Source organism: Erpetoichthys calabaricus, chromosome 2 (genome assembly GCF_900747795.2).
Source record: "Erpetoichthys calabaricus chromosome 2, fErpCal1.3, whole genome shotgun sequence".
Classification (NCBI taxonomy): domain Eukaryota; kingdom Metazoa; phylum Chordata; class Cladistia; order Polypteriformes; family Polypteridae; genus Erpetoichthys; species Erpetoichthys calabaricus.
Window position 1 is genome coordinate 213,425,320 of NC_041395.2, and position 263,048 is coordinate 213,688,367.

Below are 263,048 nucleotides of genomic sequence, written 5' to 3' on the forward strand. Positions count from 1 at the left end.
AGGCTTTTTTTTTTTATTTCCATAAAATGGTATCTGGTGTTGTCGATGTAGTTGACCGCTTACTGCTTGCCCTCTGTGTTTGTGTCACATGAGAAGAAAAGAAAAGGATAACAACAGTTGGCTGGGTCGGATTCTTTATTCTGACACAAAGCAAAAAAAAAAAAAAAACAGGCATCACCGAGGGAATTAAATTTCTCTTACCCGACAACTTCAGCGTTCACACTGCGTCTCCAGTTACACAAATATAACTTTTACAACTACTGGATTTACATGCACGTTCAATAAATCAACTTTATACAAAAATCTATTTGCAACAATAATAGACATACTGTACCTTACATAAAGTCAAAAAGAAAAAAAGAAACTGGGGCATCACACATACATTCAACTTCACTCTTACTCCTATCGAAATAAAAATTGAAATAAGATATTAGATACTAAATTAAAACAAAACTAGAACGACAAAACACAGAAAACTGAGATCAAGCCATTCCAATGAGCCACGGACGCCGAGAAGCAAAAGACCACGTGCGATGACCTTCCAAATCATAGCTTTAAATGTAAAACAACTACACATACATGAAGCAAAATGCTACAGATATCAATATCGTCTTTAAAAGAAATACTGCAGTTAAATCAAAACTATAAAGAGTCACACAAAGAGCTTAGAAAGCACACCTAACCTGTTTACCGCTCACACCGGGTCTAGCGCCCTCATCGAAAAAGCAGACGTGCGCGGTGTTGGGGTGCAACACTAATTAACACCCTAAGACAAACAGAGAACGCACATTATAAATCAACCTTATGCATGCACAGTCCTGCTTTTGGTGACACTCACCAATTATCTGCGAAAAAAGAGAATAAAAAAAATCAAGAACACTTGGTTACATATAGAGACATTTGTATCAACATTTTCCTTTCCAACTTTGTCACAGATAAGAAGTTACAAAGCATATGCCTATACAGGACTGATGGTTTTCATTCTAACTGTCCTCCTGACTAGAAGTTAATTCCAGTTCCTGTCAAACTCCTTTATTCACTTTGATCCTCTGCTTGTGGGCTACACTGTAAACCTCAATATGCCAGAATTAACCACATTTATCCATAATCAAACCTGTGTAAGCCAATTAATGGTCATACATTGCTCTCACAGTAGACTAGTTTAAAATTATCAATTAACCTAACCTGCCTGTCCTTACGAAGCAGGAGAAAAGCTAAAGAACCAGGAGGGGAAACTTCATGTGCACACTCCACGCAGACTGTGGTCAGGCTGTGATTCAGACCCAGTCTCCTGGACAATGGAGGGCCTATATTTTTGGGGCCCTGAAGCTTGAACTGTTATGGGGAAACCCTTCAAAACCAGCAAAGAGGTATGGGTAATCACTGTTATGTTTTTCAGTGGGATTGTTCAACAACAAATCACCACAATTTTGTTTTAATTTAACCATTATATGTAGTTTTGTTGACACCCAAAAGTTTTAAGCAACATGGACTAAAGTCACTTCAGGGGCCACTCCAGGATTAGGGGCTCTGAAGCTTTAGCTTCATCAGTTTCATAGTAGATCTGCCTCTGCTCCTGGAATTTGTGAGGCACCAGCAATTACTACCACTGCAACATGCCTGTTTTGTTTATGTAAAATATTTAGCAAAAACATGAAGCAATTTAATTTCTTTTATCACTGAGTTCTAATGCTGCATGGTGGCACAGTGGCAGTGCTCCTGCCTTGGAACATGGAGATCAGGTTCACATTCCAGGTACTCCCTGTGTGGAATTTATATGTTCTCCCCATGGCTGTATGGATTTCCTCCAGTTGCTCTGGTTTCCTTCCACAGTCCAAAGAAATGCAAGTTACATTTTTAAATGTGTGTGTTCACCCTGTAAAGTACTGGGGCCCTGTCCAGGGATTGTTCCTGCCTTGTGCCTGATGCTTGCTAGGATGGGCTCCAGCTGCCCCTCCATCCTGCTCAGGATAAACGGAATAGAAAAATGGATGGATCACTGATAACTGTGTCGTGTCTTTGGTATCTATCTAGCAGTTTTTCTTGAAATAGTTAATATTTTCATCATCTGCTACTTGTGCAAATAGCAATCCATCTTTTATTTCCTGCCTTTCTTTTTTTAAAAATTGTATTGATTTTATTGTAATCATTCCATACAAATAGATCCATTTTTACAAAAAATAGGATTAAAAACAAATCAACCCCCACCCTTGAGAAAGAGAGAATGGCCAGTGGAGTAAATCTTAAAGCTAGTAAAAATGAATAAATTGATGAGTTTAATAGGCAGATAAAAATAAATGGAGAAGAAAAAGAAATGGGAAGAGAATCTGCTTCCTCAGTGTTTTAAGAGCTTATCTTCTTTAATAAAACCCCTGTGTGCGTCCATGTGTCCGTGTGTGTGTGTCTTCTGGTGAAGTGCGCACGCGCAGGGCACTCTTCAACGCATATTACGGACAAGGCGGAAGTACAGGGAAGGGCGGAATGAGTGGCAGAGTCACCGGCCTCTAGCAGATGCTTCAAAGGCTGCCTGACATGTCACACAAGACAAACAGGGCGGGACCTATAAAATATTGCGCAGCCGATCCAATCGGATTTCGGTAAATGAGGTAAGACCAAAACATAATGCACGAAAAATCCAATCGGACACTGAGATGCGGAGACCAGCTTCCCCAAAGAGGTGGGATTAGTGTTTGTTGTTGTGCAAGTGTTCACTCTGAGGATGTCAGATTTGCGATTAAGAAGCTTGGCCCGGTAAAGTGTAAAGTGTCAGTCGTTGAAGGGGTTTTCCTAAACATATGAATTTTCATGATATTACAATAGGATGACTTTTAAAAGTAGATTTATTTTTGCGCACATAAAATCCGTTGCTGAGCAAATAGATCTATTGAAGAAGAGGAAAATGAGCGTCAGAAAAATTCCAAAACACACAGAGCTAAGAGAGCAAGTCTTACTGCGGATGAACGAAAATCACTGCGTCAGCAACACGCTAAAATAAAGAGAGGCATGATAAGAGATCTTCAAACAGACACAACACATCAATCAACAGCCACAGAGGAGAGGATAAATGTAATATTAATTATAGTTACTGTATTGTCATATACGTTTCTATTTAATTTTTATTATTGTTTTACTTTAGGCTTCTTGCAAAAATATTAAGCTCCCTTGCCATTTAATATAGACTGTTCCTACTAATGTTTATGCACTACTGTTCTAGCGCCCGTTATTGTAACGGGCTTAATGTCTAGTTCTAAAATATTATTCATTAGATCCTGCCAGGTTTTGAAAAAGTTCTGCACAGATCCTCTAAGTGAGAATTAGATTTTTTTCCAATTTCAAATAATATATAACATCAGTTACCCACTGACTTAACAGAGGAGAGTTAGGATTCTTCCAGTTTAGCAAAATAAGTCTGCGTGCCAATAGTGTAGTAAAGGCAATCACAGGTTGTCTGTCCTTGTTTCCTGCCTTTCGAAGAGAAATAACATCTCATCTGTCATGTGTAGGACATAGAGTGATAGAGATTATGAAACAAAAACATGTTTTGTCTTTACTGGATTACTAATGAAAAATAGTTTTGTATTGACATAGCACTAAACATAATTAAAGTGTATAATTTGGGTCTTGAGAGCGTCATACTTGTTCATTTTACTGGTTAGAGTTAGTTTCATTACACAAGTAAAGGTAGCACGGTAGTTAGCACTTCTGCTTCAAAGCTCCAGAGGTTTGCATACAATTGCTAGCTGTGCCACTGCCTATGTAGGTTCTCACCCACAACCCAAAGACATGTAAGTACATTAAGCTCTGCAGTGTTTTTGGGTCACATTTTATCCTAAATCAGTAAAAACACCCTAAAATGAATCTGTTCAGGATTACACTGTGTGGCTTTTCTTACATTCCCCACTATGTTTGAACAGTAAAAAAGATAAGTAAACATTCCATAATTTGTGCAGCTTCTAAAAATGTTTACCTTGCCATGTCTTTTGGGTCAGTTTTGACCCACCGTCAACTTTAATGGATTTTCTACTGCATTTAGGGTAAGACATTTGCTCACAATCCATACAAACATCCTAAATATCACCTGTTATGAAAATTAGGATCATCAGTACTACAGAATACGATGGCCAATCAATATAAACTAAATTTGGAGTGAAAATATTGTTGTCCAGGGCACCTAAAAGGGGATGTCAGAATGGTCAAACAAGATTCATAAGGCACAGCATTGGGTCAACATATGAAGACATTGTGTGGGCTAAGTGGTGAGTCTACTTTTGCACAGTCAGAGTGTGTCCTGTGGAGAATCTGAATTCTGTCTTAGGTTGGTAACTACATAGAAAAGCCAGTCTGTGCACATTTATATATTAAATAAATTAAGTTTAGAAAACAAATGGGTAGATAAAAAATTACAAAATACTAGTTATCAATGCTCATCATCCTACTGAATACTTTCCTCAGCAGGTTAAAGTGTTGATGTTAGATATGCCATAAACAGTGCAAAACAGAAAAGTCAGATATTGGTGATGTGCTTCAGTGTTTCCTTTTGGAATTCCATTAAACAGGCAACTTTTCATATTAAGCAAGAGTTTCACATGTACAGTAAGAGCCTTTTATTGATATCTTGATTGTAAAAAAAACCTGCACAAATTCCAGCAAGGTAAACATTTTGTATACAGTACTAGAAGAGGACTCAACCTGGTGTTGCTTAGCTGTTGATAAATGCTGGGATAAGGCAGCAGAATGGTCAACTGACCTTTGGTTTTGTAAATAAGATTCTCATCTACAGGCTTAGTCCTCAGTTGTAGCACTAATGTTCTTTAGATTTTTTTTTCCAACCCAGTCCTTGCTAATTTAATTTGAAGGAGTGTTAGTGCTTTCTTCCTGCCACATCAGGTCATCCTTACAGTATAGTGCAGACTTTACTTTTCTGTGAATATCACCAAAATGATTTGAGCATATTGATATTTTTCAGTTCCTCACTTTTTTCTTCCATTTCTTTCCATATATTTTATTACATTTAATATACAATTCACAATGAACACACAATTGCTTAAAGAGGATCAAGTCAGATGGTGACTTGCTGGCTCCTTTGCTTCTCATTGTTAACTGGCAGCTGGTTAAGAAAACAAGAGAATGTGGCTGTTGAAAACTAAAAGAAGTAATTAAGAAACTGATATCTTAAGTGGGTTAACTGAAATGAAAACAAAAATGCTGATTGATTATTAATTACTTCAACAGCAATAATTGCCTTCTAATTAAGTATTTGGTCTGGAACAAAAATCAATAGTTACTTTGGCCCTCCAGGACCAGACCTGAGGACCTCTGCAGTAGATGTTGGCTAAGCTGCTGGCTATCATGAAAAATGATTACAACCCTCAAGATTAATTTTATCACAGTGCTTGAGGAAGCTGTAAATGAGGTCTCTTTTTAAAGCTGATATTATAGACTTTTTCATCAGTATTTTTAGTTAATAAATAATCATTTTTACAATTTAATACAAGTATATACATATATAAAGTTATAACAAATAATTATTAAACATAAAAATAAGGATTGAATGTAACTAAAATGTTGCTTAAAGTTTAGGCACGTGAGGTTTTTGCATCATCTTAAGGGAGCCACCAAATTTATTATCAAGGTTAAAATAAAATAAATGAGTAATGAACACCCCTTTAGAAAGTGGGATCAACTAACTTGGAAGCCCAAACACCTCTCATATGAGACAGTGATAAGATCAATGGGAAAATCCGTAGAACACCCCTACTAACGAGGTGGCATTCAGAATAATGGAAGAATCAACATGTATCTGAAATTACTGGTGGCTGTAGTTGATTAGCTAAGATGATAAAGTTTTGCATATTAAGAGTTAGATCACATGATGTATTAGATAAGGTAATGGTAATATTAAAGAGAATTAATTGTTTAATTAATTTCTCACTCCATGGACTGAGATATTTGTGCACATCTCCGTGCAAATAAAGAAATGTTCTGCATTCTCATTTGGACTCTTTGCCTTCTTTGAAGACAGAGGAAAAGTTTTTTCCACAATAATATCAGTCAGTCAGTCATTTTCTAACCTGCTTAGTCCTGAACAGGGTTCTGGGGGGTGGTGCTGGAGCTTAACCTAGCCAGCATAGGGCAGAAGGTTGGAACAAGCCCTGGACAAGGTGCCAGTCCATTGCAGGGCAATCACACACACACACACACACACACACACACACACACACACACACACACACTAGGGCCAATTTAGTATCACCAATCCACCTTATCTGCGTATCTTTGGACTGTGGGAGGAAACTGGAGCACCCGGAGGAAACCCAGGCAGACACGGGGAGATCATGCAAACTTTATGCAGAGAGGACCCAGGACACGAACCCTGGTCTCCTTACTGAGATTCAGCAGTGCTACCACTGTGCCACCCACTGATATCAGAATTTACAAAATATTTATTCCTAGATGATGTTTTTCTTTCATTTGAATATGACAACATGAAGTAAATTATGGGTGTATGTATTTTTTGGTTCACTGTTTTACCTTGAGTGTTTTGTGTGCAGGTTGGTGTAACTCTGAAGTTTTCCCTTGGGATTAATATACATGTACATTCACTCTATCTATTTACTGAAATCTCAAAAGTCAAAAATGGAGTCTCTTCTAACATTGTAGCCTCCACTACTTAAGATGCAAACAACCACTAAGACCTCTGTCACCATTCATTCACATAAAAACAGTGGTTTCATACATTTTTATGTTAAGTTTAGCAAAACAATTATCACAGAAAAAAGTCATTTGATGGGTGCATTAAAAGGCTGCTGATCAGATGACCAGAGAAAAAACATTATATACTCTTAAAGTTGAATAATCTCATTGATTCCATTTATACAGTGACTTAGTCAACTAATTGAAGACAATGCTGGCTATGTGTGATCATGCACCCTGTGAAGCCAGTGTCCCACTATTATCATGGTAGAGTCCTGGTTACATACTGTATAATTATATGAATTTACTTATATTTATCATTTTAAGATTGTTATTTATGTAATCATTGTTTATTGTTTTATACTGTATATGTTGGGAAGATTAACTCTACTTATTTATTTATAACTAGCAAAATACCCGCGCTTCGCAGCGGAGAAGTACTGTGTTAAAGAGGTTATGTAAACATATATATACATAAACATACTGTATATACATAAATATATACATATACACATCCACATATATATACATATATCAACATATATATACACATACATATATATATATATATATACACATACATATATATATATATATATATATATATACACACACACACATGCAGACACATATACATATATATACATATACATATTTGTATGTCTACATATATACATATATATACATATACATATTTGTATATCTACATACATACACATATATCTATATATATATATATATATATATATATATATATATATATATATATATATATATATATATATATATATATATATATATATATATACACACACATATATATATACACATACATATATATATATATATATATATATATATATATATATATATATATATATATATATATATATATATATATATATATATATATAGCTGATTACCCAGTGGATTCGCTGACTGAGTGCAAGAGAAAAAAATAAAATGTATGTATAAAATAAGTTTAATTGCCAAATTTATTTTTCCACAAATAAAGAGCACTTACAATAACATAGAAATCAATATAAACAACATTAACATCATTATCATTTGAGAATATGAAGTAATATATAAGAAGCACATTGCATATAAATATAAATTATTAAACATTAAAATGTTCTTCTATAAAACACTACCGTGGCTATTCGTTTGTCTGTCCAGGATTTTAAATCAGCTGTAGCTCGCAAACCGTTTCACCTATTGACTTGAAATTTGGTACACAGATACTACGTCACGTCTACTATTCGCTTTCCCACACATATGAACACATATATATATATATATATATACACACATACATATACACACACATACACATATATACGTATACATACATAGTGCGTTGCAACACGGGCTGCGATTGTTACATGGGAGGGAGACGACAAATCACAGCTTCCCGCTTTCTAATCGGGCTTGTGATTGCTGCTTTGACGGATGCCCAGATCCCACAGTATTTCCCCTTAGGAGAGGCGTTAGGCAAGTGTAATTGAATAGCGGTGCTGCAAGTTATTACTCTTTTTATCTTTATTTTATTTTATTGTAGAATCAACTCACAGCTGCGCGCACCAGTGCGTGCGTGGCGGATGCGTACGGCTGACGTTTTCATTGTCTACCACCTTCGCTAATCATTCTTGAGGCCGATTGAAGACTTAAGTGCCAGCTTAACTGAAAAATTAAAGAAAACATACTAAGTTTTAAAAAAAATGAGTTTTAACGGGAAAAGATGCCGACGAAAGAAGAGAAGCAGCGGGACGCTAGGGTCAAGAGCTGCTCATTAAGCAGCAAGCGCATCAACCTCTGAGCAAACGAATGGTAAACGTACAGAGAAAGAGGATAAATACTATGAATGGTCATGTCAAGTGTATTCACTCCACGTTATCGTGCAGTACGCTGTTACTGGTATTTTGATAAAAGAATCTGAATAACATATAAGAAGCGTATAAATTATTAAACAGTAAAACATTAACATTTAAGAAGTAAAGATACATTGAGTACTACTGTAGTGCTTTCGGGTATAGTACATTTTTTGTTTGCCCATTACATGCATAAATGTATACATTTTTTGGTGTACCTACCCAAGAACACGCGACATGACCCGGCAGTTAAAAATGTATCGCTCCAGCAATTTTAACTGTGTTACAAAGTCATCTAATATGGTATTGCAAACGGCAGCGGGAGCGTTTCTATAAACTCAATTTAAACTTACTGTTTACACCGTGCTTTGAAGATGCATAGTATGCGACACGTGTTTCGCCGTAATTGTGGGCTCATCAGGAGTACACAGTCACTGCACTCCCTTACGGGAATCGATCCTCGGACGTAGAGGCGAAGCCCCTAACGTTGTGCCACGGCGTGAGGTTCGTTCATTTGACAGCATGTAGATCGGGGTAATTACATTGCAGGCATTCGTAGTCTGATTCACAATCTGATTGTATTGGTGGTTACCTACCAGGTAACGCTTGTGGTTGGTGAGCAAGTCGGCTAACTTCTGCCACGGTGCCCTCTTTCAGTTGCGAGAAGCAGATCATACAATGGTTGAAATAGTTTAATATATATAGCAAAATCACCGCGCTTCGCAGGGGCGAATATGGTATTGCAAACGGCAGTGTTTCTATAAACTTAAAGTTACGGTTTATACCGTGCCTTGTTTCATATTCTTTTCCTACCTTATCAATTGTGTAATGTGTTTTTTGAAGAGGTTTGATTCATGGAAGTGATCACTCCTGCTGCGTTCAGTCACTTCACGTGAGCCACTGTCTTGTGTGATGTTGCGATGTCCACGGGTTTATTTAATGTTAGCTAAGACCCGGCAGTTAAAAGTTTCTCGCTACAGCAATTTTAACTCTGTTATAAAGTGATGCAAACTCTCGTTTATACCTCGTGTCTTCTCATTAAACTTGTATCTCGCGAATATGGTATTGCAAACGGCAGCGGGAGCGTTTCTATAAAGTTAAGGTTATGGTTTACACCGTGCTTTTTTATACCTCGTGTCTTATGAAGATGCTTGTATGCGTCACTCACTCGCTTCTTATTGTTTCGCTGCCTTGTCAATTGTGTAATGAATGTTTTCTTCTGCGCTCTTTGGGGCTCCTCCTTCTTTTCTACGTACTGAGTTCACAGTCAGTTCACGTGATTACGTGGGAGGCGTGATGACGCGACACGCAACTCAGTCTCCTACGGCCATCTTGCTGCCTACCATTACAGTATATGGACAAAAAAGAGGTTCCAGTTATGACCATTACGCGTATAATTTTGAAATGAAAACTGCCTAACTTTTGTAAGTAAGCTGTAAGGAATGAGCCTGCCAAATTTCAGCCTTCCACCTACACGGGAAGTTGGAGAATTAGTGATGAGTGAGTCAGTCAGTCAGTGAGTGAGTGAGTCAGTCAGTCAGTCAGTCAGTGAGGGCTTTGCCTTTTATTATTATAGATTTAGATAATGACGGAGATTTTTAAAAACAATAATCTGGAAATTTACTACAGTGATCCATCGCCTAATAGTTTTTAATAGCAATCACTTGTTGTGTGCTTATGAGATAACAGACATATGACCAAAGATTTATTTTATAGTCACTGACTTCATTAAGCTGACTGACATCTCTAAACTGACCTAAAATGAAGCCTGTATTTGTGTGCATTGCATTGGCTTCTTGTTCCATGCAGTTAGCATAACTCCATTGCACTTGTTGTTATTGGCATAGATTCTACATCTTCTTCATCTCACAATTTGGAGAGTGTTAAAAATCCACAGATGGAGGAGGTAAAATTATTAAATTGCAAGTTTATGTGGAATTTGAACCTATTACTTCTATATCTTGACAAAAATAGACAACAGAAAAATCATCTGGATATTTAGGTTTCTCGATTTTGTGACAGACTTAAAACATTACTTTAGTTTTTTAAAATAGTTTCAATCCAAACCTCCTTCTTTGGTTTTGGCATGTTAATATTGCACCAATCCAATAAAATGTGGTATGTCCAGGAATTGAAGATGGGGCTTTCTGGTGCTTTAATTTGAATTGAGAGCAGACTATTTCCACATACCTTCTTGACTTCAGTGGGTATTCTACCAGTACCATTTTGATTATAATCCTTCAATGGAGTCTCTGTGTGTTTGGTGTGTTCTTTTCTGAAAACATGACATTCAGCTTAGAACACCTCAGACGTTTGATGGGAGTACTTTGTTTCTTCCACAGACTGCCCAATAATGTTACAATGTGTGTTACTGAAACATAGGATGGCCAGACTGCAACAATAACTGTAACCCTGGCTACAGAAATTGCCAGCAGCCTCACCTGTCTGTCTGTAGTTCCACAATATTATCTTCCCAAGAGTTTTGAGAATCCCAAGTATGCAACAAATTGGACAACACAACTGCAGTCCAAAAATCCCAAGAGCACAGGCTAATGTTTTAGCCAGGATTTTCAACCACTGTTTTTGATATGAGTTCAGCGTCTTGCTTTTTTAGATATCAGTCACAAGCTCCTTCACAGTGAAACTGTGCTGAACTTAATGCACCAGTTAAGACAATGGCGTGGAGAAAAGAAATTTGAAGAGGTGTTCACCAAGTAACTGGTTGGCTTTTATTTAATTATTTTTATTTTATGTTTAGCTTATTTTGTGGCTTCTGGCTATGTTGATATTGAGTTTCTTCCATTATTATTTTATTATGTTTATTAGGCATGTCAAAAGTGGGCTTACATTTTCTTTTGTTTATATAGTGCACACAGCAAACTCTTCTAAGTATAGCTTGAAGAGAAACTGATACTTTACAGAAACAATTTCCAATTATTTTGGTAGCACTTACAAACCTATCGTTTGTAATTAGTTTTATGACACAATTAAGAATCTAATGCTAAACTTTGCTATGTATAAATATGATAAAACAGTTGTAATGTTTAAAAATGTGTTCCTCTGATAGCAATGTGTAGGATAAGTACCTGTACTTACTATGTTAATAAGTAATCTGTGTGCCTTATTCAGGCAGTTTTGCCATTTTTGAAGTCTGACTGTCTGACTTATTAAACAATGTCTCATTGATCAGACTGTTTTAGAAACCCTTATTGTTTTGTTAATTTTTTTTCTGAGAGTCAGCACCACTATAAAATACACATATGGATACAATGTTATTCAGCAATGAAATTAGTTAATGGCTACTTGTCTTTGTTTTGTGATGTAACTGTAATCTGTAATCAAAATGCCAAAGGGTGTTAACCATTAGCATAATGAATAATGGGCATAGATGGACATAACCTAATGAGGAATGGGCTTGACTGAAGGTGGTGTGGGAAAAACATTCCTCCATCATCAAAGAAACAATCAGGGAGCTCAGGTGAGAATACAGAATATTTTTTTATTTGCACAGAGTTACGCACAAATTTCTCAATCCGTGGATTGAGCAATTAATTAAGCAAGTCATCTGCTTTTTTACATTTTCTAATTACCAATACCTCATCTAATACATCTCATCATCTGACTCTTAAAGTGCAGAACTTTATTATCTCCCCCAATCAATTAATGTCACCAGTAATTGTTGACTTATGTTGATTCTCCCATTATTCTGAACACCGCTTCATTAAGAGGGGTGTTTTGTGGAGTGTCCTATTGATCTTAGCATCGTTTCATGGAAGAGGTGTGTGGAATTTACCATTACGTGTACGGGCTTTACCAGCACCCTGCTTTTTGGAGGGGCATTCAATTCTTATTTACCCCATTCTAACCTTGGATAATTATGTTAGATGAATCACAGGCCTCTTGTGCTTTCTGCTTTAAGTTGCATTTAGGTAACACTTGAGTTACACTTGATCCTTTTCCTTTTGTTTAATAATTTATTCTATTATAGCTTATATATATATATATATATATATATATATATATATATATATATATATATATATATATATATATATATACATGCAAGGTGTGTGCCCTCTGGTCACCTATGATGGCCCAACCCTCCTTTGATGGCTTGATTTGCTCACTATCAGTGAACAGTGGAATTTTTTGTTACACACTACCATTGCACCACCTGTGTGACTTGTTGACTACTAACATACAAGTTTTAGTGGAGCAGATGTATATAATGTATTTTTTTATGTATTCACATTGTAATTAGTTGTATTGACATGAGAGTATCATTGTTGTATTCTCCTAATGAAGATGAAAAAAATTATATATGGATGTATATTATGTGACGTACGGTTTTGAAGAAAAATGAGCGTTGCATGAAAATATTGCATGATTTAACTAATCTTTTTATACAGTATAGATAGATAGATAGATAGATAGATAGATAGATAGATAGATAGATAGATAGATAGATAGATACTGTATACTTATAATAAATTGTAAAAGGTTATTATATATTATCTAAAAATTCCATAAAGATTAGAAGACAAAGGTGGCAAAGTGCCATTAAGTATTGTCCATTAGCATAAGCACTATCTGTGTTAAGCTATGTAAAAAAATGTCTTCGAGCCCAGGAATAGCGGCTCACCCCACGGACTACACATGGCTGTGATTATCTTTTAATAAAAGTCTAAAACTGGATCCAGGAGGCTTTTAGGCTCTGTGTGATTTCCTGGCTTTGGATATTATTGGTTTGGGACCTTATTCTACAGCAAGAGCTGTAGGGTAGCAGTGCTAAGTCTGCACTACTGTGCCATTTATTTTATATGACTTTAATGAAGTCTAATAATAAAAAATAAATATTTATGAGAACTAGCAGCTTCAGAACAGATATTTACAGTCAACACAAAGTGCTGTAAAAAAGTATCTGACTCCTGACTTTTGTATAGTGTTGCATATTTCCACAGTGAATATTGCCAGAGTTCCATCAACATACAGTATTAGTTGAACATGACTTTTAATAAATAAACTGTTCAATTTTTGTGATAATCACATTTATTTGCCTAGTTTCCTGTTTGACTCTACAGTTATTAATTAACAAAAAAGAAATGCCAGTTTTGTTCTCTCCATATTGCCAGCCTCTCAAGCCTTCCATGTCTTTGGTTTCTGCAAAGTCTGCTGTTCATTTAAAGGTATACCAACTGTCTTGTTTGTTCCTCTAATCATTTAGTGAAAATGCTTATTTTTGTTTTTAGTTCAGCCCTCTTTCTTGTCCTTTATAAACTATACAAGAATAATAATACAAGCAACAAGATAAATGTTGTAATACCTTCACACATAAAAGAATGTGCTAGGATTTCACATTAAACTGCTATTGTCTAGGGAAAAAGAATAGCAAATAGGGAGGAGTTTAAGGATGATTTCCATTCTAAGTCTAGCCATCCAGGTGCAGTTGCTGTTACCTTCTGGTTTTCTCCATAGTCTCAATGCATATGAAAATTTGAAATTCAGCAGATCATTCCATGCTCATTGTTTATGTGCTCCAAATTAATTACAGTACAACAGAATGTAACTTTTTAAAATGAATGTTTTAATATATAAGGATAATTTGGAAGAGAAATTGATGCTTTGGAAGGATATTCACTTTGACAATATTAATTCTGCTTATTAACATCTTGTTTGATGATTCTGACTGCTGCCCAAATTAAATTTGAACAGACCTTTAAATTTCCTTGTGACTCTGAGACAATAAAAATAGACCTGTTTAGCTGGACTGGAAAGCATGTAAAATGTGTTTTTATTCAAATAAATTTTAACATCAAAGATCCTGTAAAATCATCAAGTAATTTTACCACGACTGACATGAGTTCAGATCCATGATGAGGAATCCCATATGAGCAGCATGCAGTGACTTTATATTCAGTTCCTTCCCTTATAATTCCCTTTTTTTCTCTGACTCTTGATGATATCAATTCCAAAAAGCAATAGCGAGAGTGGACATATCTGCCACAGTTCCACGTTCTGTTGTGAACTTGTTAGAATTTATATTGTTTCCAAGAACAGAGGCTTCTGGGCTAGAATATGGTAATTTAATGCTCGTAAGTAATGTTAAGATTACATTTTTTACTGAACATGTTACCTTACTTTTCATCTGTGACCTTGCAGTTTAAGATCACACAAAACGTTAATATCTTTTATACAAGCACAAATTAAGACACCAAGGGTTTTGGCTTTGCTTTTTATAATGACAGAACAGCAAGTGCATGCTGCTTTCCTCGGGCCCAATCGCATTTGAATTTGACTTTAAACAATTATTTAATCTCAATATTCTGAATGTCAAGATGGCTTTGAACCTACCTATTGTAGCCTGTCTTGTTTCATAGAGATAGTGATTTAAAATATAATCCAATTTTCCAACAGCAGCAACAAATAGTCATGGACTATTTGCAGGGGTCATTGTGCTCAACAATATGCAGTATATGGCACCATCTGTAAGGTGTGCTAACACTACAGTGTTTCCTTAAAACATTCCTATACACTCCCAGGACACACACAAGGCAAAAAAAAAAAAAAGTAAAATCATTTCAGATTTTACTCAGGTGGCAGAACTATGGAATCCTATGACTGTCCAAATGGTATACAGTACATTCACTTATCGATTTTCTAAACCATGTACTATTTAAAGCTCATTACTACTAATGAGTTTGCCAGTATGTTCTATTTAATGTCTATGTTTATAAGTTTTGCTTTCATAGTTTACAATAATATTCTGATTTTTCTTAACTTGTCTAAATATGCTAAAAAAACTGCTGAACTGGGTGCCTTGCAATGGACTGCAAACAATCCTACAGTACACTTGATAATTGTATTTCTGCAGTGTACAGAACATCCCGTGAGCACCTCCAAACTGCAAAGCTCTCTAATAAGTGAAGCTGCAGGTGAATGTATGCTGTATGTCAATAGTTATGACATTTTTATTTTTTAAAGCAGCAGAGATTATTCTCCTTATATTTTCAATTCAGCACATTTCTTTGGTTTTCAGGCTAACATATGGATTATCCATCCATCCATCCATTTTCCAACCCGCTGAATCCGAACACAGAGTCACGGGGGTCTGCTGGAGCCAATCCCAGCCAACACAGGGCACAAGGCAGGAAGCAATCCCGGGCAGGGTGCCAACCCACCGCAGGACACACACAAACACACCCACACACCAAGCACACACTAGGGCCAATTTAGAATCGCCAATCCACCTAACCTGCATGTCTTTGGACTGTGGGAGGAAACCGGAGCGCCCGGAGGAAACCCACGCAGACACGGGGAGAACATGCAAACTCCACGCAGGGAGGACCCAGGAAGCGAACCCAGGTCCCCAGGTCTCCCAACTGCGAGGCAGCAGCGCTACCCACTGCGCCACCGTGCCGCCCATACATATGGATTAGTTAAAGCAAAATAAAAAGTAAATCACTGTATGAATGTGAAGCACAGGCAGGTGAAGTGACTTGCTTATGGTTACAAAGTGTCAGAAGTGGGATTTGAACTCATAACCTCAGGGTTTAAAGTCCTTAACTGCTACAACACACTGTCATGTCCCACTTGACCAGTTCAATGCACAAAGAATCAATACTGATGGCAATTATGGATAGTCACTAAATAGAGGAGGAGTAATGGCAAAAGTAGCAAGAATGACAATATCTCTGGGAAGACATTAATTGTGTCCTTAATGCAAGTACATTGTAATACATTCAGCTAAACCTCATATCACAAAGCAAGGATAAGAAATACCTATGAGGTGTCCTTACATCAGACTCATATAATAACAGCATTTATCAGATACCTGAGGAGAAGAATAATTAGATATACCACTGTATGTAACTATAAGTAGACAGTTGGTTCAAGAAAGCAAAATTTGATACATAGAAGATGAACAAAAGCATCTGATACAGCAGGCACACATTATAATTGATAAAATAATGCATTTTTGTAAAGAGCTACATTTACAAATTGAGCCTTTAATTTGTTTTAAAGCTTGTGTGAAAGACCATTCATGTCGATTCAGGACTTAGTTTGATCCAATGTGTACATAGCATTTATCTTGGACTAACATGAATATTTTTTAAAACATAAACTATAACAATAACATCCATTTCAGTTAACACCACTCTGTTGAGGCTACAAAAAATGTGCTTCCCATTCTGCTTGTCATAAATACAGATTTTGTTATATTTAAGCTATGGTTCCTCCCTGGCAAGGGTTCATATGCTGTTTTTATGTTCATTGTGTTAACATTTTATGTTAGTAATATTGATTATTTAGCTTCTTCATGCCAATGTATACTCTGTTATGTTTTTTGTGTTTTGTAGGTGGTGTCCCAAGAGGTGGTGCCATAGAGTGTCTCTAGTATTTTTTGCTCTTTTTTGGCAGTTATGATTTATTGGATTGTTGACCCTGTGGCTCTGTTTTTTTCACTTCCCCTTTGCAAATTCATATTGGGACTGTGTTTGCTTTCGATTGACTATTTTTGAAGGCATTGCCCTCTGTGTGTTTGTGCTTTTGGGCTTTTACTAAAATAAGTCTGTTTATTTATAAAGATTCATTGTTGCCCTCTTTTCTAACTTGTCTGGGTTTGATGGTATTCTTTCCTCTAGTGGGCATTTTTGGGATTTTTTTTTGAGACTTTTGTATATGGCAACTCTTAAGTTCATAGCAGATTTTATGGGCTGATTTAATATGCATTTTATATTTCTTTTTTTTAAATTTTATTAATTTTATTGTCATCATTCCATACAAATAGTCAATTTTTACAAAAAATAAGATTTAAAACAAATCAGTCCCCAAGTTTTTAAGTAAAACTTAAAGCTAGTAAAAATAAATAAATTGATGAGTTTAATAGGCATATAAAGATAAATGGAGAAGAAAAAGAAATGGGAAGAGAATCTACTTCCTCAGTGCTTTAAGATCCATCCATCCATCCTCTTCCGCTTATCCGAGGTCGGGTCGTGGGGGCAGCAGCTTGAGCAGAGATGCCCAGACTTCTCTCTCCCTGGCCACTTCTTCTAACTCTTCCGGGAGAATCCCGAGGCGTTCCCAAGCCAGCCGGGAGACATAGTCCCTCCAGCGTGTCCTGGGTCTTCCCCGGGGCCTCCTCCCGGCTGGACGTGCCCGGAACACCTCACCAGGGAGGCGTCCAGGAGGCATCCTGATCAGATGCCCGAGCCACCTCATCTGATTCCTCTTGATGCGGAGGAGCAGCTGCTCTACTCTGAGCCCCTCCCGGATGACTGAGCTTCTCACCCTATCTTTAAGGGAGAGCCCAAACACCCTGCGGAGGAAACTCATTTCAGCCGCTTGTATTCGCAATCTCGTTCTTTCGGTCACTACACATAGCTCATGACCATAGGTGAGGGTAGGAACATAGATCGACTGGTAAATTGAGAGCTTTGCCTTACGGCTCAGCTCCTTTTTCACCACGACAGACCAATGCAGAGCCCGCATCACTGCAGACGCTGCACCGATCCGCCTGTCGATCTCACGCTCCATTCTTCCCTCACTCGTGAACAAGACCCCAAGATACTTGAACTCCTCCACTTTAGGCAGGATCTCGCTCCCAACCCTAAGAGGGCACTCCACCCTTTTCCGGCTGAGGACCATGGTCGGATTTGGAGGTGCTGATTCCCATCCCAGCCACTTCACACTCAGCTGCAAACCGATCCAGAGAGAGCTGAAGATCATGGCCTGATGAAGCAAACAGGACAACATCATCTGCAAAAAGCAGTGACCCAATCCTGAGTCCACCAAACCAGACCCCCTCAACACCCTGGCTGCGCCTAGAAATTCTGTCTATAAAAGTTATGAACAGAATCGGTGACAAAGGGCGGCCCTGGCAGAGTCCAACTCTCACTGGAAACGGGTTTGACTTACTACCGGCAATGCGGACCAAGCTCTGACACCGGTTGTCCATACTCCTGGAGCTCCCCCCACAGGATTCCCCAAGGGACACGGTCAAACGCCTTTTCCAAGTCCACAAAACACATATAGACTGGTTGGGCGAACTCCCATGCACCCTCCAGGACTCTGCTATGGGTGTAGAGCTGGTCCACTGTTCCGCGACCAGGACAAAAACCACATTGTTCCTCCTGAATCCGAGGTTCAACTATCCGACGGACCCTCCTCTCCAGAACCCCCAAATAGACTTTTCCAGGGAGGCTGAGGAGTGTGATCCCTCTGTAGTTGGAACACACCCTCCGGTCCCCCTTCTTAAAGAGGGGGACCACCACCCCGGTCTGCCAATCCAGAGGCACTGTCCCTGATGTCCATGCGATGTTGCAGAGACGTGTCAACCAAGACAGCCCTACAACATCCAGAGCCTTGAGGAACTCCGGGCGTATCTCATCCACCCCCGGGGCCCTGCCACCAAGGAGTTTTTTGACCACCTCGGTGACCTCAGTCCCAGAGATGGGGGAGCCCACCTCCGAGTCCCCAGGCTCTGCTTCCTTATTGGAAGGCCTGTTAGTGGGATTGAGGAGGTCTTCGAAGTACTCCCCCCACCGACCCACAACGCCGAGGTCAGCAGCGCACCATCCCCACCATATACAGTGTTGACACTGCACTGCTTCCTCTCCTGAGATGCTGGACAGTGGACCAAAATCTCCTCAAAGCCGTCCGAAAGTCGTTCTCCATGGCCTCCCCAAACTCCTCCCATGCCCGAGTTTTTGCCTCAGCAACCACCGAAGCTGCATTCCGCTTGGCCTGCCGGTACCTATTAGCTGCCTCCAGAGTCCCACAGGACAAAAGGGACCGGTAGGACTCCTTCTTCAGCTTGACAGCATCCCTCACAGCTGGTGTCCACCAACGGGTTCGGGGATTGCCGCCACAGCAGGCACCGACCACCTTATGGCCACAGCTCTGGTCAGCCGCCTCAACAATAGAGGCACGGAACATGGCCCATTCGGACTCAATGTCCCCCACCTCCCTCAGGACATGGTCGAAGTACTGCCGGAGGTGGGAGTTGAAGCTACTTCTGACAGGGGGCTCTGCCAGACGTTCCCAGCAGACCCTCACAACACGTTTGGGCCTACCAGGCCTGACCGGCATCCTCCCCCACCATCGAAGCCAACTCATCACCAGGTGGTGATCAGTTGACAGCTCCGGCCCTCTCTCCACCCGAGTGTCCAAGACATGTGGCTGCAAGCCCGACGACACGACCACAAAGTCGATCATCGAACTGAGGCCTAGGGTGTCCTGGTGCCAAGGCAACATATGAACACCCCTATGCTTGAATATGGTGTTTGTTATGGACAATCCGTGACGAGCACAGAAGTCCAGTAACAAAACACCACTCGGGTTCAGATCGGGGGGGGGGCCATTCCTCCCAATCACGCCCTTCCAGGTCTCACTGTCATTGCCCACGTGAGCATTGAAGTCCCCAAGCAGTACGAGGGAATCCCCAGAAGGTATGCCATCTAGCACCCCCTCCAGGGACTCCAAAAAGGATGGGTACTCCGAACTGCTGTTTGGTGCATACGTACAAACAACAGTTAGGACCCGTCCCCCCACCCGAAGGCGGAGGGAGGCTACCCTCTCGTTCACCGGGGTAAACCCCAATGTACAGGCTCCAAGTCGGGGGGCAATAAGTATACCCACACCCGCTCGGCGCCTCTCACTGGGGGCAACTCCAGAGTGGTACAGAGTCCAGCTCCTCTCAAGGAGATTGGTTCCAGAGTCCAAGCTGTGCGTCGAGGTGAGCCAGACTATATCTATATGCATTATATTTTTATGGTCAATGATTTTATCTTCGTCCGTGTTGGTGATTGCTGGGATAGCATTGTGAACTTCTTGCTTGTGGACTTGTTGAGCTAAGAGCTTATTAGCTTTCTCTCCGTGTTCATAATAATGATGTCTTGATTTAAATGAGTTGTTCAGTTTCTTTGTTTGTTAAGAGGTTGAGCTCTGAATGCAGAACCTGCCTTTTCCTATGAAGAGCCTCACTTGGACACCTGGCATGTTTTTGATCTATTCTAGTAATTTCGCTGTTAGCTCTGATACCTTCTTGGTTTCTAATTTATTTCTATGGGAAAGATATGAAATAATCTGTTCTCTTAAGAAGGCCTTTAGAGTTTCCCAGAGTATTCCTGCAGAGACCTCTGAGGATGTATTTGTCTCTAGGAAGAAACTGATTTGTTTTGATATAAATTCTGTACAGTTCTCGTCTGCTAATAGAAGTGGGTTAAGACGCCATCTGCGAGATGAGTATGTGGGGCACAATGATTTTAGCTCCAAGATCAGAGGGGCATGGTCGGAAATAACAATAGCGTCGTACTTACTATATTTCTTTTATTATAATCAAACAAAGAAGGCATTCTTGGAGGTGCTAAACAAATATGGTGCCTTTGGGACATGTTTTTATGTAAATTACATTAAAGCATACATAGTCAGATCACCAATGATAAAAGATTATTTTTGATTTCATGATTTGTGGTTAGTTCAGGAATGATGGTTTCATAAATAAAACTCTGATACTATCTTTGATATTATCTTCAATACAAATATAGCTGTGATATTATCTTCAGTATGATCTATTCTGATCACTTAAAATATAACTCACATCCATCTTCCTGTTCAGAGGAATCTAAAGTTCATGACTCATCCATTAATTTTCAGAATCTTGTTAACTACTGGGTCATAGGTTATCTGAGCCTTTACCTATATTTTTCAAGGTGGTGGCCATCTTCATGGAGTTTCCTCAAATTACTTTGGACTTTTCAATGGATACTCTGGTTTTCCTTTCACATCCCAAAAATGTTTGTGATAGATTAATTGGGCCTTCTAAATTGGACAAGTGTGAGTGTCCAAGATTGTTTATTGAATTTTCATTCAGAATTGCAAAATCTGACAATGCTCACCCTTTCATGCTATCACCTTGATCTTACAAAAAGGTACTGGTCCACCATGACAACAGGAGAGTGAATTATGTGTGAATGCTGTTTACAGGTATAGTTCAACATTTAATACAATAAACCACTCATCACCAAACTCAGCAACCTGCATCTGAAAAATTCATTTTGCTGCTTAGTTTTTAACTTCTTGCCAGGCAGACCCCAGGTTATTTGAGTGGATGGCTACAATTCTTCATTCCTCACTCTCAATGCAGACTCTCCACAGGGCTGTGTTCTGAGTCCTCTGCTGTACTTCCTCTGTACATATGACTGCATAGATACACGTAACTGTAATATCATTGTCAAGTTTGCTGATGATACAGCTGTGGTAGGCCTGATATTTAACTTCAACAACCAGGCTTACCTGAAAGAAGTGTAGAGTCTGTCACTCTGGTGTCAGAATGGCAATCTATTCTGATGGTCAGCAAGACTTGGCTAATTAATTGTCAGTTTTGCCTTCAGCAATGCTGGTAATTAAATAAACAGTTTGGTAAGGCTCCTATTTCGTTTACCTTAACTTTCTCTGTTGTAGGAGGTGGTCTCTGTCGTTAGACTTACTGTATGTCAAAGTAATAGAAGCAGACTCATTTTAATAAATAAAATAATACAACTTATTGATAAACACAAGGCTTATAGAATAATGATGACTATTTATTTACAGACGGAACAATCAAACATATAACACAGAAGAGGCTGGCTGTTTATTTGCTATTTAGAGTTCTAGTTTATCTTGGCACAGATAAACAGTTTTACGATACCAAGTCTTTAAGGATAATGTTGTGTGGAATTGTTGTTGTTGCTCTGGGTTCAAGTGGAGGATTCTTCTTGTGCTGGAGTACACAGTATTCTGTGCTTTTCACAGATTCTTTTTTAAGATTTCTGATATGTTCTCTTCAAATTCAGTGGGAAAAGCATTACTTTTCCTTGCAAAAGAGTTTAGGTGCTGAGAGATTGTGAGCTTTCAGCTCCCAAAGGAGGGAATGGTTCATCAGCTTTTAGGTTTCAGAGAAGAGCCCTTTCAGAGAGTACAACAGGTTGTTTTTGGAGAATGAGAGCAGAGTTCTTCGTGTGAGGTGTGAAGCTAGTTTTTGAGGGAATATGTAACCTCTCATGATTGGACTGAAGTCAGATTACAGATACAAAGCTACTGCCTGCTCATAGGTGTGTTATTTTGTCGATCACAGTTGTCATTTGTTGGATTATAGCTTTTTGGACTTGGGCATTGATATGGCACCTTGTGGTCTGAAATGGGCCACTGCCAAGATGTCAGTTAAACTCTAATTTACACCTTTGTCCAGGGCAGAGACTGATATGAATAACAGTTCAGCCACTTAGTTTTTGAATAACTGAATCTTTTAGTTGCAGTTTATAACATGCCTTATACATTTGTAATTACATCTTGCCTGAAGAAGGGGCCTAAGCTGCCTAAAAAGGAAATATTTTTAGTTATCCAATAAAAGGTGTCATTTTGCTTGACTTCTCATTGCATGTTTAATGACTAACACAGTACAACACCCTACTAGTACAGTGCTGAATCTGCAAATATAACATATTTTGTCTTTCCGTTACATCATTTCAAATGCTTATCCATGCCCATTTGAAAAAACTTTTGTATAATAGTTTGTTAGACCCACAGTAGGGTTATATAGGCAGAATTTATGATAAAGCAAGTTCTCTGGCATTGTTGTTTACAAGTAATGTTTATTGAGAAGATAAGTGTTTTTGTATAACTGCACTGGAGGTGTCTGTGTTAATCACCTGTCCCTGGTTTGCACAACGGAGTGTCCTTAAAGGGTTTCTTCGGTCCAGACCCTTTACAACATATCTGTTGTGCAACACTCCTGGCAAGTAGGCACTTCAAAATTCTTCTATTGGTGGAGCTAACATCTACTCCTCCTACCACAGATAACAACAACAACATTTATTTATATAGCACATTTTCATACAAATAATGTAGCTCAAAGTGCTCTACATGATGAAGAAAATAAAAATAAAAGACAAAGTAAGAATTAAAATAAGACAACAATAATTAACATAGAGTAAGAGAAAGGTCCGATGGCCAGGGGGGACAGAAAAAAAAAAAAAAAAAAAACTCCAGACGGCTGGAGAGAAAAAAATAAAGTCTGTAGGGGTTCCAGACCATGAGACAGCCCAGCCCCCTCTGGGCATTCTACCTAACATAAATGAAACTGTCCTCTTTGTATTTAGGGTTCCCACTGGAAGGACTTGATGATGATGATGGTCATGCAGACTTCTGGTTTTTAATCCATCAATGTAGGAACATCATGATGCTTTGATTAGGTGGTGGTGGCGCAGGTCGCCACCACAAAAAAACGGGAAAAGAAACAGAAGAGAGAGTAGGAGTTAGTACGGATTTTAGAGCCACCATGAATAGTTATTATAATGAATTGAATATACAGAGTATCAGGATTAAATTAAAATGAAGTTATGAGAAGGCCATGTTAAATTAATGTGTTTTCAGCAGTTTTTTATAGTGCTCCACTGTATTAGCCTGGCAAATTCCTATTGGCAGGCTATTCCAGATTTTAGGTGCATAACAGCAGAAGGCCGCCTTACCACTTCTTTTAAGTTTTGCTCTTGGAATTCTAAGCAGACACTCATTTGAGGATCTAAGGTTACAATTTGGAATATAGCGTGTCACACATTCCGACATATAAGATGGAGCGAGATTATTTAAGGCTTTATAAACCATCAGCAGAATTTTAAAGTCAATTCTGAATGACACAGGTAACCAGTGTAGTGACATCAAAACTGGAGAAATGTGCTCGGATTTTCTTTTCCTAGTTAGGATTCTAGCAGCTGCATTCTGCACTAGTTGCAAACGATTTATGTCTTTTTTGGGTAGTCCTGAGAGGAGTGTGTTACAGTAATCTAGTCGACTGAAAACAAAAGCGTGAACTAATTTCTCAGCATCTTTCAATGATATAAGAGGTCTAACTTTTGCTATGTTTCTTAAGTGAAAAAATGCTGTCCTAGTGATCAGATTAATATGCGATTTAAAATTCAGGTTACAGTCAACAGTTACCCCTAAGTTTTTTACCTCCGTCTTGACTTTGAATCCTCATGCATCAAGTTTATTTCTAATAACCTCATTGTATCCATTATTGCCAATCACTAAAATTTCAGTTTTCTCTTTATTTAGCTTGAGAAAATTACTATTCATTCATTCAGAAATACAATAAGACATTGTGTTAGTGAATCAAGGGAATCGGGGTCATCAGGTGCTATTGATAAATACAGCTGTGTGTCATCAGCATAGCTGTGGTAGCTCACGTTGTGCCCCGAGATAATCTGACCTAACAAAAGCGTAAGTATATGTTCTATAGACAGAAAGGAAAATCCAACTTGCTTATTTATGTTATTTCTACAAATTTATACAAATTGGGGGTGACAGCTCAGATGTCACTTCAGTCCTCCAGTTTTTTTAACATTTCCTCAGTGTCGGCCAGTGTCTAATGGTAAGGCAATGTCTTCTGGTGGGCTAGTAGCAGCAGCATCTGACTGATATGCAAGGGTTAACACCAGTGTTACCACCCCTATGTTTTTCCACCTAGATCTATGTTTTTCTGTTCCCATCTATGTTTTTGTCTCCTGAGTCTATGTTTTTTCATCACAATCATGTATTTCTTTTAGCACAATTCTTGAAACACATGTACATAAATGTATTGTTTTGTACATATTAATAAAAACATCAACTATGAGCATCACTAAAATGTAATTACTAGTATGTGCATAACCAAATTAACTTGGTGAATGTAATTGGGTGACATGTGCCTTGACGTCACATCCTACATAGTGGACATACCTTAATGTCAGTCAGTCATTTGCTGATACCAAAAGAGGACATTAACTATCAACTGTTACACTTGGAAACCACCCAAATCTATCACTGAGGACATTAAAGAAGGATGGTGCCATAAACAATGTTGTGAGAAACTGTAAAAGTACAAACAGGAAAATTTAAAGTTAAACTTTTGATCTTAGTGAGGACGAGTCCTGTTTAATGTTCTGCTCCAAAGCTTGAATTTGACATTTCCTACTTATCAGTAATATGACATACTTTTTTGACCCTTAGATTTATTTGGCAGACATATGCTGCTGTTGTACGTAATTAGAAACCTCCTTGTATACCTTATTAAACATGTCTATATTTTTCTGCGTTTATCTGGTTATATGGTGGATGCTTTTCCTAAAAGTTAAAGTGGTAACACTGGTTAACACCACCTTTTTAAACCCCACCATTTCTTTTAAATGCTCCAAAGTGGTCAGGATATAGCCCTCCGTACCTCTTAAGTAAAACTTTTAACACAGTGTACAAAACAGGCCTACAGTTACAACAGCATCTTGATTATTCTTTGGGTACAGATGCAAAACAGTATGGGTCCTGCTTAAGCGTTATTTCACTGTGATAGTAAAGAGTATGGATTCTGAAGCATACACCTCACCGAACTATAAACTAAGAATAAAGGATCTAATTTACTTTTTTTTTTTTATCTCCGCGCACGTCTCTTTTAAAATATGAAAACACTGTTCAAAGTTGCAGGCATGCTAGAGCAACAATAAGAATGTAAGAATAGCTTTTACTGCACCCGATCTTCTTCTTCTTCTTTCATGAAGTTAAAACGCGTCATACGTGGTTAGCTTAGCCGCGTCATCCTTCGCTTTGTTTGTCCTCCGCAGGCCTCCGTTTCTCACCACCCACGTGTGGATTCGTAATAAGAACAGTGACAAGCATCTACAACAAGCGTGCGGAAGCTAGGGTTTGTTTTTGTAGCTGCCGCAGGAAATCGGAACCGAGGCTTCAAAGGCCACAGTGTCGAAAGTGTAAAGTCGCCCTGCAATATCCGAAGCCATGGATGCATGGGTTCGCTTCAGCGCCCAGAGTCAGGCTAAGGAGCGGATATTCAGGTGAAGGATGTGCGTGTGCAGTTCGGGATGTTGGCTGAGATAATGTGATTTTTTTTTTAATGGAACAATACAAAAGTTCATACTGGGCTGTGTGCATATACGTGCTTTTAGGTTTAAATTAAAAACTTAGAAAAAAAATATCCTCGTGCAGTGTCAAATGATAGGTCCAACGCGTGTTTGATTTGGATTAAGGAAAGTAGTTTAATTGGGCCCGTGTGAATACACAGACTTCGCGAATTGTCAGCTTAGCGTAATACATTTTTATATTTATAATATACTTGTAGACACGGAACGATCATGTGCTCCTCGCGCAGATCCCTTCAGATGAGGCGTGGTAGTTGCAGATTATTATTATTTTTATATTCCAGCAACCTATTTAACTGGACTCTTTGTCCAGAGAAACCGAGATTGTCATACGTTGGTTGTTTAAAAAACGTAAATAGCTTCAAATTACGACTTCGTGGTTAAAAAAAATGAAGCATGAGTGTGCAAACAAATACGTGTATTGACGTCTGGCAGCTAACAGCTCGTAATCCTGTGGCAATATTGACAACCCCGGTTCAACTGTAATAATTAGAACACAGAGACACTATTAAGAATACAGATTTAAACTGACGGGCTACACTATATAACTTAACTGTATGAAATGCTAATGTCTTGCAAAACTAGTGTAAGGTGGCGTAAAGTAGCAGGTTGCAAGAGAGAAGGCATCCACATTAGCTACAGAAAACATCTCATATATTTTTGTTGCAGCTCAGACAGAATTGGCATCATATCTAAACAGTCGGAGGTAAATCCAGCCAATCATTTTCAGGGGCGTAGAGAACTAGTTCCTAATTTGATAGCAGTGGGCACCAGACAGGAACCAACCCAGAAGAGAATGCTAGCCAGACGCAGCTCCACACCCGAACATGCACTCATTCTGTGGATGGTTTAAAATTATGAATTAGCCTAACATGAACATGAAAGGAAAACATACACAGACCTGAAGAGAACGTGTAAACTTAATTTAAAAAGAAATCATTAGATTATCTGAACTTTATTAATCCCCTGAGGAAATTTAGATGCAAATGGCCACAGAAGTATACAAAACAAACATACAGATTACTAGGACAAATAATGCAAGCAATCAATGGATAGATAAATATATATTGTGCAGAAATTGCAAGGTGAACTTAAAGAGTAAAAGCATTTAGTATCTAGTATGCTTGGAGAAACCATTGAATTGATGGCAGCGGGTAGAAAATATACCCAGAGTTGTCTCTTAGCATACTGAGCAGGGATGAAAAATCAAAAAGAGCACCTCCTAGAGAGAATGGGAGGGGATTTTTCATGATGGCAATTACCTTTGCCACATCCTGTTTTTCACAATAGTTTCCAGTGTGTCCAGGGTTATCCCTGTAATGGAGCAGGCTTTCTTGATAAGTTTGTTCAGCTGTTGTGTGTCTTTAAGTTACTATTTTATAGCACTTTTCCAACCTACACAAAACATAGACATACATAGACTGTGGGGAACCACCTTAACCATCACCAATGTGTAGTACATCCACCTGGATTATGCAACATCCTTGAGCACACTGCTCACCACACATTAGCAATTAGGTGGAGAATGGATGGAAGAAATTGTTAACTAATTAGAAACTGGGGATGATCAGGGGCCCAGAATGACCAAGGCGTGTGGGGCTTTGATGAAATTGAGAAGTGGCCTACTCTTTTCATAAAATGTCCGGGGATCTTGGTTTTGTGTCTCATCTGAAGAATGATGCCAGTTTTTGCTGCCTGGCCGCACCGGGATCCTGGCACAGACTACAGAGTAAGCGCCCCCTTAATGGCCTCTACAAAACCACTTCCAGCAGAAACCCAAGATTTTACTAGTTGGTCTCCCATCCAAATACTGACCAGGCCCAAATATGCTTAGGTTCAAGTGGATTATCTGTATAGCCATACCATCTACTCTTCAGAGCAGAGCAGAGCAGTGTCTGGGCCAGGGATTCAAACTTGGTGCCCTGCAGCTGTGAGATAGTGTCCATTGTGCTAGCATCCGAGTAGCTGTCAACACATGTAACAAAGGCAAAAAAAAGGCGATAATCCTAGATGCAATGCCAGTCTGTTGCTGGACTTGCTCAACTGGCCCAAAATAGACCTATAAACCTAACATGAACAACTTTTGTTTGTGGGAGGTAACTGGAGTGCCCAAGGAAAATCCATGCATACTTTGGGAGATGATCCAATATATGGATAGACAGTGACTAGGTCAGGAATTCAACCTTGATCTTTGGATAAAGCACCGTGCTATCATCTAAGCATTCTGTGAATTACTACAATACACACATGCTGGCTCTTTGGCAATGTAAGAGTGTGTCCCCTTCTTTCTTATGCAGGATGCTAGCTGTTCAAATTGTAGCACAGATTTGACATGTCTTCTTTTTACAGTCCAACAACTTTATTTGGAACAACAGTAACAACATAACTCAGTTAGTAGATGTTAAGACATGGTCAAAATCTATATTGCTCCCATTATCTCCAGAAAGCTAGCCCCTCCTCTGCCATATCCAGAAACACACAATAGCTCTTTTGCACGCACACAAGAACTCTCATTGAAACATCAGAATATTAACAATGCTGCATTTCCCAATATTTAAAACTGCACTTGATTAAATGAAAATGTTCATTTACATCACTACTCTTATAGGCATCTTTTCACAACTGAAATGGCCATTGTTGCTGTCCCAGTAATTATACATATTTGCAAATGTAAAGCAAAGTAGCACTACTTTTTCATATACAGAGAGCACTGAAATTCTTACTCATGTCCAACCAATTTGCAACACGTTGCCACTCTCTGGCACCATGGTAAATAGTAATAAATGAAGATACGTAAAACTGGAAAATGCCCACCACTATTATAACAGATATCTCTCTTTATGTAGATGTAGACATGAGGCGAAATTTCATTAATATCAAATTTCATGATACAAACTACAATCATTACGAAAAGCTAGAAGTGAGGTATAACATTGCAATCTGATTGCACTTTGGTAAAAACTATTATTTGCTCTCTGCATAATGGTGTAAAAGGTGAAAACTGTGCACAACATAGACATCTCTATATGTGAAATTGGACAGATTCAGACTGCATGATAAATGTTTTGCATGCACACTTAATATACATTCTCGGATAAATACAGCAGAACAGGACATTGTTTCATAGCTGCACCACTACACCCACTGGCATGTTTTCAGATCAAACTATTGGAACTATCAAAGCACAAATTCTCCATCATATTGGACTAGCTGTCATGATATAATAATATACTCAATTACTGCAACTTTCACAAGGAGCAAATGTGGGAAAGAGAGCTTGAGACATCGACACACCTTCACTGATACTGATTCAGAAATAGAGGTAGGTTATTAGCAAGGGGGAATTATACAAAAGTGAATCTCGCTACAGTAGTCCTTTAGCACTGATGCAGAGACAAAACAGCCAAATTACCAATGCTTTTTTTTCTGGACAAGTCTGTCTGTCCCAAGTGAATGAGTGTTTTCATCTGCAGGGGATATTGTCACAGTGGAGTGGTCTCAGTTTCATGCAGTGTTTATGTTCTCGTAAAAGGAAAATAACTTCTTCATAGATCCAATCAGGACCTAAAGCTAATGGGTCAATAGCACATTCAAGAAAGAAGTAAAAGGGCAGCCATTGTTGGAAAAACTTTGTTATCTCACTATTATAAAAACAGTGCCAAGAGATTTAACCATGCCCGGGGCCGGAAATAAAAGACAAAGAGTAAATGACAAAGTAGAATGTCATAAAGAATTCAAAAACTTTGGTGCGGTACACTTACAGAGCAGGTTAGAGATAATGGAAGTACGAAAATTCAAATCTCTTAAAAAAAGGAGAGTATAGATCGCATTAGCGCAAACAAATGGAAATTATTACTCGGTGAAATAACGGAACAGCGAAAAGAGATCGAATATATTGTTTGGATTTAAACTTTAAGTTGGAGACTTGTAGATTGTCTAATTTGTGTTGCCAGCGAGAATTATAAGATTCCAAAAAAGATTCTTTCAAGACACGCCATACTTACAACCTTTGGAAGCAAGTCCTGCGAGAAGGTGACGTTTGCCATTAGATTCTTTCAAGTCACACCCTACTTACAACCATTTTCAAACAAGACCATGGTCATCGAACCTCAGTCTCGTGAATGCTTTTGTCAGATATACTTCCTGCACTCTTGGCTCTTAGTCGTGTAAATGCTTTTGGCAGACACACTTCCTGCGCTCTCAGCTCTTATAAATTTTATCAGGACAATAATTTTATATGTTCTAGATGACCCGTCAATGACTAATCGAAGAAGAAAGAGCATGGACAAACATTCAAAAAAGTCATTTAATATATTAGAGAGAAAGGAACGATATTCACTCACAGGCAGTTATACGTTGCGTTGTCACAATGTAAGTACAAAAAAACGGAATCAAAATTCAATGCGATATTGAAGAAAAGTTAATTCCAAATATTGTTTTTACTAAAGTTTTAAAGTAAAAGTGAAAATAATGCATATGTAACAATTTCCATGAAAATAACATTCTCTTTAAATTGTATATCCGGTTAACCAATCCTGGGGGTGGGCGAGCTAAGCAAGCAGTGGGCAGAGCCCCCTAGTTTCTTAAAAAATCAAAAAAGGTGTTTAAATTTGGATGGTTTTGCATTGCAGTAACATTGTTATAGTTTTATAGAGTCATTATAGTTAACATGTACAGAATACAGTGGTATTCTTATTTGAATGTGCTAATCAACATGCAGCATGTATTGTTACTGCCGTGGAAATATTTTATGTTATTAATATTGTACTAGTAGGCAGAAGATGGATGGGGCTGAATACATGACTGACAGTGACCTGTTCTGCAGGTATACTGAACTCTGCATTCCACAAGTTCCAGGATTATTCACAGTATACCTTGCAAGAGACTCTCGAAGCATAGGATAAATGAAAGGCCTTGCAGTAGAAAAGTGGGGAAAAAAATACATTACATCATCTGGCCAAATGTAAAGCTACAAGTTTTTTTTTTAAAACTAGTGTGGATGCGGCATATTTTCTGCTACTATTGCAATGTAATTCCCAGGATTGTAGTAAAGGTTTTTATGTTGCAGCTAAAACATAAGCTCTGCATCTCTTTCATATTTGTATGTTGTATTTACATTCTCAGGATATACTACACCATCTGTATATTTTACCCATCTTGTATGCCAGCCCTCTTAAGGGGTCCCAGAACTCTTAAATGCAGATGTAAAATTATAAGATGGCTTTGAGAAAACCTTAAGGGCGAAGTAAACCAGACCCATGTAAGCTATAATATAATTAAACCCATATAGAAGGATTTGGGAAAACAAAAGACTAATTTCAGTTTTAATGAGAGATTGGCCTGTAAATACAAATTTGATTAAATGCCCTTGCGCTTTGTGGATTTTGGATGGTAGGGGTAGAATATTGTTAATTTAAAAGCATGTATCATGACTAATGTGGTGGCCAGTTGGTTTGTCTAATTTCAAAAGCAAGTCAACATGAATGCCTAAAACTGCAAAGTTAAGTATTCTGTTATTAATTTTGTAATGCTACAGACCAGTATTCCTTAGGAGATTCTTTCTTTGCCCAATCATCTTGTACCAAGATTGGTACCATTTATATGCCACATTTGGAAGATGGTTTACAGAATTCTTTTAAGGCAAGACATCTCTGAAAGATGACCTAAATTCCACATTGACATCGGCCTAGCAAATTGTATTGGAAATTCAAAGATGTGTGGCACATAAAATAGCATGCAGTATATAAATTAGTCATGGGTCAGTTTAATTAGGTATTTTTGAACAATTAAAGACAGTGCACGTTGGGTGCCTAGAATGTTGATTCCTGAAATAAAGCATCACCGCATCCAGTGTTCAAATACTTTGGACTGGGAGAAGTTTAAGGAAGTCTTCATTTCTGGGTCGCAAACCCGGATAAATCACTTTGACTCTGTAGCATAGACAACAGTCAAAACAATGAAAACATGGTGATTCTCTAAACTAAAGTAATTAAAGTTCCAATTCACTGCCAGAAAGCTCATGTACACATTTTTTTGTGATGTCGATTGTATAGTCCTTGTTAATAACATGCCTCAAAAAGCCCACATAACCAGTCATGTTTACTGTGATTTGGCTTAGGATTTACAGCAGATAGATAGAGTAAAGCAGCAAGGAATGTTACTGGCTGTCTGCCTTATTTTTCTTGACAGTGATGTTTTTCCCACCACATAGGTTGCACAGCCTTCTTTGTGCAACTGTAATATCAAAAAGATACATGACCCTGTTTAACTGCCTCTGTGGGATGAACAGTGCTAGAAATGATGATATCAAGTTTAGCTACAATGGAGTGGCTAAACAACAAACCAGACATTTTATTTTAGTGGGATATACAGTATATGAGCTTCTATCCAGATGTGTCAGGGAGAGGTGAAGGGCAGAGCATATGGCATCCTCAGTTGACCTGTTTGAGCGGTATGCAAACTGAAGAGGGTCAAGGGAGGCAGGGAGATTAGTCTTTATGTGTGACATGACTAACGTTTCAAAGCACTTCATTATGATTGGCGTGAGTGTAACTGGTCGGTAGTCATTCAGGCATGTCACTGATGACTTCTTCGACACTGGTATGATGGTGGTCGACTTGAAGCATTCAGGGATCTGTGGCTGGAGGTGTGAAGTGGAGAGTCTTGACATAGAGCGATGTGTGCATTTAAAGGTGTATGTCAGTGCTGAGCATAAATAAATGTTGTTGCATTTTGTTAAAAAAGCCTAATATCATGAATTAATGAGTATATGACTTCAGTAACAAAAGAAAGATAACTATATCTGCATTTGTTACCGTCGTGGAAATCTTAAAACTAGTTACATTTTGTGTGTGCTTAACCTATTAATATCTAAAAGCACTTTTCAGTTAAATATACTACCGTATTTACCTGTGTACCACGCGCACATTTTTTCCCAAAAATTAGCATTAGAAAATCAGGTGCGCGTCATACACGAGGAAATTTTTTTTCTGTAATGTTTACTTTTTCTGCTTGGGCTCTCTCGCTTGCTGTCTCTCTCGTTCACTCACGTGCGCGCTCTCTCTCTCGCTCGTTCGCTTGCGCTTTCTCTCTCTCTTGCTCGTTCGCTTGTGCTTTCTCTCTCTCTTGCTCGTTCGCTTGCGCTTTCTCTCTCTCTCTTGCTCGTTCATGCGCGCTGTCTCTCTTGCTCGTTCGCTCGCGCTCTCTGTCTCTCTTGCTCGTTTGCTCGCTCTTTCGTCATGCATCAAAGACAGAAGAGCATTTCGCGGAAAACGTGCCCGAAACTCTTCCTATACAATCATGACGCACATCGTACACGGGGAAATTTTTTTTTGTGATTTTCTTTGTAAAAATTAGGGTGCGCGTCTTACACGAGGACGCGTGGTACACAAGTAAATACAGTATATTATTTTTGGGAGACGATAACACAATTGAATATATACAGTGTATACTATAATGTTTTCATCATATAATGATGATACAGTATAAAGCTTGCCTTTTTAGGTTTGACGATTTACTATAATGTTTTTGTAATATGTGCTTAAGAAATGATCAACAAATGCAGCTAGAAAACCTAATAATAAAATAAATAAATAAAGCTGCAGAACCCTTGCATCGTTTCACAGAAATAATTATAGTACATTTAACATGAGTATTTTTAGATACTAAATTGGGATATTGAAAATATCATAAAAACATAGCAGCCAGCTGATTACTCTAATGAAGAGCGGGGCTGCATGCCTAAATGATGGTGACCTGTCACACAGGTACACTGACTGCAGCATATGACAGGTTTTGTGAAGGTTCACATTAAATTCCACAAGACCGGGAATACTCAAGAACGCAGAGACTTTCACAAGAGAGAAGAAACAGAAGCCCCATGCAGAAGATGAGGATGCTTTTTTGACAGATCACAGGGAGTGAGCGTGGCATTAGGGAAAAGCGATCAGTGATCCTAGCCGTGCTACACCATAGGGAACAGGGTAAGACTTAGCAGAATGTAGTGCCAATTATTTATTTATTTTTATGAGGTGTCTCCTGTGACTGGTAACAGAAAAAAGGGCGTGACTAGTGACGTTAAGCTTCCAGCAGTATGGAAAGATTTTTGTGTTTGTAAAATAAATGTACCATTGTTGAGTTTACCTGCTATTTGGTGTGTGTCTCAGTCTTTTTATCTCAGCGTTTGCTGTAGTATATTTTCCATGAGAGTACCTTTAGATATTAGTTGGGAAGTCTAACATCACTAGTTATACCTTTCTGCTGTTACCTGCCTCAGGAGGCCCATTGTATTATGCAGTAATTTTAGTAAGAAAAAAGTGAAATACACAATAAACACAAAACATAATGCTGCAACATAAACAGAGAAACTTCATGCAACGTAAGAAAAAAATACTTTTATAGTGGGTAGTTTTCAGTCTGCATTGTTCACAAGTAAATAAATAACAATTTCAATCAGATGAAAGACATCTGAAAATACATTTCTCATATACAGTGGTGCAGTGACTCCAAAGAAAAGTGCAAGCATAGACACTGGGAAGAAGGAAAAAAAAAGAAATAGACAAGATTTAGTAATGGCAAATCAAAAATTCTCTGTTACAGGGTTTTCAGTAGCCAGTGCCTGTCATGGGCTCTGAATTGAAAATAACAGCATACTGTATGTAGCATTATTAAATTGGGTTTACTTGTATAAACTTGGTGAGTGGAGGATACTCTTGATGAATTATTTTCCAGCTAGTGATAGCATTTTTATGAAGAGGAGTGTTGACCATTTAGAGCTCTTTTTTTAAGTCAATGATTATCTATTGGGATCTTGACAAATTTTATTTATTTAATTCTATGCAGAATAAGTGGACATTACTACTGTTAAACCACACTCTGCACTTCAGGAATCTGTAGTCTTATTTTTCTTATTGGCTATATCAGTGTAAGCCTATATGGTGCCACAAGCATTATGCTCAGTTATTCAATTACTATTAGATGTTTGCTTTATTAAATGTCTTAAGAGATGAAATTATGTGTACTGACATAATAGTTTAACACGATACTCTTCAATGATGTGCAAATCCTTAAATGGTCATAAATTGGTGTGGGTGGGTTGTATGTGTGAATCTTTTTTGTTTATTCCCTATTTTGAATTCTGTCTTAATTTTTAAAATTCTGATCCTTTGCCAGTAGCTACGTTTTCTGCTGCCTTACATCCTTTAGTTGCATACATTGAGTTCTTGTAGTGGTGACATTGCTCAGAAAAGATGGGGGCTGACACAGAGAGAGAGAGAGCTCAACTGACGTCACCATTAGTTTTCAGAAATGGTCCCTGTGCAACTGACTAAAACAGTTTTCTTATTACTTTATACTGCAAGGAGAGTGGGTTCGCAACTGGAGTTTTGGTGTGACTTTGTGTAGAAACAGTTAGAGAGAAGAAAGAGTCTGACATCACTAGAAAGCGCTCTATTCCCTGTGTTTAGAAAGTCTCTGTACAGCTGACACATTGCATTTCAGTTCCAGATTTGCACTGTGATGAACCTGCAATATCTGGCTCAGAGGCAATTTCCTTGCAGCGTGAGCTAATAGAATTCTTTTAGTCAGTTGTGCAGTGAAAGTTTCTGAACAATGCAAGAGGAGCACTTCCTGATGACTTTAGCTGAATATCTCCCTGTCAGCCCCCCTTTTTTGGAGTGTAATGGGGATTGATATTTTGCAACTTGATTGTTGTTGTCAGTTAAGGAATGAACTGGGTATTTAAAGGAAAAACACTTATTTTTCAGAAAGCTGCATATATTTTGAGTGAAAGTGTAAAAAGAGTATAAGTGGAGGCATTGTTTTCAGGGAGGCATGTTGTACTAATGAGAAAAGCTATGTTTTATGATTCTACCAATGTTTACTTAACCTTACCCTGACTCTTTAGGAAAGTCTATTTAAAGTGCAGTTTTAGGATGTGCTATGCAACTCGGTGTACAAGAATGCTTAGTTATAACACACTGTTTCTGATGAAATTTACAAACAACTTGCTTAGTGCATGGCTGGCCCTTCATCATTTTATCGGTGATATCGGAAGTATGGGTTTAATTTCCATGGGTCCCAGTATCTGAGACAGTGATACTTTACATTATAGGACACTAAAGCCTCAAATAGAAGATAGTTTTGTGAAGACAGTGTATGGCCTAATTACTTGTGTATTCTTTCTTGTTTGTCTGAAATTGGAGAGGATGCATAAACACAGAAACAAAACAGCTTGTCTGAGCCTTGTCTGAGCTATTTCATTGGGAACTGCATGCCCACTGATTCGTGAGGTGTGTCTAGAAACTACTTTAAATTAAGGCTGACACAGAAGCTTACTGTCCCTCTGCCATTTCTGTTTTGAGGAGAGGCCATCTCTCGGTCTGTCTGTTTCATTCATGTAGACATCATGCTGGGTCAAGGACCAAGCTGGACCACATAGGACAGAGACCAGTCAACATAATAAGAGAGAGAGCCACCTGGTAGCTTACTATAAGGTTGTATTATTTTACCAACACTCACTGTATACTATTTTTGGGCATTTTATCTGTAATGCATGAATAAATGTGTAACATTCTCACACATCTGATCTAGTACGAGGGCAATCCCAAAAGTAAGGTCTCCTATTTTTTTAGAAATACAAACAACTGTTTATTTTCTATAATGTTTACATCATTTTAAAGGTTAAAGACTTATTTATTTTTCTACGTAATCGCCATTTCGGTCGATGCATTTTTGTAGACGCTGTAGTAGTTTTAGAATGCCCATGTCGTACCAGCTCACCGCCATGTCCTTCAGGAAGCGATGAACCTCATCTTTCACCTCTTCGTCGGAGCAGAATCGCCTTCTGGACAAATGTTCTTTCAACTTAGGGAACAGGTGGTAGTCACTGGGTGCCAAGTTCGGACTATAGGGTGGGTTGGTGATGAAGTTCCAACCGCCGATCTTTACGCATGTTTTCCTCAACCTTCGCGACTGTCTCGTTGGAAATTGACGGTCTCCTGCGCGAACTTCGCACTTGGCGGTAGCGTTCAACGGGAGCTCCATTTTCAAGGGCTGCCAAGCCAAGATTGAGCATCCCAGCGAAACCGCACATGCTTGTTTGGGAGTGGAGGAAGCACCAATAACAACAGTGTGGCCAACAGCCGTACGAACAATTTCTCTACGTCCCCACCGCTTTGGAGACCTTACTTTTGGGATTACCCTCGTACTTTGATTGCTGGGGGTTACAGATGTAAAAGGAAGAGGGGAGGTGTTTAACTACAATAATATACAGTTATTATTGTAGTTAAACACAATAATGAAATGAAGAGTCTTAAAGGGAAAATAGGGTCACCTTAGGACTACCATGGCAAAACAAGTTTGAATAAAATGCTTTATTGCTATGTTAAGCAAACTCTGTCCTGGTGGTCTGCAAGGGTGTATATATCACTGTGACTGAATTTCTTGCTAAATTGCCCTGAATTATCTATTTCTAAGACGGGAATGGGCAGAGTCGTTACTGGAGGGCCACAGTGGCTGCAGGTTTTTGTTCCAACCCAATTGCTTAATAAGAAGCACTTATTCAGTTATCTCTCTGATTAAGGTTTTAAACACTTATTGTTTATTTTAGTCTTAAACAGCTGTATTCTCGTTTTTTAATTGCTCCTTATTAGCAATAATATACAAAAGACAAAAGAAACCAGCATTTCTCCATTTAGTTTGTTTCCATTACATCTTTTTGTATTTATTGTACACTATTTTGTTTAATTAAATACTAGGAAGGAAAGTGAAGAAAAAAAAGTGAAGGACTGAGAAATACTCATCTGTTTCAGACTTAAGATCATTTGGATGATATCCTTAGAAAGGAAAAAAAAATCTAGGATATGAAAATGACCTTACATGGCAGAGTTAAAGCACTAACAACCCATGATTATTAAATTATTGGCAAGGATTGTTTTCTAATTAAGCAACTGGGTTGGAACAAAAACCTGCAGCCACTGTGGTCCTCCAGGACTGACTTTGCTCATCCCTGTTCTAGGATATATTAGTGTATCATCACTTTCATTTAATGTTTTATTCTTTCTCTGTAGTGTGATGCTGTTGTGTTTGTAAGGTTTTACATAGATTTAATCAGTAAGTTTTGTCTTTAGTGGGAACAGATGATAACAACAGTGTTTGTGAGCTTCTAAAAGATTGTTCTATCACACCTTTATGCTGGTAAGGGCATACACAACTGGCAAGGAGTAGGAAAAGGGGCTAGTAGTGTCTGTATAGTACTGAGAGTGGTATGGACTGATAATTAGAAAGAACATTTGAAAGTAAATCTGGGTAGAATTGAGTCAGCAACAGGATTGATATGACCTGTTACTGTAGTTCAGAGTTTCAAGAAGAATAATTACAAGAGAAGTGACATGGAAAACTGAGCAGGGAATCAAAATGGTTTGCATGAAAGCAGGCAAACCCTTTGAGCGATTGTGAGTGTATCAATAATTTTTAAAGACATAAGATAACCTAGAATGTCAAGGCACAGTTCAGTTTTGCAGTTTTTTTGTGGAAGGATTTTTTTTTTTTTTAAGTTTAAACATAAAAGTCCCAAATATTTTTAGTAAGGAATAAGTGATTAATTATATTGAAGAAACTGAAAACATTCCTGTAGACCTGCAACCACTATATCATATGAGTGTCTTTGCTCATGTTCAGTCTTTTTGAATACGATGTTTAGAACAATCTAGGGATGAAAAAAATCTTAGTAACACATGGTAAGGAACTATGAGAATTATCAGCCTCCTGATATTTTCTTTGTTAATTTTAAATTGTAAAAGTAGTCCATTCCATTGCCTAGTTATTCAAAGTCACTAGAAGTCAGAACGTGTTCCAGTAAACAATGACCACTAAACACTTCCGCTGCATGGAGGACTCGTACACGGCCAAGAAAACTAATGGAACTTACTCTATATCCCTTTTAAATTACCATTCTCATGTGACCTGATTCTGAAATTTTTGGCATATCTGAAACAGATTAAATTTTAAACACTCAAAAACCACTGGATCACCAATTTTTGGAGATAAGATACCGACCACTTTTATGGTACCAAATTCTGACTAATTCTTATTCCATATTATGTTTAAACAATCAGTTTGGGTTTTTACTCAAGGATACAACTTACTTAATGTTGTTTGTGCACACAGTATGGCACAATTAAAGGACAGAGTTGTGTGGTAGAAGACGAATGCACAAACTTTCAAAGTTTTTTATCTCATTTGAAAATTCTTTAGCCATTAGGAGTCATTAAAGTAGGAAACAATGCAGTTCCACCACTCTTCACTCCTGCTGTGTATCATAATTCTTCTCTGAAGGGAGGTGGAGAAAATCATGGTTAGATAATACTACTGATGCCATAGCCCTTCTGTGCTAACTTAAAACATTTGGAAAATACACTTGTAAAGTATAGAAAACTGAAGTCATAATGTATTTCTTCACCATTGCTGATTTGGGAATCTTAGTGATATAATTTCTGATACCATTCATGGTTTTGAATTCTTAATGATACAAGCATAACTTTAGGAAACCTGTCGTGACAATGACACAAAATTCAGACTGAAAAGAGAAGGTATACCAACTCAAAAGTGAACAGGACACCAAGTATCAAGAGGCATCTGTTCAAAGTAATACACCAATAAATGAAAGTACTACACAACTCATACTGTTCTGGTGTTGGGTAATGAATGTTGCATTATGTATTAAGCTGTATTGCTGTATTTTTGTTTATTTTTTGTCTGATGATAAAAGGTATATAGCAATTGAAGCAACTAAAATAAGTTAAATAAACAATAGTGTTTGCTGATCATAATCTTGTGTTCAAAATCTTGAGTTTGGAATTTCCGTTATGATACCTTGCATGCAAAACACAGTCACAGTGTCAAATGTGGTCAATTTACTAATTAAATCATTACCGTATACTTAAAACTGTGGAGCCTTTGTACTATGGCTGGCAGATGGCCAATCCCAATACAGTTTATTTAATGTCAGCTGTGGTAATATGTAAGGCACTGTTTTCAGTCAGTCACATGTAACACATAATAAAATGATTGTCATAAAGAATTGAGTGTGAAATTTACCAACTCACTACAAAAAATGAAATCTAAGCCAAATGAAAAGTATTTAAATCATGACACCAAGTCTAGTTTTCCTTATTGTAAGAATTATTGACTTATCCAAAAATTTGTATTTATGATTATTTAGCTTACATTAAGAATGTTGTCAAGCAAATTGTGCTTACCCCTTTGGCAGATTTTTTTTGCTAAATACAAGCAAAACAACTCCCGTTTAAAGTTTTTTTGTGTGGTTTTTGCATATGCAGTTTTTGCAGTGCTTTTGAGACACAGTCTGTTGAGGTCTTGTGTAATTTCCCATTTAAGGAGCAAAATATCAGAAAAAAGTGGACCAAGTAAAATTTTAAAAGAAAGATTAGTTAGCTCTTGTACAACATTGCTAATGAGTCAGTTATTGAATGTTTTACAGAAGTTATGAAGCCTATATCAGTAATGAGGAGTATTCTCTTTATTTCTTGCCAGTTTTCACCTCACAATGATTTGACCGTTTAGCTCTTTTTTGAAGTCTTACTAGATGCATATCCTGTCATTTTAGGCCATTTGCTCAACAATCAAAGTATGAGTGTGCTGTTGGTGAAAATCACTAAGCATATCTTATCATTAATTATTCCTGGTAACATGTTTGTTTATATAGTGTCTACTCTTCAATCCTGTTGTGTATCTTAATTCTTCTCTGAATGAAGGTGGAGAAAATCATGATTACAAAATGCTACTGATGCCATAGCGCTTATATGCTAACTTACAATATTTGGAAAATAGACTTCTAAAACAGAAAACTGAAGTCAAGATGTATTTCTTCACCATTTCTGATTTGGGAATCTTAGTGATGTCATTTCTACTGACATTCATATTTTTAGTTTGTTTGTGATGCATGCATAACTTTAGGAAACCTGCTGTGACAATGACAGAAAGTTCAGTGTGAACAGAGAAGGTATACCAGCTCAGAATTGAACAGACAGGACACCAAGTACCAAGAGATATCTGTTGAAACTAATACACCAATAAACCAATGTACTACACAACTCATATACTGTTATGTTGTTGGGTAATGAATGTTGCACTAGGTATTAAGCTGTATTGTTGTATTCTTGGTTTCTTTTTTTTGTCTGATGATAAAGGGTATATGGCAATTGAAGCAACTAAACTAAGTTAAACACTAGTGTTTGCTGATGGTACTCTTGCGTGCAAAATCTTGAGTCTGGAAGAGCCATATTGCGGTCATGATACTTTGCATGCAAAACACAGTCACGTTGTCAAATGTGGTCAGTTTACTAATAAAATCATTACCGTATAGTTATAACTGTGGAGCCATTGTGCTATGGCTGGCAGATGGCCAATCCCAAAACAGTTTGTTTAATGGCAATTAGAAATGGAGATATGGGAGGCACCGTTTTCAGTCAGTCACATGTAACACTTAACAAATGATTGAATTGTCTAGCAGTCATAAAGATTTGAGTGTGAAATTTACCAACATTTGATACACAGGTCTTATGGAATCTTCCATTTAAAGAGCAAAAATATCAGAAGAAAATGGACCAAGTAAAATTTTAAAGCAAGTTGGTCCTTGTGCAGAATTGCTAACCAGTCAGTTATTTAATGTTTTACATGAAGTTATGAAGGCTATATCAATAATGGAGAGTATTCTATTTATATCTTGGTAGTTTACACATCACAGTAATTTGATGTTTTAGCTTTTTTTGAAGCCTTACTAGATGCATGTCCCTTCATTTTGGGCCATTTGCTAAACAATGTATGAGTGTTCTGTTGATAAAAATCACTAAGAAATCTTATCATTGATTATTCCTGCTAACATGTTTGTTTATGCAGTGTACACATTTGATCTGTGATTTTTTTTTAATTATTTAATAAAAAAATAAAATATTTGACAGATTATTTTGATAAGGGCTATGCACATGCTCTATTCAATTTTTCTTTCCTTTCAGTAAATCACATCTCTGTAATAGTAACTTGTCATGCTATTTGATGAAATATTCAGGCACTTAGCATTTACTTTATTTAGAAATACGTAGTTATTATTATACATGTTGTGGTTTTTCATCATCAATATTATGCTGAATCCCACTTTTTGTTTTAGGGCTGCTCAGTATACATGCACTTTGCTTGGCTATACTCTTCAGAAGAATGGTGCAAATCCAGACCTGGTTTCCAAAATTAAGCAACTGGAGGCACATATGAGTCTGGGACGCAAATGTAAGTCATAGCTTTCTTTCTATTCAGAGTGAGTGCAACAGTGATGCTTTTCCAGCTGTGCTGTTTTTATAAACTGTCAGTCTGAGCTTTGCTGAAGTTTTTTGGGCAGTTACACTTTGTACATATGTAAGCCATGCTTGAGTGGTATGGGTAGTTTATTATTGTGTGTAACAGACAAAAGAGAGTGGTTTGATTCTTTGTACCTCTGCATAACCAACACATTTTGTGGTTATGGTTAAATCACTAACAGATAATGGAGCATGGTAGTCATTAACAGTCTGAAATACACCAATTTATGAAGCAGTGTCAAGAAAGGAAATCAATTAAGAAAGGATAACAGATGACTGTAAAATTCTTTTTTTGATGTAGGACATAGATAAATGCAAACTGGCATAATTGAAATATTTTAAGCAGCAGAAATGTTAAAAGAGAAAAAGAGTTCATATGCTTTGTACTATACATACCCGTTTAGTACAGACTACCATCATTAGTAAATTTGTGGTCTCTGTAATAGCATGTAGTGCATACAGTAAATGGTAGCCTTGTGATATCCATAGTAAGCTTGCTTTTACTAACAAGTCATTTTTGTAAATAATGGATTTTATTTAAGTTTATGTCAATATAAATAACCACCACACTTAATGTTTTTTTTGTGCTGGATCTTTTTGTGGCATTACTAATAGATAAAAAGGAGCATTTAATCTCTAGCACATGCAAAACAATGCCTCATTATTATCTATATCTTTGCAATATTGTTAGTAAGTCCTGCATAGTAGAAAGATACTTGCCAATATAACGTCTTTGCTGATTAAAACTAAAAACAGTTATACATTTAACAATGCTTTTTTAATAAAGCCTGGATTCATACATCCATTCAATTCATCTATATTATGTTAAGCAGGTTGTGTGTGGTTGTACAGTACAAATCACAATAATGGTATTGGTTGCAACTGTTACAAAAATCATAAAAAATAAATGCCAAACATTTGTCATTACAAACATGTTTTCAAGTTTTATGTGAGACTTTTGAGTTTAGCCTTTTTTAATGAAATGGCAAAAAAAACCTGCAGTAAAGCTGCAATCTGATTGAATAATTAAAGCAAATTATTTACCCCTATGAAGTTCAAAGAATAAAAGACTAAAGATCACATGTTTCTAATGATTTATGCTTATTAATTTATTTTTGGACAGTGTTTCGCTTGGGGAATTCCACTGATGCTTTAGAGGCTGCAAAGCGAGCTATACATCTATCTGACAGTATCCTGCGCTTTTGCATCACTGTCAGTCATCTTAACCGGGCTTTGTACTTTGCCTGTGACAACATTCTATGGGCCGGCAAGGCTGGCGTTGTCGCGAAGTTGGACCAGGAGAAATGGAGCCAACGGTCTTTCAGGTTGGTGATGTGGCAATAGCAAAGCATTCACTTTGACCATCTATTTATTACAGAACAAACTTTTGTTAATGGTTATTTTTATTCTTCTTTCAATATAAAATTTAAATGTTACATAACATTTAACATTATTTTAATACCCACTTAGTCCAGTTTAGGAACACGCAGGAAGAAAATTTTAACCCTTAATGCATTAAGAGGTTTTTGGTATTAGTGCACCTAAATTACATACTCAATAATAAAGGGTTATTACTCTGTAATTAAATGGGCTGAAATGGCTGAAGAGTAGTGAGCACAATACTTCAAATTTTTAAGGAAAATATTAGTGTAAAACATATAAAACATATAAATATCAACTAAATAAAACATAAAATTAGTGCTTTAGGGATTTCTCCCAAAAAAACCTAGATTTTACAGTACATAGCAAGGTAGTTCAGTGCGTTATTTATTTATGTATTTATTTTGTTGTTGTCATTTTTTTCTTGCATTTCATGACTGGAATAAACTAATTACATTCAATCTTTTTTATACAAGCTTCTTTCACGGCTAGGTTAGGGGGATGGGGACAATACCTTTCCTGGCATCCCTGGTCACAATCTGCCCCAGTCATGGCACTTCCATTGCCACTGAAGGGATCAACAGAGATATATGAGATTTTTTTTTTTATCCTGTTTCTAATTACGCTGTCTTGATAATCCCACCCAAATCAACCAAAGGCCGCACTTCAGTTTTATTTCCCATTTGTAATAGTGCTTATTTGTGACTTCCAGGAGGGTGTTTAGGTACGGCGCAGTCAGTCCCTTTGTTGTAGGGGCCGGGTGTATATGTGGCGTGGTTGGGTGGTAGGGGGAGTTATACTGTGAACAACCCACTAGCTGAAATGCCCATTTACTGTCATGTGCTCACAACACAGCAACATGAGCAGTGTGATATAGTGACATTTGTTCAAAGCTGGAGTACCTCACATGAAACTTCAAGAGGCACAAGTACAGTGTAACAGTACTCCCAGGTACGCTAACAAACATTTCCTGTAGTTGAAAGTGAAAGAGCACTGCTCAGTAAACAAACATAAAGAGCATACTGTATGGAGTAGGCACCATCCAGGTATGGTAAATGAACCCATGATGCTTGAACTATAAATAGTATGCTGCGATGCTTCAAAAAGTTCTACAAAAAACAGTATTTGCACATCAAGCATGGCATCAAGTCCTTCATCAAATGTGTCATTCTCAGTAGAGTCAACACTGTGTTTGGAATCTGACTCAAACTTTGTACACAGCAATGGGTAAAGATGAGCTGTCACAGAAGCAATTTATTTCCTGTCTTTTCACACAGTTGTGAGATGTAGTAGTGACAAATCATAGACAATTATACATAATTAGAATTGACTTAAACTCGGCTGTCAAGTTTTAATAAGCCCGTCACTGTATGTGGCTTGAATTAAGTGAGATTTTTGATAAAAATAGATTCATGTGCAAATAGCATTTTAATAATGAAAGAGCAGATAACATGGAAACTTATATAAGAATTTAGTGGTTTGCTAAGCATGCTACTTTGCTATCTGGAAACTTATATATAAAGGGCTTGATTACTGGAATTGTTAGGTGTTTTTGCTCATATTAGAACATTAGAACAATCTAGACGAGATCAGGGCCATTCAGCCCAACAAAGTTTGCCAGTCCTATCCACTTAATTCTTTTTAAAAAAAAAACAAAAAAAAAACATCAAGTCTATTTTTGAAAGTTCCTAAAGTCTTACTGTCTACCAAGCTACTTCGTAGCTTATTCCAAATGTCTGGGGTTCTTAGTGTAAAGAAAAACTTCCTAATATTTGTGCCAAATTTACTCTTAACAAGTTTCTAACTGTGTCCCCTTGTTCTTAATGAACTCCTTTTAAAATAAATTTTGATCCACTGTACTAATTCCCTTCATAATTTTAAGTACTTCATGTCACCTCTTAATCTTCTTTTGCTTAAACTGAAAATGTTCAGCTCTTTTGATATTTCTTCATTATTCATTCCCTGCAGCCCTAGAATGAGCCTAGTCACTCCTCTCTGGACCTTTTCTAGCACTGCTATATCTGTTGTGTACCCTGGAGACCAAAATTGCACACCGTACTCTAGATGAGGCCTCACCAATGCTTGAGCATAACCTCCTTGGACTTGTACACTTCACGATGTGCTATATAACCTAACATTCTGTTAGCCTTCTTAATGGCTTCTGAACACGATTTGGAAGTTGATAGCATAGAGTCCACAATGACTTCTTAATCCTTCTCATAAGGCGTGCTCTTGATTTTCCCATTGTGTATTCTAACCTAACATATTATTTAATGATTATCTACATATTTAGAAATTTTAATGATATGGTATAGACACCAGTAGTTTAAATGATAATTCAGAAAACAAAATCAAAATGATTGGTTTTCAGTAGAATGTTTTATGTTTACTGGTTGTCCTGACATAAACTTGCATTTGCCTGGTAATTATTGAAAGACTCAAACTTTATTAAGGTTGAAGTATATAATATTACTAGCAAAATACCCGCTCTTTGCAGCGGAGAAGTAGTGTGTTAAAGAGGTTATGTAAACATATATATATATACATAAACATATATACATATCTACATATACATATACTGTATATCTACATATACACATATCTACACATACATATATATATACATATATACATATATATATATACATATACACATCCACATATATATACATATATATATATATATATATATATATATATATATATATATATATATATATATATATATACACATATCAACATATATATACACATACATATACACACATACATACATACATACATACATACATACATACATACACATACATATATATATATATATATATATATATATATATATATATATATATATATATATATATATATACACACATACATACATACATACACACATTTATCTATATATATATAAAGGAGAGTTGGGATCCGAGAGACTGTGTTTGTGGAGGGATGGAGAGTTAAGGCGGGTGTTGGAGTCACGTGATCATCTCCCCTTCCATTCACCTTATTTCATTCACTTCATTTCGCTCCGAGCTGAGCTCCGCAGCTGGCGCGGTCTTGCTGTTCTTGATTTGCTTTTCACATGGCCAACTATACATTGCATGCTCAAGAGTAAGCTCAGCGCACAACTTGGTCATATTACAACCGGAGGGGCGAACTGACAACATGATATACAAAGACATCCTTAACAAATAATTATTGGTATAATTTCCCTCAGTTTATTATTTAAAAATTTAAAGCAGTACTTCACCGCTGCGAAGTGCGGGTATTTTGCTAGTATATGTATATATATATATATATATATATATATATATATATATATACACATACAGAGACATATATATACATATACATATTTACATATCTACATATATATATATACACATATATATACATATTTACATATATATATAGACATACATACATATATATATATCTATATCTATATATGTATATGTATATATCTATATATATCTATATCTCTATATACAGTACATCTATCTATCTATCTATCTATCTATCTATCTATCTATCTATCTATCTATCTATCTATCTATCTATCTATCTATCTATCTATCTATCTATCTATCTATCTATCTATCTATCTATCTATCGATGCTTCGTCAGGAACATTTGAACCGATCTCTCTTTTGGGCTCCTAAAAAAACAAAAATGATATTTTATGATGGATTTTGTGCCATTTGTATTAATTCATCTCTGCTTTTCAATCTTCCCATAATTTTTTGTTGAACAGTTTGTTTGTTTTTTTTTAAACTGCATGTTTTTCTCGCTCCTGGTACAAAGTAGCCCTACCCGTTGATTCTGTCAGAAAAAAAGATAAAAGTAAAAAAGTTTCAGTTATCTCGCAGAAGACACACGTTTTATTAATGACACATCATTATCTAAGTCTGTAACAACCTCCCAAATTGCCGATCATGATCGTCCAAAAAATGCCCTGAACAGCATAAGCCATCAGGTCGACCTGTCATCCAGCTTGAAGTGGAAAAGGTGTTTGAATTTAGATTTGATTTTTACTCTTGATCCACATGACCGATCGCGCTGATTTTTTCAAAAAATGTGTTAAATACTTGTATCAGACATGTGCAAAGTATTGTGTAATTTGGTTTTATATTTTTAAAGTTATTAATATTTTTTAATTTTAACTGCCCCAGTTACTATTGGTCCACATTTAAATCTATAATAAATCGCGATTGAATTAATGGTGACACTTAATAACCTTTAGTATTTGAAAAAAGGGTGTTTTGATGTACCATCTTTCCTTTTTAAATCGTAATTATCTTCTTTTATCTGCTCAGAAAGCAAAAAAAATACTTTTGGGAGTATTTGTGTCTTCTATTCTTAATTAAGCATATTTTGGAATAACTGATCAGTTTTTAACAGCTGGGTGTCATTTATGTATAAGTACATAAATGTCTCTGAACGTCCTGATCGTTTTGATGGTCCGTGGTGAGCAGAAAACAATTCATTCAAGTAGCGGCACTTCAGCAAAAACTCGCAAGAGATAATGCATGTTGAGACGGCTTTATGAGCGCTCATTTCCCGGTGGAGCGCCCCCTAGATGGTTCTATTTTTTTTTTTTTTCTAGTGGCACTTGATCAAAAACTCGCAAGAGATAATATATGTTGGGACGTGTTTATAAAGCGCTCAGCGCCCGGTGTAGCACCCGCTAGATGGTTCAATTTTTTCCGTTACCGTTGTACTATACTGTACATGATTTTAATATTTAATCCGTTTTAGAATATTGCGTGATATGTGTAATGAGTGGATATTTTTGCCTATTGATTTTAAATGTCTCTTATTTTTACTGCTTTGTTTTACAGAAGCAATATGTTTTTACGTAATGGTCGTGCAAGAATATTTTTTTTCATTTTATTTTAATAATAAATATAAGTCACTATATGAAATATAAACTGATAGTTTTGATATGCAGAGAAATGAATTTCAGGTATGAAGAGCCTTGCTTAGACATCGAGAAATGGAGCTTTTTCACCTATAAATAATATATACATATATATGTATATATAACAACAAACGTGATTTTTTCCTTTAGCATCTTATTAAATAGAGATGGGCGTGTTAATCTTGCTATCCGGAAGTGAATGAAATGACCGCTGCTGCAAGTTTTCAAGCACACTGGATGAAGACCTGCGAAAACTTGGAAGCTTCACTGATCTTTGACATCATATATAAGGTAAGATTATTCACGTTTTGTGCTTTCTGTACATTGCTTAAGTGTTTTTTTTTTGGTACATATTTAACTTGTGCAAGTAATGTATTATATAATTAAGATACATTGTGATGTGAACTAATTAATCAATTAATTGTCCTTTCATTCTTTTACTTAACCTGCTTCCTATGGTCTCATTAATAACAGTGCACTGTTTAAAAATGCAGAAATATATGCATTTGAAGTATAAAGTAAAGCTATAACAAAATCCAATACTAATCAATTTTTCCATCCAGCCACCTTCCTAACCGACTTATATAGGACAGGGGACACCTGAAGCCTATGCCAGTCCTTCACAGGGTGAATGAACACACACAGGCACACTCTCTCTTCCTCACACACACACACACACACACACACACACACACACACATCAGGGCCAGTTTAGTGTTACCCACCCACCTAACCTGCATGTGTTTAGACTGTCGGAGTAAATCCACATGAACATGGAGAGAACATGCAAACTCTGTGCAGGGCACTTGGGACATAAACCTTGGTCTCCTTGTTATGAGGCAGGAGCAGCACCACTGAGTCACTCTGCCATCTGATGATATTCATTATAGAAAAATGAATTCTCTAATTAAATAGCTTAGTGGTTCTGTGGAATTGCAGGTAATAAAGCCTTACAGAAAAGGCATATGAAAATATTTAAATATTTCAGTTAAATATGAAAAAGCTTCTGATATAAATCTTGAGCATAGAAAGAATCAAAAGTTTTTTTTTCTTTGTATAGTTAAACAAATTTTCTAAAATATGCATTTAATTTGAAGATTCTACTTAATTGTAATTCATGCTTTTCCACCCTAACATATTTTGTGCATTTTCTTTAACCCTTCTGGATGGCATGATTGTTCAGCTCGGTGCCACAGTGGCAGTGCGGAGACCAGAATTCTCATCACAGGTCCTCCCTGCGTGGAGGCTGCATGTTCTCCCTGTGTTCCCCAGGTGCTTCTCCTCCACAATCCAAAGACATGCAGGTTAGGTGTATTTGCCAATACTAGACTGGCCCTGGTGTGTGTGTGTGTGTGTGTGTGAACTGAATAGATGCTGTTCCTGCCTCTAGTCCTTGCTTGCTGGGATAGGCTTCTGCTACCTGCAACCTTGTCCTGATTTAGAAAGTGGATGGTTAAATGGATGGATGACATGATTGCTTTGTGAGAGTTACTGTATACAGCAATGGGGTCTGTCAAATTCAGATAAACAATCAATGAAGTAACCTACAAGAATACAAAGTCTTAGTTAGACCTGAAGCCTTTCAATACAAAACAACTACTGAAAATGTAGTGAGTACAAACAACATAACAAGTATGTTAATGAGTTAACGTATTAGAATACAAACTTTAAAGATGACAGGTTCATTCCGAACTAACAACATACGACTGTAAAATCATGAAATTCAGAGGTCAGACAATGTAACGATGATCCTCTGATTAGAGAGCATGCTGGCCTTGTAGAAGAGCAGGGCCAAGATGGGCTCATTCTGTACACTTTTTAATGAAAGAGAGAAATCGATCTTTAAACCAAATCACATTTTTTTACATTGCATTAAGAAAAATGTTTAAATGTTACATTGTACAAGTTAAAATGACTGTGATTGTAAACTTGGATAAGCAGGTTCTGTAAATGAGTGGATGAACAAATAAAATCATTTAAATTTCACATATTCTTTAATTTGTCAGGAAATGGAAAGAACAGAAAATTAACAATATATCTAATTGATGTTTTCAGATACTGTATTCTTGTGGGAGACACAGCTTCAGAGTTTTGGGAACCACAATTTGCACAGGTTAGTAGAATCAACTCAGTATGGGTGTGGTGTCAATGGCAAAGAATAAAACACAAATTAGGGAATCGCCTTTGATTGCACACAAATAAAGATATAATATTTAAAGAATGTAACAATTGCCTCTAATATATTATAAAACCATATATGAATTAATTTTGTGGCATTAGGCCTGTGTTATTGTATTAACAGCAATCAATTTTTTTAACAATAATTTGAAATCATTTTTTCTTTTGGCTTCTAGAAAGTAAACTATGGAGGAGAACTTCTTGGGTCAAAACCAAACAGTAACACAGACTGGAGAGAAAAATCTGTGATCAGCTGAGGAAGGAGATCTCCTGTGAGTAAACATCTAGCTCTCCATGTCAAGAGAATCATCTTCTGTACGAGAGAGAAATCCCTCAAAGAAAGAGTGTGGAGGACAGTTAGAGACATCAGAAAAGCAGAAACAACACCATAAAGGGCAGAGCGATAATGGAGAAGTGCCACCACATCATGGCATCGGGCCCAATAGTACAAGAGATGGTGAAGAAAGCTTTAGGCAGCTGCCCTGAAGGAGGGGAGATGGCAGAGAAGTTTCAGATCACTCACAGTCTGACAAGAATAAAATATGAAGGCAGACAAACAAACGTGGAGTACTTCACAATCACAAGCTGTGGATTTAACATTTGGTCAGAGTTTGTTAGTTATTTTGAAAATGTTTATTTCACTGATTCATTATTGCATTGTGAATGAAATACTGTTTTGTTTAATAAAAAAACTACACTGACATTTGTAGTTGTAATATTCTGTTCAATAAAAATGTTTTTTCCTGAATTGTGTTTTTGTATTATTTTTTCTCTCTTATTCACTTTTTTGCATTTAAAACTATTTAGTCTTAGTCCCAGTGGCGTGCTACATACATAAAGCAGTCACACTGGTCGTGTGGTGGGGCCTTAGAGAGGAGCAGAAACAACTCAAGACACAAATCAGAATTGTGTTAGGCCACTGACACTTTACTGTTCGTTAATAAGAAAACCATCATACCTTGTTAGCAATCAATCGTTATTGCTATGATTCCTTATATTAATTTTTACTTTTTATAAAATTCACATTAAGTTACTAGGCCTTTGATTTCCTACTTTTCACATAAAACTACAATATTGTTAATCATTATTAATGTTTTTTGTAGTGACCTAATCCTCCTGACAAATTTCTCTTTCTTGAAATTGCATCTTTCCGCAAGCCTCAGAGGGGAAGCAAAATTTACCTTTAGAACAAATTGAAATTACTTAAGCAACAACATTTTTAAAAAGCAGAAATACACCAATTCTGTCAAATCAGCCCTGTCTTTGTGAGACTTCAGGATGTTTGCAGGTGTGCCCTTTGATCACAAAAATACACAAATACAACATGGAATTTACCAGCAAAACACACTGACTTTTAAAATTTGAAAGCCTCAGATCTCAGCTCATGTATGAGACATCAAGACCTGAACAACAATCCATCAGGATTAGAGCTTGGCCTAACAGTCCACCTCATCTTATCTTGGCAGTGAAGAGAAAATGAAAGAAGGAGAGGATGCAGGGGTGACCTTAATGATTCAGTATAAAATTTAAATATGTCTATATAGTTTTAAAAATTCACATCTATCTGTGTATTAAAACTGTAGTGTATCCAGCATGAAGTATTATGGTGCTATAGCCTTTCAACAAACAATGTGCTAAAACCAGGAACTTACTAAGGTTAAGATTAATGGTCAAAACAAATATAAACAGAAAAATATTTTTAAAACAATCACCTTTTTGTGTGACAAAAGTGCCAGTTGTGTTACAAAATTACCCTTTTTTGGCATGTTACTTAAAAGCCTGACTTGTGTTACAAAAAGGCCCTACAAGTTACAAATGTTCCCTGTGCTGTGGTACAAATGTGCCTTAAAGTTACAAAATGTCCCTACTAGAGTTTCAAATGTTCCCTGTAGGTTACAAATGGGCCATTTAGTAGTTACAAAAAGGCCCTAACATCTATCTATCTATCTATCTATCTATCTATCTATCTATCTATCTATATCTAAATCCCCGCGAAGTACTGCTTTTAAATTTTTATTAAGAAGAAAACCTTTTTAAATTGAGGGAAAATATACCAATAACAATTTGTTAAGGATTTGTTTTTTTGTGAAGCTGACTTCACACAGCCAGCCTCTCCGCTGTTTTATAAACGAACGCCATATAAGGTCTTCCTTTTTCGTTGCTTCGCCAACGGAAGCAGCCGTTTTATTTAATCCACGGGTTGTCCGCTGTTTTTTTGTTCGTTTATTACGATTGTTATAGTTCTCTTTGTATATCACGTTGTCAGTTCAGCACTCCGGTTGTAATATGACCAAGCTGTGCAAGCACACTCTTGAGAATGCAACGTATAGTTGTACAGGAGAAAAGCAATCTTGCTGAAATCAATGGCAACCTTTTGTAGGTCTATGAACTTAATTTAAACTTTAGGTTTACACGGTGCTTTCTTTCCGAAGTACCTGCACTCATGAATGTCTGTATGCGTCAGTCGCTCAAATCCCTGCGCTTCGCACCGGCGAAGTACTGCTTTTAAATTTTTATTAAGAAGAAAAGAAAACCTTTTTAAATTGAGGGAAAATATACCAATAACAATTTGTTAAGGATCTGTTTTTTTGTGAAGCTGCCTTCACTCGAGTGATCACTTCGAGCTGACTTGCTGGCTAACCATAAGCGTTACCTGGTAGGTAACCACCCATACAATCAGATTGTGAATCAGACTACGAATGCCGTGAATGTAATTACCCCGATCTACATGCTGTCAAATAAACGAACCACACGCCGTGGCGCAATTTTAGGGGCTTCGCCTCTAGCGCTGACGTACAAGGTTCGATTCCTGTAAAGGAGTGAAGTGAGTGGGTGGTTACCTACCAGGTAACGCTTATGGTTGGCCAGCAAGTCAGCTAACATCAGCCATGGTGCCTTCAGTTGTGAGAAGCAGATCATAGAATGGTTGAAAATAGTTTACTGTCAAATAATGCAAAGAGTACGCGACACGTGTTTCCCCCTTATTCTTGGCTCATCAGGCGTACACACTCACTGCACTCGCTTACGGTAATCGAACCTCGGACGTCAGCGCTAGAGGGGCTTCGCAGCGGTGAAGTATTGCTTTTAAATTTTAATTAAGAAGAAAAGAAAACTTTTTTAAATTAAGTCTTAAAAAGAGGTGTAAAGATATTGACAATAAGCTACGCAAACCCACCAAGACATGCAATCGTTTAAATCAAGGCGCGAGTCGAAAAACAGCATCCCATTCTATTAGTTAACGATTAACACATTTCTATATGTATTGTAAGCATACAATACAACTGATAATATGTTGCGCTTATTTATCTGGTGTACCAACATTTTTGCGCGTTTAACGGCTGAAATCTAACGTGGTTTGTGCCCTTCAGAATGAAAACAGTTTGCATTTACCTTTTTAATAAAAGGCGAGCTTTTAAGCCTGAGAAATCACCCCGTAAATGCACACATTTAATTGCACATGTGTTAATATGTATGCTTACACAGTATTAAAAGACACTCAAGAATTAACGTCATTTACCTTTGTTCCCGCGTTTGATAAAAGGCCAGCTTTTAAGCCTGAGAAATCACCCCGTAAATGCACACGTTTAATTGCACATGTGTTAATATGTATGCTTACACAGTATTAAAAGACACTCAACAATTAACGTCATTTACCTTCTTTCCCACGTTTGACTCGTGCTGTAAATCTCTTCCTTGTTTTCAGTTCACGTGATTACGTAGGAGGCGTGATGATGCGATACGTGACTCCGCCTCCTCCATTAGAGTATATGGACAAAAAACAGGTTCCAGTTATGACCATTACGCGTAGAATTTTGAAATGAAACCTGCCTAACTTTTGTAACTAAGCTGTAAGGAATGAGCCTGCCAAATATCAGCCTTCTACCTACACGGGAAGTTGGAGAATTAGTGATGAGTGAGTGAGTGAGTGAGTCAGTCAGTGAGGGCTTTGCCTTTTATTAGTATAGATTGACAAAAAAGCCATTATGCACAGCAGTAAAACTACACTTGAGTGTTCTTACTTGCACATGATTATTGATAAACCTGAAACAGGACAACGTTTCAGTCATTATCCTTTGCTAAAATAGCATATTTATGTGAAATCATGACCAAGCTGCAGGTTTCTTTACTGCACACACATCTTGTTTTTGAGGAAGTGGGACTCCTGCCAAACTCTATAAAATAGTTTATAGTAGGTTATAAACATTATCAAATATAATAACAGTTGTTAAGGTTAATAAAACCAGTTATATGACACTTTACAAGCATCTAATGCTTAATTTTCCCTTAAAATGAATTCCCCAGGTGATAACTGGTAAGAGCCCACGGGATCCCACAGTTAAGGCATTAATAATTTATTCTCTTTTATTAGTTCTCAGTACTACTAATACAGTAAGTATTAAGGTTTAATTTCGCCAGAGTCATACAGGCAATAAATTAACAAGACCTGCATATAAGAGTTAATTGCATGGGGTTCTCCATTCTGAAAAGGGAGTGTGTATGATCTTTATCGTCTAAGCATTTTTAATGAAAATCTGATTGATTCATGCATCAGGAATGATTTTACAAGTTGCTTCATTTTTCACTTAAGTATTTTTAATATATCTGAAAAGTTTACACAATCTGAATCCTAAAAATAGTCACCCAGATGCTTACAAATTGACTCTTCAAAATGATTCCTAACGTATGACATATAGTTAAACCAAATCAAAAATGTAGTATTTGATTCCTTTCTTTATGCTGAAGTGCTAAAAAGATATTATAATAAGAAAAAATGCTGTTTTTTCTAAAAAGACACTTGATTCTGGAATGTAATATTATGTAACATTAAAATAATCCTAATGAATTTCTCGGTGCCCTGTAGAGCAAATGCAGTCACATTAATTGTTCAAGTGTGTAATGAAGATAATTAAAGTGTTTGTTGTCTTCATAGCTTTCAAAATATAGTGTTAAATGTCTTTAAATTGCCCTGTTACAGTACTATATATAGATGGTATGCAGAATGGCTATACTTAACTATTACATTTAATATTGTCATTATTATTATTATTAGATGGATGCCTTTATCCCAGGGTGATTCACCAGCATCTGAGAGATTTAATTGGTTTGTTGTTTGTTTTTCCCCCTTCCATTGGAGCACAGGCAGGCGAAGTGGCATTTGAAGTGAAGTAACAAAATGTCAGTAGTGGAATTTTAACCCAATGCCTTGGGGTTTGAAGTTCATAGCTTTAACCACTGTGCCATGCTGCCTTTCCACTATGTGCATGATTTAGCTATGCCTCAAGAATACATATCTAAAGCATGATTATGAGTATTTGTGTCTGTATTTGGATGTACACTGCATATACTATGTTTTTGTTATTCTTTAGGTACTACTTATTTGCCTTGATCCTGAACTTGAGCCGTGATGCATATGAGATCAGCATTTTGATGGAACGAGAGGCTCGTGGCCAGAAGGCAAGCTACAGCAGCAGTCCTGTCAGAGAAAATGGAGAAACCATACTTTCATGTTCTAGGGGATCTGTTGGTGTTAGTGATTTATCTCTTCGCATTCGTAAACAGCTTTTCTTGCTGATACAAATTCTTAGGTGTAACCCACCATTACTTCTGGACCTACTGAAAAACATCTGTGACATTTTCATTCCTTTGGACAAGCTTGGCTTATATAGAACAAACCCAGGCTTCATTGGGGCTTGTGGACTTACCTCTTCTGTCCTGTCTATTCTCACTATTACATATCCCTGGCTCAAGCTGAAACCCTAATATGATTTATGGAAAGAAACAGATAAAAATGAAATGATGAAATTATTGAAGTAAATTAAGATTTTAGCATTTTTTGGTTTGCTTTTGTTTATGAAAATCAGCATAAAATACATGGAAATTAAAAGACTGATAAGTACTTTTGAACTTCTCCAGATGCCTTCTTTTAATTATATGAGAAGACAAATACAGGTGTCAAGAAGTCAGTTATTTGAATTGTTATTCTGCATCATTTCTTCATCAATCTGAATATTATTCTATAATAACTAGTTCATCTGAATTTGTCATTAATTTCCCTTAGTACATCCCTGCTTTAAGTTATAGTGTTGTATCAGTCTACAGCTACTGTAAATAATGCTTTTGGATACAAAGCCAGATACTATAGTTGGTGTCATAGCTGAATGTGCGATGAATTTGGTGCACCTGTTTCACTTTAAATATAGTTTGGTTTTGCAGTCAGATATTCTTTGGATATAAGGCTTTACCTTGTGCATCTGATTCTACTCATGAAAGAAAAGAAATGTTCAGTTATTGTTTGTCTGGATCTTTATGGATATGAAAGCAAACACCTGCACATTTTATTTTTCTTTAAATAAAACAGTTTTGTGCTTTTGTTATTAGCAGAAAATTCATATATTGAAATTTCAGCTCTTTGTGATGATCCATGACAATTTCTCTGCCATTAAAGATTTTCTGTGTTATTTGTACTCAATCAAGAGTGGCACCAGAAATGTCCATTTTTTCTTTTTTTTAATTAATATTCTTTAAGCTAGACTCATTTGCCTAATTTGGTGTTATTTCAGAACCCAAGTTTCATTTTTCTTCCTACACTCACTAAATGTTTTAACTTCAGAGCAAAAAAATACCGACTCTTTTAAGAACATGCAGTGGAATTGTGTGCAACTCAGGGGTGTTTGTTTACAGACTAGGTTCTGGCTCCCACGATCCTGGTAACCTCTTTTAAAAATGATCAGTCATCCTCTTAATAAAATATTTTTGGATGAAAATCTTTACATATGCTTGCTTTATTTATTCACGAATCTAGTTGAACAGGACAAAATATTGTACCAGCGAAAATCAGAAGAAATCCTCCAAGTTGAACAAGTTTATTGTGGGTAAATTCATACAATTTTTATTTCTCAAGTAATGATTGATGGCGACTAATCAAGCAGTGCCTCAGTAGTGACCTTGGGAATTGCAATCATCTGCTCATCTATCCAATGTATAATCTGCTTATCAAGATCAGGGTCACAGTATGATAAATTTGAACTAGTCATATCCACATTCACTTCTACTCAGCCAATTCACTTCATCCTTGGCATGTTGGAAGAAAGCTCCATGGAGACGGTAGCTTAGTCTGGATTTCGAACCCTGGAGCTGTGAAGCAGCAGGACTAACTCCTGTGCCACTATGCTGCCTACTACAATGTCAGTAAGTTAAATGTGAATGCACTGTAAACACGTGGGACACTTTTGGGATGAACTGAGCATTTGCAAACCCCCCCCCCCCCCCCCCCAATTACTTTCTGGAGGTGTATATTTAAACAGCAAGATGAAAAAAGAAAGTATATGCTTGGTCTTTGTTGTCTTTAGTATGTTAGTGGAATTCTTTGGGAAAAGCATACTTAGGAGGACTTTTGTTTCCTTGGTTCACATGACTCACTCTCTCTGCCTGCCTCTTGTGATTTTGCCCAAGTTTGCAGCATTATGTTAACAAAATAACATCAGATAACTTAAGACTTTAATGCAAATGTATGATTTTGTCAACAATTTTTATTTAATGTTTTATCCTAACCTGCCTTGATTTGGTGGTACATGTTATTTGTGATTCTACAAACATAAAACCACTATGTAACATGCTCCATGTTTTTTACAGGGCCCTGTGTGAACTAATTAATTGTAATATTTTTGTAAATTTTACCCTTAAAAAACTGTCTCTACCCCAGTGTCCTTGCTAAAGATTCTCCTTACATCCTTTATTCAGAATTGTAAATACTTCTATCTTGTCTCATCATAATCTTATGCTTTCTTATTGTGAATATATTAATTTACTTCAGTTTTATTTTCTCTCCAGCACTACAGTAAATATAAAACGACACACAGTATTTCACATATGGCCTCTCATTTGCTTTTTACATTGTAAATTGATGTTTCTGTAGCATGGCAGCTTTAATAAAAACTCTGTTTTTGCCCACAGGACTTTTGCCCTGGATATCTGGTTGATAGCCCATTCTCAACATATCTGTAAGACTGTTGTGCATTAATACACCAGCAGAGCAGGTGTTCCTGATAACACTTCCCACCTTCAAAGACGCATCGGATGGTACCTGCTTTAATAGTCTATGTCTTTTCATGTGATGACATCACTGATTGAGCAGTCAGGTACTAGAATTACAAGTAGGCCATATAAAATGACCACCTGCTGTACTGTAATCTTTTTATTCTTTTATGGGTAGACTTTGTTCTATTTCTGTAGAGAATGAGATCTGATTGAAGCAGCAGCAAGCTCAAGTAAAGCTTTGACTGTGGACAGACTGGCAATACTCCATTACAGGACATAGTATAATGGTACTTTTTTCTCTATAACATGCAGTGTTATATACTGTACATTACATTTTCATTTTGCATTCATTTGAATTTTTATTTACCATTTTAATATCTTAACTAAATGATTCCATATTGGGAACAAACCAAGTAGTATATAGTAACTGTTCCTTCAGTTCTGCTACTATCATGTTTACAAATCAGAAAAGATGGTCATCACTAAAATAAAAATGACTTCTGTACAGAACTGAAATGTATGAAATATGTCCACCTAATTTGAAATCATGTGTCTTATTTGTGTGGAATGAGGAACTCCCCACATTTTGTAACACAAGTTCAATATCAATGCTTGGTATGTTCCCTGTGTGTTAGGCTTTAGGAATTATAAAATATGATAGTTAAATGGTCAGAAGTATTTTTCACAGCTTCCTAAAAGCCCTAACCCTAATCCTGTATGATTCTCAAATGAGGTGGTTAGTGAATTGTTAAATATGGTGTAGTGGCTAAGGCACTGGTCTTTAACCCCTAAGTTTGCTTGTTCTTTCTTGTCCTCAACCACATTGTCTAACCTTGACCAAGTCATTTAACCTGCCTGCGGTCCAAAGTGAAAAAATTATCTGTAAACAGTTATAGTGAATCCTTATATTATAAGATGCCTTTTGGATAAAATGTTGGCTGAACACAGAATAATGTAAGCAGTGTAGCTTCATGTGGATCTTGCTCTCTTCAGCATTTCCTCATAAACGCAATGACTAAATTTAAATTTAATGAAGTAAAGCTCCACTTTAGGAAAGGTATGCCTACAACCGCCAGGGAGTTGGAGACTGAAGCAGTGAATGCTCAAAACATAATCTTTTAACAAGAAACAGAGATCATGGATTACCTACTGTATATCTTTGTGGTCCAGTAGCTTCTCCAAGCGAGAGAACAAGTGTGTCTTATCTATATACCAGTAACCCCGCGATTCTCGAAAGAATCGCAAATCCAAGAATGGCAAGCAGTTTCTGTTCCGTCCGATATTTGGAGGGATGAAATATCATGGAGGGTGGGTGCGTCCTGGGAAATTTTTTATTTAATTAAATAAACACATTTATACTAAAGTGGTTTCTTTTTGGAGCTGTGACTCATCTGGTTCTGGTGTTTCAGAGGCGCGTTGTAGGCGCCTTCATTTATTGTTTTTATCCATGCAGTCTCTTTTTTGTTTTTCTATGGCTGTGTCGTCAGCCAGAAGTCGTTTGCTGATGGCAGCGGATTTGCATGCAGAAGTGACCATGGCGGCGGATCTGGGCATGGAGGGCTACAATTACTAAACGAAGGTGGTATATGCGGTGGTGTGGGCTGTCGCGTTCAGGTGGCTGTACAACCTGGCATGCACGCTTTACCTCAGGTTTAGTTCACAGGTCGTAGCCAAACGGGCTCATTTTTGTATTTCTAATTGCTGAGCTGTTTCTTTTTGGAGCCGTGACTACGTTGCCTGTGCTGTCTCAGAAGCGCGTTGTGGGCGCCTTCGTTCATCGTTTTTATCCATACGGGCTCGTTTTTGTATTTCTAATCGTTGAACTGTTTCTTTTTGGAGCTGTGACTCCGTTGCCTGTGCTGTTTCAGAAGCGTGTTGTGGGTGCCTTCGTTCATCGTTTTTATCCATACGGGCTCGTTTTTGTATTTCCGTTAGTTGACTTACTTTTAATACTGAATTACTGTTATGTGATTCAAATATGCCACACTGACTGCTGGCACAGTGGATTAGAGCAAGTTTAGTTTACAGGTTGTGTTGTTTGGGCGCCAAGTACTGACTCTGGGAAGTACGCGCTCGGTTTTGTATTACTAATCGTTGAGCTGTTTCCATTTGGAGCTGTGACTCCTTTGCCTCTGCTGTGTCAGAAGCGCATTGTGGGCGCCTTCGTTCATCGTGTTTATCCATACGGGCTCGTTTTGTAATTCCGTTAGTTGAGCTCTTTCATTGTGGAGCCGTGACGTCTTTGCTTCTGGTGTTTCTGAAGCGCATTGTAGGAGCCTCCGTGTATTGTTTTTATCCATGCGGTCTCGTCTTTGTTGTTCTGTGGCTGTGTCGTTAGGTAGAAGTCGTTTACTGTTAGGAATCATAATCCAACTTACTTTTAATACTGAATTACCGTTATGTGATTCAGATATGCCACACTGACTGCTGGCACAGTGGATTAGAGTAAGTTTAGTTCACAGGTTGTGTTGTTTGGGCGCCACCTACTGACTCTGGGAAGCCGCTGGGTTTGACTCTGGGGCACTGAGGTGCTGTGCGCATGCGCCTCAGTGCGTCCGTCGTCTGTGCATAAATTAAACTGTCGTTTAGTAATATAGATATAATTCACTAAGTCCATGGCAAGCAAGACGCACACAAGACAGAGCCCCGCCCACCAACAATTCACTAAGCAGCCGACCATGGCATGCAACTCTAACCCTCCTCCCCGAGGCCTGCTCATGTGCCCGCCCCCAACTCCTCACCTGAGTCGCTTTCATCTGTGTAGGCGTGCGCGCGAGAAAGAGAGAGAGCGCGACACACACACACACTCACACTCACACACACACACACGAGAGAGCGACACACACACACAGGCGTGCGAGAGAGACACACACACATAGACGCAAGAGAGAGAGAGACACACACACATTGCCTGTATCTGCCAAAACCAGTTTTCAGTCACGGACAATTGTATTTTGCTCTCTCCAGAGTTCCATCTTTTCATTCACTCACAGTCGTATCCTCAAACCCACCCCATTTGGACAACTGTGTCGTTCAGGAAGTGTTCACCCATCAATAAATAATTATGCGGCGTATGGTACGCCGCAGGTTGGCTAGTTTTAAATAAAGCACTTAAAGCTCTAGTCTTTATTTTATAAAGGTGCTCAGTTGTCTCAGTCCACCGTTATTGAGTATTGCTTCTGTAAAGTTTTCTGGATCGTCATTACTCCTCACTGTTCCCAAACCCTCCAACAACATACATCTGTTTGTGCCTAACTAGGAACCATTGTTACTTCTATGCTTGACACATTTAAAGACAATGTACAATGATTTAAATAAAGTGCCATTTGTCTAAGAGTTTAGGAAGCTGAGCTTAGCAAGTTTCTGGGTGAATAGTATACAGTGTACAAAATGGAAGCTATTATGTAAGGGCAGTGATATAAAACAAAAAGAACATTAATTTATGTATATTTTCACCCTCTGGTGCACCCAATCTACTGATATTCTGTCATCCATAATTATTTCTGCTAGCATGTATATGCAGTTTGGAGTTTGTCTTTCTAGAGGTTATAAATCTGAAGTATAGTTCTTTAAGGTATCAGGTACAGAACTTGTTCATTTTCTCATGGATGGCTTTATATGGCATGTTGATCAATTTAGAATGAGAACAAAACTTCTACTACTCTCTTCGTTGTAATAAATGCAAAAGATTGATTTTTTTTTTCAGGGAAACATGGTGGTACACTGATTTGTGCTATTCCCTCATACATCAATCATTCTAGTGAATCTGTCATTGTCCATGTGGATTTTGTTTGTTCTGCCTGTCTGCTTGAAGGTTAGGTTGACATGCTGGTTGATTGAAGATTTGAAATTGATCCTGTGTAAATGGGAGTGTGCAAGAGTGGGCTCTGCTATGGACTGCCTTGTACCCATTACTGATGGCTCCTGCTCCGGCTCCCCATAAACCTGAATTTGGATTAAGCAGGTTTAAGAATGTGATGCTATGCTTTGTTTGCTAGATTCTTTTTCTCTGTCAACTAATAAATATTGGAATTTCTAGAAACATTTGTTTACTCTGCTATTAAACATACAAGTATGTATTCTATTTTGAAGGGTGGAAACTCTAGAACTGGACTATTTTTGTGTTTTTATTTTTTTTTTGTCACACCCAAATATATTCTTCCAGACTGAATACTGATTTTCTCATTTTCTTGCTGAGGTTTTGAGTATTTTCAACATCTAAATTTTTCAGCAATTACTACATCATGATTAGCATTCATACTTTAATTAATAATTATATAGGTTAACATGAAAATAATAATTAGTGTCTCTTAATCCTTTTCTCTTCAAAACGTGAAGCTTCAAACAAATACTGCTTTTGCTAAAGTCCCTCTAATGAGACTAGCATACTAATGCTGTGCACTGCTTCAAGATTATTTCATAGTTAATTTTAGCTGCAGTGCAAATGAACAAGTTACAAGAAATTTTATGAAATTCAGAACTAATATTTGGTGTGTTTCTGTAAATGAGCCTTGAAATGTACTGGTGCCTGGTCCATGTTCCCATCTTGCTCGTCATGCTAATGAGATGTGGCTGTGGCTCCCCTGACCTTGAATTGGGTAGAATGGGTTTGAGAATGTTTTGTTACAAAAATAATGTATTGTGTAGTATAGTGTGCTGTGCTCCAGTCAGACTCATTCAGATTTGCGTGAATGACTGTCTAGTGGTTACCTTGTTCTGAGTTGGTCGTTTTAGGAGCTTGGCTAGAAGGAAACCATTCCTGAGTAAAAGCCATATGATGGTACACTTGAATGGACGCCGACAGCATGAGGATAAAGATCTGGTGTGATGTGAAAAAAAATTGAACTTTTTGGGCTGAACTCCAAGCACTATGTCTCATGAGGACTGGGCACTGCTCACTGTCTGCCTAATACCTCTCTATAGTGAAGCATTGTGGTGGCAGCATCATGCTATGGAGGTGTTTCTCAGTGGCTGGGACAGAAAAACTGGACACTATTGAGAGAAGGTTGAATGCAGACAAATACAGAGAGTTCCTTGAAGAAAACCTGCTCCAGAGTGCATGCGACCTCAGACTGGTGTGGCAGTTCACATTTCAACATGACAATGACCCAAAGCATTAAGCCAAAACAATGCTAGCGTGGCTTCAGGCCAAGTCTTTTGATTATGGATGAGCGATCCATCTAAAGCCCAGTTTAACACCCTATAGACCAGAGGTCTCCAACTCCAGTTCCAGCACACTACAATGGCTGTAGGTTTACGTTGTTTTTTTAAATTAAGTGAAAATTTTTGTGTCTCATTAACTGTTTTGCTTTAATTTTAATTGACCTGCTATTTAAGACTCTGCCCCTTAACTGTTTCTTTTTTCTTTAATTAGCAGTCAAACAATAATGAGATACAAAATGAGCCAACACATGACTAGTCACCTGTGTCCATTATTACAGTATCTTGTATGATAAAGAAAGAAAGGTGAAAGTCTTAGTAATCTTGACCTGCTCATGTCTGCAAAACATTTTGATGGTATTCTTAGAAAAAATCGGGACTGGTCTCCCCTAGACTTTCTCATATACTCAAATATGGGGATGGATATTTGAGGAGTAAACCGCAAGGCAATGATTGTATTTTTATATTATGTACATTAAAGAACCATCGACAACAAATCAAATTAATAATATTGAACAATTAGTGAATTATAAAAGTAAAGTTGAATAAATTGGACTCTGCAGCAGCATGAATTAAAAAAATATCTGAGTATTGTGTTCAGGTAAAGTACCACTTCCGGTTAACAGAAATAGCCCAAATGTTGATAGAAATCTAAATTTTGTACCTAAGTGAAAGTATACTCAGGTTATCGTGTTTACATGCACAGACACACAGACATAATTCCAAAAATGCTATTTTCGGACCCAGGGAGGTCTAAAATGTTGAGATTCATTAAAATCTCAAAATAGAATTGTTGGAGGATTCCAATACTTTCCCCAAACTTCGTATAAGAGAAAGTCAGGGAGGTCTAAAACATCGAGATTGATCAAAGCCTCAACATCAAATTACAGTACGTTTCCTATACTTTGTATATTAGAAAGTAAAAAAGAAAATCAGCAATTTTGGAAATGACTTCTGTGGCAGAATGAGAGCACTAACAAAGCTTGAAATTAAATAGTGGGTTTAATTCAGTGGTCCCCAACCTTTTTGACAGCAAGGACCACTTTATTAGATGCAAATTTTTCCACGGACCGGTCGGGGTTGGGGGGGGGGGCGCAGTTTTATACACAATTTACATAACATTTCTATTATTATTAAAGTTATTAAGCAGTCCGGATACGTTTGCAATCTGAGAGTTTTCTTCTTTTTTTGCATATAACAAAGACATATGCTTTACATTTGCCAATCCAACAGATTGCACATCACAAACATTAACACTGCTATCTTTTTTTCGTGTCTGCCGTTTCTATAGGAGGGTGACAATGAGTTAAATTCCAATGGATGTTTTTCAAATGTTGACAAGCAATAAGCAAAAGGAATCACTGAAAACCACAGACAACAAAAACAGCAAAAAAAAAAAAAAAAACAGTACGAGGAAAGTTCGAAGAAAGATTTTTTTACAATGTTTCTGTTTGGGGATCGTTGTGCAAACGTGCACAACTGAGCTGCGACTACAGATCTAACTGCTCTGTGGATGATTCGTTCAAGCATTTCAAGGTCACTTCGTTGTAATGAAAGCATCTGTTGAATGTACTTCATAGTAACGTGATTTCTATAGTCTCATGTCATATGGGGAAACTGTCGGGACCATAAAAATACTTTGTTGTAATACTCTCTCACCTCGGTCTCTCTCCTCTCTCTGAACCGCTGCAAAGCCCCGCCCACCAAGCGTTCTGAAAAGTCTGAGTGAGTCGCCGTTGCCGGCAGTTCTTTTGCGGCCCGGCTGTCTGACGGCTGCGGACCGGGGGTTGGGGACCCTTGGTTTAATTAACAAGAAGAATTAGCTTCTAATTAAGAAACTGGTTGGAGTTTGAGGCCCCAACTTAATTGGTCTTCTGTAGGTCATAATTTCACATTTTCTTTGTTTGACTGCGGTGGGCTGGCACCCTGTCTGGGATTTGTTCCTGCCTTGCGCCCTGTGTTGGCTGGGATTGGCTCCAGTAGACCCCCGTGACCCTGTGTTAGGATATAGCGGGTTGGACAATGACTGACTGACTTTCTGTTTGAGTACAGTTTAAGGAAAAAAATGAAGCATTTCAGAGGACTGAGTCTTAAAAAACACATCGATTAAAATGAAGGGAGAAAAGGTTAATTAACAGCAACAACTGGTTACTAATTAAGAAAAGGGTTAGAATGAAATCCTGCGTGTCAGTAGTGTGCCAGGACTGGAGCTGGAGACCCCTGCCATAGACCATCTGTGGAGAGAACTGAAGATATCAGTTTATAGATGCTTCCCATCCATTCTAATAGAGCTTGAGAGGACCTACCAGGATGAATGGAGTAAACTGCACAAATCCAGGTGGTTAAAACTTGTGTAAATTGGTGCTTTTACACTTTCCTCATGTGAGTGTGGGTGTACACATGAAAAGAATTTGCACCGTGTCCAAAATTGTTTCTTGCTTTGAGCCTAGTGCTGCTAGGATAGGCTGAGGTTCCATCTGACTCTCACTTGGATTGTTTGGTATGTGAATGTTGTTTTTTTTATAGTATAGCAAACTATAAAGGATGATTTGAAGTATGCATTACTGTATTATCAATATAGCTTTTAATTACAACACAAGATCACATTTTTGGATTAACTTCCATTCTGTTTCATCATTTCATTGGAATAAAAAAATTAATTCTTTTATTGAAGCTGTTTAATCCAATTTTAGGGTCACAGTCAGCCAGCAAAAAACCAGAAGCCTAAGATGATAACAAATGACAACAAGGAAAACAAAGTACTGTAGCACTAAATGTATCGCAGAGATAAACAAAGATCTGTGGGCTCAAAAGAGTCAAAGCAGCTGGCTATCCAGCTCCTCCCTGGGCATTCTATCAATACATAATCCATAACAATTTAACTTTCTGCATTCCCCTCTTACTTGTAAACAACAAGAGATGACTTTGCTTTATATCAACATTTATAGTAACAGAATCTTCCTGTGTTTCACTTCTTGGGTAAATTGTGTTACAAAGTTATTTTTCTCATGGAAACTGTATCATATTTAATTGTCCATGCATTCTTTTTGGTTATTGGAATTTCCATATCTTTCATGAGTTAAGCAACACAATCACATGTTTGAGAACCACGTAATGATTATAAATGGCCAAAGCCCTTGGGAAGACAGCATCAGAAATTCACTTCTGGTAAAACCAACATCTCACCGAGACAACTGGAGCTTAAACAGCTTTACAACAACTTACAGGTAAGTTAAAGAAATGTAGAGCTCCTCTATACTGTACATTATCATATAACTTTGTGAACTCAACAGATTTGTAATGCTACCTGATTTGAAACAGACATTTTAAAATGTTGCTACATACAGGCTCTAAAACTTTCTTTTTTAAAAAATATTATTGGTCCTGAAACGACAACTACAGTATTCTAGAATTAAATTCATCCATTGGAAATAAAAGCTAAGTGACTGAATTTTCTTTCAGTGCAATATCTGCATAAAAAATGTAGTTAGAATTTTTTTTTTACTGAAAGAACTTAACCAGTGGTGTCCACAATTTGTGGCAATTGCCAACTACACTTGGTCACAAATGCTTACCTGAAAATAGTGAAATGCGTAACATGTTGGTCAAACATGAAAATAAATTTCATCAGACTCTGTACACATGATAATATCGCTACTTCTACTACTACTAAGACTACTGCTCAAATCATACATTCATATTGATAATACAATTGTTCTTGAGTTGTTCTATTAAGTTTTTAGACAACATTTATTTAAACATTTGTGGCTTGAATACAAAAGTTGCTCCATTAACACCACAGTCATTACAGCTTTGTATGGTGGTCCAGTGCTTAGCATGCATCTGGTGTTCTGGTTTTGAAACCCACACACAGTCATTTTGTATTTGGAGCTTGTACTCCGTCCCTTTGTTTATTCTGATTTATTCTCGTACTCCACAGATGTTGAGTTTAAGTTAACTGGCGATTCCAAATTGGCTCATTGGTTCAATAAGAAAATGACAATTACATGCTACGCAATTTGCTATAGGGGTTCTTCAGTGTATAATAACCATGAAATCATAAAAATGATTTTTTTTCATTCTCATAATATTTCTAATAAGTCATATTATGTAATCTTTGCCTTAAAGTAAATAATTCGATGTCTCAGCAATTTCAGTGTGTAACAGAGGTGCCACACTTATTGCTGAAGTGGCTGCAGATTTTAAGACACATTCTTAACTAGTAACCAATTTTTGCTGCTAATGTAACAAACTTCTTTTACCTTAATTTTTTACCTTTTAGAGTCAGAACACTTAATTGCTTCTTTTTAATGTTAATTCGCATATAACATGCAAAGCACCTACTGAGAAAGCCCATGTCTGTCTGTCTGTCCCTACCGCCTCACGTGTACCAGTTTTGTTGTTCTTCAAAGAACTTTGTTGAGACAGTTCAGTTTTCGTTCAGCAATTTCAAATAGATCACACTATGCAAAGTTTTAAAATCTCTATATTTCCCATTGAAAAGCATTAACAACTTTCTGAACTTGTCCATTTTAAAAGACAAACGTTCTGTGTGACTTCAACTATAAATTAGTTTACTATTTCAATTTTACCTTGAGAGCAGTTGCTTGAACTTGTATATTTTGTATATCTCATTGTTTTACTTGTTTGAAAGCCGCTCAGATGCCCAATGCAAGTGAGACAAATGCTGGGCAGAGCACACAATACAAACGGCTCACATATATGATTAATTGTTACACACTATTCAATACACATACATGTAATAACTGACTCTCGGATGAAGAAAATAAAAACTGGGAAATGCACCAAACGCACCTGAAAGTTATGCCACATGTATATTGTCTAACCTTGTAATTTTAACAAGCAGTTTTGATTGAAATACCTGAATTTAAGGGTTTTTTTTACATGAAGAATTTTTTTGGGTGACATATTTCTTAAAAGCAATGGTAATGATCTTGTTTAATGGGACAACACAGGGTGCAGTATGTAGTGCTGCTGCTGCACAGATCCAGGGTTCAAATCCTAAACCTGGTCATTGCCCATGTTTTGTTTGCAAATTTTTCCTTTGTCTCTGTGGGTTTTCCTTTAAGTACTCTGGTTTTAGTACCACATTGTTTGACAATTGTGTGAAATATTGATTCCAAATCAAACCCTGTGGGTGCTGGGTCTCCAGACTCTTGTCACCCTAAATTAAAGAAAGGGAGCATAACAATGTTATAATAAGTAGAAAAATAAATTATACAGATATACTATTTAAAAGGTTGCAGCTACAGTACATGTGTTAAGTTAAACTTTCATATAACCCTTCTATAACAGGTAGCTTTATTGGCAAGAATTTGTTAGGAGCAGAAAGGGTGTAAGGGGAATATAGCACAGGGGAATGACATAAAAGAAGCATACAGTCGTAAATGCACAGTTCCTCACAGTGCCAGTATGTTTAAACAACCACTAGGTATTCTAAACTCGTACTGAGTCCATAATTATGGGGCAGTTGAAGAACTTCATAACACATTCTTCTTCAGACATAGTGGTTAAACCCAGGGTTTTCTGCATTGGGCATATGAACCCTCAAAACATTTTATAGAGGACAGCTATAGGAGAACCACCAAGGGCACCACAGCTTACCCATAGATGCAGGGATTCCTGAAGCAACCAAAGGGAGCTCTGTTGGGATAGCTTCAGTACTTTCAGAAGGCATCCCAGACAACATAAGTAACTCCAGGGAGCATGCACATTCTCCCAGTGTCTGTGGGGTATGTTGTTTGGGTACTCTGATATTAGTCCGAAATCTCAAAGATGTGAATATTAGTTTAATTTGTGATTGGACCTGTGTAAGTGTGGATATGTCTGTGAGTGGTTCTTGTGATGAACTTGTACTCTGTCCTGGGTTGAATCCTGTTATGCATTCAATTCTACTGTGATATGCTTCAGTCCCCGTGTCCCTAATTAGATTACGCAGGTATGCAAATTATGTTTTCTTTTTGGATTTTTATTTCTAATGAACATTGCTATGGAACCTTTTATTTTCAGAGAGCCTCTGAGATTGGATTTCTAACCATTTGTGCATATGCAATTTGACTTGAATAATTGTTTCCATCATTAAGATCTTTATAATTCATTAAATATGTGCTGCAGCAGGCATTAGGGTCATCTGGTAGGATACCAATGATCCTGTGTAAGAAGAAAATTTTAAAAATAATAACAAGAAGAAGCATCCTGTGTGAAAGTGTTATTGAAGCAATACAACGCAATAAATGATGTGCACTTCCAGGGCAGACCAGGAGATGGCGGTAAACAATGCTGCTTGTGTGAATTGAATGAAAGTAGTGGAGCAGCACTGTGACTTGCAAATTTGAACAGTCTGGACCAAGCAGTGCAGCAAAGCAGTTCTTATTAAACAAGGCCCCTTTTTCAGAGCTAAAGAGTAGATTTTTACACTCTAGTTGGATGTAACCTTCTTTTCATTTTTATAAAACAACTGATATTTGGCACAAACCTTTGGCCCGTGTCATGGCCTGTCTTTCCGACATAGGCCTGTTTCACTATTTGAACTTGTGTTTCAGTTGTTCTCAGTAAGGCTGCCGAGTACAAGTAGGTCACCTCATCTTGTCCTAAACAAGTGCCATTGCTAATGGACAAAGGCGGTGGAAAAAGTATCCTCTGCTTTATTGTGAATTTAGACCTGTTGATCGAGGAATATTTAGGCAAGAAAAATAAAAAAAAAAACGAAACCACATGGCAGTTTTTAATTCATATATTAGATAATCAAATAATGTAGCCCAGTGGTAAGAAAATGTTAGAGTGAATCTAACTCTGCTCAATTAAAGGGTTTAATGGGAGCAGCCGTAAGAAGAAGAAGATTCAAGACAGCTGCGTAAAGGGATACTCCCGTCAAAAATTATTATTATTTTTTTTTATATCACCTATCCTTTGTAATTTATAATGATGGTTGAGAAAATTATTTAATTTCATGCAGAACAGATAAAGTTTCTCATATAATAAAGGTCTATGGTGACCTATGCCAGACAACAGCAAACAATATCAAAAATGTTTGAGGAAAAATCTCACGTTACTCATGTTGCATAATTCATATATCAAGTCATCCACTCGTATATTCACAATGACCCAGACATTTGTATTTTTACTATATGGATTGGTTTTAGGTTTAGGTTTTTTTTTTTCCATCAATGCTGCCAGGATGGACTACAATCGGCCAGTACCCTAAACTAAATTAAATGAGCTTGAACATGGATGGATGGATGGATGGATGGATGATTGAATACTTTGTTTCCTGTCAGGTCAAGTTTTTAGGGACATGTCATATCACAAATAAAAAGATATTCCTAAATACTACCGGAAAAAAAAATACTCATGTCAATCAGTAAATGTTTACAGAGCCTTTTCTACTGCCCTGGGGTTCTACAAACCAACAGTCATAGCTGCATTATTGAAATAGTCAGTCCTTCCAATAGTAGCTGTCCTGGACAAATTCACCATGAAGTCAGATAAACCACTTGAACATCATCTAGACATCTCGTGGATTCTGTTGGTTTAACTAAAATCATTTTTCAAAACTCTGCCATTAGAATGGCAATTAGCAAAGGATGGGATCCTTGGTCAACTAGCATCTGCTTGTATCAGGTTTTACAAAATGCACCTATTGAATGATGAGTCAGAAATGAAGGTGTTGGGCACACATGGGCCATATTAGATTTGTAGAAAAGCTAATGCTGCATGTTACAGTAGGAACCTCATGCTAATGGTCAAATAAGGTGCCTTACAGCCATGGTTTCAGAATATATTGTTTCTATATTTTGATGACATGACCTTATTGAAGAGTTGCTGAATATTACTATTCATCTCAGAAATATTCAGGGGAAGACTAGGCAAGCCATCCATGACTTAAAGTTGAAGAATAGTTGGATTGTAGTGCAAGATGGTGATCCAACGCTCAAGCAAGTGTATGTCAGAATGATAGAAAAGAGTTTTGGAATAGCCTAGTGAAAGTCTAAACCTAAACTCTGATAGAACTTTATGCTAGTTAGCAATTCATTCTCAAAAACACACACATCACTGAGCAAAGGGTGTTCAACTAGGAGGAGAGTGTCAGAATTCCAAAAATATAAGTTCTGTTTCCAGGTAATGTTGTTGAGTCTGTTGCTTTTAAATTCAATAAGACAATCCATTATTTACACAGGCCATTGGATATTGCATTACTTTAAACTGCTTTTTAGTTACTCCTTGTCCCATAGCTGAATCACTCATTCTGAAAAATATAAGCAGAAAATCAAATGGATAGAATTTTTCACTTGACTGATTGTGATATACAGTATAGTTAAACTAAGAATGAAGTTTCATTTTTATTTTTGTTTAACATATTATTATAGGGCCCTGCAGTGGGCTGGCGCCCTGCCCGGGGTTTGTTCCTGCCTTGCACCCTGTGTTGGCTGGGATTGGCTCCAGCAGACCCCCGTGACCCTGTAGTTAGGATATAGCGAGATGGATAATGGATGGATGGATATTATTATAGGTGTTCCAAATTAACTTCTCCTTAGATGGCTTATGTTTGATCAACATGTTCTCAGCAGGTGATTTTCAAACATACTAACTCTGTTTTTATCTTTGTTCTCCACTTTGTTGATCTTGGATTTATGTATTCTATATTGAGCTTTTGGGTATGAACAGTGCTGATATTTTTATTGTATTTTTCAGGAAGCAAGTTTATAGAGATGACAGATTCGAAGAACAAGTACAGTAACGTAAGTTGACCTTTGTGCTACCAGAAAAAAAATTGTAGATATGTACAGTGCATGTATTTTTTAATATCTGAACAGTTTACAAGAATCACACATGATACAAACTTTTTGGTGTGATGGATGGCCTCGGCCATTACCCGGCAGGAACACTAGCAGGATGGAAGGACAGTGGGAAAGAGAGCATCTCCAAGGCACTACCTCCCCAGGGACACTAGAGGGCAGCCCTCCTGGGTGGCTGAGACACCACAGATTCCCGCAGGGCATGCCAGGACTTGGTATCTGGCACAGCCCTATTGGGTTTAATGGGGGCTGCCTGGGGGAACTGCAGAGTCCTACAGTGGACTTCCACCACACCTGGGAGTGATTAATACTAATGAGGTAATACTAATGAGGCACCTGGCGCACTCCCAGGAACTGAATAAGAGGAAACGCCTCAGTCCATACAAGGAGCCAGAATTGGGAGGTGGAAAACAAAGCTTACTGAGAGAGGAGTGGATGCGGGAAAGAAAGAAAGAAAGAAAGAAAGAAAGAAAGAAAGAAAGAAAGAAAGAAAGAAAGAAAGAAAGAAAGAAAGAAAACGGATGTGCTGTTCTGTGGGAGCAAAGAAAAAGTGCTCCATCACAACACAATAAAGTGTGTTGTGTGCTGGAACTCGTGTCTCTGCCTGTCTGCTTCGGGTTAGAATGGATGTATGCGCCCTGGTGGTCCACAAGGTTATTTAGGTAATTTTGATTACCAGGTTTGTTTTTAATGCCTTCAAATTTCTACTAAATTCCTCTGCACAATCCTCGACGACCCAATGAATTGTTCTCAATGGTTCTTTGGTGACATCTAGTTGACTTTCGTGAAGTTACAGGCATTTAGTTTGTATTTACTGCTGGAGCAAAAAGTTTCTTGAAAAGCGTACAGTAAAGATGCAAAAATTATATAAATATTTTCTTTGTATGAATGCTTCAGTTACTGAAATTGATCACGGCTGCAAGAAAAATGTTTTGTTTAGTTTATAGAAATTTATAACTGAAAAAGTGTATATATTATATAATAGTAATGTATATAATAAGGTTCTAGATACTGAAACACTGTATGCATAAAATGAAAACACTGAATTGAAATGTTACAGTTATTAGAAATTTTGTTATTTTGTCATATGGTAAACTTTCTGTTCATTTTATTTTAATTTTTAACACATTGAACAAACATCGTTTTTTTTTTTCAAAAATAAAAAAGCTGATATTTTGTAACTGACCTTAATGAGGCATTGATGGCAGTCTTCTGATACAAATCCATTTTTCAGGTTTTTGAATTTACTGTTTATGTTTTTACATGTATTATAATAAAAGCCTTAAGAATTATAAATCTGAATTTGCTTATTCAGTTTATATTGACAAAAGTAAGATTTGCTTTATTTGAAGAAAAAAGAATATTGAATAAGGAATTAATTTGCTATATGATTCAGTTTGAAAGTTACTTGATAGTGCATAGTATAATACAATGGCTTTTATTAAAACTGAAATTTAAAAGGAAAGAAATATATACAGTATAACCACCTAGTGACAGCTTATTTTATTACATACCGCTATTTAAACAAGAATTAAGTAAATGTGCACAGTATTGCATATTTTGTATGATTTAGTCAGTTGAATAAAGAGACATGCTGAGACGTTGACTGATCAATGTTTGTGATGAGCTACATTAAAGAGACAGAGTGTTGTCCGGATAGAGGCCTAATCCAAACTGTTAAGCATATTTTCAGAACTTCTGGTAACACTAGTTAGAAAGAGTTCAGCTACCACCTCTGCAAGAGTTACTCCTACTTCTAAGGGGAGGTTGGGAAGTTTTATGTCTGGTAGTAGAAATAAAAATCTGTGACTAAAAATTGTCACTGACTGACATGGTGGAGACTGGTTGACCCATTGGTTGGACCCAAGATTGGATGTAAGTTGCTAAGTTCAAAAACAGATTTTCTTAAACAGTTTTGTAGAAGGGACTAAGTAGACTAACAAGTTGTGTCCTTGACAGAAAACCCCAAAGGTAAATTTTGTTAGGCCATTAAAAATTACTTGCAGGCAACCTAAAAGAGAGTCTGAAAAAAAACTATTAAATGATTCAGGAAAGAGAGGTGGTGTATTTCCCATTTCTTAACAACTGGTATTATCATGAACAAGTGGAAGGGACATGTCAACACATCCCGAAAATCAGTGGACATGTCCTCCTTGGGGGAGCAGTGCTGGAAACTCCTGGTGTGATTTTTAAGTCTATATCTGTGCTGAATAGAGGGATCGTTATGCTGACCAGCAAATTGGTGTGAAGATGGCAATAGTGCCGGCATGATAAGGAACAAAAGTGGAGAAAGAGATGTAAGATTTCTGATGTAATTGTAATGGTCTGGATTTTTGGGGAGGAAGTTTTCAGAGTGCTTTCAATGAGACATGCAGTTGGTTAGTATATCTGGGGACAGACCTATTTCAGAATGTAGGGATAGAGGTTGTTAGCTTGCTTTGGAATACCTCAAAGATTATAGATAGCAAGAAGGAATTCATGTATGCCCTGTTTATCCGGTTGCTGTTGAAAAAATGGTTAAATAGTGAATGAAAAAACGGTAAATGGAAATTGGTTTTTATTTCTAATGTAAATTGAACAACCTAATTTGAAAATATTTCCACTTAGTAGTAAAATTAAAAATTTCTTAAAAATAAATTACTTTGAACCAAAGCCAGACAACGTTGTTAATAAGCACACACATTGATGGGCATGGTCTTACACATACCAGGCCAATTTAAAATCACTAATAGAACTAAGATCATCCTTTTTGGACACCCTTAGGCAACAACTTTAAACCTATATAGAGCGTGCAAACTCAATTAAGAAAGCACCTCAGCCAAGAATCAAGCTGATGTCTAATCACTGTGAGGCCTTAATGGTTTTCACTCTAGGAACACATCATAATAATGGCTGTGTTTGGGAATCAAGGCTTGAGCTCTGACCTCTGTGGGGCAGCAGGGGCCCCATTGCAGTATGCAATCTATATAAATGAAATATTGGACGTTATTTTAATTCAGAATGGTAACTCATTTTCAAATGTTATCACCTGAAACAGTATTTTTCTAAATCTATGGCTTATACTCATTATTTGGCTGAACATGCTATAGCAGAATTCAGTACTATTAATTTATTTACAATTCTGTCTCTGCCTCTCTCAATATCTAAATAAAATCTTTCTGAATTGATGAATGTGCCCGTCACTACTTAAAATGCAAATACAAAGTTTACAAACTATTAATTACGCACATAAAGCCACTGATGTATTTAAGCAGACAGGAAACAAAGTGGTTTGAAACTGATTAACATAATGTAGCCCTGCAAAATTTGTAAATAACTTGAATTACAAATTATAGCCAGCTGACAAAGGAATAAAGGAAAGCAAAACCTCCAGTCAGGTGAACCCCTAGAGAAAATAACCCTCTGACAAGTCCACAGTCAGTTATAACAGAAAAAGTAATTACCAAAAAATGAGATTGTGCTCCTGCACAGAACTGCTTGGCTCATTTTCCATAATGGAGTGACAAGTTCATTGACATTGATGCAGAACAACAAACTGTTTTGGACATGTAGTTAAGATGCATGTGGATGTATATCTGGTACAGCCCACTAGGTAAAGACCCAGAGCAGACCATGGTCATCCTGGAGTAAGTTTATCTTTGGACTGGCTTATGATAAAATTCATCATAGAGGAGCTAAAAAAGGTTGCATGTTCTTACTGCAACAGTCATCAAGAAAAGCAGATTCAAACTGAAGTGAAATATGAGATGAGCAGAAGGGGCAAAAATACCTTGCCACCATTTCATGGTTGCCTCCTGTGTGGTGCTTGTATGTTCTCCCCAGGGCCATATGGGTTTCTTTGGCAGACTTGGGTTTTGTCTGTGCAGGAGAGCCCTTCTGGTTTCTTCCTTGGACAGACATTGGTTCCCCATCATCCTGAACTAAATACTGTATAAGATGTCAGGATATGAATGAGTGCATGGATGGATGGATCTGTGCCAGTGTACTGTGTATTTGACTTTCATGTGATTCAGGGGCCTCTGCTCCAACTGCAAACTGCACTGATTTGGAAAAAGCTTCAATAAAATAGAGGAAGGTTGATGAGATATATTTATTTTGTTGGGATGGATGTGTTCTTGTTTATTATTTTATTTTGCTTGCTGCTCCAGTTTGGCATTTAGTTTTAAAGGCAATCCATTATTTGTTCTTCTCAACAGAACACCTAAGCAAAAGTAATGCAGAAAAATTGTACTTGCAGTCTTTTGGTATAGTAACTGCATGTTTAGAAATGTATGTAAATCTTGTAAGTGCCCACTTTTCTGTTGATCACGGTTTACAGTTAAGGATGTCAAGACATTACTGATGTGTTTTCTCCCCAATCTGATAAACAATCCTGTGGCAAAATAAAACCAGTTGGTGATTTTGTCAGCGAGCCATCCCCACTGGTTGTCAGATGTCCTAGTGAACGATATCCTTCCCTTCAGCTTGGCTATTGTTTGTCTTAACAAAACTAAACAAGTACTACTAAGCAGTTCTTCAGCTAAAGCATTTTTTTCTTTTCTAGCCAAATGCGGTTGATCGGGTTACCAGCCTGCCCCTGTTCAGCACAACACTACGGCTTGTGGCATCAGCCTACATAGATGTGAAGAGCTTCCATCCTCTTATGAGCTCTGTGTTCAGCATAGCAGAAAAAGGAGTCAAGACAATGACACAAGTGGCCACTGAACAAGCCACACCTCTCCTGGAGCGACTGGAGCCTCAAAGTGAGTCCACTAGTCACTGGAAAGATATTGATTGTGTGTTTTAAGAGTGGACTGATGGCTAGACTGAACATGAGACTTTGGGCCTGTAGATCAGCATTTGGCCCATTAGGCTTCACTACTCACCAAGGCAGAGTATTTTTCTTACACACCCTGATTTGGCAACAAGTGTTTGCGTTTTAAATTCTTCCAACAAAGTGTGACTTTTCCCTAAGTTAGGAGACGTCAATCTGGAAGGGTACCATTCCTTAATGAAAATTTAAATCAATAACAATTGTTTTGAGACCATTAGTAAAAAACCCCAACATATGGACAGCATGCAAACTCCGCTTGGGAAACATCTTCCTGGGAGTGTTCTTGGGAATATTGTATTGTAAAACAGAATAACCACTCACTGGGTTTGTTGCCCTTCTTTCATCAATTCTGTATTCATTTAGAATTGGTAATGTGCTTATGGATGGTCACAGAATGTACAGCAATTATCTGCTCAAGTAAGATGATTCAGTGGCAGATATTTATTATGGAAAGTAACATAGTATTAGAAATGAATCCTACTGTAATTAGTTTTGGTGGCATGATGGTACAGTGGTTAGGTTTGAAGGCTGCTCAACCTTCTCTGTTGAGTCTGCATAGTTCTCCTGGTGTCTATGTATGTTTTCTCCTAGATACACCAGTTTTGCATTTTAGGTTGATTGGTGATTTAAAACTGACTGGGTATGAATGGTGGGTGGGGGTGTATGTGAGTGGGTCCTGCAATGCAATGCTGTCCAGTTAGAAGGTTTGTGCTTGCTGTGGAAGATCAGCCTTGTCACAGACAGACACGGACTCCAAATGTACAAAACACACACCGTTTATTTACAGACCACACAACACCAACATAGTGCACAAAAATACCACACTCTATTCAGTCCTTTCTCTTTCTTCAGGCCGCCTCCACTCCTCTCTTGTAAGCTCCGTTCTCTTCCACCTGACTCTGGTTCCTCAAAGGGAGTGAGGCGTCCCCTTTTATCACGCCCCAGATGTGCTCCAGGTGCTCGGTGATGGTCTTCCATCTCCAGGCGTACACAGCTCCTGGTTCGGCAGCACTTTCTGGTGTGGCGGAAGTGCTGTCCTCCAGGGCTGTAGGACTGTCCAGGCGCCCCCTTGTGGTGGTCACAGGTCCCCACAGGGTTGAGCTTCCCAGCTCCATTTCCGTGGCCCTGATGAAATCCAGGGGGGCTGCCCTGTTGCTCCCAGGGAAAGATATTTCCCCTCTCCCAGTCCATCCTTCTTCCAGGCGTCCCGGTGGGGCAGGATCCCTGGTTGTCTGCCACACTGCCTTTTACCTGATGTTGTTGGCATAGGCTCTGGCCTCAGCTGGATTGAATGATCAGATAACAGATAGATGTGATCTAAATAAAATGGTGAGGGAAGCTAACATTTATTCGTTAAGAAAGGCAAATGTTTTTATTAGATTTCTAAATGTAGAAATTAGCTGAAGTATTTGTGAAAACATGTGGGGTCTGTGCATGTATTCATTTTTTATAACTTGTTTACCAGGTCAGGGCTGTGGGAAACAAGAGCTGATTCCAGGCAAAAACCAACCCTGGACAGGGACATCATTCATCACAGGGCACACTCCCCTTATACGTTCATACTTGCTCATTAGAGAAGCCAGTTAACCTTTCATATGTGTCTCTAGAGTATGGGAGGAAAGCTAAAGTAAATGGAGACGGACCCGTGGAAAATGTGTAGACTCCTCACAGGCAACAGCCAGAAACAAGAATGTTGATCACATAAATATTTTAAGGCATTAATAACTAGAGAAGTTAAAATAAATTGAATATCACATGTGTCTGGATAATGCCATCAGGTCTCACACATTTTTGTTTTTCTCACGTTGCCTGCCTTGCTTGCTATCATTTGCTTCTACTGTGAGTTGCCCTTTCAAAAGACATGTGATGAGCCTAAAGGCAAATCGCCTCTCAGACTGAGAATATGGGGTGTTTGTGCAGACAGGATGGACATTCTCAATTTCACATGTATCTTCATGTGTCCAGGTGGCATATGCAGCCCCTCATGTTAGCCTGTTCTATCTTAGCAGCAGAAAATCTGCACATGGAGACTCATGTGAAAATCGCCCTGTTGCTCTGGAGACCAGTGCCTTGTTTTTCTGCAGCAATTACCAGTAGATGTATTCCACCTGGAGATATTTGCATAAATGGGAGGAGGAGGCAGAGGAGGGTCTAGGTTTCTTTTTAAACCTTGTGGTCACACGTTCTTTTTTTGTGCTATTCAATTATTCTGACATTTGTCAGGGATCTTTGTAAAGCAAATTGAGCTGAATAAATTCAATAGAAGGATTTTAGTATGAGCAGTTTAAAAAAAAAAAAAAAGTAATACCATAATATAACATTCTCAGAACTGCTTAATCCAGTTCAAGGTTGTGGTTTACTGGTGACCATTCCAGCATCACTGTAGATAAGGTCTTGGAGATGGTGTCACTCTATTGCAGGTCCTATAACACACATACACACATGAATAGGGAGCGCCAGTTAACCCACCCTACATGACTCTGTTGGCGAAAACCGGGGCACCTGGAGGAAACCCAGCCTGGACACAGGGAGAACATACAATCTCCAGCAGCTTAAACCTCTAACCACATTGTTTGCCAACAGATATGTCTGGTTTTTTTTTTTAAGAAAGTTAATGGTCAAAAATCGGTACACTCATGTAACAATGAGAGCATAAAAAATAGGTCAGAAGAGTGTACGCCGAATAAAAAAACTTTCATATAAGGATCAAGAAAGGTCAAAGAAGCATCCTTTGTAGGTGATTGCATGCTTGCCGCATTCATTTATATTTATTGAACTAAATGGTAAAAACTGCAATGTCACATCAATGATTACAAACTTTTTATGTTCTCCGCATACGTAATGGAAGTATGCTACTCTGTGATGGCTCTGCTCTTCCTGAATAAGTCTGAACTCCTTTCTCAATGGTGTTTACTGCTAACTTTATTTTTCTTTGTTTAGTCACGGCTGTAAATATTTATGCTTGTGATGGGCTCAGCCAGTTGGAAGAGAAGTATCCAGTCCTCAATCAGACTGCAGATGAGGTAAGGAAAGTGTTTTGCTTCCAGGTTGGCTGTCATTGGTAATATTTCATAGATGTAAAGGTATATATATATATATATATATATATATATATATATATATATATATATATATATATATATATATATATATATCATGACTACCAATTATTACACAAGGGTAGCACCAGTGAATCTGATCAGGCCGCTTAACATGCCTGTTGTCATTTGTGAAAAGGCACATGCAAGCAATTGTATTGTATTAAGCATAGATTTGCTATGTTAAGTTGCTCAAATGAAACATGTGCTTACAAGAAATACGATATTGTATTTAAGATATTCATTTGGCTATTTATAGTCTCATTATAGCTCCATTAGATTATTCTATTTTATTTTTCATCTGCAAGAAATAGTTTTACCTCTTATCAGTATTATATGTGATCTATTTGGGACCGGCCAGTGCTTACAGTATATGGGGGACCACCTAGGGACCACCTAAGTTTGTTTTACTGCTGGAAGAGGTGTTGGTGAGACCATCATGAGGTGCTTGTCCTGTGGCCTGTGTATGGATCCCAATGCCACAATCCAGTGGTGAGGTCACTATGCTGTAAAAATTGGAACCCTCCTTTGGATGAGGCATAAAAGTTGACATAAATGATCACTGGGTAGGGTGCTTCTTAATATTCTGGCTAAACTGCATTTACTTATTTGGCTGACACCTTCATCTAAAGTGTCTTACAGTGTCGGAGAGATTCAATTGGTTACATTACTCCTGTTTTTCCAGTTGAATTGAATTGCTCATGGTCACACAGTGACAGTAGCAGGATTTAAACCCACATCCTCAGGATCTGAAGTTCAAAGCCTTAACCATTACAACATACTGACTGCCTACCAAAGCCTTGCACATTCTGGCATTTAATCACCCTGTTTGTATTTGGCTAACTATCTGTCTAACTCATTCACCACCTAGTAGCTAATATGTGGCAAGTGTACTAGTACAAGAATGGCTGCCGTCGCATCATCTAGATGGCTTCTGCTCATTAGTGGTGTTTAATAATTATCTCTTCGAGTGCTGAATATTTTTTGGGCAGCAGTGCAGCTGCTGGCCGCTGGAGTTAAAGGCAGATCTGACAAGAGAGCGAAGCGAATGCACAAAGCAAAATACTCCGTAGACAACGTTTTGCATATTTTCACTGATTTATAGTACTCCGGTTTTGATGCACATGATCTGGTCATCAAAAATGAAAGTAATGTACCAGCATCAGCTGATCGGTCCCCAGGTGACCGTAGTGTTGAATGCATTCATGCAGCGGCCGGCAGCTGCGTGAAGACACTGCTATATGTTGTTATAAGTTGACACCCGCCTGAAAAGAATAGTGGTTCCCCACTGTCTATGTAAAGCACTTTGTGTAGGTTAGAAAAGCACTACATAAATGTAATTGATAAATTAATTTTCTATCTGCAGCTGGCAGGCCACTTGAAAAGTGCTTTCTATATTACCTTGGACAACCTGCAGGATCAACTCAACAGCAAGATCGACAGTGCATTGGTCCAAACCAATACAGCATTAGAAACAACAAAAACAACTGTAATATCTCGGGTCAACACTCTGTTGGGCTCAAGGTTTGGCAAGGCATTGGTCTTGGGACTTGACAGCGTACTCACATTGTCCGAGGAGCTGGTTGATTATTACCTTCCTGCCACTGAGGAAGAGCTTAGTAAGTTGTTTTGTGTTTTAATAATGCTGGTTATGACTCTTAATTTAAATCAGATTTAAGAGTTCCTTAGAGTGCTCTGAATCATGAATTGAGTTCTCTAATCATCCCCATACATCAATCACTTAATGCAGTAGTATATTTGTTTATTTTATGTACACTGTATATACTCTGTGTATAGTACTGTATATCATATTATTTTACACCTCATATCCTCTGTTTTTCATTATGGCAGTGTTCTGTGTTACTATTGGAGTGAGTTTCCCTAACAGGGATCTATCTATCTATCTATCTATCTATCTATCTATCTATCTATCTATCTATCTATCTATCTATCTATCTGTCTGTCTGTCTGTCTGTCTGTCTGTCTGTCTGTCTGTCTGTCTGTCTGTCTATCTATCTATCTATCTATCTATCTATCTATCTATCTATCTATCTGTCTGTCTGTCTGTCTGTCTGTCTGTCTGTCTGTCTGTCTGTCTGTCTGTCTGTCTGTCTAATCTCCATTTTGCTTAAAATGCAGTTCTGATTTATTCTAATAATATAGGTAAAATAATATCGTATTGAAGTAATGTTCTATGCTTACTTCAGAGATGAACTTCAGATTTTCTGTGCTACATGTTCCAAACTATTAGAATTCTTTTTTTATTGTGTTTTTTTTCTTCTTAAAATCAATGAGAATTCAAAAGATGTTAATATTTTAATGTTAGACAACCTGGCTGTTGCTCATTCTGTCCTAACTTGTCCTAAGCTATTCAGGATCTGGCTTATTCTGCTGTGCTTTTTAAAGTTTGCCTTAAACAACGTTAAATTCATTTAATTCAAAAATTTCAAGGCTTCAAGTTGAGTAGAGCAGTGCTACAGTGGTTAGGGCTGCCATCTCACAGGTCCTAAATTTGAAAACCACACCTGGTTGTTGCCTGTGTAAAGCTGTTTATTATTCCACTGTCTATGTGGGGTTTTCTCATTCCAAAGACAAGTGTGTTAGATTAATTTGTGAATTTGCCATGTGTGAGTGTGAATGATTGTGCAAGTAGGCCATATGATTTACTTGCACCCTGTCCAGGGTTATGTGGGTTTGAAAATGTTTTGTATGACATACAGTATATGCTTATAGTTATAAATTAACTTTGGGGGAAAAACAAATACATGACAGGGTTGGGGTCCTAATATGGATAAACCTTGTTTATAATTGTGATGTGTAGAATGTTCGATGGAGGAAAGTGAGATCACAGCTGGGAGTATCACTTGTGGAAATGATGTGTAGAACAGTCCTGCATTCATGTAGCCATAAGATGCAGCCAACAAATAATAGAAGACTTGTTTTGACCAACGTTACCTGTTGGCATTCAAACAAGCTTACATTTGATCTCCTGCAGAAAGCTTTAAGAGGATGGATGTTATTATGCCTCCTTGAGGTCTGCTTGGGAGTATGTCAGAGCCACTTCTTCAGCTCTTGTAAAGGATGGTTTGTTGGTTTGCCAGTTGAATCAATAGATATTGCACTTGCTTTGTCCAGATGACACGAAACCATGAGAGTATTAGACTCTTCACCTAGTGTGAACATCTTGTAAAAGACCCAAACACGAGACAAGAAAGGGCTGGGGTCCTAACATGGAAAAACTGTTTATGGCTGTGATGCATGAAGTGGTAGAAGAAGGTATGAGAGATCAATGCCAATGATGTCCATCCATCCATCCATCCTCTTAACTAGCTTATCCAAAGCATGGACCATTGTCATTTAATATACAGAAAGGCACAAGATTTTTCTGTGTCTTATAGACAAATTAGTTTTAAAGGACACAGACAGCTAATGTAAAGATGCTAATACAGATAAACTATGTAAAACAATCTCTTTTTGGTTAAGATTTTTACTGCTGGATTTTGAACAAGCTGCAGTCAATTTATATCTTTTCTTTATGAAAGAATAAAAAAATAAATTATTTTTGATTTAAAATTATATGTTGTGTTTATACCATGTGTCACAGTTGTTTTGGCTTAAGGTGTACAGTATATGTGAGCTGTGTATTTATGTCATGTTACCTGGTTTGTGCTTGCTGGTTTCCCAGCAGCATTTTTGTTTTTCTAATTCCAGAGAATCTCATGCAGGTGCCTCTGTCGCAGCAGCAGGAAACAAAGCCAAATAAAGGCTGTGTTTATAATGAAAGGAAATGAGCTTCAGTGATGGAGAGGAGGCTGGTAATTACAGAGAATCTGTAGCGTGGGATGTAAAACCCCCAGATATGGTCTGGAGTAAAGGCTTTCTGATATTAACCAATTCCAGACCATGCTCAGTCTTTGCTTTACTTTCTTTGTTGCTGTCATTATTACTTATACTTTATTACTTATATATTCACCCTGTATTATAAAATATGTACAATTGTATATGTACAATTGTATATACTACTAATTAATCATAGGCATAATTTCTTTATCTTTATTTTGGTCATTTAGCTGAAATAAAATGCCACCTTTAGACTTTTCTGCTCCAAACCTTATCCCATGACTTGTCTAGTGTTTCTACAATATTATTGGTCCTGACAGAATTTGTACTTATCACACATTTCCCCAAGAAGCCTTTTTATTTAAAGTAAGAGAGAGAAGAAAACAGTGAGGGTGTTATCTGCCTTACTAAGAAGATGTGTTGATGCCTGCACAATATTGAAGTGAGCATATACAACAGTTCACCCTGATGATATTCCAGGAACCAGTCTTCCTCTGCATTCTATTTCCAAGATTTCAGTTTTGTACTAAAGAGTAATGAACCGAACAGCACTTTGAAATGTCAGCTTTTCGCTCAGTTGCGTGTTATCAGTCCAGTTCAGTTCTTTACTGCTGTCAAGGCTATATCTTCTGTTACCACTGTTTATCATAAGAGATGTGCCACCATCTCCTTAATTAAAGAAGGCAGGGTGAAGACTTTTTTATTCTTATTAAATAACTGCAGGATAATTTTTGTTTAAGTAAAACAGATTTAAACATTTAAAATAAAGGACCTTGTTTATTCATCTGTTTGGTCATTCTGATAAAGTGTTCTCTTGGGGTTTCAGATGAGATTATATGTATAGCACTGGGTCTGAAGCAAGAGTGACTGTGCATGGCCTACCAGTCCGTTGCAGGCTAGAGTAGCTCATACTAGGCCATTAAGGAGACGTACATACATACATTATAGATGTGAGAGAAAAAAATTGGAATATGCTGAGAAAACCCAAGTGGATATAAGCAGAATAAGCACACTCCACAGAGACAGGGCTCAGATGAGAATCTGAACCCAGAAGTCTACGCAGGTTCAGAAAATGAAGGGGTAGATGAGCATTGTTCTGCTTACATGTTTTCAGTGTTATAAGGCGATGTTCCCTCTTTTTTGTATGTAATCCCATTTTTACACTTGTTTACTATGTCAGTACTCTGGGCTCTTTTTATATTGATTGCTTGTTTTAAATGGCATGTTTTAAAGAAATTAATCTGTCACCCTGTCATTCAATGTCAAAAGTATCTCAATCCTTTCAGTGCTGCAGTAGTCCTTGTATATCAAAGGTTAGCTGCGTTTTTTAACAAAAAATATTTAATTAATTTAAGGTTTTCAATTTTTTACATTTTGAAAAATAAAATATCAGTGTGTGTCTGTTAATGTGAGTAGGTTATCTGGTAGTGAAAGCTCACAGTAAAATGTGTTGAGTCATTCTGTCTTATATGTGTAGAAATAAGGACTACTAAAAATGTTATGACTAATTTCTGCTGGAACAAGTGCTTAGCACTTGTTTTCTGTTAGAAAAAAAATACTTTTTAATGTATTTTTTATAAATGTAACGCTGGCATTCAATTTACTTTTAATAATACAATAAATTAGTCCAATGTCTTACTGCATTTAAAGTGACTTTGAGAAAGAAGAAGAGATGGAAGTTATTAATAATCCATGCATCTAATCAAAAATGTTTGATGTTTCAACACTAATGCTGCTAAAATGAATTCATATGTCAAAAAATGCAACCCTTCCCTTTTGAATGTGAAACAAAATGTGAGTTACTAATGAGTAAAGGAATACTCTGCTCAAAAATTATTTTTTAATATGTTACTTAACCCATATAGTTTGTAATGACAGCCAAGGAAAAATTGTAATCTAATGTTTTCATGTAGAATGGACAGAAAAAAAGATTATGACAATAGAACCCAATGGTACCCACTGTTGAACAATGGCAAACAATGTGAGAAACGTCCTTAGGAAAAAAATCTCCTGTTACTCATGCCATTTAATCCACTTGCAGTTATTCAGTCATATGCTCAAAACATGCAAAAGGCATGCTTTCTTTGCTAAAATATTGTTAAATAGACACTTATGGGAAAAATCAGCACACATAATAAAAAGGAAACTAAAGCATTATGAAAGTCACTTTCAAGCTGAAGACAGGACACTTGACCAATGAATGAGGGGGAGAGGTGGGTGTACAGTTCAAAAAGTCAATCCTGTGTGTCTTTAGTTTCCTATTGGTGATGTGTGCTGATTATTCCAGTAGTATAAAAAATGCTCTTGGGCATTACTACAAACTATATATGGAAAGTAACATATAAAAAAGATCATTTTTGGGTGGAGTGTTCCTCTTTTCTTTCTTTCTTTTTCTTTTGGCTGCTCCCGTTAGGTGTTGCCACAGCAGATCATCTTCTTCCATATGTTTCTGTCCTTTGCATCTTGTTCTGTTATACCCATCATCTGCATGTCCTCTCTCACCACATCCATAAACCTTCTCTTAGGCCTTCCTCTTTTCCTTTTACCTGGCAGTTCTATTCTTAGCATCCTTTTCCTATTGCACACTTACATGCACTTAGCTGACATTAGAATGCTACACAATGTTTACAGATAGTATATTTAAGCAGAAGTCAATATGACTGTTTAGTTACATTTTTTACATTTGGCATGCAAACAGGTTAAGTGGCCTGCTCAGGATTTTCCACTATCCTCAAATGAAATTTGTCTAAGGTATTTAATGGCAATTATTTAAAAATTCTTATCTGTATATGAGGGAGAGAGAATGTGTGCATGTGTGTGTGATGGTTTCTGAAAATGACTATGAAATATCCAGCCACATTTCAATGTTGTTGAGGATATCTCTTCTTATAATAATAAGATGAGCACAGCTTTAATGAGACTTGTTTAAGTGTAACTAACTTTTTTTTTAATATATATATATATATTAAATATATGTGTGTATATATTTGCAGAACATCTGTCACTGATGAGTTCCAGAAACTTTGTGGTTACTGAAGAGGATGAAGATGAGGGTCCATATCTCCAGGATCGAGTCCAAAGTTTGATTGTGCGTATGCATCTCAGAATGTTTCATCAGGGAGTGCTCATCTGGAAGGAGCTAAAGCAACTGGGACTACTTCTCAGATATTATACTGGGCAGGTAACAGAATATTCATTGTTTCATTTTTGGAGACAGTATGCAGTCATTTTTATCTTTAGTGGCATAGTATCCACATAATAACAAACCTGATTAATCTGGGCCGAAGGGGGCCACAACCTATCCCAGCAGCATTGAGCATAAGGTAGCAGCCATGCATGGATGGGATGCCTATCAGTTTCAAGGGCTGTCAGTTTATGCAATGCAAAAAAAAGAGACATATTGCCTTCTCTTAATGAATTTCAATCCTAGTGCATCAATCCTAGTGTATAAGCTTCTCCTTTTTTATAAACTCTACTGTGCATCTCTTTCCTAGCTCATAGTGTGCCTGTCATTTCCTGATACATGAACCATATGTGTGCAATTGGCTAGTTTTAGTTTCAACTGTGTCATCTTCTGTAATTCTGAAAACAAGATACTGCCCTTAATCTTGATTATCTATCCATGTTGAAATCTGGAATTAAAGATAGTGAAATGCATATCTTATCATTGTTGTTTACCAGTTCCATATGAAATGCTTTCAGTCATTTGGCAGATTTTCATTGTTTTGTCTTCCTACTACTAGTTTTACAAGAATTTCATCCCATACTAGACCACAGGCAGTTATTTGTTCTCTTATTTATTTTGTCTGGATTAGACAAAATGTAAGAAAGCTTAACAAAATAAATATGTTTCTATTCAGAAAATGAAGGGGCAATCTCACTGCCGTTATGTTTAGTTTTCATATTCTGCAAACTGGATTTGCAATCTAACAAAGAACATTTTCATGATAAAAGTATACAAAATAATTTTCAGAAATATAAAAAAATAATTTTAACAAATAGCTAAAATAATTTATGGATCTGCACAATCTAAAAGGTGGATTGACTTGCCCAGCGTGCTAATATCCACAAATCAAAACATGCCCTTTTCATGCCCCTAAATGTAAAAACATGAGGGGTTTGACAAATTAGAGGAGAACATTCGGTCCATCAACCTTGTTTGTTTAGCTAATAGCAAAGTTATCCCAATATTTAATCTAAATACTTTTGAAAGCTGGAAATTTTTCTTTCCCCTTCCATTACATGACTCAGTAGCTTGTTTGGGATTTGCACAACCATTTGAGTGAAGAAGTGCCTCTTGACTGCTGTTTTAAATACTTTTCCCCTTAGTTTCCAACAATCTCTTTTAGTACATGAATAATTATTTAGACAAAAGAATTCTGGTGGATCATATTTATTGATACATTTGAAAAGTTAGTAGACCTGTTTCAGGCACCCACATAGCCTTCTGTGCTCATTACTAAAGAGAATTAATTCCCTTAATCCGTAAGGTAGAACATGGCCCTTATCCCTGGGATGCAGTGGGTTGCTCTTTCCCACACAACCTCTAGTGCTACTGTGCCTATATTTTTAATGGGGTGACCATAACTTCAGTTTCACTCATTATACAGCATGAATTAAACATGTCATGATTTATATTTCACTATTTTTACAATATAATTAACATAGCCTTTTTTCTGCACTGTGTCTAGGTTATAAAAATTGCTGTCACAGCAAACCCTTAGATCATTTTCATAGATGGATTCCTGTAGGACAATGTTGTCCATTGTACATTTATAATTAATGCTCGTTTTGCCTTGAAACACTACATTTAGGTTTCAGTCCAGTTTTTAAAATTGTAAAGATCTTTTTGAATGTCTTTCCTATCCTCATCAGTATTAATTATTTCTCCATATTTGGTTTCCTCAGTGAATTTAACATGTTTTCTTTTCTATATCAAAATGTAAGTCATTAATATAAATTAGAAGTGGTAATTGTCCAAGGACACACATGCCATTGGACTTCACTAATAATCTGACCCTATGAGAAGCATTCTCTCTTATCTGTACCCTTTGTTTTTGGCTATGTAACTACTTTGAAATGTTGTTTGTAAGTTATTTCTGATTCCAATGACTTCATGTGTCAGAAATACTCTTTACCTCAGAACTGTATCAAAGACCTTTTAAAAGTCTAAGTAACCTATATTATCTGCTTTATTTGTGTCTATCATTTTAGTTGATTTTTCAAAAAAGTCAAAAGAAATTGATTTGGCAAAATTTTCCCTTCAAAAACCCAGTGATAGCTATAACTTAGTATATTAGCTTTATGTTAGTTTTTTACATTTATTTCTAATTATAGTTTATATAATTTTGTACAGGATAGAAGTAAGGATTATTGATCTATCATTCTTGGGATCCATTTTGTTTAATGTCACACTTGCAGTTTTCCAGTCATCAGGCATTTCTCCTATCTAAAGCGATCTCTTAAGAATATTTACTCAAGATTTATAAATAACATTTCATTCCTGGTAAAATCCCATTGAGTTTCAGGGTTTTATTAGTACTCAATGCATTATGGGGCTGACACTTCTTTTAAAATACACAAACTGTCAGTTTGTTTCTTCCTTCTGCCTGAACCATTAATTTTATTTCTTCTTTTACAAATAGTTGGGTAAAATATTTATTTAGTTCTTTTGCTATTTGCTTCTCACAGTCAATGATCTGTCTTTTTGATCTCTGTGCCATAATACATTTTCATTTACAATTTTTTTCCTCTTATGGGAGTATTACTGAAAAAATGTTTCCTTATCATGCTTAGCTTCAACTATTTTATTTTCATCTTTCAAATGATTTTTCATTGTTTGTTGTAGTTCCTCGTGTACCTTTATGTCTGGATTTTTGGCTGTTGATTAATTTTCCAGCTTAGTGATCTTTTTAATCTTACATTATAAAAAAAGTCTTTATTTATTTAGGTAGTTTTTGACCAGGATCAGGATGACTCTGAAGTGAAAGAATTTTATTTATACTTGCAGTGCTTTTATTTTTTCATTATGATTATCTTGATATTTCCATTACCCCAAAAAGTCTTTTAGCTATGTTATAGGTCTTTTAACTCAGTGCTCATTTTTGTATCTTCAAAGATCAATGCTGATGAAATAGTGCATTTATTTTTGTTTGTGAAAAAAAAGAAGTAAATCTTAGAACATTTCCCTTACTAACTTAAACCCCAGTAATTTTAATATGTTCAGTGTCAGTCTTTTATGCCTGAAGATTATTTTTGATATTACCTCTTTCTTTCTTACCTTATGTGACTTTCTTGAAGGATTTATAGCTTGTGATATTTTGTTCCTCTCTGTTACTTTTATTTAGCGATGATTCAGTAATTCAGCAGTTCTTACAATGTCATAGTCTCAAGTTAGTTCTGCAGCCTTTCATTAATGTATTTTGGTTTTAATGTTCTATCATCCTCCTATCACCCACGATGGTACTGCCAAGAACAGTCACTGTTCTACCAGCTCTGATCAGACTATGTGTTTAGTTTGTGCTAAGTGTTATCTCATTTACTTTTTTTACCACCTGCTGCTTTTGGTTTTATGAATTATGATTGCCAGACACTTGAAAATATAGGATCGAGGGTCACTCACCAGTTTTCTGACTACATATTTGCTGACTCAGCTTGGCCGTGTGAGATCCTTTGAAATGAATGACAACAACAGCAGACACATCTGTAAAAAAACACCAAGGGAAGCACGCCGGAGAATGCAACAGGCTGCTACTGTCCAGTGTCCAACTAGCCAAAGTCCAGTCATTGGAGAATAAGCTGGACAACATAAAAGCAAGGAAAAAGTACCAGCAAAATATTCGGAACAGCAACATCTTTGGTCTTACAGAGACATGGCTGACTATGAAGATACTGTATCATGTGATTCGACAATCTCTTTCTGTTTTCTGTATGGACAGAATAGAGGAATCCAGCAAATTGAAAGGTGTAGGTGTTTGTCTCTCGTTCAAGACCAACTGGTGTGACAGCAGGAATACAACTGTTTTATCACGCTACTGCTTACCCAATCTGGAGCTCCTGACAATTTAATGCAGACCATTTTATCTTCCCCTGGAGTTTATTTCGTTCATTGTCATGGTTGTATGTACAGTTAGGTCCATAAATATTTGGACAGAGACAACTTATTTCTAATTTTGGTTCTGTACATTACCACAATGAATTTTAAATGAAACAACTCAGATGCAGTTGAAGTGCAGACTTTCAGCTTTAATTCAGTAGGGTTAAAAAAAAGAGTGCATAACAATGTGAGGCAACTAAAGCTTTTTATTAACACAGTCCCTTCATTTCAGGGGCTCAAAAGTAATTGGACAAATTAAATAACTGGAAATAAAATGTTCATTTCTAATACTTGGTTGAAAACCCTTTGCTGGCAATGACAGCCTGAAGTCTTGAACTCATGGACATCACCAGATGCTGGGTTTCGTCCTTTTTAATGCTCTGCCAGACCTTTACTGCAGCGACTTTCAGTTGCTGTTTGTTTGGGGGCCTTTCTGTCCGAAGTTTAGTCTTCAACAAGTGAAATGCATGCTCAATTGGGTTAAGATCAGGTGACTGACTTGGCCATTCAAGAATTTTCCACTTCTTTGCTTTAATAAACTCCTGGGTTGCTTTGGCTGTATATTTTGGGTCATTGTCCATCTGTATCATGAAACGTCGCCCAATCAATTTGACTGCATTTAGCTGGATTTGAGCAGACAGTATGTCTCTGAACACCTCAGAATTCATTCGGCTGCTTCTGTCCTGTGTCACATCATCAATAAACACTAGTGTCCCAGTGCCACTGGCAGCCGTGCACGCCCAAGCCATCACACTGCCTCCACCGTGTTTTACAGATGATGTGGTATGCTTTGGATAATGAGCTGTTCCACGCCTTCTCCATACATTTTTCTTGCCTTCATTCTGGTAGAGGTTGATCTTGGTTTCATTTGTCCAAAGAATGTTTTTCCAGAACTGTGCTGGCTTTTTTAGATGTTCTTTAGCAAAGTCCAATCTAGCCTTTCTATTCTTGTGGCTTATGAGTGGCTTGCACCTTGCAGTGTGCCCTCTGTATTTACTTTCATGCAGTCTTCTCTTTATGGTAGACTTGGATATCGATACGCTTACCCCCTGGAGAGTGTTGTTCACTCGGCTGGCTGTTGTGAAGGGGTTTCTCTTCACCATGGAAATGATTCTGCGATCATCCACCACTGCTGTCTTCCGTGGACGTCCAGGTCTTTTTGCGTTGCTGAGTTCACCAGTTCTTGCTTTCTTTCTCAGGATGTACCAAACTGTAGATTTTGCCACTCGTAATATTGTAGCAATTTCTGGGATGGGTTTTTTCTGTTTTCGCAGCTTAAGGATGGCTTCTTTCACCTGAATGGAGAGCTCCTTTGAACACATGTTGTCTGCTCACAGCAAAATCTTCCACATGCAAGCACCACACCTTAAATCAACTGCAGGCCTTTTATCTGCTTAATTGATAATGACATAATGATGGACTTGCCCACACCTGCCCATGAAATAGCCTTTGAGTCATTTGTCCAATTACTTTTGAGCCCCTGAAATGAAGGGATTGTGTTAAAAAATGCTTTAGTTGCCTCACATTTTTATGCAATCGTTTTGTTCACCCCATTGAATTAAAGCTGAAAGTCTGCACTTCAACTGCATCTGAGTTGTTTCATTTAAAATTCATTGTGGTAACGTACAGAACTAAAATTAGAAAAAAGTTGTCTCTGTCCAAATATTTATGGACCTAACTGTATATTCCATCTCAAGCAGACAACAACACTGCCCAGACCAGATGGAACTAATTGAGACGCGCAATTGCCATTAGAACGAAAACCTGGTTGCTGATCGCATTGTGGCTGGCAATTTCAACAAGGCTTGTCTCAAAAAGGTAATGCTGAGCTTTTATCAGAACATTACAGGTAACTATCAGAGGGGATCGAACACTGGATCATTGCTATACTCCATATAAAGATGGCTATGAAGTATAGACATGGACTCCATTGGGCAAATCTGACCATGGTGCTGTCTTTCTTATGCCCAGATATAAACAAAAGCTAAAGCAAGAAACTCCAGTCATGAGTTGGACAGACAAGTCAGATGCTATTCTCCAGGATGCACAGAATCTTTCTGACTGGGATATGTTCAGCCTTAACTTTGATAGCGACATCAATGTGTTTATGAAAACTGACTTGCTACATTGGAAATCTGATAAATGAAATAGTAGCAAAACTCATTATCAGGACTTACCCAAACCAAAAACCATCCATCCATCCATCCATTTTCCAACCCGATGAATCCGAACACAGGGTCACGGGGGTCTGCTGGAGCCAATCCCAGTCAACACAGGGCACAAGGCAGGAACCAATCCCGGGCAGGGTGCCAACCCACCGCAGACCAGAAACCATGGATGGGTAAAACTATTCATGATGCAGTTAAACACAGGCTTCATACTGTGTACAAGTCAGGTCTTGTGTCTTAGACAATTACAAAGCCATCTCATACAATTTAAGGAGAGCCATGAAAGCTGCTAAGCAGCTGTGTGGAGAGAAAGTAAAAGGGTAGTTTGAATTTGAACAGTCCAATCCTAGATGCGTGCAAACAATAATGGACTTTAAAGCTACTACTCCCACTACGGTGAGTGTTGAACCTCTCTAGCAGATGAGCTTAATAACTTCTATGCCAAAGTCTGATGTGAATGCCTTTAACGCCAGTCAGTGGTCAAACACATCTGTGGTGGCAGAACCTCTCAGTGAGGAAACATCACTTGTGTTGCCGGAACACAACTTAAAGTGAGCTTTTTGAAAAGTGAACACCGGGAAGGCAGCACATCCCAAGATGTGTTTTTAAGATTCATGCTGATCAGCCTGCACTAGTGTTCATGGTTATATTTAATCTCTCCTTAGCCCAGTCTGTCACACCAACAGGCTTTAAAAGATCCACCATTGTCCTCGTATGCAAGAAAGCAAGTCTAGTCAGTCTGAATGATTATCATCCCGTCTCACTATAGCAATGAAGTGCTTTGAGAGGCTAGTCAAAAATCACTTATGCTGTTCTCTGCTGAAAGAACTGAATCTATTACAATTTCTTCGGGCTTCCAGCGCTGTAGTGGCTCGCAGCAGAAGCAAATCCGAACCGATTGTGTTCATGCTATAAGTGCCTGTTGTCAATGGGTGATGCAAGGAACATTATAAATGCAGGGGACAGTATTACTTGGCCATGACTGTGCTGGAATTGCTGTGTCTATGTCTAGGAGAGTGATGGATACCACTACAGTAAATAAATGTGCTGTTCCTGTTTTCAATCTGAATAAAGCTGGTTTTGCTAAAGTACTTAGACTCGGCCTCATGTTTTGGGATGTAAGACAGGGACTCACATGTCACAACATTTATCTAAGCACCAAACCCACTAATTCCATTTACAGTGTTGTGGGAAGCAGGAGCTATTCTGCTTACATTATTTGCAAGACAGGAATTGACACAGTTTTGGATGCTACGACATTTTGGGGCATATCCACACTGTAAGACTTTAGATTACCATTCAACATATCATGGTCTTATTTGAGATATGGAAGGGAAGAAGTGTACTGTACCTGGAGTAATACAATGCAAACAATGAGTGAACATGCAATCTCCATCAAAATATAGAGTATCTTAGAACTGAGTGACTGAACCATTGTTCCCCTGTATATAGTCTGTTAAAAGATCGCTTCTTCAATTAGTCTTCTATTTAATAAGTAGCTCCACTAGTAAAACCTACCCTAGCACTTAAAATATATCTTACATTTTCAATATATGGTAGCAGAGTTCTTCAGCTTTATTGCTGTCTTCACATGCTGTGTGACTATTCAGAATTCTGAGTTAAGACCTTTCATGTTCCCACTTCAATGTGTTCATGGGGGTTTCTGATCAGACTAATCGGAGAAATGTGAGGTAACTTTTTGTTAGTTTCTTGGTCTGCAAAAAATACAACTAAAGTTAAGTGGCATTTTTGTGAAAATAAAGAGCAAAATAAATGTATTAAATATGTAACACTTTTCTTCAAATGCAATTCGATGAAAAAATGTCTGAATTATCCAACTTGTAGTTTCAAGTTCATAGTGCATTTACGTGAAACCTCTGAGTCAGAAACTCAGATTTACTCTCTGTCCGAGACATGAATGAGGCATTAGGATCCAACATCCTGGGTTCAAATCACATGCACAGAGTTTACACATTCTTGGAGCATCTGCATATATTTTTCTTCGACACCCCAAAGACATACCTTTATGTTAAATGATGATTCTAAATTGGAACTCTTTGGGTGCATGCATGAGTGGGACCTGCCCAATACTGCTAATCCCCTTGTGACTCTAAATTGAATTTAAGGGGCTTGAGAATGTTGTAAAATTTTCAGAACAATAAAACAAAATGCGCAAGATATTTTGCTTAAAACAGTTCATGGCTTGGATAAAGATAGTGCTACTTTCAACCATTCTTGAAATTAGATTAGTCTTAGGTAAGGATGCTAATTTGAGCCTAAGCAATGATTCAGCAAGACACCTAATAATAATTGTTTAACTACCAATCTGAACACTTACATCTTCAGTTATCTGTTTTTAGAATGTTGAAAGTGAACAAATAGACAAAATCAATGATCTTACTTAAGTAGGACATTATGAATTATATGCAACACTGTTTAGAAAGGTTTTAACAATCGGATGTCCTATCTTTAGACAACCTTCCTAAGTAATGTTTTTATTCTGTCTGCTGCTCAGATGAGGATATACCTAAATTATGCCCTTCTCCATAGATACATTTCATATTTATGCATTCAGCTGACACTTTAATAAAATGAAACTTACAAATCTCAAAAATGCTACTGTCTGATTAAATGACTTGCTGAAGGTCACCCAATGAGTTGAATTGGCAACATTTTGCTATACAGTTCATCCCATTAGCTCCTTACATGGCACTTACAGTTTATGTTCTATAATGGCAGTCCCTACTTCTTGTATACTGTAAATGAGCCATTTCTTTAGTCTGCCTAGAACATAAACACAACTGTGAGAAGAACAAGCTATTCAGCCCAACAAGCTCACCAATCCTATTCACCTAGATTCTCCAAATTAATATTGAGTTGACATTTGAAGGTCTCTAAAGTCCTAATCTTTTCCACACTACTCAGTAACGTATTTCATACAGGGATGTGCGGTCAGGGGAGAGGCAGGTGAGGCAGAACCTCACCTGTCATCATGAAAAAAAAAAAAAAAAAAACTAATAATGGTAACATAAAATAAATTTGTCCACTGGTCTGTACTATAAATTTGTTTCCTGTATGATTACAATAATTTTTATAATTTTTATAGTCAAAATCACTGAATTGGCACATTTCCTGTTCAAATACAGGGGAGAAACGTGTGGTGCAGCAGCGATGAGCCTCACCTCACCTTGTACTGCACTGTCCCTAACACACAAGGTTGATGCATTCAATTGACTTGTGCCTGTTGCTGTTTCTCTGTATGTTGCCTGTATAATGTTTTCAGATACATTTCACATTCCACAGTCTGGCTAATATCTTTAATGAATGTGTGTGTCACATATTTAGTCTTGCTGATCGGACATAAAATCCAAGTGAAAAGGCACAAGGTGAAGCAGACAGTACCATGCTGCACCGAAGGGGGCAGATGTGAGCCCAACAGATGCTCATTGCTGCTGTTTTTCTGTGAATACGCTTGACACCAATATCAGAAAGTCAAGTGCACTGCAGCGGTCCATTTATTTTTATTTTTTTGTTCCGACTGAGTGCAAAAATGGAAGATCAAGACTTTTAAAACTAAAGGAAAATAAGGAGGAATTTTACAAGAAAGTGAGGAAGAGTTTTGTGGAGAAGAATAGGCGCATGGACTTCATTTACAAAATTGATTAAACCATTTGAATTAAAAGCTTTTAAAAACAACTAAATATTTCAATTATGGTCAAAATTGAAATCCGTTTTTTTCATTTGTACCGAATGAGTATGAATTGTGGAATTGCAATGGCAAATTTAGAACACATGGAGGGTGCAGAGCAAATTCGCTGTCTCTTGCCATTGTAAATGTAACGTTCTTTCTTAGCCAAATATGTTCCTTACCTATGTGTGTGTAAAGAATGCTGATGAGATATGAAACATAACTAGCGTCAATGTGCATGCTGCCAATTGAATTATGAATAAGCTACTCTTTTGGGTTCATATATTTGTAAATCTGACTCTGGAGGAGTCAGTGCCTCACCAGCCATGAACATCACCTCACGTCACTGATTTCATATGTCTCTGGTTCTCACAGTGAAGAAAAACGTTCTAATATTTGTGTGAAACTTTCCCTTTAAAGTTTCCAGCTGTGTCTTTTTGTTTGTGTTGAAGAATGCGCTTTAACTTGACAGCTGGAATCTACTGTATTAATCCCCTTCATAATTTTAAACATCTCAATCATGTCATCTGTTAACTGCTGTTTCCGTAAACTGAAAAGACGCACCTTCTTCAGTCATTTCTTATAGTTGATACTTCACAGTCCACAGTCAGCCTAGTCTCTCTTCTCTAGACTTTCAGTACCACTACTATATTAATAATAAAATAATAATAATACATTTTATTTATACAGCACCTTTCCCACGCTGAAGGCACTTACAGAATATAAGAAAGAACGGCAGGGTATACAGTATATAGCATTGTAAAAACCAGATAAATAAATAAAGAAGATTACGACAGTGAATTCAGACTATGTCTTTTGTGTAACATGGAGATCAAAACTGCACATGGCTAGGTGAGGCCACACCAATGCATTAAACTACTTAAACATAACCTACCTTGACTTGTATTCCACACATTGTGCTATACAACCTAACACCCTATTAGTCTTCTTGATTACTTCTGTGTACAGTCTTGATGTAAATAATTACAAGTCCACTATGACTTCTAGAGCATCCTCATAAGGGTATTTTCAAGTTTTAGACCTTCAATTGTGCATTCAGATCTAACATTCCTAATTTCTAGTGTGGCCAAAGCCCTGATTCCTGAGGGACACCACTTTTATCATCAGCTAATTCTGAAAAGGTTTCCCTCACCAACAACCCTTAGCTTCCTGTCTTTGAAGAAATTTTTTACTCATCCACACACTGAGCCCTAAATTCACATTTATTTTAGTTGAACCACTAACCTCTCATGTGCTACCTTTTTTAAAGCCTTCTGAAAATTAAAATAAATAACTCACACACCTCTCTTATCATATCCTTTTGTTGATTCTTTATAGAGTTCCAGCATATTAGTGAGACTCAACATTACCTTTCTGACCTCACGCTATTTCCTAATACACTTGCATTTGACATGTCAGCTTGATCTTTTCCTTAATAACTGCCTCCATTAATTTGCCTGTGATGCGTGTTAAACTTACTGGCCTAATGTTTCTTGGATCTACCTAATCACACATTTTTATATATATCAGGATAATATTTGCTAGCGGGCGGCACGGTGGCGCAGTGGGTAGCGCTGCTGCCTCGCAGTTGGGAGACCTGGGGACCTGGGTTCGCTTCCCGGGTCCTCCCTGCGTGGAGTTTGCATGTTCTCCCCGTGTCTGCGTGGGTTTCCTCCGGGCGCTCCGGTTTCCTCCCACAGTCCAAAGACATGCAGGTTAGGTGGATTGGCGATTCTGAATTGGCCCTAGTGTGTGCTTGGTGTGTGGGTGTGTTTGTGTGTGTCCTGCGGTGGGTTGGCACCCCGCCCGGGATTGGTTCCTGCCTTGTGCCCTGTGTTGGCTGGGATTGGCTCCAGCAGACCCCCGTGACCCTGTGTTCGGATTCAGCGGGTTGGAAAATGGATGGATGGATATTTGCTAGCTTCCAGTAATTAGGAATTTCCCCAGTGTTAGAGATTTTCAAAAAATATGTATCAAGGGTTTATATATGTACTTACTAACTCTCTTAAGCTCTGGAGATTTGTTAGATTGTCATCCTATTTAATCCAACAGTACTTCTTCCTCTACAATTTGAACATCACTAAGTACCTCCATAGTTGTCCTTGTTGCTTTTGGGAAGTTATCGACTTCTTCAGAAGTGTAAACTTCAGAAAAATGCAAATACAGAGTATTCTATTTCACTGTATATTCTAGCTCACATTTACCATTCCTATTATACTTCACCTTCAACCTTGATTGATCTTTTACTGCTAAAATACCAAAATAATTTTTTAGATCATCTTTTGCCTTTCCTGCAATATTTCTCCCTAGTTTCTTTTTTAGTTTTCCTAATTTTCTTTTTAACTATTTCCCTTGTGGTTTTATATGCAGCTTGATTAATGGTGGAGTTATCAGTCCTTATACAGTTTTTTTCCTTTGCTACTTCTCTTTTAACACCCTATTTATCTACCATATATTTCTCTTTAATTTCTTTCTGCTTCTTCTTTGAATAAACGTGTCCTGCATTATTCGTAAAACACTTTTAAACCTGCCCAACATCTCCTCAACTATCTTTACACTTAAAATCCTATCCCAATGTATCTTTTTTACTTCTCGTATACGAAGTATAGGTAAAGTATTGTAATGTCCAAAGATTTGATGTCGAGATATTGATGAATGTCGATGTTTTAGACCTCCCTGAGTCTGAAAATACAATTTTGGAATTATGTCTGCCTGTGTGTGTGTGTGTGTGTGTGTGTGTGTGTGTGTGTGTGCGTGCGCGTGTGTGTGTGTGTTTATGTGTGTGTATGTAAACATGATAACTTGAGTATGCTTTCACTTAGGTCAACCAAATTTTGCATACAAGTATTAGGTACAAAACGTAGATTTCTATCATCTTTTGGGCTATTTCCGTTAACCGGAAGTGGTACTTTACCTTTTATTCATGCAGCTTTTATAATACTTGTTCAATATATTATTAATTTGATTAAATATAATCGTTGTCTTGTGGTTTACACCTCAAATATCCATCCCCATATCTGTGAGTATACGAGAAAGTCTAGGGGAGACTACTCCCGATTACTTAGACTGTGCTGCATCTGCTCAAAATGTTCCCTACTAAAATTAAGCTTAGCTGTTTTCATTTTTGAATATACACTCTGCCAGTATAGTATATTGTGATCTCATCAAATGTATTTTATTATGGCTGTAGTGTAGTATATAGAGGCCAGAGCCTATCCCTTCTGGCCAGTCCATCACAGGGCAAACTTATTAACTCCATGCAAATTCAAGATTGTTATTTTTATTGCATATTAGAACATTAGAAAAATCTAGACGAGAACAGGTCGTTCAGCACAATAAAACTTCCCACTCCTATCCACTTAATTCTCTGGTTCTCTGTGCAAAGAAAACTTAATAATGTTTGTGCAAAATTCACCATTAACAAGTTTCAAACTATGTCCCCATGTTCTTGATGAACTCATTTTAAAGTAATAATCATAATCCACAGTACTTTTTCCCTTCATAACTCTAAACACTTCAATCATGTCACCTCTTAATCTTCTTTTGCATAAAACTGAAATGGCTTGGCTCTTTTAATCTTTCTTCTTAATTCATCCCCTGTAGCCGTGGAATCAGCCTAGTTGCTCTTCTCTGGACTTTTTCTAGCTCTGTTATGTCCTTTTTACAGGCCTAGAGACCAAAACATCCCCTTTATTAATGGCTATTTGCAATATCAAGATACTTTTACAGCTGTCCACAGATACTTTTGACTCATGCACAGAGGCTTGTTTTAGGTCAAATTGTGAGATAAAAACTGAACCAGCAACGTTGTAGTTCAGTAATGTCCAATGTATTAGCCACCACACCACACTGCCAGATTGTGAACTAGGATAATATGCATGCCATTGACATGTGGAAGAAATACCCAGACAGCCAGGAGCTATGTGGTAGCCATCTTGCCACCATGAAAATGTACTAAATATTTCAGAATTCTTGAAAATACAGACAACAGCAAATGAAACAAAACAGCTGTGTTGCATTGTAATGTGGCACAAACTACAAAAACTGTACTTGGAATCAGACTATGATTTTTTTCATTTTGTCACAATTAGAGGCTATGATATGACTGAAAAAATAAAGCTTATGTACATATTCTTCAAACCTCATGCTGTAAATTTGGTCTGTTACTGCTTTGAACAGAGATGATTTTTGGTGATAGAGGGGCTGTCAACTGTGAGCAGCTTCAGATAACTTTGTGTCCGAGCCATATAGACACCCTGGCAGTCTGTGCAGTGTCAGGTATTGTGTCTTGGCGGAGATGTGCTTGTTTGTGAGACTCTTCTGATGTATCTGATCATAGCATGTCTCAGCAGAGCTATTGTGCTAGGCAGAGCAGCACGTACCACACTTAATCTCCTCATTTGATCAGGGCTCTGCTGCAAACAGTGTATAACGGTCCTCACTTTGACTAAACATAGAGACTGCGTAATTGTCTTATCACCATTGTACAATCTCCTGCAATGATGTACAGCCGAGGGGATCAGCCTTCCCCAGAGAACAAAAAGGAGCCAAAGAATTGCCTTGTATTGAAGTGCCAAGTATGGATCTTTTATAAACTTAACTCCTAAAGTAGGATAAAGCCAATTACATAAACCCAGAAATTTAGGATTATTATGACTGAGACTAATGTCCTCTTACAGTGCAGTTGGCTAAAATCTATTCCAGATATACAGAATAACATAATATATCTAAGCCTAACATTCTCAAAGGCTCTCACACTATTTATTGAGTGGGGAGGGCTACAGCCTACCCAAGCAACATCAACGACAAGGTAGGAAAAAGTCCCAGTCTATCTAAGGAGCTACTCATGCTGACTTTGCCTTGCATTTGCAGGGAAGCAATACCATGCAAAAAATACTCAGACATGAAAACATCTGTTCCAATCCCATCATTTGTACTAATTAGATATTTGGGTTTGCACAATTACCGTAACATGAGAAGTGTATCTTTTGTCAATTAAATTCTTTATCCCTTGACTAGAAATGTTAAGTTAATATATAGTAAGATTTTACTGATCTTTGAGATCAAAGCTTTCCAGGTTGGTGGCAACAGGTTGATATTCCAGTCTGTTCAAGCCTTTTTGCTTGTATGCATTTAGTAATGTTTCTTTTTTTAATTTAGATAGATAGATAGATAGATAGATAGATAGATAGATAGATAGATAGATAGATAGATAGATAGATAGATACTTTATTAATCCATCCATCCATCCATTTTCCAACCTGCTGAATGCGAACAGGGTCACGGGGGTCTGCTGGAGCCAATCCCAGCCAACACAGGGCACAAGGCAGGAAACAATCCCGGGCAGGGTGCCAACCCACCGCAGGACACACACAAACACACCCACACACCAAGCACACACTAGGGCCAATTTAGAATCGCCAATCCACCTAACCTGCATGTCTTTGGACTGTGGGAGGAAACCGGAGTGCCCGGAGGAAACCCACACAGACACGGGGAGAACATGCAAACTCCACGCAGGGAGGACCCGGGAATCGAACCCAGGTCCCCAGATCTCCCAACTGTGAGGCAGCAGCGCTACCCACTGCGCCACCGTGCCGCCCCTACTTTATTAATCCCAAATGGGAAATTCACATTCTCCAGCAGCAGCATACTGATACAATAAATAATATTAAGTTAAAGATTGATAATAATGCAGGTGAAAAACAGACAATAACTTTGTATAATGTTAAATGTTAACGTTTACCCCCCCCCCCCCCCCCCGGGTGGAATTGAAGAGTCGCATAGTTTGGGGGAGGAACGATCTCCTCAGTCTGTCAGTGGAGCAGGACAGTGACAGCAGTCTGTCGCTGAAGCTGCTCTTCTGTGTGGAGATGATACTATTTAGTGGATGCAGTGGATTCTCCATAATTGATAGGAGCCTGCTGAGCGCCCGTCGCTCTGCCACAGATGTCAAACTGTCCAGCTCCATGCCAATAATAGAGCCTGCCTTCCTCACCAGTTTGTCTAATATAATTTAGTAATGTTTTCTGTTTTCTTTTTTTGTTACATAAGTATATCAAAAATCTAATTGATCCATTTAAAGAATGGAACTGTAGTTGGTAGATGCAGATAAGACAGCTGGGAAAAGTTTCTTATGATAAGAAGGTCTCCTGATTCAAGAATGTCAGCTTTGTGATGGAGTAAGTGACTTCTAATGCTACCCAAGGCTGCCTAGATAGGCCTGGGGTTCTTGTGACACAATCAAGGATAGTAAGGCATAGAAAATGACGAATGCTGGCAAAGCTTTTTTCCTTCCTTAGACTTTATATACTCACTCTTTCTCCTGTTCTCTTATTAGGTGAGTGACATGTTTAAAGTAGGAAGTTTTACATTTTGTTGCTTCCATGCTTTGCATTTGCTTCATCAATTTATTCAATTCTTTTAAATTTAAAAGGAAGTGATTTCACAAAATATTATGTTAACACTGCTTCAGGTTTTAGTATTTTTGGATACAAGATGCCAGATGTTTACTTCTATTTGAACCATGCACCCAAGGTCCTGTTACATATTCCTTTATATTGTTTTGTCTAATTATTTTTAATCTTTAGTTGGCTACAATTGTGTAACTCTGACAAAACAGAATAACATTTTAACAAAAAAGTAAAACATTCATTAGGCATGTGAGCCATAGTGCCTAGGGCATTAGACTTTAAACTACAAGCTTGTTAGTACAATGCCCACCCTTTGACTTGCTGTATTACCCAGAGAAATAATTTAACTAGGCTCTGCTTTAATTGCAAATAAAAAATGTGAAAGCAAATGTAATTTAATATATCCTGCTATAGTAAATCATCTTGAGTGAAAGAATCTGCCGAATTGACAATAATAATAATATTACAGATTTTTTTATATATCTTTTCCTTTTCTTGTAAATTTTAATATAAGTGCTCATTAAGCAGTGTGAAATTCCGCTGCTAGCCGGCACACATTGCACTATTTATTTCAGAGTCTTTAGCAATTAGCAACCAATTCCAGTCTTGTCATGCTGACCCTTTGGTTGGACTTTGAAATGAATTGCATCTTTACATATAAATTACATTTTTTCTTTGAAATGAAATTTTTCACTTTTGTTAACTTAACATTACTTAAACATTCATAATCCAAGTAAAACTTTTGGGGGGCAATAGTCCATGCCAGCAGCTCTGGGTGCAAGGCAGGAAATAAACAGTCCATCACGGGAACAACATTGACACTCATGCAGGAACAACTTGGAATAGCCAAGTAACCCAACCCAACCCAAAGAGGTGCCAGGCCACCTCTGACACGTTGTTTAGGTTATCTGGTAATTCCAAACTTGCTCTGTGTAAGTGTGAGTGTGTTTGTCCTACAGTGAACTAACATCCTGTCCAGGGCTGGTTCTTACCTTGCACCCAGTGCTGCTGGGATAGACTTTGGCTCTCCGTCACACTGCATTGGTCTAAGCAGGTTTTAGAACATATGAATGTGTTTATATATTTATAATGGAATATAGTGTGTCTGGGCTTAAACTGCAAGTGGAAGTTTCTTTTATAAAAATAAACTGAATTGATTAAGCATAATATAATGATTGGGTTTGCAGAATTCTATGTCAGCTATTGTAAGTAAAGGTTTTAAACTGTCTGCTATGTGCTAAAAGTAGTGTAAAACAAGTACACAAAACAAGATAATGGCAAAATATAAAATACTATTGAAACATATGAACCCATGATTCTAAAATAAAATGCAAACAAACACCAAGTTAAAGATAAGGGGCTGTCGATACTTATGTTTTCTAAATAGATACTTCTTTCATTTACTATTAAAGTCTAGAGAAAGCACACAACTACTTTTTGGCTAGACATTCTTTTGTTTTCAGCATTAAACAAAATCTAGCTTGACATTGATCTCATCGCTGATGTAACTTTGCTAGGTACTGGTCATGAAAGTAACATTAATGTAAAGATGTAAAAGCAATGCTTTCATATGGTCAGCAGTTTTGACTGTTTGAGGATCTTCTCAATTTTTGCCATGCATTTCTGTCTCTGGGGCATTCTTGCATTCTGTATCTTGAACTTTGACTTGCATGCCTATGAACCACCGTGTTTATCTGCTGCTCAGTTGCTATATATTAAGGTTTACTTCTTGTTTATCATCTTTCTCGGTCTTCATCACTTTATCACTTTCTGTGATTTGCATGACACTCAGCAGAGGTCATTGCTCATTTCTTTCTTTACGTAATTATAGTGGTCATCACTTTGTTTTGCGATCACTTTGCTATAAATACATGACCACAGGTTACTTTGCCATCCTTTATTTACATTTAATAAAGTTCAATAATCAATAAACACAGCTATGGACTCTGAACACTATATGTACCATGTCCTGGGGGATTATCAATAGATGGGCTTGTAGGGGCCGTGATTTTATGACAATAAAATTTTCTGCCCACCAATAAAGTAGCCACTAGTGCCACTTTATTTTTTTTTATTTAGCATTACCTCTTGCTGGTGTATTTACTTCAGTATCTTGACCTTTTATTCTTTCTTGTTCTTTGTCACATAATCACCTTCTGCACTGTGCTTGACATTAAGCAGATGTCGCTGCTGTTCGTTTTCTTTCTTTCATTATGTTGTTTACCACTTTGTTGTAAACGCATGGCCACCAGGTTGCTGCTACCTAAAAGTTTTCGAATTTTCAGAACATATCAGATTGTAAGCTTTTGATTAAGACCAAGATCAAGGTTCTAGCCCCATTAGTTCATGAGTAATTGCATGACAGATGGAAAGACCGAAGCATTATAGATTCTGTATATACTGTATATAGATACAGATAGATATATAGATAAAAATGAATGATTATTTAAAGCAAAAGAGCGTGTTCCCCGTGTTTTAGATTTGATTGTGAAGTTCTTCTTGATCTTTGTTTATTATTTAAACATCCTTTAGCATGAGGCTTGAAAAAAAATAGAGCACAATTAATAAATATATTGTAGAGGTAGAACCCTCTACACCAGAATAACAGAGCAGAGACAATTTCAACAGAAATTCTAACATGCAGAGAGTCAAAGCCAAAGAATTGTAGTAGAAAGGTCCGACATACACCAGTGTAGCAACTCAACGTTCTCTAAGGCAGTCCCTATATTCATGATTGGTACCCTGGAAGAGTAAAAGTTGGAGCACTGAAATAAGAGAGACAGATACGAGACCCTTGAAAGTAGTATGCAATATTCAATCAACAGGGCTAGAGCACAGAATATCTGGCAGTTGCCACGAATGCTTAAGAAAGAGCATGAGTCCAAGAAGAGTAAGCAAGATGCCAAAGTATCTTGTGACTGACACCAAGAAGCAAAGGGCTACTAGCTGGGACCTGTTTACATTTTCAAAACTGGGTTTAAGGTGAACTTACACTGCACATCATTGTCTATTTAACAAAATAGGTAGCCGATAGCTGTTTTGGAGACACAACCCTTTAAGCCCAGTTGAAGGCTTGGGGTGTAGGAACACCAGAAGTTGCTTCAGTCAGTTCTAGCTTGTTGTTTCTGAAGCCAAAATGGAATTTCGGTAGTTGAAAGGATCATTTGGCAGGAAGAAGCTCTCTGGGTCAGATATTGTGAGTAAGAGTGAAACTGGAGTTGAGAAGCATAGAACTTTTCATAATTGGTAAGTAGAAAAGTGGATGAATCACCCAGCCTGATATAAGGATTACAGCAATTGTTTATGAAGGTCCACAGCATGTGGAAGACTCTTGGGTTGCATCTGTTTTGTTTGAAGTTTGTATTATTCATGAGTTCATCATCCATGTTTTAACTTGTTGATAAAGGTGTCATTTATTATACTGTTGGCTTTCTTGGTGTTTTTCTAGGTACAGCTCACTGATAATGTTTCTTCCTTTCAAAACAAGTTGGTTGTATTTCTAACCTTTCTTTTTAAAATAAAAAAATAGTTATTATTTGCCATGTTTATTTATTGTTTGATAATTTTAACTTTTTATTACAGAAATTAATTTATGATAAAGGTCATGTATTACATGCATAGTGTATCAGAGCAGTTGAGTTGTTCAGTTTACACCTGAAGTATCAGATAAGTAATAATTATTTATTGATAGAAAAGAAATAATGAAAGCAGACTATACAGTGCAGTTTGGATGTAGTTATGCTCATCATTTCCTTTCAGCGAATAATGAGATTTAATGGTGCTGCATTCAACACCACTATTTCATACTTGTTCAGTGTGTCTCCTGTTATCTGTGTGAAATACTTCTCTTCATGCGTGTGAAATTTACCTAACCTACTTCTATCAGTGCCCCAGTGTTCTTGTTAAAGGTTTTGCCCTACTTACTTCATTCATAATTTTACATACTAACATTTCTGTAAGTGCTTTAAAGGAATGTTATATGAATAGCTGTACAGGACTCCATTTCATTTTTTACCTCTAGTATACATAAATGCTTGCAGTTTTTAGCTTAATACTTATTTCTTTGCTTATTTTATTTTCTGTTAGTTAATAATATCAATATTTTATTGTCAGGTCTGTTTCTGCATTAATTATTTAGTTATATAGCTTAGTGCATGGTTTGATGTACTATATCTGTGCTGTTGTAAATAGTTCTCTACTAACCAGCACTTATATCTTCCCAGTATATCTGTGTCCATCCTCTTCAAGTTCAACTCATCCCCATTATAAAGGTCTCATCTACCCCATAATACAGTCCTGTGCTATGCTGCATCAGTGTTTCAGTCATATATTTATTCTGGAAAGTCGAGGGAAAACCCACATGCTACCCCATTGTGCAGGTATTCCAGAAGAGTGGGAAAAGAGCCAGAGTACCAGCACTGTGAGGAGGAATCACATACTAGTCCAGTTCTGATTGCTGTTTTAGGAAGCAGGTGAAGGACAAGTATTGTTAATGTTAATAAAGTAAATGAACTTTTATTCAGTTTTTAATTATTGATTACAAATTCTGATACACCAGTGATACAGTATAATTTCACTGCCATAAATTTGTTAGACACTGACATCATTGAATGCCATGTGTGAAATTAGTTGATGCATACTTATTCCTGAATTTGTCATTAGTTATGCTGTGTTTAAAATAAATATCTAGAAATGTATATTTATATATATATATATATATATATATATATATATATATATATATATATATATACACACTAGCAAAATACCCGTGCTTCGCAGCGGAGAAGTAGTGTGTTAAAGAGGTTATGAAAAAGTAAAGGAAACATTTTAAAAATAACGTAACATGATTGTCAATGTAATTGTGTTGTCATTGTTATGAGTGTTGCTGTCATATATATATACATATACACATATACACACACATATACACACATATACAGATATATTATATATACATATACACATATATTTTTTATATATATATACACATACATACATACATACATACATATACACACATAGATGCACTTACAATAACATAGAAATCAATATAAACAACATTAACATCATTATCATATGAGAATATGAAGTAATATATAAGAAGCACATTTCATATAAATATAAATAATTAAACAGTAAAATCTTCTTGTATAATTTGCTACCATGGCTTTTCGTTGGTCTGTCCAGGATATTTAAATCACCTGTAGCTTGCAAACTGTTTCACCTATTGACTTGAAATGTGGTACACATATAATACGTCACGTCTGCTATCCGCTTTATGGGTGATGATTGTATTACTCTTTTTATGTTTATTTTATTTTAGAATCAACTCCTATCTGCGCACAGCAGGGCAGCCGTGGGCGGATGCGTATGGTGTATTCACTCCATGTTATCGTGCATTGCGCTGTCACTGGTATTTTGATAAAAGAATTTGAACAATATATAAGAAGCGTATAAATTATTAAACAGTAAAACATTAACATTTAAGAAGTAAAGTTACATTGAGTACTACTGCAGTGCCTTCGGGTATACCTCATTTTTTCTTTGCCCATTACATGCTTAAATGTATACATTTTTTGGTGTACCTACCCGAGAACACGCGACATATAACCGACCGTGGGAGAAGCATGGATTTTAAAGAAGCGTTGAGTTCATCTGCTGGTCTCCCTCGTGGAATAACTGGTAATGTTTCACTAAAATCTACAGCGAGTAAAACGACATTACCTCCTTTTTTTTTTGTACGATCTCTGAGATGTTGCTTTTTTCGGTTCAAGGCTTCATAAGCTCTTTTATGTTCCATGGTGTACTTAATAAGTACTAATTATCCCAAACCATCATCTTTGAATGTTGCAAGACTTTCGCCTTGTATGTAGATCGGGGTAATTACATTCATTGCATTCCTAGTCTGAATCACAATCTGATTGTATGGGTGGTTACCTGGCACTGTAGGGTTGCCACCCGTCCTTTAAAATACGGAATCGTGCCGCGTTTGACAATGAAATTGCGCGTCCCGTTTTGAATCAATACTGGACGGGATTTATCCCGTATTTTTGTAATCATTTTTTTTTTAAAGCAGCGTCTCATGCAAATCATCCCACACGCATTTTATGAAGATGCCTCCTTTCCTACTTTTGATTGGGTAATACTTGATGTCATCGTTAGTTTGATTGGTGTTTTTAACTGTCCAGTGAGGAGGGCGTGTCTTTTAAGTACAGTCTGCAAGTGTTGGCACTGAGATGTGGCGTCAGCGCCATACTTGAAGCCCCTAAAAGTTGCGGTCAGCAAGTCGGCTAACATCCGCCATGTGCCGTCTTTCAGTTGCGAGAAGCAGATCATAGAATGGTTGAAACTGTTGCCCCTAACGTTGCGCCACGGCGTGTGGTTCGTTTATACCTCGTGTCTTCTCATTAAACTTTTATCTCGCGAATATGTTATTGCAATCCGCAGCGGGAGCGTTTCTATAAACTTTATTTAAACTTACGTTTTACACCGTGGTTTGTTTCCCTTATGAACATGCTTGTATGCTTAACTCGCTCCATTCTCAATTGTTTAATTCATTTTTTGCTCTTCGCTGTTTGCGGCTGTTCCTCCATTTCCCCCTACTTCGTTCTTTTATCTCGCGAATATGTTATTGCAATCCTTAACGGGAGCGTTTCAATAAACTGATTGAAAATAGTTTTGCATTTACCTTTTTAGTAAAAGGTGAGCTTTTAAGCCTGAGAAATCACCCCGTAAATGCACACGTTTAATTGGACATGTGTTAATATGTATGGTTACACAGTATTAAAAGACAGTGAACAACGTCAGTTACCTTTGTTCCCGCGTTTGATAAAAGGTGAGCTTTTAAGCCTGAGAAATCACCCCGTAAATGCACACGTTTAATTGCACATGTGTTAATATGTATGCTTACACAGTATTAAAAGACAGTCAAAAATTAACGTCATTTACCTTCGTTCCCGTGTGCGACTCGTGCTGTAAATCTCTTCCTTGTTTTTCGTTCACGTGATTACGTAGGAGGCGTGATGACGCGATACGTGACTCCGCCTCCTCCATTACAGTGTATGGACAAAAAATATGTTCCAGTTATGACCATTACGCTTTGAATTTCGAAATGAAACCTGCCTAACTTTTGTAAGTAAGCTGTAAGGAATGAGCCTGCCAAATTTCAGCCTTCTACCTACACGGGAAGTTGGAGAATTAGTGATGAGTGAGTCAGTGAGTGAGTGAGTCAGTCAGTGAGGGCTTTGCCTTTTATTAGTATAGATATATATATATATATATATATATATATATAGTACTGTGCACAAGTTTTAGGCAGGTGTGAAAAAATGCTGTAAACAAAGAATGCTTTCAAAAATGGAAGTGTTAATCATTTATTTTCATCAATCAACAAAATGCAGTGAATGAACAAAAGAGAAATCTAAATCAAATCAATATTTGGTGTGACCACCCTTTGCCTTCAAAACAGCATCAATTCTTCTAGGTACACTTGCACACAGTTTTTGAAGGAACTAGGCTGGTAGGTTGTTCCAAACATCCTGGAGAACTTACCACAGATCTTCTGTGGATGTAGGCTTCCTCACATCCTTCTGTCTCTTCATGTAATCCCAGACACAATCGATGATGTTGAGATCAGGGCTCTGTGGGGGCCATACCATCACTTCCAGGACTTCTTGTTCTTCTTTATGATGAAGATAGTTCTTAATGACTTTGGCTGTATGTTTGGGGTCGTTGTCCTGCTGCAGAATAAATTTGGGGCCAATCATACGCCTTCCTAATGGTATTGCATGATGGATAAGTATCTGCCTGTATTTCTCAGCATTGAGAACACCATTAATCCTGACCAAATCTCCAACTCCATTTGCAGAAATGCAGCTCCAAACGTTCAAAGAACCTCCACCATGCTTCACTGTTGCCTGCAGACATTCATTATTGTACCGCTCTCCAGCCCTTCGACGAACAAACTACCTTCTGCTACAGCCAAATATTTCAAATTTTGACTCATCAGTCCAGAGCACCTGCTGCCATTTTTCTGCACCCCAGTTCCTATGTTTTCATGCATACTTGAGTCGCTTGGCCTTGTTTCCACGTCGGAAGTATGGCTTTTTGGCTGCAACTCTTCCATGAAGACCACTTCTGGCCAGACTTCTCCGGACAGTAGATGGGTGTACCTGGGTCCCACTGGTTTCTGCCAGTTCTGAGCTGATGGCATTGCTGGACATCTTCCGATTTCGAAGGGTAATAAGCTTGATGTGTCTTTCATCTGCTGCACTAAGTTTTCTTGGCCGACCACTGCATCTACGATCCTCAACGTTGCCCGTTTCTTTGTGCTTCTTCAAAAGAGCTTGAACAGCACAACTTGAAATCCCAGTCTTCTTTGAAATCTTTGTCTGGGAGAGACCTTGTTGATGCAGTATAACTACCGTGTGTCTTGTTGCTGTGCTCAATCTTGCCATGACATGAAACTGTCTTCCACAACCTCACCTTGGTAGCAGAGTTTGACTGTTCCTCACCCAGTTTTAAGCCTCCTACACAGCTGTTTCTGTTTCAGTTAATGACTGTGTGTCAACCCTACGTGTGACATTGATGATCATTAGCACCTGTTTGGTATAATTGGTTGATCATACTACCCCGACTATAATCCTACAAAATCCGCTGACTTTGTGCAAGTGTACCTATAAGAATTGATGCTGGTTTGAAGGCAAAAGGTAGTAACACCAAATATTGATTTGATTTAGATTTTTCTTTTGTTCGCTCACTTTGCATTTTGTAAATTGATAACAATAAACAATCATTATTTATATTTCTGAAAGCATTCTTTGTTTACAGCATTTTTTCACACTTGCCTAAAACTTTTACACAGTACTGTATATTTTGTCTTTTGATGTATGTAGCAAGTTGCTGGAAATGTTTTACCAGTCAGTAATAACTAGTATGCTGTTCTTCTGGGGAAAGAAGTTGAGTTCAAAAAATCCTTGAACAAACTTATCAGGAAGGCCTGCCCCATCACAGGGGGAACCCTATACACAGTGGAAGCTGTTGTGGAAAACACGAATGTGGCAACTTTGGATGATGCCATCATTAAAAAAACATCCCCTCCATTCCCTCCAGGAGGATCTCTTGCAGCATTTTTAGCCACAGGCTCATTCCACCATGGTGTGCTAAGAAGCACCTCTGTGGGGATCTTTTCTGCCTGCCACTATCAGACAATGCAATGCTTCCTCCTGATGCTCCAAACTAAATGCATGAAAGTCTTTAAGTTCATTTTGCAATCTGTGGACAATATAAATTATTGATTGGTTGATTAACTGGCTGTATTATTTGTTCTATGAGTCTGTATTTTTGTGTTTTTATGTTTCTGGTGCTGTATACATCGAAATTTCCCCATGGGACTAATAACATTTAACTAATCTAATCTAACCTATAATCATTTATAATAATATAGTTTATGAAACTCAATGAACTTGAATTGAGTCAACAAGTAAGGCTCCAATATTTGTGCTTAATATTTAGTGTTATATTCACATGGAAAATATACTCGATACACGCTAAAGCCTCTGTCATACTACACGTCTTTTCCAGCAATTTTGAACTGTGTGCTTCATTTACTTTACCATGGTGAGTTAATAGAAGCCATGGCATGATTCCGTGACTTTGCATGTTGTGTAGTTTGACATCTCCAGTGACTTTGAAAGCTGTCATGGAGTCATCTAAATTCTCATTTCCTGTGATAACTAGCTTTGTAATCTGACATCCTCAAGGCATGTAATGTGCCTCTGGCTAGAGAGAGATTTATTGTATGAATTTACATTTCATAATGCAGATTTCAGAATTAAAATATAAACTGATGCAACATAATGCAGTGTTTATCCATCCATCCATTATCCAACCTGCTATATCCTAACTAAAGGGTCATGGGGGTCAGCTGGATGCAATGTTTATTCTATAGAAATTAGTAACGTGTTAAACCAAGTATTTATTTGAAATATGTCCCTACATACTCCCACCAATAAGCTGAAAGTAATAAACAATGCTTTATCATGTGCTTCTCTTTGAAGACACTAGCTTATTATGTTGTATTTTAAACTCCTTTTTGTCATATATATGTTTACAGTTTACATTATGCTCTTTGTTTCTGGTATGGGCAGAGGCTTATTTCTTTAGTCTTGTTTGCTCCAGACTGGTTTTACTTTCCTCTTGGGGCATTATGTAGGAACACTTAATTTGGCAATGTTGTAATATCTCTGTGGTTTTTTTTTTTCTGACATGTCCCTTGGTGTTTCTTTATATGGGTCAGGAAATGGCTTGTTAACTTAGAGAGCAGAGCCAGAAGAAACACATTGGTATTAACTGGTAGAGCACGTAGTCAATTTTCTCAGCTTCTCACTCGCGCAGTTTGCAGTGGGAAGCAAATCCTGCCCACCCCTTTGCTTTCCCACCATCACCTAGCTCCCTCTCTCTCTCTTGAACATACACACACACACACACACACACACACATACACACACACACACACACACACACACACACGTTTTCACCAATCTTTTATCAGCAAACTTCTTCTGTGTGCTTCAGTTAGTGATCGTGTTCTCTTTATCTTTCTGCCACTAACTCAATTCTGTCATTCCACACCCAGGACCCAATATGCCATTCTACAGTAAATATTAATAAAGTAAATTAAATATTAAAGCTTTTATTTTATTTCTTCCCTTTAACCACGTGTCATCTTCTTTTACCCATCTGAGTACCTCCTGCTCACTTCTGCACACCATACTACTCGGCTCACATGCCATTTTCTACCAACTACTTACATATAATTATTCAGTCAATGACTATTCTAATTAAGTTCCATAACCCATTATTTCTATTCTGTTATTTTTCAGGAACTTTGTCAGTAATATATTTTTATGTAATCAGTTAATGAGACTGTGCCTTGTCCCTTATGGTTCCTACCAGGTGTTTTGATGCTGCTGGCTTCTGCAAAACTGGATTGCATTTATCCTATTAATGGCTATATGGAAAAATCAATGACCAGCTTCAGGATTTTCAGAGAGCTATATAATGCAGCTCTCTCTCTAGCAGTTTGGGAGGGGGGGAGGGTTCTTCCATTTAATCTTTTTTTCCCCTCACGTCTGTTCTGCTGTACCTATTCCCCTCAAGTAGCAACCCCTAGGACAAGGGTAGAATTCCATCATGCACCCTGTTAGGATGATACAAGACAATACTGCTACAGTGTATTCTTTTATTATTGTAGTCCTGTTTTGACAGTCCCTTTGTCCTCCAAATACTGTCCTGATTAGGCATGCCACAAATATTTGAAAAAAAAATGCTTTTCACTTGAGGTGATCTAGTTTTCAACAAAACTAATTTCAACAAAAGTGCAATAATTAAGATGAATATCATAACAAATGAAAACTAATTTTCATTCTCTGTGGAACAGTAAGCATAAATAAAAACAAGAGAATGACCCCATTCGTGGAAAATTGTTAGCCATAGTTATAAAGAGTTGAGTTATAGAAGAGAATAAAATTTGCTAAATACATCACTCTTGTGGCATGTTGATGGCACCATCCTTCTAGATTGAGGCTAGGGATCTGCACTGGCAATCGGAAGGTTGCCGGTTCGAATCCCGTAAAATGCCAAAAGGGACTCTGCTCTGTTGGGCCCTTGAGCAAGGCTCTTAACCTGCAATTGCTAAGTGCTTTGAGTAGTGAGAAAGTGCTATATAAATGCAAAGAATTATTATTATAGATTATGATCACAGCCAATATGATTAAAGGCATTATTTCATATTCCCTTATGTTGAAGTATGTCTAGAGTTCACACACTGAGGTATACCATGCAGTTGACTTGCATTGACATACCAGCTCTGTCCTCTGTGCTCCTTTTAGTAATGAACAGGCTTCCCGGGACTAAATAATAAATTCAAATTGAAATAAATATGGAAAATGAGTAATGCAAACAGGTGTGTAATTACAAATAGATTGAAACAATACTTCACCTTTGTCAGTTTATTAAATTTGTTCTGTTCCTTCATTTAATTGGGATCCTATTGCAGGGAAAATGTATGGCTCTACCATCATGTATAAAATAATTTATTTTGATACCAAAGATTTTTGAATGTTGCCTTTTTATATTTGAATCTGATCATCTGAGTTTGTTGTTGTCATGTGACCACTTGAGGCAGCATTTTATTAGTCTGTCATCTTTAAAAATACTACTTTGGGCTATTTTTAGATTTCTTTTTTAAAGTGTTCTTTGTAATTATAAATAGAAATGTTAGTTTCTGTGGGACATTTTGGATTATGTTTAGATTATGGCAGGATATCATACAAACTCTTTTTTCTTTTTTTAACTCTGCTACGAATTTCCCAACTAATTATGAAAAGGTCACATTTGGTGTCTTGTGCTTCTGACCTAGGCCTGACTGCTACGTGATTCTCCAATCTCCTCAAAAAAAATCCTACAACTGGAAGCTTACTCTGAAATATATCTTTTAGCTACATTATGGATTTAATGTGAGATTGAAAGAGGTGATACTTTTCATTATTCTTCCTTTATAAGCAGTTTCACATCTCATTGAGTCTTTGCTGAGAGATCAGGCTTTAGCATTGATTAAATAAAGATTACTGTGGCCAATAGGGGGCACCACGAGCCCCAAACTCCAGACACAACTCAGCTGAACACAGATTCAAGGTTAAATAAAGAGTTTTGTATTTTACAAAATCACCTTCAGAGGGTTAAAGCTGGTCCAGCAGTATATACTATTCAAAATAGGACCCTCGTCTGATTCTACTCCTCCTCTGCGAGTGTTGTCTACTGCTTCCTGACTCTGGCTCCCTGATACAGAGAAGGTGGCTTCTTTTATGCTGGATCCAGGAGTACAGTACTAAGATGCCATACCACTGCACGTTGGAAGCACTTCCAGGCCAGGCAGAAGGCCCACAAAGAAGCAGTAGTATTCACCTGCAGCTCCCCCTGGTGGCTCCCAAGTACTCCAACAAGGCTGTGCATCAGCACTAAAGCTCCCAATATGCCCTGTGGGTATAAAAAGGGAAGCTCCACCAAAGGGATCCTGCCCACCTGTGTATAAGGGGAATAAATAGCCGCAGGACGCAGTATCCCTTTGTCCATCATTTATGGCCTCCTGGCTGGGAAAGGTACCAGCATCCAACCCAGCTAGGATGAATGTCTATTCACATCCTTGCATTACAGAATCCCGTCTATGCAAGGAATCGCCCTCCATCTCCATCGGGAATCCAGTCCCTCTGTCATGGTATTTACATTAGTCATAATAAAACAAAAAATATGGTTTATCAATGTGAATTGTGTTGTTAGATTAATTGAAAAGGAGTGCTAATTAGATAATCAACTATCATGGCATTCATTTTATGAAACCAGTCTTCCCATTGACAGGATCTTGGGATAGCAAAACCTTAAGGTGGAAATTACCCCTAGATGAGACACTGGTCCTTTGCAGAACACACTCAGACACACACTGGGCCATTTCTGAGTTGGCATATATGGCAGCATGCACATCTGTTGGTTATGTGAGGAAACTGCAATGTTTGAAGAAAACGCATATGGACATGGGGGTGAATATACACTCTCCATAGAAAGTGGCAGAGGTGGGAGTCTAACTTGGCTTTCTCAAACTGTGAGGCAGTATTTTTCACCGCGGTGCCACTAAATGTCTTTATAAGGGTGCATTTAATATCTCTTTAAAAAAAGCAAATTACACCATAGCAAAATATTACTCAGTAAGAACATAATAGTTACTGGCATTGATGAACACAAGCTTACATAACTCTCCACTTCAAGATGAAACATACTTCAGCACGTTGTGTTCTTGTTGCCATTCTTCTTTTTATGTGTTCATTCTGGAAAGATTCAGCATTTCGTTTTATAATGGGAAAATACTTGAACAGAAGATTCTGGCCGTGATGCAAGTTTATATGCTTCAGGGGGCTTTTCTTGTTTTGAGGCATGCAATTTTTCTTATTAGTAGTATCCAGATTTAGTATAGCTACTTTAAAAAGAGAAAAAGTTCACCAAAATATGTATATTATTGGTATTTGGTATTTTCTATTAAATGTATGTGATTAGATTATAGATAGATAGATAGATAGATAGATAGATTATACCTCTTGTCTGTTTTACTGTAGATACTTATTCTTTATAAGGAAGGTTGTCCCCTCCTTTAACCGTCACCTTATCGTGGTGGAGGGGTTTGCGTGTCCCAATGATCCTAGGAGCTCTGTTGTCCGGGGCTTTATGCCCCTGGTAGGGCCACCCAAGGCAAACTGGTCCTAGGTGAGGGATGAGACAAAGAGCGGTTAAACAAACCTCCTATGAAGAAAAACCATTTTGGACGGCGTTTTCCCTTGCCCGGACGCGGGTCACCGGGGGCCCCACTCTGGAGCCAGGCCTGGAGGTGGGGCTCGATGGCGAGCGCCTGGTGGCCGGGCCTGCACCCATGGGGCTCGGCCGGGCACAGCCCGAAGAGGCAACGTGGGTCCCCCTTCCCATGGGCTCACCACCTATGGGAGGGGCCAAGGAGGTCGGGTGCAGTGTGAGTTGGGTGGTGGCCGAAGGCGGGGACCTTGGCGGTCCCGATCCTCGGCTACAGAAACTGGCTCTTGGGACGTGGAATGTCACCTCTCTGAAGGGGAAGGAGCCTGAGCTAGTGCGCGAAGTTGAGAGGTTCCGGCTAGATATAGTCGGGCTCACCTCGACGCACAGCTTGGACTCTGGAACCAATCTCCTTGAGAGGGGCTGGACTCTCTACCACTCTGGAGTTGCCCCTGGTGAGAGGCGCCGAGCAGGTGTGGGTATACTTATTGCCCCCCAACTTGGAGCCTGTACATTGGGGTTTACCCCGGTGGACGAGAGGGTAGCCTCCCTTCGCCTTCGGGTGGGGGGACGGGTCCTAACTGTTGTTTGTGCGTATGCACCGAACAGCAGTTCGGAGTACCCACCCTTTTTGGAGTCCCTGGAGGGGGTGCTAGAGGGCATACCTTCTGGGGACTCCCTCGTTCTGCTGGGAGACTTCAATGCTCACGTGGGCAATGACAGTGAGACCTGGAAGGGCGTGATTGGGAGGAATGGCCCCCCTGATCTGAACCCGAGCGGTGTTTTGTTATTGGACTTCTGTGCTCGTCACGGATTGTCCATAACGAACACCATGTTCAAGCATAGGGGTGTTCATATGTGCACTTGGCACCAGGACACCCTAGGCCTCAGTTCGATGATCGACTTTGTGGTCGTGTCGTCGGACTTGCGGCCACATGTCTTGGACACTCGGGTGAAGAGAGGGGCGGAGCTGTCAACTGATCACCACCTGGTGGTGAGTTGGCTTCGATGGTGGGGGAGGATGCCGGTCAGGCGTGGTAGGCCCAAACGTGTTGTGAGGGTCTGCTGGGAACGTCTGGCAGAGCCCCCTGTCAGAAGTAGCTTCAACTCCCACCTCCGGCAGAACTTCGACCACATCCCGAGGGAGGTGGGGGACATTGAGTCCGAATGGGCCATGTTCCGTGCCTCTATTGTTGAGGCAGCTGACCGGAGCTGTGGCCGTAAGGTGGTCGGTGCCTGTCGTGGCGGCAATCCCCGAACCCGCTGGTGGACACCGGCGGTGAAGGATGCCGTCAAGCTGAAGAAGGAGTCCTACAGGACCCTTTTGTCCTGTGGGACCCCGGAGGCAGCTGATAGGTACCGGCAGGCCAAGCGGAATGCGGCTTTGGTGGTTGCTGAGGCAAAAACTCGGGCGTGGGAGGAGTTTGGGGAGGCCATGGAGAATGACTTTCGGACGGCTTCGAGGAGATTCTGGTCCACCATCCGGCGTCTCAGGAAGGGGAAGCAGTGCAGTGTCAACACTGTATATGGTGGGGATGGTGCGCTGCTGACCTCGACTCGGGACGTTGTGGGTCGGTGGGGGGAATACTTTGAAGACCTCCTCAATCCTATTAACATGCCTTCCAATGAGGAAGCAGAGCCTGGGGACTCAGAGGTGGGCTCCCTCATCTCTGGGACTGAGGTCACCGAGGTGGTCAAAAAACTCCTTGGTGGCAGGGCCCCGGGGGTGGATGAGATACGCCCGGAGTTCCTCAAGGCTCTGGATGTTGTAGGACTGTCTTGGCTGACACGCCTCTGCAACATCGCATGGACATCAGGGACAGTGCCTCTGGATTGGCAGACTGGGGTGGTGGTCCCCCTCTTTAAGAAGGGGGATCAGAGGGTGTGTTCCAATTACAGAGGGATCACACTCCTCGGCCTCCCTGGAAAAGTCTATTCAGGGGTCCTGGAGAGGAGGGTCCGTCGGATAGTCGAGCCTCGGATTAAGGAGGAACAGTGTGGTTTTTGTCCTGGTCGCGGAACAGTGGACCAGCTCTATACCCTTAGCAGGGTCCTGGAGGGTGCATGGGAGTTTGCCCAACCAGTCTACATGTGTTTTGTGGACTTAGAAAAGGCATTCGACCGTGTCCCTCGGGGAATCCTGTGGGGGGTACTCCGAGAGTATGGGGTACCGGCCCCCCTGATAAGGGCTGTTCAGTCCCTGTACGATCAGTGCCAGAGCTTGGTCCGCATTGCCGGCAGTAAGTCGAACCCGTTTCCAGTGAGAGTTGGACTCCGCCAGGGCTGCCCTTTGTCACCGATTCTGTTCATAACTTTTATGGACAGAATTTCTAGGCGCAGCCAGGGTGTTGAGGGGGTCCGGTTTGGTGGGCTCAGGATTGGGTCACTGCTTTTTGCAGATGATGTTGTCCTGTTTGCTTCATCAGGCCGTGATCTTCAGCTCTCTCTGGATCGGTTCGCAGCCGAGTGTGAAGCGGCTGGGATGAGAATCAGCACCTCCAAATCCGAGACCATGGTCCTCAACCGGAAAAGGGTGGAGTGCCCTCTCAGGGTTGGTAGCGAGATCCTGCCCCAAGTGGAGGAGTTCAAGTATCTCGGGGTCTTGTTCACGAGTGAGGGAAGAATGGAGCGTGAGATCGACAGGCGGATCGGTGCGGCATCCGCAGTAATGCGGGCGTTGCATCGGTCTGTCGTGGTGAAAAAGGAGCTGAGCCGCAAGGCGAAGCTCTCAATTTACCAGTCGATCTATGTTCCTACCCTCACCTATGGTCATGAGCTATGGGTAGTGACCGAAAGAACGAGATCGCGAATACAAGCGGCTGAAATGAGTTTCCTCCGCAGGGTGTCTGGGCTTTCCCTTAAAGATAGGGTGAGAAGCTCAGTCATCCGGGAGGGGCTCAGAGTAGAGCCGCTGCTCCTCCGCATCGAGAGGAGTCAGATGAGGTGGCTCGGGCATCTGATCAGGATGCCTCCTGGACGCCTCCCTGGTGAGGTGTTCCAGGCACGTCCAACCGGGAGGAGGCCCCGGGGAAGACCCAGGACACGCTGGAGGGACTATGTCTCTCGACTGGCCTGGGAACGCCTTGGGATTCTCCCGGAAGAGCTAGAAGAAGTGGCCGGGGAGAGGGAAGTCTGGGCATCTCTGCTCAAGCTGCTGCCCCCGCGACCTGACCTCGGATAAGCGGGAGACAATGGATGGATGGATGGAAGGAAGGTTGTGGAAATTTTGTGCAGTACACACATATTATCAGAAAGTCTGGCACTATGGCAAAGAAGATATAGGCAGTTGCCTACAGTGCATGAACATGGGACCAACCCTTTGTACTGGTTCTTAAACAGTAGCTTAGGGTCTTTGTTAGGAATATATACAGACTCACATATAAATCATTTAAACTGTGATAGAAAAATGTACAAGCAGAAGCCCCTTCACTTGACCTGAAGGATTTTTTAGGATAACTGACCTGCAGCACTTTCAGATTGTCAATCCCTGCATATTAGGGTATATGGATAATTATGATCAAAATTGTTTTGAGTTTTCTGATATTATCGATACTTTGAATCTTTGACCCAAAATTTTCTGGTCCAGCACACACATTCCTCTACTTGTGTTGTTTAAATTGTATAAGTGAATTTTTTGTATTGCTAATCTTATTGTAATACAAGTAATATGTGTTTCTGCATTTATTACATTATTATTTCTAGCTCTGTAGAAATATAGTTTTTAGTGAATTTAGAACAGTAGTATTCAAAAGAAAGAGAAAAGTCAGCACATCTGTTTTGCCTAACTAGTATTAATTCATCCATCCATCCATCCATTTTCCAACCCGCTGAATCCGAACACAGGGTCACGGGGGTCTGCTGGAGCCAATCCCAGCCAACACAGGGCACAAGGCAGAGAACCAATCCTGGGCAGGGTGCCAACCCACCGCAGGAAGTATTAATTCATCTTAATGATATTGTCGGTGTTGTAGAAGTTTATAAACCATTGGTGAGGCAATATTTTATCAGTTTGTCGGGAATTTTTTTGATGACTCATGAGACTAAAAAGAGATACTCATTTACTGTATGTTTCATTTAAGAATCAACTTTGTTACAGATGTTTTTGATAAAATTTCTTAGGAGAAATAGCTTCAGAATAAAAGGAGATTTGAGATACAATTGAGTTAAAAGGAGTCAAACTTGAGAATTTGGTTTCAAAAGCATGTTATATTTTGTGAGATCTCTTTCTAGTCTTGTTTTAGTCTTTTCCAAGACTTCATATTTTTAATAGATTTTAAACTGATGCCTTTATCCGAGGTGACTTACAATGTTTTATAGACACAATTAGTAACATTTCTTTTGTTTTTCTAATTGGAGCACAGACAGATGAAGTAACTTTCTCATGGGCACACAATGGTGTGAGTAGTGGGATCAGAATCCACATCCTCAGGATTTGAAGTCCAAAGTCTTAACCTCTATGACACATTGCTGGCCTTTTCTAGAATGAGAATGATCTAATTGGAGCATAGCAAATATACGTTAGAGCTGCTAATAGTACTGTATTATTCAGGAGCAAAAACTACAGTTTTGTAATTGTAGAAAAGTGTTTTATTACCATAAATAACTACTCATACATTTCCCCAGATATTATTGAGCACACAATGCAAATACTTTAAATTGTAAAAAGAAAAAAATGTCAGGACACCACTTGGAAATTTGAGCCCACTGTGTGAGTCTGCTAAGATCTCTGCTGAAACTCAGTAGGAGACACTTGTGAGAATATTGAAGTATTTTGTCTCAGAAGAGAAATCTGAAAAGCATGAGACAAAATTGCATGTCTCCATTTTATTTCTTTCTGATCGTATTGTTTTCTAGGAGAAACCAAAAAGATATTAAGGAGTTCTTTTTTGATTTTTCATTACTATTAGTTGGTTTGTTTGTTCTTTATGCACAGCTTAGTTTCTCAAGACACAGATTTGAAATTTAGCAAACTGGTACTCCTTTTTTTTAGACATATAACTTTTAATTAGTGGCGGGTGCAGCTCTGGGTTAGAGTGAATGGTGAGAAATACTACACTAGCCAGGTTTCCATCCAAGGAGTTTTTGCGAAAAAATATTTAGCGCTTCAAATTTTTTTACCGATATAGCTGATGGAAATGCTAATTATCGATAAAATGTTGTACATGTCGACATAATATTTTTCCGTTTAACTTTAGCGCATAAATTCCATATCGATACTTCAGATGTCGCAAAAACTACATTGGAAACACTTTTTGTCGGAAAAAAGGGCTTTAACGCAAATAAATGTGTCACATTTTCATCACGGGCAATCAAAACGAGAATGGCGGAGCGGTTCGCATGGTCTGATGAAAAGAGGTTTTTTTTTGATTAAACGTCGTTATTTTGTATTAATTCAAATTTCAGTTTTAATTAAAAACCTTAAGGGAAGCAGGTTAATTCAGTTGTTATCGCACTGTGAAGGGATGTTGAAAGGTAGGCTCACCTGTACAGATCCGATGCTGCAAACACAGCTGCATCATGGGCACTTCCAGGAGTGCCAACGCAAATGTCTCTTATCATGCACCTGTCATCAACAAGGGCCTGGAGAACAATAGATGGCCACCCTTTGCGATTAATGTAATCGCGGTAGCCTTCCGTCGGGGGAAGAATAGACACATGCGTGCCATCCAGCGCACTGTAAATCTGTGGCACAAGATGCACCAAGGAATTGCGGTATGCAATTTCATTGGCCTCAGCAGTCGGAAGTCTGATATAACGCTGCATTAATTTTTTTTTAATAGCGGTGCACACAGCATATACACATCGATGGACGGTAGTTTTACTAACCCCAAAAGTTTCTCCAACTACTCTATACTCGGCGCAGGTTGCCAGCTTGTAAAGGGCGATGGCAATCCGCTTTTGGGTTGGAACCGGTGGTCGGTGGCAACCTGTGATGGGCGCAACATCAGGACTGATGAATCCACACAACATCTCAAACGTCGGCCGTGTCATTCTAAAATGTTGCAGCCAGAGATTTTCTGTGAAGTGTCTCTCCACCACCTCCTCCCAGAAGGTCTTATTCCGTCGTCTCTCCCATACCCGTGAGTTTCGTCGCACTGGGGTACTTTCTTCGAGCTCTAGGGCTATCAGACAAGCAACTGCTTCATTCTGCTGTCGTCTTCGGATATTATGTACAATTCCAATTATTTGTGAAACTGAAATAACAGTAAGCTGACAAATTTCAAAAAACTGTCTGAATAATCTCTCCATTTCTTTGTTTCTTTGTTTAGTGGGGGGGGGGGGGGGGGGGGGGGTGTAATGTGGAAAACAAAAGGTAGATAATCTGCGACATACACAAAATTATGTATGGAAACGGCTCAAGGGCAGATTTTTTTCGCGATACAACAAAACTTATGCGACAGTTCGTTTTGGGGGGGATGACGTCATCACGCACACCATTTTATTGATAAAAAGCCAGTTGGATGGAAACAGGCTGGAGACAGCAAATTTCGCACATTTTTTTTAGGTATATTCTGTTTGTCGATAACAAAACGTCGCAAAAAACTGGATGGAAACTTAGCTACTGTGAACTATCGACAGAGAAACAATTCTATGCAGGCACTGTGACATGTAGCTATGTTTCAAAGAAGATATTCAGGTTCATATCTTGCTGATTACATTTAAGATTTTTATTTTAAATGAAGAATTTCCTTATTCAAGCCACCCAGGATGGGCCATATTGGCACTTTCCAATCCTAACAATAGTTATATACTATATGCAAGAAGTCTGAGGGAAATAAAGTCTGGTAATATGTCATTTGTAAAGTGTATCATTTCACCTTTCCACTTTCTCACCCATGCAATGCTGGGTAACTTGGTTAATCTATTAACTTGCATGTAGTGAAAGTCTGATCAGGGTGTTTGCAGTTTAGGAGAATATGAAATATTAAAGTATGCAATTGAAATATTCATTAAAAAAACTAAAATGTTTTTATTAAACTGTCTAATTACAAATACTTGTATTGTTAAAAGCATTGAAACGTATAACTGGAAAAGTAGCTAGATTTCATTTCAAGTGGCAACACATATTGCAGTTTAAAATAATTAAATCAGTTGTGGCTCGAAGCAAAAACAACAGACTGCCGGAAGAAAATTTGGTGTGCCAACTGGGTTTTCCCATTTAATGCAAAAGAAAAATAAACCAAAGAAGCTCCCATTTTAGCATTGTTACCTTTAACTTTGGCTGAAAATTTAACAACAGAAAAGTAGGTTTCTTAGCCATAGGGGTCACTTTGATTAGGTGCTCTTTTTGCTCCTTGCAAAATGACACCTCCTTCCAGGAAGCTGGGGTTCTTAAGGATGGGGTACCAGATGGGCTGGAGTCAGGTGCCCTCATAGAAGTAGAAGACAATGTTAGACAAAGTATCCCACTTTTGTTACTGCGTACTATTACATACCTCGACAGCACCCCTAAAGAGATCCTGTAACATGCAGGCACATTACACAGTGTACAGTTTTTTATGACATCCTGCATCTAGAGCTGGCATACCATCGTAATATTAGTATTGAAATGCACATTTTTGTTATTTTAAAGTATTTGGTAATGATATGAAGGTGACACCGCCATTTTGAGAGGAATTTCTTGTTTGAGTGCCACCAGTTTGTAGCACCAGTTACAGGTGTCACACTCTCATTTGTAGAAATGATCCTGTTTACTGATCACCTCTAATGTCATTGCCCTCCCCTATAAAAGATGGTGGCACACATACCCATAGGTCCTAGGTTTTTTAAAGTCATTCAAAAAACAATCTCTTTGCCTAGTGGTTTCATTAATTGAGGATTTCCCTTTGGTTTCTAGTTTGTTTGTTTTTGATAATAGCTAGTTTTACCTGCCTTGTGGTATTTTGACCTTAGCCTGTCCTTTTGACTATAATTTTTGGTCTTTCCAATTGTTTTTGGATTCATTTTTCGGCCATTTTTCCATTGTCTTTAGCCATCTTGCACTTGTGTGCCTTTGGCCAAATCATAACAATTTCATGATCTAAATTCTAGCATAATCACTCTCCCTTCTCCTTTGTATTTATAGAAATGTTGTATTTATCCTAGCTTGGGTTGGGACAAAAACCTGCAGCCACTGCAGCCCTCCATAACAAAACTAGAGTAACTAGAAAAGAAACAGAAAGTTAATTTTAAATACTCCACTGCTCTGTCTACGAAATTTCATAACCCTTCTTCTTTACTTATAACTTAAGTACTTTCCATGTTTTTCAATATGACAAATTTAAAAAAGATAAGTTTCTCATTGTCATGACAAGCATTTGAAAAACTGAAAAGAGAAAAAATATTTATATGCATGCAATTTGCCAGTGAGTTGCTAAGACATTTTAGCAGCAACAAGGACACAAAAAAGAAAACGCATGTGGTGTTAAAAACCACGACAGCAAAGATGGGTTTGACTGACTGCAGAACCAGATGCTTAAACTATGTTTTTCCAAATTAATATTATAATAAATAAGATTCTAATTCTCAAATTATTTTGAAGGTCAATGTCATTAATAAAGAAATCAAATGCTTTTCCTCATATTTTGTAACCCCCGTAAATAAGTATAACAATACCTAATATCTAGCCTTTCATATTCTTTATAGAATGCATTGTGGAATTGATCCCTCCCATGTTTCTAAACTTATGGCAATAGTTGAGGTCCTATTCATGGTAATGTGGGAATATAGGGACCTTTAGTGGGTTGTATGTTCTGTGGCTAGGGTCTTGAAGTTTAAGGGCCACAGTGACGAAAGGTTTTTGTTCCAACCCAATTGCTTAATTAGAAGCTAATTCTTACTGATACTTTGGCAGGTGCTTTTATACCATCACATCTGGTTATTCACTTTGTTGTAGATTTTTTCCTTTCTGAGGGTATCATCCAAATGATTCATGAACTGGAGCAGATTAAATATTCTTAGCCATTTCACTTATTTTCTTTCCTCCTTTCCAATTTACAGGTCAACAAGCTTATATGGTGTGTAGTCGAGTGAGGTATAACACAAGATCCAAAATAAATGTTGGGGTGCCATCCAAGTCACCCCATTTAATAATGGTGTCAGCATTAACAGAAATAGTGCTCGGTCAACGACTAAAAGTGACACAACCTTTTAAGAGTGCCTTGAATTTATAATCCTTTAACTGGAAGGGGTGGAATCAGTTGCCCTCATTTGTTGTCTTCCATGACCTGAGGGACTAGAGAGAGGTGATACCCTTCTCTCTTCCTGGGGTGGCATTACTTACCTCGGATGAGACCAGAAGGCGACCCTCTGATATGCATATGCAGCATGTGTAACATGTAGTAATTGTAGTGTGTACAGAGTACAGGGAAAGTAGACCTCCGGAGCTTTGATAAAGCAGTTTTAAAAGCAATTGATTCCATGTTTCATATGCCTTCCTATTCCTTTAGGTGTCTATCTCACAAAACTAAAGGATCATATTTCTTTTTGAATTGAGATTTTGTTTTAATGTCTCTGTTTTTGTTCTGTGAGTTTAGTTCTGCATATTGGATTTCAGGACTTGAGAGTTTAAATTTTGGAATTATTTTGAATTAGTGTTTGGGGTTTTAATTTAGGTTTAGTAATTTTGAATACTATTTACATGTAAATTTTGTTCTTTTCTAAAAATTTTATTAATAGTTTTAAATAATACTTTATTAAAACAGAATGATCATGATCAACACACATAGTTTAAATGGGACCAAGTCTAACCTGTTGGCCGTTTAGTCCTTTGCATCTCGTTGTTATTTGGCAGTTCGTTGAGAAAATGAGAAGCAATTCAAAACAGAGTATGTGGCTGTTTAAGATGAAAATAGCCAATTAAAAGATGGAAATCTTAACATATGAGTTCCCTAAAATGAAACACAAAAAGTTGCTTGAGCAATAATTGTTTCAGAAGGGACAACTGGCTTCAAATTAAGAAATGGTTGGAACCAAAACCTGCAGCCATTGTGGCCCTCCAGGACTAAATGTGAGGATCCCTGCCCTGTAGAAATGGTTGATGCTCCAGATGTTCAATGGCAGGGGTGCCACCTCAAATGTGAGGGAAATACAATTTGTGTGGAAGTGTGGCAGAACACTAAAGTACAGGAGATTTAACCGGTAGCCTGATTCACTAAGGGCAAGAGATTGGTAAAGTAGATCCAGTAACATTCTTTCAGCTAAAGAGTGAATCACATACTCGAGAACATCAGTGGAAATTAGTTTAAAACTTGAGCCAGAAAGAACTTCTTTACGCAAAGAGTTGTGGGACTCTGGGACAAACTACCAAGACGTGTAGTTGAAGCAAATGACTTGACAACCTTTAAGAGGAATCTGGATGGGATATTAAGACAGCTTAGGTATTAGATAATCAAACAGGCTTGATGGACTGTCACATTTCTTATGTTTTTATTGTGAGTATGAGGCCCTGGAAGGGCAACCAAAAGGCCATACATCCATATGACCGGCATTAGGGACTTACAGACCTACTATCCAGGAAAATATGGGTCAGATTGCCCATTCAAGGATGCGTCTGTTGAAAATAGGCAGAAGAGCATTGTCATTCAAATTTACAGGCAGTTTAAAGACACTACTAGAAGTGACTGCAGGGCTTATCTGGAAATGGAGTTTAAACCCTTATCATATCCAAAGGTAAGCTGAGTTAAGAGGTTTCAAGCAAATGTTAAACTGTCAACTGGAGGAGAAGAAGAAGTCAAAGTTGAAAGAGAGGGAGAAGGAGAAGGGAGTACTTTTGTGTACTTTGTAAGTAGGTAGCTGGGAGAGCCAGCCCTCAATATAAGTAGGGGCTCAAATTCTGTTTTAAGATGGCCCCAAGTGTTCTTCTTTTAGTCAATTACATTCTGTTTCTGTGTTCTCCCTGTGTGAATTTCCCATCGGGATTAATAAAGTATCTATCTATCTATCTATCTATCTATCTATCTATCTATCTATCTATCTATCTATCTATCTATCTATCTATCTATCTATCTATCTATCTATCTATCTATCTATCTATCTATCTATCTATCTATCTATCTATCTATCTATCTATCTATCTATCTATCTACATCTCTCTTGTGAGTATTTGTATAAGAAAGACACTTTTTTTTTTCTATTTCCGATTATGTTTTTTTGGAGATAATTTTGCGTGGAGAGCTGCCATAAGACCCCCCTCATAATAGAGTGAAGACAGTGAGATTCAAATGGAAATTATATGACAGACTGGTCAGGCTCCTTTGTCTTACAAAACTGCATGTGATAATCTTCAGATTTCTGACAACTTTACCATAGCTACTGCAGTTTTTGAATTGGAGTCCTTATTACCTTTGTTAAAAATAGTTCAGAATCACATGGCTTGCTTCTTATGAACACGAGCACTTTCTTTTTATACTGATTTTCAATTGCAGAGTTCAACAGCTGTGACTCACTATTATTGTTAGATTTGACAGCAAATCAGTATGCCCTTCTAAGTCATTTGAAGTATTTTCCAGCAGTTTTCAAAAATAAAACCAAAAGTCTTGTGTAAGAGTCTTGGGGGAGATTGGTATTCTGAATCTGTCTATAGACCCCTGGATCCTGAGAGGATGTGGTTCAGTGAAGTTCATTTGTTCCCTATGGAGATGAATCTAGTGTGGGACTAAAGAGGTTAGCTCTTTAAACCAATTACTCCTTTAAAGTGTTCCTTTGTTATTTGATTCTCTTCAGTATTTAAAAATGTGAATTGAGTTCATATTTTGAACTTTTTCAAAGTTACTTTTTGATAAAGCTCTATCATACAAACTCTAGTGTTGTCTGTGAGGGTGACTGTGCCTTATCAGATGTGTTAAAAAGAAACATAGTGAGCCTCGTAGCTTAAAGTCTCTAACCGTCAAATGCTGTCTGTGGGAAGAATAGGGGGTTATGGGATGATTTGTGTTGTTTTCATCGAATCAAATGCTGTTGACATAACTAGACGTTGCATCTTTTTTTCAGTTACTGTAAGTAAAGATAAATTAGATTTTTCATTTCCAGATAGTCGATTAAGGCTCATATGCAGACATTTGCTTTCTCATTGCATTTACAGGAAAGATTTCAATCTGTTACCACCAAGCTGAAGATAACAGTGCTCTGATCCCATTATATTTAATAATGTGAATTAATTATGGGCATCGATTTGAAAAATACTGCTTATCTAGAGATGTTCAGGACATGATTTGTTACTGGGCAGAGCACACAATCAGAGGTTCTGTTTTGGGTTCACAGTGACAGCTGAAGCACTATAAAAATAGAAGCATAAGGGGGGGGGGCTACTTATTGGCTACCAACAGCTTATTATACTGACATCTGATAGGCCTACTTCTGTAGAAGGGCGAGGCCGCTTGGAACAGAAGGTACTGTTTGTTTTGTAGTGTAATCATTTACATTATATCAAAATGTTTTTAGTGTTTACTACATATACTGCAAAAGTATTCTCCTCAGCAATCACTGATTATTCTCCTGTATTACAACTAAACACATTCTTCAGTCTGTTGCCTTATATCTCCATTGACCAATGTGTTGCTGGAACATTTTCACCAGGTATTCCACATCTCTGTTTGACATCTCTAAATTGGCAGCGGCAAGAGCATGTGCCTATACGGAGTTAAGGATGAACTGTATCAGTATACAGCTGCAAAATGGAAAACTAAATGAATAAACATTTAATGCCTTTGTAAGACATGGAATTGCATTCTATAATACCACTTTCTGTCTTCTACCTAAAACTTTGCAACACTATAATGGAAAAAAGTGGGTTGAAAAAATGGATGGATGGGTAGCTTCCCTTTACTACCTTAAGATTAGATTATATTTGATTAGATAAAGTTTATTAATCCAAAAAGGAAATTTAGATGCATACAGCAGTAAAAATATTATAAGAAAACAAATATACCCACTGACATAACAAATAATAAAATTGATTAATAATAAATGCATATTGTGCAGAAATTGCATAATGAACTTGGAGTATAAGTATTCAGTTTGGGTCATTGAGAGGATGCATTGAATTGCCTGATAGTAGCAGGCAGAAAAGACCCCCAGAGAAGCTTCTTAGCACACTGTGGTGGAATAAGCCAGTGGATAAAAGTGTTCCAAGAGAGCGACTCCTGGAGAAAATAGGGGGGATTTTTCATGATGCCATCCAATTTTGCCATCGTCCTTTTCAATGACAGCTTCCAGTGTGCCCAGAATTAGCCTTGTGATGGAATCGGCTTTCCTGATAAGTTTGTTCTGGCATTGTGCATCTTTTGAAATCAAGCTGATTTCTCAGGAGATGGCAGCAAAGAACAACATACTGGCTACTATGGACTGATAGAACATTTCCAGCAGCTTGCTACACACATCAAAAGACTGGAGTGTCCTTAAAAGGTACAATCTGCTCGGACCCTTCTTGTACAGCTCCACTGTGTTGTTAGACCAGTCAAGTTTATTGTTTATGTGAACCCCCAGGTGTTTGTAGCTCTGCCCCACTTCCACGTCCTCCCCCTGGATGTTGACAGGTCTCAGAAGCTCCTTGGCATGCCAAATGTCCATCACCAGCTCTTTTGTCTTACTGATGTTGAGTTCCAAGTGGTTCTTCCTGCACCACAAGACAAAGTCTTCCACAAGCCCCCTGTACTCTGACTTGTCTCCATTATTAATGCAGCGTATGATGGAGGAGTTATTAAACATTTTCTGTAGGTGGCAAGCACAGGAAGGAAGTCAGGACAGTTCCCTGTGGTGCTCCAGTATTATACAACCCCATTTCTGACACACAATCCTTGAGTCTCACAAACTGCTGTCTTTTGGTCATATAGTCCATTATCCAGGTAAAAGTGGAGGCATCAAAATTTGTAGCCTTGTGCTTTTTCCCCAGTCAATGCATCAGAATGGTGTTGAAAGGCACTGAAAAAAATCAAAGAATATATTCCTGACTGTGGTACCGGCTTTGTCCAAATGGTAGTAGGCTTTCTGTGTACCATGTAGTTCAGAGCATCCACCTCACCTATATGTGTCTGCAAACTGCAGAGGATCAAGATGCTCTGAAACCAGTAGTTGGAGCTGTTTCAGGACAGGACTCTCAAAGGTCTTAATGATGTATACAGTAAGAACAACTAACTGGTCTGAAAGTCCTGGAATGCCCTTTCTTTGTCACTGGGACACACACAGGATGTTTTCCACATCTGGAGAACTTTCTGCAAACTCAGGGAAAGGGAAAACAGGAGCTGAAGAACTCCAGAGAGCTGATTGGCACACGTTTTGAGCACCCTGGGGCTGATTCCATATGACCCTGCAGCTTTTTTCATGTGGAATTCTTCTAGCCCACTCCTCACTTGATCATCTGAGACAGACAGTCCAGAAAGTGGAAAGGGACTGGAGACCATGTTGTGGAAGTTAGAGGTGGTAGATTGGATTATGAAACCTCCTCAGTTTACTCGGAGAGGCTAGAAGTATTAGGGAGGGCTGGACTGACAGTAATGAGTCAAACCTGTTGATGAACTAGTTCATGTCAATAGCTCTGTTCTTGTTCCTCTGGATGTTTTACAGCCACCTTGTAGCCAGTGGTCTTATTCCTTTCCACACTTCCTTCACATCATTCTGCTGTAACTTGTGCTCAGGTTTGTCTCTGTTGTGGGCTTCCCCTCCTTAGTTCTGAATGCACCCAACAATTGAGACAATCAGGGGAAATACAGTATACTGTATAGGGTTCTTTCAGCTTATACATGACGACACTAATTGCACAATAGGGGGAAAAAGACCAGAACACCACTGCAAACATTACAGCTGTCATGTTAGCAAGTTGATTTGTTTTTAAAGGGCAGCCAGGACAAAAGATGAAAGACAGAAAAAACTGTTAGTACCAGGAGATGTAGAAAAACTGAAGCATTAAAACTAAAATGAGAATCAAAAAATCAGTCTTTGAACACAGCAAAAAAAACAAAGCTTCTGTAGTAAGGCACAAATCATGGTTTGTTATCCACAACTTGGATGAGAACACAGTGAATATGTTGAGCTTTTAACCTCATTGCCGTTGGAATTACTTGAAGGGCATGACCCCAGGGGACACATCCCCTGGCAATGGGAAAAGCTACTTAGAGAATAGAATACAATGTAGCGGTCAGAAAGAAAACAAAATTCTAATTTTATAACAATGAATGTACACAAAGAACAAACAAGGGAATGGAGGAAAATTACAAAATTCAGAATAAAAAACAAATCTACAAAACAGATATAATCATAACACTATACTCAAATTATAATAGGCACATTTAGAACAAAAAGCTTCATTTTTGCTTCATATGATAACAAAACTTAATTAATGCACCACTGGATCACTAATAGTAAATCTTTGTAACTTTTTATATAGTTAATATCCAAATAACGGTGTTTCTGCATCAAGGGCCAGTAGAGCATAGCCCCACCAGATGTTGTATAAAATAAATGATAAGTTGCCTTCAGTAATTCAACTCATTATTAAATGTTTATGACAGCTCTGTCGTCTTAAGCAATTTTTCTCCAATTTTCTATCATATGCCCAATGTATATTACTTATCTTGAAAAATATTAGTATGTAGCATGTGAAAATGTTTTTGTGCCGAGTGTTGCAAGCCTGTTTCTGGCCAAGAGGCTGGACCAATTGGCCCTGCAGTGTTCTCTATACCCATGGCAGGGCATGCACAAATCCAACCTAAACTTTCCAGTTGAGGGATGAGGAGGATAAGGCTTGAACATCGTCATCCAGATTAAAATGAGGACCATTCATTGTTGTTATTGTTGTTGTTGTTGTTTTTAATTATGCATACTGTATGTACTTCCAGTTTGATCTTTTTCCAGTTGAGGCCATGTAGTGCATGCCACGAAAAAGTTTAGAACAATTTGCTCCCTTAATGGTAATTGCTGTAATTAAAAAAAGAAAGAAAGAAAGGAGATCAATATAAGGAATGTATTTGTTTACAAGATGTTATGACTCATGATTATCACCCTCTGCTGAGGAAGATCGTGCTAAATTTAAAAAAAATTCCCAAAGAAGACTATGTCTGCTCCTTCCATTTCATTAAAAAGAAGCCAGCAGCATGACGCTCCTTTGTCAAAGAAGGGCAGAATACTAGTGCAGAAAGAACAGGTATTTTTTTCAATTGTTTTCTGGTTTTGTGCTGACCAGCAAACATCTGATGGCACAGTAGTTAGCACTGCTACCATATGTACAGTGTGCAGTTTTAGTGTGTGTACTCTGCATATCCTTTCCAATTTATTGTGACTTCACCTCTTTCTCCTCAAATCTGTTTGAGTTTAAAATTGAGTCAATGAATCAGTAATGGAGATTTAAAAGAGATCTGTCGAGATGCCATATGGGTGGAGTGGTGTCTCTGAGGTTGCCAATTCGAATCCCGTAAATGCCAGAAGTGACTCTACTCTGTTGGGCCTTAACCTACAATTGCTTTGTCCTGGGTATGACATTAATCTGCATCCAGCCCTGCAAGCAGGTCCTCCAACTTAGAATTAAAACTTGGGGGTTAGTGACAGGATTGGCAGTATATGGCTCTGCTCTAATACAGACAACACTACTAACATACCATTACAAAGTAAAGTCAAAATGTAAAAACTCACAAATATTTACATATGCATTAAAATATTATAAGCCTAGCTATGTAAGCAATTCAATCAAAACCACACAAGAGTAGCTCATTAAAGAGACTGTAGCAGGAATTAAATACTGCAGACACTTAGGACTAATAGGATGCCGGACTGAATGTCTCCTGTTTAAAACCACCTACTGTGTTGCAGCAGAGAAGCAAAAAGCCTAATTAAGAAAGTATTCCAGTTATACATTAGAATTAACCTCTAACGACATGGAAGTTTGGGGGTTAGAATGCTTTACCGAAAGAGATAAGAAAACAGAAATACATATTATTCTCCAAGGAAAAAAATGTAATTTTGCCTAATAACGTTGACTTTCTAATCTGGGGCACTACAACCCTCTTCAATTTGGATTAATGGTCTGCCTACTGTGACATGTCCAGACTTTGCTATGTAACATTACAGTCTTCTGTTTATGCAATAGTAATCACCTATACCTTGTCTAGGTGGCAGCCTGAAGGTAAAGACGTTATCTCACATTCTGAATCTAGTGAAGGGGCACAGGGTCTGAAGACTATGCTGGCAGCACTGGGCACAAGACACGGACCAACTCCAGAAGAGGTCCATAAATGCACAATTAATGTCAGTTAACCTAACATGCATGTCTTTAGGGTGTTCAACTAAAGCGCAGGCAGACACAGAGATGAAAAGCAAACTCAATCCAAAATGGAATAGGAATACCTTTCAAATAGGCACAGACATACAAAGTATTGTAATTCCTTATTGTTTTTATCACACTGGCCCTCAAAGATGAAGCAGTAGCTAAATTAATTTAATAAAATAATTACACTGTAGCACTGACAAGTTATTTACTTACTGTCATCACTATCATCACATAGTTAGAGAAATGTATCTTTTTCTCTGTTGCAATTCTAATAGATAGATAGATTTCATTTGTAACTATCTGTATACAGTATATATAATATATATCTCTCTATTATAAAAAGAAAACCTGTCCCCTGTCCTGATAGTCTATGATACGTGATCCTCTCGGAAGATAATTTAAAGACCCGCGAGACGAAAGAGACCTGCCACGGTGCATCTCACGGGAACATAGAACGAGAGTCTTGCAAGACACACTCTACTTACAAGCAATATAAAAAAAAACAAATCAGTAGTGTAAAGGCAGTCATGCAGCACACACAGCTCCAGGGCTCTCAGGGCATATAAAGTGTATAAGGTCAATACGGTAGAAATGAAACGTCGATGATTAAACGAAGAAGAAAGAAAAGCGCGGAGAAAAGAGACCCAAAAGCAATGGAGAGAAAAAAATGGGTACAAAAGAAAGTAAAACGTCATAAACATGTTAAAAAACAAGGGGGCAAAAAACACACATATCAGGTGAGAGATAATGAAAACAGTGGAATTCAAAAGACGCAAAAAAAACTGAGGTGTGAAACACATGCAGAGCAAGATACAGAATATGAAAACAGAAAAAAAATAAAGTGTCAAAACAAAGAAACTAAAGATCGCATTAGCGCAAACGGACAGAGTTATTTATTACAATGACGTGCAATCCACAATGGCCAGAAATCCAGAGATTCCTGAAAAAAATGTCACCAGCTACATTGGCACAAGATATTCCAACGTTCGTAAATAGATTGTTTTATCAGAAAGTATTAATTTTATTGAAAGAACTCGAAACGGTATTCGGGAAAATCCGAGCATACATTTACACGATCAAATTTCAAAAACGGGGTTTACCTCACATTTATTGCATTTATTGATTACTTTACAAAAAAAATTATTAACTGCTGATGATGTCGACCGTTGTGTCTGTGCTGAAGTTCCAAACAGAGAAAGCTATCCTGAATTATGGTACAAAGTCATTAAACACATGTCTCACGGGCCTCATTTAAAAGATTCAGCATGTTGGGACTCGAAAGAAAAAGTGTTTAAAAATATTTCCAAAAGCTTTCGTTCAAACAACAGATATGACTAAGGCTGGCTTTCCAGACTATCGCCGAAGAGATAATCGTCACGAAAAACACACTTATCACGGAAAGAAAGATGAAAAAATTGTGATGATCGATAATTCAATGATTGTACCATATAACCCGCATTTACTAAAAAGATTCGACTGTCATATTAATGTCGAGTATTGTGCATCAGTGATGAGTATTAAGTACATCTACAAGTACATTCATAAAGGACACGATAGAGTGCGCGTAACTTTATCGAAAGAACAAGCACAGGACGAAGTTCAAGCATATTTAGATACTCAATACGTTAGTGCAATGGAAAGCGGATGGCATTTAATGGAATTACCAATGAACGGACGAAGTCATTCTGTCTACCAGCGAGACCAAAGACACGCCCTACTTACAATTTATCAAATAGGACAATAGGTAGCAAAATAAAATAGGGCAATAGGCAGCAAAATATTCAGTCTTGTGAAGGATTTGACCACACACAGATCCAGGTCTCTCAGCACATATAAAGCATATAAGGTATGTTATAAATTAAATGTCGACATCTAAACGAAGAAGAAAGCAGCGCGGAGAAAAGAGACTCAAATGCGTTGGACAGAAAAAAGACCAAAAAAGAATAATCGAGGTGCAAATTCAGAAAATAAGGAAAGTAATTAAACTTAAAGTAATAAAACGCTAAACACATGCAGAGCAGGTTAGAGACTATGAAACCAGTGAAATTAGAAAGACTCAAAAAAAAAAAAAAAAAAAAAAAAAAAAGTTGGCGCTATACACATGTGGAGAAAGTTAAAGGATATGAAAGTAGGAAAATTAGAAAATATAAAAAAAGAAAGTAAAGATCAGAGTAGCGCAAACAAACAAACTGCCTCATTTAACTATGCACCATTCTAACTTTGGCTTTGCACAATAATTACTACACTATTGCACCTTAACACTTAATTCTACTTTATTCACATAATTGTACTTATTTATTATGTTCTACTATACTGTTACCTTTCTATCAATGACTTTTTGTTAATCTAACTGATATTCTTCTAACTTTGCAGTTTTTGATAAGCGGATGCATTTCACTGCGTGTTGTCCTGTATAACTATGCATGTGACAAATAAAGAATGTTGAGAATTTCAAAAACGGAGTTAACCACACATGCATTTATTGGTTACTTTGTTCATGTATATATATTTATCTATCTGCTTATTTAAAAAGCTACATTTACCCCAGGAGTCAAAAACGTTCTGTCTAGCCCTTGTACAAAAAACTAGACAAAAGCTGGGGTATCACCTTGGTAACCCCATGTACTTTTGGAACTGTGAGAGGAAAATACCACGACTTTACAGACAGGAGTCCAATGCAGAACTCTACTTACTTTTTTACTTTGTAAAAAAAAAAATGAACTGCTGATGATGTAGATCGTTTTGTCTGTGTTGAAATTCCAAACAGAGAAACCTATCCTGACCTCATTAAAAAGATTCAGCATATTGGGACTGGCAAGATTACAAATATTGTTTTTACAGAAGTTCTGAAATAAAAGTGAAACTAATGAAATAGCAACAATTCAAAGAAAAAAAAAATCTTAAAACTGTGTATCCGGAAAACCAAACACAGGGGTTGGCGAGCGAAGCGAGCAGGGGGTGAAGCCCCCTAGTATATCTATATATAGACAGTATATGTGTATACATATATACTGCTCAAATCTGGACCAGGGCATCACTGAACTCCTGGACAGTCTGAGGTGCAACCTGACAGCATTGGGTTGACTGAAACATAATGTCCCAGAGGTGTTCTATTGGATTTAGGACAGGTGAGTGTGGGGGGCCAGTCAATGGTATCAATTCTTTCATCCTCCAGGAACTGCCTGCATACTCTCGCACACATGAGACCGGGCATTGTCATGAACCAGAGGAACCCAGGTCCCACTGCACCAGCATAGGGTCTGACAATGGGTCCAAGGATTTCATCCCGATACCTAATGGCAGTCAAAGTGCCATTGTCTAGTCTGTAGAGGTCTGTGTGTCCCTCCATGAATATGCCTCCACAGAGCATCACTGACCCACCAACAACCCGGTTATGCTGAACGATGTTACAGGTAGCATAACGTTCTCCACGGCTTCTCCAGACCCTTTCACGTCTGTCACATGTGCTCAGGGTGAACCTGCTCTCATCTGTGTAAAGCACAGGGCACCAGTGGTGGACCTGCCAATTATGGAATTCTATGGCAAATGCCAATCGAGCTCCACAGTGCCGGACAGCAGTGAGCACAGGGCCCACTAGAGAACGTTGGGCCCTCAGACCACCCTCATGAAGTCTGTTTCTGATTGTTTGATCAGAGACATTCACACCAGTGGCCTGCTGGAGGTCATTTTGTAGGGCTCTGGCAGTGCTCATCCTGTTCCTCCTTGCCCAGAAGAGCAGATATCAGTCCTGCTGATGGGTTAAGGGCCTTCTACAGCCCTGTCCAGCTCTCCTAGAGTAACAGCCTGTCTCCTGCAATCACCTCCATGCCCTTGAGACTGTGCTGAGAGATACAGCAAACCTTCTGGCAATGTCACATATTGATGTGACATGCTGGAGAATTTGGACTACCTGTGCAACTTCTGTAGGGTCCAGGTATTCCCTCATGCTATCAGTAGTGACACTGACCGTAGCCAAATGCAAAACTAGTGGAAAAAACAGTCAGAAAAGATGAGGAGGGAAAAATGTCAGTGGCCTCCACCTGTTAAACCATTCCTGTTTTGGGTCTCGTCTCGTGCACCTGTTGTTAATTTCATTAACACCAAAGCAGCTGAAACTGATTAACAACTCCCCTCTGCTACTTAACTGACCAGATCAATATCCCACAAATTTCATTGACTTGATGCTATACTCTACTCTTTTTGAGCAGGATATATATATATATATATATATATATATATATATAGATAGATAGATAGATAGATACTTTATTAATATATATATATATATATATATATATATATATATATATATATATATATATATATATATATATATATATATATATATATATAAATATTCTATATACAATATATATTTATATGCATTTTTTTGCTGCTGATCTGTGCATGCTTGTCCTGTATGACATGACATTTAATCTGTTGCAGTATAGAGAAATAAGTCAACATATCTTTTCGACTTCTCACTGAGGCTCTGTGATTTTCTAAGCTCTTTCTCAAACCAGGTCATGTTAAACTCAACTAATGTGGCAGTCTTGCTCTGATAAATTATTTATGTTGACATCGATTACACTAAAGTGGTGCCAATTAAAGCTGGCCTTCTCTGGTCCTGCTGTGAGCCGTCACGTAGACAGCACTTTTCGAAGTTTAGTTTCTCAGTCTGTCTCTGTGTAATTCTGTGCACAAACATGTTTTAGTGATTTAATGAAGTTCAGCACAGGAAGCTGTAATTGGAGGGGAGTCATTGGTCTGGCAAGTAGAGGGCCTCAAGGGCCTCACAGTCAAAAAAGCCTTTATTAAAGTAAATCTTTTTGTGTGTGTTTGTGTATGTGGTATGTGCCTGATAGTAATCAATATTTTAGTCATCATCAACAGGAGTCAACTATTCAGTTTGTTATCCTTTTGCTCAATGCATTAAAACAAACAGTACAACTTGGTTGATTTTGCCACTGCTATAAATAGTAATTACTTTGTTCAGTCTAGCTATTATTAAATAAGGGAAAGGCTTGTGCAGGTTGAGTTAACTGAATCCATTGTTTTCTGATATTTTCTCTATCATTGGTCATTAGTATGTTGACCACTGTGCCCATAAACTATTGTCAGTTAAACAGATGCACTGGTACTAGATTAAAACTTTTAGTGGTCAGACCATAGGATCTTGGTGGGTGATGAACGGACTCATTTGTTACCTGCTTTATTTTTACCTGCATATTTCCTCCCCAATCCTAAAACACAAGCACTTGAACTGACTCATTTTTTTATCAGAAATCCCAGTAATGCTATTAGTTAAAAGATCCCATACTGCCATATCCATGCTGGTGAAGTAAAGTCGTTGCCATTGGGTTACTTCTGATAAAGATACCAATGTTATGGTTGTCTTTTCCACTTATTTAAAGAAGTTTGTAATTAAGCAGCTTGTTGCCTTGAGAAACTTCTTATGGCTTGACTTTCAAGAAGAGTTTGGAGCACTTGAATAACACATGAAAAAGTCAAAAAGTAAGACAAAAAGATTAGAAAGGAGTTTGGTACACTAAAGAATGTGGTGGGCAGCCATAACAATCAGATCTTAATATTGGAATGCCAAGTTACTGTACATCCCATCCATCCATCCATCCATTATTCAACCCGCTATATCCTTACTACAGGGTCATGGGGGTCTGCTGGAGCCAATCCCATCCAACACAGGGAGCAAGGCAGGAAACAAACCCCGGGCATGGCGCCAGCCCACCACAGTACTGTACATCCTTCTCTACGGAATTAATAAATGCAGGAGACAGCGTTCGCAGAAAACAGCATGTGTGTAACATTTCTTAAAGAAGGAACAAAGGGGGGTACTACCATTGAGTAAAAGCTCTGGACAGCTATTTTATCCCAGCATGTCTAAGGAGTTGCATTGCGTCTTTGTGGACCTGGATAAAGCATATGACAGGGTGCCTCGAGAGGAGCTGTGGTATTGTATAAGGAAGTCGGGAGTGGCATAGAAGTACGTAAGAGTTGTACAGGATATGTACGAGGGAAGTGTGACCGTGGTGAGGTCTGTAGTAGAAGTGATGGATGCATTCAAGTTGGAGGTGGGATTACATCAGGGATCGGCTCCGAGCCCTTTCTTATTTGCAATGGTGATGGACAGGTTGACAGACGAGATTAGACAGGAGTCCCCATGGACTATGATGTTTGCTGATGACATTGTGATCTGTAGCGATAGTAGGGAGCAGATTGAGGAGACCCTGGATAGGTGGAGATATGCTCTAGAGAGGAGAGGAATGAAGGTCAGTAGGAACAAGACAGAATACATGTGTGTAAATGAGAGGGAGGTCAGTGGAATGGTGAGGATGCAGGCAGTAGAGTTGGCAAAGGTGGATGAGTTTAAATACTTGGGATCAACAGTACAGAGTAATGGGTATTGTGGAAGAGAGATGAAGAAGAAAGTGCAGGCAGGGTGGAATGGGTGGAGAAGAGTGTCAGGAGTGATTTGTGACAGACGAGTATCAGCAAGAGTCAAAGGGAAGGTCTACAGGACAAAAGTGAGATCAGCTATTTTATATGGGTTGGAGACGGTGGCACTGACCAGAAAGCAGGAGACAGAGCTGGAGGTGGCAGAGTTAGAGATGCTAAGATTTGCATTGGGTGTGTTTTTTCAGACCTGAGCCCTCTTATAATAAGTATTCTTAAGTAAGCCGATCATCATTTGATATTCAGTCAGTGCCTAGTCCATCTACTGATAGCATCAGATTCATCACAGTTTTATGATTGCAGGCCAGTAATGGTCCAAGCTTGTAAAGCAATGATGCCTGTTACAAAAAGAACTTGTCAAATGAGACTTCAGCCATTGGATTTGCATCCAGCTTGTTTCAAAGTATTACTTGAATCTGGAAATGTTATCTATGATGCATAAAGTAAGCTGCTGAGGCCATTTTCAATTTTTAGACCACTAGTCATACTTGACTCAAAGAACTTTTTCAGTGAGGCTAGATGAATTTAGATCTTCCTCTGCTTCACTATCATGTGGGGTTCCGCAAGGCTCCATACTTGGTCCTCTGCTAGTTTCTTTGTATCTCCTGCCTCTTGGCTCTATTCTTAGAAAGCATAAAATTGCTTTCCATTGTTATGCAGACGATACTCAGGTTTATGTACCCCTCAAACGCAAGGATGCTTACTCCATACAAACTTTGGGTATGTGCCTAGAAGAGGTGAAAGCTTGGATGGCAGTGAACTTTTTAAATTTTAATGAAAATAAGACAGAGGTTATAGTTTTTGGTCCTGGGGGCACCAGTGGGTCTATTTCTACTTCTGCTCCTGTGGATTTGGGTCCCCTTGCACAATATGGTACACCTGTTATTACAAATTTGGGTTTTAGGATAGATGACGATTTTAGACTGGACGGTCAGATCAGTGCGGTGGTGAAATCTGTTTTTTTTCAGCTAAGACGTTTGGCGAAGATAAAAAACATTCTTTCCAAAGATCAATTTACAACAGTAATCCACGCCTTCATTACAACCCGGCTGGACTATTGTAATTCGTTGTATGTTGGTGTTAGCCAGTCCACCCTGTCTCGGCTGCAGCTGGTGCAAAATGCTGCTGCACGCCTTTTAACTGGCACGCGAAAGAATGAGCACATCACACCTGTATTATCCTCACTGCACTGGCTGCCTGTTCAGTTTAGAGTTCATTTTAAGATTCTTTTATTTGTTTTTAAGTCCTTAAATGGGCTTGCTCCGCCCTACCTCGCTGAGCTGCTGCATCTGCACTCTCCTTCCCGCTCACTCAGATCAGCTGGTCAGCTGCTTCTGGATGTGCCTAGGACTCAGCGAAAGCTCAGTGGGGATAGGGCTTTTTCCGTTGTGGCTCCAAGGCTCTGGAATTCACTGCCGATCCACATTAGACAGGCCTCCTCACTGCCCATTTTTAAGTCTGCTCTTAAGACTTACCTTTTTGGTTTGGCGTTTGATCCTGTGTGAGAAATTGATTTTACTCTGTTTTAACTCTGTTTAGTTCTTTTTACTATGTTTTAATTAGTTTTTATTGTATTTTATTTACTTATTTATTATTTTGTTTTTGTTTAAAATTTATTTTAGTCTTTGTTCAGCACTTTGGTCAGCGGCTGTTGTATGTAAAGTGCTTTATAAATAAAGTTGACTTGACTTCACTTGACTAGTACATTCTCTTAGTAATGGTTTCTTCCGTCATCTGTATATCATAAGACTTCTCAATTTCTCTCAAATTAGTAATGTAGAATCCTGTTTTGGCAGTTTTGTTTTGTGCTTGGGATAATTTTTTTAGTTCATGAGATTTTTGTACTTTAAAAGTTTAATTTTTAAGCTTTGCTTTAATATCTGAATTTTAATTTTATTTCTTTGATGAGGATTTAAACTTTTTTTACTTTCTCGTATACAAAGTATAGGGAAAGTATTGTAATTGTCCAAAAATTCGACCTCGAGATTTTGATGAATTTCACCAATTTAGACCTTCCTGAGTCAGAAAATACCATATTTGGAATTATGTCTGTGTGTCTGTCTGTGTGTGTTTATGTACGGTAAACACGATAACTTGAGTACGTTTTCAGTTAGGTCAACCAAATTTTGCATACAAGTATTAGGTTCAAAATGTAGATTTCTGTCAATTTTTGAGCGATTTCCTCTAACCGGAAGTGGTACTTTTTCATTTATGCAGGTGCAGAGTCTAATTTATTCAACTTTGCTTTAATAATAATTGTTCAATATATTATTAATTTGATTTTATTTGTTGTTGATGGTTCTTTAATGTACATAATATAAAAATATTATCATTGTCTTGCAGCTTACTCCTCAAATATCCATCCCCATATCTGTGTATACGATAAAGTCTAAGGGAGACCACTCCTGATTTTTTTGTTTAAATTTTAAATATGTCACCTGCTATAGGCGGGTAATGGGTTGCTAGACACTTCCTCTTTGATGCATATCAAGAAGTCTCACTAACAAACTACGGTGCAGGGTAGGAGTCCTTCTGTCCAAGATGCAGATTTCATCAGTGGACAAATATGGTTACTTGGTCTGAACTTTGATATTGTGGTTTTGACTCATAGCTCTTATTTTTCATCTCAGTTCTCAGTTGTTTGACTTTGGTAAAAAAAAAAAAATAGAATTTTGTTGAACGACTCTTTGAAAATCTTGTCCAGTTGCAATTACAGTTAAACACTCTGGCTTGAAAAACAACTCAGAATCCTTAGAAAAGACTCCTGTTTTCGATTTAGTTTTCAGTCTTTGGGAAAGAATTAATTTTGTTTTTGATTTTATTCCAGTAAGAAAAGTGTATCTCCTGGTTAGCTGCTTTAAATATCATTGCAGTTGCTCTTAAATACTCTTTGCAAGATTACCCAGAGTGGTTGAGTTTAGGGGAAAAGAGAGGCAGTGAGCATCCAGGCTGCAATGTTGTCATGCCGCTTTGTGTTTTCGTAACTGGTATAACAAAATCTTGGACTGAAATGTGAGTGACCCCAAAATGAAGCATGTGTTCAGAGACCTAAGGCAAATGCAAAAAGATGTTGGAGAACTGAAGGAATAATTTCGAGCAGGTAAGCACACCAGCCAGAGAACTGCTTCATTTCAATAACTTGCCCTAAAGTTATGTACAAGGGCTAAGCGAACTAAGACTTTAGCAAGGGATACATTTAGCCAAAGAGTCCTCAGTCTTTTCATTTTTCAGGTTTCCATGGAAAGTGCAGAAGGTTTTTAAATCAGTGTTGCTTAGTTTTTGACTTTCAACCACAAACTTATGCCAGAACTAAGGTGGCATATTGTATATAATTTCATTGTTAGACCACAAGTCCTTGGAATAGGTGCCATCTCATTATGATGTAAACCATCCCAGTTTCAATTCACTTGATGGATGATTTTGCCAAAGATTTCACTAAAATATTTGGCTTATCTGTCAGGTCTAAAGTAACAGTCAACAGACATTTGGTCACAAAGGAATATGTGATAACCTTCTAAAATATAGCGGCTGATATGGGTTGGGAAGAACACCCACTTATGTCGCTATTTATGAAAGGTCAGTCCTCAGAAATAAAAGACAAATGTACTAATTATGGTAGTGGAAAAGTGACAGATTTGACTTTAAAGATTGGTACCTGTATTACAGAAATGAGATTATAACAAAAGCAAGAAAGAGTTATTTTTTCAAGGGTTTCAGCAGAAAGAAAGGATATGTGGAACCAGTGGAGTTAGAGAAAATAATTGTCAAAAGATAGTGAACATAAAATATGTATTTATTAACCTTTGTGCTTTTATTGTGGAAATTCAGGGCATCAAATTGCAAAATGTCCCAAACATCCAAAAAATCAGAGAAACTGAAGCACTCACCCTATTTTAAAATTGTTCCTAGAAGCAAAATGAAAGAATTCACTTGTTCTATCAGTTGTCTTGAAGGGTTTAAGATAGTGATGTGGAAAACGATTCTTTTTAGTGATTTGATTAATTTCGTTCAGTTCACCAAAATGATTCAAATCTTTGAATCACTGATTTTTTCACTTCTAAAACAACAACAAGCTATATTCTAGTTTAAAATCTAAAATTGTATCATAACAGTGTAATAACTTTAACCACCAAACAATACAAATAATATAAAAAGCAAGCAAGAAAATAAGTAATTTGCTCATCCACTTTAATAAAACCCCTGTGTGCGTCCAGTGTCCATGTGTGTGTGTCTTCTCTGGTGAAGTGCGCATGCGCGGGGCACGGTGCGATGCTTCAAAGCAGATGCTTCAAAGGCCGCCTGACGCGTCACACAAGACAGAGAGGGCGGGACCTATAAAATATCACGTGTCCGATCCAATCGGATTTTGGTAAATGAAGTAAGACCTAAAACATAAGGCACAAAAAATCCAATCGGGTACTGAGACGCGGAGACCAGCTTCCCCAAAGAGGTGGGATTAGTGTCCGCCTGATGCGTCACACAAGACAGAGAGGGCGGGACCTATAAAATATCCCGCAGCTGATCCAATCGAGACTGTTCCTACTAATGTTTATGCACTACTGTTCTAGCTCCCGTTATTGTAACGGGCTTAATGTCTAGTAATAATAATAATAATAATATGTCCATCCCTACTGAAAGAAACACCTCAGTAAAAGTAACTGAAAAACTGTCAAAATATAAACACCATGAAATTGAGAATGAATGAATGTGGGCAATGAAAGCCACTACAATGCCAGTAGTGATATGAGCCCTTGAACTTTTAAAGAAAGGAATGGAGAAATTTACCCAACAGATCCTAGGTAACATCAAAATACAAGAATTACAGAAAATTGCACTACTTGGAACATGTCATATTCTACGAAAGGCACTATCTATTAAACAGACTTCTACCTCATTCTAACCATAGACTCAAGGTGGGAACCTGGTTATTATGTTGTATTAGGGCATGAACTCAAATGGAATAATAATAATGATCCTCTTTATTGAATTTTGGCAATAAATAAAATTTCAACAATAAATAGAAAAATATAAAGCAATCATAAATATAGAACCGTTAGTGCACGTATCACCATAAAACTGTGATAATATTGAAATATGACTAAATAAAATTGATTTCAGCTTTGGATTAATCACCCACAATTTCCTTCTTTCATATCCTGTCCTTTCTGATGCAGTCTCCCATATGTATATCATCAGTGAACTGAAGTGAGATTGGACGTGCTGCAAGTCTCTTGTTTGCAGTTCGATCCTCAGTTCAGTACAAGAAAAGATCTTTCAGTGAAGTAGTTCAGCATACTGTACGGCGAGTCTCTTTTCTGCAGTTCATGAATGAACTTGCAGTGGTTCTCCAGATCAGTAGGAGGCATACTATTTCATTCAGTCAGTCAGTGTATGTACTGAGACGGTCATAGTCACTCAGTCAAAGTGAACCGATCTACCAAGTCAGTCATTGGCTAGGTGTCGCCATGACCATTTTACTAAAACAGTTTACTGATAAGCTGTTTCCCAGAGACAACAGCCATTTAAGTGAAGTTAAAATAATAACTCCGGACTGTCGTGGAATGCAATATAAAATGTAGAACACACTGTGCATGCCTTGAAAAGATTTGTCCTTTAATGTCATTGTACCAGTATGTTCATTCAGAAACCAAGACAAGTATAAAAGAACTAGTTTGTTTGTTCATTCCACATCACTTGTTTAAACACACAAGCCCTTATAGACACAGTTGATTAGGAAATTACACCTTTCACTTTTACCTTTGAAATGTAAGGTCCAAATTTTGTCAGCTGATGGAAATCCAAGGGGCAAAGGAATCATTGCCCCTATGACTGTTCCATAAAATTATTAGCAGGTGCTCCTTTACCTAAAAACAAGAGGTATGCATTGCCCAAGCCTGAGAGCCAGACAATGGACGAATATATCGAAGAATATCTTGCACACAGATTTTTTAACCCTCCTAAAGTCCACCGGGGGCAGTGTTTTTCTTTGTTAAAAAGTAAGATGAAGGTCTGTGTCCTTGTATAGCTTATAAGAGCTGAACCAGGTCACAGGTTCCACTATGTTCAGGAAAGTAGGCCTTCAAAGCACTTTCAGTATTGTTAGAATCTCTGAGAGGGACAAGTGGAAGGCCATGTTTAACATCACTCCAGTACATTACAAATATAAAGTAATGCCATATAGACTGGCTAACATCCTAAACTTTTTCAGTGAGATTTGTTTACAATTTAGTGTATTAAGCTGTTCAGTTTTAATTTATATTGATAACATCTTAATATTTTCTAATAATATTGAGGAGCATATTTCTCACATTAGAAAAGTGTTAGAGAAGCCCTGCCTTGCTGAACTGGAAGGAACCCAATCCACCTTTCACAAATCCATGGGAAAGTATTTCCTTGTATTATCTTAAACTGGAAAAAGAATTAAACTCTCCCTCCAAGGTACAGTTCAAGAATTTTTTAGAACCTGCCAAGAACTAATTAATGTTATTGTAAAATAGCTTTGCTGGATCTTTGATTGATTGTTGATACAGTTGTAATGAGAAATTGAATGTAGAATTATGTTGCACACGTTATCTTTTTAGTTTAATGGATTTCTTTGTGCTTTCTTTACCACTTCTATACCACACTGCATTGCTTACGTGAGCTTATCTTTAATGGAGTTGTGTGTCGCTATATGTCTTTTCTTGTCTTAAATACAATGAAAAATATCATGGGATAGGATGTATTTGCATTCTTGAGGTAAACAGTACTTTTTAGGCAAGTTATTAATAACACTTAAATTAATATTTTTGAATAAAGGTTTCATTAAAGATAAGACAATAATGATATGATTTGTTTTGGCCTCAGTCTTGACATTTCAATTTCAGAAAGAGTCTTTTGGCTTTTCATATCTGCTGTACATGTTCACTTGGTCCCTTGAAGACAATAACAAATAAGAGGGCAGTATTAGTACAATTAAGTAAACTGAATATCACTAAAAAAGTTATCTAAGCACTGAGGCATTCTGGGTGTGCACCCATGGGTCCATGATGGCAAGGGACCGTTTCACCAACTATTCCCCTCTAGATGCAATGATGCAGTGTTCTTGCTCTGAAATGATCAAGGTTGATGCTCAATGAAGTGATCAAGAATCCACAGGTTGAAATGACCAAAGAGGACCACCCCAAATGAAGAGCTCAAGTCTTGCTCCAAAGTCAAGTGTGAGAAACACCACGCTGTATTTAATAATTTGGCAGTAGCACACTGCCTTGTTAAGATAATGATCAACTCTTTGTTAAGGAGCTAACTCACCCAGGGGCCTGCGGAGGTCTTAATCCAGCCTTGTTCAGGTCATGTCATGTCATTTTCTAACCTGCTTAATCCAGACCAGGCTTGTTGAAGTTGCTGGAGCCTATCCCAGGTAACATAGGGCACAAGGCAGGAACAAACCCTGGACACACACACACACATACACTAAACACATACCAGAGCCAATTTAGTATCAGCAATTCACCTAACCTGTGTTTCTTTGGACTCTGGGATGAAACTGGAGCAACCAGAGAAAACCCACAAAGACATGGGGAGAACATGCAGGGAGGACCTGGGATGCAAACTCTAGTCTTCTTTCTGCGAGGCAACAGGGCTACCACTGTGCCTTTTCCAAATATTATGTTTAATTACATGAAGATAACACTGTTTATACATTATTTTAAATATCACAATAAACTTTACATGATGAAGAAGTATTAATAATAATAATAATAATACATTTTATTTATTTGTAGGCACCTTTCTAAACACTCAAGGACACTGAACAATAGACAAAACACAGATTATAAACAATAAGTAAAATACAAAAGTTAAAATCAGACAGAGCAATTATAAATAAAGAGAAAAAGCAGTCTTAAACAAATGAGTTTTAAGTTTATATTTGAAAAGTGAAAATGATTCAGTATTTCTAAGCTCAGGTGGTAGTGAGTTCCAAAGCTGGGGAGCAGAGCAACTGAATGCTCTGCTCCCCATAGTGGAAAGACGGACGAAGTGGACAGTCAAGTGGATGGTGGAAGAGGACCTAAGGGTATGGGAGTGAATGGCAGCATGGAGGAGGTCAGACAGATATGGAGGGGCAAGGTTGTGGAGAGCCTTAAAAGTTAGTAGGATAATTTTGAATTGAATGCGGAACTTAACTGGAAGCCAATGAAGCTGCTGCAAAATGGGAGTGATATGGTGAACAGAGGGGGTTCTAGTAATGACGTAGGCAGCTGAGTTCTGGACCAGTTGAAGCTTATAAAGAGATTTGCGAGAAAGACCAAAGAAAAGGGAATTGCAATAATCGAGACGAGAAGTGACAAGGCTATGAACAAGGATAGCAGTGGTGTGGGGAGTGAGGGAGGAGCGAATACGATTAATGTTACACAAGTGGAAATATGCAGACTGGGAGATGTTATTGATGTGGCACTGAAAAGATAAAAAAAAAGATAAAGTACTGTCAAGGATGACACACAGACTCTTAACCTGTGGGGAAGGGGAGACAGAGGAATTATCAATAACAAATGAAAAATGATCAGTTTTGGATAATGTTGACTTTGTACCAATGAGGAGAACCTCAGTTCTGTCACTATTTAATTTAAGAAAATTTGAAGAAAACCAGGATTTGATTTCTGCTATGCAATCAGTAAGTGAGGAGGGTGGTAAGGAAGCAGTAGGTTTGCTAGTGAGATAGAGCTGGGTGTCATCAGCATAACAATGGAAGCTAATGTCATATTTACAAAAGATATTACCAACGGGAAGGAGGTAAATAATGAAGAGGAAGGGCCTCAGGACATAAAGAAACCATTAAAAGGTAAAACATGACACATTAATGACACAAGAGTTAGTAAAGTGATAGGGTGATCATATACATACTGAATTAATATGAAGGGATTGCTTAAATATATTTGCAGTTAACCATAAATAGGCATAATAGACAAACTGCTTTTGCCAAGCTATGTCAATTGTAATTTGTAAGTGGCAGGCTTAGCCAAGGTTTTTGTCAGGTAAGAAACATAAACAATAAAGAGGACAAATATTACTTGCCCAGTGAAACACTTCATGGTATTGATCATTCATGAATGGACCTCTATATAATAAACAGAATAAATGTTTCAAGTCATAGTAAAAATATTCAAGAAAGAAAAAGGTTTTCAGTAGGACTTATTTTTAAATTTTGCATTTAGCTGGTTGCCTGGCATTGCACTGTTCTATTAAGAAACACTTCAGGTGCGATCATATTGTGTTTATCCTTTCTGATACTTTCTTGGTAAGGTATCTTAGAATCTGTGGGAACAATGAGGTTGAACCAGTGTTGTAATGGAGACTCCTGATGCTGTCCAAACTTGATAGTGACCAGAGACAATAGTATAGGTGATGTACACGGACCATATAAAAGTTTTCATCTCCACTTTAGTGTGTGTCATAGGTGCATATCCTGTTTTAAAATGTTCATGCATCATTGTCTAGAATGATTTTAAAATTATAAAAAACATAATATTGCCACTACAAATGTAGTAGTGAATTGCATTGATAAATTGTCAACTTTTCATTTGCAGTTACTGGAAGATTTTATTTTATTTTGTGAAGAAAAATATACATGAAGATGACACTAGCTAAGAGCAGCCCACACCTGATACAATATTCCTGGTAGAGCAATCACTTCTTAAGAAAAGTTCATACAGGAGTATGATACACATAGAGTCTATTATGAATTGCTTCATCACAAGTACAACATCATACAACTAATTTTTTGTATAGTACTGTTTACTGAGTTCAGGCACAGAGCACTGTGAACAATTTTTAGTTAAAGTATAGAGTAAATTGATTTACTAAATACAGAACTGTTACACACATAAATACATATTTGTTAAAACACACAGCGAACAAAGTGGAAATTGTTTAAACATAAATTGAAACCAAAAATTTCTATTAATTAATTGATGACCAGTTGATAATGTAGGAGATTAAAATTGTAAAAGATAAATTCAAAAACAAAATCACAGTCCTGGGGCCTCATGTATAAACGATGCGTACGCACAGAAATGTTGCGTACGAACCTTTCCATGCTCAAATCGCGATGTATAAAACCTAAACTTGGCGTAAAGCCACGCACATTTCCACGGTAACTCATTCCTTGGCGTACGCAATTTCTCCGCCCGGTTTTGCAGACTGGCGGCACCCAGCGTCAAAGCAGTGCTACTGTTCCTGTGTGATCACCCTTTCATTCTTAGATCCACATCCACGGCGGCGGCTTTATAAATACACTGAAATTAACTGCCATATTGTTTATTAGTGTAATGCATCTGATTGTAATTAACCTGCTACAATATAATGGGCCAGGGAATAGCCATAGTATTCCAAATACCAGAACTGCTTTAGCGTTGTTACGCTCACTGCATCTTGTTCTTCTTTTTGCTGTTCCCGTTAAGGGTTGCCACTGCGGATCATCTTTTTCCACATTACTCTCACTGCACCACTCGGAGTATTTATATCACTGTATCTGAGTGTGAATCACAGCAGCAGATGACCGGAAAGAGAAATATCGGTATACAGTTTCAAGTACACACGATCTCAACCACGGCAAAAAGCGTCAAAGCCTTTCCTGTACGGACCACGCGTTTCAGAAACAGTTTCATCCCAAGAACTATAAGCGCACTCAATCACCTCACTGTAAACTTGCACTACAGTTATAATATTGCACAACCTGCGCTACTTTATAAAGCGCGTATGATGACAATATCATTTTTAAGATGAAATGCAGCAAAATATGTTGCTTATAGTATACAGATAAAACTTTAACTTCATTTAAATAATCTGTATTGCTAATAATTAAACATGTGAGGACACGGTGCCGCAGCGTATAGCTAGTTCAAGGATAGCTCCTGCCTTGCGCTGTATTCTTGCTGGTGCTGACGCGACACTGGAAGGATAGACGGATAGAATAATTAAACATGTACTACGAAGATATTTCAATGTTCCTTAAAAGTTTTGAAGAATCGGCGTTCTAAGCTTACAGATGGCTTAACGTCTATTACAGAGCTGATTGTGTGGCGATTGGAGAAAGAAAAGTATGGACAGGAATTGGAGGTTAGTACGTTTGAAAGAGACAGTACTTCTGTAATAAATTATTTCATCGAAGGTCACACATGGTGCAGCAAGCCTCTTGCGTGAGATATGAACAAGCACTGTGCCACCGTGTTCCCATGTTTCATAACATGCTTTCATTCCTATCATCATGAAAATGATATCACGTATACATCTCAATATTTTAATTATTCAGAGAGCTGTAATATCTCGAATGTAATGGATTCTGTGTCCTGTCGGAGAAAGAGAAAGAACGGAAGCACGTAGTGATTCACACACATAGAGCACATAGAAGATCAAACACAGAAAAAAGCATTTAACATGCTACTTGAGAAACTAGTAAAATAAACGATTTTAAGATGAAGTTTATGATGTTCTACTTTAATGGCAAAATAAACTACGTGATTAAAGTGGAAAATTCGAGATTAAAGTTGACATTTCGTGCTTTTTTCCCACTGTGTGCCTATGTTTTTTCTCTGTACCCTAATAAGCTTTCATATGACACTCAGACGGTGGGCTACAACTCGCCTTTTCACAGCGACTTTGATATGTGATTTCTTTTTTATTTCGGGCACTGTGAGACTTTGTGAATTTGATCTTTCGAGTTTTTCCGACACTCTGTCACTCGATCAACTTCCTTTTGTTGCTTATACCACTGTTTAAACCAACAAATAGTACGTTTTTCCTTTGCCTCCACTTGGTATTCGCTGAAATTCTTATATTTTCCCCTGTGCTTTTCCCATTGTCTTTTCACAGAAGGCTATTTATATTGATTTGCATATTCAAAGAGGCGTAATTCTGGGAGGAGTTGGGGCGGGACAGAAGGCGCGTGCACGTGCGTTACTTTTCACGCAAATCGGGATTTATGTAGTGGAAGAACGTGAAAGTATGCGTGCGCACAGATTCCTGCATCTGGATTTTTCTGTGCGTACGCACAATCCCGCTTTTGTGCTTACGCCATGTTATAGTGTGAGTTCTACGCACGGCGTTATACATGAGGCCCCTGGTGACTATTGCCACATCCCAAAAGGAGAGGGGAACTCCCAAAAACTCTGGCCAAGCAGCAAAACTTTACAATACAGTAATCCCTCGCTATATCGCGCTTCGCCTTTCGCGGCTTCACTCCATCGCGGATTTTATATGTAAGCATATTTAAATATATATCGCGGATTTTTCGCTGCTTCGCGGGTTTCTGCGGACAATGGGTCTTTTAATTTCTGGTACATGCTTCCTCAGTTGGTTTTGCCCAGTTGATTTCATACAAGGGACGCTATTGGCAGATGGCTGAGAAGCTACCCAGCTTACTTTCTCTCTCTCTCTTGCGCTGACGTAGGGGGGTGTGAGCAGGGGGGCTGTTCGCACACCTAGACGATACGGACGCTCGTCTAAAAATGCTGAAAGATTATCTTCACATTGCTATCTTTTGTGCATCTGCAGCTGCTTCCTGAAACGACATGCTGAACGGTGCTTCGCATACTTAAAAGCACGAAGGGCACGTATTGATTTTTTTTATCTGTCTCTCTCTCTCTCTCTCTCTGCTCCTGACGGAGGGGGTGTGAGCTGCCGCCTTCAACAGCTTTGTGCCGCGCGGTGCTTCGCATACTTAAAAGCCAAACAGCACTATTGATTTGTTTGCTCCTTTGTAGAGGAAGATATGTTTGCATTCTTTTAATTGTGAGACTGAACTGTCATCTCTGTCTTGTCATGGAGCACAGTTTAAACTTTTGAAAAAGAGACAAATGTTTGTTTGCAGTGTTTGAATAACGTTCCTGTCTCTCTACAACCTCCCGTGTTTCTGTGCAAATCTGTGACCCAAGCATGACAATATAAAAATAACCATATAAACATATGGTTTCTACTTCGCGGATTTTCTTATTTCGCGGGTGGCTCTGGAACGCAACCCCCGCGATGGAGGAGGGATTACTGTAAAGCTTTTTTTAGGTAAAGCAAAAATAATGAAAAACTTCAAAACACTCTTAATTCTAAAGAAACACAAAAATAAATAAACACTAAAATAAATTTCCAAATTAACTCCCAAGAAATAGCGTTAATTAATAGAAAAAAAGGATCTAAAAATGTTACATGAGAATTTAATGCTAAAAATAAAACACAAAACAAAAATAACAAGAAACAAGGTCAACAAGCAAAGCAAAACTTTTCTAAAAAGAGATGGTCAGAAAGACCACAAAAATTAAACACACTAGAGTGCAAAAAAGAGAGCAGAGAACACAGCTAGAGATTCAGATTCTTAGAAATAATTTTTGAGGTAAAAATGCTTTTCTTGATCACTTGTCTGCTTACGTCCTTAATTGAGTTATGACAACCCCAAAGCTGTTCTACTTATAATCCTAATTTTTCAATTCTGTTTCTGCAGCAGTTAACTTCTGCCGCTGCTTGTAATAACAGACAGATAAAGGCTAAAATAATATTGTAATATTATTTATTAAAGAGAAGGAAGATTAAGTTTCTGATTGTAAGGGGCATATACAACTCCTAGTGACAGGGGTAGGGAATTAAGAGGGGATAGGAGTGTAGGGTGAAGGTATTAGACCAGGGATATACTTATGGCTTCATGATGCATGCACTTGAGGATGCTGCGGCTACGCAAGCAGTGTACTGTCTTTACTTGCGTTCATACTTTAAGTAAATCTGGAGGATTCCACCAGGTGGCAGTGTGAGAAATCATCACGGTGTGATGAGGGAAGAAAGATGTTAAAGATAAAGATTCTTTGCATTCTAACCTGCCAGGTCAGGTCAGGTTGGAGAACATGCACTGGCACAGTGCGTTGCTGCATCCACCACACAACAAAACAGCTCAGGATCCTGGTTGTTAACCCCCCAGGCAGACACATGGTCCAGTTTCACCCTCCGGAAATGACCATCTATCTGTCGCAGCAAGGTGTTATGTAAGCTGGATCACCCTCAGGGAATCATGCCACATGACCGTAGTGCCGTAACTGACGCTCCCTCACAATGCAGGTAATGTGTCTCATTCAGGACCTCATGAACAACTGCTCATTCAACACAAAGTCAAATCAGCGGTAGCCAAAGATTCTCTGAAGAGAAGCAGTACCGAAGGAGTCCAGTCTTCATCTCAGGTCACTGGATAGCGTCCATGTCTCCCAACCATATAGCAAGACAGGAAGCAATAGGACTCTAAAGACTTGGACCTTCATCCTTTTGCAAAGATATCAGGGGCGCCACACACCCCTTTCCAGAGACCCCATGGCCCTCTGGTGACTCTTTCTATGAAGTTAGTAGTTGAATTGGGAGAACATGAGGCTCTCCCAATTCGACTACTAACTTCATAGAAAGAGTCACCAGAGACATGAATGTTGCTACCGAGGTAAGTGAATCTTTCAACAAGGTCGACACTCCCTCCTTGGACAGACACACTGTTGATAGCTGTGCCCAAGAGGTCATTAAAGGCCTGGATCTTGGTTTTTATCCAGGACACCAGCAAGCCCAAACACTCAGACTCCTCACTCAGTCTCTCAAGATCCCCTATCACAGCCTCCTTTAACTCTGCAAATATCACAGGATCGTCAGTAAAGTCAAGATAAGTGAATCTCTCTTCACCAACAGGTGCCCCAGCCACTGGACCCCATGACCCTGCCTAACACCCTGTCCATGCAGGCACTGAACAGAGTAGGAGGAAGAACACACCCCTGATGATCCCCAGAATAAAATGAGAAAAATGCAGAGGTTCTTACTCCACTCTGCACAGAGCTCACAGAACCAGTCAGTGTACAGGCCAGTCATGATATCCAGCAACTTTTTAGGGATCCTGCGGAGTCTCAGGATGTCCCACAGGGCAGCTTGATCAAGTGAGTTGAATGCTTTACAAAAACTGACAAAGGCTGCAAAGAAACTCTTGACGATATTTGTGTTTGCGCTCCATGAGAACCATCAGTGCCAGGATGCGGTCGATGGTACTGTAGACTTCTTATACATAAAACCAGACTGCTCTGGTCACTAGTAGGTGATAAAGTGATCGCAGATCCTATTGAAAAAAACCCTTGCAAGGACCTTACCAGGCACCGAGAGCAGTGTTATCCCCCTATAGTTGCTGTGTGAAGCTTTTTTATGGTGGCTGGCATGCCAATCCTGCCACCAACCTCCATGATTTCCCTATAAGTTGGAGGACCGCTTGCAGAGCCGGATGCAACTTTAGCGTCATACCCAGGACAATTCTGACCTGTGAACAAAAAAAAAGACACAGAGACACAGAAGATGGCATTTGAGACCTTTAACTGTATTGTGTCATTAGAATGGGTCAATATGTAATGCTTGTTGCATGTCAGCGTTTAAGTTTGATGATTTGCTTCACTGCCTTGAACCATTCATCAAACATCGAAACACGCAGATTTATCCTGTTTGAACTGCATTGCTGCTTGCTGTCATATGTTGATAGTAAATAACAATGCTGATGCCACATACCAAAACTTGAACACAGACGCCACCCATATTTTTGGTGGTACTGAAACTTGCACATGTGTCATGTTAATTTCTGACAACGTGCACAGAAGACACGTCAAAAGAATACTGGAAATGGGTGGCAGCCATGATGCATGCACGTAAGTGTTCTGAGCGTGAAGTATAACCTGGCCCTAAAGGTGACAAGGGAAGCAGATGGATACATAAAGCAATTGAAATAGGAAAGCTACAGGACTTTGATAAACACTTAAAATTTTTGAAGGTGTGCTCCATAACCTGAAATAGCAGAGCCAACGATAGTGCTCCTTTTGTATGGAACTGAATTCAGCAATAAGCTTGAAGAGGCCCCAACAGCCATGAAGTCCTCCTATTCTTCTTTACACAAATTGCTACAATTGCATATTGGCACTGCTAAAGTGTCCCAAGTGTGTGTGCATTTGTGTGTGATGAACTGGCACCATGTCCAGAGATTGTTTCTGGCTTGTGCTCGATGATTGTTGGCATAGGCCCCAGTTGCCCCGTGACCCTGCCCTGAATAAGTGGTTTAGGAAGATAGATGGGTTATTATTATAATTTTTATTGTGCCTATAGCTGAGAAAAAAAAGAATATATTAATCTTCTTCCTAGCATTTGTCCCGTATTGACTCAGGGTCCATTTTGGTAATGTTACTTTCCACTTGTTCTGATCCAAGCCATCTTCCTGGCATGGGATTGACTTCCCGCATATCACCCCTTCGGCTGATCAAGCCAGTGTTTCTTTGGGCACCTGTGTGGCTGCTTTCACTGTGGAATGAGGCACACGACTGTGTTTACCACTGATTGATTGCTTGTCACTTTGAATCCCGTGACTATACAGTTTGAGGTGCGCTGTTCTATTTAAAAAGAGTAATGGATGGAAGATATTGAGGACAGAAAATACTGCTAATGCTACCACTACTACTACCTTTTTCTAGTTATTATTATCTGAAATTAGCTAGCTCCTAAGGAACAAAAGAAAGAAGAAATGTCACACAAATGAAAGGCAAAAACAGATAGAAGCACAAAACTATAAAGGCTCTAAAGCAAAGAAGAAAAATAATTGTTGTAAATATTAGGGGATGTCCACAAGCAGAATGATATATAGTAGCTACTGTGTAGAAAATGAGAAACGGTATTATATTAACTAAAAATGAATGCATAATCTTTTAGGTAATACAGAAGGAGAAGAATAAGAAAATAAAGAAGGCCTGTACCCCTCTTGGCCTATTAATTACAATTATAACCTTATCTATCTGTGTGCTATTTGTCCAGTTTTCCACACTTTTAAGTAAAAGCAAAAACATTTCATCCTCTCTGCTGTACTCTGTTATTGAAACTCACTTGCCTTTGTTCTTATCTGCCATGTGCTCTTTCACTGCCTGTATGCACCTCAAGGTCACTTCTGGACCTTTCAGAGACACTTTCCAGCCAGACTTAGTCCTATAAAACTTCTTGGTCATCATCTCGGAGCTCCTTCTGTCAGTCCTAGGCATCCTGCAACTGTAAGAGCTCACTTAACATAAAGGAGCTACTAAACCCTTGAATGGTCTGAATAACAACAATAGGCAACTGTACCCTGCTGCTATCACCTATCAGCTTATGGGATGAATGATATATTTTTATGCATCATGCACTATTCTTCTGTAACTAATTTATCCCCAATACAATTACTCCAAGGATTTCTTTCCTTTAACTTTATTTTGGCATCTCTGTCAAGAGTAATTTGGCACTTGCCTCTCTTATAGGATACCTCATGACAATTTAGGCACAGTTACACTCAATAATAATAATAAAATAGAAAGGTTCAGGTAGAAAAATGTCTTCAAAATTTACTTGAATTGGTTATTGTAAAATGTGAGTTTAGTACCTCCAAAAAGAACAGAAGAACTTATGATCTTAGAACTCTCCTAGTCATATTTAATAGGAGAAGAAAGGAGGCTGTGGTGTCACATGGCAACTCAACATCCCATAGTCACATCTCTGCAGCCATCCTGCCTCTTTGGAACAATAAAAGGTTTGTGGCCATACAATAAAAAATGAAATAAATTAAAACAAAATTATAAACTGCCCTAAGTACTACAACAATCAGTTAAACATGTTTATCACCCTTTATTTTGGATTATTACTTTTCTCTATACTATTTTTTGGTCCCTCTTTTTTAGGTTCTGCCTTTTCTTTAGACAACATTTTTTATTTATTTCACTTGCAACGATTAAATATTTACCCAATTTTTCACTTCAACCTCTGCTTTGTCATGAGTATTCTTTTTCAAAATACCCACATAAATCTACCTTTTCTGTTTATCTTATACAGATAAGAGGTTGCCCTCTTGTCCTACACTCTCAAGGCTTGGTTTGATATAAGCCAAACTGGCAGGTGTGCACCAAGCAGAAGACCATCTATAGGGGCATTGTGGCCATGAAGTCAATTTTGTGTCTTCTCATCCGTCTGCTTACCAGATCTCAGGCTGCACTTCCTATCTGCCTCAGCTCACCTCCTGAGGTGACCTGTGGTAAGACAGATGGTTGTTTTAATTGTTTAATTGATTAGTTGTTTTTAGTGCAACCCCTTTAACTCATGCCAGAGTACAGCATGCATGTAAAAGAGTGTGCTGCATTAATGAGAGGATTGTCATTCGGCAGCAGCTCTACAATCAGTAGGTACCAGCTGTGGGATAAGTAGAAAGTAAAGGGGAATGTGTTAGTGCTAGGGGAGAATTTTAGGAATTATTATGTGGTTCGTATTTTGGTTTGTTTGGAGAGTGATTGTTGGTTGGAGAAAGATGGGAGAGAAGGAATTGCAGCATCGGCTATGTTGACTGCTGAGCAGAAAAGCTGGGTTGAAGGCTGCAGATTTGCATTTGATGATTGTGCTCTTATCCACTGAGCAGTGGAGTGGGCGAGTGGAGGAGAGGCCACCAGAGCAAATTGGAGGAAGGAGACTTGAGTGCAGCATCATCCAGTAGATGGGCAAGGTGCCCTGGGAGTTGTTGTGATTGCTGTGAAGCAGGTCAGATCCAGTTGATTTGGTGTACTGCATCTGGTTCTTTCCTGAAGATGTGCAAGGTGCCCTGGAAGCTTCAGGCAGACACAGCTTGGGTCCATTTATTGAATGGGGGATGTGTCAGACTGCTACGTTGAGGTCTCCCATTACCCTGACAACGACCAGATGAGGAAGTAAACAGATTTGGGATTTTAACCTATTTATTTAGAGTATTTATTGAATACTGCCTCTTTAGAATAAAGTGCACCATGCACTTTTTTGTGCCACCTTGTTGTTGTTCGGGTCCTAATTACACTAGTCTATCCTCAGTTTCATGGCTATTGATGTCCCAGAAACAGGACAATGTGTGGCTGGCAACCTGTGGCATCAAATGACCACCATGGAAAATGGCAGATTAATTTCCTAGGTGAGGCGAAATTGTAGAAGGTCCACGTACCTGCAGAATGCAATACCTTCTGCAGATCCCTCAGTTGTATTGTATTATGGTGTCCTGGATGAGTACACATTTACATAGTTATCTATCTATCTATCTATCTATCTATCTATCTATCTATCTATCTATCTATCTATCTATCTATCTATCTATCTATCTATCTATCTATCTATCTATCTATCTATCTATCTATCTATCTATCTATCTATCTATCTATCTATCTATCTATCTAATTTCTTTTTTCAGTCATACTCAGTATATGTATACAACAGGTGACTTCTTTTTTCTCTTGGCTGGCATCTAGAGGGAAATCAAACCAAATTAGATTCCATTAGAGATTCAGGCTGCAGCCTTCCACGTGATAATTGATAAATCTGTCTGAAAATGAGGTTGCATCCTGTGAACTCATTTAAGCACACGTGGAGTGCCACAGAAAGCTTGAAGATATGGCTGCAGCTGGCTAGATTGTTTTGAGAAGTTCAACTGAGGAAATAAAAAGTGCCTTTATAAATCTGAATTATGGATTTTTCATGCCATGGCGAGGGCCTTTTCAAGTCGAGTATTGACATTTAGTAGGGGATGACAACATCTGAAATGATTTATTTCTTAATTGAATTGGATTTAAATATTTAAAGTTGTGTGATTTCCTAGGATCAAACTTTACAGATTTGCTGTACTGAAAGCTGGCAAGAGTTTTTTGAGGTCCTATAACAGCATGCAGTATAAGGAGCTCAGCAGGGCTTCGTACATGCAATTTGTGCCCCAGTTGTTCACTGACACAAGGAAAACACAACATGTTTTCCTCTGTTTCATATCAGCTGTTTGTGCTACAAATGGAGCAGAGACAAATTTACAAATAAGAAGTTCACAAATAAAAATAGCATGTTTTAAAAGTTTAATCAGGGCTGGCATGAGTATTCAAAAGCTCTATCTTTAAAAACAGAGCCTTCTAATTGTTGAGTTCTGGCAGAGACACTGAGGCTACTGTTTATTAGCAGCTAAAACAGAGGAGGTAAAAAAAGCCAAGCACCAGTGCACGTGAGAGTAAAGTACATGCTGGGATAATTGGGTAAATGGGTCTGAACCCACATCAAGTACTGAGTTAAAAAAAGGAATTTAATTGAGACTTGTTCAGCTTACTCCTCACATGTCTCTGCCTGTGCCTAACTGCTATGCACTGTTTTAATGCTTTGAGTTTAAGCTCCATAAATTTCTCAGTTTTCAAATGATTAGAAATATTGTCAGGACTTTAATATACAGAACAACCGTTGTAATCTCTTTAAAAATTTTGTTCATATTTTCACACACAACAATTGTGTCTAATCATTATAAAGAAAGGCTAAATGTGCTAGCTTGCTAACTTCTGTAAGTGCTTCAGCAACAGCAGTAACGTGAGAGAAATCCCCAAGAACAAGATGACTTATTTACCATAAAAGTAATTTTCTTTCAGACTAGTGTAAAAAATGGAAGTAAAAGATCAGAGAAGCAAAATAATTCCAAAAGCAATTGGTAGGGTATTTTTCAGAGACTGAAGTGATGGCACAGAAACACAACACTTACAATATGGGTTGCTGTAAACATGGATTTTTTATATCGTCCCCAGTGGCATAGCACTGAATTCGTGAGCCCCCAGCAGTAACAGCCCCTCCTGGAAAAAAGAACCCCAATTTAATGTTCTCATAGAAAGTATTTGTACACATTTAACATTTTTTTGATGCTGTTATTGACAAAGAAAAGCTCTTGTCTGAAGAAGTGTAAGACTTATAAGGCTACATTCACACGGTATCTAAAAGTAGATCTATCCTGATTTTCTCTTTCCTGATTTTTGCCTTGTATCGTTTTTTTACTTTTCACATACAATTTGTGACTGACTGATCCAAATCTGTCTATTGTGAATGTACCCTGCCTGGACAAAATGAATAAAACAATCTTGTCAGACAGATGCAAACTAAAAGGTGATGGTTGCTGCTCTACTTCACATCATTTCAGTGCTAGACGTGTGCAAATTCATCAACTTATGATGGCACTGAAGTGAATCAAGAAACGAAAGATTAGAGCGGGTTTGGTTTGAGCACAATTATCACTGCCGATGTTGTGTACATAGAAACAAAAGTCCCAAAGGACAGAAGACAGGACTAGTGACAGCAGCGTGGACTGTTTGATCGCATAACAGTCGTTACAAGAGTTGTGTACAGTAAATACTTTCTGAAAAGTTTTGATTCCATTGTGTTTTTTGCTAATCATAGTTGTCTAAGTTACCAGATCTTTGTCAAATATGAGTGAAAAAGCAGGAACTGAGCGGTAGTGTAAATGTAACCTGTTTTGGTTTCAAAACTCAAACACAAGGTTGTACCATGCAGTTCATAACAACGGTGCAGTTGCTGTGAAAAATATGGCGGCATTCATGAAAAGGAATAACAATCGGAAGCAACAAAACCGACAATAATAATTCAACAGATTAAACAGACCAAAATAAACTCAAATTAAATAAAAACATATAGAAAAAAACATCAACACACCAAACCTAGATCTGTACTTACAGGATACTAAGAAATCCTTGACAATTTTCTGTATTTAAAATGTTTTTTTCTGTCGGTCCCTAGAAAAAGTCTGCATGGGTATACTTCAAACTCATTTGCCTCTCTGCAGAAGTCAGAAACTATTCAAACAAATGTTTAGAGTCCAAATTAAACCTGCACAGTGTTCACAGCTCCAATTTGTTTCAATGGAAAACTGCTGTGGCATCAACATATAATAATGAAACATTCTAAGACTCTAATGTTATTATTCACTTATTTCTATGCAAATAATGCATATCGTTATTTCAACCTAGTTTTTGGGCTGTAAGGTTACTTGGCACATTGCTAGAAATAAACTCATGGTTGTCTTCAAAAGGAAGAGGTGGGCAAGGAGTCAACAACCTTTTTGTCACACTTTCCACAATTCTCATTTCACATGACCTACAGTAATCTCCATTTTGGACATTGGCATCATTTTGACAGTTCCCTCTTCCTCAGATGCTTTAAACACAGATTTTACCTTTGGTAGTTTGTCAATGATCTGATATGTCAGTTGCTTGATGTGTGCAGCACTTTGTTCTTTTTTTTTATCACGATGGCTGTCTTCATTGTCTAGTAGATAATTTATGCAGATTTTCTCATGTTGCCTGTTACATCATATGACACGACACACTAGTTTTTCACTATTTTGTTTAGCCTAAAAATGCACAAAACACTACTTTTTGCAAAAATTGAATGTAAGGTCTGGTGAGGGGGCCTTTTGCATCTGTAGGTACCTCTGCCTCACTAGGGCTACAGTGGCACCTGCTACACCAGTGGTTGTCTTCACGTCTGGGTGAATTTCTTTTAAAATTCCAGTTTTCACTCATACTTCAAGACCATATTGTTAGGTTACCTACAAAATATAACTTGGTACTAGCTTGGTTAGTGCATGACTGAACTGGCACCCTGACCAGGTAGATTCTCGCCTTATGTGCATTGCTATAAGAAAAGCCTATGGCATCCCATGATGCTAAATTGGAAAGAGTTTATTGTAAACTGCAGAACTGGTAATATATAAATTATTTCCTTTCAGGCACTATAACCATTTTCTGTGTTTTCTTATTATTAAAGTCTGTAAAAATCCTCTTAGTAAGAATTTCACTGTACTCTGTTTATTTATATAAGCATTGTCTGTGTTCTGGGCCTTGAACCTTGATCTTGATTTTAATCCTGACCTTACACTGCAAAAAATGAAATCTAAGCAAGTGAAAAGCTTTTCTTATTGTAAGAATTAGTGACTTATCAAAAAAATTGTATTTATGATTATTTTGTAGTTTACTTTAAGAAACCCTGTCAAATAAATTTTGCTTACGCCATTGGCAGATTTTTTACTAAATAAAAGCAAAGCATCTCCCATTTAAAGTTTTTTCAGTAGTTTTTGCACACACATATTTTGCAGTGATATGATGTGATACTTATAACATGACCCAGGAATTGGAGGTGCGGGCTACCTTAGCCATATAATTGGACTTTGGGCCCTTCTCACGGAAAGTATCATTGCTGACTGGAAAAGAAGAGCAGCACAGGCACGCAGCATTCAGGATAGGAAAAAAAAAAACGTGGCAACATCTGCTGACAGTGAAGCATATTACACAGGCAGACTGATCATTTTCATCGCAAATACAAGTCATTCACTCTAAACACAAACAAAAAACTTTGAAAAGAATTGGAAGTGGAGGCTTCCTTTGCCATGTACTGTAATTGGGCTTCATCCATCCATCCATTTTCCAACCTGCTGAATCCGAACACAGGGGTCTGCTGGAGCCAATCCCAGCCAACACAGGGCACAAGGCAGGAACCAATCCCGGGCAGGGTGCCAACCCACCGCAGGACACACACAAACACACCCACACACCAAGCCCAATTTAGAATCGCCAATCTACCTAACCTGCATGTCTTTGAACTGTGGGAGGAAACCGGAGCGCCCGGAGGAAACCCATGCAGACACAGGGAGAACATTCAAACTCCACGCAGGGAGGACCCAGGAAGCGAACCCGGGTCTCCTAACTGCGAGGCAGCAGCGCTACCACTATGCCACTGTGCCGCCTAATTGGGCTTCAAGTCCTTTTAATGGCAAGCAGTGGTATGGGCACATGACATTGCTGGCAAAAAAAGAACTGTGCTGACATCTGCTGATAGTGGAGCACCTTGTACAGGCCAACTTATCACTTTTATCACAAAAATAAGTTATACATAAGGCAGTGAAACACACCATTAGGGCATGAAAAAGGGTGGTGGCACCCTCGGCAGAGTGACCTTAGGTGCTGTGTTTCATAAGGAGCTCACAGACCACCTTTTTTGAGGATCAGAGGTCTGAGTGTTTCCTAATGTGACTATACTATTACTACTGCTGTTACTTAGACTGAGGCCATATCTTTATGGTTGTCCGTTATCCTGAACAAAACAGTATGGGACTGTTTAAAGAATTGGTGTGTCTCATCATTAACCGAAATAAATTACCCCTGTTATTTTATTAAGTTGAGGTAATATGCTAATTTTGTATGAATTTTAAAAGATGGCAGTAGCGGTGTTTGATAAGGAGACTTCCAAAAAGAATAACCTTAGCTATCCATCCATCATCCAACCCGCTATATCCTAACTACAGGGTCATGGGGGTCTGCTGGAGCCAATCCCAGCGCGCAAGGCAGGAAACAAACCCCAGGCAGGACGCGCACACACTAAGGACAATTTTAGGATTGCCAATACACCTAACCTGTAGGTCCTTGGACTGTGGGAGGAAACTGGAGTAAACCCATGCAGAAACGGGGAGAACATGCAAACTCCACACAGGGAGGACCCAGGAAGCAAACCCAGGTCTCCTAACTGCGAGGCAGCAGCACTACCCACTGAGCCACTGTGCCGCCCTAGCCTTAGCTAGTAAACAGATATTGCTACAGGATAGAATGTGACCTCCTGTGCAGACAAATAGAAAAAAAAGCCTCTAGACAGTCAATCGTATAACATTTGTCCTGTTAAGTGTCTCTGGCATGTGGATGGACACAAAAGTAAAGTAGAACAAGCAGCCCATACTTTGTATTTGTTTTTTTTTATTTTAGGTGTATGTAGAATTTCATATTTAGTCTGTGGATCTTGGTTTGGTCTTGCATGAAGGCTTTTGCATTAAATTAAATTAATGAAACAATTCCTAACAAACTGATATTTAGCACTACTGCAGTGGCTTCTCTGACCTATGTCTTCCCAATCAAAAGGTATTCTGATGGTCCAGTTAGCTGTTAGTAAGCATGTTAAAGTAAGGCATTGTTACCTCTAATCAGGCATTGACCAACAAGACTAGTGAGGCTTGACCGTCTGTGTTTTTTCATATTTGTCTGAAGAATGCTCTGCTGTGCCATCTGCAAGGTTGCCAAGGCCCCTTTTATTTGGCAGTTAACTGTCTTCCTGTTTTTCAATTCCCACTTTTGTGAGACCTTAAAACATGTGAGTGAAGAATGCTGCTGGCTGCCATGTGCCATCTAATGACACTTCTGCTACTTTTCTGATTGTGTTGTGCTAACATGCAGTTTTGTTGTTCATAGATATAATGATGACAATGTTTCTCTTTTGTCTTTCTCGTTTCTTTTTTCACAGTTTTCACAGATGGATTCCTCTCAGCTCTTTAATGCTCTCCATGCATTGGCATTCAGGATCCTGAGAATGTATGCTGCGCTGATCAACAAAGTACAGTCCCAACAGCAACTGGCCCTCTTACAGCTCTCCAGCTTAATTCAGGCACTCGCTTCCTTGTGGCCACTCCATCCAGTGCTCTCTTTGGCAGGAGAAGCTCAGGCCTTCCTGGCTCTAGTGGTCAGTGATTTGTACAACCTTAGCATGATCCTCCTACAGCTTCTCATCAACACCACACCGCTATATGATCTGGTATGTTCTTCTTAAAATCTAATGATTAGCAGGCTTTCAGTCTTTTTCTTTTGCCATGGTTTTTCCTTGGCCATTGAACGTTAGCACATGTGCTGCCTAGTATTGTTTCTGTCACACTTTCTCTCTCTCCACTGTTTATAGTATATCACTCTAAAAATGTACATATCAGTGTGTACTTTTTCTTGTATAAGTAAATTGCCACATAGAACTCTACTACTTCTATACAAAGCAGGTAGGTAAAAGATTTTTCTGTGTATTTCAGTGTGGAGCTCATGTTTTGAGATTGTTTCAGTGATTCATGCTGTAGAAGAATAGTCTAAAATGGACTTAGTTCCATAATTTAAAACTTAATTCACCAAGTCTGTGCTACATATACAGCTTACTTTCTTGCCCTGCTGAACTTCAATTTTCTCCATAATATCAAAGGTTTATCTTTGGGAAGCTGCCTTTCTTGTTTCCATTAAAAAGCCAACCTGAATATTCTGGAGGTTTCTTTTAGTGCTTTCTTCTAGTATTTTCATGAAACATTTGTGATAATAGAAATCATGAAATGTTAAGAAGTGTTGGGATACCCAGTGGCAAACCCTTTTTATTTACACAAGAGATAGAGAGAAAAAAAAGTTAAAGTGTGTCTGGTAACACCACTTCACAGTCTGATCACTGTTGATCCCATTGTTGCCATCTGTTTAGACTAAATAAGAAGCACAGTGGTGAAGATAGAGGCAGTGCAGTAGTGGGTTCAGAGCTCTTAGTCCTAGCAGGCAGAAGAGACGGATAATAAAGCCATGGTGTGACATTAATTTCATTTTCCCCATAGGTTTTAAGCTATACTCACACATGTGACAGGTTACAACCTGCACTGGTCAATCTATCTAAAATGCTAGCCTGTATCAGAGATGGCCATCTGAATCCATTGAAGGAGCTGTAAAAGTATTTTGATCTAATGGCTCCATTCGTGATTGCAGCTGATCTTGCTGTTCAATGTTGTTGCTTATTTCTTTTGTATATTCTTTTAAAAAGAAGACTGTTTCCACAGAATACACTCAAGAGTGAGTGTTATTGAATGATTGGCTCCTGTTATTTGCAAGTTTGTCTCTTTAGCAGAATACTACACCTGCGTTTCAGACCAGTTTACACAGAGAGGCTTTATCAAGAACATAATAAACAGAGTATAGATTTTGTCTTTTTTTCAGATTTATAAAATGTTCTGGCTTAGCTATGATACATACATGATCAAAAGTAGCATTGTATGTTTAGCCAGTGTGTAAGCTGTGGCAAACACCTAGATCGGGGTCTCTAAAGTACGGCCCGCGGGTGATATGATTTTATCCGGCCGGTGGAAAAATTGTGCGGAAATGCACCAATTGGACTAGTTTTCCAATGAGAATCCGCAAAAAAAAACATGGGGTGTTGATAGATTTCAAATGCATTCATTAAAATTGTGTTCAAAATATATTGATATTCCATATTATGTTAATATTAATATTATTCACAAATTTATTTAATACTTGTTCAGCCTTGATCGATAGTGTCAATTTGCGGCGTTGTAGGAAGCTATGGTGCTTTGACTTATCTTTTAATTGAATCTGGAAGTGCGTTACTAGTCATTAAGGTTAATTGTCCATAAGAATACTTGCAGTGGTGCGGTGTAATACTCAATTTGTAATTGCATAATTTTATATTTAAAGGTGCGGATTCACTTATTCACATATTTGCTTGTGTGGAGTTCTTGTGATTTTAATAATTTCATAATTATTTATAAATTTATTCTCTTATAGTTTGAACATAGATGGGAAAAAGAAAAGAAAAGCTGATCATGAATGTCGTGTGTTTAATGAAGAATGAATGGGGCGTAAAATACTTCTTCATACAATCAAAGTCAAAGGATAATGCCGTATGTCTCATTTGTACAGACACTGTTGCTGTGTTGAAAGAATACAATATATGCCGCCATTATGAAACAAAACATGATTCAGCATTTTTGCAATTTAAATAAAAGGAGCATTCAGATAAATTTGCATCATTATGTCGTTGTCTGCATTCTCAGAAAGACTTATTTACGAAAGCAAACTCAGAAAATGAAGCCTCAACCTTGGTAAGCTACAAGGTTGCTTATGTTTTGGCTAAAAGAGGAAAACCATTCATTGATGGCAATATCATCAAAGAATGTATGATGGAAGCAGTGGCTGAGTTATGCCCAGAAAAACTTAATCTTTTTGAAATTGCACCAAATACAGTTGCTTGTTGGGTCGAAAATATGGAACATAGCATTATCCAGCAAGTTGTAGGCAAAGCACAATGTTTTTGTCGGTGGCTCGATGAATGAATCACCTGATGTTTGTAATACCTCGCAACTTGTGGTATTTTTTCGTGGCATTGACGATGAACTTAATGTCACACAGGAATTAGCGTCACTTCACAGCATACATGGCACTACAACAGGAGAGGACATTTTCAAAGAAATTCAAAAAACACTAATAGAATTTAATTTGGACTGGAATCGTCTGCAGTGCATGACAGTTGATGGAGGAAAAAACATGTCTGGTATAAAGATGGGTATGGTTGGACAAATCACAAAAGCTTGTGAGGGTGCAGGAATATCAAAACCAATGTTTCTTCACTGTGTTATCTACCAACAATCACTTGGAAAATACACTGATATGAGCTGTATCTTGAAACCTGTTATTTCTATGGTAAATTTCATTTGCTCTCATGCACTTAATCATCGCCAGTTTCGGTCTTTTCTTGAGGAATGTAATTCCGAGTATGTTGAATTGACATATTATACTGCAGTTCGATGGCTTAGCTGTGGAAAGGTTCTTCCATGCTTCTTTCATCTCAGAAATGAAATTGATATATTTCTTACCGAGAAACACAAACACAGTTCCATCGTTCACATTAATGGTTTTATTTTAATTTGTGATGAAAATATGAGAATTTGCTGGTAGTGTTTGTCGTCATTAATATACGATAATTTAATCTCACATACTCTGTAATTGGGCGGCATGGTGGCGCAGTGGGTAGTGCTGCTGCCTCGCAGTTGGGGGACCTGGGTTCACTTCCCGGGTCCTTCCTGCGTGGAGTTTGCATGTTCTCCCTGTGTCTGCGTGGATTTCCTCCGGGCTCTCCTGTTTCCTCCCACAGTCCAAAGACATGCAGGTTAGGTGGATTGGCGGTTCTAAATTGGCCCTAGTGTGTGGGTGTGTTTGTGTGCGTCCTGCGGTGGGTTGGCACCCTGCCCAGGATTGGTTCCTGCCTTGTGCCCAGTGTTGGCTGGGATTGGCTCCAGCAGACCCCAGTGACCCTGTGTTCAGATTCAGCGGGTTGGATAATGGATGGATACTCTATAATTAGTTTATAAAATTTTCTGCTTTCAATAAAACTCATATATCTAGAGTTATTTATCTTTTTTTTATTACGGCCCGCTGAAAAGTACTGAAGTACCCAATGTGTCCCTCGTGGCAAAAAGTTTGGAGACTCCTGACCTAGATGAACAAAGATTTCAGTTTCAGTTTTTCATTACTGGTCAAAAGTTTGGACATACCCAGAAGTTTTCAAATTGTTTGATAGAAAGTTATACTTTTTTTTTTATCAAGATGCCATTACAGTGATCCCTCCTCGATCGTGGGGGTTGTGTTCCAGAACCCCCCATGAAAGGTGAAAATCCACGAAGTAAAAACCATATGTTTATATGGTTATTTTTATATTGTCACGCTTGGGTCACAGATTTCCACAGAAACACAGGAGGTTGTAGAGACAGGAACTTTATTCAAACACTGCAAACAAACATTTGTCTCTTTTTCAAAAGTTTAAACTGTGCTCCATGACAAGACAGAGATGACAGTTCCGTCTCACAATTAAAAGAATGCAAACATATCTTCCTCTTTGAAGGAGTGCGCGTCAGGAGCAGAGAATGTCAGAGAGAGAGAGAAAAACAAACAATCAAAAATCAGTAGGTGCTGTTTGGGCTTTTAAGTATGAATGTCAGAGAGAGAGAGAGAGAAAAGAAAACAATCAAAAACCGATAGGTGCTGTTTGGGCTTTTAAGTATGCGAAGCACCGTGCGGGAAGCATATCGCGCAACAAAGCAGCCACAAATAAGCCCAGCAAGGAAGGGAGCAATATGAAGGAAGTCTTTCAGCGCGTTTTAGAGGAGCGTCTATATCCTCTAGGAGTGCGAACAGCCCCCCGCTCACAATATATTTGAGGAGTTTTATTTAATACGTAATACGTGCTCTGATTGGGTAGCTTCTCAGCCATCCGCCAATAGCGTCAACTGGGCAAACCAACTGAGGAAGCATGTACCAAAAATTAAAAGACCCATTGTCCACAGTAACCCACGAACCAGCGAAAAATCTGTGATATATATTTAAACATGCTTACATATAAAATCTGCGATACAGTAAAGCCACGAAAGTCGAAGTGTGATATGGCAAGGGATTACTGTAAACTGATTTAAACATACAGTCAAGGCATTACTAGTGGATATGGCTACTACTGCTTGAAATTACTAATTTCAAGTACCATTTTCAGCAGTCATTCCTTCAGTGTTCTAACAGTAAACTCCCTTAGTGTATCTGTAGTCATGTTTAAATACTAATTAGTTATTAGAGAAACCTTTGTAATTGCAGTAACACCTCTGATACCTTTTGTTCTGTTCACTTGGGTTGCAGGCTTACTGACATTCATAGTTTAGTTCTGGGTTCAGACATAGCCAAAATGAAGTAGCTTTCTCAAGAATGTTTATTCCATATAACAGGAAACTGAGGAAGTCATATAAAGGTTGTCTATTACCGCCTTGAGAGAAGAGGACAGACTGGATCTAAACAGGATAGAAAAAGAAGAGGAAGGCCAAGATGCACAATTGCATAAGAGGATAAGAACATAAGAGTGTGTGGTTTGAGAAACAAATGCCTTACAGGCCCTTAGTTGGCTTCTTCCTTAAATACACAGCATATACCAGTATCATGTGCAACAGAGAAAAGAAAATGCTGGGATTCTGAGCATAATGCACTTTTCTGGTCATCTGCCGTCTAATGTCTGCTTTCTTTTGTTCATTTTAATCTTTTCTTTTTATTAGCTAGTTTCACATAAGGCCTTTTCTTTGAAACCTGGCCTCCAAGGCCAGCATTCTAAAGTCGTCTTTTCACTGTTGCACGCAACACTGATATTTTGTGTGTATTTAAGGTAGAAGCTAACTAAGGATCTGTAAGGCATTTGTTTCTCAAACTACACATTGATGTCTTTATCCTCTTAAGCAGTTGCTCTTCCCTTTCTATCCTGGTTAGATCCAGTTTTCTCAAGACAATAGTAGACACTTTTGTATGAAATCTTTAGCTTCGTAGTAACCACCATTCCATGGCAATCAGCATGGAATAACCCTCATTCTGCAAAAAGAAACAAAAGACTGACATGTTTCTTGAGAAAGCGATTTCCTTTCGTCCATTTATGAAAGCAAAACTGAACTTTAGGAAGGTCAATCCCTTGTATCCCAAATGTACAGAACAGGTGAAGTATGAGGTAGACTTATACTGAAAGCTGATGATGGTACCAGGTGATACCATAAGTTGGTTCTGGAGTTTAAGAAGAATTGTGATAATCTTACACCTTTTGATGAGATCTTGTACTAAGGATTGAAATTAAGATCATGTTTAAATTGCCCAAACAACAGTAGGAAAGTTACAACAATCTCCACTTGCAAATCTGGATTAGTTTAATCTAGAAAGGGTTTAAATGGAGTTTCTCTGTGTGATGCAAAGAGTACCTGCTGAAAAAAAAACACAGATAAAAACAATGATAAAAAAGGTTATTAAGCCTGAGAAGGAGAAATCATTTTTCTGTTGGTTAAGCAACATTCCCATGAAATGCTGTTTAGAGTATTAACTGTGGTTTCCAAAGCATCAAGGATTTTGAGGGGCAGTACTAGATACACTAGTACATATCAATTTCCATATAGATACTAGGTAGAGAAAAATACAACATTGAATTAAAGTAAAGTTAACAAAAGTCAATTGGCAGTGCATTTTTTATTCAAGATGACACCGACTATACTAGAGGACTTTAACTCCATTTCTTTCTTTGTATGAAGACTTGTTCTGAGAGAAAATCTGAAACGTCAGGCTTAGGTTATAGTAAAGCAATCACATTTTCTACAATGGGATCAGAAAGAAGATTACAGCATTGTGGATTATGAAGTAGCTTTAAGGAAGCTTACTACATGTGGTGATTTGATGCCCCTCTTAATAACTCCCACCATGGCCAACAAGTTTGCAGTCTGAAGTTCAATTTAATTTAGAGGAAGCTGTCATCACCAAGGTGCTTAACACATCCAAAGGCCTTTGAGATGGCATTAGCCGAGGAGCTTGCAACAAATAATACGATAGAGGCATTACAGTACATGTTGACAAATGCTTAGTGTATCTGATAAATGTGAAAGGCAAATGCCATGTATCTAGAGTGAAGCAACCACAACTTTTCCCTTTGGGGAGGGTTAAAAAAACTTGCTATTTAATGAAGGTTTAAAGAAAACAATTTCAAGAAAATTGCTGTTGATACTGGGAGCAGTAGAAAACATTTTGTATTTTCAGAAATTGCGAAAGAAGAAGAAGATACATCTAGTGGATGTTTAAAAATAAAAGTAGGTTAGAGGTGCAAAGCTGATTAAAGATGATTCTAAGATAGATAATGGTGTTAAAGGACATTGCAGAACTATGGCTACATCCACAATACTATGTTTTCATTTTAAAACAGCCATTTTAAATGAAAACACTCTTCATCCACACTCGCATTTTCACATAGTTTGTGAAAGTATCTCTGTCCACACCAAAACGTTCAAAAACATATATAACATATATAATGTAGATGTTCACCTGCACTGGGCAAAATCTTTCAGGGGATGGTAACTACACCGGCCACAGAATTTATTGTAAACCAATTGCAACTGGAAAATTATTTGCTGTTTGCACATAATTGAAGCATTCAAACTGCACAAAATGCATGTTAGATGCGTACAGTTAAGCAACACAACAAACCCCATGGAAAGCAACTCTTCTGTGTCCACTATGTGAGAGTATGATTTTCTTCATGAACACTGACCAATCAGGAAGTGAGATGTTGTAATAAGCAGGATGCAGTCGGGGAAGGGCTACATAATAAGCACAAGAAAATCAAAGAACGCATTTAAAATTCTCTGTTTTCGCCTGTCCACATTGCAATGCCGACCCTGGCATTTAAAGAAGTATATGGCTCCAGAGAACATTTTGGGGGTTAAAAACATCAGGGTGGTATGGATGAAAGATAAAAAAAGTGACTAATGTTTGCATGGTTTGAACAAAAACTTAGCGTGGATGTAGCCTTTTGGCATGTTTAGATTTGATAGCCATGGGGGGATCTTCACCGATGGTAAATTAGAGGGGAAGCAAGAAAAGAGCTGAAGGTGGACATTGGCACTGCTTTTTAATTATAAGAGTAAAGTCTACGCTAAGTGCATAGCACATCTGCCACTGTAATAAACAGATGTTGGAATCTGGTATGAACATATTTGATTATGGTTGATTGGCAGACTAAATTTGAAATCGAAATCTAGATTGTAAAGTGTATATTTCCCTCTAATGGTGGTTTATGGAAATTGGTTATGTAGTTATGGCTTAGGGTCTAGTGGTTATGGTTTATGGGAAAGAAAGCAACTCGATTGGGATGAGACACATTGGATTTGTCAGGATAAGCATTTTCAAGTGATCAACACGGGGCTGTTTATAAGGAAACACATAGAGCTGAACACTTAGAACATTTCTAGTCCATATAGACCATGGTAAAAATAGATAGGAAAAATTCTGCATCATTTTAAAATAGAGCATGACAATTAACATCTTTTTCACATTATTTTTTTGGCTATTCTATTAGAAATCAGGTTTCTTTTTCTTTTTTCATATTTTGTTATTTGAGTGTTATGTGTTAATTACATCTTTAATTTTGGCAGATGTTGCTGCAGATGTGTTCATGCTTTGATATATCCTACTGGGGGTGCTCACACCCAGGGCATTCAGTTCGTTTAACTAGTAATCAAGTTAAATGCTTCCTGAAACATTGGTAACACCTTGCCAAAGTAAATACGAGAGAATAAAACTCTGTGAGAAGATGCACTTAGCTTTATTTAAAATTGATGATCAATAAGTACAACCCTAAAGATGCCCAGCTAAAGCTGGTCCATACTCAGTTAATCGGCTGGCTTCCAACTTCCCCTCAGCTGTGCTTACTATTTTATAGTTTTTAAGTCTGTTTCTTTAAACAGTTACTTCAGTGAGGTTACTACACATGTATGTGCTAAAACACCTACAAGTATATTTAGTTGAGAAAATGATCCAACTGTGAAGAGTCCTCATTTGTAAAGATTGTTTCATTCTTGGGTCAATTGTACATTTATTTCCAGTGGTTTATTTATCATTCTGACAGTGACATCACCACAGAGACATTTTGCATAGTTATTTTGCTCCCATTTCTATGTTATTTTTGTCACCCATTACCAGTGTAAAAAGATATCAACTGCTCTTAAAAAAAAAGTTGGGGCCTCAACAGGGGAAACTCTGTTTAATTGCAGAGCTGAGTGAAATTATTTGAATGGAAATGGAATTGTCATTTCTCTATAATACAGTGAGTCGAAAGAAATGTACTTTATTGCTGATGCTATTCTAAAAATGTCAATAGGAGTCTTCTTCTTCTGGCCAGCCTGGAAGGAGACAAGCTTGGTGTTATCATCAAAGGCATCACTCTTCCTTAGGTGGTAATTTTTTTTGTCCTGGAAAACAGGAACAGAAAATAATACAAAGTGTAACCCCCCTCTCCAATTCCCCTTGTCCACCTCATTAAAAGATAAGTTTCTGTGTGTCTGTCTGCCCATCCAGTTGCATTGTCTCATTCCAAAAGATGGTGCAACACAAACATTTTTAGCAATAAAATGCATTGCATTTGTCGTTCCAATATATTGTACATTACAAACATTATCACTGCTTTTATAAATCCCATACCAAATGGCATCTATCAGAGACATATGTATTGCATGGCATATTGCAAACTTTAACACTGAGGTCAAAGTTGATTACTTAGATTTCAACCCATCTTAGACATGTAGCACAGCTAATGCGCTCTTAAATCAATCTCTGTAAGATGCTTGTGATGCCCATATTTATGACATATTCTGCCATTGGGTCCCACCTATTAAAACTGTCTGCTTTTAATCTAAGCAATGGAAAAACATTTGAAAGAGATCTAAACAAATGACTTCATAAATGTTAGTTAAGGGTAAGAAAAACAAGTTAGGGATAATAACTGTCATTGGCTTTCTGACTTCCACTTTCTAGCTTTAACAGTTTGCCTTCAGGTTTTGAGGTTCTCACCAGTGTGTTTTTCCACCCAGGCATATTACCGACTGAGCTTGTTTGATTAACTTTGATTCTGTTAGTGCCCTTTCTTAACACCTTTTCCATTGCTGATGAAAGCAAGTTATCCAGAACTTCTGCCTTCCCTGGGTGTTCCCCTCCTGACAAAGGAAAGACAGGAAGGAGATTAGTAGAAGGGTACCTATTTATTGAATCTACACAAACTTGTCACTACTGATACTACCAAAGAAATGTGCCCACTTTATTATGTAACTGAATAGTCTGTTTGAATTTAAAATAATCATTGGATATTTTTACACTGTCATAGTAGGCTTATCTCTACATCTGTGTGTTACGACTGAGCTTGAGCTAAACCACTGCTGTTCTGTTCCTTTGTTTTGAGTTAAGCCCATGGTGTGGCCTCCAATTGTCTGAAATTACTGTCAGTTACTATTTGCTGAAAAATGCAACAGTTTTCCTTGACAGCAATACACTACAATTTTTACTACTTGACTATTGCAGATTCAGTTGACAGATTCACATTCAACTCTTCTAATGGTGAGCTCAGTGGTTTCATGTCTGCCTTTGTAGACACATGTTTTAATCTAGCAATATCACACATCAGCCTCGATACAATTTTACTTATCTATAGTGAGGTTTTGTGATATTTAAATACACTGCTCAAAAAAATAAGGGAACACCATTACAATCTAACACCAAGTCAATTAAGCATTGCTAGTTTTGCTAGTGTCCATGTCACTACCAGTAGCATGAGGCAATACCTGCAGCTGATTCAGGTTGCACAGGTGGTACAGGTGGAGATTTCCAGGGGTGCTCCTTTTGAAGACGCATGACAATTAATCCGCCACTATAACACGACAGGCAGGCGTGAGACAGTCCATTCATCCTAACGGGAATTACTTTATAGACGACACGTTGGACAGGATACACAAAAACACCAATCTCCTTTTGCTCCGTCATGCATCCCTTTTCAACTTTCCTGCTGGCCTGTTTCCTCCCCAGCAGCTCCTACTTCCATTTCAGTCATCCTATGTGGGTAATCCCCCTTGGGCTGCTGGGTAATGGAGTTCTTCCCATGGCAACACTGCTACATTTTTTTTTATTAATGATCTTCAGTTGCACTCAATGTTATACTATGTGTGTCAGTTTTTTCTGCATATGTGAACCTCTGCTCAGCTATGGGCAACACTGTAAACTTGCTGCATTGTGTTATATATGATGAAGCTTTGTTTGCTCTAGTCTGTTTTGTATGCTTTATCAGGTCTATTTGTTGTAAAGTGAAAATGTGAGTTTTATTTGTATTATAATCATGCATTGACTCCCACTAAAAGTTTTTGATGACAACTCAGATTTAAAGCCTATCTGTTTGGTGAAGCATTGTGGGTTGACTTACCACTTCTTGAACAGTAATAGTTTGACTATTTTCCACTTTCTGGTTGATTTTTGAATATTTCTGTCATGGTGTAATGGTTAGCATTTTTGTATTTGGATTCAGATTCTTTTTTGAATTGCTAAGAGAATTTAGATTTTGACATTTTCAGCCTTTTCTTTTATATCCCCTTTAGAGTATTTTACAGTATTAGTTTCAGTTAGTCAGTCAGTCATCGTCCAACCCGCTATATCCTAACATAGGGTCACGGAGGTCTGCTGGAGCCAATCCCAGCCAGCACAGGGAGCAAGGCAGGAACAAACCCCGGGCGGGGCACCAGCCCACCACAGAGTATTAGTTTCAATTAAATCCATTTGTTTTATTATCATTGATTTTATGTAATTGTTTGTTAAATCTTGTTATTTCTTTTGTTTATTTAATAATCAATTATTTGTATTTATTTTCCTTTTTGGACTTTAATTATTCTTAGTCTTGTTTATTATACATTTTTCTAGCAGTAAATCTTGAAAATAATCATTATTTTATTGTTTGCTAATTGGAAAGAATTAGGGTTGAAGTTGTCTTTTGGTGGTTAAAAAATTTCTAAAGACGTTCTAAAGAGGCAATCAGGGTATTGTGGTAATACAATTTGCTTCTTCATTTGCTGCAAAGCATTTAAGGTATGCACAGTCAGTTGAATGAAGTTCTGGTCTCATCACTTAAAAATGTGAATGTCAGTTCCTGTTACATGTCAGGATAATTTGAAAACTTTTTTTTATGTTCCAAGTAACTTAACTTCAGGAAGTAATTAAGAGTAGTTGAGCAGGCATAACATTTCTACCATACCATAGCACCCAGGTTCATTGTGGTGGAGCTTATGTTGGCTACCAGAGGTCTCCTCTTACATTCCAAAACCAAGCAATAGGTTGCCCAATGTATCCTTGCTGTGGTTGGGAATTCCACCTTGAGATGTATTCTTCTTGCCTTATGAATGGTGACACTGGCATAGATACCATTAACTATTATCATAAAAAAGCAGGTTTATGAAAAAGATGGAATTATTTAGCTGCTAAAACCTCAATTGCAATGAAAATCAGAAAACACCTGGTCTCCGGAATTAGGACTGGAAGTCTGTTAGACATGAGTTGAGAGCCTTGCTTATTATACCCTATTACCAGTTTTTTGTCACCTATTGGTTTCTTTCTCTGAATTTCTTTTTGTTTGTTTGTGCTTATGCAAGTAAATTACTCATATCCCTTCTTTTTTCTGTCAGGCCAGCTTTACTGTGCTCCGCTGGGAAGTTGGGAACAGGACTTTGACGACTGCTTCTGGTACTCAGTTATCCATAATCCTGCGTTTTGGTCTGATAGCATGGCAAGAGTTGTACTCCCTTTTTCTAGGCTTCAAAGAGGCATCAGAAACAGATCAACTGCTTCGACGCGAGAGTGTGGCATTAACTTAGCTTGGTGAGCTTGGTCACCTGCATGGTTTGTGGCATCCCACCAATGACGCATGCCGTCAGGTACCTGAGCTCAACAGAGGAATTCAAGGAATGACTAATGACTTCTGTGCTGAGAGGGAGAGGTTCCTCAAATTTCTTTTACTTACTCAAATTTCACTTACTTTCTCTTGCCTAATGGGTAGAATGCCAGAGAACTGATTACTGCAGAGATTAATCTTTAGCCATGTACACTATGACGTTAAAATGCTTTGCATTCCAGGACAGTAATGGGGTTGACGGTGTGTGTAAATTGTGGGATTGGCAAATGGCATTTGAGTTTCGTATTGATTTGCATGCATATTTTTAAGATACCACTACTGTTTTAAGTCAGCTAAGGCCTAAAATTCAATCCTGGCCTTGGTCAGATGTTTGGGGGAACAGGGTTGATTATAGATATAGGAGCACAATGTTCATTGGAACATGTAATTTTACCCACAAGGATGATAACTGTCATGTGTTATAAGTGTGCCCCATCTAAGATATAATGGTCTTTCCACCCATTATCTAACCACTTTAATCTAGTACAGGATCATGGGGATCCTGGCAACATAACTCGCATGGCAGTAGCCAACTCTGGATGGTGTGCAAGTATGTCACACAGCATACTTAGGCACATACCTGCACTCACTTGTTTGAGCCCAGCTCAGAGTCACCAGCTAGCTTAAACTTCATTTCTGGCAGAAGAATAAGGAGAATATGTAGTCTCCACATAGACACATAATGATTTTTACCCAGACTTCTAGAGATGTAAGGCAGCACTGCTAACAACTGAGGCATGATGTTGTCTTAAAAGCAGAAATGCAAGAAACGTTATCCATTTTTCAATATACTGTACTTTGTGGCCACTTTATTTAGTATACCTGCCTTTCTCAACTAACTGACTGCTCAGTCGGTGACAGCATTATATATATCGGTGATCTTATTCAAAGCTGGTAGGCAGGAACCAATAGGTCGTGTGTGTGGAATTCAGAAGGAGAATGGGCTAAACTAGAGATATGAATGACTCTGAACGTGACATGATATTGAACATAAATTGTGCCAGCATGAGTGTATCACTACTACTGCAGATTTTGTGTGTGACATTTTCATGGATGTACTGAGTGTTGTGATCTTGGAGTCCCAAAGCACATGCATCCCAATAAGTTTCAAAAGCACTTCCAAAAATGCCCCATTACCATCAAACCCTGTCTAGTAATAACAAAAAGCGCCACATCTTTATAAAATAAAAAGTTGTTTCTCACAAAATGCTTTTCAATAACAATGAAGTTCTGTGGAGCACAAGAAGCAAAGGAATTGTCCAAAAACACTGAGACAATCCAATGCAAACAAAGCCCCAAAAATAGCAATCAAGAAATGTAGTCAAAGCAAGAGGGTCCAAAATATATACAAAGGGCAGAAGCACAACAGAAACTACAATTAACTCAACGACTTCAAAGTGCATTTACAATGAACTGCCAGGAACTGGTTAGGACCCTAAGGATTTTCAGGTTGGAAGGCAGGTGATTATGGTGACTGGCAGGCGGACTCATCTCTTGGGGGACCACCCACAAAACATATAGAACATAACAAAGACAGCTTATATACACAGAAATAAAAATGAAGAATGATGTTCATAAACATCATAAATCAAAGAATCCAAAATGAACAAAAGAGGCAAGAAACTTAATTATGAACCTCGGCCAGGGGAGGAACCTTGGCTGAGATATGTTACTAAGAACATGCCACCGAGCCAAAAAAAAAAATTCATCAACAATCATTAATTTAAGGCGCTGATGGAGGCTGACACAGAGCACTAAGTAAGAAACAGTCAGCCAGATAACAGTTGGTTGCTGCAATAGTGTTAAAAGAGACAGATCGGGATGAATTGTACCTTAATAGGGCATAGTAGTCAACAACTCCGATGAGCTTCCATGTAGTAAAACAAGAAGGGCCTGTTGAACAGATACTGGAGAATAAGGCAATGGCCTGGTTCATTCCAGTTCTTGTTATATCAGGCCGATGTGAGGACCAGGATATGAGAAAAATTCTATAAGTCCACATATCCTTCCTGCAGAGTGTCAACAATACAGGCTGGTAGTGCTGGTGTAATGTACATTTTCATCTGACTTGTTGAATAATTTGATTGATATAAGTAGAGTGATGTTTGAATGCCATAGGTTATCTGAACAGGACTGCTGATAAGGTGTTGGATGATGTTCTGCCTTTCAAAGTTCCAGAAACATCAATGTGAAATGACATCTTCAGACACAAGATGTTGTGGATTAGGGCGACCCTGGCACAGGCAGGCAGACACGACTAAGTCCATCACCACACGTTTATTTACACACGCTACTATATACAGTCAATAAGTGCACCAATACCAGTTCCCCACAGTCCCAACAGTCCAGGCTTCCTTCAGCCACCTCTTCTCTTCTCAGCACTCTATTTACACTGGGCCTCTCTTCGCCCACCTCCTTCTCCGACCTCGTCCACCTCCTCACCGACTCCAGCCTTGATTGTCGGGAGGCGAACACTTTTATAGGCAGCCAAATGCTGACCACACCCAGCCATCTGTGACAATGTCAATCTAGTCAATCTTCAGAGGATTAAGACAGAAAACAACATGTTGAGTAGACATCAGTCACTGCAAGTGATGGCACACACTTGCGCAGCCATGGACCAGCATCCATATGTCGTACTCTCAAAAGCATGTTTGAATCCCAGTGAATTCTGGCTGTTCCGAGGGCATTAGAGGGGCCAATTGTCTATTAAATGGGTGTATCTGATAGTGGGAATTTAGAAAATAAATAATAAAAATAATTTAGGGGTTGTATCTAAAATGCCAGGAACTATTTTAAGCCCTCTTCTTCTCTCAACTGCTTCCATCAGTTTCTCCTTGTGGATCCAATTGTTTGCGTCACCCTTTCTGCTGAAATACACTGCATTTTCTTCTTATATAAACTGATGGGATTAGCTAAACAGGTTTTGAGCTTCTGTTCATATTATTTCGTAAAAAATGCCTTTAATTAAGCTGGGGCATTGGGGTGCTTTTAAAAATAATCAATTTCAAGAGCTGTTGAGTCTGCAGTCAGCAGGGAACCAGTACCATTAGTTTGTTTTGTGGTTTATATAACGTTTCATCTGTTTGCCTGAGCAAAAAACTAGAACTAGAAACTCTGCACTTTTTGCTGTTAAGTCTTTACTTGCACAAAAATGCACTTTACTTTTCACCATCCTTAATCTGTTTTTTGTAATTTGCCTAAAAATTATTGACTAGTCCGATTTGTTTAAAATTTGGGCTGAAATTTCCTCAAAGTTTGCATGTTTTTTGATATACAGTACTATATTAATCCCCAAGGGGAAATTGTCATCTTGCATGACCCTTGGGGGTCTGAATGCAGAGTCAGCCATTGTTCAGCACCCCTGACACAATTTTCAGGTTAAGGACTTTGCTCAAGGGCTCAACAGAGTAGGATCCCTTCTGGCAATAACAGGGCGTGAGCTAACAACCTTCCAGATACCAGTGCAAATCCTTAGCTTCAGAGCCACCACTCTCCCCCTAACAATAATTTCTGCGGATTTTCTCCACTTTCCCACCACAATGCAAAGTCATGCCCTCAGGTTTACTGACAAATCCAGTATTTTGTTAATACTTAGAGCTTGATGCTGTTAGGGCAGGCTCCAGCTTTCAGTGACCCTGACCCTTTTCCTTCTTCTGCTATAGGATTATTTTTTTAATACTCTGCCTTCTCATATTTTCCACTTGATGCCTTTTTATTTTGTCATCCTTGTGTTTGCTGCCTAAAACACAATGCTGTAGAAACATTGGCCTGTTGCCTTAACTTTCAGGCAATTTATGGTGCCAGGTAAAGAAACAAAATGGAAAATATGGGATAGCAAATGCGGTTCTCACTTGTGAAGCACCAAGTCATTTTCACATGCTATCATTGTTAGTGAGAAATAGTTCTTGGTTTAATGATTGAATATGTAAAATGAAAAAAAAAATAATGAAAATTGAAAATATCCATTTCCAGTTGTCTGTGACTGTTTATAGTTTTGAAAGCAGTTATGAATTTGTTTTCATGTAGGTTGTTGTATTTTAAATAAAGAAATTGCAGGCCTACTCATCAATCTTTCCAGTAGACTCTGGCATGGTCAGCCTATAAATGCTTCTCCCTGCTGAGCTTATTCTGTTTTTGTATGGACTCAGTTGTACTGTCACATATAAATGAGGGTGATATAGCGGTTACCACTATTGCTGCAAGGATTCATTTTAGGATTCAAATCCAGCACCAGGTTGATTTTATGTCAAGTTTGAATGCTTTCCCCATGTCTGTATCTGGTTTCTTATTAAGGCCTCGGAGACATGCATGTGAAGTTTACTGCTGTAGGTGTCTGGGTGTGTGCATGAGTGGGCCCTAAAATGGACTGTCACCCCATCATCGGCTTGCCTGTGCCAAAAGCTCTGTGGTACCTTGATAGACAAACCTGATACCCTGTTAAAAATAATCTGCTATGAGAGTAAAACATAAGAGATGATATATTAATTGAAAATCCTTTCAGATGTATTTTTAATGTTTTTATTTTAGCTTAATACAATACACATGATAAATTCAGTACTGTAAAGCTAAATAAATGAATATATTTAATGCTCTAGGTCAGCGTTTCTCAACCTTTAAGTATTTGCGACCCGAGTTTTCATAGCAGTTTTAATCGCACCCCCCTAATGTTTTTTTGAAAGGAGCCCACTAATACCAATTTGTTATTTTTTAATTAATGATATATCATAGATGCATATTTTATTATACCTACTTAACTTTTATCAACATTTATCTACAGTAACTCTGTATTTATTTTTCTAGTATCAGAATGTAGTTTAAGTTAATTTTTTTTAATTTCAATAGATGTATTTTTCATATTTTTCGATTCTTGTTTTCTTTTTTTCACATCTTCGCGCCCCCCTTTTTGTTACTTCGTGCCCCCCTAGGGGGGCCCGCCCCACAGTTTGAGAACCACTGCTCTAGGTGACCCCAAAATCAGTTTTTTAAGCACCACATACAGTATTTAATATCTTTAAACATGTCTGTGTGTATGTGTATGTGTGTGTGCAGGTAGGTGAGTGAGCCCTGAAAATGACTGGCATCTCATTTGCATCTGGTGGTGCTGGGATAGGCTCCGGCCCTTCACAACCCAGAGCTGGATTTAAAAAGGTTGTTGTTGTAGAAGGTGGTTATTAAAAATAAAATTATCAATGCAACCTATTCCTGCCATAACTAGCACACCTAACAACAAATAACGTGTGTCAAACAAGAGGCCAATATTCAGTCATCTTTCAAGCAAATTTGATTAATTCGGTATCTCATTCAGACACACTTTAAAACAACACAGCAGGCCTGTTTCTTTTCCATATTCCTGCAATACGTTCTTTAGGTTTCCTTCATTTTAAATGGTGTAGGTACTCCAGTGGCCTGTTCCACATTTCCATGATTTTTAATTCAGGGTTTCCCCCTTTTTTTAAGCACGGTAGTTTCTCCACAGGTCCGCACACAAAGCATCTCCTCTGAATCACAATGTTTTTCACCTCTTCTCTTAACTGATGGTGCAACTAATGCTGCGTTCATGTGAGATTTTGGAGTTCCAACTTCTTTCACATTTCAGTATTTGTTCAGATTTTTTGGGAGAAATGCACAGTCACTGTTAATTTGTTACTAGGGCTTCAAAAATAAATAAATAAATAGAATTATAGATAAATTGTAATTTTTGTGAACGTAAATTGCAACTTAATTGTATTAATGGTGTATTGCAAACGCAACTCATTTACAAAAAATGTCATTTTTGGTTGATTTTTTTTTATTTTATACAACTGAGTGAGGTGAAAGGTCAAAATTCAGGTAGCACTATTTTTTTCTGAATTATCCAACTCAGGGCTTCAACTTTGTTGCGCATTTATTTGAAGTTTCCAACTAGGCACCTGAATGTATAACTCCTGTTCGTCTAATCCTGTTTTATCCCTTGTCAGGCTTTCACTTGATTTTGAATTTTCCCTTTCTAGGATATCATTGGTGCACGAAATGTAGCCCCACCCTCTTTTTAACAAAACAAAATATGTTGTCATTTGAAGTTGGCAGGACTCCCCGCTAGCATTTTGCTTTGTTAATTCTCTTGCATAATCACACATTTGCATTCATTGGAATGATTTCAGTTGTGCAGCTGTATGTCTTAAAGTTGACATGAGAGGGATTCGTGGACCAATATCACTTTGTGAATAATCCTGTGAATCAAACAATTTTGGAATTGGTGAAAAAGAGGTAAATTACTGGTTCTGTGAGAAATGGACACCAAAGCTAAGAATCCCTTCCATCTGAACTGCAGAGGTTGTCATTGACATTGTAGATCTTAAAGAAGTCCTCATAAATTAACATGGTTATTACCATAATAGAAGAACTGAGGTCTGTGTTCATTAACATGTTATAGGGCATAGTGCTTTGGCCATCTGTCTATCTATTGTGGACGCTAGAGGCGCTGTTGCACCGCTAAACCCACCAGACAGACATCCAGGACACACATTTAAAAGCACCAAGAAGAATTCTTTAATATTTTCTTTAATACAGTGCTCAAAGCACCACACACTCCACAGTTCTCCAATACTTATAATAATAATCAATAATCAATACAATAACCAATCCTCCACTCCCAGCAGCTTAGTCACCCAACCTCCCAACTCCAGCTCTCTTTGCTGGGTTTTCACCAGTCCTTTAAATAGTCCATAACCCGGAAGTGTTACTCCTGGGTTAAATGCCACATTATCCTTCCTTAAGTAGCCCGGAAATACTGCGGGCTTCCGTCCTCGTGACTCCAAAGTACTTCCGGGTTGTTGTAACAGTAGAAGTCCCCAGGTTCTTTGTGAGCTCCCCCTGGCGGCAGTGTCCTGAAAAGGCTGCCTTCTTCTATTCTTTTATTTCAGGGACTTCCCGGCTGGACTGAACCGTCGTGTTGTTCATCACTCTATCTATCTATCTATCTATCTATCTATCTATCTATCTATCTATCTATCTATCTATCTATCTATCTATCTATCTATCTATCTATCTATCTATCTATCTATCTATCTATCTATCTATCTATCTATCTATCTAAAATTTATGATTATTTTATTACTAATAAAATCTTTAATCGACTCTAAGACCAAGCACTTTGTTTTGTGAGCAATTCTGCACATTTCAGTGCCATTCCTCAAGCTACAATTATCCTGCCACTCTTTAAGATAATTCTTTGCTTGTTCAGTGACCAGAGCAGCAGGTTATTTTTAGCAGATACTCAGGCCTTGTTAAGAAGATTTTCAGCATATAAAAACCTCTTCAAAATTGGTCCCCTGAAACTCCCTTAGGGTCTCTTCTCTGATTCCTTATCCACCTGTCCTCTAACAATGGATGGTGATAAACTTGAGTGTTGCTGGGACATACCAAATGTTGTGCAATGACCTGCATCTCTGTTTCCAAGTAAATGTTTTTCTTGTTTTAAGGAGAGAGGGCATTCCAGTTTTAAAATGTTAAAAATTAACTTCCATGAGGCTATACAGTTCTTTTTAACCAGGAGTGGAAATGTATGGAGAGAACTGTTTTTTCTGATAGGCCAGAGAAGTTTCACTATTGTCAGATACGTGCTTAACATGTCCTGGGAGGTGGTGACTGGGCCATTATGTTGGTTGCAGGACCTTTAATATTTTGCCCTTTAACCGTTGATTATAAGACTAGTAAGACTCTGAATAGTTTGGTAAGTCAGGTCTGTTCTGAGTGCCTTAAATATTCTCCACCTTGAGGTCTCATAGGCAAGATGAAGGCTGTATGCATTTGCTGTATTTTCAATTAGTTTCTCAATCACCTGACTTAGATAAAATAAATTAGAAATACATCAAATATATTAATGATTTAATAAGTTTACTTATTAAGTTTCATTATTGCGCTTTTCATTTTAATCTTGATTGTTGCATTGTATTCTTTTTATTTCTTTTTACGTTATAATTATTGAGTAGTAGATACTGTAGCTAGGCCAGTGGTTTAAGATTCACTGGAGCATTATCATTATTATTTTATAGAAATATACTTCGGATCATCTATGTTCTCAAATACTTCTGTAACTATATTTTTTTCTTCTCAATATACCTAATAATTGAAAGCCTATGAAATAAAAATTGCTGCAGACAACCAATGATTCTGTTTTCAATGTGATCTGTTGTGTGCCTTTAAATGTGAATATTTTTGTTGCCGGCTCTTTGGTCTTTAAAACTGCTCAAAATCAGGGTAAACCTAAATGTGTGTTGTGCACAGCTGAACTATGGAGTTAACAGTTAAACTGAAAGTTATTTTTTTGGCTAACCCTTAAATTAATATGTTGATGTTATTTTTACCATCACACGCAGGTAATCTGTGTATGGGATTGTGAGGTAACGCTGTCTGTTAAAAAGGTCAAATATGAACTGGATAATATAACTGAAATGTCCAGCTGAATATCTTTAACTGAGGGTAGTTTAATGTTGTTTCATTTACACATTATGAAATTGTGGAATGAGTCAAGAGGCTGTCAATTTTAAAACAGTTTTGGGGAGAATCTTCATTTTAGCTCATGCTTATCGTTGTTAAAGACTAAGTTTCAGATTTTTTCAAGTCAAAGTTTTTTCTTCACAATGATGGCATACATTACTTTGCCACATGAAATAGCATTCTAAAGTAAAGCATACTTTATAAATTTTAAAAAATAGCTAGCACACATAACGTGTACCAGGGTCTTAATGTGGAAACAAAAGTCTAAAAAACATCTAAGGGAAGTTGGTTCAAGATTTCTCAAGATATCTTAAATTGCTATTCAGATATCTAAATACGAGCAGAATATTTTTTGAATTACATTTGAGATATCTGAAAAGTTTTAAAGATATTTTGAAATTGCTATCTGTCTATGTATATATCATAGCCGCGTCTTTTCCAGGTTCCCAAATTTGAGCAGGTACTGAGTTGGCCAGGTAGGATCCCTCACAAGTCAAATGGTAACAACAGAAATTTCTCAGCTCATTTTAAAAAATTAATTAAAATTTCAATAGGAAAAAATCATAAAAATTTTGAAAAAAGTCATTACACACACAGAATTAAAGGCAAAAAGGAAAAAAAAAGGTTTCTTTTACAATTTTGGCTTTCTTGTGTTAAACTTCAGTCACTTTCTATACTCAAAGGTTATGTTATTTCTCAATGGCAAACTTACATAGACTTCACTTAGTACATTAGATACATTAGGTACGTTCTCTACATACGGTTTGAAAATGTTTGCCCTCCATGGCTTACCAACTGCAAGGCAGATCATAAACTGAACTAGTCATTAGTCAGAGGGACAAGAAAAAATTAGAACATTCCATTTATAATTTTGACTACAGTATGCTCTAATAAATAGGCATGCATTCTAACATAACTAATAAAACACTTAATCAATTTAACATAACAAATGGCTCTTACATGTATACAGTGTGTATATATATATATATATATATATATATATATATATATGGTTGAAAATAGTTTACTGTCAAATAAATGCAAAGAGCACATGACACGTGTTTCACCCTCATTCTGGGCTCATCAGGTGTACACACTCCACTGCACTCCCTCTCAGGAATCGAACCTCGGATGTCAGCGTCAGAGGCGATGCCCCTAACATTGCGTCACGTGTGGTTCGTTTATTTGACAGCATGTAGATCGGGGTAATTACATTCACGGCATTCGAAGTCTGTGTCACAATCTGATTGTATGGGTGGTTACCTACCAGGTAACGCTTGTGGTTGGCCAGCAATCTGCTAACATCCGCCACGGTGCCCTCAGTTTGTGAGGAGCAGATCATAGAATGGTTGAAAATAGTTTACTGTCAAATAAATGCAAAGAGCGCAGTGGAGTGTGTACACCTGATGAGCCCAGAATGAGGGCGAAACACGTGTCGTGTGCTCTTTGCAGTGATTAGCAAGTGTTGTTGTTTCCTGTTGACTACCAGCACTCTTAGATGTGTACCAGCTCTCAACTTGGCTATCCGTTCCATTTCGTTGACCTCCTGGTGTGAAGTATTGGGCACCGCAAAGAATTGTTTCACATGAATGGCAAGAAAGTTTATCCTTTTAAAGTATTGAGCACCATGAAAAACTCTGACATGAAAGGCGGTGTTGGCAGCAGAGTGCCTTGAATCACCATGCGAGCTGGTGGATTTTGCATGAGTATCAAGTACTACGAAGCATCAACACATAAACGATGACTGGGGTTTGACCCATATAGTTTCGTGATTACTGGGTGCATTACCAAAGGGTGAAAGGCGAGATGCACATCAAAAATACTTTGTGGGAGGGGGAGTGAGTGGTGCAGTAATAGCTGCATGGAAGTTTAGAAGTGGTGCCAGGCACTCAGAAAAAAGGTGTGTGGCTGTAGCTAGGAATGACCATAGCCAAATACCCATTTCAATTCAAAACAATACACTTTCCTGTAAAATTGTGTTTTTCAGTGACCGTTAACAAAAGCCAAGTCACTAGGAAAAGCAGGAATTGATCTAATCTAGAAATGTTTTATCGTGTACAATTGTGTATGTTTATGACTAACCAAGGAGACATACAATATGTGAGATACAACTGATTACATTTCTTTTGTTTTTCAAATTGGAGCACAGACAGGTGAAGTGACTTGCTCAGGGTCACACAGTGTCAGTCACAGTATTTGAACCTACAATCTCAGGGTTTGAAGTCCTAACCTTAACCACTACAACACACTGCCTGCCAATAATATTCTCCCTTAGTAAAAAAAAAAAAAAAAGCTACAAATATTGTATTTAGAAAAGCAATTAGTTACACGGTACTTCTGATACACTTGAGTAAACAACAACTCTATAATTGAGGCCCAAATTTATTGTGAAATTTCCTGGCTGAAGCCCGGTTGCACAGCTAGGATTGTCATGTGATCCATACATAATTCATTTTAAGGCTTCATTACATTTTTTTCAGTATACCTTAAATTGCATTTTGAGATCTATATATTAAGTCGACCATAACTTCATGCCTTGTTCTGCATAATGCTGATGTGCACTGTTTTTTTTCATAAATAGCAATAGGAATGTTTTACCTTTTAATGAGGTATTTTTTTCAGCATCATATTGTATAATAATAATACATTATTATTATTTTATTTATATAGCACCTTTCCCATGCTCAAGACACTTATATTATTATTTCATTGTTGTGTGCTTATTTGCTGTGTCCCTAAACTGCATTAACCTGGTTTGAAAGTGGATGGTTGGGTGGAATACCAAATGCACCATAAAAAAAAATCTGCACTGACCCACACTCATGTGTCTTTACAGACCACCAAGTTTGAGCTCCTATTTTTATTAATTTTGAGTGCTATGTAGAAAGATTGACATTACCACTCAGGATGTCATTATAGTTAAGATATATAGCACTACTACTTCAATCGCTAATGTTCCAGTAAGCCCCCACCCCTTGACAACATAGCAGTCCAAATTTGTTTTATCTAATGTGATGTCTTGCATCCAAGAGCTGCATCAAAAGAAACAAATAATTGAGCTCATTGACAGCCTTTTCTACTTGGAGTCCAATGTGTTTTGGGATAACAGACATCTCTCAATAGGCTTAGGGATTGTGAGTGATGACCATGTCCTGTGCTGAACTGGTGTTCTGGCTCCTCATAGAACAGGCGCTTGACCTTAATACATGACAAAGAAATACGTGAGAGAACATCTGGGAGGAAGCATGGCAAAGTCTGCCTCTGGTCTTGTATATAATATTCTGGCAGTACATCTTGAAACAGTACCATTGTCCATTCTTGTAAGAGCTTAATAAAAAATGTCACTTGTTTTTTGACACATGTGTTTGTATAGTTAGACATGATGTACTACACTTAAAAGAGTTTACTATGTTTTACTACTAATTCAAAGTAATAATAGACAGAATGGAGGTATGACTCATTCTATAATGGAGGCTGGATGATATGACTACTGATTTTCAAGGTAATGATTGCTTTGATTATTTTTGTTGCATATTACATTTAACTGTAGCAAAAATGTAATCTTTTCTTTTGGATTTACTTTAATCCCATCTTTGCATATTTTGTGAATGGATGACTCTAAACTGTTTTATGTGTGAGTGAGTGGAGTTAACACCTTGTTTGTGTCGGGATGTCACTGATTTGGGTAACTGAGTGCTGAAAGTGGATAGATGGTTTGACTACTTAAAAACCAAATTCAAAACCAAGAGTGTTGAGAGAGCTTTTATAGGCTTTTGGACCAGAATGGGTTTAATATCATACTGCTCTCTGTTAGTGTTATCAAGATAGTTTTACAGTTTTGACTTAGCAATATATGAGAACTATCATTTTTTTATATATCTGGTTATGAAAAATGATGATGCCTGTCTAGTGTTTGTTCCTGCTTGTGTCCCATGCTAACAGATTCTGGGTGATTGACTCCAAATTGAATCATATGGGCTTAGGACATGGATGAATGGATGGATAATTGTGTTTATTACACTGAGCAACACATTTTTTCAAATGTTTTACTTCCTGAAAAATTGTTGACAATTAGGATAGACTTCTTCAAGCTGTACATAAATATGATTTCAGATTGACTGCATCATGTAAGAATTTGGACAAACATAAAATTAACTGTTATTGAATTTAGCATTTACTTATTTAATGCAGACCCATTTAATTAATTCCACTGAGCTAAGCATCTTTTACTGCTGATTTTCATTTATAGACAGCATCTGATGTTTCTCATTTCAGTGTTCCATAATATACAGTAGTAGTCTGCTAGCATTTATGGATTCCACTTGCCCTGATACTGATTTTCCATTGTTGTAATGCCCTGGTGAAACCTTTCACCATTTGTCACTGACTGAAACAGAATTCGAAAAAATAAGTCCAAGTGCGTATGTAAAAAATGACTCCTTAAGTGACATACTGCACTTCATAGTTTTGTATGCTTGAAGCATGTTATCAAACTGTCCGGATGTCGTTTGGTGCTTTGTAGTTGGCAAGTAAATCCTCAGGAAGGATGACTGGGCTTTTTTATTAAGGCTAAGCCCAAAGATACCTAACTATTAGATGTGTCGTCTGTAGAGCGGAGTCAGTCAGCTTCCTGCCAGGATGTGAAACAATAGTTTGATAGTTGGAATAAGACAAACTCTTGACTCTTGTCTCTTCTTTGTACAATGACCGACTGAACAATCTGTCTCTAAATAAAGCTGCATACAACAAAGCTCAGCTGGATTATCATTTAACACCATTCAGCAGACTCCCACTGGCTACTGTCAGGCCCTACTGTGTAACCTGCAAAGACGCCAGGGTGTGCCAGGACATCAAATAAAAGGAACTGCTTTCTCAAGGCATACAATTACTGAGGATGTTACTTAAGGTAATCCATCACCTCCAAATCTCTCCATGAGAGTGTCAGAACTACTTTTATCAGCATAACCTCCCAAAAATCTCACCGAGCCTCTGCACACAGGATGTGTACTGTTTTGTTTTATCTGCCTCTGGCAGTCTTCTTTTCTTATCTCTGCACTGTGCTGTTTATACAGATAGGCACTTAATCTTCTTAACAAACAGATTTGTTTTTCTTTTCCTTTTTATATCAATTTGTTAAATTAATTTACTTGATTATCGTGGTATAGATGACTTAAGTTGATTCCAAATTGGAACATTTGATTATGTACAAGTAGGCCCTGCAATAAACCTGGCAACTTGTCCAGAGACGTTGCCTTCTTTGCACCCAATGCTGGTGGGATGGGTTTAGGCCCTGAAATTGAGGTTTGAGAGGTTTTTTTTTTGTTATGTTATCATTTAATATTGGAAGGCATTTAATGAAGCTGCCTTGTAGAGCCAGGAGATCATCGTCTGTGTGGAGTTTGTACGTTCTCCCCATTTATGTGAGGGACTTTTCTCTTGGTGCTTCTGCTTTCTTTCCACTTCCTTTACAGTAAATGTGTGTTAAATTATTTATCAGCTTTAAATTAGCCCTTTAAGGATATATGCATGAATGTGCACTACTATGCACTGATGTCCATCCAGGCCTTGTGCCTGATGCTGCTAGCTTCCCAACTCTGAAATTGGTTAAGATAATTGGATGATGAATGGATTATTTTACATTAGTTCAAGTGTTAGTTTAAGACACAATGCAGCCAAAAGCATGCATTCCACTATAGCCCAGATATTTGCCTTAAGGAGCAAGCCACGTAATCACATACTTCTTTAGCTACCCATTTTCCATGCTTCATAGTTTTATTTTGTTTGTGTTTTTTTAGCATTTTCTAAGAGCCTGATTGTGAAATCCTCACTTTGAGGCACAACGAGATACTAAATGGGCCTTACTTAATCCTTTTGTTCATAGTACTGGTGGATTTTGATGCTTTTAACCTCTTTGACTTCAACATTTCTTAATAAATAACCATCTACATTTGTGTGGGGTCAGTCTGATGGGGGGTGGTGGTTAATGATCCACTACTCATGCATACTCCAGCCAGGACTAGCCAGCTTCTATCTGTTTCTCTCTTTTCTTTCTGTCATTGTCCCTTTGATCTCACAGGATGTGTCCAGTCTTAGAGTGCTTTACGCAGGAAGTTCTAGTAATGGATAGGAAGTTTAAATTAGTATTAGTGATGCAAAGGGGCTGACTGGGATGCAGTTAAAAACATATCCCATTATATAGTACAGTTCACCTTATCCTTCATACTCAATTAACTCAATTAATTTTAGTACACTTTAAGATCCTTTAACAGGTATTCCTTATTAATGCTGTTACCATTACCTTCACATAATAATAATAATTCCTTACATTTATACAGCATTTTACTCAGTACTCAAAGAGCTTTACATAGAGACTGGGGAGACACTTCATCCACCTGGATGATGCAACATCTGCCGTTTTTGAGCATGTATGCTTGGCACAAATTAGCTATTAGCCGGTTAAGAGCGGAGAGAGATAGCCAGTTATGAACAGGGGATAATTAGGGGGCCGGAATGACTAGGCTGTGGTGGACAATTTATCCCGGACACACTGCTCTTTAAGAAGGATGCTCAGGGATCTTTAATGACCACAGAGAGTCAAGACATGGAAGAATGGCAGCATTTTCATAGCACAGTGTCCCCTGTTACTGCACTTGGGCATTGGGATTCACACACAGACCACAGGGTAAGCGTCCCCCCCATTGGCCTCAGCAACCCAAGCACTAGCTGGGCCCGAGCATGACTGGGCCCCACTTAAGATGGATGACCTCTTCTGAGTTGCTTATGGTATGGCTGGTGGCATACATGCACAATGATTAAAAGAACAGCATAATAGCTGGAACAATTCTTAAAATCCTACTGATCTTACATCGGATAACTTAGGGTCTAATAACTCCAGGCATTCAAGCTCAATTCCTGTGTAAGTTTGGAGTGTGGAGTTTGCTTGTCTTCTCCATGTTCATATAACGTTTCTCATTGTAATTGCTTTCCTCCTCCATCCCTAAGACATGGGTATTATTTTTATGAAAGAGTGTAGATGTGTGTGCTTGGGTGTGACTGGTGTCCCATTCAGGTTTATTTCATGTGTGATATCCATCTGTTGTGTAGCACCATGCTGAATCTGTCTCATTTATTTATTACCACAGCAGTCATAAGATTGCCTTTCCAACCTTCCGCTTAAAAAATAAAATGAAAATCAGTATGATTATGTGAAGTTGCAAGGATGTGCTGAAGAAGTCATAGATTGTATTAGCACTGGGAAATTTAATCAAAAAGCAATTGGCAACCAATAGTACATGTAGAGATGCTTTCTTCTGAGAAACCCCACTGAGGGCTGTCACTTTTATAAATGAAAATCAAGGTATTATCCACAGTGACAATGTGTGGACCGGTGCTCTGGAGCCAGGTGCCGTATGCTTGATGTGCCATTAACCTCTGCCCCAGTCATTTCGCTAATGAGTTCCTTCAGCTTAATGTCATCTTTCTCTTGTGCATCAGCACAAATGAGTACTTGGTGTTCTTTGTTGGCAAGCAGAAGGACTTTTCTCAAATATAATTCAGTCCCATAGGCCACCATGTAGTAGCATGGAAATGAAGCTCACGTGCCTTCACAGTTTGGCCCCTAATTATCTCATGTTGCATGAAAAAGACAGAATTTAGCACTTCTATTTAACTAGTGTAGACAGTGGAAAATGAGAAGCCCACAGTCTTGATATTGAAGTTCCTGACCTGTACACTTGTACATTTGTACCACTGAAATCATTTAGGAGGAAATGAAATATGATAAATTCTATTTCTATTGGGAATGACTCTTGTTCAGTGTCCTCGTCTTCTTTGGTGACATCCCTGTGGGGAATGCCGTTTTCTTGATAACCAAGCAAAATATTCTCAAACTCACTTAATCCAATTCAGGGTTTCAGGGCTTTCGTCCTGTCCTGGCATTACTGGGTGCAAGCAATCTGAATGGAGAAGCAGTCCAAGTTATGCACACATCCTCTTTTACGTCTTTAAAACATGAAATGGGTGGAGTTTAAGAAAATGTGGGGAAAATGACAGCTAGATAGAACACTTAATATGTAAATATACAGTGCATCCGGAAAGTATTCACAGCGCATCACTTTTTCCACATTTTGTTATGTTACAGCCTTATTCCAAAATGGAATAAATTCATTTTTTTCCTCAGAATTCTACACATAACACCCTATAATGACAACGTGAAAAACGTTTACTTGAGGTTTTTGCAAATTTATTAAAAATAAAAAAGTTGAGAAAGCACATGTACATAAGTATTCACAGCCTTTGCCGTGAAGCTCGAAATCGAGCTCAGGTGCATCCTGTTTCCCCTGATCATCCTTGAGATCTTTCTGCAGCTTAATTGGAGTCCACCTGTGGTAAATTCAGTTGACTGGACATAATTCGAAAAGGCACACACCTGTCTATATAAGGTCGCATGGTTGACAGTTCATGTCAGAGCACAAACCAAGCATGAAGTCAAAGGAATTGTCTGTAGACCTCTGTGACAGGATTGTCTCGAGGCACATATCTGTGGAAGGTTACAGAAAAATTTCTGCTGCTTTGAAGGTCCCAATGAGCACAGTGGCCTCCATCATCCGTAAGTGGAAGAAGTTCGAAACCACCAAGACTCTTCCTACAGCTGGCCGGCCATCTAAACTGAGCGATCGGGGGAGAAGGCCTTAGTCAGGGACTTGACCAAGAACCCGATGGTCACTCTGTCAGAGCTCCAGAGGTCCTCTGTGGAGAGAGGAGAACCTTCCAGAAGGACAACCATCTCTGCAGTAATCTACCAATCAGGCCTGTATGGTAGAGTGGCCAGACGGAAGCCACTCCTTAGTAAAAGGCACATGGCAGCCTGCCTGGAGTTTGTCAAAAGGCACCTGAAGGACTCTCAGACCATGAGAAAGAAAATTCTTTGGTCTGATGAGACAAAGATTGAACTCTTTGGTGTGAATGCCAGGCGTCACGTTTGGAGGAAACCTGGCACCATCCCTACAGTGAAGCATGGTGATGGCAGCATCATGCTGTGGGGATGTTTTTCAACGGCAGGAACTGGGAGACTAGTCAGGATAAAGGGAAAGATAATAAAAAAACGAAGAAATCCCATGTACATAAGTATTCACAGCCTTTGCTCAATACTTTGTATGCACCTTTGGCAGCAATTACAGCCTCAAGTCTTGTTGAATATGATGCCACAAGCTTGGCACACCTATCCTTGGCCAGTTTCTCCCATTCCTCTTTGCAGCACCTCTCAAGCTCCATCAGGCTTGAGATGGGAAGCGTCGGTGCACAGCCATTTTAAGATCTCTCCAGAGATGTTCAATCGGATTCAAGTCTGGGCTCTGGCTGGGCCACTCAACGACATTCACAGAGTTGTCCTGAAGCCACTCCTTTGATATCTTGGCTGTGTGCTTAGTTAGGTTCATTGTCCTGCTGAAAGATGTACCGTCGCCCCAGTCTGAGGTCAAGAGCGCTCTGGAGCAGGTTTTCATCCAGGATGTCTCTGTACATTGCTCCATCCTCTGCTGATGCCATGCAGTGTAATTTCAAGGCCGTCGATCGATGTGTTGTGAGAAGGACTGTTCACACGTGTCGTCAAAAATCGCGCACAAGAAGAAGTACCTCAGGTTTCAGACAACGAAAATGCGTCTGTTTTGTTGTTTTTGAGCTATAACACTTTCATTATTTGAATCACAAATAAATCACAAATTTCCCTGGTCTCCGTGTACTTTTTGGTATTTGAAATTTCATTTTAGAACCAAAAATGTAAAAACGAAAATGAAAGGAATTTTCAGATTTTGATTTTTGATCAAACAATGAAATGAGGGAAAATAAGGTATTTTTTAATTCTGTGGTAACAAATAGCAGTGATAAACTTAAAATTACATATATGGTCCGTGTACTTTTTGGTATTTGAAATTTCGTTTTAGAAGCAAAAACAAAAAAACGAAAATGAAAGGAATTTTCAGATTTTGATTTTTGATTAAAGAATAAAATGTGAGAAAATAAGGTATTTTTTTAATTCTGTGGTAACAAATAGCAGTCATAAACTTAAAATTACACATATTTTTCTGGATTTATTTGTGATTCAAATAATGAAAGTGTTATAGCTCAAAAACAACAAAACAGACGCAATTTCGTTGTCTGAAACCGGAGGTACTTCTTCTTCTGCGCGATTTTTGATGACACGTATGAACAGTCCTCCTCCTCACAACACATCGACCGACGGCCTTGAAGGTCCACTGCATGGCATCAGCAGAGGATGGATCATTACGTTGTTTTTCTGAACAGTAAAAGAGTGACACTCCGGGACGAGGACATAACTGCAGAAAAACAGAGTTGCATCTTTCAGACAAAAATACAAGCTTTGCAAACTTTGCTTCATTGATGTGGCAGTTCTTTTATGAATGTTATTATTGTTAATTACTGTGAAACAGCTAACATTTGGTGATTTCATTTTCTAACACTAAGTCTGGCAATTTTTATAGTGCTAGCATTTTGAATGGTTGCTCATTGACTTTTACCAGCTACTATACAGTAAACGTTTCGAGTATTAACAGTGCGCACAAATGTAACACATGTTAGGAGAGCAACGTGATTTACAGAAAGTTTTCTTAACATGTGTTACACTTGTCAATGAGCAACCATTCACACATTTACACACATTCAGAATGCTAGCACTATAAAAATTGCCAGACTTAGTGTTAGTAAATGAAATCACCAAATGTTAGCTGTCTCACAGTAAGTAATAACAATAACGTTCATAGAAGAACTGCCACATCAATGAAGCAAAGTTTGCAAAGCTTGTATTTTTACCTGAAAGATGCGACTCAGTTTTTCTGCAGTTATGTCCTCGTCCCGGAGTGTCACTCTTTTACTGTTCTGAAAAACAACGTGATGCTCCATCCTCTGTTGACGCCATGCAGTGTAACTCAAGGCCATAGGCTGATGTGTTGTGAGGAGTACTGTTCGCACGTGTCGTCAAAAATTGCACAGAAGAAGAAGTACCTCCGGTTTCAGACAATGAAAATGCGTTAATTTTGGGGTTTTTTTGAGCTATAACACTTTGATTATTTGAATCACAAATAAATCGAGAAAAGTATGTGTAATTTTAAGTTTATGACTGCTATTTGTTACCACAAAATTAAAAAATACCTTTTATTCCCTCATTTTATTCTTTGATCAAAAATCAAAATCTGAACATTCCTTTCATTTTTGTTTTTCAGTTTCTGCTTCTAAAATGAAATTTCAAATACCAAAAAGTACACGGACCAAAAGGGCAGGGGAGCTGCCAAAATTAATGGCCACAAGGAAACAGCAATAAATAAATAAATAAAGACTAGAAAACACAAAAAATAAAAGTACAAAAAACAAAACTGCTTCAAAATTTCAAAACACCAGGAAATTAAAAAAGAAGCTAAATAAGGCATTAATCATTTATTCAAAAATTCACAAAAAACAACAAATCCAAAATCTAAAAACCAACAGCCATCCTTGTAATAACAACCAAAAAAGCAAAAACAAAAGCAAGTAACAAATGATCAACAAAAAAAACAAAAAACAAAACACCAAACAGACCACACAAATCAAAGGGGAGCAGAAGAACTCATTTAATGCTAACTAACTAATTCCACAGCATTGGAGCAATGGAAGCAAATGCTTAATATCACCTTTAGGTACGGCCATACAGCCTAATGGTAGCACCAGAGCGCAGTTACCTATTTTGGGGTCTTGACCCACAACCTAACAATTCACTTAATTACGTAATTGAAAAAACATAGAAAAATTAACTAAACTAACAGAGGGAACCAAAACTACAATTATTCAGCAGCTAACAGAAACAGAACCTAAATGGAACACGATAAAGGAAAAGCAAAAGAAACACAATACCCCAGGGCAATACTCACATTAAACCATTTCAAGAGCAGTGCATCTTAATCTAGTTTTAAATGTCTAGAATTCAGAAACAAGGAATTAAGATGAGAAATGTAATGTTTTTTTTTTACATTATATTAGGGGTCCACAAGTTTGGTCTTGGAGGGCCACAGTGGCTACGGGTTTTTGTTCCAGCCAAATTTCATACTTAGAAGGCAATTATTACTCAAGCAGCATTTTGTTCTTTATTTTAGTTACTGTCTAACTAAATTTAAAATTGTCAAATAAGGATGCAGGAAAGACAAAATAATAGATTTATATGGTAATTATTGTCACGTACAGAGAATGCAGACTTCTATCATGCATATTTACTTACCTTGGTAGTGACATTCATGTCTCTGGTGATTCTTCCTATGAAGTCAGTAGATGGACTGGGAGAGCATGGGGGGTCATGAGGTCACTGGAAAGGGGTGTGTGGCACTCCCGATATCTATGCAAAAGGACGAAGGTCCAAGTCTTTAGAGTCCTGGTGCTTCCTGGTGATATATGATTGGGAGACATGGACGCTATCCAGTGACCTGAGATGAAGACTGGATTCCTTTGGTATTGTGTCTCTCCAGAGAACCTTAGGGTACCGCTGGTTTTACGTTGTGTCGAATGAGCAGTTGCTCACAGAGTCCCGAATGTGGCACATTACCTGCATTGTGAGGGAGTGTCAGTTATGGCATTACAGCCATGTGGTGCGATTCCCTGAGGGTGATCTGGCTCACAGGATCCTCATTGTTGGGAACCCGAGTGGCTGGACTAGGCCAAGGGGTCGCCCATGTAACACCTGGCTGTGGCCGATAGAGGGTCATTTCCGAAGGGTGGGACTGGACCGTGTGTCTGCCTGGGAGGTTGCCAACCGGGATCCCAAACTGTTTTGTCGTGTGGTGGGTGCGGCAACGCACTGTACCAGTGCATGCTCCCCAACTTGACTTGACTTGACTTGACTTGGCCATGGTGACACTGCAGGTTTGCCATGGCTTGATTCACCAAAGAGGATAAGCATTGATGATCATGCTTGATTCATCAAACTCTCTAATGCTCTGGTGATTATGTGTGACCTGAAGCCCGCCACGCCAATTTGGTGGATTGCCCTAAATTCATGGAGGTAGTGGGCCAGCTATAGCCACAGAGGGGTGACGGTCAGTCACAGACACACTGGCATGTGAAAAACTTGGTTTGTACACCAAAGTGGTTGGGAAGCACAGATGCTAGGTAATTAGCCTGCAACATACTGACATTCTTCGGTGCCAAGCATGGTATTACTGCCTTACCTTGAAACTTCTGTCTTCTTTACCCAAAAATCTTGTAATACATTTCTCATAATCTAGCAGCAGCAAATTATATGCCAGTTATGAAAATGGATACTATTATTTCTGCCCCTTCAATAATGGCACTAACAGGAAAAGTCTTATTGCTTAGCCACCCTAAAATCCTTTGAAATGATCAACTCCAGTCTGAATTTGTGTCCTCCATAATGCAATATCTCACCCTGGACCAAACAACATGATCTAAATTAGAGAAAAAAGCTGTTTGAGAATAAAGATGAATCGACTGAATGAGTTAAAACTTAATTTGCTCATATCTACAAAACATTTTGCTCAATTTCACAACAACCTAAAATAGAGGGTCACTCAAGTAAAAGTCTTGATCTTATCTGTTTACTACATTTATATTGTTATCTACATTTCTCTATATATACTGTATAATTGGTATGTGTTGGGAGAGTACTTTTATAGGGTCAAAAATCCAACTTCAAAATTTTTATGGATTTACACTTGTTAAAAAGACAATTTGGCCACTTCTATAATGATTTCTGTGTGTATATATGTGAGTCAAGGTGGACTTCTATGGATGCAATTACTCAACTAGTCATTCAGTCTGAAATCACGCTGGAAATATTAGCACTGTGAAATGCTAAAAACAAGCCCAAAATATGCCTGCCAGACCAGAATGTACATGAAAGAGTTTCCATTTTTTTTAACTATCCAATGGTGTTATTTAGGTCCTGGTCTTTGGTGCACTTCCTTTAACTTTAGGATTAGATAAGGCAGGAAAGCAGGGCTATAAAGACTTCCCACAACACGCCCATGCTGACTCACTGTTGTCAAGCAAGTCACAGATTGTCAGTCAGTGTGGTCCAGTTTAACATCATTTAGAAGGCTGAATGTGCTTTGAGTCCCCCTAAAAAACCCCATCCACTCCGCAGCACTGCTGCAAAAAGTAAGACATACACTTCCTACAATAAAGCTAAAGCATCTACATCTTGTTAGCTCCCCACGTGCAGAAAACAATGACAAGACAAGAAGATTGTGCAATGACACTGCATGTAGGGCTACAAAATAAGCACACACAGCAGACCTGTTAAAATATGACATGAAGCATTGAGGTGTTGTAAACATGTTATTGTTCATTTTATGAGAAATCACATTTTGAAATCCTGAAGATGCTTCTTATTACCTGGTATGCTCTGTATTTGTTATGTTACAGTCAAAGAGGTTGCTTAATATTTAAAATGACTTTTCTTGTCATTTAAAGGGGGATTGTGGGTCTAATCAATTTCATATTATGCCCAAGATTGCAAGACAGACATTATAGGTAATGTAGAGGTAAGAAGGTAGCAGAAATGAGTGAATTATCAAGAGTCGTTTCAGGAGTTTTTAAAAACGCTAGTACACAGTTGAGCTCAAATACTGAGGTCAGGGTAACAAAGATAAAACATCAAACATTTAATAAACAGCAGTAGCTGCTAAACACTATATCCACACACAGAATAAACCAGCAAGTTTCAAAACTCTTTTAAACAACTATTTGAAAAAAGAAAACATGAAACAATGGTTAGTATCCAAAAAAAAGGGAATTTTGAGAGAACGAACATGGAAATCAGTAAAGTACCTCAGTATATGATCTTAGGTATAGATGAATGATAATACTGCAATTAGCTGTTTAACTTAATTCTTATACATAAAAGATATCAAAATATCTCAAACAAAAACCTTCATAAGAAAATGCTTCACATCTCACTCTCCATGTAAGTTAAAATTCTCAGAAAAATGTATATAAACAGAACTAAATGACCAAGCTGTACAGTGTGTATTGTTCCTCTGATCATGTCATATTTTGAGGATTGAGGGAAAAGGGAACTTAAACATTATTGTGAAATGAGAAGTTAAATAAAACCATATTACTAACTTATTATTTGTAATAGAGTGATCTGAACATACTTGTGGTGGATATTTACCATGAATGGAACTTGTCACATTAATAATCAATTGATAATTCCAGAATAAGTCAAAGAATTTAGAAATCCTCTCCTGCATCCTCTTGTTTTGTTATTGTAGTAGTACTACTGTTACACATAAATTATTTTGGACTAGTGCTCCATCCAGGGCTGTTTTCTGAAACAGACTTGTTATGCTGGGAATACTAGCAAGAGTTTTGGAACTAGGAGAAGCATCAATAGTACTGAAAAAGGGTAAGAACCGGGAAGATTAACGATCAGAAACCAAAACAAGATCGCGACTCAAAAGTCATAGTTGAAATGTTCAGGCAAGGGTAAAAAAGCAGAAAATTTGGAGGACCTCGCTTGGTAGGACTTTGTGGCTGCCTAGGGTAAGCATCATATTGCCTTTACAATGGAGGAAGCAAGTTAGCATCCTTGTGGGAAATTTTTGTTTTTTAAATGTCTGCCACTAGCTGAGGACAATAAGAATCAAGAGAGGCAGAAACAAGAAGGCGGCTACCAGATGTAATAAAGGAAACAAAGGCAGACTGCTGGGGTGGCCAGCAGAGGCGTATCTAGGGTTTTCAGCGCCCGGGGACAACTGAAGATTTCGTGCCCCCACCTGTTTGCCAAAATGCAATGGGGAACATCAATTCGGCACCCCCTGGATGTTGCGCCCGGGGACAGATGTCCCCCCTTGCCCCCACCCCCACCCCCCAGCTCCTCTACTGGTGGCCAGGTCTGCATCATGTGTGCAGTCAATATTATATTAGTAGTCCTTAGAAGACCAACACCCATTTAGAGTTTGAAATCTGTTTTCTGAAAAGAAAAGTCTCATTTTGCACATGAATGTTAGCTTTTTGAGCAATTTTATTTGTTTTCAGATTATCCTTTGATTTTTGAGATCTTTTTGGATTACAAAATATGATTTATGCTTAGCTCTTTTGATTCTAGTCACTTTGGCGAACTTAGTGTTTACTGACCAAGCCTGTCTGACTGCTTTCTTGTATCACTCCATGAAGCATCTCATTGCTTTTAAATAAATAATTTAATGCTTTCTCTGTAAGCATACTGTCTACTGTTAAAAAACACAATGTTCTGAATGTTTCCTAAAGTCATGTTTTGTTCTTCTGCACTTAACAGAGTCCTATAACATATTTTCCAGCCAATGCCCTACTATATGTTTGTCAAATAAATCAATAAATGTGAATTAAAATTGACAATTGTATGTATAAGACTGTTTTGTGACTTGCTTGCCTGTCATTACCTTAATTTAATATTTAATTTTCTCATTTTTCACAGTTGTTTCTTTATTGTTATTTTTAAGCTGAGTTTTCATTTTAGCACACATTTAATTCTGCATTTAATAACTTGTTTGTGGTGAAAGTAGGGGTTTGGTACCATGCAGATTTTAATTCTGTTGTTATTTTTTACTTTTGATTTGGTTTAGACTTGGTGTCAGCACATACTGGTGTTCCAATATTGGCGATAGTTCTCAAATGTATTTAGCTGCATTTATTTTGAATTCAGGGTTAATGAACAGATGGGGAATGTCTCTTTACCACAAGTTTTATTTAGTGTCTAGTCTTACTGTTTCTGACCCTATATTGATATATCGACTTTGTTTTCACCCCGAGGTTCCTGACCTTCTTAAAAAAATCTTTACTGTCTCTTTGCATTAATACAGTTATTATTTTTTTTTATAATGTTAAAATTTTATCATTACTTGGGCTAATAGGCACCATTTTGTACTGTTTTTATCATGGCTTTCACCTTTTTCTGCATTATTTTCATGGTGGCTGGCATACCGTTGATGTTAACAGCATAGAGGCACCGATTACTAGTCCTTGACAAAGCTATATATGACATCAGTCTGTTGGCATTGTATATGATGACTGTGCAGTATTACAGGCATCTAAGGTTTGGATTCACAAACTAAAGACTAGCCTTTCAGTTTCTCAAGGATTTAGGGAAAGTATATTAAGATTAGAACTTATTTGACTCAATTTTGAACTCTGTAATTGGTTTTGTGTGTTTTTCTGGCTTTGACCTAACCTGGAGTCTGTCTACTCTCTAGTTCTCCCCCAAAACAATATGCTACTAATCTCCCAGTCAGGTTTATCTTATGTTTCCCTCAGCACTGACCAAATTTTTCTATTCTGTTTTATAACATGACCAGCTTATTTTACCCTCCCTCCGTCTCTTCTGATGAAGTTGTTGTTGCTGATGATGTGTAGCTGTTGCTCCTTTTAGAGGCAGATTGTTACATCCTAAGCCTTTCCTGAGTTCTGACAGATAACTGGAAGTAACTCTGAAGAATTACAGAACACTCTAAGGAAATTCCCACTTAAAGAATCACACTTCTTGTGTTATGATTTAGGATAAAAATACAGAAAAAGCAGCCAAAGGCCAATTTATTTAAAAAGGCCAGAAGCCAAAAACTCAGAAGGCCCAAAAAGGTGGAGAGGAATCAATATAATCCCCAGCCAAAACAACAAAGACTATTAATATTATGTGACTATTAATATTATATAATATTTCAACTACTTTATTAAATTAAATAAAGCAAATACAACAAGCAACCAAAGAATAATACATTCCATAAGAAATGGAAAAACATTTGTTAATTCCAAAATCAGATACTTTTCATGGTGGCAGCCAAATTGTTGGAGCTAACAGCGTTGATTGCTAGTCCTTGATTAAGCTATCTGTGACATCAGCCAGATAACATTTTAAATGATGGATATGCAGTATTACTGGTGTCTAAGGTTTGGATTCACAAACTCGCAATTCTAGGGAAGTGGATGTTTACTTTAAGACTTGTTTGAGTAAATTTTGAACAGAGCAATTGGTTTTGTGTGATTTTCTGGCTTCGACCTTGCCTGTTTTCTAACTATTCTCTTTTCATGACCTCAAACAATATGCTACTTATCTCCCAAACAGGTTTATCTCTTGTTTTCCACAGCACTGACCACATTTGTCTATTCTGGTCATAACCATGTTATTTTACTCTCTCTCTAACCCTTTCTGTTCTGATGAACTTTTTGTTGGCTAGGAAGGGAATTTTTACGACTTGGAAAGCAACAACAGGAACTTAGTGTAGAAATAAGAAATTGATTATCATAATATTGTTTTAGTTGATTATCAAAAAATACTGGAGTTACAAGAAGAGTACCACACTGTTTTATGGATTTAACACTCCAGGATTACTATGCATCCAAAGAGTACAAAACAGAAAACAAATTAAATATGGCTAAGGAAGGGATTAAATTAATACAAGACATTTTGTTTTGTTTTAAAGACCAACTGCAATGAAAACCTGTGTTTGCCAAACTGTAATGTTTTCTTTAATATTAATTTTAGAAGCCATTACTATCCATGCAATAATTTCATAAATTACCAAAGCATTGTTATCATCAGTCATTGTATTAGTCAACAAAAAAGCACAAGAGTGTGCTTCCCCTCACCAATTATTACATTGTTTTATCTTTCTAGCTGAAACCTTCAACCATGACCCTCATGATGAACACACTCAGTGAGAAAAGCTCTTCTCAAAGTGAGTCAACAAGTCAAGATCGAGTGCATGCCGATATTATTCCGGGATTAGTCAACTTTTCACAAATTACCAAGTCTGAGGATCACTCATCTTCAGATAACCTCTCAACATGGAAGCAAACCACAATGTTGTTAGCAGAAGACTTAAAACAAAAGCATTTCCTTCTGCCTAAAATAACTCATCTCATGCAAAATAAATCAGAAAGCACACAGGAAGCAACAAATTATCAAGAAGAAAATGTAAAGTCTGGCTCAGAAGAAACTATACAGATAAGTTGTGACCAAGAATTGACTAGTTTACAAACAAATACTTTTGAAATCTCTCAGAAGATGCAAATCCCACTATGCTCAAAAAGCAGATTAGATACCAAAGTGGATCTAACACCCAACAGAGGTCTTGAAATGAATTCCCTCTTACAAGATGTTTCAAAACCAGAAAGGGGTGCAGAAACCAAAATAAATAGTACTTATGGAAGTGAAGTTGTACTACAAGACAGCCATAAGGAAAAAACAAATCTTTTAACTGAATCATTCACTGAAGCCTTATATTCTTATACTTTTCCTTCAATAAAGGATAATAGATTTGAAATCACCACAGACTCATGGTCTGGAGTTGAATATTTGACAGTGGTGGAATCTACAGTTGTAGACTCTGACCTGGAACCACGTACTACAAATGAACCCACCATAGAGTTACAGCCTGTGATTAAAAATGAGATGGTAGCCAAAGATAATTTTCTTCAGCAGTCTGAGGTGCATTTTAAAGAACAAGCCACACTTTTGTCTACTGTAGATGAAAAAATGATTGAAGGCAGTATCATTCAATACCAGGCATCTGGACAGGAAAGTACTGTAACTATTAAGCAAGATGAACTTGAATCAGCTATGAAACTGAAGAGTGCAACTGAGCCTGAGGTCTTTAGCAACACCATCAAAACATTGCAAGATCTTTCACAGTGCTCCATGAAACATGTGGCTTCAGCTGAAGGGTCAGTTCAGCTTGTGTCCATGGTTGTGTCTGAAATGACATATGGTTTGCATGTTCAAGATTTTGCCTCTCAGGCTTTGCAGTGTGAATCAATGAAAGCTCTTATGGAAGAGGAGGCCAAGACTCCTTTGGAACCGGAAAGTAATTCAGAATCTGAATTGTCTTTGGAATATAAAACGGCAATTGAAATTGTGTCCACTTCAGAGTCAGAGTCCAGTTTGGACTATGAGACTGCAGCTGAATCTGAGATAATAGATGAATGTACCGGAGAACACAAACCCTGTTTGCCACAGCACACCATGTTAGACCTTTCTGTACATCATGCCACTGATCCTGACTCTGGTCCTGTTTATGACAGCAACCTCAAATATGAAACTGCTCCACATCATCAGTTCCAGTCCTTTGTTGAATCTGAGAGTATCATACAGTATAATCCTGATTTAGTCTGTAGCAAGGCCTTTGGACATAAACTTGAGGCTGCCTTGGGGTCTGAAGCCTTTATTGAACATGGGACTCCTACAGATTTACCGATTCCTCTGCTGGAAGATAATACTTCTAATGAATATTCTGAAAATGTTAAAACATATGCTAACATAGAAATACCTCCAAAGAAAGAATCAGCTGTGGAATCTCAGAAAGTTGTCAAATACCAGGGGAGTTCTGATCAAATGCATGAAGCTGAATCTGAGACTTTTTTGTGTGAACTGGACATAAACAGTGAAACAGCGCTCAGAATTATATCTGCAATTAAACTAGAATCTCAGATTGAAGAGCCAAATGAATCAAGCTCTCTTTCTGCTTCTGAATCTACAGTCTCACAGGTTGGAGATCTTCTGTCAGCGAGTGGTTCAGCTGGTGAAAGCAACTTGATAGTGAAATATTATTTCCCACACGAATGTGACTCTAATATGGAACTAATAATCTCTGATGGATTCCCAACTACTTCAGAATCGCATTTCATTGTTGAATATGACAAGTCAATGGAAAAAGAACCTGTATCAGGACTTCAGTCTTGTGTAGAATGTGAGGCTACCATTAACTCTGAAGCTGCTTTAGATTCTCAGTTTATCATGGAGAGTGTGATGAGTTCTTTGCATGAACCTACTCAGCTTATTCCAGAGACCGCCATCAAACATGAAATTGCATTAGAATCTCAGTTTGTCCTGTCAGAAGATATCTGTACTGAATCTGATTATAATCCTGAGTCTCAACTTTTTTTGGAAAGTAAAACTGTTTCTGAACCCACTACATTTTTTGAATCTCTGTCAGATGACTTTATTGTAGAATCTAAGAGCTCAGTCAAACCTGAAGCTGCATTGCAGTCACAGATGTTTCAAGAAGATAAGACTCCCATTAACAAAGACAAAGCTCTGCTCTGTCACACAGTTGTAGAATGTCATACAAGCCCTGAGTCAGAGCTTCATTCTACTCTTGAATGTGAGACTTTATTTAAATCAGACACAGATGTATGCTCTGAAACTGTTCTGGAACGCTACATCTCTGAATGTCAGACCACTCCTGAATATGAATGCCTGTTGGAAAATGAATGTTCAAGCACTTCAGAATCTCCGTCATTTCTGGAATGTGATGTGCACAGCAATAATAAGATTGCTTCACAATCCGAGTTTGCAGTAGAATTTGAAAATTTGGTTAGATCTGAAGATGCTTCTCAGTACCAGTCATCTTTACAAATTGAAGATCCCACCAATTCTAAAAAGACTTTAGTTTCTGAATTGGTTCTGGATTGTGACACCAATCCTAAAGCTGAAATTATTGCAGAATGCCATCCTACTCTTAAGCATGAAATGTCCATCAAACCGGAACTTGCTTTCAGCTCTCAGTCATTTCCAGACTATAACATGACTGTAGGTGAAATCACCCCAGGGCCTCAGAATACATTGGAAAGAGAAACTACTAGCAACTCCACAGGCCTTTACAATTACAACTTCACTGAAATTGCTTCACAATTGTTTCTAGAGACCTCAATACATCCAAATAAATCAGAATCCCTAACTCTTCTTGAAAGAAAGATATTTACTAAACATGAAACTGCTTTAGAATGCGACAGAAGCCTTGAAACAGCAGATGAACGTGAATTACAATTAACATTTCCATGTGAAACTGCAACCCAACCAGAAAGTACCTTAAGATCTCCATTTGTTCTTGACTGTAACACTACTGAATTGGAAACTGAAACCATTATTGAATCTACAGCCACTGCTGAATCTCAGGATTTTTTGAAATGTGAGCTCACCATTATGCAGAAACTTGCTTCACAATCTGAGGATATTAATGAATCTGAGCAGTCAGTTAAACCTGAAGGTGTATCACAGTCTCAATTTCCTTTAGAAAGTAAAACTATCAGCAAAAAAGAAACCACTGTATCTAATTTCAGTCTTGAATATGACACCAGTCAAGAACATGCAGTTGTTCCAGAATATCAATCTATTCTTGAGTGTGAAACTCCAGTCAACTTAAAAACTGCTTTTGACTCTCAATTTATTCCAGATTCTAATGCCAAAGAATCTGAAAATATTCTAGAATCTCAGAGTCAATTGGAAATTGAAACAATTACTGAGTCCACAGGCACTTCTGAATCTGAGGCTTTTCTGAAATGTGAAGTCATCTTTGATAATAAACATGCTTCAGAATTTGAGATGTTTGTAGAATCTGAGAATCTACTCAAACAAGAACTCCAAGAATTGTTTGAAAGCAAAGTAACTGTTCAATCCATAACTTCTTCTGAATGTCAGGCCATACTCAAATATGAGGTTCCCTTTGATAACACACTTTCTTCACAAAGTAAGCTTAGTTTAGAATCTGAGAATTCAGTTCAATTTGAGGCTGCATCAAAATCTCACACAATTTTAGAAACTAAGCCTCCACTGAAAGCAGAAATTGCTGTTGTATCTCATTTGGATCCAGAATGTGACACCAGCATAGAAGTTCCAGCTGATCCACAATATGAATCTATTCTTGTACATGACACTCCACCTAACTTTGAAACTGCTTTAGAGTCTCAATTTTCTCCAGACTCTAATGCCATAGAATCCAAAACCACTCCAGAAACTCAGCATCAGTTAGAAATTAAAACTAATGCGGAGTCAACAGGAACTTCCAAATCTGATGCTTTTCTGAATTATGAGGCCACCTTTGATAGTAAACGTACTTCAGACTTTCAGGTTTTTTGGAAAACTGAAAACCTTTACAAACCTGAAGATTCATCACAGTCTCCGTCTGTTTTACAAAGTAAAGCAATCACCAAAGAAGAAATTGCTTCAGTCTCTCATTTAGATACAGAATGTAGCCCCAGCCCTGAAGCTGAAATCACTCTGGGCTTTCAATCTACTCTTGAATGTCAGACTCTAATCACATCAGAAACTGCTGCAGACTCCAAATCCACCATGGACTGTAACATAACTGAATCTGAAACCACTGTAGAATGCCAGAAGTGGTTGGAAAGTGAAAATATGGTTGAATCTACAATTCCTTCTGATTTTCAGGCTGTACTCAAATGTGAGGCTCCCATCAACAATAAACTCTCTTCACAAAGTGAGTACAGTGTGGAATCTGAGAAGTCAGATCAATTTGAGGCTGCATCAAAATCTCAGACAATTTTAGAAACTAAGCCTCCACTGAAAGCAGAAATTGCTGTAGTATTTCATTTGGATCTAGAATGTGACACCAGCCTAGAAGTTCCAGCTGATGCACAATTTGAATCTATTCTTGTATGTGACACTCCACCTAACTTTGAAACTGCTTTAGAGTCTCAATTTGTTCCAGACTCTAATGCCATAGAATCCAAAACCGCTCCAGAAACTCAGCACCAATTAGAAATAGAACCTAATGCTGAGTCAACAGGAACTTCCAAATCTGAGGCTTTTCTGAATTATGAAGCCACCTTTAATAGTAAATGTACTTCAGAATTTGAGGATTTTTTGGAAACTGAAAACCTTTTCAAACCTGATGATTCATCACAATCTCAGTCTGTTTTACAAAGTAAATCAATCACCAAAGAAGAAACTGCTTCAGTCTCTCATTTAGATACAGAATGTAGCACCAGCCCTGAAGCTGAAATCACTCTGGGCTTTCAATCTGCTCTTGAATGTCAGACGCTTATCACATCAGAAACTCCTGTAGACTCCAAATCCACCATGGACTTTAATACAACTGAATCTGAAACCACTGTAGAATGCCAGAAGTGGTTAGAAAGTGAAAATATGGTTAAATGTACAATTACTTCTGATTCTCAGGCTGTACTCAAATGTGAAGCTTCCATCAATAATAAACTCTCTTCACAAAGTGAGTACAGTGTGGAATCTGACAAGTCAGATCAATTTGAGGCTGCATCAAAATCTCAGACAATTTTAGAAAATAAGTCTTCAATCAAAGTGGAAACTGCTTTAGTATCTCATATGGATCCAGAATGTGACACCAGCCTAGATGCCTCAGTTCCTCCAGAATGTCAATCTATTCTTGAGTGTGAGAATTTAGTCAGCTTGGAAACTACTTTTGACTCTCAGTTAGTTCCAGACTCTAATGCCATAGAATCTGAAGCCATCCAAGAATTCCAGAGTCCATTGGAAATTGAAAGTATTACTGAATCTACAGGCACTTTTGAAACTGAGAATTTTCTGAAATATGAGGTCACCATTAATAATAAAGTTGCTTCAGAATCTGAAGTTTTTGTGGACTCTAAGAACCAGGTCAAACTTGAAGATTTGTCACAGTCTCAGTCTCAATTAGAAAATAAAAATATCACAAAAGAAGAAACTTGGTTAGTCTCTTGTTTGATTCCAGAATGGGTCACCAGTCCTGAATCTGAAATTCCACCAGACTTGCAATCTACTCTTGAGTGTCAGATGACTGTGATCACATCAGAAACTCCTCTAGACTCCAACTCTGTCCTGGACGCTCACACCACTGAATCTGAAAGCATTGCAGAACTTCAGCAACTATTGGGAAATGAAAATATTATTGAATCAACAACTGCTTCTGAAGTTCCCATCAATAATATAGTTTCTTCACACAGTGTAGAATTTGAGAAGTCAGATCAGTTTGAGACCACATCAAAATCTCAGATAATTTTAGAAAGTAAGCCTCCAGTGAAAGCAGAAACTGCTTTAGCATCTCATTTGGATCTAGAATATGACACCAGCCTAAAACCTGCAGTTGCTTCAGAATATCGATCTATTCTTGAGTGTGAGACTCTAGTCAAACAAGAAGCTGTTTTTGATTCCCAGTTTGTTTCAGACTGCCATGCCATAGAGGTTGAACCCATTCCAGAATATCAGCATCAATCAGAAGTTGAAACTATTACTGAGTCTACAGGCCCTTCTGAATCTGAGGCTTTTCTGACATGCGAGATCAGCACTGATAATAAACTTGCTTCAGAATCCGAGGTTTTTGTGCAGTCTGAGATCCTGGTCAAACCTGAAGATTCATCACAGTCTCAATCTCTTTTAGAAAATAAAAATATCACAAAAGAAGAAGCTGGTTTAGTCTCTCATTTGGATCCAGAATGTGACCCTAGTCCCAAAGCTGAAATAACTTCAGAATTTAAGTCTACTCTTGATTATGAGACTCTGTTGAAACCTGAAATATCTCTTGACTCTGAATCTGTTCTAGACTGTAACCTCACTGAATATGAAACTACATCCAAATGTCTGCTAGAGAGTGATACCATTACTGAAACCACAAACACTTCTCAAATTAAGTCTTTCCTGAAATTTGAATTACACTCCAGCCATAAAATAACACCAAAGCTGCAGTTTCCTTTAAAGCTGGAGAACTGTGTAGCTTCAGAAATGGAATCAGAATCTCAGTATCTTTTGGAAAATAAAATACTTACTCAAAATGAAACCACTGTAGACTCTCTATTTGACCCAATCGATGACACCAGTACTGCATCTGAAGTCAATTCTGATTCTCAGTTTCTGTTAGAAAGTGAAACCCCTACTGATTACATTAGCCCTTCCAAAACTGAGCCTCATGAAGAAAGTGATGTCCATGTGCTTAATAAACCGACTTCACAAGCTGAGGGTATTTTGAAATCTCAAATACCGGTCAAAACTGAAGCTACATCACAATCTCAATCTCTTTTAGAAAGTAATACTGCCATCAAACCAGAATGTGATTTACTATCTCAGGTGATGCTGGAATGTGACACAACTGAACCTGATGTCATTCCAGAATCAGAGCATCTGTTGGAAACTGATACTACTGCTGAGTCCACAACCTCTTATGTATCTCAGGTTTATCTGAAATGTGGTCTCCCTATTAATAATATGTCCATTTCACAATCTGAGGTTATTATGGAATATAAGAACCTTGTCAAATCTGAAGCTGAATCACAGACTCAATCTCTCCTTGACAGTAAGACATACATTAGACCAGAAACTGTTTTTGTCACACCTTTGGATCCAGAACCTGACAGAAGTCTCGATACTGAAATATTTCCAGAATTTCAATGTTCTATTGAACATAACAGTTCTGGTAAATCAGAAACTACTGACAACTGTGAGTCTGTTTTGAAATGTAGCACCACTATATCTGAATCCCCACCCAAGTCTCATTGCCTGATGGAAAGCAAATCTGTTTCTGAATCTATAATCAGTTCTGAATGTCAAGATACTATGACATATGAAACACCCACTAATGATGAACTTGCTTCAAAATTTAAGAATGTTGTGGAATCTGAGAACCCTGTGAAAGCAGAAGGAGCTTTACAGCTTCAGTCTCCCTTTCTTTTAGAAAGTAAAAATCTAGAATGTGGCAACAGGAGTGAATCGGAAGTCACTGAAACCATTCCAGAACCTCGCCTTCTACTAAAGAGTGAAGATTTTGTAAAATACATAAGCAATTTGGAATCTCAGTCTTTTCTAAAATGCAAAGACCACCTTGTTAACAAAGCATCTTCATCATCTCTACTTACTATGGAAGCTTTGAACCCTCTTAAACCAGGTGATGATGAATCACAGTCTCATTCAATTCTTGAAAGTAAGCCTCTCATTAAACCAGAAACCACCATTCTCTCTTCTTTCATTCTAGAATGTGACACCAGCCCTAAAGCTGAAGTCAATCCAGTATTTAAATCTACTCTTGAATGTCAGATTCCAATGAAAACAAAAATTGCTTCAGGTACACAAGCTCTTCAGGCCAGCAGCACCATGAGATCTGAAACTTCTCAGACTCTATTAAAAAATGAAAGCACTACTGAATCAACAACCACTTTTGAATTGCAGGATCACTGATAAATTTTCTTCAAATTCTAAGTTTACTGTAGAATGTGAGGACCAAATCATACCTGAAGTTACATCACAACCTCAGATGCTTTTAGAAAGTAAGACTCCAATCAAAGTCCAAACTGCTTTATTTTCTTATTTGCATCTAGAATGCAACATCAAACTTGAAGCTGAAATTACGCCAGCATTTCAATCTACTCTTGAACATGCAACTCCCGTGAAACCAGAAACTGCTTTGGGTGCTCAGTTTGTTCCCGACTGTAGTAACACTGAGTCTGGATCCATTCTAGACTATCAGCATCAATTGAAAACTCAAAGTACTGCTGAACCTATAAGCACATCTGAATCTCAGTCAGATCTGAAATTTGAACTTCATGATATTAAGAACAAAACATCACAATCTGAACTTATTTTAGAATTTGTGAACCTGGATAAACCCAAAATTCATTACAGACTCAGGCAACTTCAGAAAGTGAAACTACTAAGAAACAAGAAATAGATTTAGAGTATTTACTCAATTGGTTCTCGAATGTGACACCACTCTTGAAACAAAAATTACTCCAGAATGTCAGACTACTATTAAATGTAAAACTTCAGTTGATCATTTGGTTTCAGATCAGTCAAAAACCAGCCAGGAATTTCAGCATCTGTTAGAAGAAGAAGGTTCCGAGTTTCAGTCTTTTGAGAAAAGCTTGGAAAAGGAAAGTATTTCTAAATCTATACCCACTTCTGAATCTTAGGCCGTTCTAGAATGTGATATCAATGTTAATCAAAAACTTGCTTCACAATCTGAGCCCACTAGCTCAGAACATGAATTACCTACAGAATTTCCTGCTTCTCCTGAGGGATCTAACCTGAGACTGCTATAGCCACTCAGATACTTTTGAAATGTAACTCCCCTGAATCTGAAAACACTCTGGGACCTCAAGACATTCTGATGTAAAACTTTGAAAGTTCATCCATGACATTGCTTATAATCTCAGTATTCTCTAAAATGTAAAAACTCCTAGCCACTTCCATTTCATGATCTACATCTCTTCTTGAGTGTGGCAGCCTCATCAATCCTGAAACCATTTAGATTCTCAGCAATAATAAGTACTCAACCTAAAGACAGAAATGAATCTCAACATCTATTCAAAGAAAAACTATTACTGAATCCTCAACCACTACAGAATCCATTATTTTTCTGAAATTTGAAGTCTGTATCAGAAATGAAACAGTTTCCCCTACAATTCAAAGAGATATACCCAGACCAGAAATGGTATCTGAATTTCTTTTTTGTATCATACCTAGTGAAGTGTTTTAAACAGGAACCTGAAACCAATACTTAATCCAAAATCAACCAATTTGTCAATTTGATCTGGAATATGAGGCTCCTAGCAAACTAGACATGGATTTAGTTTTTAAGTCTGTTCTGGACTGTGAGCCTATTCAGTTTGATACTTTGAAATTGAATCTACTATAGTACATTGGGACAATTACAGAATCTATGAGTTGCTCTGCGTCTCAGCTTTTTCTCCAACATGAGGCTTATGTTATTCAAAAAACTGATTTGGTTTCTTACATATCTCTGTTATGTGAGACATTAATTAAACTGCATTGCGCTTGAGCCTATTTTTCTGAAATATTCTGAAATTTCTATTTTTAAGTTACTTTTGAGTTTTAATTTGTTTTACTGTGTGGAAATCCCAGAAACAGATGACATATGAGATCCATCCTTCAACAAGAGACACTTATTATGCCCAGTAACATTTAGTAAAACTCCAGAAATCCACACTTTCAAGAAAACTAATAACCAAAAAGCAAACTCTACTGTGACAGAGATCAAGATGGTATTTGAAGGACATATTAGAGCATTTCTCATTTCTAGCTAAAAGTTAGAATAAACCATTTACTAAACAAAACTCACGTGATGGACACATTTAACCAAGAACCTGCAAGTACATTCTCTTCTTGGACCTGTCCTTTTATAACTTAACAAAGATGTCTGAATAATGACCAATTTCAGTTGTCAGAAATCTATACATCATTTTTTGACTCTCAGTGATAGGCAAACTGTTACCTTCTGTCACTCAATCTTCATCTTAAAATGTTGGGTGACTAAGACAAAAAAAGACTTCTCCTGTTACTACACTTTCTACAGATGTGACTGAGGACACACACTCAGAGGATATCAAATTAATTCTAAAATCTTCATATCTGAGCTCCATCTTAGTTAGAAAATGCAGTATTTGTCTTCTGTATAACACAATCCCATTGTTATTGATGCATTTTACTGTTTGTTCTTATCTATTATATATATATATATATATATATATATATATATATATATATATATATATATATATATATACTCCTAGTTGAATGCTGGTCTAGGGGGTTTAATTGGTGAATCATTGACAATCATCAAGGGAGTGGGAAATTGAGGATGATCATCTAAACAATGTCAGTTGCTTAATCAACTTGCAGCAAACTATCCGCACCCCATTACCATTAAATACAACATTGAGTCATGACACAACGGCAGCAACCTGAAACCATATTTTATATATTTAATATTTTAAGTAATGCTGGTTTAGGATGACAGAAAAAAAAAGCAGAAGACCTGAAGAAAAGCCTGCACTGGGATGAAGGAACTCCACATAGACTTTGAATGGGCCAAGATTTGAACCCAGACTCCTGAAGCTGTCAGGTAATAGATCTAACCAATGCACCAATACATATGTAACTGAGCCACCTCCCATTACACATATTGTTCCTCGGTTGTTGTTTTCTCCACACTACTTTCTGTAATTTAAAGTCATTTTGAGAATTCTTTCCTGCACTTTTGGTCTGTGGTGTTTTCTTTCATACTAATACATTTCTGATATCATCTCCTTCTCTAATGCATAAACCACATATTCTCAATACAGCCTTTAAGCAGGACTTAAATTACCAGTCTCAATGCTTACAAGATTTTTTTGTTGTTGTAAATTATAGGATTTCTAGTATAGTACAGTCACATGACTCTATTTTTGTAGCTCTGGAGAAGGGATATATTAGAGTTGCAGAACACAGGAATATCCAAAAATGACAGAACACTAATAAGAAAATAGTACACATAAAAATCAATTTTTATTTAAAAACATAATGTAGGAGAGGCTTATCAATGGACGTTTTCATTCCAAAACAGAATGGCACTGTAGTTAGCACTGCTGAATCACTGATACACTTTCATAAGTTTAAATCCCAAATTGTTTTTGTGGACTTTCCATGTTTGTCCCATGTCTGAGTGAGCTTTGCTCTGCATCTTTAAATGCATCCACATTTTGTTAATTACTGGTTCTAAACTAGCCCTGTGTAAGTGTGAGTGTGTGTGTATGAAGAGGCCATGTTGTGTTTAATGCTGTCAAGAGAAGGTTCAGTAAAACAGTAAACACCATGCTGTGTTTTACAGCTCTTATTTATTATTGTGCTATATGCCCCCTCTGGCAGTGCAAGCAGCTTCTTTGTGTACTCTATGCCTTCTTCATCTTACCTTTCATTGTCTTCATCTGCCCCATTAATTCATGCATGTTGATTTTATATAGCATCTATCACAGAGTAATCTATCATAAAGCAAAGCACTCTAGCACAATATCACCTAATATATAATACATTAGAAAGAAACCATCTTTAAAGAGTGTATACAAGTAAACATGATTTAATGCCAGTGGATTAACTGTAAGAAAAGACCACAAAGTACTAATAGAACCTGTACAGCCAGTACAGCAAAGTCAGTTTCAGGTGGAAGTTATTAAAATGTTGTTTTAAGTGTGATCTTAATCTGAATCATGTATGGATCCAGTAGAGACATCTAGTGAGTGGTGACCACAAAGATAAAGTAAGTGTTGCACAATTAGACTTAGGAGTAGTGAGAAAGCTAGTATCAGACGACAGATAATGTATGTAGTTAGAATGAATACAAGTGGCCATTAGTGGGTAAATTATCCATACATTATCTTTACATTCTCTAACCTACATAATCCATTTCAAGGTTACAGAGAAAAGGAATCTATTCAAAAATAATGGATGCAAGAAGAAACCAGCTGTTTATGGGGTGCCAGTGGGTTTCAAAAGATTATATGTTGTAAGGTTTTACATAGAAAATGGAATTCTGAAAGTGGCCAGAAGTTAGTCAAAATAAAAGAGAAAAGGTTTGGCTTCTTCAGGACAGGGACGAGTTTTACAGGCTTGAATGCAGAAGGCTCTGAGCTGATTATTGAAAAGGAGTAAATTGTATGTGAGAAGGCAGTAATTCCAGTCAACACTTGTGGAAAACGTTTGAACTTGTGAATGTCAACAGCACCTGAACCATCCTGAAAATAGGTGGATAGAGGAGGCAGAGCAGATGATGTCTTTCTGAAAAGAGACAGAAGGAAAGAAGTGAGTGCAAGACTTACACAAATGATTCTGGTTCCATTTTATACATTCATTTATCTATATGTTTAACCTTTTTATGGAATTGTCTCAGTTGCCATTTTATGTGTTAGCTTATTTCGTGTCTCAGGTTTTCATTGGCGCTAAGTGGTAGCTATGCATGTAATGCACATGTGACTGAAGACATCAGTCAGTCAGTATCCAACCCGCTTTATCCTAACACAGGGTCACGGAGCCAATCCCAGCCAAGGCAGGAACAAATCCCCGAACAGGGCGCCAGCCCATTGCAGGGCACACACTAGGGACAATTTAGGATCGCCAATGCACCTAACCTGCATGTCTTTGGACTGTGGGAGGAAACCGGAGCACCCGGAGGAAACCCACGCAGGCACGGGGAGACCATGCAAACTCCACGCAGGAAGGACCCGGGAAGTGAACCCAGGTCTCCTAACTGTGAGGCAGCAGCGCTACCACTGTGCCACCATGCCGCCTGAAGATATCATGACAACCCTATTATATAAGTTGGCCTCACAGTTAGTAGTGACCAAACGTTATCGAAGTTAAAGACTTCACTAGTAAACTTTTTGAGCAGTCTTCCAGTGTAACATTTTCTGCTATGGAGTCTAGTTTTGTTGTTTTATGAACTCTGATAGACAATCCAACTGTTCTCTTTTTATGTTTTGATCAAGAGCACATCTGACATCCCTACTGCAACATCTCAAAAATCTTTGCCACACAATTTAATTAAAAGTTAATTCCTCGGGACATTGTGTAAAAATCACAATATTTGATTGAGACAGTGTATTTAATAAAAAAATTTTTAAAAAATTTTATTTATTAATTTTATTGTAATCATTCCATACAAATAGTATTTAATAAAATTTAACTCATTATTCCTTCATTTCATAGAATGCACTGCGGTGGACTGGCGCCCTACCCGGGGATTTGTTCCTGCCTTGCGCCCTGTGTTGGCTGGGATTGGCTCCAGCAGATCCCCGTGACCCTGTAGTTAGGATATAGCGGGTTGGATAATGGATGGATGGGATGATAGAATGCATCCCAATATAAATTCATTGCGACTCAAAACCTATCAGAGCAGCTGTGAACCAGCCCTGGATGGTCTGTTATTTGTGGGGCATAATTCAAATTACAGCATTTGAACAATTTTGACAAGAACATGCCTTTTATCCCAGTAAGCCTGCCAATGTTATCCTTATAATTTCTCCAAAATAAAATAAAGTTGAGTTTTGAAGTTCTGCTTTCTTCAACACTACTTGGTAATTTATTCCATCTGTCTCTGGTTCTTTATGTGAAGGAAAGCTTTCCAGAATTTGGGTAAAATCTACCCTTAATAAGTTTCCATCTGTATCCCCATGATCTTCTTAAGAATTTGTTTTAAAGTAACAGCTGGAATCCACCATGCTTATTCCCTCTTATATCAAGCCAATTGGCATAAACCTATCCTGCATGTTTTTGGAAGTACCCAGAAAAAAGCCTTGCGGACACAGGAATGTGCACACTGGGGCTGGGGTTTGGATTTAGCAGTCCAGGGCAGAATTACCACATTTTATTATGTAACTAGAGTGCTTTCTTTTTTGTCTCCTTTTATTTTATCCCTTTCACATGACAGGCTATAAGCTAGTACTTTCATAATCATGAAAGATACACAAAATTGGGAAGGGGTTGTCAATGCTTTATCAACGATATGTCAAACCCAGTAGCCAGCTTTCCTGTCTTCATTTATCCTAATACTCTGACACATCATGTTCCTATGACACTACAAAAGTGCTCTCCTTAAATTTTGTCATCACTACCAAGTACACTCGTTCTCTTTCTCCTTCTCTTTATTGGTTAACTGGGATCTCTGCCACACAGCTCTGTCTCCGACATTACAAAAGCCAGCTTTTGTGGAGGTGTTTTTTATGTGCATTACTAAGGCACAGTGGTGTGGGGATGCCCATCTATGAGTGAGTCAGCCTTGCTGCCCTAATGAGCCAAACAGCAGCAGTAAAAGCACATTCTGGGGGCGTAGGGCGTTGTATTGGGTAGAGGCGGGGGTGCCATTTTGCTTTTTTACTGGTTCAACAGAGGACAGATCCGGCTGTGAATCATAATGTTCCTTGGCAACTCAGATAAAAGCGTCTGTAAAGATCTGCAAAGTGTAATGATTCCTAGTCTTTATGATTCTGTGATTCCTAGAGTTCTACATTTTATTTGTGCTATTCAGGTAAAGCTTTAAAAACACTGGTTATTACTACTGCTTTACAGCTCCAGGAGACTGAGTTTGTATGTCCATGTAGACTTTCCTCCCACAAACCAAAAATTTTGCTTGAGTGATGGATCTACACTGATCTGTAATGAGTAGGTGTGGATGTGTACAAGAGTGTGCCCTACAGAAGACTGGCACAAGCCTTATTTCCGAATACTGACATAAACTGGATTGAAATGGATGGACTTTAATTGTTTTTTGTTTCTTAGCTTATCATGGCATACAATGCAGAGGTGAGAGTCTGACTTTTATTCTGTCATCTTATAACATCAGTTCCTCTTTAGTGAAGTCTGAGTCATATTCCAACTGTGTTATGCCCTTCCTCTTCTTAATCAAATTGCACACATGCTAGTCTATCTTACGATCGATCTTGTGTGCTTCAGCATGCAAACTTAATGGAGGAACTGCTTCCTCTAGCCACTTTAGAAATAAATAGTTGCACACCACCAGCTGTGTATTTTATTTAACCATCGATCCCGATGACCCTCTGCTTACCACAATCGAAACACTATATAAAGCATATGCACAATGCAATCAATATATGCCCCCTGCATACCTCCAGCTGTGATAACTGAACTGTAAGCAACTTGAAGGAAGTGATTGTGATTTGGCAAGAAGGACAGTTTTCATCCAGTGGGTATAAAAATAAGTATTGGAGAAATAAATAGGTGGCAAGATGGGCAAAGAATCTGCAGAATTTAAAGTGTCTTGAGTGAAGAGATAAACAGGTGGCTAATGTTGACTTAGCAATGTGCTAAGTGCGGGTTATAAGAAGACAGAGACATTCTGCTTGTTGAGTGGGTGAGCCTGAGCTGGAGCTAATCATGGATTTAAGAACGTCTCTCTTTAGCACAATGGAACAGATGGTTTGTATTGACAGTTCAATGCATTTTTATTTTATTAACTTATAAGTACATTTTTTTGTTTCTAAGCTAACAGGCTGTTGGGTGGGCCATGGTGATATACACAAAAGCCACATTTACTGTTTTGTTGGCCTGCTTTTTAATTTCATTTTCAACATTCAATTAAGCAAACTTATATAGTCAAGTATTCTTTGTACCTGCTAGCCTTTTTTGCATTTCCATAATTGTCAATTTTTCCACACATGTATTTTAACATATGTTTTCTGTTTAAATTTGCTTTAATAAATACCTACAAAAATAAGAAATGTATGGTGTTTGAGAGTTCAGCTTCCTATATGATGATTTACTGTGAGATGATAATCTGTGCCATTAACTCTACCACCCACATGGCTGAAATGGACTCAAGGAACATCTTATTTTTAACACCCACCCCGGTGACAGAATAGTCTGTTCAGGTTTTGTCAATCAATTTGCAGGCTAGCTGCCACCCAGCATGAGCTTAGGCTGAGAGAGGTGTCGGCAGTGGGTCGGTGGGGGGTGGGGGACTTTGTTGCTGGTGCCAAGTGAACAGTTGTAAGATAGGGTCAAATGCACAACCACTAAAATATTTCACTTAAAAAAATCTTCTGAATGAAACCTGTGTACACAGTAGTGTGATCTCCAAGCCAATGGAAAATACAAGCTATATAGCATCCTTGCTATTATAGCACCCGATCATACAGTAAGGAAATGGAATTCCATTCAGCCATTTTCAAAAATATTTGTCCAATTGAGGCTGGGCAGAGCCTATCCCAGCAGCAAGAAGGAAACTAATCCAGTACTGACTGCCAGTGTGTTATATACTAACACATACTGGGCCAGTTTTGTGTTTCTAATTATACAAGTCTTTAGGATGTGTGAGCATTCACTGTTGTGGTGGGCTCAGAGGATGTCCTGGTAACATATGATACATAGCAAGAGAACTGTAGATATGGCAACAACGCATTACAGGGCACACCAACTCCTAGTGGAACACTTTAGGGACACCCATATCTTTGGGATCTGAGGATTCATTTTCACATAGGATTAGAGCCTGTTCTGGCAACAGAGTCAACTGTAGCCATTGCATCAGTTCATTACATGGCACACCCACTCAAAGGTGAATTTACAATCACCAATAAATTTCACCTAACAGGAATATCTCTGGGATGTGGGAGGATTCAGTTTCATTGGAGGTTGCAACATGTCCGGGCAGCATTGGACCAACTGCACCAATGCAGTGAAGAGAACACCAACTCATACAGGGCCATTTTAGTGACACCAACTAATCTAACATGGTACATCCTTGGGACTGATTAGCCTCACATTACAGGAGCAAAATCTACTGCTGTGTCCATGGAGGTAGGAGACACCACCATTCTCCATTGTGACACTCAGAAAAATGAAAAACCTGGAAGGAGGACTGTCCTTCAGAAAAGGTATACACTTAACCATCTTAAGAACAACATAACCATAATAGTCATTGTTACTATACTACGTATCAAACAGTGGAGAAACTGAAATGTGATTAAAGTTAAAAAGGAAACAATTGAGATAAAAACTTTATTTTTCATCAAGGCCTCCATATATAAAGCATTTAGGAAGGAGTCTATGAAAATTATAAATTATTCTTTATATACAAATATACAGTGCTAATATTGTGCAAAATTCTCCCTTCCACAGCTACATTTACGAGTTTACCCTTGTACGCTGCAGTCAGTGTTTTAGGTTTACATCACAGCTTTAACATAAATTTCACAAGCGGTGTCCCTGAAGAGACAATATTACATTTTAGTAGCATTTACGCTGGCCACCCTGACAAAATGAAAATGATGATCTTACAAGTGAGCCAAAAGGAAACAATTAACAGACCCACTATAGTGGGCATGCCCTGCCTTGACAGCCACCTTCTGTTCTGTTTCTAAGGACTCTGCCACTTCAGAGATTCCCATTAGTAGGAAATGAGAGCAGAGGGCAGCTAACAGGCTGAGAAAACACACATCATGGAGGATGTAACAAGGGCAGAAGTGTATTTAATACTAGTGACAGAAAACACTTGCTGCCATTAATGTGTCTGGAAACCGTCCACTTTAGTAGCAGATGCATTTAAATATTGCCTGTCTCACAAGTATTTGTACAATTCTGTTTACATTATAAAAAAATGACACAATGTGTTGTTAAAAACTTAAATATTATACCCCCCACCCTCTTTGTTGTCAAAACATTACAGGACTTACTCTAATGAACAATACAAGGATGATTAGTTATCATCCCTGTTGGATTTTGCTAAAGCACCGACTGCAGGCTAAGGCTATTTCTTGATTCACAAAACTGTTGAAAGCAGCATCTTGATGGCTGAATCTTGAATTTAACTTGCTGTGCATCAACAGTCTGACAGTGCGGTGAAGTCTGTGATGGTTTTCCAGTGCTGTAGTACTCGCAAAACAATGCCATTAACAGGACTTGCCAAACGTGCAGATGGATCTGTTAAAAGGCACCAATATTTCATTTTGCATGTAGCGAGGTAGAAGTCCAGCACCATGAGGGGGTTCTACCTTTTCTATTCCCTAAAGTCCACTCACAGTGCCTGCATTGTTTTGGGCAACCCACACAAACATTGCTGTATAACAACCCAGAGACAAAGCTTACAAAATGGCCACTCTCTGTTCACTCATTCCTCCTCTTTCCAAACACTGCAGACATAGTCCTGACAATCCCCTTGATGCCAACCCCCTTTTTTACAGTTCTGGCCTCTCTTATCAAGTCCAACACTTCATGAAACACCAGCAGTACACCGTGGTATGTCTCTGCTGCAGAGGTCTCAAAGAAACCACAGTCTGCCGACATTGCAAGTAATCGGCCCTCCTCACTGGACACAGTCCTACGGTGTTGCAAGTCGCGTTTGTTGCCTACAATGATGATGGGCACTTTATCCATTCCACTGGGAAGTTTTTTAAATTGGCGGATCTGTTGCACCTGCTGGCGAACCACATTGAAACTTGCCCGGTCACATATGCTGTAAACGAGAATGAAGCCATCAGCCCAGCGCAGCTGCTTTTCACTGATGCATCCATGCAGGTCACAGTTCTGTGGGAGGAAGGAGACAAAAATGCAGAAGGGCGGTCAGGAGGGGCTAACTGAAATGACCGGTTATAGCTAGATGATCCAGAAATAAGATGAATGTACACTGGAAATGATCGGAGGGGTACAAGCTGACAGAATGGCTAACCAGAAAACAAGTAGCTAAGCTAAGTGCATTGAAAAGTCCAGGGTGTGAAGTACAAAGTCAAGTACGATTCAACAACACTTACTGTGCAAAAGGTTATTTGTAGGGAGGGAAAAAAAAAAACAAAAACTAATGGCTAATTAATCTGTCTTTTTAATATTGCACCTTTTGCAATGAACAAAGATTGCTGTATAAATGAATGCAGATTAACAGAAGACCTAATCTCTGAAAAATTTATATTTCTGGATTTATTTAAATTTTTGGATTTTATATTTTTTATATATGGATTGTTTAATTTATGATTCTACTTGTTTACTTACATTATTTAATTGATAGACATAGTATTGCACACTCCACACACATACTGGTATATCCATTTAGTGCCACTTACATACATAAAAAAATATTCATTCACAACCCCCCAACACACACATATATGCATGCTTCTTGTTTATTCGGTGTATGCTGGATAGCAGGCAGTATGCTGTAATGGTTAACGCTTTGGACTTGAAAGGTTATTAATGAAAATCCCTCAATAGACACTGTCTGATCACGAGTAAGTGATTTCACCTGCCTGTGTCCCAATTGGAAAAAAAATAAACTGAACCATTCTATTTTGTTTTAATTCGCTTTGGATAAATGCGTCAACCAAGTAATTATATACATAAACTGGATTGTCGTTTTACCTGAGGATACAGCGAATCCCAGATGTTGAAGCAAATTTCACGGCCGTCCACTCGATCGCTGTGGTTATAAATGGACTCTACCAACAGATGACAAAAAATATGTCAGCAACCGAAAAAGTACTCGAAAGTCGTTAAGTTTTAATCGTACCAGTTTCACGGTCGCTTACCGATGCTTCCATATTCTCCAATAAAGCGCCGGGTAAGAAATCGTACCGTCAAAGCTGTGGAAGTAAAAAAAAAAAGGACAGTTGACTACTTAAGCATCTCGGAAGAAATTAGAACAGTTCAAATTTCCAGCCATTCCTTCCCATAAGCAGTTAAAAAGAAACTGCTTTCACGCCAGTAAATATGCTCCCGTAAGACGTCTTATTTACATAAAAAGGAAAAGCTGTACACAACTCACCAGATTTTCCCACGTTCTCTGCTCCTAGCAGTAAAATGTTCGCCTCCAGTTTCTGTGGGCCGTTATCGCTCATTTTGCCGCTGCTACTCTGAACGTTTTGCTTGACCTGCACAACCATTTGTGAAAAGTGACGAACACCAGCTGAAAGAATGGAGTCTTGGATACTCTGTTCTCCTCTTAATGCCAATGTTTAACTAATGCTGGGGGCCGGGCGGCACTTCGCTTTTATAGACAGGAAGGCGGCTCCCACGCGCGGAGGCTGGCAAAATCCCAGTTCACGTGGACTGCCCTTCATTAAACGCAGGAGCTCCTCTGCAGACGCGCTGGCTGAAGCGCGAGGTGAGGGCGCGCGCACTTTCGTTTACGCGGTTCGCGTTCACGCTGCGCCTCCCACTCGCTGCGTGGAGTGCTAAGCTTCGCGCCACCGATGACCCTTTACCTCGGAACGGCCGCACGCATTTTGACAAGTGACCTTATCGTTGAGACAGCAACTGTTTTGACACCTGTGTTGTTATTTTACGAGTTTATCACGCGGACATTTGCCTTCAAAACTGTAGGAGCACTGTTGCGAGGTCAGTAGCACTGCGTTAAAATGAACCTGCGCGGTATCCGAGAGATATCCTCCATACCGTCAGCTAGGTCGGGCTTGCCCCGATGGGTGCGTGGGTGGGTGGGTTTGGGACTGGGGGTTCTAGGAAAGCAAGGCAGCCGTGTTGAGCACCACACCGGCTGATTTAGGGAAGCACATGAGATGTTTTAACTGCGGATGGCAAATATCTACGTTGATAGCAGGAAAATGCGACAACAGACCTACAATTTCGGACAAATCCATTTCTAATTCTACATCCTAGCAAGTTTACACACTGATCACTTAATACTTTATTCAAATAGTTGTACAGTAAATATTATGGCTCAGGACAACATCTGTCAACATAATTTAAGTTTTTTGTACATTTTATTAAATAAAAATCTATTTTTGAAACCTGCTTTGTTCAGTACTGATTTGCTGGGAGCTGACTCAATGAAGATGTTAGTTACATCTGTAAAGGATCTAAGGTCCACTTACGGGGTCTGTTTAGGGTTACAAATCAAATCAGCTTAGCTTCATGATTTTGAAATTGGGGAAGAAATAGGTAAGATCTCAGGGAGTAGAGGTAAACAACAGCAGGTGTTTGAACCACAATGCAAACAGTTTAGCTTTGCTGGTTACACTCAGGGGTGCAAATAGGTGTGATGTAGAAGATACATTACATGAGGGCCTACAACAAGCCTCGCTCATTATTTAGTGACCATGGCTGTCCTCTGGTCACAGCGGGCTAAAGTTCATCTCTCTGTTTTCACTGTCCACCCACCTGATCTTAGCAGGCTACAGTACAACACCTTATTTTCAGGTTATATTGACTGAAGCACATTGTTACGGGGCAGCCAAAAAACAATCTTGCGTACTCACTTTAAAATAGCTTATTGCACCCCTCTCTGCACCAATGTTGCACACCAATGAATGTAGGAATCAATGTTTATTTTATATAGAGCCTTTAGTAAAGAGTATATGACAGTAGTGCAACACTGTGGTAAAAGCACTGCACTGCTATACATGACAATGCCAGATCAGCGCTGTAGCATAACTAGAGTTTGATGGGCCATAGTGCAAAAGGCCCCCCCTTCATGTGAAATTACATTAAATACAATGTAAGAAATAACCAGTATCAATGAGATAAATCAAGGGTACTGTATATAAAAGATAAGTAATCATATTTAAGCTTTATGGTGTTCAGGAAATGATAACATCAGTATCTTTTTCATTCTGATGTGTTCTTGCGAAACAACAGCTGTACAGTCACTGTGGGCCCACATCCTCATGGACCCCAATGTACCTGTGCCGTCCATATTACTGGCACACAATGTAACCGAAAACATGTCACTTACTGTAGAAATGTCTAAATAAGTGTGCATCATTCTAGTATGTTAAGTGAAATCTAGTGCCTTGAAAAAGTATGTATCTCCCAACAAAATTTTTCAATCGAATACATTGAGATTTTTTTTCAGTGATCTACAAAACTTTGTCAGATCAAATGTGAAATGTTAATGATTTCCAGCATATTTAAGAATATGCTTAATCAATTTTAAAGTAAACAGTTGTGGCAACCAACCCAAGTCATTGTGGCACTTTCATCTGCCGAGTTTGCTGAGATATAATGTCACTCATTTTAAATAAATTTGTTTGGAAAAATCCCACTATTTCTCTGTAATGTCTAAGGTAGAGGATTTCAAAAGAAAACTTCAAAATGAAAGGCAGAGAACATTCTGTGCAAGTCCGGGATGAGATTACTGAGTAGCACATTCTTTATCTAGAGAGGGGTACACATCATTTTAAGGGTGTTGAAATCACAACAGAGCTTCGTGGAATATGTTAGACAGACCTAAAAGTAATAGAAAATGATCACCACACCGCCCAGATTTGGCTGGCTTTATAAATGTAATTTACAGACAATTACTTTGTTGGGAAACTGCTGCAAAATAACTGTGACTCTGAATGAGTCACAGAAATGAGAGCCTAGAATTTAAGGTGAAGTGCATTGATTGACACTCTCTACAAGAAGGGTGTTTATAACACTTAAAGAAGAAGCTCTGTCTGAAGAAAAGGTGTCATTCTGCAGATGTGTACCAAAAGGTCTTGTAGTCCAATGAAATTAAATTTTTACATTTTTGCACCACTTCAACGCACTTTGTGGGACACAAATTGGACACTACATACTGGCCCAGACACAGCATCCTGATTGTAAGGTATGATATCCAATAAGGACTCTTGTTATGTGTGCTTTTTATTATGTGACCTTTAGAGTAAAAAAATAAATAAAAAAACAAGAAGGGCTTTATTAAAGGGGAAGGTTTACATAACAAAACACCTAATGTCTACAAGGTTAATCTATAACAGTGGTTAAGCCAAATTACTGCAGGTTTTGGCTGGACCAGTTACCCACCAGTTCTCCCAAAACCCTCCTTTTCACCTTCCTCCAGGTATCTCTTTAAACACCTTCTCTGCACCCTGGCTTATTCTTCCACCTGCCAGCTGAACCCCTTGCCAATAAACCACCAGCTGATTCTAAGCTCAGCAGTCATATAGCTAGTAGGGATATTTAAGCCACAGCGAGGAGCTACGTTCAAGAGACTCTTTGGTGGTAACTTAAGTCAGTAACATAGAGAAGCCAAACCACACTTATATCTATCGACTCCTCATGTTTTAATGCTTTCACGTTATCTAGTTTAAGACTTTGTAAGATACTGTGTTTGTGTGGTTGCACCCCCTTGTTGGCTTGATATTTTTCACAAAATTGAACCTTATGAGCACCAAGAGTTAATGAATACTATTTCTACTTGAGACAAAAATCAACAAGTATGCATACCCTGGGTGAGATGTTGCTTGATTGAATTTCATACTCTTGCTTTTGGTTTCCAGAAGAAAGCAATAAACCCAGCTCTAATCACTTATCAAAATAGCGTTTCAACAATTGTGAAGAAACATTTTTTACCACTTTTTTGTGTTGCCTCATCAGCCCAGTGAGTATAATCTTTTTATATCCACACAGGTGGTGCAGTGGTAGTGCTGCTGCTTTGCAGAAAGGAGATTGTCGGTTCGCTTCCTGGGTCCTCCCTGCATGGAGAGGGTTAGGGTAGTGGGACAAGCGCTATATAAATATAAAGAGTTATTATTATTATTCATCCAAATCCTCCTGTCTTTCCAAGGCCCTACAGTGACTCATTCTGTCCTATGCTGTTATTTTTCAGATTGTAATGTCTTGGAGTTTTTTGTCTTTTTCTTTGTTGCTCTTGGTTATAGTCAGTTTGCATGCCATGACTGTGGGGCAGGTCGGTGATTTAAGTGTTTCTGTCTTTAAAGTACATCACCTGCCGTCATTCACTGCTGTCAGTCATGCAGTCGTGCACAGTCAGGACATTTGTGAATGTGAGCTATGTAGATTCACTCCTTCACTAGAAATTCAGTTACTACATATTGTTACCAGGTAGGACGTGCTGCCATCTCACTGATTTAACATCCCATATCTGTACACTTTACATATCTGTGATGGTCTTTCTAGATATACTTTGGTTTTCTTCTCAGTTACCTAAAAATGTGCTAGTTAAATTTGTTGATACCAGAATAACCATGTGTTGGCCCTTCAATGGAATGGCTGATTCCTACTTTGCATGCAGTGCTATTGGCATGGACCCCAGTGAATTGGATCAGGTTTGAGAATGCTCTCATACGTATAAGCCATTTTCTCCCACTGGACTATAAACATGTGACCGAGGTAGATGACATAATTCTTTATTGAGTTTTGACATGGCAGATGGAACTATTAGTCAGGATTCAACAGATTTCAACATTGTATGACATATCTGGGTAATTCTGAAATGTTTCTACTTTTTTGGCACAACCTTTGTAGAAAATAAATACTCTTGCATCGTTCAGTAAGAGTCCAGACTTTGATCAAGTTGAAAATCTGTGTCAAAGAAAAGAATAAACAGTGTGTCTTGGAGAGAGTGTCTGGGAACCCCTAACTCCAGACAAAACATCATCACAACAGTCCTGAAAATATCTTCTTACAGGTTTCTTCCATAAAACTTCCACAATTACTGAGCGCCTTTTTCCAACTACATTTCAGGTGAAACTGTTCTTCCAGCTCCCTGGGAGAGGTAGTAAGGCTCATTTTCGAGTTGGACCTAAGCACTTTCAGTACATCATCACTGTAATCATGAAGCACTTCTGGTCAGGTGGAACCTCCAGTTGACAGGAATCCCTCCCCACATCAGCTCTCCCTACAGGTATCCGTGGGCTCCAACATGGCTTCCTTCTAGAACTACATCTCCCTTGTAGCCAGGAAAGGAAACACTGGCTGGGATGCCAGTCCCTTTGTATCTTCCATTATAATAAATTAATAGTAATTAATCTAAGAAGTCATTAATTTCTTTCACTCATCAAACACGCCACCCCCAATTGTTCTTCTTCTCTCCCTACCACATACACAACCTAAAGAAACTGGCGATTAGTTTGCAGTGCACCATTCAGTTTCCTCTCAGCTTAGCAATATCACATAATCTGCATTTTTTTTAATTCCTCAATTTTCTTATCATGTGTTCTCCCCAGTTTGGTGGTCCATTGTTTTGAATGGTTATCAGATTACCTTTAAGGATTTCACCAATCCAACATCAGACATACTTGTAGTCTGCTCTAGTGAGTCTGCAGCTGGAGCACAGTTTAGCATCATCATCATTTGAATGAAACTGTCACATTTCAGCCACTGATTCCCCCTGGTAATGTTCAAATGTCTCTTTTGTGTCTATTTTGTATGTTAAAATTGTTTATTATTTAGTTTGTTTATGTATCCACATTTTTTCCTATGCACCTTATGCGTTCTTGAAGTCTCCTAGGAGTGGGGCCACCTGCTCATCACCCATCAGTGGACTGCCTCAGCCCTATTAAAGCTAATTAAAACCCATCTTTCCCTTATGGTTCATTGTGAATGCACTTAGGGCGTCGTGAGTTCTCTAGTGTTAATTCTATGCTTTGTAATCTGGATTTTTGTGGCCTTTTGCTCCGTTTTTTTACTTTGCCTGTTGGATTTCATATTGGTACTGTGTTTGCTATTGGTATTGCCCGTTTTAAAGCCATTGCCTTCTGTACCTTTTGTGCTGTTTGGAGCTTCTTGTTAAACATTGCCTTTTTGGAATAATACATCTTTAATTCATAAAGATTCACTGGGCATTTTGAGTATTTTGGACTTACTTGTGCTTTAGAATACTCTAGATTATAAGAAATCAAAACAATTAAAGAAATGTCAACTTTTCAGCAGCTCAGTACAAACAGAGCTTCAGTTTTGGAGAACATCTCTCGACTTGGTAGATAGTTGCTTCCTTGATTATTGTGATCCCCTGAATACTAGCTTGTCTCCGATCATACGCTTGCATATATTTAATCATTTATTGGACATCCAGGACAAGCTAGTTAAGGCCTTGTCTTTACTGGCCAGGATATGTGATCTGGAAGATGACAATGAGTTTTTTCGTTTGGAGGATGAGGTGTGCATATATGAAGGTAACATTGAATACCTTCTGGGGAGATACAAACCTAGAGGTGTTGAAGCCTGCTGAAAAACAAAGTCGGTCACAACCGTTACAGTTAACCTGGCTGCCATTGCTACAGCAAGAGCACCCACCTGCGGGGGTCAATGGTTCCTGATTAGTCCCAAAGCCAAGTTTCCTGTTTTTGCCACTGTGTCAACACTTTCACCTCTGCCAGTTTTTGCCACTACTACTGTTATGCCTTCCACCCCAAGTCATGCTGTCATATCTGTCCAGTCTTTTGTTTTGTTTTATGCTGCTCTAGTAAGGATATGAAAGTCCCAGAAACTATGGTAAAGACAGGGCCTCCAAAAATCGCTGAGTCTGCCAAAGTCTGTAAAGATTGTCGGGAGTGAGGACACAATGTCAGTAGAGCAGACAAGCTTCCTAAGTGTTCAGAGGAATTGTGCTGCCTGGAGGCAGTTGGCCAGATACCTACACTGCAGCTCCTATACGCAGAGACAATGCCTGCCACCATGTTCCCAGGAGGGGATGCTATGTTGCTTTTTTCTATGTTCCTAGGAGGGGGGTTTCTGCATTGAATTGTTTCCTCCTTCTACACTAGAGTTCTCTCAGATGCCCTCTTTTTTGACTAGCTAGGGTTTGACGGGAATCTCCATGTAGTGGGCATTTTTGGATTTTTCTGGAGTTTGTGCTTAGGACTTCTCTAGTTTATAACAGAAACATAGCAAAACTCCTAGAGGTTGATGGTATGGTAACTTGTGTTCTGAGATGTTTCAGTTAAGGAAGACAGCAGCAAGATAAGGCAGTTCTAATCACTGATCATGGTGAAGGTGCCAGGAGGTGATGATGTGTTGCATATTGATTGGCACATGCAAGTAAGAATTTCACTGTACTCTGCACATGTGACAATAATGACTTTATAAAACTATGATTACTGACTGTTATAGCTGCCAGATGTGGTTTAATGGAGCACTGACTTGGTGGTGGGAAAACTAAAATGCTGAAGACAATTCATTTTTTAAATATATTTACTATTTTGTTTACTACTTCTTTTTGAGAGTGTTCTTCCAAAGAAGAATTACTCTTAGAGATTGAAGCATGGAAAAACACTCTCCAAGGAACTGTATAACCCCCGAAGAGATGCCGTAGGACAAGAATCATTCCTATTACAGTAAATACCTTAAATAGAACATTCAATGAAAGTCACTTCCTGAATTTGCACTTTTTAAGTTGTGTCTGGTTTTGAGCAGAGTATCTCTCCGTCTCCCTCCTGTGGTCAGATTTTGAATTTACAAGATTCATTCTTCTGATCCAGCAGTTTGTCTGTTAAAAATATTATCTCAGTAACACTACCGATAGCTGCACATCTGATGATAGATTATATGTATTTGGTTATTAAACCTTTGCAGATTTATCCAAATGTAATCAAACTGAATGTACTTAAATGTATCTAAGAAGTGTTAGTAAACACAGCTTAGCATAAACGTTCATTTTTTACTACTGAGACATACTGTTTGCCTGACGATAAGGGCAGTTATCAAGGTATGAAGGTATAAGGTATATGCAGTTCATGGTATCAATTCTGAAGCCCGCCTATACAGAATATTAAGCACAGACAGAGGTCCAACTCACACAAATCCAATTTAATGTTTTCAATCAACATAGTTTTCACATCTTTGGGATCAGAATAACTAATATGCCCATACAGACACAAAGAGAACATGCTAATTTCACACAGACAGTGAATGCTTGGATTCACACTTGGTCTCTTAAACAGCAGTGAGAACTATGCCTGTTGACACCCTTATCATAAAAATGATTGTTTAATTCAATAAAAGGTTTCCAGGGTCTGGAGACTTTCCCAGCAGGGTTGTGTGCATAGCAAGAAACAACCTTGGAGAGTTCACCAGTCCAATGAAGGGCTCATTCATGCACATACCCATACTTAGCCAGGGCCAGTTTGGAATCACCCATTAAAGAAACCTGCACAGGTTGTTTTAATACTGAGAACATAGTTCACCTATTGTTTTTGCTAATGGATTTATTTCAGTTTATTTGTGAGAGTAACGTGAAAATAAAAGTCCAATTCATTCATTTTTTCAGCTAGCTGAAACCATTTTAAGGTGATGGTCAGCTAATCAAGAGCAAAACTGGGGACAAGGCAAGAGCCAACCCGGAACAGGCTGCAGTGGCTTCTCCATCACTGGGTTTATTCACACAAATCTATGCTCCTTCATATAGGAGGATAAATTGCCTTCCTTGTGTAGGCAATTTCTTGTTTCCTGTCCTACTGTGCTGACCAAGAAAAATAATCTTTTTTGAGTTCAGGCTCTGTACTAGGGAGATGGTTATGGTTAGGGTTTTGGGGTGAGGGAAGCTATCTTTTTAAGTTTTTTTTTTTTAGAAGTTAGGTTTAGGCTCTGTACTAGGGGAATTTTAAGGTTATGGTTTGGGTTGCTATCCAAGTTTCTGCATGAGGGACCATTGTATTTACAATGTGAAAACGTTTTTGGGGATCACATTTGATCACCTGTGTCTATATATGCTACCTTTGGCTAATTTTTAACTCAGTAAGATGATGTCAATGGACAAAAAAATGGAAGGAAATCAGTGCCTTTTTCAGGATTATTTAACAGGTTGATCATACAAGACAATTTATGAAGATTAATGCAATAGTTTTTGTGTCGATATAGAGTGTAACTGTTAGAGGGGACGGACTGGCATCTCGCCTGGTGTTGAAGATGATTCACTACCCAGATGGGAGGCCATAATATAAGGTCTACAGAAGTTGAAGTGCAGCCTTTCTAGGGTTCCCAGTTGAGATGATTGTTTATTGATTAGTGTAATTTGTTTATTGTTTATGAGTATTGTGGAGTGGAGGGTGCTTTGTGCACATTATTGTCCAAAAAAATATTATTATTGGACTTTTATCTGGTGTCTGGCGTCTGATCATAGGGTTCAAGGGAGCAATAGCGCCCCCTATCTGTCACACTGGGTAAACAGCAGAGTATGAAAATATAGGCCAAAAAAGAGCATCTTCTAATAGGATCCTTCTCCTACATCTCAGTAGCATGGCTGTTGAACCATGGGCTTTAGCAATTTTAAAACTTTTTTCTACATCACTTTCACAAGTCCATTATTATATTTGCTAACATCATCTTGATAATGAAGTTCAGTTTCCACAAACCTGTCCTGCTTTTCAATGCATCAGGGAGACCAACCCTTTCTTGATGTCATAGGTAGCAAGGCTAGAATTCTGGGTCTGGCCAAAGGTTGCACACTTCCATTGACATCCATATTCATTCACTTGTGAGCGGTTAAGTGTCACCAAATAATTTAGCAGGCAGGTCTGCTTGATGTTGGAGGAAAATCTATGACTCAGGGACAGCATGCAAACTCTACATATACAGTGGATGGACTGGAATTGATCTCTGGTCACTGCAGCTGTTAAGCAGAGCATTAAGGTTCTAATTTATTTGTATGACAGTTTAGTTAAATTAATATAATGCTAACAATTATATACCTGCAATGTGCTTTGCAACAATGTCATCTGTGAAAAGTGCTTTTCTAAAAATAAGGCTGAATGATCTTTTTGTAATGGGCTCTCTTTAGTAATTGTACATATTCTTTTTTGTAGCAATAACTGACCATCAGTGCTTTTTTGCAGGTGTTAGAAATGCACTTCTTTATTGTGGAATTCGCTGCCACCCACAACTCAGAGGACAGTGCGTGTAGGCATTTTCACAGCATTACACCACCCACGCTGCCCAAAATGCCAAAAGATTTTTTTTCCCAACTTTTAATGGTAATTTTGCAAGCTAATGAATACTGAAAGCATATTTTGCTAGGCTGAATGGAAGCAAAATGGATCCTACTGCATCCTATCCAGCTTGAAATAATACATTATTTTAAAGATTACCAAGACAAAGCTATGGCTGAGCCTGGGGTACTTGGATTTACCCAAACTAAAGCCTGTTCTCTCCAGTCATTCATTATTATTATGCAGTAAGTAAACTGATGTTATTACTGAGAAGATTCTGAAAACCCATAGGCACAGCATTTCAAAAAGTAGTTGTAAAAGGTTCTTTAATGCCCAGCATTAACATACATTTTGGCATAGTGATTAAGGCTTTGGACTTCAAACCCTGAGGTTGTTGGTTCCAATCCCACTACTGATGCTGTGGGACTATAAGCAAGTCACTTCGCCTGCCTGTGCTCTAATTGGAAAAACAAGAAAAATGTAATCAATTATATCACAGAAATGTTGTAAGCTGCATTGGAGAAAGATGCCATCCTCATAGTAAGTAATAATTTATAAGCACAATACGATTGCAATTGGATTGTGCTTATAAACGTACAGTATTCACCACCAGTTAAATTTAAATTTAAAAATGATTATATAACAACCACCTAAGCAGAAGCAGACTTTCATTTTACAGGAGAAAGTGACATTGAATCTCTATTCTTTAATGAAATTGACACTGTAGCATTTTATGGATTTATATCTGGATATAATGTAGTTACATACTGTATGTTAATGCATGATGTGATGGGGTGCATGTGTTAACCTAGCTAATTAATCAGGTTAATTAAATAAAGGTGGATATAACTTATTGGTTGTCATGTACCATATTTAACACAAATGTCTAATTTGAAGTAGAAAGTTATAATACCTCTCATGATAATTCTCAATTCACCATGTGGTGCAACATTGCAGGGCTAGACAAAAATTATAAATAGTTTGTGAGATAGAATTCTCTAAAATTGTAACAAATTGTTTGTGTGTTATTAGTTTAAGGAGATTGTGTCTATTTGTTTATTATTGTTACATAATAGAAGTTCAGAGCACATTCTTATGTAGTCATCTGGGTCATTCCAAAGGGTTCACAATCTTTTTATTCACCTGCAGTACATTTGCTTAAATTTTGACCTTTTCCTGATTTCCACCTTGACAAAAATATATACCTTATTTAGTCAGTTTTTTAATTCAGCTTCTGCTTTGTCATGACTCTTTTTTTTTTAAATGCCTACTCAAATCCACGTTTTCTATATGACATGTGTAGCCTAGAGCAGGGCCACATTTATGTTGAATTGAAACATAGGCAAAAAGGATTTCTGGACCCCTCAATCCTCCCACCGCTACTGCCCACCACCAAGTCATACTTACCAAGATGCTTAGGCAGAAGGGGATGAAATTAACTGATCGGCTGTAAGAACCCTAAAAAAGCCATTGTTTGAAGAAGACAATTATTCATACTCACCATGAAACTGCAGACCATGGGAGGCTAGGAATTTTGTATTTGTAATTATACATTTCAGTATGTTACACCAGTGCTCCATACTGTAAAACATTTGACTGTAAATTTACAGTAAATTAATATCTATATTAATTGCATTACTTTCACAGTATTTTACTGTATAATATTACTGGGTATTACAACAAAAATGCAATACTTAACAGTAAACTGAACCACAAAATTAATGTGCTACAGCAGTACACCACTGTTGAATTACAGTAATTTCCTAAATTTTTACATGCTAACTGTATAACTGTAATAGTACTGCAATTCAGTAGCCAGTAATTTACTAAAACAATTTCATCTAGAGATGTTGTGATAAAAATGTGTTTTTACCCTATCAGTTTAAGTACTGGTAATTCAGCTACCAGTCATTTTGCCACCAGATACACAAGCCACTGTATTTATCCATTGACACGGAATCAATGTTCAGTATTTTTATTTCATGTTGTCTAGTGGAAAGGAAAGGTTGCTTTTGTGATGTGGGGTGTACTACAGGTTCGCCAGTTTATTGAAAAAAAAGGAAACACCATACTGTAAATTAGCTTACATAACTACAAAGAAACATTCAGCACATACAGAAAAATGAGCTCGCTAGCCATCTTTAAGTTTTTGTTTCGCACAGTGCAAAGTGTGGGAGTCATCAGGAACAATTTACAGTGTTGCTGCAAAGAAGGCGTTCCTTTTGCAGATATACTAACTTTGTTTTCTGTGCCATTGTAACTTTACAGCAATACAACAATTATTCATGAAAATAGCCTTTAATTTGAAACAATTAACCGACATTGACAGCTAAAACACTGCTTAAATGTACGTTTATGTTCACTTGCAGTATCTATTTAAAATCATTATTTTAACCGTTTATTGTGATACAATTTTTACTATAAAAATACACAGTTAATGTAATCTATTTTTACATGACTTTTTTAGAGTATTCTTCATCAAGATGAGTTCTGAAGATCCCTAAAGTCCTTTTCCTGTCCATCTCACTGTTCGGTCACTTACTCCTTGTGCCCTTTTTCTCTGTGTGAATGAAAACTTTCTAATGTTTGTATGAAATCAAACAAGTTTCTATCATGGTCCCTGGAGCCAGGATTTGACTTATAACTGTCATCTTATGACACATATAATTGAAACCCAATACAAATGCACAAACTGAAAATGTCCCACAATGCAAAGTGGACCAGCCCAAATGCGATTTTATAGTAACTCGCTGTCTTACAGAAGATGGCTTAGCCCACTATGATTACACAGAATATTTTTCATTATAGTATTTTATTGTGAAAGTTACAATTAACACTTGTGAAATGTTGACAATTTTTTACAGTGTGCAATTATATTCTTGGCTAGACTGGAATCAATTAAGTGTCTGTTGTTCCGCGTGATGAGCGAGTTGGTACTGTGTTAATGTGTTCGGTTGATCCTTATTGTTCAGGTAAGAGATTCAAATTTTTTTACTAGTCATTGTGTCCTGAAGTAAATGGAGTTCCTTTTTAGAGACCAGCATATGGCTGTAGTAGTACGCAGACCGGTTGAACACTAACCATTCTCTCCACTGAGTCTCTGCGTTTTCCATTGGCCAGTAAAAGTGATTACTAGTTAATCTCCTGCATACTGTCCCATATTTCCCAGCAGAGCAAGTAAAGTTGTCAATATTTTCCTGAGTTTGTTAAAGATGAAGCAGTCCCTGAACACTTTCCTTTGCTGGCCATTATGCTCGATCTGAGGAATAGCTTACTAAAGTTGATCTTGATCTTGATGGCGTGTTGCTTGTTTAGCCTTGTCCTTTTGTGAGGTTTTAGTGATGCTTTGGACAGAGAAAAAACAGACACCAAATCTGTGTGCTTTGGCCCTCGTCATTATTTATGGAAATAAACTGCACCTATGGCCTCTTCTTGTTTATTCAAATAATTTTGTTGTTTATTAAAAAAATTGTTCTGTTTTTCTTTTCTTTTTTTTGGCAGCTCCTGAAATTTCAGACGTTTTATTCAACATATTTAACATGTACAACATGTACAAAATATAGATGGGCATAGATTTTTATGCAAAGAAGTATTTGCCTTGCAATATTGGTCTTTAAATGTATTAAAAAAGTGATGTCACTGATGTGCTATAATTGAGCCCCTCAACTTGCCAAGTTTGCCTGGCCCTGGCTGAGACGCTGGCCTTTTGCCGTCCACTTTCAAGACTGATTTAAAAACTAAAGTCAAGCTGGCACTTCTCTTGGTGTTTTGTGTCAGCATGAGCATGACAGCAGTTTCCTCTCTTCATCACCACTTTCAGTAAATCTCATGCTGCACTATGTCTCTGCCAGTAAAGTTTTGCTTGAGCTCAATTTATGCACTGCAATGCGGAAGCCTTTTATTACCCTCCCTGGTATAGGTTTAGTGGTTTATTAGGTCAGTATTGTCATGTGCAAAGAGTACAGTGAAATTGTTGCTTTCAAGGAAAACACTGACATCACTGTTAAATTCAATTACTAGATTATGTTATAGCATCAAAAGTTCATGTACTAACAGACTGCTGTGGCATCTGGAGGCTCCTGGGTCCTTTGTATTACCACATTGATGATCTGGATGCCTTCACAATGTTACTACAAGGGCACTACCACAAAGCATATTCACTGATACAGCCACACTTGGGCATACGACTAATTAATATTCAGAAACAACATTCATAGTTAGTTTTAGGTAGAAATCAGAAGAAAGGCAGCTTGAATGAGTTTGATGTTAATAAGTGTCCACAAACCTCTTGCATAATAGGCAAGCTTCTCAAAAGTCAAACCAGGTAGCTGAATGAGGCAGTATTTATAAAGCATGAATTGCAAGAATTTAAACAGCCAGTTTGTTGTTGTTTGAAAGTGATTGTACTTGGTTTTCTAAGAAGAGTAACACCATAATCAGAGGATGCTATCGCTGAGTCAGCTTTTTTGCTGAAATGGAAGATGAACTCAGTGACTGAAATAGCAGCTATAAAGTGCTTAGCTATTTAAATGCACTTGGGCAGCTTTGAAATAACTGGCTGAGTGAAAAAGGGGTTAGAGAGAAGATGAAAAAGAATGTTTTCTTACCAATGTGCTTTATATATCATGACATACCTCAAGAAGTTTTGAGTCTGAGTTGGATTTCGGCCTGATGAGTTTGCAGGTTCACTCTCAATACTAATTAATAATACTAATTAATAATTCTTTACATTTATATACAGCTTTTCTCACTACTCAGAGCACTTTACATAATGATTGGAGAGGCACTTCAGCCACAACTAATATTCAGCATCCACCTGAATGATGCGAAGGCAGCCATTTTGCATCAGTATGCTCACCACACATTAGCCATTAAATGGTGAAGGTGTGATGCCAGTCAGAGATGATGGATGATTAGTGGGCTAGAATAACAAGGCTTTGGTGGGCAATTTATCCAGCATATCGGGATATACCCTACTCTTTACAAAGAATGCCTAGGGATCTTTTAGGACCCCAGAGAGTTTTACCATTTTATGTCTTATCTGAAGGATAATAACGTGCCATTTTTACATAATAGTGTCCCAGTCACTGTACTGGGGCATTGTGATCCACACTCCGACCACAGGGTAAACACCCCCTGCTGGCCTCACCAACTCCTCTTCTGGCAGCAACCCAAGCTTTTCCTGGTTGGTCACCAATCCAAGTACTGGCTGGGCCTAACATGCTTAGCTTCAGGTGGATTACCTATTCTGAAGTGTATATGGTATGACTGCTACTGACTCAGCCTGGGTAAGTCTCATAATCTGCCAACACTCTACTTAGGCAACTTGGTTATTAATTAGTTTCTTCTTTTAAAGCACCCAAAGGCTCTAAATAAAATGCAGTTACAAGCCATGTAACCTGCCACTGCTAACTGATGAAATACAGAAACGTCTTTGTTATTCTTTTTGTCTTCATAGGTTAACATCTGAGGGCTGTCTTGTTAGAAGTCATCACAATTACAGGGTTTGGACCCTTTTTCTGAGGCACAAGAGAAGAGTCGAAACACTCAAAGAAGCTGAACAAGAAATGTCCCTCATACCTGCTGTAGCAGAAACTCTTGTTTGATGGTTATTTGCTTTAATAAGTTAAATTGCATAAAAGGCTCAGCTGAAAGTGTATTTTCTGTAATGTTCATGTGTTTTGTCCTGTTTTGAGGTGTGTGTGGGTGTATTTAGGATAACATTAGGCTCAAGATAAAAGAATCGAGTGTTCAGAGAGCAAAATACACTCCCCATTATACTAGTCTTAATAAATGGCCTTCTGTCCCTGTACCTTCCAAAGTGTGTTTTATCAAAATTAAGGAGCAATTATACAGTACATAGAAAATGGTAGCAATGCTTTTAGCCATTCTTTCCCATGTTGCATTGCAGCCTGAGATTTTTCAACCTTTTTAACTTCATAGGTTCATTGGATCATTCAAAAACATTTTACTTTGCACATGCTAATCAACATGGAGCACAACACCACTCTCCAACACCATGATCAGTGAATATAACTGCCTTACCTCAGAACTTCTGCTCTGTATCTGGGTTTGACTTTGTATTTTTTCTCTTTGTGCTTTTAAAAGAGATGCCTGTCTGACACCAAAGAGAATGTCAGTGTTTTGATTATCCTTTTTGTAATTTAACATTTCTTAACTTCTTTTTACCTTAATGTTATTTCTTAATTCATGTGCCATATCACTGGAGTCTTTAAAAGAGATTATTCAATTAATTATGTTTAATCAAGGTCATTGGGTATTGTGTTTTCTTTGTTAGATTTGTTTCCTTAATATATAATGTTTTAGATAATAAACTCAAAGTTTGTGAGTACTCTTTTGTTAAGCCAACATGTGTTTAGACACACTACAGTGGCTCCATTAAGTTATAAGTGTTTGTGGGCTAGCAGGAAGTTCATAATGCAATATCAGTAATCACCACCACAGATGGAGATAAAATCATTGACCATAAAAATATAATGCACATATTTAGAGACTACCATAAGTCCTTATATTCTACTCAGTTTAAGGAATACAAGACACAATCTAATGCATTTTTGATACATTACAGATACCACAGTTAGATATTCTCAGTGCAGAGGAACTGGATAAATCTCTGGCACTATCAGAATTACTAGACACTATAAACTCACTTCAGAGCGGGAAAGCACCAGGTCCTGATAGCTACCTGGTAAATAATATAAAAAAATTCAATTAAGTTAGATCCCCTTTTATTAGCAACATTTAAAGAAGCCAGAGACAATAAAATTCTACCTCAAACTTTTTGCCAAGCATTAATTAACATTTTCCCTAAGAAAAATAGTGACTTATTTTAATGTACATAATACAGACCAATCTCACTTCTGAAAAATGATGTTAAGATAGTCTCTAAAGCTTTAGCTAGAAGGACTGAGAAAGTGCTCCCTTTGGAAATATCACAAGACCAAACTGGATTTATGAAAGGTAGACACTTAGCTTCCAATCTTCAACGCCTATTTAATGTAATATACAGTGGAACCTCAGTTTGCAAGCATAATTCATTCTGGAAACGTGCTTGTAATCCAAAGCACTGGTATATCAAAGCAAATTTCCCCATAAGAAGTAATGAAAACTCAGATAATTTGTTTCACAGCCCACAAAAAATTATATAAAAATGATTAATACAAAATATAAAGTAAAAATACATAAAACAAATTAACCTGCACTTTACCTTTGAAAAGAATCGTGGTTGGTGTGAGGGAGACGAGAGAGAAGAGGAGGAGGAGGGTTATTGTATAGGACAACTTTCACTATAACTAACGGAAACCCTGCTATCTGTTGGCTCACTGGAATCTTTTTCTTTTTTTGCAATTTTAACAAGGAACCTATCCAAATACAGTTGCTTTTGCCTGAAGAGTCACTACACTTGGACACAAACTTAAAAAAATGTTTTATGCACTGTAAGGTTTCTAAACTCTTTTCAGATCCCATCCCCACACACACCTAATGGGATGACACGCAGAACAGCGCCCTGAAGCAACCGCAGGTTCCCAGCGCTGTAGCAGTTCGCCATCAAAGTGAATCAGAAAAGACTGCGGTCAATGGGTGATGCAAGGAGCATTATAAATGCAAGAGCACAGTATTACTTAGCCACTAACCTGGTCACAACGCTGCTTGATTGCTGTGTCTTTGTATAGGAGAGCGGTAGATCCCGCTACAATAAATGACCATGCTGTTCCTGTTTCAAGCTGAATAAAGCTGGTTTTGCTAAAGTACTGAGACTCAGCCTTGTGTTTTGGGGTGCATGACAGGGACTCGCAAGTTACAGCACACATACGTGGTCGCCATGCTATAGTAATCAGTATATGCTTGTACGAATGTTGACTATATGAATGAAGCACACCGACTGAGAACGAGCATGGGAAATGATTACCCACAATCCCTATGTGACGCTTGGCAGACAAATTGTATACGTACTACTCATATTAAAGACCTTGCTCGTTTATCAAGTTAAAATTTATTTAAAAATTTAGCTCATCTTGTAAAACACTCACAGACCAAGTTACTCACAATCCAAGGTTTTACTATATTCAGCCATAAAGTCTAACACTTTGGAAGCAGAAAAAGCATTTGATATGGTTGAATGGGACTACCTGTTCACTACATTGCATAAATTTGGGTTTGGCTCAAACATATCTGCATGGATCAAACTACTGCATACCAGTCCAGAAGCTTCAATGTGAATTGAGAAAGAAGAAAAAATATTATTAACTGTAATGATTATTAGTATTCATCCATCCATCCATCATCCATCTTTCTATATCCTAACTACAGGGTTACGGGAGTCTGCTGGAGCCAATCCCAGCCAACACAGAGCGCAAGGCAGGAAGAAGACCCTGTGCAGGGCGCCAGCCCAACGCAGATGATTATAAGTATTTAATTCACAAATACCAATGACTGTATTTTGTATTAATCATCCAGCAGAGAGCTATATGATTTATTACTTCTATATGAATTTGTTCTTCATTTAGGTAGAAAAAGAATTAAGCTTGTGCACAGAATTACAGTATATGATTAACTTACATTCTTCTATGAGAAAATGCTGACCTCTTGATACTAACAGAACACCCTGTGATATTATAAATCAATGTGATCGTTTCTTTACTCTTGTTTAATATTATAAGAAAACATGTCACTTATGAATTAATAAATAAGGATTATTAATCTAACCAAACAAATATAATCTAATGAAGATATTAAAACTAGAAGAATGTAATCTCTTTATAACTAATGTAATGAGCTATAAGAAACTGCTTAAATTGGTCTTGTGTGTGTATAATGAAAAGGGCATATTCCTTAGGAATGCAAGTGCCTGATAGCTCTTTGTTTTGGTATACTCCTGTATGTCATAAATTAAGATGTAACCGTAATCTATGTATGACCTCAAAATGAACTGCTATGTTTTTTTATGTTCTCTCTTTGGCTAATGAACAAGCTAGGTGATAAAAGAGAGAACGTTTTTTCTTTTAAGTTAGTCTGTCTGAACCCAAATCAGTTCTCTGAGCTGGGGGTGCAGTCTCACAGTCTTTTTAACTCACCAAGAATAAAGAAATTGCTTTTTATTTTTAAATTGGTGTTTTTCCCATTGTTTTTCGACTTCAGCATTCACAGTATTAAGCACATTATTTCAGACTACTTCAAACTAGAACATGGTACTAGACAAGGATGCCCCTTGTCACCACTGCTATTTGCAATCACCCACCATTGAGCCATTGGCTGTTCACTTTTGAAATGCATCATAGATGAAGGGTATTTTCAGACAAGGACTTGAACAGAAAATATTAAATATAATATTCAGATTATATTGTACTGTATATATCGGACCGACAAAATTCTGTGCCTGAAAACCTAACTGCACTAGCAGAATTTCAAAAGATATATCTGGACTCAAAATTAATTTGAACAAAGTGTGCTTTTTCCAGTGAATTCTCTAGCAAACAACAATAGATTGGACACCTTACCATTTATCATTGCAGATCAAATTAAATACCTGCAGGTAAACATCACAAATAATATGAAGCTCTTTTTCAACAAAATTTTGCTGTCTGCTTCGAAAAACTTGAAAAAAACAAACAAAACTTAAAACAAGACGTGCATAGTTGGTCCACTCTCTATCTTACTTTAGCAGGGAGAATTAACACTATCAAGAATATCCTCCCTAAGTTTCTGTTTCTATTTTAAACCATCCACATATTCATTAACAAATCATTTTTTAAGAAATTAGATTCAATTTCCTTGCTTTGTGAAACAGTAAATACAATGTATTGTCAAAATACTAACAACCCAATTGTTCCTCATTCACTCAGAATATGGAACCAATGTAGGAAGCACTTCAAATTAGAGAATATTTTATCTGTGGCACCTTTGCATGTTGACCACCTTTTTCCACCCTCTCAAACTTGCACGGTTTTTAATGTTTAGAAAACATATGGGATTAAATCATGTAGAGATTTTTTTTATAAAAATAATGTCTTTGCATCCCACAAACAATTTTCCACTTACTCCAATTAGAAATTTTGCTAAATGAAATCTGCCCAATTTTCTTCATCTCCCACCTATTTCTATTCCAAAAGAAATGTTGATCAGTCTTGAAGACTCAGACAGCATCTCTGTTACATATGAAACAATTTTAAATTCCCTTCCTTTTAAAGATCCCAGAGTACAATGGCAGAAGGATCTCTTACTCAACATTTTAGAAACAGAGTGGAAGGTAGCCATGCACATAATTCACTCTAGCTCCATATGCCCAAAGCATTAAATTATTCAACTTAAAATCTTTTATCGAGCACATCTATCTCTTTTAAAATTGTCCAAAATGTTCCCAGGGCAAGAACGTTGCAGTTGAGCTCCAGCCTCACTAGGCCACATATTTTGGGTGTGTACCAAATTAACATCATTCTGGACCTCAATTTTTAAATGCCTATCAGACAGCCTTGGTGTTACAATCCCTCCTAACCCTTTAACAGTTGTGTTTGGTATAATCCCAGATGGGCTTAAAGTGGAGAAGGACAAACAAACTGTAATTGGCATTACTTCACTATTAGCATGTAAACTTATATCGCTCAACTGGAAGAATCCTAGCACACCACTTTTAAGTCAGTGAGTAACTGATGTTATATCCCTCTGCTATATAAAAAAAATCCTAGGAAGAGACATGACTTTTTCAAAGAGATACTTTCAGATGAGACGAGACTTTGTGCCAAAAGATTTAACCATGCCCGGGGCCAAAAATAAAACACAAAGAGTAGATGACAAAGTAGAACATCGTAAAGAATTCAAAAACGTTGGCATGATATACATGCAGAGCAGGTTAGTCTCAAAAAATGATAGTAAAGATTGCATTAGCGCAAACAAACGGAAATTATTACTTGGTGAAATAACGGAACAGTGAAAAAGAGATCAAATACATTGTTCACATTTAAACTTTAAGTTGGAGACTTGTAGATCGCCTAATTCGTGTTGCCATCAGGAAAAAGTAATGTTTCTTCCCAATGAAGAGAATTAAAAGATTTGTTGTTTGGTGAAAGTGAAATCCACATACGTGAGCGGTAGAGACGTGAAGTGTTGGCATGTAGCGCAGGCCGGGGGAGTTGGCAAGTGAAGTGAGCAGGGGGCAAAGCCCCCTAGTACTATTTGAAATAGGAAAAATCAAATTCTCACTGTTCAAAGTGTTTTTAATACCTGGCAGGATTTACCTAGAATAAGCATTTATATTAGGGAGAAAGACTTCTTTCCCTCTTTACTACTCTCAAAGTTTTACTCTGGCAGTTGGCCTTCCTCTCTTCTCATGAGTCGGGGTTGAATTGAATTTAGTTTTGTTAAGTTTGACTTGATTGTATGGAACAATACATGCTTTTAATAAATTCAATAAAAGTTAAAAAAGTGTTTGTGGGCTGCAGCACATGACATAGGGGAGAAGGAGCCTACCCTGAATGTCATCTGGTGGAAGGCAGAAAGCATAAAATATCTCTGAATGGGACACAATTCCTTGGATGCTTGGATTTAAAAATACTAATAAATAAAGAAATAACTGTTAAATTCACAATGATTATATTAATCAAATTAAGATAATCTAGATTTAGATATGATGTCAGCCCATGGTAGGGCACACTCAAGCACACACCAATGCTCTCTTATACTGCACCAATAAAATTATTATCCCAATACATATTTTTTTGAATAGGGAAGGAAGCTGATGGGGTATGTCTAAGAAGAAACCACATGGATGGTTTGAGAATGTTCAGTCCCAGCTAAATGCGGGCAGCAAGTCAATAAAGAATTAGTTAGAAAGAAATTTCATATTATCCTAGAAAATAGGATTACACTTAACATAAAGTTTTGATGCAGATGTCTTTGGTATATTTCTAAAAGCACTTAGCTATTTAATATGTTCAACACCTCAATTTGGTTTCTCAAATCAACTGTATCACTGTCAGCTTTTCCTAGCAAAGGCGTTAGTAGGTACTAAAATTATTTTCTTACATTGTGCTAACAAATCTCTTATTTAGATTTTGTTTTCCATAGCTGTGAAATGAAATGTTGTGAGCTGCTTCTTAGCTCTGGGTGGAGCTCTTCAAAAAGAGGCAAAGAGTTGCTCATTTTAGATGTTCCCAATTTAGAATTCTCTCGCTTTTTCCCTTACATGTTGTTGACTGGCTGCTTCAGCAACAATACTTAGTGAAAAAAAGACACTGGTACTGCATGTTAGATTAGAAGCAATTGTTCTTGAGCTCTGATAATTACAGGAAGTCCAGGAAATTAATAACTGATGCTTTTTCAGAATGTTTTCATATAGAATGAAATTCCTTTTTTAAACAAATGTTTATACTTTTCTTTTTTAGAATCCTGCCTTATAGTTTATGCAGTCCTTCCAGTTGGCATTAACAATCCTGTCAGTTGGATAAAGATTCACAGTACTGAAAGCTAAATATTGTTTTTAAAGCTTTTGATTTTATGCAGCAGAAGTTTCGAGGTAAGGTAGTAATACTCACTGATCATGGTGATGCATTACAAGCTGACGATCACATACAAGTATGAATTTCACTGTACCCTGTACAAGTGACAGCACTGACTGTGTGAACCTATTAGGCTAAGTGATCATTTGAATAATCCCAATGCAAGTCCATGCATACAATGGACTGGCACCCTGTCCAGAGATGGTTCCTGTCTTGCAGTTGATGCTGGTTCTAAGTGGTCCTGAATTTTACAAACCAAATATGAATGGACTGATAAACTGACATTTTGCTGTATGTATCACATAGTCACAACTGCTTAATTCTTCCATTAAATACATTTACACCCTATGACCTCATTGAGTCTCATTAATATGGCAATTCCGTAGGAATGTCACACCTTCAGCTTGATGCAACAGTCCTAGGTAGCAGCAGAGCAAGTGTGCCAGAATCCTCATGGAAAGTTACGAAACTGTGAGCTTTATGATTCATGTTGTGTTACAAAGTAGGGTGACTTGAATTAGTGACTCACTTGATCAGGAATTTCTAAATTAAGAAAATAATTACAAAAAACATACCATTTACAGAAAAAAACAATCTTGAATTATCCAAACTGACACTATACTTATTTTAATTTTTACTGTATATTTAAATCCATCAATTTTTTGACTGGCTTACATGACCATGGAAAAGTCTAACTCAAATATTGTAGGCAGAAATTAGGAACCAGCCTGGTTAAGATGGCAGTCTGTTACCAAGCTCTGGCAAACTGACCCTTAAGTGACATAAACTTGCAACAGTAAGTGATCTACTAGGGTGTATGTGAGGTGTGAAAAAAACCATTGGACACAGAGAAGAACATGGAGGAGATCTCCACGTAGCGGCTGTTACGACTGGGAACTGAACAGCCATCCAAATTCTATATCTCAGCCTTTCCACCTACTATACCACACTGCGGTAAACCTTGGAGGATTCAAGATGAGTGAGTCCCATTAGGAAATAGACAGATGAATGCACCTCAGGTTTGGAAGATGCCTCAACCAAATGCTGGGATGTTCCCTGCAATTCTGAGTGGCCAAAATGTGGAGGTCAAGACTCTCCCCTACAATGAGATGCAATACTCACACTGGTAATATTAGCTCAGATGGTTTAGATTTTTTTGTGTCTTTGCTACAACATAGATTCCAGTGTATACCTGGAGCTACACAAACCTCCATCATCCTCATTGTCATTTGTGTAGAACTATAAGGAGATAATGTAAAGCAAAAATCTTGTATTTTGGAAGATGCTTTTCATAGTGAAAAAGTTGTCTTTGGTTGTTACTTGTGCTTCCAATGGGTAGCTGAACTGGCAGCAATGAGAAGAGCCAGACCTGAGAAAGTTGTTTTCTTCATTAAAATGAGCAGCAACATTATATTAATTCACGTTTAACATGCTACTGGAGCTGCCCGACCTCTTGAAGCTTCATTTTCTTAAAACAATTTGATGTTGTATAAAATTGACCTTGCCGCTTATTTTAATCTAGCGACCATTCCCAGGAGGCCTTATGCCTGCCTACTCAGCACAGAGTTGCAGGTGGGTTTAGGCTGTTTTTCCAACCAAATTCTTTAAACAATTTGAATCTGACTTGTGTCTTGATTAAATATGGAGTTACTGTATGTCACATTTTACATTTTATTACATCAATCAAAAAAAAATCCCAACAGGGTTAATTTACACTTTGTAAGAACTGAGTAAATATGACACAGCCGTCCTTTGCGTAGATTACAATAGCAGATGCCCTTTCAAAATGTCAGATGTGTTTTAACTTACACTCAATTTACATTTCTTAATTTCTTATCAATTTAATACTAAAATGAAAAACTCATCTGAAGAAACTGTTTTTCCCCATAACAAATTTTAAGCAAAATTAGAAGTCATTATTTGTTATGGAATTTGAAAATTGCTTTAATAAAATTATATCATTTATAATAATACAATGATAAAAATGCTTTACCTTAAATAATATATTTTTTTATCATATGCTGGGAAGAAGCAATGATGAGCCAGTCACTTACAGTATGCCCATTTGGAATTTAAGCATCAGACAAAAAGTTGCTGAATGTGCTGCTGCTAACACAACAGAAGATGGCTAATACATTTTTTAGCTGAAATGCAAAAATAAAATCACCAGGGGATCCAACCTGGGTTTATCCATCATTAAATTTATGACAGTTGGGAAATAAGTTTGTCATTTAACTGCTGGCAAGCATATGGATTTCTAACCTTACAGGCTTACTGTAGATTATAACTCCTGCGTGCCATATCTGTTGCAGAAGTGTGTAGAAGATCTCTAAGGATTTTGAGTGAAAATTCTTTAATGAAAACATAAATTAAACAGTCTTGAATAAAATGTGAAACTACTCCCAGTATCTATCTATCTATCTATCTATCTATCTATCTATCTATCTATCTATCTATCTATCTATCTATCTATCTATCTATCTATCTATCTATCTATCTATCTATCTATCTATCTATCTATCTATCTATCTATCTATCTATCTATCTATCTATCTGTGTCTGTCTGTCTGTCGGAATGGTGATGTATAAAAGAAAGATGGATTGATTAACTGACTAAACCAGCTTCTTCTGTTTTCAAGAACAACACCTTCCACTGCTTTCTGAATTCTATTTGGCTTTATTAAACCCTTTGTCTTCCACTATCTATCTTCTCATTGTTTTCCCACACAGAGCCACTGTAAGCCACTGCCTGTTCTTCTAGCAATGGGAGGTTCAAGCCTGATATACACCCTGGATGGGACATTTGTCTTTTACAGGACATTCTAATGTTTGTACTCAGAAAAGGTCTTCTTGAATTTGTCACTGGACCTAACAGTTCATCTATACTGTGCCAACATTAAAAATAAATCTATACTGTAAGGATAGACGATGCGTATGGATTTGAAATGTGTTGTTTATTTGTTTAAAATTGAAAAAGACATCTTCATTGAATTTGAGGAGGTGTGAACATTTGAATGTCATATATTTTGTAGTCTTCTGCCAAGTTAGCCTAATTATAAACACCCTTTGCTGTGTGAATGTGGGATAATTTGAGACAAATATAAATGTCAAAAGATGCGAAATGGACATCTCAATATAAATGTGATAGTAAATTGATTTAAATTTGTGGGGCTCACACATTTGTCCTTTGAATACTTCCTGCTCAGTTTTAATAAGGGTGCTGAGAAATCTTAATTGTTTGGTCCATTTCATAGAAGTCTTTTATAAAAGAATCAATAATAATACATAAAAATGCACCCTTTGAATTTCTAGATGTGACAGGCCCATTCCAGAATACCCAAGTGAAAAGTGGTATCAATCTTTTTAACCATCAATTTTCAAATTGGTCTAATCCAGTTCTGGAGAGGTGGTACTTACCCAGAAGGTCAGTATATATTTGTAATGAGGTTGTTATCTCTGTTTAAAACTTAAAAAGAGACATCTTCATTCAATTGGAGGGGAATTTATGAATATTTAAATGTCCTGTTTTGGCTAGCCTGGCTATAAATAGTCCCAGTAGTGTGACTATGGGATATATCAAGATAAAGTAAATGTTAAATGATGGAAAGTGGACTGCTCAACAAAAAATAATGTGATGACAAATTGATTTAAATTTGTGGGGTTGAGAGTGTACAGAAGCCCTTTCTCTTCAACCTTTGTGATGCCCGGTTTGCTTTCAGCTGGTGTACTTCTCTTGAACTTGGGTCATTGATAGTCATGAAAGGAGGATGAATTAGTGCAACGAGGATATATACCAAGCAAAGTGTTTAGTGCATTTTATTATAAACAGTGTCCAAATTAAGGACATAGCTGTCTTAAATAAATAAATAATCTGATAAGAACATTATTCCCATAGAGGTTAAAATGAGGATCATTTGGGAGGCTCAGTTCTCTCCCAAAACTCCATCCACATCTTCTTGGAGGCAGGAGATGCCAATCGGCAAGCACAGACAACCTTTATTGGCTCTTGTCCCCACCAATATACCTCAATCCGTGGGGACCCTGTGATCCATGTTCCCTTGTCTCATTGCTGTCTCTTGGCATCTGTGGGACCTCTTGGAGCGATCAGACGCTCCTGACTCTCCGCAGTGTTCAGCTGGAGCGACCTTACCCTCAGAGTGCCACTACTCCACACAGGGGCTTCTTCCCCGACTGCCATGCTTCATCTCCTCTACACAATCTCTAGTCTTGATCGTGACATTTTCTTGTTACAATCATCCTCTTCTTAATTTTACCTCTGTCCTTTCTTTCAATTTTTTTTTTCTCGTTCTCATTCTGTTCCAAGCTCCTTTCATGCCTTGTGGGCACAGGTGCTCCATTTTACAACTGGGAAATGTCAGTGGAGAATGGCTGAGCTGATCACGTCTGTATGTAACAAACAATCAGCTCGCCTCCCCACTGAAAACCCTGTGGCCGCACCGCACAAGTCTGAGGCACGACACACTGATTTGTTAACTAAAACTTGCACCCCGAAAATGCTTCACCACAATATTATTCCTGCTAAGGCTATGTCCACGCTACTAATGTTTGTAAATGAAAATGATCTCAGTCCACACTATCATTTTCGCATTGTTTGCAAAAGTATTTTCATCCACACTAAAATGACTGAAAATGCATATGACATAATTGTCTGCCTATATTGGGCAGGTATGCAGCATAGACGTCTTAAACCTGGCATATGGTGTGTGATTTTGGCACGATTTCAAGGACAATTAGCGATCGCAGACTGCTTTTCTGAATCAGCCCGAATTTCAGCTTCACTGACCATCATTTCACATGCAGTATGGAGGAGTTGGGCCATACGATTAGAAGAATTTCTGTATGTCTTATAGTGTGAGAATTCTCATGAAACAATTTTCTGATGTTTGCCATCAAATTTGCCTAAGCTTGTTTGTACAGCAGCTGCAGTGAGTGTGCATTACAGTAATCCCTTGCTATATCGCGCTTCGACTTTCGCGGCTTCACTCTATTGCAGATTTTATATGTAAGCATATTTAAATATATATCGCGGATTTTTTGCAGGTTCGCAGATTTCTGCGTACAATGGGTCTTTTAATTTCTGGTACGTGCTTCCTCAGTTGGTTTGCCCAGTTGATTTCATACAAGGGACACTATTGGCAGATGGCTGAGAAGCTACCCAACCAGAGCGTGTATTACGTATTAAATAAAACTCCTCAAATATATTGTGAGCACGGGGGCTGTTCACACCCCTAGAGGATACGGCTGCTCCTCAAAAAACGCTGAAAGATTACCTTCACATTGCTCTCTTCCTTGCTGGGCTTACATGTGGCTGCTTTGTCAAGCGATATGCTTCCCTTACTGTGCTTCGCATACTTAAAAGATCAAACAGCACGTATTTTTGATTGTTTGCTTTTCTCTCTCTCTTTCTCTCTCTTGCTCCGACATTCTCTGCTCCTGACGGAGGGGGTGTGAGCAGGGGGGCTGTTCGCACCCCTAGACGATACGGACGCTCATCTAAAAATGCTGAAAGATTACCTTCACGTTGTTCCCTTCTGTGCAGCTGCTTTGTCAAGCGACATGCTTCCTGCATGGTGCTTCGCATACTTAAAAGCTCGAAGGACACGTATTGATTTTTGATTGTTTGTTTTTCTCTGTCTCTCTCTCTCTGACATTCTCTGCTCCTGACGGAGGGGGTGTGAGCAGGGGGGCTGTTCGCACACTGGCCTAGAGGATACGGATGCTCCTCTAAAAAATGCTGAAAGACTACCTTCACATTGTACATCCTTGCAGCTGCTTTGTCTGGCGGTGCTTCGCATACTTAAAAGCCAAACAGCCCTATTGATTTTTGTTTGCTTTTCTCTCTCTCTCTCTGACATTCTCTGCTCCTGACGCGCACTCCTTTGAAGAGGGAGATATGTTTGCATTCTTTTAATTGTGAGACGGAACTGTCATCTCTGTCTTGTCATGGAGCACAGTTTAAACTTTTGAAAAAGAGACAAATGTTTGTTTACAATGTTTGAATAAAGTTCCTGTCTCTCTACAACCTCCTGTGTTTCTGTGCAAATCTGTGACCCAAGCATGACAATATAAAAATAACCATATAAACATATGGTTTCTACTTCGCGGATTTTCACCTTTCGCGGGGGGTTCTGGAACGCAACCCCCGCGATCGAGGAGGGATTACTGTATACACGTATCGTCTGAGCACCCATGTCATGGCAGGTAAATCAGACCGAATGTGTTTGTGCACTTTGACCACATTTACATCTGGCCACTCATGCAGTGTGAGTAGCTGCTTGACCACAATTTCTAAAAAGTGCACAGTTAATGCCTGGCAATACCCAAAACCAACGATTCTTCAAGGAATGTCAGTGTTGCCAACTGTATCTATCGACTGGTAAATAGTTTTTTTTTGTGCGTGTATGCAGCAGGCAGACTGTACAAAACACAATTTAGATGCATACAGGAAAGCAACACTACAAGCAGAGTGGGAAGCAACTCTTCTACTCCCACTATGTTGGAATATGTTTTTCTTTCATGAAGTGTGACCAATCAGGGAATGAGACATTATAATGAGCAGGATGCAATCAGGGAAGAACCACGTATTAAGAACGAACCAACAGGAGCGAAATCGGAGTCTACGTTTTGAGAAATCTTCATTTTCACCTACCCACACTGAATCACAGCACCAACATTTTTACCGTAAATGTCTCCAACTCTGGGGTGTATTTTCTAAAATATTCATTTTTGGGGTTTAAAAATGTCACTATATTTTGGATGAAAGACAAAAACGGTCTGCGTTTTTAAATGAAAACGTAGTATTGTAGATGGGATGTAAGTTTTAAAACGGGAGCAAGCAACGTTCATTTCTGGCACTGTTCACAGAGGCGTTTTGCAAAAGACACAATAATAATGTTGAAGAAAATGCACCATTTGATTTTCTGTATGTGACAAGCACATTCCAGAATGCTGTTAGCAAAAAGCTGTATTCATTTTCTTAGCCATTAATTTTCAGATTTGTTTAATTCAGTCCAGGGTGGGCTGGTGTCTGTCTTTTAGGCCCAGAATAGGTCACCACGCCATCACAGCACACACCTATTCATGCACTAATCAACTCAACCTACATGCCTTTGAGATGAGGAAGGGACACCAGAATACCTAAAATAAAAAGGGACAAACCGGGATTTGAACCCAGCACTCTAGAGTGGTGAGATAGCTGCACAAACAACTGTGCTTCTGTGGTACCATGCATTAATGTTTGTTCCACAATTTCTTGGTCATTGCATATAAAACAAAACACAAAAAATCCTTGACAAACTCACTCAAATTCAAGGCCACAGGGAGCTTGCGTCTGTGAAATTAGCAAGGCAGGAACCAACTCGGAATGGGGCTGAGGCTCCACTCAGACCACAAACTAGAAACAACTGTTCTGAGCATGTCTGGAATAAAGAGAAGTTTAAATGCTTCATGGAAATCCCAAACAGACAAACGAGAATGTGTAAACTCCGCACAGATGACAACCAGGCATGAGACTTGAAACTGAGGGTTTCATTTATAAAGTTTGTATACGCACAAAAAGAGGGCCAGAATGTGTGTACGCAACTTCCCACTCATAAGTCGGGATTTATAAAAGAAAACTTGACTGGGGAACATACGTATATTTACAGCCACTCTGATCCGTGTGTGTGCAACATTACCGACAAGCTGGGAAATGATCGAGCAAGGCAGTGCAGCCAAACTAACTAAATGTCGACTCATATTTATGATAATTCATATTACTGAGATGTTCTTATATATAATGTGCATTGACGTGACAAACATATTACACTCAGAAACAGTGGATATACTATTATATGCACTTTCTGTATTTCAGTTCCTTTTTAAGAGGGCCAGTGCTGCAAATTTTGTACTGAAGAACTTTTTTAGTTTTTTTCACCAGTTTATATCAGCTACCTGTGGTCACTTCTCTTGGAGCAGGCCGATAGGTCAGGAATATCTTGGCCAAGCTTCACTCCATCATGCCTGCTGTGCTGGAAGCCATTAACTGTGAATTTCCCATTGGGATTAATAAAGTATCTATCTATCTATCTATCTCTATCTAACTGGCCAGCGAGATGCTACGTCCAGTTTTTGCCTGGTGTGGGCGCAAACATATTTTTGGCAACATAAAAAAGGCAATTTGCAGCAGTGTCCAGTCCTCGCATACAAAATGTAATCAGGGAACCTAGCGAGAATGAAGGTGCTTTTGTTAACTGTAAGCAGTTGCATTCTATTATCCAAGATGTAACTGACAAACATCATGTCTCGATGGCCTGGGTAAACCCTTGATTTGTTTATTTCAAGGAAAAGCAGCTTTGACAGACATGGTGGTGCTGTACATGGTGTTGGAATGGGAGTGTAAAATAGCAAGCCTAACATCCAGATCATTCTGGAGGGGGGAACAGGTGGTGTTTAAGTAATTTGAAGGGTGAAGAGTCCACTTTATTTTAGGCAGTCGTTGGTTGATTGCTACTCATGTTAAGTTCCTTGTTAAGCTGAAAGAAGCACCGTGTAAGTTGATAATAAAAGGCAAACTTTTGGAGCCTTCAAGCCTGATGTGTTACATCCTGCTGTAAACTTGGACAAAGGAACTCCAGAAGAGGGTTTGACCCCAGAGCATGATGCCCTGGTCCTGGAGCTTTGCATGATTGGAAACGCTGAAACAGAAGATCTCCTGAGGCGTCCTGACCACGGCCTGGAGACGGGCAGGGAAGGTAATAGTGGGGGCTGGCTTGTTAGTAAGGCCACTGGTTGAACCCTCAGTGTTTTATAGCGGCTGTACTATTCATTGTAACAGCAAGCACGTCATTACATGCGCCCGGTAACAGTGGCTACCCGTTCAGACGAAGGTGCCTTATGCCTTTCCTGGACACCCTTGAGTCTCTGTAGTACTGCGTATGATCTTGTGCTCTCAGTTGACACTTTTGAATGCATGTTGTCGGAGGGAGCTGCCATACCAGCCTATAGTGGTAGTGCTGCTGCTTTGCAGTAAGGAAACTGTGAAAGATTGTGGGTTCGCTTCCCGGTTCCTCCCTGTGTGAATAGCACTTTGAGTACTGAGAAAAGCGCTATATAAATGTAATGAATTATTATTATGTATGGATATTTACAAGGTAATTGTGAATTATTTAGGGTAATTTGCACAGAAAATTGTGCAAGTCAGGTTTATAAATGTACTTTTTTTGACGTACCCATTTTCCTGTTTTTTTTTTCCTTTTTTGCACTAGACAGGGCACTGGACCAGCAAACAACGGTGTTAACCACTGCAGCAAAGGTTTGACAGAAAAAAGGATTTGTATTCATTTTAAATAACTTTTTGATTGCCACATGCTTGTCTGAGAGTCCAGTGTTTAGTGCTGCTGCCTCATAGCCCAAGCAGACAGGTTTGATTCCAGTTGAGGGGACCCCATTGTGTAAGTCTTTCTCTAGGTATTTTTGTTTTCCTTCTACATTCCAAAGATGAGCAGGTTAGATTGACTGATAGTGTGAGGGCGTGAGTGGGGGTGCCCTGTAATGGACTGCCCTGCCACCTAACTGATGTTGCTGGGATGGCAACTGGCTGTCTGTGGTGCAAAAAATGGGATCAGGCAGATTCAGGGGATGGGTGGGCACTTCATTGTAAAGGAAATGAATTTCCAGTGCTGCTCATGTAAATAAACCTTCTTTATTTTTCATATTAAAATACAGAACAGCAAAATACAGTTTTCAGTAAAATGACTTCACCAGTTTATCTTCACATTTGACTTCCACTCAAAACAGTGAAGGCCCTCCTGTAAGTAAAGGAAGGGGGTAATAAATTGAGCAAATTCTTGAGGAGGATAGAAGATGATCCTGAATGCTGCAGTGCGTGATTGCAGGCTAATATTTAAGAGAAAAAATACAAATAAATAAGCAACAGAAAGACAAAATAGCATAAATCCTGAATTTTGTTTTTTGGTTCTTTGGATCTTATTGTGCACTTTAACTTCATATTTAAAATTTTCAGAAAAAACAGTAGATCAGACATCAAACAATAAATTAAAACAGATCACAATGGCAAGTGCATTTTGAGAAAATTTGGAAGACACCTGTCAATGAAATAATATGTCCCTAGGCAGATTTCACAGAAGGCATGAACTTGTTTCATTTTGTGCTTTCATCATCTCCTTATATCCATGTACAAGGTAGACTAATTACATTTTTTAAAGGTCCACAAAATTCCAAAACAAAGAAAGTGAAAAAATTCCATCATCTTAACTAATTCTGCAGTTGTCTGTCCAGGAGTTATTTCTACAATATCTGTGATAACAGTATAAGCAGAGAGATCATGATTGGACTTGAAGAGGTCACTCCAGCAGATGAACTGCCTTTGGCGGGATCTATGGTAGAATGGCACTTTTGGTCTTTGACAGTTTCTACCCTAAGGAAAGAAAACATATGTAACAAATAATAATAATAATAATATTGACTTTCCATGTCTTCAAAAATAAAGAGGTAGAAACCTGCTTTTGTCTATCCCATATTTGTCAGAAGCAGCAATAGCAATCTATCTATCTATAATATAGTTCCGTTCACATTCAATCAGTCTATCTTATATAGCACCTTTCACATTTTACCTAATGTATTGTGTGTTTCACATATCTATCTATCTGGTGGCTCTGAGGCTAGGGATCTGCACTGGCAATCAGAAGGTTGGCGGTTCGAATCCCATAAATGCCAAAAGGAACTCTGCTCTGTTGGGCCCTTGAGCAAGGCCCTTAACCTGCAATTACTGAGCACTTTGAGTAGTGAGAAAAGTGCTATATAAATGCAAAGAATTATTATTATCTATCTATCATCTATCTATTGTCACACATGTGTGAGTAGGAGGAAGCTGAGTGGACCAAGTGGAGGTAATTACCCACCAGGCCAGGGGGTGGCAGGGTGCACTAATCCTACTTCTGTTATCTCTACAGGCCAGATACAGGAAAACTTACCAGACGCACTATCAATGGTATCACTTCCGGTCCTGGTGCCATGGACAACATCACTTCTGGTTTTGGCCTTTAAAGCCGCCATCATTTCAACATCCTGGCAGTTCAGTTCAGGAATCAAAACAATGCACATGAGTGTGCTTTCAAAACCCTTTTGCACCCTGGGACAAAATATGGGTGGTTTCCCCAAATCTTTTTGTGTGTGTTGAGGCTGTTCATTTCACACTCTCTACCTACCTACCTACCTACCATAATACCAATTATGCTAACCTTTCAAGCTATTTGTTCTCACAAAGCCAAAGACACTTCCCATTGGCCCTCAACTATCCAGTGACTATCAGGGTGCCATGACTGGTACTGTTTCAGTTCTGTGGTCCTGCTGAATATGTCTTATTTTGCAGCTCATTAGTTGATCATAGTCATCTCCCTCTTCTTTTGGATTTTCTCTGGTGGTCCTCTTACAAAGAGCATTTTATTTGCTTGTCTAAAAGCAGTTGCAATGTTGAGATACACTATACTTTTTTTGCAGATGTCATGGATTTTTCTTTTATTTTTGCTCTGAACACTCTGCCTTGTTCTTTGACAACACTTGTGAAAAAAACTTTAGTAACAAAAACCTCTGGGCTCAGAAAAATAAAGACTGACCTAAGTGTCTAGGACTGCAGTGTAATTGCTAATCATACTTACAGGCCAGTTGTGCACACTTCAGATTTGAAGTCCCAGCCACAGAATGGGTCCTTGGATTGTACACAGTCATTGCAGCTTTGGTAGGAGGTACAACTATGTATAGCAATTTGGAAAATGCCTTCTGATGACCCCACAAACACAGCATTCTGAAAGAATACACGTCAATATGTTTGAAAGTAAACCAGATTCTGAATACCCCAACAGGTTACAGAGCCCATTTTTTTAAACTAACTAAAACAGTCAGAACTGACTAGAAAATTTAGAAAAAAAGGAAAGAAAGAAAATTGCTGAAAAGAATGCAAATGTTGTTTTGACCATTCTTTGCAAAATTTTTTATCTGTATGAATCTAATGCTAAATGTTTGTAAATCATTCGCTCATTCATCCATACCTTCCAATTTTTGGCTCACAGAAACTGAATGCAAGGCACAAACCAACAATACATGGGGTGCCAGTCAATCACACATGATACACTGTACTGATTGGATAGTGTTTTTTAGAAAATTAAGAAATGATCACAGAGTGTGAGGGATCAGCATCAAAAAAAGACAAGCAGAGATGTCGAAATCAGAGTGTGTCAGATCAGAGATGGAGAGATTTGGGAATAATGGTCACATTTAGGCCTGTTCAGTCCAAATCACTGAGCAACTGTGGGGCCTTAACCTGTCAGTACATCTCTGCTGGAAACTGTTTTGATTCTACGTAAAAACCTGTGGTTTGAAATGAGATGGTGTTTGTTATTCTGAAAGCCAGTGCAGCAAATATTTTTTTAATAAAACTATATCTTTCAGTTTATAATTTTGGAAGTCTTGTAGAGAAACTAAAAAGAATATATGAATACAGTATCTCGTTTTTTATACTCTTAAAATACTGAAAATGCTTTTTTTTTTTCAATTAGCACAATCTAAATACTTTCAATGGAACTGTTGCTAGATAATTCTCTCCTGCCATCTACTGGTTGCACATCAAAATTACATCCAAGGTTATTACAGTTTTGCCCTTTTATATTATTTTTTATATCTATATTATCTCCGATCTTACTTTAATTCAGTTTAGTTTTCCTTCATTGTGTATTTTTAGTTTTCATTTAGTTTTTATTTCTAAGAGATTTCTATTTTATTTATATATATATATATATATTAGTTTCAGTTTTAGTAATTATGGTTATGATTAAAGAGCTACTATGGATTTTAGTTTTGTGTCACAATCAGACAGAACTGTACACTTAAATGGGTTTGGATATAATACGAGTTTAATATTAGTGGAAGCTTACTGCACTACATGGTTTACTATCTGGTTTTGTTTTTGTCTGATAAAAACAATCATAATCAAAATCAGGTACTGAATATGAACAATTTTTATACAATTTTATAATTTATTTTCTATGTCATTTATGCTGAACAAATGTGCACTGTTGGCACTTTTCATCTTTTCTTTTTCTTGCAGAGAATTGGCC

General features: G+C 38.1%; 3 protein-coding genes and 1 long non-coding RNA gene across 6 annotated transcripts; 3 read left to right on the forward strand and 1 right to left on the reverse strand.

The window, feature by feature from the left end:
- The first annotated feature begins 26,184 nt into the window (after positions 1 to 26,184).
- pex11b (peroxisomal biogenesis factor 11 beta) lies at positions 26,185 to 182,176 on the forward strand. 3 transcript variants are annotated; one of them, XR_007934277.1, is made up of 5 exons: positions 26,212 to 26,422; positions 42,693 to 42,808; positions 44,000 to 44,201; positions 56,725 to 57,251; positions 182,165 to 182,176. XR_007934277.1 is itself a non-coding variant. In XM_028795121.2 (4 exons), exons 2-4 carry the CDS (start codon positions 42,790 to 42,792, stop codon positions 57,116 to 57,118), a joined length of 615 nt encoding a protein of 204 aa, XP_028650954.2. In that variant the 5' UTR covers positions 26,185 to 26,274; positions 42,693 to 42,789; the 3' UTR covers positions 57,119 to 58,609. The 3 variants fall into 3 exon arrangements, 2 of the variants coding, with proteins under 2 accessions (XP_028650954.2, XP_028650953.2); XM_028795121.2 differs by lacking the exon at positions 182,165 to 182,176 and having other exon boundaries at positions 26,185 to 26,274; positions 56,725 to 58,609; XM_028795120.2 differs by lacking the exon at positions 182,165 to 182,176 and having other exon boundaries at positions 56,725 to 58,609.
- LOC127526837 (uncharacterized) lies at positions 49,337 to 51,963 on the forward strand. Its single transcript, XR_007934278.1, has 3 exons — positions 49,337 to 49,471; positions 51,236 to 51,293; positions 51,535 to 51,963. It is a non-coding gene; the product is annotated as an uncharacterized LOC127526837 (long non-coding RNA).
- plin6 (perilipin 6) lies at positions 67,721 to 180,643 on the forward strand. Its single transcript, XM_028793379.2, has 8 exons — positions 67,721 to 67,782; positions 73,268 to 73,314; positions 77,915 to 78,113; positions 81,125 to 81,207; positions 82,649 to 82,901; positions 88,116 to 88,303; positions 167,693 to 167,971; positions 180,009 to 180,643. Exons 2-8 carry the CDS (start codon positions 73,285 to 73,287, stop codon positions 180,195 to 180,197), a joined length of 1,221 nt encoding a protein of 406 aa, XP_028649212.2. The 5' UTR covers positions 67,721 to 67,782; positions 73,268 to 73,284; the 3' UTR covers positions 180,198 to 180,643.
- A 42,879-nt stretch (positions 182,177 to 225,055) lies between the features above and the next one.
- Positions 225,056 to 227,907, reverse strand: LOC114646785 (ras-related and estrogen-regulated growth inhibitor-like protein). Its single transcript, XM_028795122.2, has 4 exons — positions 227,560 to 227,907; positions 227,324 to 227,377; positions 227,157 to 227,233; positions 225,056 to 226,331 (listed from the first exon to the last, which is right to left on the reverse strand). The coding sequence occupies exons 1-4, from the start codon at positions 227,675 to 227,677 to the stop codon at positions 225,912 to 225,914; spliced, it is 669 nt and encodes a 222-aa protein (XP_028650955.1). The 5' UTR covers positions 227,678 to 227,907; the 3' UTR covers positions 225,056 to 225,911.
- Between the last annotated feature and the right edge of the window lie 35,141 nt (positions 227,908 to 263,048).

What these genes read in the sequence shown, in the direction of transcription:
- LOC114646785 (XM_028795122.2), bottom strand. Translation starts at nt 227,677, where the DNA reads ATGGTTGTGCAGGTCAAGCAAAACGTTCAGAGTAGCAGCGGCAAAATG. An exon ending in AGAGAACGTGGGAAAATCTG is followed by an intron (nt 227,378 to 227,559) that starts GTGAGTTGTGTA and finishes TTACTTCCACAG; the next exon opens with CTTTGACGGTACGATTTCTT. An exon ending in GGGATTCGCTGTATCCTCAG is followed by an intron (nt 226,332 to 227,156) that starts GTAAAACGACAA and finishes TTCCTCCCACAG; the next exon opens with AACTGTGACCTGCATGGATG.
- plin6 (XM_028793379.2), top strand. Translation starts at nt 73,285, where the DNA reads ATGACAGATTCGAAGAACAAGTACAGTAAC. An exon ending in GGAGCGACTGGAGCCTCAAA is followed by an intron (nt 78,114 to 81,124) that starts GTGAGTCCACTA and finishes TTCTTTGTTTAG; the next exon opens with TCACGGCTGTAAATATTTAT. An exon ending in TCAATCAGACTGCAGATGAG is followed by an intron (nt 81,208 to 82,648) that starts GTAAGGAAAGTG and finishes TTCTATCTGCAG; the next exon opens with CTGGCAGGCCACTTGAAAAG.
- pex11b (XM_028795120.2), top strand. Translation starts at nt 26,367, where the DNA reads ATGGATGCATGGGTTCGCTTCAGCGCCCAGAGTCAGGCTAAGGAGCGG. An exon ending in GCTAAGGAGCGGATATTCAG is followed by an intron (nt 26,423 to 42,692) that starts GTGAAGGATGTG and finishes TTTTTGTTTTAG; the next exon opens with GGCTGCTCAGTATACATGCA. An exon ending in TATGAGTCTGGGACGCAAAT is followed by an intron (nt 42,809 to 43,999) that starts GTAAGTCATAGC and finishes ATTTTTGGACAG; the next exon opens with TGTTTCGCTTGGGGAATTCC.